General features: G+C 42.7%; 3 protein-coding genes and 2 pseudogenes across 8 annotated transcripts in view; all 5 read left to right on the plus strand.

The window, feature by feature from the left end:
* Positions 1-47,820: 47,820 nt before the first annotated feature.
* On the plus strand, positions 47,821-124,400 carry LOC106605973 (diacylglycerol O-acyltransferase 1). 2 transcript variants are annotated; one of them, XM_045697667.1, is made up of 17 exons: positions 47,823-48,317; positions 48,721-48,808; positions 55,253-55,293; positions 55,887-55,972; positions 60,997-61,049; positions 61,281-61,386; positions 115,655-115,783; positions 117,651-117,725; positions 118,645-118,748; positions 119,311-119,349; positions 119,473-119,514; positions 119,620-119,664; positions 119,837-119,949; positions 120,120-120,185; positions 120,376-120,463; positions 123,308-123,370; positions 123,501-124,400. In XM_045697667.1, exons 1-17 carry the CDS (start codon positions 48,097-48,099, stop codon positions 123,663-123,665), a joined length of 1,524 nt encoding a protein of 507 aa, XP_045553623.1. In that variant the 5' UTR covers positions 47,823-48,096; the 3' UTR covers positions 123,666-124,400. The 2 variants fall into 2 exon arrangements, with proteins under 2 accessions (XP_045553625.1, XP_045553623.1); XM_045697669.1 differs by lacking the exons at positions 60,997-61,049; positions 61,281-61,386 and having other exon boundaries at positions 47,821-48,317.
* A 2,891-nt stretch (positions 124,401-127,291) lies between these two features.
* Positions 127,292-142,810, plus strand: LOC106573713 (G-protein coupled receptor 20). Of its 2 annotated transcripts, XM_045697682.1 has the most exons (3): positions 127,292-130,552; positions 130,591-132,187; positions 141,088-142,810. In XM_045697682.1, the coding sequence occupies exon 3, from the start codon at positions 141,111-141,113 to the stop codon at positions 142,209-142,211; it is 1,101 nt and encodes a 366-aa protein (XP_045553638.1). In that variant the 5' UTR covers positions 127,292-130,552; positions 130,591-132,187; positions 141,088-141,110; the 3' UTR covers positions 142,212-142,810. The 2 variants fall into 2 exon arrangements, with proteins under 2 accessions (XP_045553638.1, XP_045553632.1); XM_045697676.1 differs by having other exon boundaries at positions 127,292-132,187.
* A 491-nt stretch (positions 142,811-143,301) lies between these two features.
* On the plus strand, positions 143,302-166,954 carry LOC106606099 (solute carrier family 45 member 4-like; annotated as a pseudogene).
* Positions 166,955-246,886: 79,932 nt separating this feature from the next.
* Positions 246,887-270,960, plus strand: LOC106606031 (DENN domain-containing protein 3-like; annotated as a pseudogene).
* A 3,098-nt stretch (positions 270,961-274,058) lies between these two features.
* Positions 274,059-288,358, plus strand: part of LOC106593695 (focal adhesion kinase 1) — a 143,041-nt gene continuing 128,741 nt past the window's right edge. Inside the window, exon 1 of one of the 4 annotated variants that reach the window (XM_045697707.1) lies at positions 274,059-274,264. Coding sequence is in view for 1 of the 4 variants with exons in the window: in XM_045697700.1 (XP_045553656.1) it covers positions 275,399-275,435 (37 nt within the window). In the remaining 3 variants the exon portion in view is untranslated. Of the gene's footprint in view, positions 274,265-274,868; positions 274,885-275,276; positions 275,436-288,358 lie in introns of those variants that run through there. The other 3 variants (XM_045697715.1, XM_045697711.1, XM_045697700.1) reach the window with 3 other exon arrangements.

Here is a 288,358-nt window from a genome sequence, read left to right on the forward strand (position 1 = left end):
ACCTACACCAACTCCTGCCCTCATATGGAGAATATCATGTCCACACCTACACCAACTCCTGTCCTCATCTGGAGAATATCATGTCCTAACCTACACCAACTCCTGCCCTCATCTGGAGAATATCATGTCCACACCTACACCAACTCCTGCCCTCATCTGGAGAATATCATATCCACACCTACACCAACTCCTGTCCTCATCTGGAGAAAATCATGTCCTAACCTACACCAACTCCTGCCCTCATATGAAGAATATCATGTCCACACCTACACCAACTCCTGCCCTCATCTGGAGAATATCATATCCACACCTACACCAACTCCTGTCCTCATCTGGAGAATATCATGTCCTAACCTACACCAACTCCTGTCCTCATCTGGAGAATATCATATCCACACCTACACCAACTCCTGTCCTCATCTGGAGAATATCATGTCCTAACCTACACCAACTCCTGTCCTCATCTGGAGAATATCATGTCCACACCTACACCAACTCCTGTCCTCATCTGGAGAATATCATGTCCACACCTACACCAACTCCTGCCCTCATCTGGAGAATATCATGTCCACACCTACACCAAGTCCTGTCCTCATCTGGAGAATATCATGTCCACACCTAAACCAACTCCTGCCCTCATCTGGAGAATATCATGTCCACACCTACACCAACTCCTGTCCTCATCTGGAGAATATCATGTCAACACCTACACCAACTCCTGCCCTCATCTGGAGAATATCATGTCCACACCTACACCAACTCCTGTCCTCATCTGGAGAATATCATGTCCACACCTACACCAACTCCTGTCCTCATCTGGAGAATATCATGTCCTAACCTACACCAATTCCTGCCATACACTGGAGAATATCATGTCCACACCTACACCAACTCCTGTCCTCATCTGGAGAATATCATGTCCTAACCTACACCAACTCCTGTCCTCATCTGGAGAATATCATGTCCACACCTACACCAACTCCTGTCCTCATCTGGAGAATATCATGTCCACACCTACACCAACTCCTGTCCTCATCTGGAGAATATCATGTCCACACCTACACCAACTCCTGTCCTCATCTGGAGAATATCATGTCCACACCTACACCAACTCCTGCCCTCATCTGGAGAATATCGTGTCCACGCCTACCCCAACTCCTGTCCTCATCTGGAGAATAACATGTCCACACCTACACCAACTCCTGCCCTTATCTGGAGAATATCATGTCCACACCTACACCAACTCCTGCCCTCATCTGGAGAATATCATGTCCACACCTACACCAACTCCTGTCCTCATCTGGAGAATATCATGTCCACACCTACACCAACTCCTGTCCTCATCTGGAGAATATCATGTCCACACCTACACCAACTCCTGTCCTCATCTGGAGAATAACATGTCAACACCTACACCAACTCCTGTCCTCATCTGGAGAATATCATGTCCTAACCTACACCAACTCCTGTCCTCATCTGGAGAATAACATGTCCACACCTACACCAACTCCTGCCCTCATCTGGAGAATATCATGTCCACACCTACACCAACTCCTGCCCTCATCTGGAGAATATCATGTCCACACCTACACCAACTCCTGTCCTCAGCTGGAGAATATCATGTCCACACCTACACCAACTCCTGTCCTCATCTGGAGAATATCATGTCCACACCTACACCAACTCCTGTCCTCATCTGGAGAATATCATGTCCACACCTACACCAACTCCTGTCCTCATCTGGAGAATAACATGTCAACACCTACACCAACTCCTGTCCTCATCTGGAGAATATCATGTCCTAACCTACACCAACTCCTGCCCTCATCTGGAGAATATCATGTCCACACCTACACCAACTCCTGTCCTCATCTGGAGAATATCATATCCACACCTACACCAACTCCTGACCTCATCTGGAGAATATCATGTCCACACCTACACCAACTCCTGTCCTCATCTGGGAATATCATTTCCAAACCTACACCAACTCCTGCCCTCATCTGGAGAATATCATGTCCACACCTACACCAACTCCTGCCCTCATCTGGAGAATATCATGTCCACACCTACACCAACTCCTGCCCTCATCTGGAGAATATCATGTCCACACCTACACCAACTCCTGCCCTCATCTGGAGAATATCATGTCCACACCTACACCAACTCCTGTCCTCATCTGGAGAATATCATGTCCACACCTACACCAACTCCTGTCCTCATCTGGAGAATATCATGTCCACAACTACACCAACTCCTGTCCTTATCTGGAGAATATCATGTCCACACCTACACCAACTCCTGTCCTCATCTGGAGAATAACATGTCCACACCTACACCAACTCCTGTCCTCATCTGGAGAATATCATGTCCTAACCTACACCAACTCCTGTCCTCATCTGGAGAATATCATGTCCACACCTACACCAACTCCTGTCCTCATCTGGAGAATATCATGTCCTAACCTACACCAACTCCTGCCCTCATCTGGAGAATATCATGTCCACACCTACACCAACTCCTGTCCTCATCTGGAGAATATCATGTCCACACCTACACCAACTCCTGCCCTCATCTGGAGAATAACATGTCCACACTTACACCAACTCCTGCCCTCATCTGGAGAATAACATGTCCACACCTACACCAACTCCTGCCCTCATCTGGAGAATATCATGTCCACACCTACACCAACTCCTGTCCTCATCTGGAGAATATCATGTCCACACCTACACCAACTCCTGTCCTCATCTGGAGAATAACATGTCAACACCTACTACAACTCCTGTCCTCATCTGGAGAATATCATGTCCTAACCTACACCAACTCCTGCCCTCATCTGGAGAATATCATGTCCACACCTACACCAACTCCTGTCCTCATCTGGAGAATATCATATCCACACCTACACCAACTCCTGACCTCATCTGGAGAATATCATGTCCACACCTACACCAACTCCTGTCCTCATCTGGGAATATCATTTCCAAACCTACACCAACTCCTGCCCTCATCTGGAGAATATCATGTCCACACCTACACCAACTCCTGCCCTCATCTGGAGAATATCATGTCCACACCTACACCAACTCCTGCCCTCATCTGGAGAATATCATGTCCACACCTACACCAACTCCTGTCCTCATCTGGAGAATATCATGTCCTAACCTACACCAACTCCTGTCCTCATCTGGAGAATATCATGTCCACACCTACACCAACTCCTGTCCTCATCTGGAGAATATCATGTCCACACCTACACCAACTCCTGTCCTCATCTGGAGAATATCATGTCCACACCTACACCAACTCCTGTCCTCATCTGGAGAATATCATGTCCACACCTACACCAACTCCTGCCCTCATCTGGAGAATATCGTGTCCACGCCTACCCCAACTCCTGTCCTCATCTGGAGAATATCATATCCACACCTACACCAACTCCTGACCTCATATGGAGAATATCATGTCCACACCTACACCAACTCCTGTCCTCATCTGGGAATATCATTTCCAAACCTACACCAACTCCTGCCCTCATCTGGAGAATATCATGTCCACACCTACACCAACTCCTGCCCTCATCTGGAGAATATCATGTCCACACCTACACCAACTCCTGCCCTCATCTGGAGAATATCATGTCCACACCTACACCAACTCCTGCCCTCATCTGGAGAATATCATGTCCACACCTACACCAACTCCTGTCCTCATCTGGAGAGTATCATGTCCACACCTACACCAACTCCTGTCCTCATCTGGAGAATATCATGTCCACAACTACACCAACTCCTGTCCTTATCTGGAGAATATCATGTCCACACCTACACCAACTCCTGTCCTCATCTGGAGAATAACATGTCCACACCTACACCAACTCCTGTCCTCATCTGGAGAATATCATGTCCTAACCTACACCAACTCCTGTCCTCATCTGGAGAATATCATGTCCACACCTACACCAACTCCTGTCCTCATCTGGAGAATATCATGTCCTAACCTACACCAACTCCTGCCCTCATCTGGAGAATAACATGTCCACACTTACACCAACTCCTGCCCTCATCTGGAGAATAACATGTCCACACCTACACCAACTCCTGCCCTCATCTGGAGAATATCATGTCCACACCTACACCAACTCCTGTCCTCATCTGGAGAATATCATGTCCACACCTACACCAACTCCTGTCCTCATCTGGAGAATAACATGTCAACACCTACACCAACTCCTGTCCTCATCTGGAGAATATCATGTCCTAACCTACACCAACTCCTGCCCTCATCTGGAGAATATCATGTCCACACCTACACCAACTCCTGTCCTCATCTGGAGAATATCATATTCACACCTACACCAACTCCTGACCTCATCTGGAGAATATCATGTCCACACCTACACCAACTCCTGTCCTCATCTGGGAATATCATTTCCAAACCTACACCAACTCCTGCCCTCATCTGGAGAATATCATGTCCACACCTACACCAACTCCTGCCCTCATCTGGAGAATATCATGTCCACACCTACACCAACTCCTGCCCTCATCTGGAGAATATCATGTCCACACCTACACCAACTCCTGTCCTCATCTGGAGAATATCATGTCCTAACGTACACCAACTCCTGTCCTCATCTGGAGAATATCATGTCCACACCTACACCAACTCCTGTCCTCATCTGGGAATATCATTTCCAAACCTACACCAACTCCTGCCCTCATCTGGAGAATATCATGTCCACACCTACACCAACTCCTGCCCTCATCTGGAGAATATCATGTCCACACCTACACCAACTCCTGCCCTCATCTGGAGAATATCATGTCCACACCTACACCAACTCCTGCCCTCATCTGGAGAATATCATGTCCACACCTACACCAACTCCTGTCCTCATCTGGAGAATATCATGTCCACACCTACACCAACTCCTGTCCTCATCTGGAGAATATCATGTCCACAACTACACCAACTCCTGTCCTTATCTGGAGAATATCATGTCCACACCTACACCAACTCCTGTCCTCATCTGGAGAATAACATGTCCACACCTACACCAACTCCTGTCCTCATCTGGAGAATATCATGTCCTAACCTACACCAACTCCTGTCCTCATCTGGAGAATATCATGTCCACACCTACACCAATTCCTGTCCTCATCTGGAGAATATCATGTCCTAACCTACACCAACTCCTGCCCTCATCTGGAGAATAACATGTCCACACTTACACCAACTCCTGCCCTCATCTGGAGAATAACATGTCCACACCTACACCAACTCCTGCCCTCATCTGGAGAATATCATGTCCACACCTACACCAACTCCTGTCCTCATCTGGAGAATATCATGTCCACACCTACACCAACTCCTGTCCTCATCTGGAGAATAACATGTCAACACCTACACCAACTCCTGTCCTCATCTGGAGAATATCATGTCCTAACCTACACCAACTCCTGCCCTCATCTGGAGAATATCATGTCCACACCTACACCAACTCCTGTCCTCATCTGGAGAATATCATATCCACACCTACACCAACTCCTGACCTCATCTGGAGAATATCATGTCCACACCTACACCAACTCCTGTCCTCATCTGGGAATATCATTTCCAAACCTACACCAACTCCTGCCCTCATCTGGAGAATATCATGTCCACACCTACACCAACTCCTGCCCTCATCTGGAGAATATCATGTCCACACCTACACCAACTCCTGCCCTCATCTGGAGAATATCATGTCCACACCTACACCAACTCCTGCCCTCATCTGGAGAATATCATGTCCACACCTACACCAACTCCTGTCCTCATCTGGAGAATATCATGTCCTAACCTACACCAACTCCTGTCCTCATCTGGAGAATATCATGTCCACACCTACACCACCTCCTGCCCTCATCTGGAGAATATCATGTCCACACCTACACCAACTCCTGTCCTCATCTGGAGAATATCATGTCCACACCTACACCAACTCCTGTCCTCATCTGGAGAATATCATGTCCACACCTACACCAACTCCTGTCCTCATCTGGAGAATATCATGTCCACACCTACACCAACTCCTGCCCTCATCTGGAGAATATCATGTCCACACCTACACCAACTCCTGTCCTCATCTGGAGAATATCATGTCCACACCTACACCAACTCCTGTCCTCATCTGGAGAATATCATGTCCACAACTACACCAACTCCTGTCCTTATCTGGAGAATATCATGTCCACACCTACACCAACTCCTGTCCTCATCTGGAGAATAACATGTCCACACCTACACCAACTCCTGTCCTCATCTGGAGAATATCATGTCCTAACCTACACCAACTCCTGTCCTCATCTGGAGAATATCATGTCCACACCTACACCAACTCCTGTCCTCATCTGGAGAATATCATGTCCTAACCTACACCAACTCCTGCCCTCATCTGGAGAATAACATGTCCACACTTACACCAACTCCTGCCCTCATCTGGAGAATAACATGTCCACACCTACACCAACTCCTGCCCTCATCTGGAGAATATCATGTCCACACCTACACCAACTCCTGTCCTCATCTGGAGAATATCATATCCACACCTACACCAACTCCTGACCTCATCTGGAGAATATCATGTCCACACCTACACCAACTCCTGTCCTCATCTGGGAATATCATTTCCAATCCTACACCAACTCCTGCCCTCATCTGGAGAATATCATGTCCACACCTACACCAACTCCTGCCCTCATCTGGAGAATATCATGTCCACACCTACACCAACTCCTGCCCTCATCTGGAGAATATCATGTCCACACCTACACCAACTCCTGTCCTCATCTGGAGAATATCATGTCCTAACCTACACCAACTCCTGTCCTCATCTGGAGAATATCATGTCCACACCTACACCAACTCCTGTCCTCATCTGGAGAATATCATGTCCACACCTACACCAACTCCTGTCCTCATCTGGAGAATATCATGTCCACACCTACACCAACTCCTGCCCTCATCTGGAGAATATCATGTCCACACCTACACCAACTCCTGTCCTCATCTGGAGAATATCATGTCCTAACCTACACCAACTCCTGCCCTCATCTGGAGAATATCATGTCCACACCTACACCAACTCCTGTCCTCATCTGGAGAATATCATATCCACACCTACACCAACTCCTGACCTCATCTGGAGAATATCATGTCCACACCTACACCAACTCCTGTCCTCATCTGGGAATATCATTTCCAAACCTACACCAACTCCTGCCCTCATCTGGAGAATATCATGTCCACACCTACACCAACTCCTGCCCTCATCTGGAGAATATCATGTCCACACCTACACCAACTCCTGCCCTCATCTGGAGAATATCATGTCCACACCTACACCAACTCCTGTCCTCATCTGGAGAATATCATGTCCTAACCTACACCAACTCCTGTCCTCATCTGGAGAATATCATGTCCACACCTACACCAACTCCTGTCCTCATCTGGAGAATATCATGTCCACACCTACACCAACTCCTGTCCTCATCTGGAGAATATCATGTCCACACCTACACCAACTCCTGTCCTCATCTGGAGAATATCATGTCCACACCTACACCAACTCCTGCCCTCATCTGGAGAATATCGTGTCCACGCCTACCCCAACTCCTGTCCTCATCTGGAGAATATCATATCCACACCTACACCAACTCCTGACCTCATCTGGAGAATATCATGTCCACACCTACACCAACTCCTGTCCTCATCTGGGAATATCATTTCCAAACCTACACCAACTCCTGCCCTCATCTGGAGAATATCATGTCCACACCTACACCAACTCCTGCCCTCATCTGGAGAATATCATGTCCACACCTACACCAACTCCTGCCCTCATCTGGAGAATATCATGTCCACACCTACACCAACTCCTGCCCTCATCTGGAGAATATCATGTCCACACCTACACCAACTCCTGTCCTCATCTGGAGAATATCATGTCCACACCTACACCAACTCCTGTCCTCATCTGGAGAATATCATGTCCACAACTACACCAACTCCTGTCCTTATCTGGAGAATATCATGTCCACACCTACACCAACTCCTGTCCTCATCTGGAGAATAACATGTCCACACCTACACCAACTCCTGTCCTCATCTGGAGAATATCATGTCCTAACCTACACCAACTCCTGCCCTCATCTGGAGAATAACATGTCCACACTTACACCAACTCCTGCCCTCATCTGGAGAATAACATGTCCACACCTACACCAACTCCTGCCCTCATCTGGAGAATATCATGTCCACACCTACACCAACTCCTGTCCTCATCTGGAGAATATCATGTCCACACCTACACCAACTCCTGTCCTCATCTGGAGAATAACATGTCAACACCTACACCAACTCCTGTCCTCATCTGGAGAATATCATGTCCTAACCTACACCAACTCCTGCCCTCATCTGGAGAATATCATGTCCACACCTACACCAACTCCTGTCCTCATCTGGAGAATATCATATCCACACCTACACCAACTCCTGACCTCATCTGGAGAATATCATGTCCACACCTACACCAACTCCTGTCCTCATCTGGGAATATCATTTCCAAACCTACACCAACTCCTGCCCTCATCTGGAGAATATCATGTCCACACCTACACCAACTCCTGCCCTCATCTGGAGAATATCATGTCCACACCTACACCAACTCCTGCCCTCATTTGGAGAATATCATGTCCACACCTACACCAACTCCTGTCCTCATCTGGAGAATATCATGTCCTAACCTACACCAACTCCTGTCCTCATCTGGAGAATATCATGTCCACACCTACACCAACTCCTGTCCTCATCTGGAGAATATCATGTCCACACCTACACCAACTCCTGTCCTCATCTGGAGAATATCATGTCCACACCTACACCAACTCCTGCCCTCATCTGGAGAATATCGTGTCCACGCCTACCCCAACTCCTGTCCTCATCTGGAGAATAACATGTCCACACCTACACCAACTCCTGCCCTCATCTGGAGAATATCATGTCCACACCTACACCAACTCCTGCCCTCATCTGGAGAATATCATGTCTACACCTACACCAACTCCTGTCCTCATCTGGAGAATATTATGTCCACACCTACACCAACTCCTGTCCTCATCTGGAGAATATCATGTCCACACCTACACCAACTCCTGTCCTCATCTGGAGAATATCATTTCCACACCTACACCAACTCCTGTCCTCATCTGGAGAATAACATGTCAACACCTACACCAACTCCTGTCCTCATCTGGAGAATATCATGTCCTAACCTACACCAACTCCTGTCCTCATCTGGAGAATAACATGTCCACACCTACACCAACTCCTGCCCTCATCTGGAGAATATCATGTCCACACCTACACCAACTCCTGCCCTCATCTGGAGAATATCATGTCCACACCTACACCAACTCCTGCCCTCATCTGGAGAATATCATGTCCACACCTACACCAACTCCTGTCCTCATCTGGAGAATATCATGTCCACACCTACACCAACTCCTGTCCTCATCTGGAGAATATCATGTCCACACCTACACCAACTCCTGTCCTCATCTGGAGAATATCATGTCCACACCTACACCAACTCCTGTCCTCATCTGGAGAATAACATGTCAACACCTACACCAACTCCTGTCCTCATCTGGAGAATATCATGTCCTAACCTACACCAACTCCTGCCCTCATCTGGAGAATATCATGTCCACACCTACACCAACTCCTGTCCTCATCTGGAGAATATCATATCCACACCTACACCAACTCCTGACCTCATCTGGAGAATATCATGTCCACACCTACACCAACTCCTGTCCTCATCTGGGAATATCATTTCCAAACCTACACCAACTCCTGCCCTCATCTGGAGAATATCATGTCCACAGCTACACCAACTCCTGCCCTCATCTGGAGAATATCATGTCCACACCTACACCAACTCCTGCCCTCATCTGGAGAATATCATGTCCACACCTACACCAACTCCTGCCCTCATCTGGAGAATATCATGTCCACACCTACACCAACTCCTGTCCTCATCTGGAGAATATCATGTCCACACCTACACCAACTCCTGTCCTCATCTGGAGAATATCATGTCCACACCTACACCAACTCCTGTCCTCATCTGGAGAATATCATGTCCTAACCTACACCAACTCCTGCCCTCATCTGGAGAATAACATGTCCACACTTACACCAACTCCTGCCCTCATCTGGAGAATAACATGTCCACACCTACACCAACTCCTGCCCTCATCTGGAGAATATCATGTCCACACCTACACCAAGTCCTGTCCTCATCTGGAGAATATCATGTCCACACCTACACCAACTCCTGTCCTCATCTGGAGAATAACATGTCAACACCTACACCAACTCCTGTCCTCATCTGGAGAATATCATGTCCTAACCTACACCAACTCCTGCCCTCATCTGGAGAATATCATGTCCACACCTACACCAACTCCTGTCCTCATCTGGAGAATATCATATCCACACCTACACCAACTCCTGACCTCATCTGGAGAATATCATGTCCACACCTACACCAACTCCTGTCCTCATCTGGGAATATCATTTCCAAACCTACACCAACTCCTGCCCTCATCTGGAGAATATCATGTCCACACCTACACCAACTCCTGCCCTCATCTGGAGAATATTATGTCCACACCTACACCAACTCCTGCCCTCATCTGGAGAATATCATGTCCACACCTACACCAACTCCTGCCCTCATCTGGAGAATATCATGTCCACACCTACACCAACTCCTGTCCTCATCTGGAGAATATCATGTCCACACCTACACCAACTCCTGTCCTCATCTGGAGAATATCATGTCCACAACTACACCAACTCCTGTCCTTATCTGGAGAATATCATGTCCACACCTACACCAACTCCTGTCCTCATCTGGAGAATAACATGTCCACACCTACACCAACTCCTGTCCTCATCTGGAGAATATCATGTCCTAACCTACACCAACTCCTGTCCTCATCTGGAGAATATCATGTCCACACCTACACCAACTCCTGTCCTCATCTGGAGAATATCATGTCCTAACCTACACCAACTCCTGCCCTCATCTGGAGAATATCATGTCCACACTTACACCAACTCCTGCCCTCATCTGGAGAATAACATGTCCACACCTACACCAACTCCTGCCCTCATCTGGAGAATATCATGTCCACACCTACACCAACTCCTGTCCTCATCTGGAGAATATCATGTCCACACCTACACCAACCCTAATCTGGAGAATATCATGTCCTAACCTACACCAACTCCTGCCCTCATCTGGAGAATATCATGTCCACACCTACACCAACTCCTGCCCTCATCTGGAGAATAACATGTCCACACCTACACCAACTCCTGCCCTCATCTGGAGAATATCATGTCCACACCTACACCAACTCCTGTCCTCATCTGGAGAATAACATGTCCACACCTACACCAACTCCTGCCCTCATCTGGAGAATAACATGTCCACACCTACACCAACTCCTGCCCTCATCTGGAGAATATCATGTCCACACCTACACCAACTCCTGTCCTCATCTGGAGAATAACATGTCCACACCTACACCAACTCCTGCCCTCATCTGGAGAATAACATGTCCACACCTACACCAACTCCTGCCCTCATCTGGAGAATATCATGTCCTAACCTACACCAACTCCTGTCCTCATCTGGAGAATATCATGTCCACACCTACACCATTCCTGTCCTCATCTGGAGAATATCATGTCCACACCTACACCAACTCCTGTCCTCATCTGGAGAATATAATGTCCACACCTACACCAACTCCTGCCCCCTGGTAAAGAATTTTCTAAGAAAATTGTTGAATGCAACGGGCCACAAACCACAACTTGACACGTTTAATTTTTTTGCCTCTGCTTTTTCTAGTCAAGTTGCAGTTGTTTTCAAGACATCAAAACAGTGAGCAGGCAGTCTGTTTTTCCGGGTGACACAACTAGACAAGGACCTCAGAAAGCCAGCAGCAGAGAGAGCAGAGTACTCCTCTCTTCCTCACTTCCTGTCTTTCCGAAACAGCAGAAAACAATGAAACCAGGAGATAAAAGAGCTTCGGGATATCTCTGAGCTCTCTGCTGCAGCTGTCTAGGAATACAACAGTGAATGTCCTTCTGAACACTTCTCTCCACTGTTGTTACATGTTGAAGCCATCATGGGGATTGGCTAGCTGCACTTAAAGCTTTCTGATAAAGGGAACCTTTGATAATCTCGCCACTTTCAAGGGCACAGTGGTGCTAATGGTATCGCACAGACAGACAGGCAGACACCCAACCTCGCCACGATCCTATGCTTTAAATATGCAGTAAGCATAATTTTCCTCATAACAAAAAGATAATGTGGCCCTGGTGATGCGAAGGGTCTTTCTTTGAGCCTGTCTGTCTGTCTGTGATGCCTGTCAGGGCTGGAAAAGTACACACACCTTTTGATGACACACTGGAATTTTGTGGGCATTTGACGAAAACTGAAAGGGACAGAGTAACTTGAGGTTGAAACAGATTACTACCCACGTGCAACAGCAAAGAAGCCATGATATTCAAGAGAAACAGGAGGCTGGTAACAAATCCTTACTTAAGGTTCTAGACCACAATGTACATGCATGTACATCCATAGAGGTACACAGACAAATCATTTCCAGCCTTTATTCAAAGGACTTTAATTTAATACGCTACCCATAAACTGCTCTCACTGCTAAACACCTATCAGTTACCATTCTGCACAGCAGATTTCCATATGTGCATATTTGTCATGTAGAGCACTGGGTGTAATGTGTTACGCGTGTTATAAATACATTTCCTGTTGATACATATGCTTACCTCTGTGGAGGCTGCTGAGGGGAGGACAGCTCATAATAATGGCCGGAACGGAGCAAAGGGAATGGCATCGAACACCTGGAAACCATGTGTTTGATGTATTTGATACCATCCCACCGCTCCAGTCATTACCACGAGCCCGTCCTCCCCACCAACCTCCTGTGGCGTAAACACTTTATACAGTCTCTTGCTTTGGGGAGGAAGAGTCGCTTTATAGATGCACATTGATTTTGTCATCAATGTTCACTCTTACATGGTTTAATTTAGTTATCCATTAACAATGATGTAACTAATTCAATGATCATGATTGAAATAGCTGTACATACCTGGAGTGTTGATCTGGATCACAGGGTCAATATGACCAAGGCTGACGAGGCAACACTCAATCACTGCATGCGGATACTGGTGCTTTTCAACCGGATGCAGCATCTCTCCCATTCAATTACAATGGAGCAGGACACCAGGGCAATGGATATTGAACACAGGCCAATGTTTGGTCACAGCCTCTCCAGTCCCCAAATTAATCTAAAATCCAAACTGAATCATCATTTTACAATGGAAGTTCAGATACTATTTAGTCCCTATGGACCCTGGTCAAATCTAGTGCACTATATAGGGAATAGGGTGCCATTTGGGATGCTAACCGACCATTTGGGATGCTGACCGAGACTACTGTCAGTGTAAGGTGAAGGATAATGTATTCTGAAGACCTTAGTCACAGGCAGCAGCAGTACCATCTCTCAGGGGCCAGGGCAGGAGCAGTACCATCTCTCAGGGTCCAGGGCAGCAGCAGCACCACCTATCAAGGGCCAGGGCAGTACAGTACCATCTCTCAGGGGCCAGGGCAGTACAGTACCATCTCTCAGGGTCCAGGGCAGTACAGTACCATCTCTCATGGGCCAGGGAAGTACAACACAATGCATCCTGGACTGGACGCCCACCCCCTCCCATCTAACTCTGGTCCCCAGCTGGCTGGCTGGCTCTTTCTCCCTCTCTCTACCTTTCCCTTCATCTCCCAATCTCTCTCTCTCTCTCCATCTCTCCATTGTCAACAGTGTGCCGTAGGGTTTGAGTAAGAGAGAATAATACCCATCTGCATACTGCTCAACTGGCACCCCAGGAGTCCTTGGTTCTCAGGCAAAGACAGGTAGACCACATAGCCTGAACCCACGGGCTACACACAGGTGTAGCCCGCGGCCATGCTACAACATCTTGGCACCGCCATGGATCGCGTCCTGCAGACTATGGATCGCTGGGAGAGAAGAGGAGTTCCTCCAGCGCCTCCACCAGCACCACCAAGGGCACCACTACTCACCCCTCCTTCACCCGGTCCCAGTGGGATTCGGCTCGCTCTTCCGAGGGAGTATGATGGGACGGCTGCGGGATGTCAGGAGTTCATACTCCAGCTGGAGCTCTACCTGGCAACCGTCCACCCGGCTCCTTCGGGCCATGAGAGCGTGTCCACCCTCGTCTCCTGTCTCTCAGGGAAAGCCCTGGAGTGGGCCAACGCCGTATGGGGGGAAGGAGAAGCAGTGTTGGACCAATTTGAGGATTTCACCCGCCGTGAATGTCTTGTCCACCTTAGGCAGGGGACGAGGAGCACACAGGAGTTCGCTTTGGACTTTCGGACCCTGACCGCCGGCGCGGGATGGAACGACAGGAGTTGGCCTGCAGAGACACCACTCTCACCTTTGACCAGCTGGTGGACCTGTCCATCCGGTTGGATAACCTGCTGGCTACCCGCGGACGTCCAGATCGGGGTCTGTCGATTCCATCCCCCAGCACCACCGCTCCTACGCCCATGGAGCTGGGAGGTGCTGCACATAGGACGACTGGAGGAGGGGCCGGTCCATGTACTATCTGTGGCCGCAGAGGGCACACTGCCGGTCGGTGCTGGGGAGGTTCCTCTGGGAGTCGAGGCAGCAGGCAGGGCACTCTCGTGTCACCCCAGGTGTGTTGGCACCAGGCTCACCCAGAGCCCTCTGTTGCACACATGTTTTTGAATATTAATTTTCCTGAGTTTTCCCCGTATTCCCAGCATAAGGCGCTCGCAGATTCAGGTGCAGCTGGGAACTTTATTGACAGATCATTTGCTGATAGTTTAGGGATCCCTATTGTTCCAGTGGATATGCCCTTCCCAGTTCACGCCCTAGATAGTCGACCATTAGGGTCAGGGCTAATTAGGGAGGCCACAAGGAGAGAATCAGTTTCTTCCTTATTGATTCTCCTGCTGGGCCTACCCTGGTTGGCCTGTCATGACCCCACTATTTCGTGGCAACAGAGGGCTCTCATGGGGTGGTCACGAAAGTGCTCAGGGAGGTGTTTAGGGGTTTCCGTTGGTGTGACTACGGTGGAAAGTCCAGACCAGGTCTCCAGCGTGCGCAACCCCTCTGAATATGTCGATTTGGCTCTCGCCTTCTGTAAGAAGAGGGTGACTCAATAACCACCCCATCGACGGGGGGATTGTGCGATAAATCTCCTGGTAGACGCAGGACTTCCCAGGAGTCACGTGTATCCCCTGTCACAGGAGGAGACGGCGGCTATGGAAACCCTGGGGTAGGGGTACATTCGGCCCTCTACTTCACCTGCCTCCTCGAGTTTCTTTTTTGTGAAGAAGAAGGATAGAGGTCAGCGCCCGTGTATTGACTATCGAGGTATCAACCAGATCACTGTTAGGTACAGTTACCCGCTACCTCTCATAGCCAGTGCGATTGAGTCAATGTACGGGGCGCGCTTCTTCACCAAATTGGATCTCAGGAGCGCTTACAACCTGGTGCGTATCCGGGAGGGAGGAGAGTGGAAGACGGCTTTCAGTACCACCTCAGGGCACTATATGAGTACCTCGTCATGCCGTACGGGTTGATGAATGCTCCATCAGTCTTCCAGGCCTTTGTAGACAAGATTTTCCGGGACCTGCACGGGCAGGGTGTAGTGGTGTATATTGATGACATCCTGATATACTCCGCTACACGCACTGAGCATGTGTCCCTGGTGTGCAGGGTGCTTGGTCGACTGTTGGAGCATGACCTGTACGTCAAGGCTGAGAAATGTCTGTTTTTCCAACAGTCCGTCTCCTTCCTAGGGTACCACATTTCCACTTCAGTGGTGGAGATAGAGAGTGACCGCATTTCAGCGGTGCGTAATTGGCCGACTCCCACCAAGGTAAAGGAAGTGCAGCGGTTTCTCCGGTAGTAGTTTCTAACTACTACCGGAGGTTTATCCGGGGCTTTGGTCAGGTAGCGGCTCCCATTACCTCACTGCTGAAGGGGGGATTGGTGCGACTGCAGTCGTCGGCTGAGGCGGACAGGGCTTTTGGTCAGCTGAGGGCTCTGTTTACCTCGGCTCCCGTGCTGGCTCGTTCGGATCCCTCTTTGGCGTTCATAGTGGAGGTGGACGCGTCCGAGGCTGGGATAGGAGCCGTGCTCTCTCAGCGCTCGGGTACGCCACCAAAGCTCCCGCCACTGTGCCTTCTTTTCGAAGACGCTCAGCCCGGCGGAGCGAAACTATGACGTGGGGGACCGGGAGCTGTTGACTGTCGTCGAGGCCTTGAAGGCATGGAGACATTAGCTTGAGGGGGCTAAACACCCTTTTTTCATCTGGACTGACCACCACAATCTGGAGTACATCCATGCAGCGAGCAGACTGAATCCTCGCCAGGCAAGGTGGGCAATGTTTTTTTCCCCATTTTGTTTTCACCCTATCCTACAGACCAGGTTCCCAGAACACGAAGGCAGACGCACTGTCCTGGATGTATGACACAGAGGAGCGGCCCATGGATCACACCCCCATACTGCCAGAAAACCAGCGCAGATCACCACCGCAGTAACCAGGTCTGGCTCTCAACGCGAAACCTGCCCCTCCGCCTGCCCTGCCGGAAGCTGGGCCCGCGGTTTGTGGGGCCATTCAAAGCCTCCTCTGGACATGGAAGGGGCCCCGGCATATGCAATTCGATCCATACTGGATTCGAGGCGTCGGGCGAGGGGCCTTCAGTACCTCGTGGAGTGGGAGGGGTACGGTCCGGAGGAGAGATGCTGGGTGCCGGTGGAGGACGTGTTAGACCCGTCGATGCTGCGGGAGTTCCACTGTCTCCATCCGGATCGCCCTGCGCCTCGCCCTCCGGGTCGTCCCCGAGGCCGGTGTTGGCGCGCTGCTGGAGCCACGCGTCAAGAGGTGGGGTACTGTCACGACTTCCACCGAAGTCGGTCCCTCTCCTTGTTCGGGCGGCGTTCGGCGGTCGACGTCACCGGTCTTCTAGCCATCGCCGATCCACCTTTCATTTTCCATTTGTTTTGTCTTTGTTTTCTACACACTTGGTTTCATTCCCCAATTACCTGTTCATGTATTTAACCCTCTGTTTCCCCCATGTTTTTGTGCGTGATTGTTTCTATGTTCATTCGGTACGTTATGGCTGGTTTTCGGCGGGTGCTGTTTCACCCGTGCGTAATTGATTATCGTTTATTGTTGGTCAAGTGTATTGTTACCTTGTGCCTTTATTTTGAGTAAAGTACGTTGCTCACTCATTCTGCTCTCCTGTGCCTGACTTCATGCACCAGCTACACCCACCTTCTGACACCATCTCAAACTCCTGATGTCGTCCTGGGCTTGTTCAGAATATTCAGTTCATTTGTTTCAGACCACTTTGTCATCTGGAAGTGTGTTAATTGGCTAAAAACAGTAAGGGGAGATGATCAAGCAGGATTTACTGGTGAGATGGACTGTAATCCATCCAGTTTTTAATATATATATATTTTACCTGTATTTAAGTAGGCAAGTCAGTTAAGAACAATTTCTTATTTTCAATGATGGCCTAGGAACAGTGGGTTAACTGCCTTGTTCAGGGGCAGAATGACAGGTTGTTACCTTGTCAGCTCGGGGATTTGATCTTGCAATCTTTTGGTTACTAGTCCAACGCTCTAACCACTAACCTGCCGCCCCAATCAACATAGCAATAATCAACTTCCCCCAGTTGTATATATACCCCAGTTCCACATCAAGACTTATATCCTCATTTCAACTCAGCATGTGGGATATGTGTGGGAAGCACTAATGTAGATAAAGCAGCCATGTATTATAATGTGTTCTGTGTGCTTTCCTTTCCACAGAGGTAAAAGAGACTGAAGATAGATTGAGGCTAAACAGTCTCTTGCCAAAGTCTCGTCACAGATGCTGCAGAAGTAATCTCTGTTCATCTTCCCTGAGGATCCCACATTGACTTCCCTCCAACTTCCTCTTGCAAAGTCACATATATTATGTAGGATTATAGGAGGAAGTGAGGATATGATCCGATCCATTATCAGCGTATTGTTGTGCACTATCTGTAATGATGCAGATGTCACTATATGTGTTGTCTTTGAGACCAGACATGGAACGACAAGAGTTGTTTCAGCTAATATCGCCATTCTCCCTGAGATGGTAAAGGGGGAATGTTGTTGCTCATGGGGAATCCTTGGCATGGTTTTAGTTTAACCACCATCTAGTCTCCTCTTTAGCCTAGAATATTTCAATTTTCAATATACTTCAGTTCCTGAGAAACCTTTATAAAACAAAAGTATATTTTTTCTAGAACGAGCCTGCTAAACTACCGCCAGCAGTCCTCAACCTCTGAGCGTGAGGTAGCTAGCTAAGCGATCCAGGTGCCATCCCTCAAGCTGCCATCTCGTCGTCCACATTAGCCATTAGTCTCTGGGTGTAATCCAGATGAATTCCCTTGTCTTTCTGTCTCTCCTCTCCATTAATCTCTCCTGTGCACGGAGTCAACGCTGCAGCCTCTGTCTTGCCTCGTCAGCTCAATGCCCTTTGACGAACAGTAGGACTTTAACCCAGCTGGTAGGCTGGCAGGGCCTGTTGTCAGAAGCATTGGGACATGGAGGGTTGGCCAGATGTAGCCGCCGCCACGTCCACTGTGCCCGCTGTGTCCACAGCAGACCTCTCTGCCACTGCTACTCTCCTGAGTCTAAAGCTCTCTGGCAGCAAAGAGCTGTTGGTCCTCCCCATAGAAGGACCTCTCTAGTCTACCCCCTACCCTCTCCACCCTTCTCTCTCTCTCGCTCTCTCTCTGACTCTCTATCTCGCTGCCTCTCTTTCTCTCTCTGACTCTCTGTCTCTCTATCTCGCTGCCTCTCTTTCTCTCTCTGTCTCTCTATCTCGCTGCCTCTCTTTCTCTCTCTGACTCTGTGTCTCTCTATCTCGCTGCCTCTCTTTCTCTCTCTGACTCTCTGTCTCTCTATCTCGCTGCCTCTCTCTCTCTCTCTCTCTGCCTCTCTCCCTCTCTCTCTCTCTCGCTGCCTCTCTCGCTGCCTCTCTCGCTGCCTCTCTCGCTGCCTCTCTCTCTCTCTCTCTCTCTCTCTCTCTAGAGCTGGCACACAGGAGCAAGTCCATAAGCTCAAGGACTGCTTGTTCTCTGCCCAAGATCAAATGCCCTGTGTAAGACATATCCACACTGCAAGCATTATACAGTATCTTATGTGTGTAGCTACACATCTTGCTACACATTTCTTTTTTTTACATTTCATACAGCAAGTATTCTCTAGATGAATTGAATGTACAATTCAATGTTTCCAGCGAAGTCATTTGTGAAAAGTAAATAAAAGAGAGGAAAGCTAAACATCCCAAAGTCCTGCTTGAGCAGTGTTCAAACAGAGATGTCCAGGACATCACAGAATGAAGCCTGGTTTGTTTCTGCAGACTGCAGTCAAAGTACCACGGGGAGAGTGCCAGACATTGTTGATTCCAATGGGGCTTCTGTCTGAAAACATGGCACATAATTGCAGTCCCCTTCTTGTGTGAACATCAGATGGCACCGTGGCTGAGACTGAAAACCGCCATGATTAAAAGATGAAGTCTCAAAGGGAAACTCTTCCCAATTCAAATCAATTCAATTGAGTTGCCAATAAGATAATCTTAGCCAAATGTCCTTTCTTTTAAGTTTTCCTCTCAAACAAGATCAACTGCCAAGGATACAGTTTAAAGCCAATGCACTTCTCCCTCATTTGTTTGCAGAGGTATTTTTACTCTCCATTTGATGAGACCAAAATAATCGCAATGAATATGGAACTAACTCCAGTACTTCCATGCTAATATCCATATCACTGAAACCGGGCTGGTGCAACTTGAATGAATTCAAAGTAATGGCACTACATAACTCCAATATATTCTGTTTGCATTAGTTCTCTCGTACTGCATAAACACTTTTACCTACAGGTTTTTGCACAGAAATCAATATTCAAGGTTGTTTAAGTACATTTAAATACCGCTGTGGGAGTAAAAGATAGAAATTGGAGGATGTTCTCTCTTTGTAAATCTTGACAGAAACTAGAGCTCAATAGGGAGTTGTAGGCTGCTTCAACACAATTAACTTGCCAATGTGAAACACAAGTCTATGAGGCAAGATCTTATTAAAGCAATGTATTTCCCAAATGAGAGGCCATTTTTATCACTACAGAAAATCAGACATGCATTTCTATGATTTTACACTAACACCACATTCCTATCTTTGCCGTCTTAATTCAGTGTTCAATCAATTTGTCAAATTGTCATATGGGCAAGAGAGAGACCCAAACTCAGAGCTGATTAATATGGTAGACTAGCCAGAGGAGCCTAGACGATTAGTGCCCACTAGTAAGGGCCTCCTTCTCCCTGTTCTCCAACTGTTAAAGCACAAATCAATGGTTTCATGTCTGGAGTACTGAGGGAAGAACTGATTCAGCAGTCACTGCAGAGATGTCAGCCTGGGGGAAAAACTGTTAACTCTTTACACTGTTACACAGGGAGTTGGGTTTCTGTCTGGCTAATGCTGCAGTCATACAGAGAGATAGGATACCGTCTGTCTGTGAGAGACAGTGGGCTTTAGCAGTGTGGTGCATTTCTTCTTCTTCACTAAGATGACTCGACATGCTGTAAGATCAGCCGTGCAGATTGGCTCTGAGTTCAATGGGAGACATAAGGCTCCCTGACACCGGGAGAAAGAGGAACACTGACAGACACAGACCGACAGACAGAAAGACAGACAGAGGACTCCAGAGGTTCTCAGAACAGAACACAGAACCGCTCTCTGGAACGTAACAGAGAGAATTCCATCCCATAACAATGCATTGAATTCCCTTCCTAGTACTGTAGATCAGCTGATCCCTCCTTTCAGATCCTCTCAGTGGAGTGCTGCTGTTGGCCTACTATCGAGCTCTGTAGCATGGGTTGTTTCTTCCCCAACAAAAAACTATCCAGATTGCTGCTTTGTAATCAATGTGAGCGACATACTGTGACCTGTAAACCAACCCATAGATTCAATAGTCTGTTGATTTATACGTAGTTGCAGTAAAGGATGTTGGATATAGCGGATTGTGGGGAAAACAATTCAATTATAAATAATCCACACAACAAAGTCCATTCCTGTTCCAACAAATCTGTTGATGACACAGCAAACGGTATACCATTTTCTAAGTGAGAAATAACTATATGGTGGATTTCAGTTATTTTTGTTTTAATTAATAATGCTGTAAAAAAAAGAAATGTAGTTTGGGTGTTTTTTCGTCTAACAATAGCTCTTCAACTGCCAGAAGTAGTCAACAGGGAGTGCAACAGGGACTATAAATGCCATCATTTTCAAGAGCAATAGAACACCAGCCATTACTGCAGTGCACTTCCAAGGATAATAAGAAAACGCAGTCCTTTGAGGGTCCCTGAAGACTGTGCAGAAGAATATGTATCTCTCTGCTGTCACTGAAACATGTAAGTCCCAGTGAAGGAATGTATGCTTGCCGTGTGTGAGTTCACACACACACACACACACACACACACACACACACACACACACACACACACACACACACACACACACACACACACACACACACACACACACACACACACACACACACACACACACACACACACACACACACCTCTTCCATTAACCATACAGTGCATCCATCAGACAGGCAGCAGCCTCAGACAGACAGTCTACCTTTTCAATGTGCTGCTTGATCTCCTCATCAAGACAAGAGGCACTCCAGCACTTGAAGGGATGTTGTCAGGAAGAGGAGACCAACAATACAATGGTGCTCAGGATTCAGGAGGAAGAAAACATAAATACAGGTTCCTAAGACAACCTGCTCTCCAAACCTCTTTATACAGTAGGTGATTATGGGCAATTCATTTAAGATATGGACCTTTTACAAGAGGACTGTGTGGTTACTATACTGTTCATTTAATAGGTGCATTTTATGGGGGTTTTCTTTTCATTCTTTGCAAATACTTAATGTATATTGGTTGTGCAATTCCATCTTCCTAATTTGGATGCCCTCCCAAACCCTCCTCTGTCCCCCCTCTCTAATGAGGTGTGGCCAAATCCCTCCTCTGTCCCCCCTCTCTAATGAGGTCTGGTCCAATCCCTCCTCTGTCCCCCCTCTCTAATGAGGTCTGGTCCAATCCCTCCTCTGTTCCCCCTCTCCAATGAGGTCTGGTCCAATCCCTCCTCTGTCCCCCCTCTCTAATGAGGTCTGTCCCAATCCCTCCTCTGTCCCCCCTCTCCAATGAGGTCTGTCCCAATCCCTCCTCTGTCACCCCTCTCTAATGAGGTCTGGCCAAATCCCTCCTCTGTTCCCCTCTCCAATGAGGTCTGTCCCAATCCCTCCTCTGTCCCCCCTCTCTAATGAGGTCTGGTCCAATCCCTCCTCTGTCCCCCCTCTCCAATGAGGTCTGTCCCAATCCCTCCTCTGTTCCCCCTCTCTAATGAGGTCTGGTCCAATCCCTCCTCTGTTCCCTCTGAGTTGGGCTCGTGAGTGAGACTAAAGTGTGACAGAGGGACTGACTGCAGAGGGACTGACTGCAGAGGGACTGACTGCAGAGGGACTGACTACAGAGGGACTGACTGCAGAGGGACTGACTACAGAGGGACTGACTACAGAGGGACTGACTGCAGAGGGACTGACTGCAGAGGGACTGACTGCAGAGGGACTGACTGCAGAGGGACTGACTACAGAGGGACTGACTACAGAGGGACTGACTGCAGAGGGACTGACTGCATAGGGACTGACTACAGAGGGACTTACAAGCATGCCTGTAATGTTGCCAAGCATATTTCTCTATGGGACAGTAAAGTATTCATCCATTCATTTCTAACCTAGCTAGAGCAGAGGGACTACCAAACACATGCTATCAGTCTGATTATAACTTATCACTCACTTGTTGTATCTCCTTATGAGCTGCAGCCAGTCATCCATCCCTGGCAGAATTGTGCAAAGCCCTCACTGAACTTACTGCAGTTCACTAAAACCCAGTAGAAATAAAGCATTTTAATAAGCAACATGTGCCCCAGTATGAACCAATACGGCATGTTCTTACTCTCAAATCTGAATTTACTACACAGATAAAGAAACAATACTGTCCAGAATAAAACATAGGAGTAGGTAACATATGACCTAGTATGTAACATTCTGTACAGCAGGATATTGTAGTGGGGTAATATTAGTTATATGTATATTATTCATACTTCACATGCAACCCATAATACGACTATGTCAGTTGTATGCAAGAAATTCTATTAAATGGATTATCTGACTCTATTGAACATTCTAGTAAAACCAGGTGCAATCAAGTATTATGAGTTTAGATGACTAAGATCAAGGAATGTTCATGAGAAGCCAATATCAAAGCAAGTATAATTTAATAACTTTGTAAAATGAATAGATTCACATACAAGGCATAAAGCTTAAGTTACAGGGCATTAACAGGTATTACAAGGCATTATTCTAGGCATGAAGGTCATAGAGTTTCAAGGTGAGACAAAGAGATGCCTACTAGGCTAGAGTATATAATACAGCCATTTTCCATTGGTAGGATACAGGACTAGAGGCAGAACAAAGAGATGCCTACTAGGCTAGAGTATATGATACAGCCATTTTCCATTGGTAGGATACAGCACTAGAGGCAGAACAAATAGATGCCTACTAGGCTAGAGTATATGATACAGCCATTTTCCATTGGTAGGATACAGGACTAGAGGCAGAACAAAGAGATGCCTACTAGGCTAGAGTATATAACACAGCCATTTTCCATTGGAAGGATACAGGCAGAACAAAGAGATGCCTACTAGGCTAGAGTATATAACACAGCCATTTTCCATTGGTAGGATACAGGACTAGAGGCAGAACAAAGGGATGCCTACTAGGCTAGAGTATATAATACAGCCATTTTCCATTGGAAGGATACAGGACTAGAGGCAGAACAAAGAGATGCCTACTAGGCTAGAGTATATAATACAGCCATTTTCCATTGGAAGGATGCAGGCAGAACAAAGAGATGCCTACTAGGCTAGAGTATATAACACAGCCATTTTCCATTGGTAGGATACAGGACTAGAGGCAGAACAAAGAGATGCCTACTAGGCTAGAGTATATAATACAGCCATTTTCCATTGGAAGGATACAGGCAGAACAAAGAGATGCCTACTAGGCTAGTGTATATAATACAGCCATTTTCCATTGGAAGGATGCAGGCAGAACAAAGAGATGCCTACTAGGCTAGAGTATATAACACAGCCATTTTCCATTGGTAGGATACAGGACTAGAGGCAGAACAAAGAGATGCCTACTAGGCTAGAGTATATAATACAGCCATTTTCCATTGGAAGGATACAGGCAGAACAAAGAGATGCCTACTAGGCTAGTGTATATAATACAGCCATTTTCCATTGGAAGGATGCAGGCAGAACAAAGAGATGCCTACTGGGCTAGAGTATATAATACAGCCATTTTCCATTGGTAGGATACAGGACTAGAGGCAGAACAAAGGGATGCCTACTAGGCTAGAGTATATAATACAGCCATTTTCCATTGGTAGGATACAGGACTAGAGGCAGAACAAAGAGATGCCTACTAGGCTAGAGTATATAATACAGCCATTTTCCATTGGAAGGATACAGGCAGAACAAAGAGATGCCTACTAGGCTAGTGTATATAATACAGCCATTTTCCATTGGAAGGATACAGGCAGAACAAAGAGATGCCTACTAGGCTAGTGTATATAATACAGCCATTTTCCATTGGAAGGATACAGGCAGAACAAAGAGATGCCTACTAGGCTAGAGTATATAATACAGCCATTTTCCATTGGTAGGATACAGGACTAGAGGCAGAACAAAGAGATGCCTACTAGGCTAGAGTATATAACACAGCCATTTTCCATTGGTAGGATACAGGACTAGAGGCAGAACAAAGAGATGCCTACTAGGCTAGAGTATATAATACAGCCATTTTCCATTGGTAGGATACAGGACTAGAGGCAGAACAAAGAGATGCCTACTAGGCTAGAGCATATAATACAGCCATTTTCCATTGGTAGGATACAGGCAGAACAAAGAGATGCCTACTAGGCTAGAGTATATAACACAGCCATTTTCCATTGGTAGGATACAGGACTAGAGGCAGAACAAAGAGATGCCTACTAGGCTGGAGTATATAATACAGCCATTTTCCATTGGTAGGATACAGGCAGAACAAAGAGATGCCTACTAGGCTAGAGTATATAACACAGCCATTTTCCATTGGTAGGATACAGGACGATAGGCAGAACAAAGAGATGCCTACTAGGCTAGAGTATATAATACAGCCATTTTCCATTGGTAGGATACAGGACTAGAGGCAGAACAAAGAGATGCCTACTAGGCTAGAGTATATAATACAGCCATTTTCCATTGGTAGGATACAGGACTAGAGGCAGAACAAAGAGATGCCTACTAGGCTAGAGTATATAATACAGCCATTTTCCATTGGTAGGATACAGGCAGAACAAAGAGATGCCTACTAGGCTAGAGTATATAATACAGCCATTTTCCATTGGTAGGATACAGGCAGAACAAAGAGATGCCTACTAGGCTAGAGTATATGATACAGCCATTTTCCATTGGTAGGATACAGGACTAGAGGCAGAACAAAGAGACACATAGTTCTATTCCTGGAGACATCCACAGCAGATGACTAACACATAGTTCTATTCCTGGAGACATCCACAGCAGATTGACTAACACATAGTTCTATTCCTGGAGACATCCACAGCAGATTGACTAACACATAGTTCTATTCCTGGAGACATCCACAGCAGATTGACTAACACATAGTTCTATTCCTGGAGACATCCACAGCAGATTGACCAACACAGTTCTATTCCTGGAGACATCCACAGCAGATTGACTAACACATAGTTCTATTCCTGGAGACATCCACAGCAGATTGACTAACACAGTTCTATTCCTGGAGACATCCACAGTAGATTGACTAACACAGTTCTATTCCTGGAGACATCCACAGCAGATTGACCAACACATAGTTCTATTCCTGGAGACATCCACAGCAGATTGACTAACACAGTTCTATTCCTGGAGACATCCACAGCAGATTGACTAACACATAGTTCTATTCCTGGAGACATCCACAGCAGATTGACTAACACATAGTTCTATTCCTGGAGACATCCACAGCAGATTGACTAACACATAGTTCTATTACTGGAGACATCCACAGCAGATGGACTAACACATAGTTCTATTCCTGGAGACATCCACAGCAGATTGACTAACACATAGTTCTATTCCTGGAGACATCCACAGCAGATTGACTAACATAGTTCTATTCCTGGAGACATCCACAGCAGATTGACTAACACATAGTTCTATTCCTGGAGACATCCACAGTAGATTGACCTACACATAGTTCTATTCCTGGAGACATCCACAGCAGATTGACTAACACATAGTTCTATTCCTGGAGACATCCACAGTAGATTGACTAACACATAGTTCTATTCCTGGAGACATCCACAGCAGATTGACCAACACAGTTCTATTCCTGGAGACATCCACAGCAGATTGACTAACATAGTTCTATTCCTGGAGACATCCACAGTAGATTGACCTACACATAGTTCTATTCCTGGAGACATCCACAGCAGATTGACTAACACATAGTTCTATTCCTGGAGACATCCACAGTAGATTGACTAACACATAGTTCTATTCCTGGAGACATCCACAGCAGATTGACCAACACAGTTCTATTCCTCGAGACATCCACAGCAGATTGACTAACATCGTTCTATTCCTGGAGACATCCACAGTAGATTGACTAACACATAGTTCTATTCCTGGAGACATCCACAGCAGATTGACCAACACATAGTTCTATTCCTGGAGACATCCACAGTAGATTGACTAACACATAGTTCTATTCCTGGAGACATCCACAGCAGATTGACCAACACAGTTCTATTCCTGGAGACATCCACAGCAGATTGACTAACACATAGTTCTATTCCTGGAGACATCCACAGCAGATTGACTATCACATAGTTCTATTCCTGGAGACATCCACAGCAGATTGACTAACACATAGTTCTATTCCTGGAGACATCCACAGCAGATTGACCAACACATAGTTCTATTCCTGGAGACATCCACAGCAGATTGACTAACACAGTTCTATTCCTGGAGACAAAATAAGCCTTGTAAGTAGGCTAAGTGGGTGATTCACACATGCTGTATTCTACACAAGCAGGTATAGATAGCAACGACAGTATAGCAATGTGAAACTAGGGTAATTTTACATGATGCCACATAGCATACTTGACAACACATACTGTACATTACAGGGGTAGAATGTCTGCACTGAAGAAGACAATGGCTTCTGGCTGAGTATGGGCATTTGGGAGCCATTGCATTCTCCTTTGACGTGCTCCCTCAGAACAGGCAGTATTTAGATATTTCTTTTTCAATTTAACCTTTATTTAACTAGGCAAGTCATTTAAGAACAAATTCTTATTTGCAATGACAGCCTACCAGGGAACAGTGGGTTAACTGCCTTTTTCAGGGGCAGAATGACAGAATTTTACCTTGTGAGCTCAGGGATTCAATCCAGCAACCTTTTAGTTACTGGCCCAACGCTCTGACCACTAAGCTACCTGTTGCCCCAGTATGGGGTTTGCAGAGGGACAGGGGAGTTGGGCCAGACCTCATTGGAGAGGGGGGACAGAGGAGGGATTGGGCAAGACCTCATTGGAGAGGGGGACAGAGGAGGGATTGGGCAAGACCTCATTGGAGAGGGGGACAGAGGAGGGATTGGGCAAGACCTCATTGGAGAGGGGGACAGAGGAGGGATTGGGCAAGACCTCATTGGAGAGGGGGACAGAGGAGGGATTGGGCCAGACCTCATTGGAGAGGGGGGACAGAGGAGGGATTGGGCCAGACCTCATTGGAGAGGGGGACAGAGGAGGGATTGGGCAAGACCTCATTGGAGAGGGGGACAGAGGAGGGATTGGGAGGGCATCCAAATTAGGAAACTGGAATTGCACAACCATTATACGTTAAGTACCTGCAAAGAATGAAAAGAAAATTACATTTTGGTTTCCTTACCCTGCAAGTTATGACAGCAATCCATGCTTTGGTTTAGTTTCCCTGGCACTGTTTCCACATGCTAACGTTTTAGCATTTGTGGTACAAATCCCACTCAAGTCATGTGACCGATATTATAATTTTTTGTGCTGTCATACCTTGACCATAGACTGCTTACAGGGTAAGGAAACCAATGTGTAATTTTGTAATTTGGGTGAACAAAGTAAACTTGTACCAGGTACATGGAGAGTAAAAATGTACTCAATGAAAATAGCTCCAGCACACTAACATATTGATGCTTCTTCAATCAAATGTAAATGATCTTTTTAACCAATGTTTCGGTCTCAATCGACCCTCATCAGGGTGTTAAAGGGTTGTGCCGGCCCCTCCCAGTCCCCTACTAACGAACCGTACAGGCGTCTGAACTCCCCTGGCACCCCCGTGAACACCCCTACAGCCTCGCGAGGCCCCAGATGCTAAGGGAAAATGGAAGTTATGCAAAATTAGGCATGCACATAATTACCAGGGGACATGTCTTATTTATTACCCGAGGTAGCTCAGTAGCTGCCCTCTGTAAAGTGGCTCTAAGGGGGCCTCCCTCGGCTCCCTGTGACAACGCAGAGGAAAACTCCTGGAAACAGTCAAACACATGAAATCCATGCTGTTTAAGGAGTGGGTGAAATGAACGAAACGCCTGAAATGCACTGAGGCACTGAAATGCATGTTTTTGTGTTTCTCCCTGTTGCTGCTGTAAAGGGTTTAACTCTGGGAGGCAGATCCTCGCACCACTTGAATGGAGGGGGAAATATTGATCCCTGCAAACAGCAGAAGTGTTTTTTCTCTCCCCTTTATTGCTGTTAACCTTGTAGAAAATACTCTCCTCTAGTTGGAAATGAGCCCTCCAAATTCAATCTTCAGACTGTCAGGTTATGTTTAGATTTAAAAGCCCTGGATGCAGACAGGCAGGTTATGCCATTGTTGTTACATTACTGGCTGAGGCCGGCGCCAGAGAGAAACTTGGCTGGGATTCAACACTCAACATCCCCACCTGCTGGACACACTGGACCTCTCAGTCAGGTTCCCACAACATGATGAATCTGTCTTCTCTCTCTCCGTCTCCTCTCTCTCTTCTCTCTCCCTCGCTCTCTGTTTCTCTCCTTCTCCCCCTCTCTCTCCTCTTCCCTCTCGCTCTCCTCCTCTATCTATCTTCTCCATCTGTGTCTGTCTCTGAATCAGGGGTCTTGGGAAGTGGATTCTTAAGGCTTTGAACGATTCTGCCTCAATCTATTGTGCTGTGGCAGCGCAGCCCCGTCCTGAGATGGGCCATGCATCTTCATCACAGTGAGGAGGAGGAGAGCGAGACAGAGAGAGAGAGAGAGAGAGAGAGCGAGAGAGTTCCTGCAGTGTCTCTGTGTGCTGCCTCCCTGCAGTTTCTGCAGCATCACTGTCAGCACTCCCTGCTTTTTTACGCTGAATTTGGCACTTTCTCTGTAAGATAATACACATTCTCAGGAAGGGCCATATGCATTATAGATCACTACCCAGCAAAGGGAAAGGACACACAGAAAAAAATGTATATTTCAACCAAATCTCACTTGCACACTGTCACAAGAGAATAGGTCTAACTTTATTCATAGACTCTTATATGAGAAAGAGCCACTCTATAGAACTCTATACACTGAGTGTACAAAACATTAGGAACACCTTCCTAATATTGAGTTGCACCCCCCACTCCACTATTCACTGAGTGTACAAAACATTAGGAACACCTTCCTTATATTGAGTTGCACCCCCCACTATACACTGAGTGTACAAAACATTAGGAACACCTTCCTAATATTGAGTTGCACCCCCCACTATACACTGAGTGTACAAAACATTAGGAACACCTTCCTAATAGCTAGTTGCACCCCCCCACTATACACTGAGTGTACAAAACATTAAGAACACCTTCCTAATAGCTAGTTGCACCCCCCCTTTAGCCCTCAGAACAGCCTCAATTCGTCGGGGCATGGACTCTACAAGGTGTCGAAAGTGTTCTACAGGGATACTGGCCCATGTTGACTCCAATGCTTCGCACAGTTGTGTCAAGTTGGCTGGATGTCCTTTGGGTGGTGGACGATTCTTGATACACACAGGAAATTGTTGAGCATGAAAAAAACAGTAGCGTTGCAGTTCTTGACACACTCAAACCGGTGCGCCTGGCACCTACTACCAATATTTTGTCTTGCCCATTCACCCTCTGAATGGAACACATACACAATCCATATCTCAATTGTCTCAAGGCTTAAAAATCCTTCTTTAACCTGTTTCCTCCCCTTCATCTATACTGATTGTAGTGGATTTAACAGGTGACATCAATAAGGGATCATAGCTTTCACCTGGATTCACCTGGTCAGTCTATGTCATGGAAAGAGCAGGTGTTCCTCATGTTTTATACACTCAGAGTAGAATGTTCTAACTTTAAATAAACATAGCCTCTGTGTTTATGACAAAATAAAACCCTCCCCTACTTTTGGAACCAATGGAACGCACCCAGTGTTTTTGGGGTATGACTATATTAACTCCACAGCAGCCCTCCCCTCCTTCCGTTTGGTCTCCAGACACGATCTAAGGGAGGAGAGACAGGAGAAAGGAGACACTTAAACTAATCTTGCACAAATAGCACAAGTCCTCCACTCAAAAAACAGAGGGGGAAAAAAGAGTGGAACAAATCCCTCCAGTGAATTCATTCTAGTTGCTTAATTAACAGGTATGCAATAAAGCCTTGAATTTCTTAATGAACAGCAACAAGAAATAAATAGCATTCTAATCCTGGCCAGTTTATCATTGATGTTGATTATGTAAATACATGTAATTAATGCATTGTACTGATCTTATTGGCCTAGAAGACACCTGTTTTAACCTACATTGATTATTAGTGTGTCCAATGTACCATCTCTGCAACAGTTAAGTTTAAGGTGATCATTCCAAGTAATAGTTTCCATTGTGATGTAGCTCCAGATTTAAACGCTTAACAAGGGGAGTTCATTTTTATCCATAAGTGAAAGGAGTATGAACAGAACAGCTAAATATGAACAATTATTATTAGGAGGAATTACATGGAATTGACTGGAAAAATACTTAAAAGTAGCTTTTGAACAAGAATGACTGATCATTACAATTGGTTACATACTGTTAATTGGATAAAGAGTGCAATATAATTGCAGAAACATATTTATTCTGCTAATTCATTTCTCACTGACTTATTCTGGTGCTGGAAAATGGAAGGAAAATGCCTTGATTATGAGAATGCTTGCCTTACTCTTCACCCATATAAACAGAAAGAAATGGTGGGAAGAGAACTTGCAGTGTTTATTTGTGAAAACTGAATGAATTCTCAATGGACATACAGTGGTTACAGCTGCATCTTACAACAATGTTATTTTCGTTAGGGACAAACTTGGATTTGTTGTCGAAGAGCTTAGAATGGATCCAGTTTGAAAACTTGGTTCGAGTGCACTGTACATTAAAGTGTGTGTTGGGTTGCAAATATCGAAGCGCCATGGGTGAGCAATTGTTAAGGGAGGTTTATTCAGACACTGCTGGTCTGCTGGAGATGAAAAATGTAAATACATTTGGTCAAAGACTGTGACCTGAGGGGTATACTGAGAATCAAGCTAGATCTACTCAGCTTCATTTAGCTTCACATTCCAGCTCAGGCTTCCTCTTTACTATGACAGTAGATATTTCTGGTCCACCTGCCACTAATTCTAGCAGGCTTATATCTGCGCGTGCATGTCACACATGGCTGGTCGAACTCTTCATTCAGACAATGCTGAAACAACAATCCATGGGCATGCCAGTGCCACAGTTTCATTTGTGCAGAAATCAAAATGAAAGAATAGTTATCTTGCAAGTTCAGTAGGCTATGGATTGAAATAGGCGTTTAGCAGTGCTGTCCTTATTGTATTATAATACAGCCCGAGAATGTGTATCCGGACCAGTAACCAGTCTGCCAGTGGGCGAGTTCGTTTTGCATTGCCCGGCGTGCTATTATTACTTATGTCGTTTGTGAACTACTGCTTTAGGCTGCCTACTATTTGTGACAATAACCTTCATAGTTATTATGCTGCCACATCGTAGCGAGAGTTGCTGGGGGAAAATCTGCCTGGATGTGTCTTGCTTGTGTTTGATATGCTTTCCTAAATATACTGTTACAATAGACCCGTTTTTTTACGAATATGTTATCGTGTCTTTTGTGTACAACATAGCCACATGTAGCCTAACACCCCTCCTGAAAAAAGAACATGAAATCGCGATTGAGACGTGGAATGCACAGTTTGAACATGTCTTTAGTGTACAACATGAAGTTTCCTCCTCCATGTCAACGAGGGGGAAGCGTCAGCAGAGCAGTGGGAGCGATGAGCAGAAGCCAACTGGGCAGCAGCTACAAAAAAATACAAAATACTGCTCGTGCGCAGAAATCTCCGAATCAATAAATATGGCAAGTCGGGTTCCAGACAATCCGGAACTGCAGCCACTCCAGTCAGGATAATGGAGTTAGCACTGAGTTAGCCTGCCCCAGATAAGGTTAGATCTGAAAGATTTGTTCTGTGAGCCACTTTCATTGTACTTGCTTTGCTGAGTTGAACTGAGTTACTTCATCAACTCCTCAAACCTAATTCCTAGTATAAGGCTCGAACCACACTATGTTATAAACCCAGCATATACTGTAGGCCTACAGTCAGCTTTACTGTCGTGTTGATGTTTCCCCAGTCCCCACGCCATTCCGTCTGGCCGAACAGTCAGCTTTACTATAGTGTGGATGGTTCCCCAGTCCTCATCTCTTTCTGTCTGGCCAAACAGTCAGCTTTACTATAGTGTGGATGGTTTCCCAGTCCCCATCTCATTCTGTCTGGCCAAACAGTCAGCTTTACTATAGTGTGGATGGTTCCCCAGTCCCCATCTCTTTCTGTCTGGCCAAACAGTCAGCTTTACTATAGTGTGGATGGTTCCCCAGTCCCTATCTCTTTCTGTCTGGCCAAACAGTCAGCTTTACTATAGTGTGGATAGTTCCCCAGTCCCCACTCCATTCTGTCTGGTCACACAGTCAGCTTTACTATAGTGTGGATGGTTCCCAGTCCCCACCCCATTCTGTCTGGCCAAACAGTCAGCTTTACTATAGTGTGGATGGTTCCCAGTCCCCATCTCTTTCTGTCTGGCCACACAGTCAGCTTTACTATAGCGTGGATAGTTCCCCAGTCCTCATCTCTTTCTGTCTGGCCAAACAGTCAGCTTTACTATAGTGTGGATAGTTCCCCAGTCCCCACCCCATTCTGTCTGGCCAAACAGTCAGCTTTACTATAGTGTGGATAGTTCCCCAGTCCCCACCCCATTCTGTCTGGCCACACAGTCAGCTTTACTATAGCGTGGATAGTTCCCCAGTCCTCATCTTTTTCTGTCTGGCCAAACAGTCAGCTTTACTATAGTGTGGATAGTTCCCCAGTCCCCACCCCATTCTGTCTGGCCAAACAGTCAGCTTTACTATAGTGTGGATGGTTCCCCAGTCCTCATCTCTTTCTGTCTGGCCAAACAGTCAGCTTTACTATAGTGTGGATAGTTCCCCAGTCCTCATCTCTTTCTGTCTGGCCAAACAGTCAGCTTTACTATAGTGTGGATGGTTCCCCAGTCCCCATCTCATTCTGTCTGGCCAAACAGTCAGCTTTACTATAGTGTGGATGGTTCCCCAGTCCTCATCTCTTTCTGTCTGGCCAAACAGTCAGCTTTACTATAGCGTGGATGGTTCCCCAGTCCTCATCTCTTTCTGTCTGGCCAAACAGTCAGCTTTACTATAGTGTGGATAGTTCCCCAGTCCCCACCCCATTCTGTCTGGCCAAACAGTCAGCTTTACTATAGTGTGGATGGTTCCCCAGTCCTCATCTCTTTCTGTCTGGCCAAACAGTCAGCTTTACTATAGCGTGGATGGTTCCCCAGTCCTCATCTCTTTCTGTCTGGCCAAACAGTCAGCTTTACTATAGTGTGGATGGTTCCCCAGTCCTCATCTCTTTCTGTCTGGCCAAACAGTCAGCTTTACTATAGTGTGGATGGTTCCCCAGTCCTCATCTCTTTCTGTCTGGCCAAACAGTCAGCTTTACTATAGTGTGGATAGTCCGGTCAACAACATCATTTGAGGAGACAGCACATAAAGGAATAGAAGACATTTCCTCAGGGCAGAACATCAAATACGGTCTGCTTGAGATACAAAGACCATTGCCAGTGAGTGTGCCCTTTGAAATGTTTTGGAACTTGCCCTATTTTAGGAGGCAGAAAATTGGCTGTTGCATTCTCATTTGTCTGACCACTTTGCTGAGTGGAACCTCCTCAGACGGAATAAACTGCCCCGAAGAGAAAAATAATTTGCCCAGGCAGTCACAGGTGTACTGTACCATAGCACATGACCATGATGAAACACAACTGTTATTCACCACACAGAATGAAAGACGCTGGCAACTAAGGCAGTCCACTAGCCAGCTATCTATAATACTAAAACAGTCAACTAGACAGCTATAGGTCACCTCAGACAGTCCACCAGACAGCTATAGGTCACCTCAGACAGTCAACCAGACAGCTATAGGTCACCTCAGACAGTCAACCAGACAGCTATAGGTCACCTCAGACAGTCAACCAGACAGCTATAGGTCACCTCAGACAGTCAACCAGACAGCTATAGGTCACCTCAGACAGTTAACCAGACAGCTATAGGTCACCTCAGACAGTCAACCAGACAGCTATAGGTCAACTCAGACAGTCAACCAGACAGCTATAGGTCACCTCAGACAGTCAACCAGACAGCTATAGGTCAACTCAGACAGTCAACCAGACAGCTATAGGTCACCTCAGACAGTCAACCAGACAGCCATCTATAATACTAAGACAGTCAACCAACCAGCTATAGGTCAACTCAGACAGTCAACCAGACAGCCATCTATAATACTAAGACAGTCAACCAGCCAGCTATAGGTCAACTCAGACAGTCAACCAGACAGCCATCTATAATACTAAGACAGTCAACCAACCAGCTATAGGTCAACTCAGACAGTCAACCAGACAGCCATCTATAATACTAAGACAGTCAACCAGCCAGCTATAGGTCACCTCAGACAGTCAACCAGACAGCTATAGGTCAACTCAGACAGTCAACCAGACAGCCATCTATAATACTAAGACAGTCAACCAACCAGCTATAGGTCAACTCAGACAGTCAACCAGACAGCCATCTATAATACTAAGACAGTCAACCAACCAGCTATAGGTCAACTCAGACAGTCAACCAGACAGCCATCTATAATACTAAGACAGTCAACCAGCCAGCTATAGGTCAACTCAAACAGTCAACCAGACAGCCATCTATAATAGTGGAACAGCTAAATCAGTGCATGTATTTTCAAACACAGTCAACAACTACTAATTAGATCAACAAAACACTAAGATGAAGAAATATTTTGATGAAGTAAGAAATCTATTGTAAACAGATGATGTAATCAGGTGGGAGGGCGAGAGAAAGCACCACTCGTCCTTTTTTCTGAAGGGTCTTTCTGGGCTGCATTGGATAAGAGACAGCTCTATTTAAACTTACTACACAAAGTAGGTTTCCCAGGTTGCACCTCTCTCTGTCTGCCCTGCCTGCCTGTCTGAGAAGAAAGAGTGTAGCAGAGCAGAGTCCTTGACTGATCTGTGGAAGTGCTGACACCATGCCACTTGTGATGCCTATATCAGTCTGCCGGGATCTCTACTGAGATAAACTAGCTTTTGGTCACTAATGATTCTGAATAAATGTGGCATCTTCTTGATTAAGGACCCTGTGTCTTTCTCCTGTGTTATAATGAGTAATTTCCCCCCAACAACTTCATTACAACCGCAAGGACAAACTCTCACCGCACCCCATACTTCAACACTGTCCTTGCCACCTTGTAAACACAACCCCAGGCACAGTGCCTAGTGCCTACACTGTTTGACAGACACACCGCATTCGATGCAAGAGAGGTGCAGCTTAAGCAGTCCAAGCAGCAAAGCATAAAAAAACAACCCCCTTTCAATTGTAAAATACTGAATTAATCTCTTTTGCCCGTTCTTGAAGAAAACGGCAGCAGGCCAAGACGACACGTGAAATTCTACTGACAGATGGGGAAAGAGAGCAACTGTTGTTCATGACACTAAGACCAAACAGAAGGGAGCAATACAAAATGTTGTGGTCACATCAACTGTTGTTCATGACACTAAGACCAGACAGAAGGGAGCAACATAAAATGTTGTGGTCACATCAACTGTTGTTCATGACACTAAGACCAAACAGAAGGGAGCAATACAAAATGTTGTGGTCACATCAACTGTTGTTCATGACACTAAGACCAGACAGAAGGGAGCAACACAAAATGTTGGGGTCACATCAACTGTTGTTCATAACACTAAGACCAGACAGAGGCGTGTAAATCCGTCTCTGCTGTTGAATACTGAAAGAAAATGAATAATTGATTGAAAAATCTCTTATTCTCTAAATGTAAACGCCCCGCTATATCAAAAAAAACTTCTTCATACAGGGAGGTTGAAAGAGCTGCATGCAATGGTGCTAACCTGTCTGACTCACCTCTTCTAAAAGGTTACAGTGTCAATATCAATCAAATCAATGGATTGAATACATGATCATGTCAAGTGAGGAAACTGCATTTTATTCTCTGTCCGTCTTTTCCACCAACACACTGATGTAGCACAGGAGGTTGGTGTCACCTTAATTGGGGAGGACGGCCTCATTGTAATGGCTGGAGTGGAATCAGTGGAATGGTATCAAATACATCAAACATATGGTTTCCATGTGTTTGATGCCACCCTATTCACTCCGTTCCAGCCATTATTGTGAGCCGTCCTGCCCTCAGCAGCCTCCACTGTGATGTAGGTTGGACATGCATGGGCATATCTAATAGCTATTACAACACATCGGCAGTTGATGAGGCATACACAATAAGAATAGCATTAGGTCTTGTAGAGGCTGCTCTGATGAGGAGACAGGTCTAGCTCTTGTCCAGGGCGTTTGTGCCTGTTTACGTTCCTACACTAATGCCGTGGACCAGAGCTATGGAAGCCCAAACTGTCACCATGAGCAGCAGGTGCAGTAGCCTACTAATCAGATGGTTTAGCCAGGCCTACTGTGAGAGGGTACAATGGTTCCATGTAGGCTACATATTAAAAGTAGGCCTAGTATATTCAAGGTAATTCATTCCTAACTCATTACTCTTGCCAGTTGAAAGGGTTGATAAAAGAAAATCGATTCAGTTGATTGACAATTACATCTGGAACTGTTGATTTAGCCCACTGCAATTAACTGTTACCTGACATAAACTCCTGAAGAGAAAACTCAGCAACTCTTGGAGAACAGTAGAAGTTAACAAAAGTGCTTCTTCTTTACTGCTAAAGGTAAAGCCAACTCGTTTCGGCCCTTTAGTTAATCTCTACAGAAAGAAAACCATGAAGGAGGATTGTGTATCTTTCAAAATGTCCTCTTAGGTTTCAGGGACCAATCACAGTTTGAAAACTAAACACAACTTAATGTGATCTGTAAATTGAGTTGAAAAAATGTAGTCTACTTATTAACGAATGATGTGTTTAGTTTTTTATTCCCTTTGTGATTGGTCTTTGAATCCGTAGATCATTTTGAAATATATAAGCCTCCTTCATTTTACAATCGGTAACCAAACCCTCCCTTCATTCTGGTCGCGCTCCCCTGCTCAGACAATACATGCATCAACCAATGGGTGCGTATCACGTCATCGAATGTGTCATCGACTGACAGATTGCTATAACATATGAGGTGGTTAGCTGATAGCCTACATAAAACACCTATTTGTAAGATCTGGCATGAGTCAGCAACTCTTGGGCAGAGGAATGCACATGAAGGCTTTAGCTGAAGGCTTTATGCCTACTTTTATCTTTGAAAATGAATTATATGAGGCTATATATTTTTGCAACCATTCCTGGACAGTTTTGATAGGTCATACAGATAAGCATTGGATATTAAATTCTCCAGGAATCAAATATAGTTTTTGACATGTTAGTATTGTGCACATGCTAGACAGAGATGGTAGGGGGACTCACAACTCATAAACACATCATATTCTGTCCATAAGTAAGATAATGTAAGATAATGTCAAGGATCTTCAACTGGGTTGGTAACCTTTTAGAAGAGATCTTCAACTGACTCACCTCTTCTAAATGGGTTTCGATTAATAAATAGGCTTACAATGATACACAATAATAATAATGATGATAAAACAAATAGTGATTAAAAACAAATGTTCCAAAATTGCATCCTACCTGAATAGGGCGTTGCACAGTAGCCTGCATTTGGCGTGCCAGCGTTCTTCTCATCTTTCGCTACAATATTAAAACTTACAGTACCAGTCAAAAGTTTGGACACACCTACTCATTCAAGGGTTTTTCTTTACTTTTACTATTTTCTACATTGTAGAATACATCGTATATTAAATTCACTTTGGAGGCTTTTCACTATAGGCATACTCTTTTCCTCTAACTTTAGTTTTACTTCAATGAAAAAGGCCTCCATCTTCACAGTCAACAGTGGCCTAGGACAAGGCTCCTCTCTCTCTCTCTCTCTCTCTCTCTCTCTTAACCAGCAGGCTCACGTGAGAGAATGGTGCTGAAGCGCAAATTTGGGGTGAAGGCTATGATAGACAGCCTCTCCTGGACAATTTGGCCCTCTACAATTTAATTGATTGGCTTTTCATTTTTTTATCAGACAAAAGCAGCAATTTCCGGCTAATGGAAACCCTTGCACATTTTCCCATCAGAGTTGGGTTTCCACTAAATTGACTTGTTGCAAATGTGCGTAAATACCTACTGCACATAAAAATAACTTTTGAGGTTAAATTCCCATGTACCTTATAAAAAATACAAGTTCAATGGATTTCCATGCATTTTCAACTCTAGACCTACTGATGGTTTTGTCACTAAGGAATGTGTAAAAATGTTGCGTAAGTATAGTGAATGTGCCCCCTCTGGTATTGTCACGTGCACTCTAGCCAACAGGTTGCAAATACAGTGCGGGTATAGTCTACTACATGGTGAGATTATTATGGACAAAAGCGCAAGATTATTTGTATTTGTCAAATGTCAAGCATCGATCATCATGTCACCAGAATAAGACCCTCCATCAACCTGTGCACTTTCACCACCCTGTGAAGTTCCTAATAACTTATTTCATCTGTAGCCTAATAAACTGCATGCTGCCAATGATGTCATTACATTTTTCATCCAACATGTAGGCTTCTTTACTCGCATTACAAATGTTGGATGGAAACCTGGTTAATAAATCCTGTTTGGGATAGGGGGCAGTATTTTCACGGCCGGATGAAAAATGTACCCAAATTTAACTGGTTACTACTCTTGCCCAGAAACTTGAATATGCATATTATTAGTAGATTTGGATAGAAAACACTCTAAAACCTTCTAAAACTGTTTGAATGGTGTCTGTGAGTATAACAGAACTCATATGGCAGGCAAACACCTGAGAAAAATCCAACCAGGAAGTGGAAAGTCTGAGAATTTTAGTTCTTCTTTTGAATCTCTATCATAACTACAGTGTCTGTGGGATCACGTTGCACTTCCTAAGGCTTCCATTGGCTGTCAACAGCCTTCAGAAAGTTCTTTCAGCATTCTCCTGTCACTGGGCAGAGTATAGTAGCTCAGTCACTGAGTGGACTGCCTGGGGACAAAGGGATTGGATATGCGCGGTCCCGCGAGCGCACCGTTCCTTCTTTTTCTTCTTGAATGAATATGCTATTGTCCGGTTGGAATATTATCGCATTTTTACGTTAAAAATACCATAAAGATTTATTTTAAACAGAGTTTGACATGCTTCTAAGTACGGTAATGGAACATTTTGACTTTTCGTCTCTGGTACCGCGCTTGCGTGTTATGCCTTTGGATAGTGCTCTGTACGCACGAACAAAACTGAGGTATTTGGACATAAATATGGATTATTTTGAACAAAAACAACATTTCTTCTGGAAGTAGCAGTCCTGGGAGTGCATTCTGACGAAGATCAGCAAAGGTAAGAGAATATTTATAATACTAATTCTGAGTTTAGGTGACCCCGAACTTGGCGGGTGTCTGTATAGCTTGCTGTGATGGCGAGCTATGTACTCAGAATATTGAAAGATGTGCTTTCTCCGTAAAGCTATTTTAAAATCTGACACAGCGGTTGCATAAAGGAGTACTGTATCTATAATTCTTAAAATAATTGTTATGTATTTTGTCAACGTTTATGATGAGTATTTTTGTAAATTCACCGGAAGTTTTTGGTGGCTGTGTGGTTATTTTTGTCTATGTACTCTCCTAACATAATCTAATGTTTTGTTTTCGCTGTAAAGCCTTTTTGAAATCGGACAATGTGGTTGGATTAAGGAGAAGTGTATCTTTAAAATGGTGTAAAATAGTCGTATGTTTGAGAAATTGAAATTATTAGATTCTTTAGGTGTTGTACTTCGCGCCGAGCTGTTCCATTGGATGTTGGCTAGGCTAGCGGAACGCCTGTCCTCAACATTAATGTCAAGCCATTTTGAGGATGCTGGAATTATATTTTGGATGAAGGTGCACGTACCTACAGGAGACTTTTGAAGTAGCCTTATCAGATTAAAACATTGTGACTGGTGTTTATGCCACATACTGTATAAAAGGTAATATATTTTAAAAGTTAAACTATGAATATTTAGGCAATATTCTAGGTGCCCAAGGAATATGACCCTTCTGGAGGAGGCAGAGCACGTGTTAAGTTGATAATAATGCACTTTTTCATTGCATTGTGGTGTTGTACGGTACTATAATCTAGGTAGGATAACTGTATTGTCCCTAAACAAGATCAATAGGGGAGGTTTTTGAGCTGCATGTTATGTCTTCACTGTTCTTTCATTTGCAATGATGCACATGGCCTGTCCGCTGCCTATCACCTATTCTTATTTGCTCTTGTGGAGTCATATTGAACATTGTTGCAGTTGAATGCTTCTATATGTGGTATTATTGCTAGTTAGCCTATTGCAGATCTGGACAAACATCCACCTACCACTATTGCCACTATGAATGGTGTACAGACAGCAGGAAACACATTAGACTGGTAAACTCTAAAAATAAAAGGTTCCTGGAGTATCCTTTAGGGGTTCTTCAAATTGAAACTGTCGGGGAACCCCTATAAGTTCTTCAAAGAACCCTTTAAAAGGGTTCTTAAATGTTTTTTTTAATGGATACTCAAAGAACTTTCGATGTAATGTCATGTGTGTAGGTGGCAGGGAAGTCAGGCGCAGGAGAATCGAACTTGGTATAAATGGAGTAGTTTAATAACGTTTAACAAAACTCCAAAACCAAAGTACATAATAAAATAAACGTGGGTACAAGAACCTGTCGCGCACCTATCCATAATACACAAGCATACAAATAAAACAATCTCTGACAAGGACATGAGGGGAAACAGAGGGTTGAATACACAACATGTAATGAATAGGATTGGAACCAGGTGTGTAGGAAGACAAGACAAAACCTATGGAAAACGAAAAATGGATCAATGATGGCTAGAAGACCGGTGATGTCGATCGCCGAGCACTGCCCGAACAAGGAGAGGCATCGACTTCGGCAGAAGTCGTGACAGTACCCCCCCCCTGACGGGCAGGCTCCAGCCACGCGTCGGCACCGGCCTCGGGGACGACCCGGAGGACGAGGCGCAGGGTGATCCGGATGGAGACGGTGGAACTCTCGCAGCAGGGAAGGATCTAACACGTCCTCCACCGGAACCCAGCATCTCATCTCCGGACCGTACCCCTCCCAGTCCACGAGGTACTGAAGGCCCCTCGCCAGACGTCTCGAATCCAGGATGGATCGAACAGAGTACGCTGGGGCCCCCTCGATGTCCAGAGGGGGCGGAGGAACCTCCCGCACCTCAGCCTCCTGGAGCGGGCCAGCCACCACCGGCCTGAGGAGAGACACATGGAACGAGGGGTTAATGCAGTAATCGGGGGGAAGCTGTAACCTATAACATACCTCGTTCACTCTCCTCAGGACTTTAAACGGCCCCACAAACCACGGACCAAGCTTCCGGCAGGGCAGACGGAGGGGCAGGTTTCGGGTTGAGAACCAGACCCTGTCCCATGGTGCGAACACCGGGGCCTCACTGCGGTGATGGTCTGCGCCAACTTTCTGGCGCAGTACGGCACGCTGAAGGTGGACGTGGGCGGCGTCCCATGTTTCCTCCGCGCACCAGAACCAGTCATCCACCGCAGGAGCTTCGGTCTGACTCTGATGCCAAGGAGCCAGAACCGGCTGATACCCCAATACACACTGAAAGGGAGAAAGGTTAGTGGAGGAGTGGCAGAGCGAGTTCTGGGCCATCTCTGCCCAGGGCACGAATGCTGCTCTCTCCCCAGGCCGGTCCTGGCAATAAGACCTCAGAAACCTACCCACATCCTGGTTAACTCTCTCCACCTGCCCGTTACTCTCGGGGTGAAAACCTGAGGTAAGGCTGACCGAGACCCCCAGACGTTCCATGAATGCCTTCCAGACCCTTGACGTGAACTGGGGGACCCCGATCAGACACTATATCCTCAGGCACCCCGTAGTGCCGGAAGACGTGTGTAAACAGGGCCCCCGCAGTTTATAGGGCCGTAGGGAGACCGGGCAAAGGGAGGAGACGACAGGAATTAGAAAAACGATCCACAACGACCAGGATCGTGGTGTTACCCTGAGAAGGTGGAAGATTGGTTAGGAAATCCACCGACAGGTGCGACCACGGCCGTTGTGGAACGGGTAAGGGTTGTAACTTACCTCTGGGCAAGTGTCTAGGAGCCTTGCACTGGGCGCACACTGAGCAGGAGGAAACATAAACCCTCACGTCCTTAGCTAAAGTGGGCCACCAGTACTTCCCACTAAGACAGCGCACCGTCTGACCGATCCCAGGATGACCAGAGGAGGGTGACGTGTGGACCCAGTAGATCAGCCGATCGCAGACGGCACGTACAGATGCCCAGCTGGACACTGAGGGGGAGCGGGCTCTGCACGTAACGCCCGCTCAATGTCCGCGTCCAGCTCCCACACTACCGGCGCCACCAAACAAGAGGCGGGGAGTATGGGAGTGGGATCCATGGGCCGCTCCTCTGTGTCATACAGCTGGGACACTGCGTCTGCCTTAACGTTCTGGGAGCCTGGTCTGTAAGAGAGGGTAAACACTAAATGGGTGAAAAACATGGCCCACCTTGCCTGGCGAGGATTCAGTCTCCTCGCCGCCCAAATGTACTCCAGATTGCGGTGGTCAGTCCAGATAAGAAAGGGGTGTTTAGAACCCTCAACCAATGTCTCCACGCCTTCAAAGCTTTGACGACAGCCAACAGCTCCCGGTCCCCCACCTCATAGGGGTGGAGCTTCGGTGGCGTACCTGAGCGCTGAGAGAGCACGGCTCCTATCCCAGCCTCGGACGTGTCCACCTCCACTATGAACGCCAAAGAGGGATCCGGATGGGCCAACACAGGAGCCGAGGTAAACAGAGCCTTCAGATGCCCAAAAGCCCTGTCCGCCTCAGCTGACCACTGCAAGCGCACCGGGCCCCCCTTCAGCAGTGAGGTAATGGGAGCAGCTACCTGACCAAAACCCTGGATAAACCTCCGGTAGTAGTTGGCAAACCCTAAGAATCGCTGCACCACCTTCACCGTGGTGGGAGTCGGCCAATTACGCACGGCTGCTATGCGGTCACTCTCCATGCTCCAACAGGCGACCAAGCACTTTGCGCACCAGGGACACATGCTCGGCGCGTGCAGCGGAGTATATCAGAATGTCATTGATATACACCACTACACCCTGCCCATGCAGGTCCCTGAAAATCTCGTCTACAAAGGATTGGAAGACTGATGGAGCATTCATCAACCCGTACGGCATGACGAGGTACTCATAATGCCTTGAGGTGGTACTAAATGCCGTCTTCCACTCATCTCCTTCCCGGATACGCACCAGGTTGTACGCACTCCTGAGATCCAGTTTAGTGAAGAAGCGCGCCCTGTGTATTGACTCAATCGCCGTGGTGATAAGAGGTAGCGGGTAACTGTACCTCACCGTGATTTGATTGAGACCTCGATAATCAATGCACGGGCACAGACCTCCATCCTTCTTCACAAAAAAGAAACTCGAGGAGACAGGTGAAGTGGAGGACCGAATGTACCCCTGACGCAGGGATTCGAAGACATATGTCTCCATAGCCACTGTCTCCTGCGACAGGGGATACACGTGACTCCTGGGAAGTGCAGCGTCTACCAAGAGATTTATTGCACAATCCCCCCGTCGATGGGGTGGTAAATGAGTTGCCTTCTTTTTACAGAAGGCGAGAGCCAAATCGGCATATTCTGAGGGAATGCGCACGGTGGAGACCTGGTCTGGACTCTCCACCGTAGTAGCACCAACGGAAACCCCTAAACACCTACCTGAGCACTCTCGCGACTACCCCATGAGAGCCCTCTGTGGCCAAGAAACAGTGGGGTTATGACAAGCTAACCAGGGTAGGCCCAGCACCACAGGAAACGCAGGAGAATCAATAAGGAAAATACACATTTTTTCCTTGTGACCCCCCTGCGTCACCATGCCCAAAGGAGCGGTGGCCTCCCCTGATAAACCCTGACCCTAAAGGTCGACTATCTAAGGCGTGAACGGGGAAGGGCACATCCACGGGAACAATGGGGGTCCCTAAATTGGGAGCTAATGCTCTATCAATGAAATTCCCAGCCGCGCCTGAATCTACGAGCGCCTTATGCTGGGAACGCGGGGGAAATTCAGGAAAAGTGACAGACACAAACATATGTGCAACAGAGGGCTCTGGGTGAGAATGGTGCCGGCTCACCTGGGGTGACGCCAGAGCGCCCTGCCTGCTGCCTCGATTCCCAGAGGAACCAACCCGGCACCAACCAGCAGTGTGACCTCTGCGGCCACAGATGGTGCACGAGCGGGAACCCCCTCCAGTCTCCCTGCGCACCGCCCCTATAATAATAATGAATAATTTTGCTCTTTATTTAACCATTTTACTTATAAAACTTTATTTGTTAATTGAAAATTGTGAATAACTCACCACAGGTTAATGAGAAGGGTGTGCTTGAAAGGATGCACATAACTCTGCAATGTTGGGTTGTATTGGAGAGAGTCTCAGTCTTAAATCATTTTCCACACACAGTCTGTGCCTGTATTTAGTTTGCATGAGGGCCGAGAATCCACTCTCACATAGGTACGTGGTTGCAACGTGGGCATCAGTGTCTTAACAGAGCTATTTGACAAGGCAGGATACTCTGAGCGCAGCCCAATCCAGAAATCTGGCAGTGGCTTCTGATTAAATTCAATTTTCACAGAACCGCTTGTTGCAATTTCAATGAGGCTCTCTTGTTCAAATATCGGTAAGTCGACTGGAGGCAGGGCTCACTCAGGTGCTTCGCTATAGCACATTTGACATTTTCCTTAAGCTTGAGTTCATTTGCACACAAAAAAATCATACAATGATGGAAAGACCTGTGTGTTGTACTTGTTAAAGCAGACAGAGAAGAGATCCAACTTCTTAATCATAGCCTCAATTTTGTCCCGCACATTGAATACAGTTGCGAGAATCCCTATAATCCTAGATTCAGATCATTCAGGCGAGAAAAACATCACCCAGATAGGCCAGTCGTGTGAGAAACTCATCATCATGCAAGCGGTCAGACAAGTAAAAATGATGTCAGTAAAGAAAACTTTAAGCTCATCTCTCAATTTAAAAAAACTTGTCAATACTTTGCCCCTTGATAACAAGCGCACTTCTGTATGTTTTAAAAGCGTTACATGGTCGCTGCCCATATCATTGCATAGTACAGAAAATACACGAGAGTTCAGGGGTCTTGCTTTAACAAAGTGAACCATTTTCACTGTAATGTCCAAAACGTCTTTCAAGCTGTCAGGCATTCCCTTGGCAACAAGAGCCTCTCGGTGGATGCTGCAGTGTACCCAAGTGACGTTGGGAACAACTGCTTACACGTGCGTTACCATTCCACTATGTTTCCCTGTCATAGCTTTTGAGCCATCAGTACAGATACCAACATGAGCAGCAGCTACGTTTGGCTACATTACGGACCATTAGTGGAATTCCCGCGAGAGAATAACATGTGTGATGTGATTGGATGTTAATTATTTGACTAGGCTACCTGTATTTGACATTGTGTTGTTATTTCGCTGAACACTAGAAGGTTTAATTTTATTTGTGGCAGTGAAACAAGGCTACTCAGGCGAGAAAAAAACCTCACCCAAATGTATAGCCCCGTTGGAAAATATAAATGTCCTGTTTTAAAATGAGAAGACATTTTTTATTATTATTATTATTATTATAAATTTTTTTAATGTGAATCACATTTTTATTTGGTGTACCCCCAACGGCATTGTGCATACCCAGTTTGGGAATACCTGATACAGATGATTAACAAAACATGCACATGACAGTATTCATACCTTTTTGTGGTAAATGTGAATGAAAAAAACTGTTTTGATAATGGTTTTCATACACATACCTTGTCCATAATGTAGAGACCTTTATATGGGATATTCATTGAACACGTAAGGGAGGAGGATGGTAAATGTGGTCTGCATAACATACCAATACCAATTGACATACTTTGTATGCCTCCTCGTCTGTATACCTGCAGACACAGACACAAACATGAGCAGTTCAGTCATCTGCACCCTAAACAGCTAGCCTTCAACATATTCTTATAGCATACATATTCTTACCTCTGTGTTGATTGATATCCATTGAATTGTGTCCATTTTCTGTTTTCGAAAGATTTGCACAAATATGAAAAGATAGATGGTATCATCATAAAACAATACCAATTTAGATCATACAAGGAACAAGCTTACCTTAAATCTTTACATTTTTCAGTTAAGTGTCTGCACCTGCTGTCCTTTCAAATTCAAATTCAAATGTTTAATTTGGGCCGTTAGGTTCCTGCAAGAACCCACACCAACTAAGGAGGTTCCTCGATGAACCCCACCTCATATGGGGTTCTTGGAAGAACCTTTGGGGGCACTTTTCAGTGTCAAGAACCCTAAGGTTCTTCAAAGAACTTTGAGGATCTTAGAAGAACCCTTGTTGAACCCCTAATGTTTAGAGTGTAGACTATACTGACCTGTATAGCAAAAGTAAGCACATGGAAAACTGAAAAGCCTATAGCACATAAGGGAAGTACCAAAGCACCTTGTTATAGGGCAGGCGCATGCAAGCAGATGAGGACATTTGGCTATATGGAAGACATTATATAGTAAAACCTACAAAAGTGTGAACATTAACCAGGAAAGAAAACATACTAGCCTCCCCTGTGCCCAATAAAAACGATCCCCAAAGCAACACAAAAAAGTTGAACAACCCTCTCCTATTTTGGACCACCCCTCCCTCCATTAAATTGCGATCTGTCCTAACTTAATATAGCCCTCACCTTCATAACTGGCAGCAGTCCAACCAGTGTCGTCAGACTTGCCACTCCTCCACGGTTCTGTTCCACCACGCCACATTCTTACGTATACAGTCAATACGGAACTGTTGCCTGCTGCCCACTACAACTACAGTATCCATACAGTTATTGACAGTATCGCGTTTTGCAATCCCAACTTCCTCTTGCTCTCTCTGACAGTGTGATGTTTGGCAATAGTGGGCAAGTGTTATAGCTGCCTGCAAAGTAGGCTAGACGTCAAATTAATCTAGAGCTCTGAAGATTGGCGATATCATGGAAGAAACAGGGGCCCTTATCCGCAAAAGAAGAGTCACTATATCCACTGGAAAAGGTGTTACTTTGAAACAAGTGAATGGGCGGTCAGCGGTTAATGAAAGTATTAACGGCCACGGTGACAGCGGCAACATTGTAACGAAGCGAAATGTGTCGGATTTGCCTTCTACCACGTCAAAAGAAAGGAAGAAACGTATAAATGTTCCTAGTGATAGACAGAGGTGAGGCATAAACTAACAAAACCCAGACGTGTCGTTACGGTGGGGTGAATTTATGCCAGGGAAAACAGATCGCGACTGTATGTATTACTGCACCCACTTGTGCAATCTTCCCTTATGAACACTTATAATGGGGTAGAATGAATGATGTACTTTTAATCATTTCGCATAGTCTATATGTCACCCATGCTGGTCCAATAGGCTATATGTAAAATTGCGGATAAAAAGGGGTACATTTAAAACATTAAATCACTTTTTTTTTTTTACAAAACTCGAAGGGAAGTCGGAGGTGTGTTGCGGACGTCATTTGGGAAGTGTATTTCAGATCAGTTAACTATAGCTGTAGTACAGTACAGTAAATGAGTGTGCACGTATTCAAACTATCCCGTGTCTCTTCATGCCTCAGTTGCCACAGGTTGCAGGAGTCCCTGTTGAGCTCTGCCAGCGGTTACAGAAACTACAGAGGAGTCCTTAACTGGTGTGTTGTCATGCTGGTAAGTTTCCTTCTGCAACGTCATACTGAGAGTCTCAGTTAATTCTCCAGTCTGCTCAACAACACTCAGGTTAAGTGTAAACACTACAATCACTGGCCAGGTTTCCCTCTTAGGCTTCATCTTAATACCTAATCATTTTTGGGGGGGACTATGTTGTTCCATGTAGTGAATATGTTATACAATTCGTTTGTATGGGCTAATAGCAGTAAGGCTAAATTAAAATTATTCATCAAATAATTTAGTAAAAAATAAACATTTTGATACTTCAATGGGTCTTAAAATTTAAAATCAAATAGAAAAATGATCCTTGGTATGACCTTCTTAAAACAATTCCATATAGCTTAGTAGACCCCCGGTTTAGACAGGGCTTAGACTGTTTAGTGCCAAAAATAAGGGGTTATACAGTATCTCACAAAAGTGAGTACACCCCTCACATTTTTGTAAATATTTGAGTATATCTTTTCATGTGACAACACTGAAGAAATGACACTTTGCTACAATGTAAAGTAGTGAGTGTACAGCTTGTATAACAGTGTAAGTTTGCTGTTCCCACAAAATAACTCAACACACAGCCATTAATGTCTAAACCGCTGGCAACAAAAGTGAGAACACCCTAAAGTGAAAATGTCCAAATTAGGCCCAATTAGCCATTTTCACTCCCCGGTATCATGTGACTCGTTAGTGTTACAAGGTCTCAGGTGTGAATGGGGAGCAGGTGTGTTAAATTTGGTGTCATCACTCCCTCATACTGACTGGTCACTGGAAGTTCAACATGGCACCTCATGGCAAAGAACTCTCTGAGGATCTGAAAAAAAGAATTGTTGCTCTACATAAAGATGGCCTGGGCTATAAGAAGATTGCCAAGACCCTGAAACTGAGCTGCAGCACGTTGGCTAAGACCATACAGCGGTTTAACAGGACAGGTTCCACTCAGAACAGGCCTCGCCATGGTCGACCAAAGAAGTTGAGTGCACGTGCTCAGTGTCATATCCAGAGGTTGTCTTTGGGAAATAGACGTATGAGTGCTGCCAGAATTGCTGCAGAGGTTGAAGGGTTGGGGGGGTCAGCCTGTCAGTGCTCAGACCATACGCCGCACACTGCATCAAATTGGTCTGCATGGCTGTCGTCCCAGAAGGAAGCCTCTTCTAAAGATGATGCACAAGAAAGCCCGCAAACTGTCTGCTGAAGACAAGCAGACTAAGGACATGGATTACTGGAACCATGTCCTGTGGTCTGATGAGACCAAGATAAACTTATTTGGTTCAGATGGTGTCAAGCGTGTGTGGCGGCAACCAGGTGAGGATTACAAAGACAAGTGTGTCTTGCCTGCAGTCAAGCATGGTGGTGGGAGTGTCATGGTCTGGGGCTGCATGAGTGCTGTCGGCACTGGGGAGCTACAGTTCATCGAGGGAACCATGAATGCCAACATGTACTGTGACATACTGAAGCAGAGCATGATCCCCTCCCTTCGGAGACTGGGCCGCAGGGCAGTATTCCAACATGATAACGACCCCAAACACACCTCCAAGACGACCACTGCCTTGCTAAAGAAGCTGAGGGTAAAGGTGATGGACTGGCCAAGCATGTCTCCAGACCTAAACCCTATTGAGCATCTGTGGGGCATCCTCAAACGGAAGGTGGAGGAGTGCAAGGTCTCTAACATCCACCAGCTCTGTGATGTCGTCATGGAGGAGTGGAAGAGGACTCCAGTGGCAACCTGTGAAGCTCTGGTGAACTCCATGCCCAAGAGGGTTAAGGCAGTGCTGGAAAATTATGGTGGACACACAAAATATTGACACTTTGGGCCCAATTTGGATATTTTCACTTAGGGGTGTACTCACTTTTGTTGCCAGCGGTTTAGACATTAATGGCTGTGTGTTGAGTTATTTTGAGGGAACAGCAAATTTACACTGTTATACAAGCTGTACACTCACTACTTTACATTGTAGCAAAGTGTCATTTCTTCAGTGTTGTCACATGAAAAGATATACTCAAATATTTACAAAAATGTGAGGGGTGTACTCACTTTTGTGAGATACTGTACATGTAAAAAAAAAAAAAATAATAATAATATAGTTTACAGTATATCTCTCAGATATAGTACAGACACTTCAGAACAAACTTCCGTTAGATTCTTTGGGGGGACTATCTGTTGTTCTATGTAGTGAATCTGTTATTAAATGCATTTGTATGGGCAAATTGAAGTAAGGCAAAATAACATTTTTCATCAACTATTTTAATTTTTTTATACTTCAATGGGTCTTAAAATTCTAAATCATATAGCAAAATGATCCTTGGTACGACCTTCTTAAAACAATTCCATATGGCTTAGTAGAACACTACCTCCCCCCCCCCCACCCATCTTAGACAGGGCTTAGACCAGGGTGTCTGTAGTGATGCCTTTAACACATAGGGGCCCCCGAGTGGCGCAGCGGTTTAAGGCTAGAGGCGTCACTACAGACACCCTGGTTCGAATCCAGGCTATATAACAACCGGCCTTGATTGGGAGTCCCATTGGGCAGGCGCACAATTGGCCCTGTGTTGTCCGTGTTTGGCCGGTGTAGGCCGTCATTGTAAATAAGAATTAGTTCTTAACTGACTTACCTCCTACAAGAGGAGTCAATCAGAGAGCATCACTGTGCGTTGGTGGGTGTGTGCCTCCAGGTCTCACCAGAAGGCATATTCATCCCACGCTGGGCCTGAAACCACAGTGTTTAAAGACACCAGGCACTTATTCAGAACACCTCAACAGGATTATATATCTAGCCCGAGGCTACTCTGTGTTCCTGTTCTTTTAGTTTAGCAAGATTACAGTGAAAGTGAGACAAAATCATATTTCTCATCATATTCTTTTGTCTTTTAATGATTTTGCTGCTAAAGGAGGTGATGTGGATTGAGGTGAGGCCAAGGTCATCCTGCTTTCATGTAATACTCTGATATTCTGTAAGATTCCTTTAGGCTTAACTTACAAGACACAGGATAGTAGAGGTACATTGCACTTGTGCCGCAGCACTTACTGTTGCTGGACTAGACTATTCTGTCCAATCCTAAAGTGGGACATGTAACGCTTAGCTATATAGTTAGCTAATCACTTTGTTAATAACCTTGTGTTTTGCTAATTCAGTTTGGCTTTGAAGTCAGTGTGTGAGAGGATGGGAAACAGCAGGACATTCCCATTCCTCTAGCTCTCAGTGAGTCTCAGTACAACCACATAAACCATTGTTTTACTCTTTAGAGAGAGATGTTGGAGTTCAAGGATGGTTTGATGATGCTAAGGGAAACATGGTGGTACTATTCCCTTAGAAAAACACACTGACATTTCCATGTGTAACTATTGTGGGGAAATATGGTATTGAGATTCTATCTAAAGTAATCATTCAGCAACAGCTAGTTCGTTGATCTGAATTCACGTCAAATCTAGAGCACCGCCAGCTTAGTCCCCTTCATCAAAGCCGTGGAGAATAAATTCACATTTCTAAAACTGTTGATAATCCACTCTCTGAAACAAGATCATTTTGTCATCACAGTACTTTGTTCATTCTTTGAACTTCTTCTCAAATTCCCATTGAACGTGGAGAAGCCTTTGTATTCCATAATAAGATATTACAATCCAAAATGAAACATTTTCAACGAGGGAGGGAGGGAGAGAATCACAAGACAGACCTAAAAATCAAGAGGATGATTATCTTGACTTGCAAACACTTCATCTTTTAGCTGTCAAGATGAGTTCCACAAATAGTACTGTATTTGGTATTTTATTAGGATCTCCATTAGCTAGAGTCAAAGCTGCAGCTACCCTTCCTGTGGTCCACATAAAACATGACATTAATAGACCATTACAGCTGAAGGGCAGAACTACATAAAATCACAATACATAACATTAATAGACAGTTTAAAAAACAGTTTTTAAAATAATAGACAGGTACAGAACTACATACATTTTAAATAAGTATACACACTTTAATATTAGTATGCCTTAGTAATCATTGCAACATGTACTCATAATAACGGCTACACTGCAGTCATCCATTTGGTTACAGTTGCTTACTGTTACAATTGCAGGTCCTGATCCTAATCTCTCAGAACCAGTTGTTCTCTAAACACTAGCGAGAATCTCACAACGTTAGCAACCACCCGTGTCCTTGGTTCTTCCGTTTGACGTCAGTACTGTTCATAATAATGTGATTCATAGGCAAGTGCAACGAAAACGACAATGAAAATGCAACAATTCCTCCAGCTTCAACCACAGTTTTCACCCTAGCAACTGTGCCATTCAGCTCATTGCAATGAGCTACAGATGGAGTTTCCTCCCCACTAAGGCTTCAATTTAATCCTTCACCTCAGCAACCGAGTTGGAGTTTTCTCCAGCTGAAGTTTCAATTGAATCCTTTGTTTTAGCTACCTATGTGGACTTTTTAGATGCCCATCACTGCACAATGTGCAATAAATTGAACAGAGTTATTATTATCATCAGACGGGCTTCTCTGACGTCCTTCGCCCTGTCTAGTGCATAGAAATGAACTAAACCAAACTGCCCGTAAAGGGCTTACTGAGGTATAGTGTAACGTGTTACAGTCTACTGCCCTTAAAGGGTTTACTGAGGTATAGTGTAATGTGTTACAGTCTACTGCCCGTAAAGGGTTTACTGAGGTATAGTGTAAAGTGTTACAGTCTACTGCCCGTAAAGGGTTTACTGAGGTATAGTGTAATGTGTTACAGTCTACTGCCCGTAAAGGGTTTACTGGGGTATAGTGTAACGTGTTACAGTCTACTGCCCTTAAAGGGTTTACTGAGGTATAGTGTAACGTGTTACAGTCTACTGCCCGTAAAGGGTTTACTGAGGTATAGTGTAACGTGTTACAGTCTACTGCCCGTAAAGGGTTTACTGAGGTATAGTGTAATGTGTTACAGTCTACTGCCCGTAAAGGGTTTACTGGGGTATAGTGTAACGTGTTACAGTCTACTGCCCTTAAAGGGTTTACTGAGGTATAGTGTAACGTGTTACAGTCTACTGCCCGTAAAGGGTTTACTGAGGTATAGTGTAACGTGTTACAGTCTACTGCCCGTAAAGGGTTTACTGAGGTATAGTGTAACGTGTTACAGTCTACTGCCCGTAAAGGGTTTACTGAGGTATAGTGTAATGTGTTACAGTCTACTGCCCGTAAAGGGTTTACTGGGGTATAGTGTAACGTGTTACAGTCTACTGCCCTTAAAGGGTTTACTGAGGTATAGTGTAACGTGTTACAGTCTACTGCCCGTAAAGGGTTTACTGAGGTATAGTGTAACGTGTTACAGTCTACTGCCCGTAAAGGGTTTACTGAGGTATAGTGTAACGTGTTACAGTCTACTGCCCGTAAAGGGTTTACTGAGGTATAGTGTAACGTGTTACAGTCTACTGCCCGTAAAGGGTTTACTGAGGTATAGTGTAATGTGTTACAGTCTACTGCCCGTAAAGGGTTTACTGAGGTATAGTGTAACGTGTTACAGTCTACTGCCCGTAAAGGGTTTACTGAGGTATAGTGTAACGTGTTACAGTCTACTGCCTGTAAAGGGTTTACTGAGGTCACTCACACCTACACAGATATACATGTACACTCATCCACACACACCCTCATACATTCATGCTACACACACATCACAACTGCTGCTACCAGACTCTTTGTTACATCTGCCCCTGCCTACTTCTCATCCTGTGTCTCCCTAACCTGCCGCCACTCCCCCAGTGCTCTCTCCCTCTCTCGCTCTGTGTGGGTTTATCTGATTGTTGGAGTGGAGACAGGTGTGCTGGAGTCAGAGCAGATCCCCACCAGTTCCAAAATCAGACCTCTACAAATACTCAGCCCTGCCACTTTCACGCTGCCAGATCCTAGCTTCTTTTCAGTCAGTCTGCATTTCAAGCCGTTTGTATCCTGTGTCGCCTGTTTTCCCCAGCCGGACGCTGCTTTTCTCTCCGCTCTACCCGCTTTTCAATAAATACCTTGGTTACCTTATTCCTGTCTCCTCGTCTGAGTCTGCACTTGGGTTCACCTGCTCCACCCCGCGTAACACTCTCATTATGATTGCTAAATACCTCACAATTTAAACGCTTGTCCCCCACACTCTCCCCAAACCCCCTTCCCCAAAACATGTGTAAATATTGAACTATAAATTGTGCCTTCCTGTATTATTATGCTAAAATGTTTATTCTACTGAGACATTTACTTTGTTTGTATTCTTAACTGTTATTATTTCTTATTGTTGCATTGTCGAAAAGGAACCTTCAAGTAAGCATTTCATTTGACGATATATACCATGTGTATCACGTCTATACGACTAATAAAACTTGAAACTACAGTGGAAAAGAGACACTGTAATTGAATCATATGATGAATGTATGCTTGTACCATGTGAAACAAACTGTATTTTCAAGGATGCAATGAATTTACAAGCCCTCTTTTGTTGTAGGTCTTAAGCAATGCCCGTCTGTTCTTGGAAAACCTTTTAAAGTAAGTACAGTACGTTATGAGAAGCTTTCCGTAAGACAAGAGGGGGGAAAGGAGAGTGTAGTCTTATGGCTGTCATTTGACGGTTGGAAGTAAAGGCCTCGTTTTCAGAGAATGAAATGTAACGTCAGCCCCTTCACTGCTAAGACCGTATGCTGTCCTGTACGCTAATGCAAGCGCAATGCCTCCTGACTGTCCACAGATGCCCAGCACAGTAACAGCCTATAGGGAGCAGCCAGGCATTGCTTACCAAAGGCATACTGTGGTAAAGACGTGCAAGGAGGGTACATTGTCATGTATTACTGTAAAGTAAGATAGGAGGTTCTGTGCCTGATTCACTCAAACATGCTGCATCACTTACACTCGCAGCATTGTGAAAACTGAAAGGCTGAAATGTTTCAAGTTAAGTTTTAATGTCACACGAACAAGTACAGTGAAATGTCTTTCTTGAAAGCTCTAATCCCAACAATGCAGTAATCAATAACAATGTAATACTAAAAATAACAAGGTAGAACAAAAACACACGAGATATAAAATAAGAATGTGGTTTGATTCAGCTGAGCTCTGAGTCTAACCACAGTGTTCTGTTGTTCTAGGTATGGTATTCTAGTGGACCCAATACAAGTGGTTTCTCTATTCATAAAGGACCCCTACAACATGCCTGCAGCGTGCCTTGTTATCGGTACGTGGACTTTACTCAGCTCTAGCATGTCATTTAGGGTCCTCCTGGATATTCCCCCTCACACCCCCTACGCACTACATCACTCTCCCAACACACTATCACTATCATTCCCCAGACCCTACACACTTGATCACTCCCCCTTACAGACTATCACTCACCCTACACACTAGATCTGTATGCAGGTCATTACAGGCTGTTCTGCTGCAGCTGTCTCCTGAGGACCATCCCCCTGGCCTATTTTATGGACCTACAGTACTGAGAGAAGGACTATGGGACAAGGGCCTCCCTATACAGTACAGTACTGAGAGAAGGACTATGAGACACCCTATACAGTACAGTACTGAGAGAAGGACTATGGGACAAGGGCCTCCCTATACAGTACAGTACTGAGAGAAGGACTATGAGACACCCTATACAGTACAGTACTGAGAGAAGGACTATGGGACAAGGGCCTCCCTATACAGTACAGTACTGAGAGAAGGACTATGAGACAAGGGCCTCCCTATACAGTACAGTACTGAGAGAAGGACTATGAGACACCCTATACAGTGCAGTACTGAGAGAAGGACTATGGGACAAGGGCCTCCCTATACAGTACAGTACTGAGAGAAGGACTATGAGACACCCTATACAGTGCAGTACTGAGAGAAGGACTATGGGACAAGGGCCTCCCTATACAGTACAGTACTGAGAGAAGGACTATGAGACACCCTATACAGTACAGTACTGAGAGAAGGACTATGGGACAAGGGCCTCCCTATACAGTACAGTACTGAGAGAAGGACTATGAGACACCCTATACAGTACAGTACTGAGAGAAGGACTATGGGACAAGGGCCTCCCTATACAGTACAGTACTGAGAGAAGGACTATGAGACACCCTATACAGTGCAGTACTGAGAGAAGGACTATGGGACAAGGGCCTCCCTATACAGTACAGTACTGAGAGAAGGACTATGAGACACCCTATACAGTACAGTACTGAGAGAAGGACTATGGGACAAGGGCCTCCCTATACAGTACAGTACTGAGAGAAGGACTATGAGACACCCTATACAGTACAGTACTGAGAGAAGGACTATGGGACAAGGGCCTCCCTATACAGTACAGTACTGAGAGAAGGACTATGAGACACCCTATACAGTACAGTACTGAGAGAAGGACTATGAGACACCCTATACAGTACAGTACTGAGAGAAGGACTATGAGACACCCTATACGGTACAGTACTGAGAGAAGGACTATGGGACAAGGGCCTCCCTATACAGTACAGTACTGAGAGAAGGACTATGAGACAAGGGCCTCCCTATACAGTACAGTACTGAGAGAAGGACTATGGGACAAGGGCCTCCCTATACAGTACAGTACTGAGAGAAGGACTATGAGACAAGGGCCTCCCTATACAGTACAGTACTGAGAGAAGGACTATGGGACAAGGGCCTCCCTATACAGTACAGTACTGAGAGAAGGACTATGAGACACCCTATACAGTACAGTACTGAGAGAAGGACTATGAGACACCCTATACAGTACAGTACTGAGAGAAGGACTATGGGACAAGGGCCTCCCTATACAGTACAGTACTGAGAGAAGGACTATGAGACACCCTATACAGTACAGTACTGAGAGAAGGACTATGGGACAAGGGCCTCCCTATACAGTACAGTACTGAGAGAAGGACTATGGGACAAGGGCCTCCCTATACAGTACAGTACTGAGAGAAGGACTATGAGACACCCTATACAGTACAGTACTGAGAGAAGGACTATGGGACAAGGGCCTCCCTATACAGTACAGTACTGAGAGAAGGACTATGGGACAAGGGCCTCCCTATACAGTACAGTACTGAGAGAAGGACTATGAGACACCCTATACAGTACAGTACTGAGAGAAGGACTATGGGACAAGGGCCTCCCTATACAGTACAGTACTGAGAGAAGGACTATGGGACAAGGGCCTCCCTATACAGTACAGTACTGAGAGAAGGACTATGAGACACCCTATACATTACAGTACTGAGAGAAGGACTATGGGACAAGGGCCTCCCTATACAGTACAGTACTGAGAGAAGGACTATGGGACAAGGGCCTCCCTATACAGTACAGTACTGAGAGAAGGACTATGGGACAAGGGCCTCCCTATACAGTACAGTACTGAGAGAAGGACTATGAGACACCCTATACAGTACAGTACTGAGAGAAGGACTATGGGACAAGGGCCTCCCTATACAGTACAGTACTGAGAGAAGGACTATGAGACACCCTATACAGTACAGTACTGAGAGAAGGACTATGGGACAAGGGCCTCCCTATACAGTACAGTACTGAGAGAAGGACTATGGGACAAGGGCCTCCCTATACAGTACAGTACTGAGAGAAGGACTATGGGACAAGGGCCTCCCTATACAGTACAGTACTGAGAGAAGGACTATGAGACACCCTATACAGTACAGTACTGAGAGAAGGACTATGGGACAAGGGCCTCCCTATACAGTACAGTACTGAGAGAAGGACTATGGGACAAGGGCCTCCCTATACAGTACAGTACTGAGAGAAGGACTATGGGACAAGGGCCTCCCTATACAGTACAGTACTGAGAGAAGGACTATGAGACACCCTATACAGTACAGTACTGAGAGAAGGACTATGGGACAATGGCCTCCCTATACAGTACAGTACTGAGAGAAGGACTATGGGACAAGGGCCTCCCTATACAGTACAGTACTGAGAGAAGGACTATGAGACAAGGGCCTCCCTATACAGTACAGTACTGAGAGAAGGACTATGAGACAAGGGCCTCCCTATACAGTACAGTACTGAGAGAAGGACTATGAGACAAGGGCCTCCCTATACAGTACAGTACTGAGAGAAGGACTATGGGACAAGGGCCTCCCTATACAGTACAGTACTGAGAGAAGGACTATGAGACACCCTATACAGTACAGTACTGAGAGAAGGACTATGGGACAAGGGCCTCCCTATACAGTACAGTACTGAGAGAAGGACTATGAGACAAGGGCCTCCCTATACAGTACAGTACTGAGAGAAGGACTATGGGACAAGGGCCTCCCTATACAGTACAGTACTGAGAGAAGGACTATGGGACAAGGGCCTCCCTATACAGTACAGTACTGAGAGAAGGACTATGGGACAAGGGCCTCCCTATACAGTACAGTACTGAGAGAAGGACTATGAGACAAGGGCCTCCCTATACAGTACAGTACTGAGAGAAGGACTATGGGACAAGGGCCTCCCTATACAGTACAGTACTGAGAGAAGGACTATGAGACAAGGGCCTCCCTATACAGTACAGTACTGAGAGAAGGACTATGAGACACCCTATACAGTACAGTACTGAGAGAAGGACTATGAGACAAGGGCCTCCCTATACATTACAGTACTGAGAGAAGGACTATGGGACAAGGGCCTCCCTATACAGTACAGTACTGAGAGAAGTACTATGGGACAAGGGCCTCCCTATACAGTACACTACTGAGAGAAGGACTATGAGACACCCTATACATTACAGTACTGAGAGAAGGACTATGGGACAAGGGCCTCCCTATACAGTACAGTACTGAGAGAAGGACTATGAGACACCCTATACATTACAGTACTGAGAGAAGGACTATGGGACAAGGGCCTCCCTATACAGTACTGAGAGAAGGACTATGAGACAAGGGCCTCCCTATACAGTACAGTACTGAGAGAAGGACTATGGGACAAGGGCCTCCCTATACAGTACAGTACTGAGAGAAGGACTATGGGACAAGGGCCTCCCTATACAGTACTGAGAGAAGGACTATGGGACAAGGGCCTCCCTATACAGTACAGTACTGAGAGAAGGACTATGGGACAAGGGCCTCCCTATACAGTACAGTACTGAGAGAAGGACTATGGGACAAGGGCCTCCCTATACAGTACAGTACTGAGAGAAGGACTATGGGACAAGGGCCTCCCTATACAGTACAGTACTGAGAGAAGGACTATGAGACACCCTATACAGTACAGTACTGAGAGAAGGACTATGGGACAAGGGCCTCCCTATACAGTACAGTACTGAGAGAAGGACTATGGGACACCCTATACATTACAGTACTGGGGCATAGCAGACAATGACGCCCTCAGAAGGCACTGGTTTTATATGCATTGCAGCATATTTATTTTATTAACACTTGTAGTCATTGACGCGTGATCCAGTGTCTGTTTTATTGGCTGTAGTATCAGTTAAGCTCAAGCACTTGTTCTGATTGTGAGCCAGGCACAGATAGTGCCAAGGCATTAGAGACAGACACCTACTGTATTTTATTCTCTGTTTTATTGAAGGTTGGTTTCCACAGAAGTTGCCAAGGCGTTAGAGGCAGAAGACTATTGTATTTTATTCTGTTTTATTGAGGTTTGGTTTCCATAAAAGTCCACCTCAACCTATTCCATCAGGCCTTTGACATTTTGAATACTGTAGGCCTTTAGAATTGATTCTACGATGTATTCTTCAAAACACAGCAGAAAAACATTATTCCAAAGACCAGGTCACATGATATGGTATGGAGCGAGAGGCAGCCCTGCAGCTAGTTAGATAATCCCACGATTCAAAATAGTTCAGCCTTTCATTTCTTTCTGTGTGTGCTTTCATGCATGTTCGTGTGTGCATGCTCATGCATACGCATGTGTGTTTGTGTCCGTTCTCATGCGTGTGTGTGTGTGTTTGTGTTTGCTTAAGTGTGTGTTTCCTCTCCACTGCAGAGCTCCCCTGGGAATAGTGCAGTAGTAGCAGGTGGTCTATGCAACACATATGCTGTGTTTGTGCTGCCTCATTTGTCCCAGAAGCTGATGCTGTGACAGCAGGTTTATCTTAACAGGCCAGTGGTGGACCCCCCCCTCAGTACTGTAGGAGGAAACAACATAAGGTCTTATTTTATCATCGTATCATCTCCCTTGTATATGTTAACTTGCCATGCTTGTCGTGTGTTTGTTTGGTAACATTTATTTGATCACCAACATCATTTGTCTCGTCTTTCCTTCCAGTGTCCAACGTGTTTATTGTGGCAGCTTTGTACACAGAGCGAAGGCTCTCAGTGGTGAGTTTCATTCTGATGTACTTACCATTGTTGCTATTATTGTTATAAAAAAAGTTTTTCCTGCGCTGCAGACGGCTATATCAGTCCGCTAATACAGCACTACTTTTGTGATTTTTATTTAATGATTTAAAGTATATAAATATATTGTGATTTTTCAGGGGGTGCTGCAGCCCCCTCACACCCCTGCTTCCCGCGGCTATGCCTTAACGTGCAGTTCTTCTGTCCCTCCAGGGCTGCTTCAGTGAACGTGTTGGGCTGCTGGTTCATTCCATTAACCTATCAGTCACACTGTGCTTCCCGGTGGCTATCGTACTAATGGTGAAGTCCATGACTCCAGGTACTGCTGTATGTGTTCTCATCAGCCTACAGATGTAGGATCTTAATTTGATCGCCCTGTTGCAGGAGAACTTTCCGTTTTGCATCATCATGATGATGTGGCCGGTGACACGTTGCTTCTTGAAAGTCCAATATCTTGCAAACTTGACTGCTGACATGCAAAACATTTTGGGACTGTATCTACTGTGGATGAAGGAAAAAAATAACAAAGGAGAGTTTCTGAGGGGAGTTTTTCTTTAATTGTATTCCACATAATCATTTACATTTCCTGTTGCTGCAGTATGTTTTTCCCTGCAGTAGCAAACTGGCTCAAATTAAGATCCTACAAATCCTGCTTTTCAGAAAAAAACGAAACTGTGTCTGAATCTAGTGTGTCTTCACTATTAGTTTAGTTAGTGTGTGTCTTCACTATTAGTTTAGTTAGTGTGTCTCTGTGTGTCTTCACTATTAGTTTAGTTAGTGTGTCTCTGTGTGTCTTCACTATTAGTTTAGTTAGTGTGTCTTCACTATTAGTTTAGTTAGTGTGTCTTCACTATTAGTTAGTGTGTCTCTACTATTAGTTTAGTTAGTGTGTGTCTTCACTATTAGTTTAGTTAATGTGTCTTCACTATTAGTTTAGTTAGTGTGTCTCTGTGTGTCTTCACTATTAGTTTAGTTAGTGTGTCTCTGTGTCTTCACTATTAGTTTAGTTAGTGTGTCTCTGTGTGTCTTCACTATTAGTTTAGTTAGTGTGTCTCTGTGTCTTCACTATTAGTTTAGTTAGTATGTCTTCACTATTAGTTTAGTTAGTGTGTGTCTCACTATAAGTTTAGTTAGTGTGTGTCGTCACTATTAGTTTAGTTAGTGTGTGTCTTCACTATTAGTTTAGTTAGTGTGTCTCTGTGAGTCTTCACTATTAGTTTAGTTAGTGTGTCTCTGTGAGTCTTCACTATTAGTTTAGTTAGTGTGTCTTCACTATTAGTTTAGTTAGTGTGTCTTCACTATTAGTTTAGTTAGTGTGTCTCTGTGGGTCTTCACTATTAGTTTAGTTAGTGTGTCTTCACTATTAGTTTAGTTAGTGTGTCTCTGTGGGTCTTCACTATTAGTTTAGTTAGTGTGTCTCTGTGCGTCTTCACTATTAGTTTAGTTAGTGTGTCTCTGTGTCTTCACTATTAGTTTAGTTAGTGTGTGTCTTCACTATTAGTTTAGTTAGTGTGTCTCTGTGTGTCTTCACTATTAGTTTAGTTAGTGTGTCTCTGTGTCTTCACTATTAGTTTAGTTAGTGTGTCTCTGTGTGTCTTCACTATTAGTTTAGTTAGTGTGTCTGTCTTCACTATTAGTTTAGTTAGTGTGTTCGTGTCTTCACTATTAGTTTAGTTAGTGTGTGTCTTCACTATTAGTTTAGTTAGTGTGTCTCTGTGTGTCTTCACTATTAGTTTAGTTAGTGTGTCTCTGTGCTTCACTATTAGTTTAGTTAGTGTGTCTCTGTGGTCTTCACTATTAGTTTAGTTAATGTGTTCTTCACTATTAGTTTAGTTAGTGTGTCTTTCACTATTAGTTTAGTTAGTGTGTGTCTTCACTATTAGTTTAGTTAGTGTGTGTCTTCACTATTAGTTTAGTTAGTGTGTCTTGTGTCTTCACTATTAGTTTAGTTAGTGTGTGTCTTCACTATTAGTTTAGTTAGTGTGTCTCTGTGTGTCTTCACTATTAGTTTAGTTAGTGTGTCTTGTTCTTCACTATTAGTTTAGTTAGTGTGTCTCTGTGTCTTCACTATTAGTTTAGTTAGTGTGTCTCTGTGTCTTCACTATTAGTTTAGTTAGTGTGTCTCTGTGTGTCTTCACTATTAGTTTAGTTAGTGTGTGTCTTCACTATTAGTTTAGTTAGTGTGTCTCTGTGTGTCTTCACTATTAGTTTAGTTAGTGTGTGTCTTCACTATTAGTTTAGTTAGTGTGTCTCTGTGTGTCTTCACTATTAGTTTAGTTAGTGTGTCTCTGTGTCTTCACTATTAGTTTAGTTAGTGTGTCTCTGTGTGTCTTCACTATTAGTTTAGTTAGTGTGTCTCTGTGTGTCTTCACTATTAGTTTAGTTAGTGTGTCTCTGTGTGCTTCACTATTAGTTTAGTTAGTGTGTCTCTGTGGTCTTCACTATTAGTTTAGTTATTGTTTCTTCACTATTAGTTTAGTTAGTGTGTCTCTGTGAGTCTTCACTATTAGTTTAGTTAGTGTGTCTCTGTGGGTCTTCACTATTAGTTTACTTAGTGTGTCTCTGTGTCTTCACTATTAGTTTAGTAAGTGTGTGTCTTCACTATTAGTTTAGTTAGTGTGTCTCTGTGTCTTCACTATTAGTTTAGTTAGTGTGTGTCTTCACTATTAGTTTAGTTAGTGTGTCTCTGTGAGTCTTCACTATTAGTTTAGTTAGTGTTTCTTCACTATTAGTTTAGTTAGTGTGTCTCTGTGTGTCTTCACTATTAGTTTAGTTAGTGTGTCTCTGTGTGTCTTCACTATTAGTTTAGTTAGTGTGTCTCTGTGTCTTCACTATTAGTTTAGTTAGTATGTCTTCACTATTAGTTTAGTTAGTGTGTGTCGTCACTATTAGTTTAGTTAGTGTGTGTCGTCACTATTAGTTTAGTTAGTGTGTGTCTTCACTATTAATTTAGTTAGTGTGTCTCTGTGTGTCTTCACTATTAGTTTAGTTAATGTGTCTCTGTGGGTCTTCACTATTAGTTTAGTTAGTGTGTCTGTGTCTTCACTATTAGTTTAGTTAGTGTGTGTCTTCACTATTAGTTTAGTTAGTGTGTCTCTGTGTGTCTTCACTATTAGTTTAGTTAGTGTGTGTCTTCACTATTAGTTTAGTTAGTGTGTCTCTGTGTCTTCACTATTAGTTTAGTTAGTGTGTGTCTTCACTATTAGTTTAGTTAGTGTGTCTCTGTGTGTCTTCACTATTAGTTTAATTAGTGTGTCTCTGTGTCTTCACTATTAGTTTAGTTAGTGTGTCTCTGTGTGTCTTCACTCTTAGTTTAGTTAGTGTGTCTCTGTGTGTCTCTACTATTAGTTTAGTTAGTGTGTGTCTTCACTATTAGTTTAGTTAGTGTGTCTCTGTGTCTTCACTATTAGTTTAGTTAGTGTGTGTCTTCACTATTAGTTTAGTTAGTGTGTCTCTGTGTGTCTTCACTATTAGTTTAGTTAGTGTGTCTCTGTGTGTCTTCACTATTAGTTTAGTTAGTGTGTCTTCACTATTAGTTTAGTTAGTGTGTGTCTTCACTATTAGTTTAGTTAGTGTGTCTCTGTGTCTTCACTATTAGTTTAGTTAGTGTGTCTCTGTGTCTTCACTATTAGTTTAGTTAGTGTGTCTTCACTATTAGTTTAGTTAGTGTGTCTCTGTGTCTTCACTATTAGTTTAGTTAGTGTGTCTTGTGTCTTCACTATTAGTTTAGTTAGTGTGTCTCTGTGTCTTCACTATTAGTTTAGTTAGTGTGTCTCTGTGTCTTCACTATTAGTTTAGTTAGTGTGTCTCTTTCTTCACTATTAGTTTAGTTAGTGTGTCTTTCTTCACTATTAGTTTAGTTAGTGTGTCTCTGTGTCTTCACTATTAGTTTAGTTAGTGTGTCTCTGTGTGTCTTCACTATTAGTTTAGTTAGTGTGTCTCTGTGTCTTCACTATTAGTTTAGTTAGTGTGTGTCTTCACTATTAGTTTAGTTAGTGTGTCTCTGTGTCTTCACTATTAGTTTAGTTAGTGTGTCTCTGTGTGTCTTCACTATTAGTTTAGTTAGTGTGTCTCTGTGTCTTCACTATTAGTTTAGTTAGTGTGTTGTCTTCACTATTAGTTTAGTTAGTGTGTGTCTTCACTATTAGTTTAGTTAGTGTGTCTCTGTGTCTTCACTATTAGTTTAGTTAGTGTGTCTCTTTGTCTTCACTATTAGTTTAGTTAGTGTGTCTCTGTGTCTTCACTATTAGTTTAGTTAGTGTGTCTCTGTGTCTTCACTATTAGTTTAGTTAGTGTGTCTTTGTCTTCACTATTAGTTTAGTTAGTGTGTCTCTGTGTGTCTTCACTATTAGTTTAGTTAGTGTGTGGTCTTCACTATTAGTTTAGTTAGTGTGTCTTGTGTGCTTCACTATTAGTTTAGTTAGTGTGTCTCTGTGTGTCTTCACTATTAGTTTAGTTAGTGTGTGTGTCTCTTTGTGTGTCTTCACTATTAGTTTAGTTAGTGTGTCTCTGTGTTCTTCACTATTAGTTTAGTTAGTGTGTCTCTGTGTGTCTTCACTATTAGTTTAGTTAGTGTGTCTCTCCGTGTCTTCACTATTAGTTTAGTTAGTGTGTGTCTTCACTATTAGTTTAGTTAGTGTGTCTCTGTGTGCTTCACTATTAGTTTAGTTAGTGTGTCTCTCTGGTCTTCACTATTAGTTTAGTTAGTGTGTCTCTGTGTGTCTTCACTATTAGTTTAGTTAGTGTGTCTCTGTGTGTCTTCACTATTAGTTTAATTAGTGTGTCTCTGTGTGTCTTCACTATTAGTTTAGTTAGTGTGTGTCTTCACTATTAGTTTAGTTAGTGTGTCTCTGTGTGTCTTCACTACTAGTTTAATTAGTGTGTCTCTGTGTCTTCACTATTAGTTTAGTCAGTGTGTCTCTGTGTCTTCACTATTAGTTTAGTTAGTGTGTGTCTTCACTATTAGTTTAGTTAGTGTGTCTCTATGTCTTCACTATTAGTTTAGTTAGTGTGTGTCTTCACTATTAGTTTAGTTAGTGTGTTGTCTTCACTATTAGTTTAGTTAGTGTGTCTTGTGTCTTCACTATTAGTTTAGTTAGTGTGTCGTCTTCACTATTAGTTTAGTTAGTGTGTCTCTGTGTGTCTTCACTATTAGTTTAGTTAGTGTGTCTCTGTGTCTTCACTATTAGTTTAATTAGTGTGTCTCTGTGTCTTCACTATTAGTTTAGTTAGTGTGTCTCTGTGTCTTCACTATTAGTTTAGTTAGTGTGTCTCTGTGTGTCTTCACTATTAGTTTAGTTAGTGTGTGTCTTCACTATTAGTTTAGTTAGTGTGTCTCTGTGTGTCTTCACTATTAGTTTAGTTAGTGTGTGTCTTCACTATTAGTTTAGTTAGTGTGTCTCTGTGTGTCTTCACTATTAGTTTAATTAGTGTGTCTCTGTGTCTTCACTATTAGTTTAGTTAGTGTGTCTCTGTGTGTCTTCACTATTAGTTTAGTTAGTGTGTCTCTTCACTATTAATTTAGTTAGTGTGTCTCTGTGTGTCTTCACTACTAGTTTAATTAGTGTGTCTCTGTGTCTTCACTATTAGTTTAGTTAGTGTGTGTCTTCACTATTAGTTTAGTTAGTGTGTCTCTGTGTGTCTTCACTATTAGTTTAGTTAGTGTGTCTCTGTGTGTCTTCACTATTAGTTTAGTTAGTGTGTCTTCACTATTAGTTTAGTTAGTGTGTCTTCACTATTAGTTTAGTTAGTGTTTCTCTGTGTGTCTTTACTATTAGTTTAGTTAGTGTGTCTTCACTATTAGTTTAGTTAGTGTGTCTTCACTATTAGTTTAGTTAGTGTGCCTTCACTATTAGTTTAGTTAGTGTGTCTCTGTGTCTTCACTATTAGTTTAGTTAGTGTGTCTTCACTATTAGTTTAGTTAGTGTGTCTTCACTATTAGTTTAGTTAGTGTGTCTCTGTGTCTTCACTATTAGTTTAGTTAGTGTGTGTCTTCACTATTAGTTTAGTTAGTGTGTCTCTGTGTGTCTTCACTATTAGTTTAGTTAGTGTGTGTCTTCACTATTAGTTTAGTTAGTGTGTCTCTGTGTGTCTTCACTATTAGTTTAGTTAGTGTGTCTCTGTGTATCTTCACTATTAGTTTAGTTAGTGTGTGTCTTCACTATTAGTTTAGTTAGTGTGTGTCTTCACTATTAGTTTAGTTAGTGTGTCTCTGTGTGTCTTCACTATTAGTTTAGTTAGTGTGTCTCTGTGTCTTCACTATTAGTTTAGTTAGTGTGTCTCTGTGTGTCTTCACTATTAGTTTAGTTAGTGTGTGTCTTCACTATTAGTTTCGTTAGTGTGTGTCTCTGTGTCTTCACTATTAGTTTAGTTAGTGTGTCTCTGTGTCTTCACTATTAGTTTAGTTAGTGTGTCTTCACTATTAGTTTAGTTAGTGTGTCTCTGTGTGTCTTCACTATTAGTTTAGTTAGTGTGTGTCTTCACTATTAGTTTAGTTAGTGTGTCTCTGTGTCTTCACTATTAGTTTAGTTAGTGTGTGTCTGTGTCTTCACTATTAGTTTAGTTAGTGTGTCTCTGTGTCTTCACTATTAGTTTAGTTAGTGTGTCTCTGTGTGTCTTCACTATTAATTTAGTTAGTGTGTCTCTGTGTGTCTTCACTATTAGTTTAGTTAGTGTGTCTCTGTGTGTCTTCACTATTAGTTTAATTAGTGTGTCTCTGTGTCTTCACTATTAGTTTAGTTAGTGTGTGTCTTCACTATTAGTTTAGTTAGTGTGTCTCTGTGTGTCTTCACTACTAGTTTAATTAGTGTGTCTCTGTGTCTTCACTATTAATTTAGTTAGTGTGTCTCTGTGTGTCTTCACTATTAGTTTAGTTAGTGTGTCTCTGTGTGTCTTCACTACTAGTTTAATTAGTGTGTCTCCGTGTCTTCACTATTAGTTTAGTTAGTGTGTGTCTTCACTATTAGTTTAGTTAGTGTGTCTCTGTGTGTCTTCACTACTAGTTTAATTAGTGTGTCTCTGTGTCTTCACTATTAGTTTTGTCAGTGTGTCTCTGTGTCTTCACTATTAGTTTAGTTAGTGTGTGTCTTCACTATTAGTTTAGTTAGTGTGTCTCTATGTCTTCACTATTAGTTTAGTTAGTGTGTGTCTTCACTATTAGTTTAGTTAGTGTGTGTCTTCACTATTAGTTTAGTTAGTGTGTGTCTTCACTATTAGTTTAGTTAGTGTGTGTCTTCACTATTAGTTTAGTTAGTGTGTCTCTGTGTGTCTTCACTATTAGTTTAGTTAGTGTGTCTGTGTGTCTTCACTACTAGTTTAATTAGTGTGTCTCTGTGTCTTCACTATTAGTTTAGTTAGTGTGTCTCTGTGTCTTCACTATTAGTTTAGTTAGTGTGTCTCTGTGTGTCTTCACTATTAGTTTAGTTAGTGTGTGTCTTCACTATTAGTTTAGTTAGTGTGTCTCTGTGTGTCTTCACTATTTGTTTAGTTAGTGTGTGTCTTCACTATTAGTTTAGTTAGTGTGTCTCTGTGTGTCTTCACTATTAGTTTAGTTAGTGTGTCTCTGTGTCTTCACTATTAGTTTAGTTAGTGTGTCTCTGTGTGTCTTCACTATTAATTTAGTTAGTGTGTCTCTGTGTGTCTTCACTATTAGTTTAGTTAGTGTGTCTCTGTGTGTCTTCACTACTAGTTTAATTAGTGTGTCTCCGTGTCTTCACTATTAGTTTAGTTAGTGTGTGTCTTCACTATTAGTTTAGTTAGTGTGTCTCTGTGTGTCTTCACTACTAGTTTAATTAGTGTGTCTCTGTGTCTTCACTATTAGTTTAGTTAGTGTGTCTCTGTGTCTTCACTATTAGTTTAGTTAGTGTGTCCTGTCTTCACTATTAGTTTAGTTAGTGTGTCTCTATGTCTTCACTATTAGTTTAGTTAGTGTGTGTCTTCACTATTAGTTTAGTTAGTGTGTCCGTCTTCACTATTAGTTTAGTTAGTGTGTGTCTTCACTATTAGTTTAGTTAGTGTGTTTGTCTTGACTATTAGTTTAGTTAGTGTGTCTCTGTGTGTCTTCACTATTAGGTTAGTTAGTGTGTGTTTTCACTATTAGTTTAATTAGTGTGTCTCTGTGTCTTCACTATTAGTTTAGTTAGTGTGTCTCTGTGTCTTCACTATTAGTTTAGTTAGTGTGTCTCTGTGTGTCTTCACTATTAGTTTAGTTAGTGTGTGTCTTCACTATTAGTTTAGTTAGTGTGTCTCTGTGTGTCTTCACTATTTGTTTAGTTAGTGTGTGTCTTCACTATTAGTTTAGTTAGTGTGTCTCTGTGTGTCTTCACTATTAGTTTAGTTAGTGTGTCTCTGTGTCTTCACTATTAGTTTAGTTAGTGTGTCTCTGTGTGTCTTCACTATTAATTTAGTTAGTGTGTCTCTGTGTGTCCTCACTATTAGTTTAGTTAGTGTGTCTCTGTGTGTCTTCACTATTAGTTTAATTAGTGTGTCTCTGTGTCTTCACTATTAGTTTAGTTAGTGTGTGTCTTCACTATTAGTTTAGTTAGTGTGTCTCTGTGTGTCTTCACTATTAGTTTAGTTAGTGTGTCTCTGTGTGTCTTCACTATTAGTTTAGTTAGTGTGTCTTCACTATTAGTTTAGTTAGTGTGTCTTCACTATTAGTTTAGTTAGTGTTTCTCTGTGTGTCTTTACTATTAGTTTAGTTAGTGTGTCTTCACTATTAGTTTAGTTAGTGTGTCTTCACTATTAGTTTAGTTAGTGTGCCTTCACTATTAGTTTAGTTAGTGTGTCTCTGTGTCTTCACTATTAGTTTAGTTAGTGTGTCTTCACTATTAGTTTAGTTAGTGTGTCTTCACTATTAGTTTAGTTAGTGTGTCTCTGTGTCTTCACTATTAGTTTAGTTAGTGTGTGTCTTCACTATTAGTTTAGTTAGTGTGTCTCTGTGTGTCTTCACTATTAGTTTAGTTAGTGTGTGTCTTCACTATTAGTTTAGTTAGTGTGTCTCTGTGTGTCTTCACTATTAGTTTAGTTAGTGTGTCTCTGTGTATCTTCACTATTAGTTTAGTTAGTGTGTGTCTTCACTATTAGTTTAGTTAGTGTGTGTCTTCACTATTAGTTTAGTTAGTGTGTCTCTGTGTGTCTTCACTATTAGTTTAGTTAGTGTGTCTCTGTGTCTTCACTATTAGTTTAGTTAGTGTGTCTCTGTGTGTCTTCACTATTAGTTTAGTTAGTGTGTGTCTTCACTATTAGTTTAGTTAGTGTGTGTCTCTGTGTCTTCACTATTAGTTTAGTTAGTGTGTCTCTGTGTCTTCACTATTAGTTTAGTTAGTGTGTCTTCACTATTAGTTTAGTTAGTGTGTCTCTGTGTGTCTTCACTATTAGTTTAGTTAGTGTGTGTCTTCACTATTAGTTTAGTTAGTGTGTCTCTGTGTGTCTTCACTATTAGTTTAATTAGTGTGTCTCCGTGTCTTCACTATTAGTTTAGTTAGTGTGTGTCTTCACTATTAGTTTAATTAGTGTGTCTCTGTGTCTTCACTATTAATTTAGTTAGTGTGTCTCTGTGTGTCTTCACTATTAGTTTAGTTAGTGTGTCTCTGTGTGTCTTCACTACTAGTTTAATTAGTGTGTCTCCGTGTCTTCACTATTAGTTTAGTTAGTGTGTGTCTTCACTATTAGTTTAGTTAGTGTGTCTCTGTGTGTCTTCACTACTAGTTTAATTAGTGTGTCTCTGTGTCTTCACTATTAGTTTAGTTAGTGTGTCTCTGTGTCTTCACTATTAGTTTAGTTAGTGTGTGTCTTCACTATTAGTTTAGTTAGTGTGTCTCTATGTCTTCACTATTAGTTTAGTTAGTGTGTGTCTTCACTATTAGTTTAGTTAGTGTGTGTCTTCACTATTAGTTTAGTTAGTGTGTGTCTTCACTATTAGTTTAGTTAGTGTGTGTCTTCACTATTAGTTTAGTTAGTGTGTCTCTGTGTGTCTTCACTATTAGTTTAGTTAGTGTGTCTGTGTGTCTTCACTACTAGTTTAATTAGTGTGTCTCTGTGTCTTCACTATTAGTTTAGTTAGTGTGTCTCTGTGTCTTCACTATTAGTTTAGTTAGTGTGTCTCTGTGTGTCTTCACTATTAGTTTAGTTAGTGTGTCTTCACTATTAGTTTAGTTAGTGTGTCTCTGTGTGTCTTCACTATTTGTTTAGTTAGTGTGTGTCTTCACTATTAGTTTAGTTAGTGTGTCTCTGTGTGTCTTCACTATTAGTTTAGTTAGTGTGTCTCTGTGTCTTCACTATTAGTTTAGTTAGTGTGTCTCTGTGTGTCTTCACTATTAATTTAGTTAGTGTGTCTCTGTGTGTCCTCACTATTAGTTTAGTTAGTGTGTCTCTGTGTGTCTTCACTACTAGTTTAATTAGTGTGTCTCTGTGTCTTCACTATTAGTTTAGTTAGTGTGTGTCTTCACTATTAGTTTAGTTAGTGTGTCTCTGTGTGTCTTCACTATTAGTTTAGTTAGTGTGTCTCTGTGTGTCTTCACTATTAGTTTAGTTAGTGTGTCTTCACTATTAGTTTAGTTAGTGTGTCTTCACTATTAGTTTAGTTAGTGTTTCTCTGTGTGTCTTTACTATTAGTTTAGTTAGTGTGTCTTCACTATTAGTTTAGTTAGTGTGTCTTCACTATTAGTTTAGTTAGTGTGCCTTCACTATTAGTTTAGTTAGTGTGTCTCTGTGTCTTCACTATTAGTTTAGTTAGTGTGTCTCTGTGTCTTCACTATTAGTTTAGTTAGTGTGTGTCTTCACTATTAGTTTAGTTAGTGTGTCTCTGTGTCTTCACTATTAGTTTAGTTAGTGTGTGTCTTCACTATTAGTTTAGTTAGTGTGTCTCTGTGTGTCTTCACTATTAGTTTAGTTAGTGTGTGTCTTCACTATTAGTTTAGTTAGTGTGTCTCTGTGTGTCTTCACTATTAGTTTAGTTAGTGTGTCTCTGTGTCTTCACTATTAGTTTAGTTAGTGTGTCTCTGTGTGTCTTCACTATTAGTTTAGTTAGTGTGTGTCTTCACTATTAGTTTAGTTAGTGTGTCTCTGTGTCTTCACTATTAGTTTAGTTAGTGTGTCTCTGTGTCTTCACTATTAGTTTAGTTAGTGTGTCTCTGTGTCTTCACTATTAGTTTAGTTAGTGTGTCTTCACTATTAGTTTAGTTAGTGTGTCTCTGTGTGTCTTCACTATTAGTTTAGTTAGTGTGTGTCTTCACTATTAGTTTAGTTAGTGTGTCTCTGTGTGTCTTCACTATTAGTTTAGTTAGTGTGTGTCTTTGTCTTCACTATTAGTTTAGTTAGTGTGTCTCTGTGTGTCTTCACTATTCGTTTATTTAGTGTGTGTCTTCACTATTAGTTTAGTTAGTGTGTCTCTGTGTGTCTTCACTATTAGTTTAGTTAGTGTGTCTCTGTGTCTTCACTATTAGTTTAGTTAGTGTGTCTCTGTGTGTCTTCACTATTAATTTAGTTAGTGTGTCTCTGTGTGTCTTCACTATTAGTTTAGTTAGTGTGTCTCTGTGTGTCTTCACTACTAGTTTAATTAGTGTGTCTCCGTGTCTTCACTATTAGTTTAGTTAGTGTGTGTCTTCACTATTAGTTTAGTTAGTGTGTCTCTGTGTGTCTTCACTACTAGTTTAATTAGTGTGTCTCTGTGTCTTCACTATTAATTTAGTTAGTGTGTCTCTGTGTGTCTTCACTATTAGTTTAGTTAGTGTGTCTCTGTGTGTCTTCACTACTAGTTTAATTAGTGTGTCTCCGTGTCTTCACTATTAGTTTAGTTAGTGTGTGTCTTCACTATTAGTTTAGTTAGTGTGTCTCTGTGTGTCTTCACTATTAGTTTAATTAGTGTGTCTCTGTGTCTTCACTATTAGTTTAGTTAGTGTGTCTCTGTGTCTTCACTATTAGTTTAGTTAGTGTGTGTCTTCACTATTAGTTTAGTTAGTGTGTCTCTGTGTCTTCACAATTAGTTTAGTTAGTGTGTGGTCTTCACTATTAGTTTAGTTAGTGTGTCTTCACTATTAGTTTAGTTAGTGTGTGTCTTCACTATTAGTTTAATTAGTGTGTCTCTGTCTTGACTATTAGTTTAGTTAGTGTGTCTCTGTGTGTCTTCACTATTAGTTTAGTTAGTGTGTCTCTGTGTCTTCACTATTAGTTTAGTTAGTGTGTCTCTGTGTCTTCACTATTAGTTTAATTAGTGTGTCTCTGTGTCTTCACTATTAGTTTAGTTAGTGTGTCTCTGTGTGTCTTCACTATTAGTTTAGTTAGTGTGTCTTCACTATTAGTTTAGTTAGTGTGTGTCTTCACTATTAGTTTAGTTAGTGTGTGCTTCTCACTATTAGTTTAGTTAGTGTGTGGTCTTCACTATTAGTTTAGTTAGTGTGTCTCTGTGTCTTCACTATTAGTTTAGTTAGTGTGTCTCTGTGTGTCTTCACTATTAGTTTAGTTAGTGTGTGTCTGTGTGCTTCACTATTAGTTTAATTAGTGTGTCTCTGTGTCTTCACTATTAGTTTAGTTAGTGTGTCTCTGTGTGTCTTCACTATTAGTTTAGTTAGTGTGTGTCTTCACTATTAGTTTAGTTAGTGTGTCTCTGTGTGTCTTCACTATTAGTTTAATTAGTGTGTCTGTGTCTTGACTATTAGTTTAGTTAGTGTGTCTCTGTGTGTCTTCACTATTAGTTTAGTTAGTGTGTCTCTGTGTCTTCACTATTAGTTTAGTTAGTGTGTCTCTGTGTGTCTTCACTATTAGTTTAATTAGTGTGTCTCTGTGTCTTCACTATTAGTTTAGTTAGTGTGTGTCTTCACTATTAGTTTAGTTAGTGTGTCTCTGTGTGTCTTCACTATTAGTTTAGTTAGTGTGTCTCTGTGTGTCTTCACTATTAGTTTAGTTAGTGTGTCTTCACTATTAGTTTAGTTAGTGTGTGTCTTCACTATTAGTTTAGTTAGTGTGTCTCTGTGTGTCTTCACTATTAGTTTAGTTAGTGTGTCTTCACTATTAGTTTAGTTAGTGTGTCTTCACTATTAGTTTAGTTAGTGTGTCTTCACTATTAGTTTAGTTAGTGTGTCTCTGTGTCTTCACTATTAGTTTAGTTAGTGTGTCTCTGTGTCTTCACTATTAGTTTAGTTAGTGTGTGTCTTCACTATTAGTTTAGTTAGTGTGTCTCTATGTCTTCACTATTAGTTTAGTTAGTGTGTCGTGTGTCTTCACTATTAGTTTAGTTAGTGTGTCTGTGTCTTCACTATTAGTTTAGTTAGTGTGTCTTGTCTTCACTATTAGTTTAGTTAGTGTGTCTCTGTGTCTTCACTATTAGTTTAGTTAGTGTGTCTCTGTGTGTCTTCACTATTAGTTTAGTTAGTGTGTCTGTGTGTCTTCACTATTAGTTTAGTTAGTGTGTCTCTGTGAGTCTTCACTATTAGTTTAGTTAGTGTTTCTTCACTATTAGTTTAGTTAGTGTGTCTCTGTGAGTCTTCACTATTAGTTTAGTTAGTGTGTCTCTGTGGGTCTTCACTATTAGTTTACTTAGTGTGTCTCTGTGTCTTCACTATTAGTTTAGTAAGTGTGTGTCTTCACTATTAGTTTAGTTAGTGTGTCTCTGTGAGTCTTCACTATTAGTTTAGTTAGTGTGTTGTCTTCACTATTAGTTTAGTTAGTGTGTCTCTGTGGTCTTCACTATTAGTTTAGTTAGTGTGTGTGTCTTCACTATTAGTTTAGTTAGTGTGTCTCTGTGTCTTCACTATTAGTTTAGTTAGTGTGTCTCTGTGTCTTCACTATTAGTTTAGTTAGTGTGTGTCTTCACTATTAGTTTAGTTAGTGTGTGTCTTCACTATTAGTTTAGTTAGTGTGTGTCTTCACTATTAGTTTAGTTAGTGTGTCTCTGTGTGTCTTCACTATTAGTTTAGTTAGTGTGTCTGTGTGTCTTCACTACTAGTTTAATTAGTGTGTCTCTGTGTCTTCACTATTAGTTTAGTTAGTGTGTCTCTGTGTCTTCACTATTAGTTTAGTTAGTGTGTGTCTTCACTATTAGTTTAGTTAGTGTGTCTCTATGTCTTCACTATTAGTTTAGTTAGTGTGTGTCTTCACTATTAGTTTAGTTAGTGTGTGTCTTCACTATTAGTTTAGTTAGTGTGTGTCTTCACTATTAGTTTAGTTAGTGTGTGTCTTCACTATTAGTTTAGTTAGTGTGTCTCTGTGTGTCTTCACTATTAGTTTAGTTAGTGTGTCTGTGTGTCTTCACTATTAGTTTAGTTAGTGTGTCTCTGTGTCTTCACTATTAGTTTAGTTAGTGTGTCTCTGTGTCTTCACTATTAGTTTAGTTAGTGTGTCTCTGTGTGTCTTCACTATTAGTTTAGTTAGTGTGTCTCTGTGTGTCTTCACTATTTGTTTAGTTAGTGTGTGTCTTCACTATTAGTTTAGTTAGTGTGTCTCTGTGTGTCTTCACTATTAGTTTAGTTAGTGTGTCTCTGTGTCTTCACTATTAGTTTAGTTAGTGTGTCTCTGTGTGTCTTCACTATTAATTTAGTTAGTGTGTCTCTGTGTGTCTTCACTATTAGTTTAGTTAGTGTGTCTCTGTGTGTCTTCACTACTAGTTTAATTAGTGTGTCTCTGTGTCTTCACTATTAGTTTAGTTAGTGTGTGTCTTCACTATTAGTTTAGTTAGTGTGTCTCTGTGTGTCTTCACTACTAGTTTAATTAGTGTGTCTCTGTGTTCTTCACTATTAATTTAGTTAGTGTGTCTCACTTTTGTGTGTCTTCACTATTAGTTTAGTTAGTGTGTCTCTGTGTGTCTTCACTACTAGTTTAATTAGTGTGTCGTGTCTTCACTATTAGTTTAGTTAGTGTGTGTCTTCACTATTAGTTTAGTTAGTGTGTCTCTGGTGTCTTCACTATTAGTTTAGTTAGTGTGTCTCTGTGTCTTCACTATTAGTTTAGTTAGTGTGTCTCTGTGTCTTCACTATTAGTTTAGTTAGTGTGTGTCTTCACTATTAGTTTAGTTAGTGTGTCTCTATGTCTTCACTATTAGTTTAGTTAGTGTGTGTCTTCACTATTAGTTTAGTTAGTGTGTGTCTTCACTATTAGTTTAGTTAGTGTGTGTCTTCACTATTAGTTTAGTTAGTGTGTGTCTTCACTATTAGTTTAGTTAGTGTGTCTCTGTGTGTCTTCACTATTAGTTTAGTTAGTGTGTCTGTGTGTCTTCACTACTAGTTTAATTAGTGTGTCTCTGTGTCTTCACTATTAGTTTAGTTAGTGTGTCTCTGTGTCTTCACTATTAGTTTAGTTAGTGTGTCTCTGTGTGTCTTCACTATTAGTTTAGTTAGTGTGTGTCTTCACTATTAGTTTAGTTAGTGTGTCTCTGTGTGTCTTCACTATTTGTTTAGTTAGTGTGTGTCTTCACTATTAGTTTAGTTAGTGTGTCTCTGTGTGTCTTCACTATTAGTTTAGTTAGTGTGTCTCTGTGTCTTCACTATTAGTTTAGTTAGTGTGTCTCTGTGTGTCTTCACTATTAATTTAGTTAGTGTGTCTCTGTGTGTCCTCACTATTAGTTTAGTTAGTGTGTCTCTGTGTGTCTTCACTACTAGTTTAATTAGTGTGTCTCTGTGTCTTCACTATTAGTTTAGTTAGTGTGTGTCTTCACTATTAGTTTAGTTAGTGTGTCTCTGTGTGTCTTCACTATTAGTTTAGTTAGTGTGTCTCTGTGTGTCTTCACTATTAGTTTAGTTAGTGTGTCTTCACTATTAGTTTAGTTAGTGTGTCTTCACTATTAGTTTAGTTAGTGTTTCTCTGTGTGTCTTTACTATTAGTTTAGTTAGTGTGTCTTCACTATTAGTTTAGTTAGTGTGTCTTCACTATTAGTTTAGTTAGTGTGCCTTCACTATTAGTTTAGTTAGTGTGTCTCTGTGTCTTCACTATTAGTTTAGTTAGTGTGTCTTCACTATTAGTTTAGTTAGTGTGTCTTCACTATTAGTTTAGTTAGTGTGTCTCTGTGTCTTCACTATTAGTTTAGTTAGTGTGTGTCTTCACTATTAGTTTAGTTAGTGTGTCTCTGTGTGTCTTCACTGTTAGTTTAGTTAGTGTGTGTCTTCACTATTAGTTTCGTTAGTGTGTGTCTCTGTGTCTTCACTATTAGTTTAGTTAGTGTGTCTCTGTGTCTTCACTATTAGTTTAGTTAGTGTGTGTCTGTGTCTTCACTATTAGTTTAGTTAGTGTGTCTCTGTGTGTCTTCACTATTAGTTTAGTTAGTGTGTCTCTGTGTCTTCACTATTAGTTTAGTTAGTGTGTCTTCACTATTAGTTTAGTTAGTGTGTCTCTGTGTGTCTTCACTATTAGTTTAGTTAGTGTGTCTCTGTGTGTCTTCACTATTAGTTTAGTTAGTGTGTCTGTGTATCTTCACTATTAGTTTAGTTAGTGTGTGTCTTCACTATTAGTTTAGTTAGTGTGTGTCTTCACTATTAGTTTAGTTAGTGTGTCTCTGTGTCTTCACTATTAGTTTAGTTAGTGTGCGTCTGTGTCTTCACTATTAGTTTAGTTAGTGTGTCTCTGTGTGTCTTCACTATTAGTTTAGTTAGTGTGTCTCTGTGTCTTCACTATTAGTTTAGTTAGTGTGTGTCTGTGTCTTCACTATTAGTTTAGTTAGTGTGTCTCTGTGTCTTCACTATTAGTTTAGTAAGTGTGTATTCACTATTAGTTTAGTTAGTGTGTCTCTGTGTGTCTTCACTATTAGTTTAGTTAGTGTGTGTCTTCACTATTAGTTTAGTTAGTGTGTCTCTGTGTGTCTTCACTACTAGTTTAATTAGTGTGTCTCTGTGTCTTCACTATTAGTTTAGTTAGTGTGTCTCTGTGTCTTCACTATTAGTTTAGTTAGTGTGTGTCTTCACTATTAGTTTAGTTAGTGTGTCTCTGTGTGCTTCACTATTAGTTTAGTTAGTGTGTCTCTGGTCTTCACTATTAGTTTAGTTAGTGTGTCTCGTGTCTTCACTATTAGTTTAGTTAGTGTGTGTCTTCACTATTAGTTTAGTTAGTGTGTCTCTGTGTGTCTTCACTACTAGTTTAATTAGTGTGTCTCTGTGTCTTCACTATTAGTTTAGTTAGTGTGTCTCTGTGTGTCTTCACTATTCATTTAGTTAGTGTGTGTCTTCACTATTAGTTTAGTTAGTGTGTCTCTGTGTGTCTTCACTATTAGTTTAGTTAGTGTGTCTCTGTGTGTCTTCACTATTCATTTAGTTAGTGTGTGTCTTCACTACTAGTTTAATTAGTGTGTCTCTGTGTCTTCACTATTAGTTTAGTTAGTGTGTCTCTGTGTCTTCACTATTAGTTTAGTTAGTGTGTGTCTTCACTATTAGTTTAGTTAGTGTGTCTCTATGTCTTCACTATTAGTTTAGTTAGTGTGTGTCTTCACTATTAGTTTAGTTAGTGTGTGTCTTCACTATTAGTTTAGTTAGTGTGTGTCTTCACTATTAGTTTAGTTAGTGTGTCTCTGTGTGTCTTCACTATTAGTTTAGTTAGTGTGTCTGTGTGTCTTCACTACTAGTTTAATTAGTGTGTCTCTGTGTCTTCACTATTAGTTTAGTTAGTGTGTCTCTGTGTCTTCACTATTAGTTTAGTTAGTGTGTCTCTGTGTGTCTTCACTATTAGTTTAGTTAGTGTGTCTCTGTGTGTCTTCACTATTTGTTTAGTTAGTGTGTGTCTTCACTATTAGTTTAGTTAGTGTGTCTCTGTGTGTCTTCACTATTAGTTTAGTTAGTGTGTCTCTGTGTCTTCACTATTAGTTTAGTTAGTGTGTCTCTGTGTGTCTTCACTATTAATTTAGTTAGTGTGTCTCTGTGTGTCTTCACTATTAGTTTAGTTAGTGTGTCTCTGTGTGTCTTCACTACTAGTTTAATTAGTGTGTCTCTGTGTCTTCACTATTAGTTTAGTTAGTGTGTGTCTTCACTATTAGTTTAGTTAGTGTGTCTCTGTGTGTCTTCACTATTAGTTTAGTTAGTGTGTCTCTGTGTGCTTCACTATTAGTTTAGTTAGTGTGTCTTCACTATTAGTTTTAGTGTGTCTTCACTATTAGTTTAGTTAGTGTTTCTCTGTGTGTCTTCACTATTAGTTTAGTTAGTGTGTCTCTCTTCACTATTAGTTTAGTTAGTGTGTGTCTTCACTATTAGTTTAGTTAGTGTGTCTCTGTTCTTCACTATTAGTTTAGTTAGTGTGTCTCTGTGTCTTCACTATTAGTTTAGTCAGTGTGTCTCTGTGTCTTCACTATTAGTTTAGTTAGTGTGTTGTGTCTTCACTATTAGTTTAGTTAGTGTGTCTCTATGTCTTCACTATTAGTTTAGTTAGTGTGTGTCTTCACTATTAGTTTAGTTAGTGTGTGTCTTCACTATTAGTTTAGTTAGTGTGTGTCTTCACTATTAGTTTAGTTAGTGTGTGTCTTCACTATTAGTTTAGTTAGTGTGTCTCTGTGTGTCTTCACTATTAGTTTAGTTAGTGTGTCTGTGTGTCTTCACTACTAGTTTAATTAGTGTGTCTCTGTGTCTTCACTATTAGTTTAGTTAGTGTGTCTCTGTGTCTTCACTATTAGTTTAGTTAGTGTGTCTCTGTGTGTCTTCACTATTAGTTTAGTTAGTGTGTGTTCTTCACTATTAGTTTAGTTAGTGTGTCTCTGTGTGTCTTCACTATTTGTTTAGTTAGTGTGTGTCTTCACTATTAGTTTAGTTAGTGTGTCTCTGTGTGTCTTCACTATTAGTTTAGTTAGTGTGTCTCTGTGTCTTCACTATTAGTTTAGTTAGTGTGTCTCTGTGTGTCTTCACTATTAATTTAGTTAGTGTGTCTCTGTGTGTCCTCACTATTAGTTTAGTTAGTGTGTCTCTGTGTGTCTTCACTACTAGTTTAATTAGTGTGTCTCTGTGTCTTCACTATTAGTTTAGTTAGTGTGTGTCTTCACTATTAGTTTAGTTAGTGTGTCTCTGTGTGTCTTCACTATTAGTTTAGTTAGTGTGTCTCTGTGTGTCTTCACTATTAGTTTAGTTAGTGTGTCTTCACTATTAGTTTAGTTAGTGTGTCTTCACTATTAGTTTAGTTAGTGTTTCTCTGTGTGTCTTTACTATTAGTTTAGTTAGTGTGTCTTCACTATTAGTTTAGTTAGTGTGTCTTCACTATTAGTTTAGTTAGTGTGCCTTCACTATTAGTTTAGTTAGTGTGTCTCTGTGTCTTCACTATTAGTTTAGTTAGTGTGTCTTCACTATTAGTTTAGTTAGTGTGTCTTCACTATTAGTTTAGTTAGTGTGTCTCTGTGTCTTCACTATTAGTTTAGTTAGTGTGTGTCTTCACTATTAGTTTAGTTAGTGTGTCTCTGTGTGTCTTCACTGTTAGTTTAGTTAGTGTGTGTCTTCACTATTAGTTTCGTTAGTGTGTGTCTCTGTGTCTTCACTATTAGTTTAGTTAGTGTGTCTCTGTGTCTTCACTATTAGTTTAGTTAGTGTGTGTCTGTGTCTTCACTATTAGTTTAGTTAGTGTGTCTCTGTGTGTCTTCACTATTAGTTTAGTTAGTGTGTCTCTGTGTCTTCACTATTAGTTTAGTTAGTGTGTCTTCACTATTAGTTTAGTTAGTGTGTCTCTGTGTGTCTTCACTATTAGTTTAGTTAGTGTGTCTCTGTGTGTCTTCACTATTAGTTTAGTTAGTGTGTCTCTGTGTCTTCACTATTAGTTTAGTTAGTGTGTGTCTTCACTATTAGTTTAGTTAGTGTGTGTCTTCACTATTAGTTTAGTTAGTGTGTCTCTGTGTCTTCACTATTAGTTTAGTTAGTGTGTCTCTGTGTCTTCACTATTAGTTTAGTTAGTGTGTCTCTGTGTGTCTTCACTATTAGTTTAGTTAGTGTGTCTCTGTGTCTTCACTATTAGTTTAGTTAGTGTGTCTCTGTGTCTTCACTATTAGTTTAGTTAGTGTGTCTCTGTGTCTTCACTATTAGTTTAGTTAGTGTGTGTCTTCACTATTAGTTTAGTTAGTGTGTCTCTGTGTGTCTTCACTATTAGTTTAGTTAGTGTGTGTCTTCACTATTAGTTTAGTTAGTGTGTCTCTGTGTGTCTTCACTATTAGTTTAATTAGTGTGTCTCTGTGTCTTCACTATTAGTTTAGTTAGTGTGTCTCTGTGTCTTCACTATTAGTTTAGTTAGTGTGTCTTTCTTCACTATTAGTTTAGTTAGTGTGTCTCTGTGTCTTCACTATTAGTTTAGTTAGTGTGTCGTCTTCACTATTAGTTTAGTTAGTGTGTGGTCTTCACTATTAGTTTAGTTAGTGTGTCGTCTTCACTATTAGTTTAGTTAGTGTGTCTCTGTGTGTCTTCACTATTAGTTTAGTTAGTGTGTCTCTGTGTCTTCACTATTAGTTTAGTTAGTGTGTCTCTGTGTGTCTTCACTATTAGTTTAGTTAGTGTGTGTCTTCACTATTAGTTTAGTTAGTGTGTCTCTGTGTGTCTTCACTATTAGTTTAGTTAGTGTGTCTCTGTGTCTTCACTATTAGTTTAGTTAGTGTGTCTCTGTGTGTCTTCACTATTAATTTAGTTAGTGTGTCTCTGTGTGTCTTCACTATTAGTTTAGTTAGTGTGTCTCTGTGTGTCTTCACTATTAGTTTAATTAGTGTGTCTCTGTGTCTTCACTATTAGTTTAGTTAGTGTGTCGTCTTCACTATTAGTTTAGTTAGTGTGTCTCTGTGTGTCTTCACTATTAGTTTAGTTAGTGTGTGTCTTCACTATTAGTTTAGTTAGTGTGTCTCTGTGTGTCTTCACTATTAGTTTAGTTAGTGTGTCTTCACTATTAGTTTAGTTAGTGTGTCTTCACTATTAGTTTAGTTAGTGTGTCTTCACTATTAGTTTAGTTAGTGTGTCTCTGTGTCTTCACTATTAGTTTAGTTAGTGTGTCTTCACTATTAGTTTAGTTAGTGTGTCTCTGTGTGTCTTCACTATTAGTTTAGTTAGTGTGTGTCTTCACTATTAGTTTAGTTAGTGTGTCTCTGTGTGTCTTCACTATTAGTTTAGTTAGTGTGTCTCTGTGTCTTCACTATTAGTTTAGTTAGTGTGTCTCTGTGTCTTCACTATTAGTTTAGTTAGTGTGTCTCTGTGTGTCTTCACTATTAGTTTAGTTAGTGTGTCTCTGTGAGTCTTCACTATTAGTTTAGTTAGTGTTTCTTCACTATTAGTTTAGTTAGTGTGTCTCTGTGTGTCTTCACTATTAGTTTAGTTAGTGTGTCTCTGTGTGTCTTCACTATTAGTTTAGTTAGTGTGTCTCTGTGTCTTCACTATTAGTTTAGTTAGTGTGTCTTCACTATTAGTTTAGTTAGTGTGTCTTCACTATTAGTTTAGTTAGTGTGTCTCTGTGTCTTCACTATTAGTTTAGTTAGTGTGTCTTCACTATTAGTTTAGTTAGTGTGTCTCTGTGTCTTCACTATTAGTTTAGTTAGTGTGTGTCTTCACTATTAGTTTAGTTAGTGTGTGTCTCTGTGTCTTCACTATTAGTTTAGTTAGTGTGTCTCTGTGTCTTCACTATTAGTTTAGTTAGTGTGTGTCTGTGTCTTCACTATTAGTTTAGTTAGTGTGTCTCTGTGTGTCTTCACTATTAGTTTAGTTAGTGTGTCTCTGTGTCTTCACTATTAGTTTAGTTAGTGTGTCGTCTTCACTATTAGTTTAGTTAGTGTGTCTCTGTGTGTCTTCACTATTAGTTTAGTTAGTGTGTCTCTGTGTGTCTTCACTATTAGTTTAGTTAGTGTGTCTCTGTGTCTTCACTATTAGTTTAGTTAGTGTGTCCTCTGGTCTTCACTATTAGTTTAGTTAGTGTGTTGTCTTCACTATTAGTTTAGTTAGTGTGTCTCTGTGTGTCTTCACTATTAGTTTAGTTAGTGTGTCTCTGTGTCTTCACTATTAGTTTAGTTAGTGTGTCTCTGTGTCTTCACTATTAGTTTAGTTAGTGTGTGTCTTCACTATTAGTTTAGTTAGTGTGTCTCTGTGTGTCTTCACTATTAGTTTAGTTAGTGTGTCTCTGTGTCTTCACTATTAGTTTAGTTAGTGTGTCTCTTGTCTTCACTATTAGTTTAGTTAGTGTGTCTCTGTGTCTTCACTATTAGTTTAGTTAGTGTGTCTCTGTGTCTTCACTATTAGTTTAGTTAGTGTGTGTCTTCACTATTAGTTTAGTTAGTGTGTCTCTGTGAGTCTTCACTATTAGTTTAGTTAGTGTGTTTTCACTATTAGTTTAGTTAGTGTGTCTCTGTGTGTCTTCACTATTAGTTTAGTTAGTGTGTCTCTGTGTCTTCACTATTAGTTTAGTTAGTGTGTCTCTGTGTGTCTTCACAATTAGTTTAGTTAGTGTGTCTTCACTATTAGTTTAGTTAGTGTGTCTCTGTGTGTCTTCACTATTAGTTTAGTTAGTGTGTCTCTGTGTCTTCACTATTAGTTTAGTTAGTGTGTCTCTTTGGGTCTTCACTATTAGTTTAGTTAGTGTGTCTCTGTGTGTCTTCACTATTAGTTTAGTTAGTGTGTCTCTGTGTGTCTTCACTATTAGTTTAGTTAGTGTGTCTCTGTGTCTTCACTATTAGTTTAGTTAGTGTGTGTCTTCACTATTAGTTTAGTTAGTGTGTCTCTGTGTGTCTTCACTATTAGTTTAGTTAGTGTGTCTCTGTGTCTTCACTATTAGTTTAGTTAGTGTGTCTCTGTGTCTTCACTATTAGTTTAGTTAGTGTGTGTCTTCACTATTAGTTTAGTTAGTGTGTCTCTGTGTGTCTTCACTATTAGTTTAGTTAGTGTGTTGTGTCTTCACTATTAGTTTAGTTAGTGTGTCTCTGTGTCTTCACTATTAGTTTAGTTAGTGTGTCTCTGTGTCTTCACTATTAGTTTAGTTAGTGTGTGTCTGTGTCTTCACTATTAGTTTAGTTAGTGTGTCTCTGTGTGTCTTCACTATTAGTTTAGTTAGTGTGTCTCTGTGTCTTCACTATTAGTTTAGTTAGTGTGTCTTCACTATTAGTTTAGTTAGTGTGTCTCTGTGTGTCTTCACTATTAGTTTAGTTAGTGTGTCTCTGTGTCTTCACTATTAGTTTAGTTAGTGTGTCTCTGTGTGTCTTCACTATTAGTTTAGTTAGTGTGTCTTCACTATTAGTTTAGTTAGTGTGTGTCTTCACTATTAGTTTAGTTAGTGTGTCTCTGTGTGTCTTCACTATTAGTTTAGTTAGTGTGTCTCTGTGTCTTCACTATTAGTTTAGTTAGTGTGTGTCTTCACTATTAGTTTAGTTAGTGTGTCTCTGTGTGTCTTCACTATTAGTTTAGTTAGTGTGTCTCTGTGTGTCTTCACTACTAGTTTACTTAGTGTGTCTCTGTGTCTTCACTATTAGTTTAGTTAGTGTGTGTCTTCACTATTAGTTTAGTTAGTGTGTCTCTGTGTGTCTTCACTATTAGTTTAGTTAGTGTGTCTCTGTGTCTTCACTATTAGTTTAGTTAGTGTGTCTCTGTGTGTCTTCACTATTAGTTTAGTTAGTGTGTCTCTGTGTCTTCACTATTAGTTTAGTTAGTGTGTCTTCACTATTAGTTTAGTTAGTGTGTGTCTTCACTATTAGTTTAGTTAGTGTGTCTCTGTGTGTCTTCACTATTAGTTTAGTTAATGTGTCTCTGTGGGTCTTCACTATTAGTTTAGTTAGTGTGTCTGTGTCTTCACTATTAGTTTAGTTAGTGTGTGTCTTCACTATTAGTTTAGTTAGTGTGTCTCTGTGTCTTCACTATTAGTTTAGTTAGTGTGTCTCTGTGTCTTCACTATTAGTTTAGTTAGTGTGTCTCTGTGTGTCTTCACTATTAGTTTAGTTAGTGTGTCTGTCTTCACTATTAGTTTAGTTAGTGTGTGCTCTGTGTCTTCACTATTAGTTTAGTTAGTGTGTCTCTGTGTCTTCACTATTAGTTTAGTTAGTGTGTCTCTGTGTCTTCACTATTAGTTTAGTTAGTGTGTCTCTGTGTCTTCACTATTAGTTTAGTTAGTGTGTCTCTGTGTCTTCACTATTAGTTTAGTAAGTGTGTGTCTTCACTATTAGTTTAGTTAGTGTGTCTCTGTGTGTCTTCACTATTAGTTTAGTTAGTGTGTGTCTTCACTATTAGTTTAGTTAGTGTGTCTCTGTGTGTCTTCACTATTAGTTTAGTTAGTGTGTGTCTGTGTCTTCACTATTAGTTTAGTTAGTGTGTCTCTGTGTGTCTTCACTATTCGTTTAGTTAGTGTGTGTCTTCACTATTAGTTTAGTTAGTGTGTCTCTGTGTGTCTTCACTATTAGTTTAGTTAGTGTGTCTCTGTGTCTTCACTATTAGTTTAGTTAGTGTGTCTCTGTGTGTCTTCACTATTCGTTTAGTTAGTGTGTGTCTTCACTATTAGTTTAGTTAGTGTGTCTCTGTGTGTCTTCACTATTAGTTTAGTTAGTGTGTCTCTGTGTCTTCACTATTAGTTTAGTTAGTGTGTCTCTGTGTGTCTTCACTATTAATTTAGTTAGTGTGTCTCTGTGTGTCCTCACTATTAGTTTAGTTAGTGTGTCTCTGTGTGTCTTCACTACTAGTTTAATTAGTGTGTCTCTGTGTCTTCACTATTAGTTTAGTTAGTGTGTGTCTTCACTATTAGTTTAGTTAGTGTGTCTCTGTGTGTCTTCACTACTAGTTTAATTAGTGTGTCTCTGTGTCTTCACTATTAGTTTAGTTAGTGTGTGTCTTCACTATTAGTTTAGTTAGTGTGTCTCTATGTCTTCACTATTAGTTTAGTTAGTGTGTGTCTTCACTATTAGTTTAGTTAGTGTGTGTCTTCACTATTAGTTTAGTTAGTGTGTGTCTTCACTATTAGTTTAGTTAGTGTGTGTCTTCACTATTAGTTTAGTTAGTGTGTGTCTTCACTATTAGTTTAGTTAATGTGTCTCTGTGTGTCTTCACTATTAGTTTAGTTAGTGTGTCTCTGTGTGTCTTCACTATTAGTTTAGTTAGTGTGTCTCTGTGTGTCTTCACTACTAGTTTAATTAGTGTGTCTCTGTGTCTTCACTATTAGTTTAGTTAGTGTGTGTCTTCACTATTAGTTTAGTTAGTGTGTCTCTGTGTGTCTTCACTACTAGTTTAATTAGTGTGTCTCTGTGTCTTCACTATTAGTTTAGTTAGTGTGTCTCTGTGTCTTCACTATTAGTTTAGTTAGTGTGTTGTCTTCACTATTAGTTTAGTTAGTGTGTCTCTGTGTCTTCACTATTAGTTTAGTTAGTGTGTCTGTCTTCACTATTAGTTTAGTTAGTGTGTTTGTCTTCACTATTAGTTTAGTTAGTGTGTCTCTGTGTGTCTTCACTATTAGTTTAGTTAGTGTGTCTCTGTGTGTCTTCACTACTAGTTTAGTTAGTGTGTCTCTGTGTCTTCACTATTAGTTTAGTTAGTGTGTGTCTTCACTATTAGTTTAGTTAGTGTGTCTCTGTGTGTCTTCACTACTAGTTTAGTTAGTGTGTCTCTGTGTCTTCACTATTAGTTTAGTTAGTGTGTCTCTGTGTCTTTACTATTAGTTTAGTTAGTGTGTGTCTTCACTATTAGTTTAGTTAGTGTGTGTCTTCACTATTAGTTTAGTTAGTGTGTGTCTTCACTATTAGTTTAGTTAGTGTGTGTCTTCACTATTAGTTTAGTTAGTGTGTCTTCACTATTAGTTTAGTTAATGTGTCTCTGTGTGTCTTCACTATTAGTTTAGTTAGTGTGTCTCTGTGTGTATTCACTATTAGTTTAGTTAGTGTGTCTCTGTGTGTCTTCACTACTAGTTTAATTAGTGTGTCTCTGTGTCTTCACTATTAGTTTAGTTAGTGTGTGTCTTCACTATTAGTTTAGTTAGTGTGTCTCTGTGTGTCTTCACTATTAGTTTAGTTAGTGTGTCTGTGTGTCTTCACTACTAGTTTAATTAGTGTGTCTCTGTGTCTTCACTATTAGTTTAGTTAGTGTGTGTCTTCACTATTAGTTTAGTTAGTGTGTCTCTGTGTGTCTTCACTACTAGTTTAATTAGTGTGTCTCTGTGTCTTCACTATTAGTTTAGTTAGTGTGTGTCTTCACTATTAGTTTAGTTAGTGTGTCTCTGTGTGTCTTCACTACTAGTTTAATTAGTGTGTCTCTGTGTCTTCACTATTAGTTTAGTTAGTGTGTCTCTGTGTCTTTACTATTAGTTTAGTTAGTGTGTGTCTTCACTATTAGTTTAGTTAGTGTGTGTCTTCACTATTAGTTTAGTTAGTGTGTGTCTTCACTATTAGTTTAGTTAGTGTGTGTCTTCACTATTAGTTTAGTTAGTGTGTGTCTTCACTATTAGTTTAGTTAGTGTGTCTTCACTATTAGTTTAGTTAATGTGTCTCTGTGTGTCTTCACTATTAGTTTAGTTAGTGTGTCTCTGTGTGTCTTCACTATTAGTTTAGTTAGTGTGTCTCTGTGTGTCTTCACTACTAGTTTAATTAGTGTGTCTCTGTGTCTTCACTATTAGTTTAGTTAGTGTGTGTCTTCACTATTAGTTCAGTTAGTGTGTCTCTGTGTGTCTTCACTATTAGTTTAGTTAGTGTGTCTCTGTGTGTCTTCACTACTAGTTTAATTAGTGTGTCTCTTTGTCTTCACTATTAGTTTAGTTAGTGTGTGTCTTCACTATTAGTTTAGTTAGTGTGTCTCTGTGTGTCTTCACTACTAGTTTAATTAGTGTGTCTCTGTGTCTTCACTATTAGTTTAGTTAGTGTGTCTCTGTGTCTTTACTATTAGTTTAGTTAGTGTGTGTCTTCACTATTAGTTTAGTTAGTGTGTCTTTGTCTTCACTATTAGTTTAGTTAGTGTGTGTCTTCACTATTAGTTTAGTTAGTGTGTGTCTTCACTATTAGTTTAGTTAGTGTGTGTCTTCACTATTAGTTTAGTTAGTGTGTCTTCACTATTAGTTTAGTTAGTGTGTCTCTGTGTGTCTTCACTATTAGTTTAGTTAGTGTGTCTCTGTGTGTCTTCGCTATTAGTTTAGTTAGTGTGTCTCTGTGTCTTCACTACTAGTTTAATTAGTGTGTCTCTGTGTCTTCACTATTAGTTTAGTTAGTGTGTGTCTTCACTATTAGTTTAGTTAGTGTGTGTCTTCACTATTAGTTTAGTTAGTGTGTCTCTGTGTGTCTTCACTATTAGTTTAGTTAGTGTGTTGTCTTCACTATTATTTTCGTTAGTGTGTGTCTCTGTGTCTTCACTATTAGTTTAGTTAGTGTGTCTCTGTGTCTTCACTATTAGTTTAGTTAGTGTGTCTCTGTGTGTCTTCACTATTAGTTTAGTTAGTGTGTGTCTTCACTATTAGTTTAGTTAGTGTGTCTCTGTGTGTCTTCACTATTAGTTTAGTTAGTGTGTCTCTGTGTCTTCACTATTAGTTTAGTTAGTGTGTCTTCACTATTAGTTTAGTTAGTGTGTCTCTGTGTGTCTTCACTATTAGTTTAGTTAGTGTGTCTCTGTGTGTCTTCACTATTAGTTTAGTTAGTGTGTCTCTGTGTGTCTTCACTATTAGTTTAGTTAGTGTGTGTCTTCACTATTAGTTTAGTTAGTGTGTGTCTTCACTATTAGTTTAGTTAGTGTGTCTCTGTGTGTCTTCACTATTAGTTTAGTTAGTGTGTCTCTGTGTCTTCACTATTAGTTTAGTTAGTGTGTGTCTTCACTATTAGTTTAGTTAGTGTGTCTCTGTGTGTATTCGCTATTAGTTTAGTTAGTGTGTCTCTGTGTGTCTTCACTACTAGTTTAATTAGTGTGTCTCTGTGTCTTCACTATTAGTTTAGTTAGTGTGTGTCTTCACTATTAGTTCAGTTAGTGTGTCTCTGTGTGTCTTCACTATTAGTTTAGTTAGTGTGTGTCTGTGTCTTCACTATTAGTTTAGTTAGTGTGTCTCTGTGTGTCTTCACTATTAGTTTAGTTAGTGTGTCTCTGTGTCTTCACTATTAGTTTAGTTAGTGTGTCTTCACTATTAGTTTAGTTAGTGTGTCTCTGTGTGTCTTCACTATTAGTTTAGTTAGTGTGTCTCTGTGTGTCTTCACTATTAGTTTAGTTAGTGTGTCTCTGTGTATCTTCACTATTAGTTTAGTTAGTGTGTGTCTTCACTATTAGTTTAGTTAGTGTGTGTCTTCACTATTAGTTTAGTTAGTGTGTCTCTGTGTCTCTTCACTATTAGTTTAGTTAGTGTGTCTCTGTGTCTTCACTATTAGTTTAGTTAGTGTGTCTCTGTGTGTCTTCACTATTAGTTTAGTTAGTGTGTGTCTTCACTATTAGTTTCGTTAGTGTGTGTCTCTGTGTCTTCACTATTAGTTTAGTTAGTGTGTCTCTGTGTCTTCACTATTAGTTTAGTTAGTGTGTCTCTGTGTCTTCACTATTAGTTTAGTTAGTGTGTGTCTGTGTCTTCACTATTAGTTTAGTTAGTGTGTCTCTGTGTCTTCACTATTAGTTTAGTAAGTGTGTCTTCACTATTAGTTTAGTTAGTGTGTCTCTGTGTGTCTTCACTATTAGTTTAGTTAGTGTGTGTCTTCACTATTAGTTTAGTTAGTGTGTCTCTGTGTGTCTTCACTATTAGTTTAGTTAGTGTGTGTCTGTGTCTTCACTATTAGTTTAGTTAGTGTGTCTCTGTGTGTCTTCACTATTCGTTTAGTTAGTGTGTGTCTTCACTATTAGTTTAGTTAGTGTGTCTCTGTGTGTCTTCACTATTAGTTTAGTTAGTGTGTCTCTGTGTCTTCACTATTAGTTTAGTTAGTGTGTCTCTGTGTGTCTTCACTATTAATTTAGTTAGTGTGTCTCTGTGTGTCTTCACTATTAGTTTAGTTAGTGTGTCTCTGTGTGTCTTCACTACTAGTTTAATTAGTGTGTCTCCGTGTCTTCACTATTAGTTTAGTTAGTGTGTGTCTTCACTATTAGTTTAGTTAGTGTGTCTCTGTGTGTCTTCACTACTAGTTTAATTAGTGTGTCTCTGTGTCTTCACTATTAGTTTAGTTAGTGTGTCTCTGTGTCTTCACTATTAGTTTAGTTAGTGTGTGTCTTCACTATTAGTTTAGTTAGTGTGTCTCTATGTCTTCACTATTAGTTTAGTTAGTGTGTGTCTTCACTATTAGTTTAGTTAGTGTGTGTCTTCACTATTAGTTTAGTTAGTGTGTGTCTTCACTATTAGTTTAGTTAGTGTGTGTCTTCACTATTAGTTTAGTTAGTGTGTCTCTGTGTGTCTTCACTACTAGTTTAATTAGTGTGTCTCTGTGTCTTCACTATTAGTTTAGTTAGTGTGTCTCTGTGTCTTCACTATTAGTTTAGTTAGTGTGTCTTCACTATTAGTTTAGTTAGTGTGTCTCTGTGTGTCTTCACTATTAGTTTAGTTAGTGTGTGTCTTCACTATTAGTTTAGTTAGTGTGTCTCTGTGTGTCTTCACTATTAGTTTAGTTAGTGTGTGTCTTCACTATTAGTTTAGTTAGTGTGTCTCTGTGTGTCTTCACTATTCGTTTAGTTAGTGTGTGTCTTCACTATTAGTTTAGTTAGTGTGTCTCTGTGTGTCTTCACTATTAGTTTAGTTAGTGTGTCTCTGTGTCTTCACTATTAGTTTAGTTAGTGTGTCTCTGTGTGTCTTCACTATTAATTTAGTTAGTGTGTCTCTGTGTGTCCTCACTATTAGTTTAGTTAGTGTGTCTCTGTGTGTCTTCACTACTAGTTTAATTAGTGTGTCTCTGTGTCTTCACTATTAGTTTAGTTAGTGTGTGTCTTCACTATTAGTTTAGTTAGTGTGTCTCTGTGTGTCTTCACTACTAGTTTAGTTAGTGTGTCTCTGTGTCTTCACTATTAGTTTAGTTAGTGTGTGTGTCTTCACTATTAGTTTAGTTAGTGTGTGTCTTCACTATTAGTTTAGTTAGTGTGTGTCTTCACTATTAGTTTAGTTAGTGTGTCTTCACTATTAGTTTAGTTAATGTGTCTCTGTGTGTCTTCACTATTAGTTTAGTTAGTGTGTCTCTGTGTGTCTTCACTATTAGTTTAGTTAGTGTGTCTCTGTGTGTCTTCACTACTAGTTTAATTAGTGTGTCTCTGTGTCTTCACTATTAGTTTAGTTAGTGTGTGTCTTCACTATTAGTTTAGTTAGTGTGTCTCTGTGTGTCTTCACTACTAGTTTAATTAGTGTGTCTCTGTGTCTTCACTATTAGTTTAGTTAGTGTGTCTCTGTGTCTTCACTATTAGTTTAGTTAGTGTGTGTCTTCACTATTAGTTTAGTTAGTGTGTCTCTGTCTTCACTATTAGTTTAGTTAGTGTGTGTCTTCACTATTAGTTTAGTTAGTGTGTGTCTTCACTATTAGTTTAGTTAGTGTGTCTCTGTGTGTCTTCACTATTAGTTTAGTTAGTGTGTCTCTGTGTGTCTTCACTACTAGTTTAATTAGTGTGTCTCTGTGTCTTCACTATTAGTTTAGTTAGTGTGTGTCTTCACTATTAGTTTAGTTAGTGTGTCTCTGTGTGTCTTCACTACTAGTTTAATTAGTGTGTCTCTGTGTCTTCACTATTAGTTTAGTTAGTGTGTCTCTGTGTCTTTACTATTAGTTTAGTTAGTGTGTGTCTTCACTATTAGTTTAGTTAGTGTGTGTCTTCACTATTAGTTTAGTTAGTGTGTGTCTTCACTATTAGTTTAGTTAGTGTGTCTTCACTATTAGTTTAGTTAATTTGTGTCTTCACTATTAGTTTAGTTAGTGTGTGTCTTCACTATTAGTTTAGTTAGTGTGTGTCTTCACTATTAGTTTAGTTAGTGTGTCTCTGTGTGTCTTCACTACTAGTTTAATTAGTGTGTCTCTGTGTCTTCACTATTAGTTTAGTTAGTGTGTCTCTGTGTCTTCACTATTAGTTTAGTTAGTGTGTCTTCACTATTAGTTTAGTTAGTGTGTCTCTGTGTGTCTTCACTATTAGTTTAGTTAGTGTGTGTCTTCACTATTAGTTTAGTTAGTGTGTCTCTGTGTGTCTTCACTATTAGTTTAGTTAGTGTGTGTCTTCACTATTAGTTTAGTTAGTGTGTCTCTGTGTGTCTTCACTATTCGTTTAGTTAGTGTGTGTCTTCACTATTAGTTTAGTTAGTGTGTCTCTGTGTGTCTTCACTATTAGTTTAGTTAGTGTGTCTCTGTGTCTTCACTATTAGTTTAGTTAGTGTGTCTCTGTGTGTCTTCACTATTAATTTAGTTAGTGTGTCTCTGTGTGTCCTCACTATTAGTTTAGTTAGTGTGTCTCTGTGTGTCTTCACTACTAGTTTAATTAGTGTGTCTCTGTGTCTTCACTATTAGTTTAGTTAGTGTGTGTCTTCACTATTAGTTTAGTTAGTGTGTCTCTGTGTGTCTTCACTACTAGTTTAATTAGTGTGTCTCTGTGTCTTCACTATTAGTTTAGTTAGTGTGTGTCTTCACTATTAGTTTAGTTAGTGTGTGTCTTCACTATTAGTTTAGTTAGTGTGTGTCTTCACTATTAGTTTAGTTAGTGTGTGTCTTCACTATTAGTTTAGTTAGTGTGTCTTCACTATTAGTTTAGTTAATGTGTCTCTGTGTGTCTTCACTATTAGTTTAGTTAGTGTGTCTCTGTGTGTCTTCACTATTAGTTTAGTTAGTGTGTCTCTGTGTGTCTTCACTACTAGTTTAATTAGTGTGTCTCTGTGTCTCCACTATTAGTTTAGTTAGTGTGTGTCTTCACTATTAGTTTAGTTAGTGTGTCTCTGTGTGTCTTCACTACTAGTTTAATTAGTGTGTCTCTGTGTCTTCACTATTAGTTTAGTTAGTGTGTCTCTGTGTCTTCACTATTAGTTTAGTTAGTGTGTGTCTTCACTATTAGTTTAGTTAGTGTGTCTCTGTCTTCACTATTAGTTTAGTTAGTGTGTGTCTTCACTATTAGTTTAGTTAGTGTGTGTCTTCACTATTAGTTCAGTTAGTGTGTCTCTGTGTGTCTTCACTATTAGTTTAGTTAGTGTGTCTCTGTGTGTCTTCACTACTAGTTTAATTAGTGTGTCTCTGTGTCTTCACTATTAGTTTAGTTAGTGTGTGTCTTCACTATTAGTTTAGTTAGTGTGTCTCTGTGTGTCTTCACTACTAGTTTAATTAGTGTGTCTCTGTGTCTTCACTATTAGTTTAGTTAGTGTGTCTCTGTGTCTTTACTATTAGTTTAGTTAGTGTGTGTCTTCACTATTAGTTTAGTTAGTGTGTGTCTTCACTATTAGTTTAGTTAGTGTGTGTCTTCACTATTAGTTTAGTTAGTGTGTGTCTTCACTATTAGTTTAGTTAGTGTGTCTTCACTATTAGTTTAGTTAATGTGTCTCTGTGTGTCTTCACTATTAGTTTAGTTAGTGTGTCTCTGTGTGTATTCGCTATTAGTTTAGTTAGTGTGTCTCTGTGTGTCTTCACTACTAGTTTAATTAGTGTGTCTCTGTGTCTTCACTATTAGTTTAGTTAGTGTGTGTCTTCACTATTAGTTCAGTTAGTGTGTCTCTGTGTGTCTTCACTATTAGTTTAGTTAGTGTGTCTCTGTGTGTCTTCACTACTAGTTTAATTAGTGTGTCTCTGTGTCTTCACTATTAGTTTAGTTAGTGTGTGTCTTCACTATTAGTTTAGTTAGTGTGTCTCTGTGTGTCTTCACTACTAGTTTAATTAGTGTGTCTCTGTGTCTTCACTATTAGTTTAGTTAGTGTGTTGTCTTCACTATTAGTTTAGTTAGTGTGTCTCTGTGTGTCTTCACTACTAGTTTAGTTAGTGTGTCTCTGTGTCTTCACTATTAGTTTAGTTAGTGTGTCTCTGTGTCTTTACTATTAGTTTAGTTAGTGTGTGTCTTCACTATTAGTTTAGTTAGTGTGTGTCTTCACTATTAGTTTAGTTAGTGTGTGTCTTCACTATTAGTTTAGTTAGTGTGTGTCTTCACTATTAGTTTAGTTAGTGTGTGTCTTCACTATTATTTTAGTTAGTGTGTCTTCACTATTAGTTTAGTTAATGTGTCTCTGTGTGTCTTCACTATTAGTTTAGTTAGTGTGTCTCTGTGTGTATTCGCTATTAGTTTAGTTAGTGTGTCTCTGTGTGTCTTCACTACTAGTTTAATTAGTGTGTCTCTGTGTCTTCACTATTAGTTTAGTTAGTGTGTTTGTCTTCACTATTAGTTCAGTTAGTGTGTCTCTGTGTGTCTTCACTATTAGTTTAGTTAGTGTGTCTCTGTGTGTCTTCACTACTAGTTTAATTAGTGTGTCTCTGTGTCTTCACTATTAGTTTAGTTAGTGTGTGTCTTCACTATTAGTTTAGTTAGTGTGTCTCTGTGTGTCTTCACTACTAGTTTAATTAGTGTGTCTCTGTGTCTTCACTATTAGTTTAGTTAGTGTGTCTCTGTGTCTTTACTATTAGTTTAGTTAGTGTGTGTCTTCACTATTAGTTTAGTTAGTGTGTGTCTTCACTATTAGTTTAGTTAGTGTGTGTCTTCACTATTAGTTTAGTTAGTGTGTGTCTTCACTATTAGTTTAGTTAGTGTGTGTCTTCACTATTAGTTTAGTTAGTGTGTCTTCACTATTAGTTTAGTTAATGTGTCTCTGTGTGTCTTCACTATTAGTTTAGTTAGTGTGTCTCTGTGTGTATTCGCTATTAGTTTAGTTAGTGTGTCTCTGTGTCTTCACTACTAGTTTAATTGGTGTGTCTCTGTGTCTTCACTATTAGTTTAGTTAGTGTGTGTCTTCACTATTAGTTTAGTTAGTGTGTGTCTTCACTATTAGTTTAGTTAGTGTGTCTCTGTGTGTCTTCACTATTAGTTTAGTTAGTGTGTGTCTTCACTATTATTTTCGTTAGTGTGTGTCTCTGTGTCTTCACTATTAGTTTAGTTAGTGTGTCTCTGTGTCTTCACTATTAGTTTAGTTAGTGTGTCTCTGTGTGTCTTCACTATTAGTTTAGTTAGTGTGTGTCTTCACTATTAGTTTAGTTAGTGTGTCTCTGTGTGTCTTCACTATTAGTTTAGTTAGTGTGTCTCTGTGTCTTCACTATTAGTTTAGTTAGTGTGTCTTCACTATTAGTTTAGTTAGTGAGTCTCTGTGTGTCTTCACTATTAGTTTAGTTAGTGTGTCTCTGTGTGTCTTCACTATTAGTTTAGTTAGTGTGTCTCTGTGTGTCTTCACTATTAGTTTAGTTAGTGTGTGTCTTCACTATTAGTTTAGTTAGTGTGTGTCTTCACTATTAGTTTAGTTAGTGTGTCTCTGTGTGTCTTCACTATTAGTTTAGTTAGTGTGTCTCTGTGTCTTCACTATTAGTTTAGTTAGTGTGTGTCTTCACTATTAGTTTAGTTAGTGTGTCTCTGTGTGTCTTCACTATTAGTTTAGTTAGTGTGTCTCTGTGTGTCTTCACTACTAGTTTAATTAGTGTGTCTCTGTGTCTTCACTATTAGTTTAGTTAGTGTGTGTCTTCACTATTAGTTTAGTTAGTGTGTCTCTGTGTGTCTTCACTATTAGTTTAGTTAGTGTGTGTCTGTGTCTTCACTATTAGTTTAGTTAGTGTGTCTCTGTGTGTCTTCACTATTAGTTTAGTTAGTGTGTCTCTGTGTCTTCACTATTAGTTTAGTTAGTGTGTCTTCACTATTAGTTTAGTTAGTGTGTCTCTGTGTGTCTTCACTATTAGTTTAGTTAGTGTGTCTCTGTGTATCTTCACTATTAGTTTAGTTAGTGTGTGTCTTCACTATTAGTTTAGTTAGTGTGTGTCTTCACTATTAGTTTAGTTAGTGTGTCTCTGTGTCTCTTCACTATTAGTTTAGTTAGTGTGTCTCTGTGTCTTCACTATTAGTTTAGTTAGTGTGTCTCTGTGTGTCTTCACTATTAGTTTAGTTAGTGTGTGTCTTCACTATTAGTTTCGTTAGTGTGTGTCTGTGTCTTCACTATTAGTTTAGTTAGTGTGTCTCTGTGTCTTCACTATTAGTTTAGTTAGTGTGTGTCTGTGTCTTCACTATTAGTTTAGTTAGTGTGTCTCTGTGTCTTCACTATTAGTTTAGTAAGTGTGTCTTCACTATTAGTTTAGTTAGTGTGTCTCTGTGTGTCTTCACTATTAGTTTAGTTAGTGTGTGTCTTCACTATTAGTTTAGTTAGTGTGTTTCTGTGTGTCTTCACTATTAGTTTAGTTAGTGTGTGTCTGTGTCTTCACTATTAGTTTAGTTAGTGTGTCTCTGTGTGTCTTCACTATTCGTTTAGTTAGTGTGTGTCTTCACTATTAGTTTAGTTAGTGTGTCTCTGTGTGTCTTCACTATTAGTTTAGTTAGTGTGTCTCTGTGTCTTCACTATTAGTTTAGTTAGTGTGTCTCTGTGTGTCTTCACTATTAATTTAGTTAGTGTGTCTCTGTGTGTCTTCACTATTAGTTTAGTTAGTGTGTCTCTGTGTGTCTTCACTACTAGTTTAATTAGTGTGTCTCCGTGTCTTCACTATTAGTTTAGTTAGTGTATGTCTTCACTATTAGTTTAGTTAGTGTGTCTCTGTGTGTCTTCACTACTAGTTTAATTAGTGTGTCTCTGTGTCTTCACTATTAGTTTAGTTAGTGTGTCTCTGTGTCTTCACTATTAGTTTAGTTAGTGTGTGTCTTCACTATTAGTTTAGTTAGTGTGTCTCTATGTCTTCACTATTAGTTTAGTTAGTGTGTGTCTTCACTATTAGTTTAGTTAGTGTGTGTCTTCACTATTAGTTTAGTTAGTGTGTGTCTTCACTATTAGTTTAGTTAGTGTGTGTCTTCACTATTAGTTTAGTTAGTGTGTCTCTGTGTGTCTTCACTACTAGTTTAATTAGTGTGTCTCTGTGTCTTCACTATTAGTTTAGTTAGTGTGTCTCTGTGTCTTCACTATTAGTTTAGTTAGTGTGTCTTCACTATTAGTTTAGTTAGTGTGTCTCTGTGTGTCTTCACTATTAGTTTAGTTAGTGTGTGTCTTCACTATTAGTTTAGTTAGTGTGTCTCTGTGTGTCTTCACTATTAGTTTAGTTAGTGTGTCTCTGTGTGTCTTCACTACTAGTTTAATTAGTGTGTCTCTGTGTCTTCACTATTAGTTTAGTTAGTGTGTCTGTCTTCACTATTAGTTCAGTTAGTGTGTCTCTGTGTGTCTTCACTATTAGTTTAGTTAGTGTGTCTCTGTGTCTTCACTATTAGTTTAGTTAGTGTGTCTCTGTGTGTCTTCACAATTAGTTTAGTTAGTGTGTCTTCACTATTAGTTTAGTTAGTGTGTCTTCACTATTAGTTTTATTAGTGTGTCTCTGTGTGTCTTCACTATTAGTTTAGTTAGTGTGTCTCTGTGTATCTTCACTATTAGTTTAGTTAGTGTGTGTCTTCACTATTAGTTTAGTTAGTGTGTGTCTTCACTATTAGTTTAGTTAGTGTGTCTCTGTGTCTCTTCACTATTAGTTTAGTTAGTGTGTCTCTGTGTCTTCACTATTAGTTTAGTTAGTGTGTCTCTGTGTGTCTTCACTATTAGTTTAGTTAGTGTGTGTCTTCACTATTAGTTTCGTTAGTGTGTGTCTCTGTGTCTTCACTATTAGTTTAGTTAGTGTGTCTCTGTGTCTTCACTATTAGTTTAGTTAGTGTGTCTCTGTGTCTTCACTATTAGTTTAGTTAGTGTGTGTCTGTGTCTTCACTATTAGTTTAGTTAGTGTGTCTCTGTGTCTTCACTATTAGTTTAGTAAGTGTGTCTTCACTATTAGTTTAGTTAGTGTGTCTCTGTGTGTCTTCACTATTAGTTTAGTTAGTGTGTGTCTTCACTATTAGTTTAGTTAGTGTGTTTCTGTGTGTCTTCACTATTAGTTTAGTTAGTGTGTGTCTGTGTCTTCACTATTAGTTTAGTTAGTGTGTCTCTGTGTGTCTTCACTATTCGTTTAGTTAGTGTGTGTCTTCACTATTAGTTTAGTTAGTGTGTCTCTGTGTGTCTTCACTATTAGTTTAGTTAGTGTGTCTCTGTGTCTTCACTATTAGTTTAGTTAGTGTGTCTCTGTGTGTCTTCACTATTAATTTAGTTAGTGTGTCTCTGTGTGTCTTCACTATTAGTTTAGTTAGTGTGTCTCTGTGTGTCTTCACTACTAGTTTAATTAGTGTGTCTCCGTGTCTTCACTATTAGTTTAGTTAGTGTATGTCTTCACTATTAGTTTAGTTAGTGTGTCTCTGTGTGTCTTCACTACTAGTTTAATTAGTGTGTCTCTGTGTCTTCACTATTAGTTTAGTTAGTGTGTCTCTGTGTCTTCACTATTAGTTTAGTTAGTGTGTGTCTTCACTATTAGTTTAGTTAGTGTGTCTCTATGTCTTCACTATTAGTTTAGTTAGTGTGTGTCTTCACTATTAGTTTAGTTAGTGTGTGTCTTCACTATTAGTTTAGTTAGTGTGTGTCTTCACTATTAGTTTAGTTAGTGTGTGTCTTCACTATTAGTTTAGTTAGTGTGTCTCTGTGTGTCTTCACTACTAGTTTAATTAGTGTGTCTCTGTGTCTTCACTATTAGTTTAGTTAGTGTGTCTCTGTGTCTTCACTATTAGTTTAGTTAGTGTGTCTTCACTATTAGTTTAGTTAGTGTGTCTCTGTGTGTCTTCACTATTAGTTTAGTTAGTGTGTGTCTTCACTATTAGTTTAGTTAGTGTGTCTCTGTGTGTCTTCACTATTAGTTTAGTTAGTGTGTGTCTTCACTATTAGTTTAGTTAGTGTGTCTCTGTGTGTCTTCACTATTAGTTTAGTTAGTGTGTCTCTGTGTCTTCACTATTAGTTTAGTTAGTGTGTCTTCACTATTAGTTTTGTTAGTGTGTCTCTGTGTGTCTTCACTATTAGTTTAGTTAGTGTGTCTCTGTGTATCTTCACTATTAGTTTAGTTAGTGTGTGTCTTCACTATTAGTTTAGTTAGTGTGTGTCTTCACTATTAGTTTAGTTAGTGTGTCTCTGTGTCTCTTCACTATTAGTTTAGTTAGTGTGTCTCTGTGTCTTCACTATTAGTTTAGTTAGTGTGTCTCTGTGTGTCTTCACTATTAGTTTAGTTAGTGTGTGTCTTCACTATTAGTTTCGTTAGTGTGTGTCTCTGTGTCTTCACTATTAGTTTAGTTAGTGTGTCTCTGTGTCTTCACTATTAGTTTAGTTAGTGTGTCTCTGTGTCTTCACTATTAGTTTAGTTAGTGTGTGTCTGTGTCTTCACTATTAGTTTAGTTAGTGTGTCTCTGTGTCTTCACTATTAGTTTAGTTAGTGTGTCTTCACTATTAGTTTAGTTAGTGTGTCTCTGTGTGTCTTCACTATTAGTTTAGTTAGTGTGTGTCTTCACTATTAGTTTAGTTAGTGTGTGTCTTCACTATTAGTTTAGTTAGTGTGTGTCTGTGTCTTCACTATTAGTTTAGTTAGTGTGTCTCTGTGTGTCTTCACTATTCGTTTAGTTAGTGTGTGTCTTCACTATTAGTTTAGTTAGTGTGTCTCTGTGTGTCTTCACTATTAGTTTAGTTAGTGTGTCTCTGTGTCTTCACTATTAGTTTAGTTAGTGTGTCTCTGTGTGTCTTCACTATTAGTTTAGTTAGTGTGTCTCTGTGTGTCTTCACTATTAGTTTAGTTAGTGTGTCTCTGTGTGTCTTCACTACTAGTTTAATTAGTGTGTCTCCGTGTCTTCACTATTAGTTTAGTTAGTGTATGTCTTCACTATTAGTTTAGTTAGTGTGTCTCTGTGTGTCTTCACTACTAGTTTAATTAGTGTGTCTCTGTGTCTTCACTATTAGTTTAGTTAGTGTGTCTCTGTGTCTTCACTATTAGTTTAGTTAGTGTGTGTCTTCACTATTAGTTTAGTTAGTGTGTCTCTGTGTCTTCACTATTAGTTTAGTTAGTGTGTGTCTTCACTATTAGTTTAGTTAGTGTGTGTCTTCACTATTAGTTTAGTTAGTGTGTGTCTTCACTATTAGTTTAGTTAGTGTGTGTCTTCACTATTAGTTTAGTTAGTGTGTCTCTGTGTGTCTTCACTACTAGTTTAATTAGTGTGTCTCTGTGTCTTCACTATTAGTTTAGTTAGTGTGTCTCTGTGTCTTCACTATTAGTTTAGTTAGTGTGTCTTCACTATTAGTTTAGTTAGTGTGTCTCTGTGTGTCTTCACTATTAGTTTAGTTAGTGTGTGTCTTCACTATTAGTTTAGTTAGTGTGTCTCTGTGTGTCTTCACTATTAGTTTAGTTAGTGTGTCTCTGTGTGTCTTCACTACTAGTTTAATTAGTGTGTCTCTGTGTCTTCACTATTAGTTTAGTTAGTGTGTGTCTTCACTATTAGTTCAGTTAGTGTGTCTCTGTGTGTCTTCACTATTAGTTTAGTTAGTGTGTGTCTGTGTCTTCACTATTAGTTTAGTTAGTGTGTCTCTGTGTGTCTTCACTATTAGTTTAGTTAGTGTGTCTCTGTGTCTTCACTATTAGTTTAGTTAGTGTGTCTTCACTATTAGTTTTGTTAGTGTGTCTCTGTGTGTCTTCACTATTAGTTTAGTTAGTGTGTCTCTGTGTATCTTCACTATTAGTTTAGTTAGTGTGTGTCTTCACTATTAGTTTAGTTAGTGTGTGTCTTCACTATTAGTTTAGTTAGTGTGTCTCTGTGTCTCTTCACTATTAGTTTAGTTAGTGTGTCTCTGTGTCTTCACTATTAGTTTAGTTAGTGTGTCTCTGTGTGTCTTCACTATTAGTTTAGTTAGTGTGTGTCTTCACTATTAGTTTCGTTAGTGTGTGTCTCTGTGTCTTCACTATTAGTTTAGTTAGTGTGTCTCTGTGTCTTCACTATTAGTTTAGTTAGTGTGTCTCTGTGTCTTCACTATTAGTTTAGTTAGTGTGTGTCTGTGTCTTCACTATTAGTTTAGTTAGTGTGTCTCTGTGTCTTCACTATTAGTTTAGTAAGTGTGTCTTCACTATTAGTTTAGTTAGTGTGTCTCTGTGTGTCTTCACTATTAGTTTAGTTAGTGTGTGTCTTCACTATTAGTTTAGTTAGTGTGTTTCTGTGTGTCTTCACTATTAGTTTAGTTAGTGTGTGTCTGTGTCTTCACTATTAGTTTAGTTAGTGTGTCTCTGTGTGTCTTCACTATTCGTTTAGTTAGTGTGTGTCTTCACTATTAGTTTAGTTAGTGTGTCTCTGTGTGTCTTCACTATTAGTTTAGTTAGTGTGTCTCTGTGTCTTCACTATTAGTTTAGTTAGTGTGTCTCTGTGTGTCTTCACTATTAATTTAGTTAGTGTGTCTCTGTGTGTCTTCACTATTAGTTTAGTTAGTGTGTCTCTGTGTGTCTTCACTACTAGTTTAATTAGTGTGTCTCCGTGTCTTCACTATTAGTTTAGTTAGTGTGTGTCTTCACTATTAGTTTAGTTAGTGTGTCTCTGTGTGTCTTCACTACTAGTTTAATTAGTGTGTCTCTGTGTCTTCACTATTAGTTTAGTTAGTGTGTCTCTGTGTCTTCACTATTAGTTTAGTTAGTGTGTGTCTTCACTATTAGTTTAGTTAGTGTGTCTCTGTGTCTTCACTATTAGTTTAGTTAGTGTGTGTCTTCACTATTAGTTTAGTTAGTGTGTGTCTTCACTATTAGTTTAGTTAGTGTGTGTCTTCACTATTAGTTTAGTTAGTGTGTGTCTTCACTATTAGTTTAGTTAGTGTGTCTCTGTGTGTCTTCACTACTAGTTTAATTAGTGTGTCTCTGTGTCTTCACTATTAGTTTAGTTAGTGTGTCTCTGTGTCTTCACTATTAGTTTAGTTAGTGTGTCTTCACTATTAGTTTAGTTAGTGTGTCTCTGTGTGTCTTCACTATTAGTTTAGTTAGTGTGTGTCTTCACTATTAGTTTAGTTAGTGTGTCTCTGTGTGTCTTCACTATTAGTTTAGTTAGTGTGTCTCTGTGTGTCTTCACTATTCGTTTAGTTAGTGTGTGTCTTCACTATTAGTTTAGTTAGTGTGTCTCTGTGTGTCTTCACTATTAGTTTAGTTAGTGTGTCTCTGTGTCTTCACTATTAGTTTAGTTAGTGTGTCTCTGTGTGTCTTCACTATTAATTTAGTTAGTGTGTCTCTGTGTGTCCTCACTATTAGTTTAGTTAGTGTGTCTCTGTGTGTCTTCACTACTAGTTTAATTAGTGTGTCTCTGTGTCTTCACTATTAGTTTAGTTAGTGTGTGTCTTCACTATTAGTTTAGTTAGTGTGTCTCTGTGTGTCTTCACTACTAGTTTAATTAGTGTGTCTCTGTGTCTTCACTATTAGTTTAGTTAGTGTGTGTCTTCACTATTAGTTTAGTTAGTGTGTCTCTATGTCTTCACTATTAGTTTAGTTAGTGTGTGTCTTCACTATTAGTTTAGTTAGTGTGTGTCTTCACTATTAGTTTAGTTAGTGTGTGTCTTCACTATTAGTTTAGTTAGTGTGTGTCTTCACTATTAGTTTAGTTAGTGTGTGTCTTCACTATTAGTTTAGTTAGTGTGTCTTCACTATTAGTTTAGTTAATGTGTCTCTGTGTGTCTTCACTATTAGTTTAGTTAGTGTGTCTCTGTGTGTCTTCACTATTAGTTTAGTTAGTGTGTCTCTGTGTGTCTTCACTACTAGTTTAATTAGTGTGTCTCTGTGTCTTCACTATTAGTTTAGTTAGTGTGTGTCTTCACTATTAGTTTAGTTAGTGTGTCTCTGTGTGTCTTCACTACTAGTTTAGTTAGTGTGTCTCTGTGTCTTCACTATTAGTTTAGTTAGTGTGTCTCTGTGTCTTCACTATTAGTTTAGTTAGTGTGTGTCTTCACTATTAGTTTAGTTAGTGTGTCTCTATGTCTTCACTATTAGTTTAGTTAGTGTGTGTCTTCACTATTAGTTTAGTTAGTGTGTGTCTTCACTATTAGTTTAGTTAGTGTGTGTCTTCACTATTAGTTTAGTTAGTGTGTGTCTTCACTATTAGTTTAGTTAGTGTGTCTCTGTGTGTCTTCACTATTAGTTTAGTTAGTGTGTCTCTGTGTCTTCACTATTAGTTTAGTTAGTGTGTCTCTGTGTCTTCACTATTAGTTTAGTTAGTGTGTCTTCACTATTAGTTTAGTTAGTGTGTCTCTGTGAGTCTTCACTATTAGTTTAGTTATTGTTTCTTCACTATTAGTTTAGTTAGTGTGTCTCTGTGAGTCTTCACTATTAGTTTAGTTAGTGTGTCTCTGTGGGTCTTCACTATTAGTTTACTTAGTGTGTCTCTGTGTCTTCACTATTAGTTTAGTTAGTGTGTGTCTTCACTATTAGTTTAGTTAGTGTGTCTCTGTGTCTTCACTATTAGTTTAGTTAGTGTGTGTCTGTGTCTTCACTATTAGTTTAGTTAGTGTGTCTCTGTGTGTCTTCACTATTAGTTTAGTTAGTGTGTCTCTGTGTCTTCACTATTAGTTTAGTTAGTGTGTCTTCTCACTATTAGTTTTGTTAGTGTGTCTCTGTGTGTCTTCACTATTAGTTTAGTTAGTGTGTCTCTGTGTATCTTCACTATTAGTTTAGTTAGTGTGTGTCTTCACTATTAGTTTAGTTAGTGTGTGTCTTCACTATTAGTTTAGTTAGTGTGTCTCTGTGTGTCTTCACTATTAGTTTAGTTAGTGTGTCTCTGTGTCTTCACTATTAGTTTAGTTAGTGTGTCTCTGTGTGTCTTCACTATTAGTTTAGTTAGTGTGTGTCTTCACTATTAGTTTCGTTAGTGTGTGTCTCTGTGTCTTCACTATTAGTTTAGTTAGTGTGTCTCTGTGTCTTCACTATTAGTTTAGTTAGTGTGTCTCTGTGTCTTCACTATTAGTTTAGTTAGTGTGTGTCTGTGTCTTCACTATTAGTTTAGTTAGTGTGTCTCTGTGTCTTCACTATTAGTTTAGTAAGTGTGTCTTCACTATTAGTTTAGTTAGTGTGTCTCTGTGTGTCTTCACTATTAGTTTAGTTAGTGTGTGTCTTCACTATTAGTTTAGTTAGTGTGTTTCTGTGTGTCTTCACTATTAGTTTAGTTAGTGTGTGTCTGTGTCTTCACTATTAGTTTAGTTAGTGTGTCTCTGTGTGTCTTCACTATTCGTTTAGTTAGTGTGTGTCTTCACTATTAGTTTAGTTAGTGTGTCTCTGTGTGTCTTCACTATTAGTTTAGTTAGTGTGTCTCTGTGTCTTCACTATTAGTTTAGTTAGTGTGTCTCTGTGTGTCTTCACTATTAATTTAGTTAGTGTGTCTCTGTGTGTCTTCACTATTAGTTTAGTTAGTGTGTCTCTGTGTGTCTTCACTACTAGTTTAATTAGTGTGTCTCCGTGTCTTCACTATTAGTTTAGTTAGTGTGTGTCTTCACTATTAGTTTAGTTAGTGTGTCTCTGTGTGTCTTCACTACTAGTTTAATTAGTGTGTCTCTGTGTCTTCACTATTAGTTTAGTTAGTGTGTCTCTGTGTCTTCACTATTAGTTTAGTTAGTGTGTGTCTTCACTATTAGTTTAGTTAGTGTGTCTCTATGTCTTCACTATTAGTTTAGTTAGTGTGTGTCTTCACTATTAGTTTAGTTAGTGTGTGTCTTCACTATTAGTTTAGTTAGTGTGTGTCTTCACTATTAGTTTAGTTAGTGTGTGTCTTCACTATTAGTTTAGTTAGTGTGTCTCTGTGTGTCTTCACTATTAGTTTAGTTAGTGTGTCTCTGTGTCTTCACTATTAGTTTAGTTAGTGTGTCTCTGTGTCTTCACTATTAGTTTAGTTAGTGTGTCTTCACTATTAGTTTAGTTAGTGTGTCTCTGTGTGTCTTCACTATTAGTTTAGTTAGTGTGTGTCTTCACTATTAGTTTAGTTAGTGTGTCTCTGTGTGTCTTCACTATTAGTTTAGTTAGTGTGTGTCTTCACTATTAGTTTAGTTAGTGTGTCTCTGTGTGTCTTCACTATTCGTTTAGTTAGTGTGTGTCTTCACTATTAGTTTAGTTAGTGTGTCTCTGTGTGTCTTCACTATTAGTTTAGTTAGTGTGTCTCTGTGTCTTCACTATTAGTTTAGTTAGTGTGTCTCTGTGTGTCTTCACTATTAATTTAGTTAGTGTGTCTCTGTGTGTCCTCACTATTAGTTTAGTTAGTGTGTCTCTGTGTGTCTTCACTACTAGTTTAATTAGTGTGTCTCTGTGTCTTCACTATTAGTTTAGTTAGTGTGTGTCTTCACTATTAGTTTAGTTAGTGTGTCTCTGTGTGTCTTCACTACTAGTTTAATTAGTGTGTCTCTGTGTCTTCACTATTAGTTTAGTTAGTGTGTGTCTTCACTATTAGTTTAGTTAGTGTGTCTCTATGTCTTCACTATTAGTTTAGTTAGTGTGTGTCTTCACTATTAGTTTAGTTAGTGTGTGTCTTCACTATTAGTTTAGTTAGTGTGTGTCTTCACTATTAGTTTAGTTAGTGTGTGTCTTCACTATTAGTTTAGTTAGTGTGTCTGGTCTTCACTATTAGTTTAGTTAGTGTGTCTTCACTATTAGTTTAGTTAATGTGTCTCTGTGTGTCTTCACTATTAGTTTAGTTAGTGTGTCTCTGTGTGTCTTCACTATTAGTTTAGTTAGTGTGTCTCTGTGTGTCTTCACTACTAGTTTAATTAGTGTGTCTCTGTGTCTTCACTATTAGTTTAGTTAGTGTGTGTCTTCACTATTAGTTTAGTTAGTGTGTCTCTGTGTGTCTTCACTACTAGTTTAATTAGTGTGTCTCTGTGTCTTCACTATTAGTTTAGTTAGTGTGTCTCTGTGTCTTCACTATTAGTTTAGTTAGTGTGTGTCTTCACTATTAGTTTAGTTAGTGTGTCTCTGTGTCTTCACTATTAGTTTAGTTAGTGTGTCTGTCTTCACTATTAGTTTAGTTAGTGTGTGTCTTCACTATTAGTTTAGTTAGTGTGTCTCTGTGTGTCTTCACTATTAGTTTAGTTAGTGTGTCTCTGTGTGTCTTCACTACTAGTTTAGTTAGTGTGTCTCTGTGTCTTCACTATTAGTTTAGTTAGTGTGTGTCTTCACTATTAGTTTAGTTAGTGTGTCTCTGTGTGTCTTCACTACTAGTTTAGTTAGTGTGTCTCTGTGTCTTCACTATTAGTTTAGTTAGTGTGTCTCTGTGTCTTTACTATTAGTTTAGTTAGTGTGTGTCTTCACTATTAGTTTAGTTAGTGTGTGTCTTCACTATTAGTTTAGTTAGTGTGTGTCTTCACTATTAGTTTAGTTAGTGTGTGTCTTCACTATTAGTTTAGTTAGTGTGTCTTCACTATTAGTTTAGTTAATGTGTCTCTGTGTGTCTTCACTATTAGTTTAGTTAGTGTGTCTCTGTGTGTATTCGCTATTAGTTTAGTTAGTGTGTCTCTGTGTGTCTTCACTACTAGTTTAATTAGTGTGTCTCTGTGTCTTCACTATTAGTTTAGTTAGTGTGTGTCTTCACTATTAGTTCAGTTAGTGTGTCTCTGTGTGTCTTCACTATTAGTTTAGTTAGTGTGTCTCTGTGTGTCTTCACTACTAGTTTAATTAGTGTGTCTCTGTGTCTTCACTATTAGTTTAGTTAGTGTGTGTCTTCACTATTAGTTTAGTTAGTGTGTCTCTGTGTGTCTTCACTACTAGTTTAATTAGTGTGTCTCTGTGTCTTCACTATTAGTTTAGTTAGTGTGTGTCTTCACTATTAGTTTAGTTAGTGTGTCTCTGTGTGTCTTCACTACTAGTTTAATTAGTGTGTCTCTGTGTCTTCACTATTAGTTTAGTTAGTGTGTCTCTGTGTCTTTACTATTAGTTTAGTTAGTGTGTGTCTTCACTATTAGTTTAGTTAGTGTGTGTCTTCACTATTAGTTTACTTAGTGTGTGTCTTCACTATTAGTTTAGTTAGTGTGTGTCTTCACTATTAGTTTAGTTAGTGTGTGTCTTCACTATTAGTTTAGTTAGTGTGTCTTCACTATTAGTTTAGTTAATGTGTCTCTGTGTGTCTTCACTATTAGTTTAGTTAGTGTGTCTCTGTGTGTATTCGCTATTAGTTTAGTTAGTGTGTCTCTGTGTGTCTTCACTACTAGTTTAATTAGTGTGTCTCTGTGTCTTCACTATTAGTTTAGTTAGTGTGTTGTCTTCACTATTAGTTCAGTTAGTGTGTCTCTGTGTGTCTTCACTATTAGTTTAGTTAGTGTGTCTCTGTGTGTCTTCACTACTAGTTTAATTAGTGTGTCTCTGTGTCTTCACTATTAGTTTAGTTAGTGTGTGTCTTCACTATTAGTTTAGTTAGTGTGTCTCTGTGTGTCTTCACTACTAGTTTAATTAGTGTGTCTCTGTGTCTTCACTATTAGTTTAGTTAGTGTGTCTCTGTGTCTTCACTATTAGTTTAGTTAGTGTGTGTCTTCACTATTAGTTTAGTTAGTGTGTGTCTTCACTATTAGTTTAGTTAGTGTGTGTCTTCACTATTAGTTTAGTTAGTGTGTGTCTTCACTATTAGTTTAGTTAGTGTGTGTCTTCACTATTAGTTTAGTTAGTGTGTCTTCACTATTAGTTTAGTTAATGTGTCTCTGTGTGTCTTCACTATTAGTTTAGTTAGTGTGTCTCTGTGTGTATTCGCTATTAGTTTAGTTAGTGTGTCTCTGTGTCTTCACTACTAGTTTAATTAGTGTGTCTCTGTGTCTTCACTATTAGTTTAGTTAGTGTGTGTCTTCACTATTAGTTTAGTTAGTGTGTGTCTTCACTATTAGTTTAGTTAGTGTGTCTCTGTGTGTCTTCACTATTAGTTTAGTTAGTGTGTGTCTTCACTATTATTTTCGTTAGTGTGTGTCTCTGTGTCTTCACTATTAGTTTAGTTAGTGTGTCTCTGTGTCTTCACTATTAGTTTAGTTAGTGTGTCTCTGTGTGTCTTCACTATTAGTTTAGTTAGTGTGTGTCTTCACTATTAGTTTAGTTAGTGTGTCTCTGTGTGTCTTCACTATTAGTTTAGTTAGTGTGTCTCTGTGTCTTCACTATTAGTTTAGTTAGTGTGTCTTCACTATTAGTTTAGTTAGTGTGTCTCTGTGTGTCTTCACTATTAGTTTAGTTAGTGTGTCTCTGTGTGTCTTCACTATTAGTTTAGTTAGTGTGTCTCTGTGTGTCTTCACTATTAGTTTAGTTAGTGTGTGTCTTCACTATTAGTTTAGTTAGTGTGTGTCTTCACTATTAGTTTAGTTAGTGTGTCTCTGTGTGTCTTCACTATTAGTTTAGTTAGTGTGTCTCTGTGTCTTCACTATTAGTTTAGTTAGTGTGTGTCTTCACTATTAGTTTAGTTAGTGTGTCTCTGTGTGTATTCGCTATTAGTTTAGTTAGTGTGTCTCTGTGTGTCTTCACTACTAGTTTAATTAGTGTGTCTCTGTGTCTTCACTATTAGTTTAGTTAGTGTGTGTCTTCACTATTAGTTCAGTTAGTGTGTCTCTGTGTGTCTTCACTATTAGTTTAGTTAGTGTGTCTCTGTGTGTCTTCACTACTAGTTTAATTAGTGTGTCTCTGTGTCTTCACTATTAGTTTAGTTAGTGTGTGTCTTCACTATTAGTTTAGTTAGTGTGTCTCTGTGTGTCTTCACTACTAGTTTAATTAGTGTGTCTCTGTGTCTTCACTATTAGTTTAGTTAGTGTGTCTCTGTGTCTTTACTATTAGTTTAGTTAGTGTGTGTCTTCACTATTAGTTTAGTTAGTGTGTCTCTTGTCTTCACTATTAGTTTAGTTAGTGTGTGTCTTCACTATTAGTTTAGTTAGTGTGTGTCTTCACTATTAGTTTAGTTAGTGTGTGTCTTCACTATTAGTTTAGTTAGTGTGTCTTCACTATTAGTTTAGTTAGTGTGTCTCTGTGTGTCTTCACTATTAGTTTAGTTAGTGTGTCTCTGTGTGTATTCGCTATTAGTTTAGTTAGTGTGTCTCTGTGTGTCTTCACTACTAGTTTAGTTAGTGTGTCTCTGTGTCTTCACTATTAGTTTAGTTAGTGTGTGTCTTCACTATTAGTTTAGTTAGTGTGTGTCTTCACTATTAGTTTAGTTAGTGTGTCTCTGTGTGTCTTCACTATTAGTTTAGTTAGTGTGTGTCTTCACTATTATTTTCGTTAGTGTGTGTCTCTGTGTCTTCACTATTAGTTTAGTTAGTGTGTCTCTGTGTCTTCACTATTAGTTTAGTTAGTGTGTCTCTGTGTGTCTTCACTATTAGTTTAGTTAGTGTGTGTCTTCACTATTAGTTTAGTTAGTGTGTCTCTGTGTGTCTTCACTATTAGTTTAGTTAGTGTGTCTCTGTGTCTTCACTATTAGTTTAGTTAGTGTGTCTTCACTATTAGTTTAGTTAGTGTGTCTCTGTGTGTCTTCACTATTAGTTTAGTTAGTGTGTCTCTGTGTGTCTTCACTATTAGTTTAGTTAGTGTGTCTCTGTGTGTCTTCACTATTAGTTTAGTTAGTGTGTGTCTTCACTATTAGTTTAGTTAGTGTGTGTCTTCACTATTAGTTTAGTTAGTGTGTCTCTGTGTGTCTTCACTATTAGTTTAGTTAGTGTGTCTCTGTGTCTTCACTATTAGTTTAGTTAGTGTGTGTCTTCACTATTAGTTTAGTTAGTGTGTCTCTGTGTGTATTCGCTATTAGTTTAGTTAGTGTGTCTCTGTGTGTCTTCACTACTAGTTTAATTAGTGTGTCTCTGTGTCTTCACTATTAGTTTAGTTAGTGTGTGTCTTCACTATTAGTTCAGTTAGTGTGTCTCTGTGTGTCTTCACTATTAGTTTAGTTAGTGTGTCTCTGTGTGTCTTCACTACTAGTTTAATTAGTGTGTCTCTGTGTCTTCACTATTAGTTTAGTTAGTGTGTGTCTTCACTATTAGTTTAGTTAGTGTGTCTCTGTGTGTCTTCACTACTAGTTTAATTAGTGTGTCTCTGTGTCTTCACTATTTGTTTAGTTAGTGTGTCTCTGTGTCTTTACTTTTAGTTTAGTTAGTGTGTGTCTTCACTATTAGTTTAGTTAGTGTGTGTCTTCACTATTAGTTTAGTTAGTGTGTGTCTTCACTATTAGTTTAGTTAGTGTGTGTCTTCACTATTAGTTTAGTTAGTGTGTGTCTTCACTATTAGTTTAGTTAGTGTGTCTTCACTATTAGTTTAGTTAATGTGTCTCTGTGTGTCTTCACTATTAGTTTAGTTAGTGTGTCTCTGTGTGTATTCGCTATTAGTTTAGTTAGTGTGTCTCTGTGTGTCTTCACTACTAGTTTAATTAGTGTGTCTCTGTGTCTTCACTATTAGTTTAGTTAGTGTGTGTCTTCACTATTAGTTTAGTTAGTGTGTGTCTTCACTATTAGTTTAGTTAGTGTGTCTCTGTGTGTCTTCACTATTAGTTTAGTTAGTGTGTGTCTTCACTATTATTTTCGTTAGTGTGTGTCTCTGTGTGTCTTCACTATTAGTTTAGTTAGTGTGTCTCTGTGTCTTCACTATTAGTTTAGTTAGTGTGTCTCTGTGTGTCTTCACTATTAGTTTAGTTAGTGTGTGTCTTCACTATTATTTTCGTTAGTGTGTGTCTCTGTGTCTTCACTATTAGTTTAGTTAGTGTGTCTCTGTGTCTTCACTATTAGTTTAGTTAGTGTGTCTCTGTGTGTCTTCACTATTAGTTTAGTTAGTGTGTGTCTTCACTATTAGTTTAGTTAGTGTGTCTCTGTGTGTCTTCACTATTAGTTTAGTTAGTGTGTCTCTGTGTCTTCACTATTAGTTTAGTTAGTGTGTCTTCACTATTAGTTTAGTTAGTGTGTCTCTGTGTGTCTTCACTATTAGTTTAGTTAGTGTGTCTCTGTGTGTCTTCACTATTAGTTTAGTTAGTGTGTCTCTGTGTGTCTTCACTATTAGTTTAGTTAGTGTGTGTCTTCACTATTAGTTTAGTTAGTGTGTGTCTTCACTATTAGTTTAGTTAGTGTGTCTCTGTGTGTCTTCACTATTAGTTTAGTTAGTGTGTCTCTGTGTCTTCACTATTAGTTTAGTTAGTGTGTGTCTTCACTATTAGTTTAGTTAGTGTGTCTCTGTGTGTATTCGCTATTAGTTTAGTTAGTGTGTCTCTGTGTGTCTTCACTACTAGTTTAATTAGTGTGTCTCTGTGTCTTCACTATTAGTTTAGTTAGTGTGTGTCTTCACTATTAGTTCAGTTAGTGTGTCTCTGTGTGTCTTCACTATTAGTTTAGTTAGTGTGTCTCTGTGTGTCTTCACTACTAGTTTAATTAGTGTGTCTCTGTGTCTTCACTATTAGTTTAGTTAGTGTGTGTCTTCACTATTAGTTTAGTTAGTGTGTCTCTGTGTGTCTTCACTACTAGTTTAATTAGTGTGTCTCTGTGTCTTCACTATTAGTTTAGTTAGTGTGTCTCTGTGTCTTTACTATTAGTTTAGTTAGTGTGTGTCTTCACTATTAGTTTAGTTAGTGTGTGTCTTCACTATTAGTTTAGTTAGTGTGTGTCTTCACTATTAGTTTAGTTAGTGTGTGTCTTCACTATTAGTTTAGTTAGTGTGTGTCTTCACTATTAGTTTAGTTAGTGTGTCTTCACTATTAGTTTAGTTAATGTGTCTCTGTGTGTCTTCACTATTAGTTTAGTTAGTGTGTCTCTGTGTGTATTCGCTATTAGTTTAGTTAGTGTGTCTCTGTGTGTCTTCACTACTAGTTTAATTAGTGTGTCTCTGTGTCTTCACTATTAGTTTAGTTAGTGTGTGTCTTCACTATTAGTTTAGTTAGTGTGTGTCTTCACTATTAGTTTAGTTAGTGTGTCTCTGTGTGTCTTCACTATTAGTTTAGTTAGTGTGTGTCTTCACTATTATTTTCGTTAGTGTGTGTCTCTGTGTGTCTTCACTATTAGTTTAGTTAGTGTGTCTCTGTGTCTTCACTATTAGTTTAGTTAGTGTGTCTCTGTGTGTCTTCACTATTAGTTTAGTTAGTGTGTGTCTTCACTATTAGTTTAGTTAGTGTGTCTCTGTGTGTCTTCACTATTAGTTTAGTTAGTGTGTCTCTGTGTCTTCACTATTAGTTTAGTTAGTGTGTCTTCACTATTAGTTTAGTTAGTGTGTCTCTGTGTGTCTTCACTATTAGTTTAGTTAGTGTGTCTCTGTGTGTCTTCACTATTAGTTTAGTTAGTGTGTCTCTGTGTGTCTTCACTATTAGTTTAGTTAGTGTGTGTCTTCACTATTAGTTTAGTTAGTGTGTGTCTTCACTATTAGTTTAGTTAGTGTGTCTCTGTGTGTCTTCACTATTAGTTTAGTTAGTGTGTCTCTGTGTCTTCACTATTAGTTTAGTTAGTGTGTCTCTGTGTGTCTTCACTATTAGTTTAGTTAGTGTGTGTCTTCACTATTAGTTTCGTTAGTGTGTGTCTCTGTGTCTTCACTATTAGTTTAGTTAGTGTGTCTCTGTGTCTTCACTATTAGTTTAGTTAGTGTGTCTCTGTGTCTTCACTATTAGTTTAGTTAGTGTGTGTCTGTGTCTTCACTATTAGTTTAGTTAGTGTGTCTCTGTGTCTTCACTATTAGTTTAGTTAGTGTGTCTTCACTATTAGTTTAGTTAGTGTGTCTCTGTGTGTCTTCACTATTAGTTTAGTTAGTGTGTCTCTGTGTGTCTTCACTATTAGTTTAGTTAGTGTGTCTCTGTGTGTCTTCACTATTAGTTTAGTTAGTGTGTGTCTTCACTATTAGTTTAGTTAGTGTGTCTCTGTGTGTCTTCACTACTAGTTTAATTAGTGTGTCTCTGTGTCTTCACTATTAGTTTAGTTAGTGTGTGTCTTCACTATTAGTTTAGTTAGTGTGTCTCTGTGTGTCTTCACTATTAGTTTAGTTAGTGTGTCTCTGTGTGTCTTCACTATTAGTTTAGTTAGTGTGTCTCTGTGTGTCTTCACTATTAGTTTAGTTAGTGTGTGTCTTCACTATTAGTTTAGTTAGTGTGTCTCTGTGTGTCTTCACTACTAGTTTAATTAGTGTTTCTCTGTGTCTTCACTATTAGTTTAGTTAGTGTGTCTCTGTGTCTTCACTATTTGTTTAGTTAGTGTGTGTCTTCACTATTAGTTTAGTTAGTGTGTCTCTATGTCTTCACTATTAGTTTAGTTAGTGTGTGTCTTCACTATTAGTTTAGTTAGTGTGTGTCTTCACTATTAGTTTAGTTAGTGTGTGTCTTCACTATTAGTTTAGTTAGTGTGTGTCTTCACTATTAGTTTAGTTAGTGTGTCTTCACTATTAGTTTAGTTAATGTGTCTCTGTGTGTCTTCACTATTAGTTTAGTTAGTGTGTCTCTGTGTGTCTTCACTATTAGTTTAGTTAGTGTGTCTCTGTGTGTCTTCACTACTAGTTTAATTAGTGTGTCTCTGTGTCTTCACTATTAGTTTAGTTAGTGTGTCTTCACTATTAGTTTAGTTAGTGTGTCTCTGTCTTCCCTATTAGTTTAGTTAGTGTGTGTCTTCACTATTAGTTTAGTTAGTGTGTCTTCACTATTAGTTTAGTTAGTGTGTGTCTTCACTATTAGTTTAGTTAGTGTGTGTCTTCACTATTAGTTTAGTTAGTGTGTCTTCACTACTAGTTTATTTAGTGTGTCTCTGTGTCTTCACTATTAGTTTAGTTAGTGTGTCTCTGTGTCTTCACTATTAGTTTGGTTAGTGTGTGTCTTCACTATTAGTTAGTGTGTAATTGTATCTGAATGAAATGCATTTAGTGTGGTATTCTATGATCTACCCCTGTAAGAGTTTATATTAATGGAATCAGTTACATTACAGAAGTTACAGTAGTGTAGTATTATATTATCCAGTTGGTCATTAATGTGTAGTTAATGCAGTATTATATTATCCAAGTATGTGATTTTATATTAATGGAATCAGTTGGTTATTCATGTGTAGTTAATGTAGTATTACATTATCCAAGTGTGTGATTTTATCTGAATGGAATCAGTTTGTTATTAATGTGTAGTTAATGTAGTATTATATTATCCAAGTGTGTGATTTTATCTGAATGGAATCAGTTGGGCAGTGTTTGATCAGTACCTGTTGGCTCACAGGGAGAGGAAGTAAGGAGTGAGGTGGATATGAGGCCAAAAGAGGAGTGGCTGAGAAACAGGTCAATGTCAGGTCAGCTCTGCCTGTCTTCATCAAGCTGGTTGCTAGCCAGCATGGCATCTGGTGACATACAACAGCTAACTGAGTCTCTCATGGCTACACATGTCTCAGAACTTAGGAAACTGACCACAACCACAAGATGATATTAACTGTCTGTGATGTTGTTCTTTACCCACAGTTTCATATTTACAAATGTAGGATCTTAGTTTGTTCACCCTTTTGCTTGAGAATTTTCCTGCAATAAAGGAAATGTTTAACTTGTGTATTTCTGAAGTTTGTCATTTCCACTTTGGCATTTCAGACTTGATTTTCCCTTATGAAAAATGGATCAACCCCTACACAAATGTCCACATAATTTCCTTTTGCTGCAGGATTATTTTCCTACTGTAGCAAACTGGCTCAAATTAAGATCCTACATCTGTACACGCATAAAGACAAAGGTGAAGCTACAGTCATGAGTTTTTAGTAATCATTCCTCTTCGAGGAGAATAGGAAGGTCTTGTCTCTTAGTGTCTTTAAGATCTTCATTTTACCTCTCACAAATCAGATAATCTTTCCCTGGACGTTGACTGCGTAGCTACAGTATCCTTCCTTACCTAAAAGTCGGGAGCGGACAAAGATGTACCATCTGTCTCTTGTACCTCATGCAGAGCTACTGTTTATACATCAAGGTCAGGGGAGAGGGCCACGGATGCTCCTCTTGGCGAGGGAGACAGTCTCTGTCTTTCTCTCTGTGCCCATGCCATCTACTAGGTAACCAGCACGGCCCATTTCCATGCAGCATATGGCCGCTGTTGATAAAGCAGTACTAGTCTGTTAGAATGACCTGGGGGCCTTGCCAGGTTTCCCTGGACCTCGGACGGTAGCGCTGGTAGTTGGTTGAACGTGAGTAGACTTTGTGTTCCCAGTCGTTCATCTTGTGTGATAGACAAGGAGAGGATGGTGAGTGTTGTAACTCTTGACATATGGATAGCCCTAGATAAGGACAGTAAGAGCCAGGTGGGCAGCATTCCTCAGCTTCTTGTTGTGGCCTGTTTGTTAGCTACACATCAAAGCCAACGTCTTCGCTAAGTGGGAATAAGAGTGTTTCATTATTTTCTGTTCTACAGTGTGATATGCATGTTGAATACCTCAAGTTGACTGTACCATATTATAAACTGTGTGGTTTGAGCCCTGAATTCTGATTGACTGACAGCCGTGGTATATCAGACCGTATACCACAGGTATGACACAACATTTATTTTTACTGCTCTAATTACGTTGGTAAACAGTTTATAATAGCAAGGCACCTCAGGGGTTTGTGATATATGGCCAATATACCACGGCTAAAGGCTGTATCCAGGCACTCTGCGTTGTGTTGTGCAAAAGAACAGCCCTTAGCCGTGGTATATTGGTTCATATACCACACCACCTCGGGCCTTATTGCTTAAATATACTACATAACGCACTGTGCTACTACACATCAAGATCATTTACAACCACCCACACCCACGTCATTAACTCCATTTAATGGATCATGTGTATTGTACTGTTGTGCATACAACACTTAATATGATTGACTGTGAATTCTAATGGCAAATATTGCATAAATATTGCTCATATTTAACATTGCACATTGTCCTTGTTCTCAGTGGGTGGAGCGTCTGCTCTGGGAGTGTACACCGTCCTCTTCCTGAAGCTCTACTCCTACAAAGATGTGAACAAGTGGTGTAGAGAGATGAGCCATGCTAAAGCCCGTAGCCTGGCCCGCTCCCTCTCATGTAAGTCCTCAGTCTCCACAGTCCTCTATGCCCCATGCTAAAGCCCGTAGCCTGGCCCGCTCCCTCTCATGTAAGTCCTCAGTCTCCACAGTCCTCTATGCCCCATGCTAAAGCCCGTAGCCTGGCCCGCTCCCTCTCATGTAAGTCCTCAGTCTCCACAGTCCTCTATGCCCCATGCTAAAGCCCGTAGCCTGGCCCGCTCCCTCTCATGTAAGTCCTCAGTCTCCACAGTCCTCTATGCCCCATGCTAAAGCCCGTAGCCTGGCCCGCTCCCTCTCATGTAAGTCCTCAGTCTCCACAGTCCTCTATGCCCCATGCTAAAGCCCGTAGCCTGGCCCGCTCCCTCTCATGTAAGTCCTCAGTCTCCACAGTCCTCTATGCCCCCTACCAGCAACTGGGCAACAACAACACTGCTACTACTTTAATTACTTCAGATGTACAGCTTTTGCTATCGATACTGCTCACGCTTTCTGGGCTTCACCGCTTCGGATTTTACTGATACGTCTGTTCTTGAAGTTTGTGCGGTGTGAGGGAGATTTTTCAAATACTTTATATTTGATTGAGTCTCCCTGGAGTGCCAGATGGGCGGAGTATGTACTTTTGGGACAATACCTTTTTATCCACTGTGCCAGGCAATCAAGTATTTGAAAAATAACTAATATTGTTATAACAGGTTTGATTTCAACCCTTGTCCTCTAAGCTCTTCTGTGACGACTCCCAGAGTTGCTTTGTCTAGAGAGTTTGTGTCACCTGGGTTCTACGTTGACCTTTGACTCCCAGGGTTGCTTTGCCTAGAGAGTTTGTGTCACCTGGGTTCTACGTTGACCTTTGACTCCCAGAGTTGCTTTGTCTAGAGAGTTTGTGTCACCTGGGTTCTACGTTGACCTTTGACTCCCAGAGTTGCTTTGTCTAGAGAGTTGGTGTCACCTGGGTTCTACGTTGACCTTTGACTCCCAGAGTTGCTTTGTCTAGAGAGTTTGTCACCTGGGTTCTACATTGACCTTTGACTCCCAGAGTTGCTTTGCCTAGAGAGTTTGTGTCACCTGGGTTCTACGTTGACCTTTGACTCCCAGAGTTGCTTTGTCTAGAGAGTTTGTGTCACCTGGGTTCTACGTTGACCTTTGACTCCCAGAGTTGCTTTGTTTAGAGAGTTTGTGTCACCTGGGTTCTACGTTGACCTTTGACTCCCAGAGTTGCTTTGTCTAGAGAGTTTGTGTCACCTGGGTTCTACGTTGACCTTTGACTCCCAGAGTTGCTTTGTCTAGAGAGTTGGTGTCACCTGGGTTCTACGTTGACCTTTGACTCCCAGAGTTGCTTTGTCTAGAGAGTTTGTCACCTGGGTTCTACATTGACCTTTGACTCCCAGAGTTGCTTTGCCTAGAGAGTTTGTGTCACCTGGGTTCTACGTTGACCTTTGACTCCCAGAGTTGCTTTGTCTAGAGAGTTTGTGTCACCTGGGTTCTACGTTGACCTTTGACTCCCAGAGTTGCTTTGTCTAGAGAGTTTGTGTCACCTGGGTTCTACACTGACCGTTGACTAGTAATAAAGGGCTTAATGAGATTTCTGACTCGCCTCCACGGAAATGGCAACTGTGACCTAATTTTTCATAGGCGGCGATGCTGCGTGTTTGTATATGTACCCTTAATGGAAACCGTTTTCCTGTTGGTGAAAATGTTACCCTCTACACATAAACATTAACATACACACGCACACATAATACTACAATCCTCATTGCTCCTTAACTGCTGCACTGCCACCTGCTGGTTGACTGTACACAAGGAGCTGTTCTCTAAGTAGAGGGATTGTGACTGTGAGAATCATACATGTTTAATTGCTGACTTAACATGGCTAGTACTCTCCTGTACAGGTTCCTCTATACCACGGTCTAAGGGAAGTGGAGTGGACTATCAGGTCTCCTATCCTGGAAATCTCACCCTCAGAGGTCAGTAGAGTTGGACATTCCATCCCAGGTAGACCAAGACCTGGGTACAAATACAATTTCAGGTATTTCAATAAAGTTTCAAAACAAGTATTCAGATAACTTTTATTTGAAAAAACAAGTAGTTGAATATTTGAATATATTTGGAGATACTCAAATACACTGACTCAAATACACTCCCATGCATTTAACCCATGTATTTGAAAATAGTATTTTAGAAATAAGTATTAGAAAATACTTTAAAATACAGTTTGGTCAGCTATTTGGTTTTTCAAATAACCATTCAAATATTTGTTTTAAGTACATGTTTTCGGCTGTGTTTGAAAATACTCAAATACACAGAAGCTATTTAAATAACAAATAGTCAAATGCATGTATTTGAACCCAGGTCCTGCTGTAGACCCCACTCTTATCACTGCTGCCTCAACCTATCCTGCTGTAGCAGACCCCACTCTTATCACTGCTCTCTCAACCTATCCTGCTGTAGCAGACCTCACTCTTATCACTGCTGCCTCAACCTATCCTGCTGTAGCAGACCTCACTCTTATCACTGCTGTCTCAACCTATCCTGCTGTAGACCCCACTCTTATCACTGCTGTCTCAACCTATCCTGCTGTAGCAGACCTCACTCTTATCACTGCTGCCTCAACCTATCCTGCTGTAGCAAACCCCACTCTTATCATTGCTGTCTCAACCTATCCTGCTGTAGCAGACCCCACTCTTATCACTGCTGTCTCAACCTATCCTGCTGTAGCCTGCTACTGGAGCTATATCAGACTATAATAATACTCTCTCTCTTTCTCTCCTCTCGCTCTTTCTCGCTCTCTCTCTCTTTCTTTCTTTCTCTCTCTCTCTCTCCCGTCTCTCTCTTTGTAATCTCTCTCACGTCCCTATTTCTTTCTAATCTCTCTTGTGTTTTTAGATTTGTATTATTTTGTTTTTGCACCAACCCTCTGCTATGAATTAAACTTCCCCCGGTCTCCACGGATTCGAATGAGCTTCCTGCTAAGGAGGCTTTTTGAGATGGTGAGTTCTGTCCCCAATCACCCTTTCTGCATTGGTTTGTTAATACGCTGCTTTATACTCTGTAAACTAGACTGAACAGTTGATGTTATCACGGCTTTGTCCTACTGGTTATTTACCAATGTTGTGCTATGGGTATAAAAGAGGATGTACAACTTCCTGTTTAGCCCCATGTGAAGGAGCACATTATAGAAATACAGATACATCAGATCTATTGTCTTCAATACAATCGTGACACGATCATCTACAGCAAACATGAATAGAACAGATAGAAGTATCTTATTTAACAATGTCAACTTCCATTGTGAATTTCTCTGAACCTCCATTAGAAGATTAGCTTGGTTTATTGGTCTACTGTGGAGATGTGCACTCTGGTCCCAAGACTTATCCAAAGCTAAAAGGCAGACAGCGTTTTTCCTGCACACACACACACACACACACACACACACACACACACACACACACACACACACACACACACACACACACACACACCACTCAAGTATTGCTCTTTTGTTTGATTTAGAGGAGAAATGCTAAGTAAACAAATCATCTCTCTTCCCAGCTGTTCTTCACCCAGTTATTGGTGGCATTAACACAGCAGGTATGATTTCTACTGACGTTGACTTATGTATAGTGACTACATGTATTTATTGAGAATAAGCACCTCATTTTATTTCTGATTTGTGCTGTTTATTCACCTCATCTATCTCTTATTCTCCTCCAGTGGATGATACCCATTATTCAGAGTTCTATGAAGCCATTGGAGGTAAAGTAGGATTACTGGTACATTTATCATTTACATTTAAAGCATTTTTTATTATTTTTCTCTATCAATACAATCTCTCTTTCTTCATTGATCCTGATCCTGTAGGATATGGACCTCCCTATGATGATGGAGCGTCTACTCAGACTAGCCGTAAGTACACAAGAGAACACAGGGGTAATGCGGTCATGGTAACATGGTTCATAGTACCCTTGGGCCTTGAGAGATATGACATATACGTTGTAATGGGCCGTTCCGTTGTTCTGTAGTTGTTTTATGTTGTCCTGGATACAGTATTATTCTCCTGTCTTCTCTCTCCCATCAGGTGCCCAATCATCTTCTCTGGTTGATATTCTTCTACTGGTTCTTCCACTCGTCCTTGAACTTTATTGCTGAGCTCCTGCAATTTGGAGACCGAGAGTTTTACAGAGACTGGTGGTAGGTGAAATGAATCCGGTCTATTTTGTTACGTTCCATTGTTTATTGCCTGTATGTTACTAAGAGGGACAAGTGATCATTTGAGATGTACACAAGTAAAATATCAATAGCATGTACCACCGTAAAATACATCACTTCACATGACTAGGAGACTTTTCCCTTTCTTTCAGGAACTCTGAGACCATCACATACTTCTGGCAAAACTGGAATATTCCAGTACACAAGTGGTGCCTTCGGTGAGTAGATGCAATGTATTCTATACATAGTGTACTGTATGTAACACTGAGATCCTATAAATGATTCAATGGTACGGAATCAGTGGAATGGAGGTTGATACTGAGCAGAAATGTATTGAGGATGTATTGGGGATTTGGGAGGTGTTTGATGATATGCATCCTCTTGTGTTGCTCCCTCTCTCTCCCAAAGCCACTTCTACAAGCCCCTGCGGAAGAGTGGAGTCAGTAAGTGGCTCGGCCAATCAGCAGTGTTCCTGGCTTCAGCCTTCTTTCATGAGGTAAGGTGCTCTGCTCCTAGCTGGGTGAAACCAGACTGACCGCTGCGCTCAGCTTTAGTATTCCTTGTGAAGTGAAACAGAATGTTAGCTTCATCAGGCTGGTGTTTAACGAGGATTCTCTGCTGCTACTACAGCTCATATCGTCACTGTCTGACCAAAACATCCAATCGCCAAAACATCAACTTTCCAAAGAGAAAAAATAAGGAGAAAAAAAACATGTTTTCCATCAACGAATATATAATTATGACAATTTAGAAGCTATTTTGAATACATGTTCTTGGTTCATTGAGGTTAGATACCACTTTCAGTAAATATAAAACAATTTAAAATGGCAAAAATGTAGTTACAAGGTTTTCATCAGACAATGACGATATACAGTATGTATACCATTTGTGAAGAAATCCTGCATTTTATCAGACTACAGTTTCATAATTGCTCAGATTGCTAGTCAGATTTTAAAGGCCACATATATAGTTATTGCATGACAGTACAGTGGTTACACTACACAGTGGCTATACTGCACAGTGGCTATACTACACAGTGGCTATACTACACAGTGGCTATACTACACAGTGGCTATACTACACAGTGGTTATACTACACAGTGGCTATACTGCACAGTGGCTATACTGCACAGTGGCTATACTACACAGTGGCTATACTACACAGTGGCTATACTACACAGTGGCAATACTACACAGTGGCTATACTGCACAGTGGCTATACTACACAGTGGCTATACTGCACAGTGGCTATACTGCACAGTGGCTATACTGCACAGTGGCTATACTGCACAGTGGCTATACTACACAGTGGCTATACTACACAGTGGCTATACTACACAGTGGCTATACTGCACCGTGGCTATAAAGTAGGGCCCTTTCTGGGGATATTTCTCCGTTGTCCAGACACACACACACACACACACACATGGGTGCGCTTGGCTTATATCCAGCACTCTTCATCATTGACGAAGGTCAGCGTTGGAGGGACGTTAGTGTAGCTGGGATGAGAGGAGGAGGAAAGGAGTGTAACACAAGGCCATATCAGGCTGCTGTGCTTCTGGAGGAGGAGATAAGAGCAGTGTACGGTGAGGAGCCTGTTCAGTCAGCAGGTTCACAGAGATACGGCTCCCTCCCTCTCCTCATCCCGGACAGACAGACAAACGGGGCTGCTGCTGCTGTTTTAAATGTTGACCTTCAGAGGACAGCGAGCGGAGCAGAGGGGAGCGGAGCACCACAGCGCCCTGCGGGACACCAGTCTCCCTCTCTCCCCTGAGTAATGACAGGAGGGATCCTAGTGTCACACACACACATACAGACATACACACACACAATCCCCTGAGTAATGCCAGTAGGGATCAGGAGACTGGGATCTGTAGATCAGAGGGTCACACAGCAGGGTTCTGTCAGCTCCCCATCACTCAGAGCAATGAGGTGAGGCTTGATAGTCATCAAGCAGTCATTCCATAGGTTAGCTATCTGTCTTACCTCAAATACCTTTATTTCATTTATTTCCTGTACAAACTAGGTGTCATTCCATAGGTTAGCTATCTGTCTGTTATCTCAGTTCCCTGTATGTCCTTTCCTAGCTGTATGAACTAGGTGTCATTCCATAGGTTAGCTGTCTGTCTGTTACCTCAGTTCCCTGTATGTCCTTTCCTAGCTGTACGAACTAGGTGTCATTCCATAGGTTAGCTATCTGTCTGTTACCTCAGTTCCCTGTATGTCCTTTCCTAGCTGTATGAACTAGGTGTCATTCCATAGGATAGCTGTCTGTCTGTTACCTCAGTTCCCTGTATGTCCTTTCCTAGCTGTATGAACTAGGTGTCATTCCATAGGTTAGCTATCTGTCTGTTACCTCAGTTCCCTGTATGTCCTTTCCTAGCTGTATGAACTAGGTGTCATTCCATAGGTTAGCTATCTGTCTGTTACCTCAGTTCCCTGTATGTCCTTTCCTAGCTGTATGAACTAGGTGTCATTCCATAGGTTAGCTGTCTGTCTGTTACCTCAGTTCCCTGTATGTCCTTTCCTAGCTGTATGAACTAGGTGTCATTCCATAGGTTAGCTATCTGTCTGTTACCTCAGTTCCCTGTATGTCCTTTCCTAGCTGTATGAACTAGGTGTCATTCCATAGGTTAGCTGTCTGTCTGTTACCTCAGTTCCCTGTATGTCCTTTCCTAGCTGTATGAACTAGGTGTCATTCCATAGGTTAGCTATCTGTCTGTTATCTCAGTTCCCTGTATGTCCTTTCCTAGCTGTATGAACTAGGTGTCATTCCATAGGATAGCTGTCTGTCTGTTACCTCAGTTCCCTGTATGTCCTTTCCTAGCTGTATGAACTAGGTGTCATTCCATAGGTTAGCTACCTGTCTGTTACCTCAGTTCCCTGTATGTCCTTTCCTAGCTGTATGAACTAGGTGTCATTCCATAGGTTAGCTACCTGTCTGTTACCTCAGTTCCCTGTATGTCCTTTCCTAGCTGTATGAACTAGGTGTCATTCCATAGGTTAGCTACCTGTCTGTTACCTCAGTTCCCTGTATGTCCTTTCCTAGCTGTACGAACTAGGTGTCATTCCATAGGTTAGCTACCTGTCTGTTTCCTCAGTTCCCTGTATGTCCTTTCCTAGCTGTATGAACTAGGTGTCATTCCATAGGTTAGCTACCTGTCTGTTACCTCAGTTCCCTGTATGTCCTTTCCTAGCTGTATGAACTAGGTGTCATTCCATAGGTTAGCTGTCTGGAGTGGAAACATTATTTTCCTGTTCGCTGTGGATAAAGGAGATGGCTGTGTGGAAAACTGTTCTTGAAAACTAAAACTTAATTTTGCTGATGTTGTCTTCACAGTACCTGGTCAGTGTTCCACTGAAGATGTTGAGGCCATGGGCTTTTATTGGCATGATGGCTCAGGTGAGATCTTAGAACTGAGAAATTATAATCCACAAGTTTATAGTGTGAAATGATTTACTGGGGGTGTTTTTGACTCATTACAATGAGTGTTGTGTTTGTTTACTCACTAAATGGAGTCCTTGGCTTACAGCTTCCGCTGGCCTGGTTTGTGGCGCGTTTTCTCCGAGGTAACTATGGCAACGCAGCCGTATGGATCTCTCTCATCATTGGCCAGCCAATCGCCGTGCTCATGTACGTCCACGACTACTATGTACTTCACTACCGAGAGGGGTCAGCGGGGGGTGGACCTGAATGACCTCCTCAGGGGAATATATACCAGACTTTTATAGGAAAGACAAATAGAGCTAGAAATGTACTGTATGGTACTTTATGAAAACACCTTAAAGGGGCAATCAGCATTTGCTACATCCATTTTTGGACTCATACATTGATATGTATCCATCGATTCTTGAAGAACATAACTTATAAATGCCTCACCAGCTTAGTTCAACTGTCGTTCCCCATCACAAACCAAAATGACTGTTTTACTCCAATATTTGTAAACAAAGAAAATGTAAACAAACACTATATAGCCTCAAAACATGGTTAAAACTATACTTTTTATCATGGATGGTCAGTCGTTGCATCCATAGCTCTGTCCATGAATTTGAGAGTGATGACATTTCTCCAGCCCCATCCCTCAGCTTTTTACTGGACCAGGGGTGGGGAGGCCACTTTGTTATCGTTTCAACTGCTGATTGCCACTTTAAAGATAACACACTTCTTATAGAAACAAACAATATAGTTAGTGAATATTGAAACATGTCTGACAAGTGCAATTTTCAAATAGTGCCAGTTTCTCCAAAAATGTGCACAACCAGTACGTGTGTGTTTTTATGCCACTCAAGCCTCAATATTTTGTCATCTTGTTTTACTTGTGTACGTATAGATACGAAAATGGCAGCTGTTGATTCTTGACTTTATTCCGTTAATTGGGTCAATATTGTTGCCAACAGAAATACATGGACAAGTAAATATATTTCTCTATTTATGTGAATGATGTCCTATTTGACTTTACGTTGTTACCACCAGTCATGTATTTCTAACTTCCCTCTGCTTTATCTGCCACTGAGACTCAGTTTTTGCTCCACAGTTGAAACACAGGATAGAGGGGCCACCTCTTGGCGGTTACTAGGAAGTTCATATGAAATAACTTGCACACCAAAAAGCTTCCATCTTGGTGTGCTAGTCTATTACTTAACGTGGCAACATTTGTCAAGTAGAATTCTATTCCGCAGCATGTGTTGAGGTATTATAATCTCTGGTCTATTGTTTCTGGATCAACACGCAGTTCCTTGCAATATGTCCTGAGATGAGGGGGCCAGAATCATGCAATCAGAGAGTGTATGATGAATGGCTTCTGTAGAAGGAAGACTTCCTGAAATGGCTACAGGTAATTCTACTTCCTGTCCCCGACATACAATGTGACGATGCTCAGATCACGAGTCCGCAAGATGTTCCGCGACTGAGTGTTTTAGATTAGAACAGGAGTGCCGATTTGTTCTATTGCAGACCGCATAAAGTTGCATGCAGTTACACATACAGTAAAATGTGTAGGATTTGAGTAATTGGCAAGCTGCCTTTGAAAGAGTATAGTGCATTTGCTCTCACAAAAACTACATCTGCATTCCGTTTTAAACATGAAGACCAAAACTGTACATCTCCTGTTATGCACACCTCTCGGAAGAGGGAACGCAACACCCTGCTACAACTCAACTCTCTGTGGTGTGAAAGAGGTATGGGACTGTAGGTGGAGTGAAAGAGGTATGGGACTGTAGGTGTGAGTAATGACGAACAAAGGCAGAGAATACCGTTTACAGGGAATTTATTCTGTCGCACAGTAAGTTTGGCAAAAAGGGGCTGGACGGAACCAAAGCAAAGAAAGTAAATATCAAGGCCCCCTCTCCTACCTTACCTGCCTACCCACTACCTATCTAGCACCACCTGGTGCACTAACCAAAATACAGGGGATGGTCCGCCCAGGTCTTTCCTAGTGTGCATAGACAGCAAACTACTACGGGTATATGTATGCCCGCGGGCATCTTGCCTAAACACTCCCTAGGTGCCTTCCCCTTCCCCCCGGGAACAAATGAAACAGAATAACAAAAATGTAAGTAACAATTCCAATAATCCAAACACTGTGTCCTATTGACACACAACAGACTTATCCAATCAGCTACCTCAGCAACAACTAACAGAGTACATACCAAATCTCTTAGTAACAACCAACACGCTACAACCCTCAGCGATTAGCCTCCTCTCTCAGCAATCATCTCCCCTCTGAGCAACAGAACACAGGCTTATAAAGCTTCAGAAGGAGTTGTTAATTGGAGACAGCTGCGTCCTGACGAGTGGGCGGGGTCAGCTCTCCAATCAGCAATGGGGCCGACCAATCAGCTGCTTGGGGAATTTCAGGAATCCATTTCCTGAAATACATACATGAAAATACACAAACCACAACACAGAAACTGGGGAACGTAACACTCCTTTCCAAATGAATTGAGAAGGATACAGTACCTTGCAGTGACTGCACTTGGCTCCTTTCCCCAGCAGACACTATCTATCAAAAGTTTTAGAACACCTACTCATTCAAGGGTTTTTCTTTATTTTTACTATTTTCTACATTGTAGAATAATAGTGAAGATATCAAAACTATGAAATAACACATATAGTATGTAGTAACCAAAAAAGTGTTAAACAAATTAAAATATATTTTATATTTGAGATTCTTCAAATAGCCACCCTTTCCCTTGATGACATCTTTGCATGCTCTTGGCATTCTTTTAACCAGCTTCACCTGGTATGCTTTTCCAACTGTCTTGAAGGCGTTCCCATATATGCTGAGCACTTGTTGGCTGCTTTTCCAGGTCCGACTCATCCCAAACCATCTCAATTTGGTTGAGGTCGGGGGATTGTGGAGGCCAGGTCATCTGATGCAGCCCTCCATCACTCTTCGTCTTGGTAAAATAGCCCTTACATAGCCTGGAGGTGTGTTTTGGGTCATTGTCCTGTTGAAAGTCAAATGATAGTTCCGCTAAGCCCAAACCAGATGTGATGGCGTATCACTGCTGAATGCTGTGGTAGCCATGTTGGTTAAGTGTGCCTTGAATTCTAAATAAATCACAGACAGTGTCACCAGCAAAGCACCCCCACACCATAACACCTCCTCCGTGCTTTACGGTGGGAAATACACATGCGGAGATCATCTGTTCACCCACACCGCGTCACAGCGGTTGGAACCAAAAATCTCCAATTTGGACTCCAGACCAAAGGACACATTTCCACCGGTCTAATGTCTGTTGGTTGTGTTTCTTGGCCCAAACAAGTCTCTTCTTCTTATTGGTGTCCTTTGGTAGTGGTTTCTTTGCAGCAATTCGACTATGAAGGCCTGATTCACACAGTCTCCTCTGAACAGTTGATGTTGAGAAAAGTTCTTGACATTTTCTGTATTGACTGACCTTCATGTCTTAAAGTAATGATGGACTGTAGTTTCTCTTTGCTTATTTGAGCTGTTCTTGCCATAATATGGACTTGGTCTTTTACCAAATAGGGCTATCTTCTGTATACCCCTCTACCTTGTCACAACACAACTGATTGGCTTAAGAAGGAAAGAAAGGAAAGAAATTCCACAAACAAACTTTTAAGAAGGCATGTTTGTTAATTGAAATGCATTCCAGGTGACTACCTCATGAAGCTGGTTGAGAGAATGCCAAGAGTGTGCAAAGCTATCATCAAGGCAAAGGGTGGCTACTTTGAAGAATCTAAAATATCAAATATATTTTGATTTGTTTAACACTTTTTGGTTACTACATGATTCCATATGTGTTATTTCATAGTTTTGATGTCTTTACTATTATTCTACAATGTAGAAAATAGTCAAAATATAGAAAAACTCTTGAATGAGTAGGTGTTATAAAACTTTTGACCGGTAGTGTATGTTTATTAATTTAGTGACTGAGGGCCCTAGAGACATGTCTCTGTGAATGTAGAGGAGAGGAGACATGGGGACGCGGAAAGGGGTGACGACAACAGCTGCCTCCCACATGGCATCCTATTCCCTATATAGCTCACTTTTTGACCAGCACTATATAGGGAATAGGGTTAAATTTTTGGGACGCACACAACGTCTCTAATTATTCACATTAGTGATTACCCTGCAGCTGTCTGACTCCAAGCCTCAGCGGCTGGCTGCTAAATCATATTTGGCACCGTCGTTATCAGTTGTTTAGGGAAGTGGAGCGAGACAGGAGATTGTAATCCCTGATTGCAGTGAACTGAAGTTTGGAGTCAGTTTGTGTGTCTTCTGTCTCAAGAAGGGTGGGGAGATGGAGATAGCGAAATAAAGAAAGAAAGAAAGATAGAAAGAAAGAGAGCGTGCGTGTACGTCTACAGTACCTGTGTCTGTGTGTGGTCTGTGTGGTGTGTGCGGTGTGTGTGGTGTGTGTGGTGTGTGCGGTGTGTGCGGTGTGTGTGGTGTGTGCGGTGTGTGCGGTGTGTGCGGTGTGTGAAATATACGCCAAATTAACATTATATACAGTAGGCCTATATTAAGACCTTGTTCTATAACTCAGTGCTATTCAGAGATGATGGCTGTGTGTTCAACCTTGTTCTGTTACTCAGTCTATTCAGAGATGATGGCTGTGTGTTCAACCTTGTTCTGTTACTCAGTCTATTCAGAGATGATGGCTGTGTTCAACCTTGTTCTGTTACTCAGTCTATTCAGAGATGATGGCTGTGTGTTCAACCTTGTTCTGTTACTCAGTCTATTCAGAGATGATGGCTGTGTGTTCAACCTTGTTCTGTTACTCAGTCTATTCAGAGATGATGGCTGTGTGTTCAACCTTGTTCTGTTACTCAGTCTATTCAGAGATGATGGCTGTGTGTTTAACCTTGTTCCGTTACTCAGTCTATTCAGAGATGATGGCTGTGTGTTCAACCTTGTTCTGTTACTCAGTCTATTCAGAGATGATGGCTGTGTGTTCAACCTTGTTCTGTTACTCAGTCTATTCAGAGATGATGGCTGTGTGTTTAACCTTGTTCTGTTACTCAGTCTATTCAGAGATGATGGCTGTGTGTTTAACCTTGTTCTGTTACTCAGTCTATTCAGAGATGATGGCTGTGTGTTCAACCTTGTTCTGTTACTCAGTCTATTCAGAGATGATGGCTGTGTGTTCAACCTTGTTCTGTTACTCAGTCTATTCAGAGATGATGGCTGTGTGTTTAACCTTGTTCTGTTACTCAGTCTATTCAGAGATGATGGCTGTGTGTTCAACCTTGAATATCTGCCAACTGTAGCCTACAACACCAACATCCCCCTTACTTAATCCCTGGCAAATGAAACAGGCCCCCTTTAGACAAGCTGTTAGAAAGGTCCTGATAACATCCTGACACTCCTCAGACTTGAATCCTCCTCTCCCATTCAGCAGCACCAGAAATCATCTGTCCTGTATATCATGTGGTTCCCATTTTTTCAGCTGGAGGGCTTTGTCCTAAATGGCACCCTATTCGCTATGTAGTGTTCTAAATTTGACCAGAGCCCTATGGGTAGTGGTCAAAAGTAGTGCACTATATACAGTATGGAGTAGGGTGTCAGAGTACTACAGTATATAGGGATTGGGTGCCATTTGGGATAATGCAGGGGAGGTGTGTTTACTTACATTACTGTCATCATCTTCTGTGTTTTAATTCACACACTCCTTCCGCACGGCGCACACAGCTGCCTGGAGGAGAATATCCACACGCATTTCAAAGTTGTAATTGCAGCCTGTAGCTTTTACAGCATCGCTCTTAGGGTAGCAAAATTCCGGTAACTTTGAATAAATTCCCAGATTGTCCAGAATACCTAGTTGGAGGATTCTGAATTTCTTGCTTATTCCCTCCTGATTTCGGAAATCCTCCAACCGGGTTTTCGAGTTTTGAGTTTTGCAACTCTAGCTCTGACAGAAAGCAGAAACCTCAGACTGGGTCTGAACTGACTTAGGCAGAAGAAGAAGATGGAGTATTTTTCCATTGTCATTTTTTTGTGCAATGGTTCAATGGGATGATACCCAGTTGTCCTTAATCTTTTCACATCGTTTTCTATAACAGGACGTTTCCATTGAGTGAAAGTCCCTCCTGGTTTCAAGTGGGTTAATGACTGAGATGATTAATGACATGTGGAAATCGTCTCTACCCCCTTAGTTCATATAAATGCCAAAATTACATATTTATTTTCTGACCTCGAAACCAGTCTCGCAACTGTTCAGTTAACCATGACACTTATTGCCTAATGTTAAGGTATTAAGGTATTGCTTCTAGGGCCCTTGGGGTTCATTTTGATCCAGCACCAGAACACAGAACTGCCTCCATACTCGCCCTACAGCCCAAAAGTGTGTCTCACTGGTGTGGTATGAGATGTTTAATGTACGAGTTTGTTTTACCGTTCTCCAATCACTTACTTTGTTTATTGAAAGATCACAGGAGCCTAAATGAATATGAAGTTATCCTGCAGCGAAGGGTCTGTCTAAACAACACTTAGAATGTCCTCAAACGTTAAATTCATGACGTCTAGTCAGAACCACTTGGACTGGAATGAAACAAACATTCAACCAGCGTCTCTTGGACATTGCAGGCAACAGAGTTCTAATTCCATGTCAGAAGTAGAGTTCCCTGCTTTAGATCCAGTCCAGTATGTATACCTTAACTCAGGTCTGCAGATACAGTCCAGTATGTATACCTTAAGTCAGGTCTGTAGATACAGTCCAGTATGTATACCTTAAGTCAGGTCTGTAGATACAGTCCAGTATGTACACCTTAACTCAGGTCTGTAGATACAGTCCAGTATGTACACCTTAACTCAGGTCTGTAGATACAGTCCAGTATGTACACCTTAACTCAGGTCTGTAGATACAGTCCAGTATGTACACCTTAACTCAGGCCTGTAGATACAGTCCAGTATGTACACCTTAACTCAGGTCTGTAGATACAGTCCAGTATGTACACCTTAACTCAGGTCTGTAGATACAGTCCAGTATGTATACCTTAACTCAGGTCTGTAGATACAGTCCAGTATGTATACCTTAACTCAGGTCTGTAGATACAGTCCAGTATGTATACCTTAACTCAGGTCTGTAGATACAGTCCAGTATGTATACCTTAACTCAGGTCTGTAGATACAGTCCAGTATGTATACCTTAACTCAGGTCCAGCAGAGTAGGGGTCCCGTTTTGGTAGTGGGGGCGATGTGCTGTGTTTGGCACATTCCTGCTCGTTTTCAGGAGGGACCGTTCAATGAAACACGGCTCCCTGGGCTTTGTCATGGTGACACAATGTTTAGGAGGCTGGGACGAGGAGAGTTGACTAGGACTGCATTAGGCTGGTGGCCTCCAATGCCCACAGACAGTTCATAGTAAAACACCCTGGGAAGTATGGTAACACATGTGTTGCTATTATACCTGTGTAATAACACTGTAATTAAACTAGTAACTATGTTGTATTAGCATGTTGTTACATAATACTTTAGTAAATACATTATATTGACAGTTTCAATAATGCAACTGATTTGATACCTCAAAATGAGTAAGCACAGCTCACAGCAATAGACTTTTCAGCTCATTCGGCTGAACATCAATACTTTTTGTGTGATAACAGAGTACTGACAGTGCAAGAGAAATGAGGTCCCTAACAGGAAATGTGGAAAAAGTTGAGACTCATTCTGGAAGATAAATGTGTCTAGAAGAGGTTCACTCATGGGCCATTACTTAGCTAGTACCAGAGACAAACTGGCCATAGGACAGTCCTGGCAAATGCCAGATGGGTCGTCCATCTTTAGCCCGGTGGGCCTGTCTGAATTGGGCTTTTTCCACCAAATTATTATTATTCTGGCTAATAATTGAGGCCTCGAGGGAAAAATGGACCGGTATGCCCCAGTCTGTCCCTGAGTGGTACTGTACTGAAATGATGTTTTCCAGTCTAGAAGTGTCAAGTGGAATCATCAAACTAACTTCTCACATCAAATTCTCTTTGTTATGATTCACTTTGGTTGTCCTTGCTAACTTAATGTTTGTATTGATGTTAATAATGGAATGTGTGTTTTAAAGAGATCCCAAATCGTGAGTTGAAATGCAGTCATATGTGCCTCATGGCTGTTATAGGAGGATGCCACTTGATTTTTCTCATTTGTATGAAACCTCTGAAATCAGCTGTTGTGAAAAAGACTTACCAATTTCCAGTTACTGTTGCACTTTTCAGTCTCACAGGAATAAATTCCGGGATATTCCACAAGACTGCATTCGCTTCCCAAATGGCACCCTATTCCCTTTATAGCACACTATAGTACCCCCTGGTCAAAAGTAGTGCACTATAAATGGAACAGGGTGCCATTTAGGAAACAGTCTGTGGTACAGAGAGTCCTTGTTTAGTGATGTCACAGTTCATGTAAACTTAGGAAGACTTCCTCTCTAAGTATCCTCAGCTAAAAGACCGGGGACCGGATTAGTTAGTGTGATGCTGAGCGGAAGAGCAGACAGGGAGGCTAAGGCACAGAGAGAGAACTGTGGGGTTTCCTTTTAAATGTTTAGATATGGGAAGAGTGCAGAGCCGTATGCTGGGGAGCAGAGGACCAGTGGTAAACAGTGAAACAAGGCGTTGACACAGTAGAGGTATAAACTAGGAAGCTGTAGGGGCAGTGAGGTTCTGGACTGAGGCCCTGGTCTCTCTACTAACCTCAAGGGGACCAAGACGTAACCTGAAACTGGCCAACAGATTTATTGATCTCCTCGCTCTTCTCTCGGCGTTGAGGTAAGTGTTTTTTTGTTTTTTTCTTGGAAAAGATGTAAGAGTTCTGACTGAGATGTATCAGTGCAATATTGTTGACAGATGCTGAGGGATGTTTTTTGCAACACTTAGGAAGATTCACTTTAATGCAACATGTTTATTCACTTTATGTAACAAATGCTGCTTGTTACTGACCCTTGAAAATGGTTAGAGGCTATTGCCTTATATGGTGTTTATGTAGATTAGGCTACATCGTGGGATCTCACCCATGTGATGCTACATCCTGCCTGAAACAAGACATGTTCAGAACTCACACAGGGATATTTATTTGTACAAGGTTTTTCTGATCTATTGGGATCCCTGACTGAACTTAGTTTGTTGGCTGTCTTTATATCAGGACATGACATCCTTTGAACTTTTAAAGCCACCATGCAGTCTTTTTAATTGTATTTTTTTTTATCATTACTGTATGTCTAAGTCCCTGTTTGTTTATTTAATAAAATAATTACAAAATATATTTTATATCATTTAGTTCCCTGAGCCTCTTTTGGCCATAGAAATGATCAGTCTGATCATGTGGGTGTAGGAAAAAAGTATATATATATATATATATATATATATATATATATATATATATATATATATATATATATATATATATACACTGATCAAAAAATAAAGGGAACACTTAAACAACACATCCTAGATCTGAATGAAATAAATAATCTTATTAAATACTTTTTTCTTTACATAGTTGAATGTGCTGACAACAAAATCACACAAAAATAATCAATGGAAATCCAATTTATCAACCCATGGAGGTCTGGATTTGGAGTCACACTCAAAATTAAAGTGGAAAACCACACTACAGGCTGATCCAACTTTGATGTAATGTCCTTAAAACAAGTCAAAAGGAGGCTCAGTAGTGTGTGTGGCCTCCACGTGCCTGTATGACCTCCCTACAACGCCTGGGCATGCTCCTGATGAGGTGGCGGATGGTCTCCTGAGGGATCTCCTCCCAGACCTGGACTAAAGCATCCGCCAACTCCTGGACAGTCTGTGGTGCAACGTGGCGTTGGTGGATGGAGCGAGACATGATGTCCCAGATGTGCTCAATTGGATTCAGGTCTGGGGAACGGGCGGGCCAGTCCATAGCATCAATGCCTTCCTCTTGCAGGAACTGCTGACACACTCCAGCCACATGAGGTCTAGCATTGTCTTGCATTAGGTGAAACCCAGGGCCAACCGCACCAGCATATGGTCTCACAAGGGGTCTGAGGATCTCATCTCGGTACCTAATGGCAGTCAGGCTACCTCTGGCGAGCACATGGAGGGCTGTGCGGCCCCCCAAAGAAATGCCACCCCACACCATGACTGACCCACCGCCAAACCGGTCATGCTGGAGGATGTTGCAGGCAGCAGAACGTTCTCCACGGCGTCTCCAGACTCTCACGTCTGTCACATGTGCTCAGTGTGAACCTGCTTTCATCTGTGAAGAGCACAGGGCGCCAGTGGCGAATTTGCCAATCTTGGTGTTCTCTGGCAAATGCCAAACGTCCTGCAAGGTGTTGGGCTGTAAGCACAACCCCCACCTGTGGACGTCGGGCCCTCATACCACCCTCATGGAGTCTGTTTCTGACCGTTTGAGCAGACACATGCACATTTGTGGCCTACTGGAGGTCATTTTGCAGGGCTCTGGCAGTGCTCCTCCTGCTCCTCCTTGCACAAAGGCGGAGGTAGCGGTCCTGCTGCTGGGTTGTTGCCCTCCTACGGCCTCCACCACGTCTGCTGATGTACTGGCCTGTCTCCTGGTAGCGCCTCCATGCTCTGGACACTACGCTGACAGACACAGCAAACCTTCTTGCCACAGCTCGCATTGATGTGCCATCCTGAATGAGCTGCACTACCTGAGCCACTTGTGTGGGTTGTAGACTCCGTCTCATGCTACCACTAGAGTGAAAGCACCGCCAGCATTCAAAAGTGACCAAAACATCAGCCAGGAAGCATAGGAACTGAGAAGTGGTCTGTGGTCTCCACCTGCAGAACCACTCCTTTATTGGGGGTGTCTTGCTTATTGCCTATAATTTCCACCTGTTGTCTATTCCATTTGCACAACAGCATGTGAAATTTATTGTCAATCAGTGTTGCTTCCTAAGTGGACAGTTAGATTTCACAGAAATGTGATTGACTTGGAGTTACATTGTGTTGTTTAAGTGTTCCCTTTATTTTTTTGAGCAGTATATATTGTGCATACTCGCATAAAAAGGAAAATCCGGTTTAACTGCACTGTCCCTTTAAGTTAAAAGGCAGTCCTCTGATGATCATCTTATAAAGTCACTATCATAACTTAATCATTACTTATATCCTTGCCACTGGGCACACACTGGTTGAATCAATGTTGTTTACAAGTCATTTGAATAAAAATTTTGTCAGTAGATACAGCAGATATGTCTACAAAAGGCCTTGGGGCGGCAGGTAGCCTAGTGGTTAGAGCGTGGGGCCAGTAACCGAAAGATTGCTGGATGGAATCCTTGAGCTGACAAGGTAAAAATCTGATGTTCTGCTCCTGAACAAGGCAGTTTAACCCACTGTTCCCTGGTAGGCCGTCACTGTAAATAAGAATTTGTTCTTAACTGACTTGCCTAGTTAAATAAAGGTTCAATTTAAAACATGTCTGTTTGTGTCACTTTGAGGTGAAATATCAGACCACAATATATGTTGTTTTCGATTTTACTATTGTTTGTTTTTAAAAAATTGCAACAATACTTCACTATTACGTTTGTGGTTTATCAACTTGGGAGTTGTTGCTGAGGCTGGAAGCACAGTGTGAGAGAATTGTCAGCAGAAGTTTGTGAATGAATGTGTTGTAACTGGCAGAGCAAGAAACCATTTATCTCTGTAATCTCCACAGAGAGCCGTTTAATATCAAATTTCCTATAAATTACACCCTCTGTAACACATGTTCCTACTAATGATGATTAACTTGGCCTTGTGAACTGAATAATATGCAGGGATATTGAAATTAAAATAGTAATTCAATCCCATGTATTTTTTGCATGTCTCTTTACAATGTCCTGTAGGCAACCTGTGGCCACATTGTTCTCGTTGCTTTTGATAAATTACATTATTCATTTAATTATGCCCTCAACTGAGCATGTTATACTCATTAGCTGGGATGTTCTAAATTGTTCTTCAATGAAAATGTAGTAGTCAAATATTAACTCGCTATGATGCATATGTATTATATATATATATATATATATATATATATATATATATATATATCACAGTGCATTCGGAAACTATTCGGACCCCTTGACTTTTTCCACATTTTGTTACGTTTTAGCCTTATTCTAAAATTGATTAAATAAATGTTTTGCCACATCAATCTACACACAATACCCCATAATGACAAAGCAAAAACAGATTTTTTTAAATGTACGAAAATGTATTAATAATGAAAAACAGAAATACCTTATTTACATAAGTATTCAGACCCTTTGCTATGAGACTCGAAACGGAGCTTAGATACATCCTGTTTCCATTGATCATCCTTAAAACCTGTTGAGGACAGACGTTTCCCTAGCCAATATCCAATGGTAGAGCGTGGCGCGAAATACAAAACCTCAAAAATCCAATAATTTCAATTTCTCAAACATATGACTATTTTACACCATTTTAAAGATACACTTCTCCTTAATCCAACCACATTGTCCGATTTCAAAAAGGCTTTACAGCGAAAGCAAAACATTAGATTATGTTAGGAGAGTACATAGACCAAAATAACCACACAGCCATTTTCCAAGCAAGCATATATGTCAATAAAATCCAAACACAGCTAAATGAAGCACTAACCATTGATGAACTTCATCAGATGACACTGCTAGGACATTATGTTATACAATACATGTATGTTTTGTTCAATCAAGTTCATATTTATATCCAAAAACAGCTTTTTACATTGGCGCGTGATGTTCAGAAAATGTATTCCCACCAAAAACTTCCGGTGAATTTACAAAGATACTCATTATAAACGTTGACAAAATACATAACAATTAGTTTAAGAATTATAGATACAGAACTCCTTTATGCAACCGCTGTGTCAGATTTTAAAATAGCTTTACGGAGAAAGCACATTTTTCAATATTCTGAGTACATAGCTCGCTGAATAGCTTGGCAAGCTATTCAGACACCCGCCAAGTTCGGGGCAACCTAAACTCAGAATTAGTATTAGAAATATTGTATTACCTTTGCTGATCTTCGTCAGAATGCACTCCCAGGACTGCTACTTCCACAATAAATGTAGTTATGTCCAAATACCTGCGTTTTGTTCGTGCGTTCAGGTCACTATCCAAAGGGTAACGCACGAGCGCAATTCGAGACACAAAAAGTCAAAATGTTCCATTACCGTACTTTAGAAGCATGTCAAACGCTGTTTAAAATCAATTTTTATGGTATTTTTAACTTAAAACTGCGATAATATTCCAACCGGACAATAGTGTATTCATTCAAGGAGAAAAAGAAAAAACAGCGTGCTCGCGGGAACGCGCATATCCAATCCCTTTGTTGCCAGGCAGACCACTCAGTAACTGAGCTCCTATACTCTGCCCAGAGACAGGAGAAGGCTCAAACCACTTTGTGAAGGCTTTAGACAGCCAATGGAAGCCTTACAAAGTGCAACGTAACAGCACAGATACTGTAGTTTCGAAAGGGACTAGAAAGAAGAACTACAATTCTCAGATCCTACACTTCCTGGTTGACTCTTTCTCAGGTTTTTGCCTGCCATATGAGTTCTGTTATACTCAGACACCATTCAAACAGTTTTAGAAACTTCAGAGTGTTTTCTATCCAAATCTACTAATAATATGCATATTCTCGTTTCTGGGCAAGAGTAGTAACCAGTTTAAATCGGGTACGTTTTTTCATCCAGCCGTGAAAATACTGCCCCCTATCCATATCAGGTTTTAAGATGTGTCTACAACTTGGTTGGAGTCCACCTGTGGTAAATTCAATTGATTGGACATGATTTGAAAAGGCATACATCTGTTTATATAAGGTCCCACAGTTGACAGTGCATGTCAGAGCAAAAACTAAGCCATGAGGTCGAAGGAATTGTCCGTAGAGCTGCAAGAGAGGATTGTGTCGAGGCACAGATCTGGGGAAGGGTACCAAAAATATTCTGCAGCATTAAAGGTCCCCAAGAACACAGTGGCCTCCATCATTCTTAAATGGAAGAAGTTTAGAACCTCCAAGACTCTTCCTAGAGCTGGCCGCCCCGCCAAACTAAGCAATCGGTGCAGAAGGGCCATGGTCAGGGAGGTGACCAAGAACCCGATGGTCACTCTGACAGAGCTCCAGAGTTCCTCTGTAGAGATGAGATGGGAGAACCTTCCAGAAGGACAACCATCTCTGCAGCACTCCACCAAACAAGCCTTTATGGTAGTGGCCAGATGGAAGCCACTCCTCAGTAAAAGGCACACGACAGCCCGCTTGGAGTTTGCCAAAAGGCACCTAAAGACTCTCAGACCATGAAAAACAAGATTCTCTGGTCTGATGAAATCAAGATGGAACTCTTTGGCCTGAATGCCAAACGTCACTTCTGGAGGAAACCTGGCACCATCCTTACGGTGAAGCATGGTGGTGGCAGCATCATGCTGTGGGGATGTTTTTCAGCGGCAGGGACTAGGAGACTAGTCAGGATCGAGGGAAAGATGAATAGAGCAAAGTATAGAAGGATCCTTGATGTAAACCTGCTGCAGAGCGCTCAGGAACTCAGACTGGGGCGAAGGTTCACTTCCAACAGGACAACGACCCTAAGCACACAGCAAAGACAACACAGGAGTGACTTCGGGACAAGCCTCTGAATGTCCTTAAGTGGCCCAGCCAGAGCCCGGACTTGAACCTGATCGAACATCTCTGGAGACCTGAAAATATATGTGCAGCGTCCCTCCCCATCCAACCTGACAGAGCTTGAGAGGATCTGCAGAGATCAAATACAAATGTGCCAAGCTTCTAGCGTCATACCCAAGAAGACTTGAGGCTGTAATCGCTGCCAAAGGTGCTTCAACAAAGTACTGAGTAAAGGGTCTGAATACTTATGTAAATGTGATATTTCAGTTTTGCTATTTTTAATACATTTTCAAAAACCTGTTTTTGCTTTGTCATTATGGGGTATTGTGTGTAGATTGATGAGGGAAAAAAACAGTTTAATCCATTTTAGAATTAGGCTGTAACATAACATTTGGAAAAAGTCAAGGGGTCTGAATACTTTCCGAATGCACCGTATACACTGAGTATACAAACCATTAAGGACACTTGCTCTTTCCATGATATAGACTGACCAGGTGAATCTAAATGAAAGCTATGATCCCTTATTGATGTCACCTGTTAAATCCACTTCAATCAGTGTAGATGAAGGGGAGGAGACAGGTTAAAGAAGGATTTTTAAGACTTAAGACAATTGAGACATGGATTATGTATGTGTGCCATTCCGAAGGTGAATGGGAAACTGTATACACAAGACAAAAGATTTAAGTGCCTTTGAACAGGGTATGGTAGTAGGTGCCAGGCACACCGGTTTGTTTCAAGAATTGTAACACTGCTGGGTTTTTCATGCTCAACAGTTTCCTGTGTGTATCAAGAATGGTCTACCACCCAAAGGACATCCAGCCAACTTGACACAACTGTGGGAAGCATTGGAGTCAACATGGGCCAGCATCCCTGTGGAATGAGTTTGACACCTTGTAGAGTCCATGCCCCAACGAATTGAGGCTGTTCTGAGGGCAAAGGGGGAGGGGGTGTGGTTGTATACTCAGTGTACATCACATAGCTGGTGAGAATTTCTTTAAAGAATTCCAGATGTCAGTGTGATCAGTCAGTTTCTGCTCTAAGTTAACACGCCTGAGCAGCCTGGCTGTTTCTGTTCCTTTCCACTCAGTTGACTTCCCCACGATCTCCCTGCTTTGCCAGTCCCTCGTCTATCCTCTCTGCCCTAATATGGTTAATCAAAGGCTGTGGGAAGGGGATTGAGGATACAGAGGCCATCTATCTGTGTGTGTGTTGTGTCCGACTATTCCAAACGCACTACGATCTACTTGGTGTTATACAAAGTGAGATTAAGCTGCTCTTCACAACAGGTACTTAATACAGGGGATTGTCTACAACGTATTGTCTTATATACAATGACACTAATTTAGACTTACTTTTGACCTTGTAGAGGTCAGATGTCGAAATAGGTGGGTTTGTTTAAAAGTAATATTTATTGCATGATATCAAATTTATTTATATAGCCCTTCTTACATCAGCTGATATCTCAAAGTGCTGTACAGAAACCCAGCCTAAAACCCCAAACAGCAAGCAATGCAGGTGTAGAAGCACGGTGGCTATCTGTAAGAACCGACGCTGGAGTAGAGAAGCAGGTACGGGGAGTGAACATATAATCTTGCAGACATGGAACAGGACAGGAACAGTGTCAGAACCAGGTAATACGAAGACAAATGACAATGAATGCAGAAGCAGGGAACGGAGCTGAGAAACAGACAGATATAAGGGAGGTAACAACACAGGTGATTGAGTCCAGGTGAGTCCAATGAATCGCTGATGAGCGTGACGAGGGAAGCAGCTGTGCGTAATGATGGTGGCAGGAGTGCGTAACGCTGGGCAGCCTGGCGCCCTCGCGCACCAGGGAGGGAGAGCGGGAGCAGGTGTGACAGATATCCCTTTAAAGGAAGTTATCACATAACTCTGTGTTGGTTGATTTCACAAGGTCCCAATCTCAAAAAAAGGAGGGCTGAAATGCATAATAATATACTATGATGACACTGCAAATACCAAAAGCCCCACAATAATTATGTCTGACGTCTTGAAATCATAGCATCTGTTCTACTCTCTATTGCTCTGTGCTGATTCTCTTTGAAGAAGTTCACTTTGCCTGAAAACTGAATAATATGAATCATTTGCAATTCTCTATACAGCTGTATTTCCTCTGTCAGTCCTATTGCTAGTGTATATTATGTAGCATACTTTTGCTTATTTTTCTGTCTAAAAGCCCATCTTCACTGTTAAATATACAAATAAATTACACCCGTCTCTGATTCCCACGTCTGAGAAAACGAATGGATTTGTAGTTGGTAAATAAACACCTGAAATGAATGGAATAGCTCAGATGCCCTTGTAATTGGCTTGTTAATGGGGTTGATGCCAACAGAAACAAACACTGTGACCGTACCACATTGTGAGTGGATGGTGGAGTAGTAGTGACATTGGTGGCTAGAGTCCAGGGCCCAGGTCAAAGGTGAATAAGTGTTTAGGTAACAGAGGATGCCTGTTCTCATGAGACTCCAGATCCTCAGGAAAGATCTCCCTTCCTGATATGTACATACAAACATACATGGTTACTTTATCTGCGTTGTGTCTCAAATTGCACCCTATTCCCTATATAGTGCACTACTTCTGGCCAGGATTGTGGTCAAAACTACTGCACTATATAGGGAATAGGGTGCAATTTGGGACACAACCCTGGACTGCATACACACTGACGTCCGCATGATCCAATGGAATTGGCTGTATAATGTCCGACAGACTTTTCCCATCCAGTATCAAGTTAGAGTATTTATTCGGATCACCTCATCAAGTAATACAACAACAATGATTGGAAGAGAATTGTGTTAGCAGGGGGCTGATATTTTGTTCATGAATGTTTTGTAGATTCAGTCTTTTAGAGAATATCACACCATCTAAACACTATTTCAACATGATTATAATATTGGTTTATGTTTAGATTTCCAAGAATGTTTTCCAGAATATTCAGTGTATCGTTCAGAATTCCTCAACTAAAAATGTCATGGTAAATAGGTGTGGGCTAGTTGTGTTGATCTGCAAAATGAACCCACTAAACTACATATTGTTTTTTGTTTGTTTTTCAGGCCGCGGGGCCAACCACAGAACTATGGAGCCTGCTTATACTGGGATGTCACTGGATAACTCTACCTCAACAGTGATGCCCATGGAGACCTCCGCCGGCAACACCAATGTGAGCAGAGAGCCGTACATGCACCGCCTGGCCCATCTAGACGAGGGTCTCTACAATGACTTCTACAGCCTGTGGATCTGTCTGGTGGTGGTCAACACACTCATCTTCATGGTGGGAATGGTTCTCAACACCCTGGCCCTGTACGTGTTCTGCTTTCGCACCAAGCCCAAGACCACCTCAGTCATCTACACCATCAATCTGGCTGTCACAGACCTACTGGTTAACCTCTCCCTGCCCACACGTATCATTCTCTACTACAGTGGGGGAAAGTGCCTCAACTGCTCCTACGTGCATATATTCAGCTACTTTGTCAACATGTACTGCAGCATCCTCTTCCTCACCAGTATATGCGTGGACAGATACCTGGCCATAGTACAGGTTGAGGCCTCTAGGAAGTGGAGGAACCCTAACGTGGCCAAGGGGGTGTGCATTTTCATCTGGCTCTTCGCTATCGTGGTCACCTACTCCTTCCTCACCACGGCGTTCCGACACGTGGGCTGCTGCGTCTCCAAGCTCTTCGTCCTGACCGTCTTCGAGTTCTTCCTCCCCTTGGTCGTCATCGTGGTGTTCACCGTGCGCATCATGTGTGCCCTGTCCAACTCCAGTCTGATGCAGCAGAGCAGAGAGAGGCGTGTGAGGGCCGTGCAGCTCCTCACCACTGTCCTGGTCATCTTCACCATCTGCTTCACCCCGTTCCACGTCAGGCAGGTGCTGGTGTACTTCTATCCCGACATGCCCCACCACGTCATTGTCTACCACGTCACCGTCACCCTCAGCAGCCTGAACAGCTGCATGGACCCCATCGTCTACTGCTTCGTCACCAACAACTTCCAGTCCAGCATGAGGGGCTTCTTCCGCAAGGCAGAGGCAGAGCTGGAGCAGACCAGTGGGAACATCATCAGCATGCAGAATAGCTCCAAGGGCTCGGGGACTGTCACGGCTATCGCTCACAGTGTGATGATGAACGTCCTGTCCTCCTCCTCTCCCCAGCATGGGAACCACATAACGTTAGACTGAGAAAGGGATGGGAAGATTGAGGAATGGGATGTTCAGTGTTCAGAGAGAGATGGACTTCTATTGCCTAACTGTGAGACTCTGGAGTGCAATTGACATACTACAGTAGGCTATCCTCCCATTTGAGAAAATGCTTTCCTGCTTATATTATTGTAGCCTATTGTTGGCTTGGAGATTTAAGTACTTGAAGACATTTTCGGACAAGAAACGTTATTTCTCCTGTGTTGGCCTACACCAGTCACAATGGAGGGCATTGACACTGAATACGACCTATAACGTGTTTATTGCAGCTGTCATACCAGCTGCTCCTGCATGATTTATTTCTACTGTACAATTATCATCTGAGGAGTATTTGTTTACTTTGATCCTAGATCGTATGGACCTCTGACAAAATCGACAAGTAATATTCTACTGCATTGCTATGGAAACAAATAGAAATATATGATAAACAGCTTCTGTAGATTCATGTGTGACGTTGTTGTCACAATACATATTTATCGTCAGCCTTCTCAGAAACTGGTTTTATGCAAAGCTTATATTACTGGCAAATATTACCAAACTAATTGTCCAAAAACATATAGAATAAAACATACAAAACCTTATTTATTTTATAGCAAGAACTCATTTCATTTAGTTTTTATTACTGTTGGAGGGCCAGTAGCGTGCACTCTTCACTCTGCCCCAGGGCAGTGAAGGGGATATTTATTGCCCTGTGTAGGGTGCCTTGTTTCGGCTGGGACATTAAACCGGTGTCCTGACTCTCTGTGGTCATAAAAAATCCCATGGCACTTATTGTAAGAGTAAGGGTGTTAAGCCTAGTGGTTAGAGCGTTGGACCAGTAACCGAAAGGTTGCAAGTTCAAATCCCCGAGCTGACAAGGTAAAACAAATCTGTTGTTCTGCCCCTGAACAAGGCAGTTAACCCACTGTTCCTAGGCCGTCATTAAAAATAAGAATTTGTTCTTAACTGACTTGCCTAGTTAAATAAAGGTAAAATATATATATCTTTTTTTAAATAACTAAATTCCCAACCTGGTCCCATTCCATCATGGCCACCTAATCACCCCCCTCATTCCTAATTGGCACAATATCACTCACCTCTCCACCTGATTGTGGTGAGCGTTCTGGCACAAAAATGGTCGCCATGTATCACCCAGGTGGGTGCTGCACATTGGTGGTGGATGAGATGAATTTGCCCTTTACTATGTAAAGCGCTTTGAGTAACCGTAGAAACGCGCTATATAAATCCACTCAATTATTATTGTTTGTTACAATTATCACAGGACAACAAATGCTTCTGAATGGTGTGTACATTTGTTGAATAACATCCAAGCTTGCCTCCCATTGGATAGAATTAGAGCAATTGGTCATCGATTTTAGTGATGTCAAGTACTGCTTTTTTTTACGGTGGCAATTAATGAGATTGGGTAATGCATTTTGTCATTGGACTGGGCATCAGCGTGTCGAAACAACTAGCAAGCTCAGGCTACTCGGGCACACCGACGACTAAGGAACGTGAATACTTCTTTACATTGGAGAAAGGGATCAGGTATATTCGATTTGTGTATTTTTATCCCAAGTTAGCTGGTTATCTACGGGTTATATTCAGCATAGCTAGCTAAAATACCGTAGCTACCTAGCTAGCTTCTAAGCTAACATTAACTAGCTAGTTAGCTACCGTCTGATCATGTGAACACACCTGTCCGTTGTATCATTAGCGCTCGTGACAGCTTGTACAATCTACTACACACCAACGTTAATAGCAGAGATGGTCTATATTGTAGCGGGCTTTGACGTTAGATATAGGGATAGTGATACCAATATACCGGTAACTCATGCCAGAACAGTTTGATAGCATAGTTAGCTAACGTTACAGACTGAGGAAGTTAGCTAGCTCTTTAGCTTGCAAACTTGGCTCGCTTCTGTAACGTTCGCTAATTTAGCAAGTTATTGATGATAAATACTTATTTCTTACTTCTGAGATAAAAGAACCAGCCAGTCAGCATCTTGACCAGTCCTGTCTAAAACGTATCCCAACCATAGAGGTGTAGAACAACGGTCCCAACCTATAGTGTGCAACTGCAGCCCGCATTAAGGGGGCGTTCCTGCATATGGGCATTAATGCATCTGTAGGAACGCCCCCTCAAGCATCCCATTGGTTCCTTCAAGAACCCCCCAAAAGGTAAATTAAAGTATTATATGTTTTTCGTCTCCTGTGTACCCGGCAGGTGTTCTGCGACACCAGTAGGCAGTGTCCTTCACTCCTGCCTGCCCTCATCATTGTTAACAGAACTGCCGGAAAACAATGCCTGACAGGCGGGGGCGAAGGACAGTCTACTGGTCACCCCCCACTAGTGTGGGAGGCTGGGGCACCACGGGTGCTAGTTAGCACATGGTGTCGCCCCGCCTCCTGTGTACTCCGAGAAAACCGTGCTCAACAGGCGGGGGATAAGGACACTGTCTACCGATTGCCCTCGCCTCCTGCATGCTCTGTACCGGAGAGAACCGTGTGCACGGGAGGCAAGGGGCGAAGGACACTGTCTACCATTGTCGCCACCACCTATCGCTAGCTAGTGTGCTAGCTAGCACAGAGTGTCCTTCGCTCCTGCCTGCCGAACACCTGCCGTCGTTAACAGAACTGTAGGAAAACAGTTACTGGTGTGTAAATCAAAGTTTAATTGTCACGTGCGCCGATTGTTGCCCCCGCCCCTTCTTCTGTGGGGTTTATTGGCAGTTGGCATCCAACATTATGGTGCATTATTGCCACCTACTGTACTGGAGCGCCCCTACCCCCCACCTATGTACCGGAGGCAGTGTCAGAGTATGGGAGTGGAGTGTGCCCAATTTGCGGAGCAAGATTCCCAAAGGCTGCTCCAGTAGTGCTCCATGAGCTCAGGACATGCCCGGCCCAGCATACATTTGTTGTCTGCTTGTCTGCTGCTATAGCCTCTTGCTTTAGCTACTGTCATGGAGTTTGCAAAATATTGTCAGAATTTTTTTTATAAAACACACAGGTGCAAAATCAAGGTGACTTACAAAGATGTAATGTCCACAACTAAATAATCATTGTGGAATCTGAATAGACACGTCCCGAAACCAAGATGGTGTACTTACTATGTGCACATGCTAAAAGGAAGGAAGAGGTGGGTAGTTAATTAAGTGTGTCATTGGAGCAAAGTATTTATAAACAAAAAAAGTTTCCTTAATTTTTGTTCTATTATCTATACAATGGGCCATCATTGATTTTTGTCCCAATAGGCCTGGCATATTCCAACTTTTTTTCAAGGAGCTTTTAGTTTTAATTGGGTTATTGTGCCTAAAAACCTTTAAGCATACCTGCATCTGTGCCTAGCCTGGCAAGAGTGGCCAAAAGGGTGTTTAGCATCCCCAGTGACTCTGCAGGCGCGCTGCAGGCCTGCTCTCAAGGCACCATCACGTAAGCCTGAAGCCACAGACTCACTTTTAAAAATGAATTCAAAGGCACTGAGCCTAATAAGGAACTGTTTACTTCATTTGTATTTAATTCTAAGCAAGTCACAGCCTACACTACTGTTCAAAAGTTTGGGGTCACTTAGAAATGTCCTTGTTTTTGAAAGAAAGGCATTTTTTTGGTCCATTTAAAATAACATCAAATTGATCAGAAATACAGTGTAGACATTGTTATTGTTGTAAATGACTATTGTAGCTGGAAACAGCAGATATTTTTTATATATATGGAATATCTACATAGGCGTACAGAGGCCTGTTATGTGCTAGTTAGAGGCCATCAGACTGTTAAACAGACATCACTAACATAGAGGCTGCTGCCAACATACAGACTCAAATCTTTAGCCACTTTAATAAATGGATTTAATAAAGGTATCAGTAGTCACTTTAAATAACGCCACTTTAATAATGTTTACATATCCTACATTACTCATCTCAGATGTATATGCTGTATTCTATACCATCTACTGCATCTATACCATCTACGGCCATTGCTCATACATATTTATACGTACATATTCTTATTCATCCCTATTACATTTGTGTGTGTATAAGGTAGTCGTTGTGAATTTGTTAGATTACTTGTTAGATATTACTGCACTGTCGGAATTAGAAGCATGAGCATTTCGCTACACTCACATTAACATCTGCTAACCATGTGTATGTGACCAATAACATTTTATTTTATCACCAACCATCACTCCTGTGTTCCAATGGCACGTTGTTAGCTAATCCAAGTTTATCATTTTAAAAGGCTAATTGATCATTAGAAAACCCTTTTGCAATTATGTTAGCACAGCTGAAACCTGTTGTTCTGATTTAAAGAAGCAATAAAACTGTCCTTCTTTAGACCAGTTGAGTATTTGGAGCATCAGCATGTGTGGGTTCGATTACAGGCTCAAAATGGCCAGACACAAATAACTTTCTTTTGAAACTCGTCAGTCTATTCTTGTTCTGAGAAATGAAGGATATTCCATGCGAGAAATTGCCAAGAAACTGAAGATCTCGTACAACGCTGTGTACTACTCCCTTCACAGAACAGCGCAAACAGCGCAGTGCTTAGGGTCGTTGTCCTGTTGGAAGGTGAACCTTCGCCCCCAGTCTGAGGTCCTGAGTGCTCTGGAGTAGGTTTTCATCAAGGATCTCTCTGTACTTTGCTCCGTTCATCTTTGCCTCGATCCTGACTAGTCTCCCAGTCCCTGCAGCTGAAAAACATCTCCACAGCATGCTGCTACCACCATGCCTCACCGTAGGGATGGTGCCAGGTTTCCTCCAGACGTGACGCTTGGCATTCAGGCCAAAGAGTTCCATCTTGCTTTCATCAGACCAGAGAATCTTGTTTCTCATGGTCTGAGAGTCCTTTAGGTGCCTTTTTTTACAGAGGCGTGGCTTCAGTCTGGCCACTCTACAATAAAGGCCTGATTGGTGGAGTGCTGCAGAGAAGGCGAAAACCTTCCAGAAGGACAACCATCTCCACAGAGGAACTCTGGAGTTCTGTCAGTGACCATCGGGTTTTTGGTCACCTCCCTGACCAAGGCCCTTTTCCCCCGATTGCTCGATTTGACCGGGCGGTCAGCTCTAGGAAGAGTCTTGGTGGTTCCATACTTCTTCCATTTAAGAATGATGGAGGCCACTGTGTTCTTGGGGACCTTCAATGCTGCAGAAATGTTTCGACATCCTTCCCCTGATCTGTACCTCGACACAGTCCTGTCTCGGAGCGCTATGGACAATTCCTTCAACCCCATAGCATGGTTTTTGCTCTGACATGCACTGTCAACTGTGGAACCTTATATAGACAGGTGTGTGCCTTTCCAAATCATGTCCAATCAATTGAATTTACCAGAGGTGGACTCCCAAGTTGTAGAAACATATCAAGGATGATCAATGGAAATAGGATGCACCTGAGCTCAATTTCAGTCTCCTAGCAAAGGGTCTGAATACTTATGAATGCTTAAGGTATTTCTGATTTTAATACATTTGCAAACATTTATTCTAAAAACCTCTTTGCTTTGTTTTTATGGAGTATTGTGTGTAGATTGAGTATTTTTTATAAAACTAACAAAATGTGGAAAACATTCCGGCTGCACTGTATATGCTGTTTAATATGACATGTAGCCTATTTGAAATGATGAGCGCTTGTTACATTCACCGTTTCATGTTTATTATAATAATTTTCGTATCATATAGTTTTTTTCTCCTGTGAGAAAGGAATGGATTTTAGCAGAGCGGTTAGAAAGGATGAGAGATGAGCAGGATTTCCCACCACTCAACTATTCTTCCCATGAGAATTCGCTAACTAGACTGGGTGGAGCGTTGAGGGGTGGGTTCTTCAAGGTCATTTTCCATATGAGGATGTTTAGAAGACCCAGTTGAAGAAGTTTGACACAAGGGGATAATTATTGTTGTGGTACATTTAGCCAGAACAGGTTTACTATAAAACCTTATTGGAAATCTACTATAAAACCTTACTGACAAAGAAATGATCAGTCTATAATTTTAATGGTAGGTTTATTTGAACAGTGAGAGACAAAATAACAACAAAAAAATCCAGAAAAACGCATGTCAAAAATGTTATAAATTGATGCATTTTAATGAGGGGAAATAAGTATTTGACCCCCTCTCAATCAGAAAGATTTCTTGCTCCCAGGTGTCTTTTATACAGGTAACAAGCTGAGATTAGGAGCGCACACTTAGAGGAAGTGCTCCTAATCTCAGCTTGTTACTTGTATAAAAGACACCTGTCCACAGAATCAATCAATCAATCAGATTCCAAACTCTCCACCATGACCAAGACCAAAGAGCTCTCCAAGGATGTCAGGGACAAGATTGTAGACCTACACAAGGCTGGAATGGGCTATAAGACCATCACCAAGCAGCTTGGTGAGAAGGTGACAACAGTTGGTGCGATTATTCGCAAATGGAAGAAACACAAAAGAACTGTCAATCTCCCTCGGCCTGGGGCTCCATGCAAGATCTCACCTCGTGGAGTTGCAATGATCATGAGAACGGTGAGGAATCAGCCCAGAACTACACGGGAGGATGTTGTCAATGATCTCAAGGCAGCTGGGACCATAGTCACCAAGAAAACAATTGGTAACGCATTACGCCGTGAAGGACTGAAATCCTGCAGCGCCCGCAAGGTCCCCCTGCTCAAGAAAGCACATATACATGCCCGTCTGAAGTTTGCCAATGAACATCTGAATGATTCAGAGGACAACTGGGTGAAAGTGTTGTGGTCAGATGAGACCAAAATGGAGCTCTTTGGCATCAACTCAATTCGCCGTGTTTGGAGGAGGAGGAATGCTGTCTATGACCCCAAGAACACCATCCCCACCGTCAAACATGGAGGTGGAAACATTATGCTTTGGGGGTGTTTTTCTGCTAAGGGGACAGGACAACTTCACCGCATCAAAGGGACGATGGACGGAGCCATGTACCGTCAAATCTTGGATGAGAACCTCCTTCCCTCAGCCAGGGCATTTAAAATGGGTTGTGGATGGGTATTCCAGCATGACAATGACCCAAAACACACGGCCAAGGCAACAAAGGAGTGGCTCAAGAAGAAGCACATTAAGGTCCTGGAGTGGCCTAGCCAGTCTCCAGACACCTTAATCCCATAGAAAATCTGTGGAGGGAGTTGAAGGTTGGAGTTGCCAATCGTCAGCCTCGAAACCTTAATGACTTGGAGAAGATCTGCAAAGAGGAGTGGGCCAAAATCCCTCCTGAGATGTGTGCAAACCTGGTGGCCAACTACAAGAAACGTCTGACCTCTGATTGCCAACAAGGGTTTTGCCACCAAGTACTAAGTCATGTTTTGCAGAGGGGTCAAATACTTATTTCCCCTCATTAAAATGCAAATCAATTTATAACATTTTTGACATGTGTTTTTCTGGATTTTTTGTTGTTGTTATTCTGTCTCTCACTGTTCAAATAAACCTACCATTAAAATTATAGACTGATAATTTATTTGTCAGTGGGCAAAATCAGCAGGGGATCAAATAATTTTTTCCCTCACTGTAATTCAATCTCTGTTAGAACAGTTTGCCACCTGTTTTGGTTGTTAATAGCTACCTCATCTACCCTCAAAGCAAGGTAAGTTACTAGGAGCACAGCAATGGCATGCATAACATCACTCATGCCTAACAACAAGGTTGTGTAATGTGTATTTCAGCCTGTTGTCCATAATGCACATCTATCTTTCTAGGCCTACACTAGTCTCTCATCTCACAGCTGCTGAAACTCCTACAGGACAGCTGGTTCACCCAAGTTCACACAGTGGCTGAGTTCTTGTGTTTTCAAGACTTGATTGTGTGGATGGAGTTTCCTTCCTCCAATCTGAGGAACTTTCTCCTGCAGCTCAATGGGTTGACTCAGTACTTTAGCCTAATTGCAGGTGTACATTTATAGTCATATGGCTGATTACAGCAGCAGCTTGGCTTATCTATTCGGCAGCATCCCAGCTGAACGTGCATCATGAAACTTTACCCAACTAGCTACTAAAGCCCTTATTGTATTTGTACTGCTGACATTTGAAATATAAAATAGGCCTAAACTGTCATAATACTAGCCTTTATCGGCCTATCCAGAGTCCGTAACATTAAGATGTTTATTGGTTATAAAGGCATTATTGACTATGGGTTAACATACTAACGCTCAGGCTGTCTGTCTGACTTTGTCTGTCTGTGTCCCCTCTACAGATGAATGAGTCACTCCATGGGGTTCTAGAGAGGAACGTTGTCCACCTCCGCCAGCCCCCGTCTCCCTCACCCTGTTCAGCCTCCCCTCTACAGACGTCATCAAATGAGCTCTATCTGAATGCCACTTTCTATGGGTTTGGATTCAGTACAGCAGCCAGCAGTGAAGAGAGCCAATCTCTTACAAAGCCGCGTTTTGTCACGGAACCTTATGAATTGCTGTCAAAAGTGCCTCGAAAGAACTAAAGAAAAGCAGGATTTTTCCTTCATGTATAGTGCTGTTGTTTTGATAGTAGTCCTCTGATTGACCATAAAGGGAAGGACAGTTGCATCAGGGCAGACAGGACCGTAAACTACATTAAGGCTTTAGGGGAGCAGTCATAACTTCTCTCTCTATACGAGCTGACGACCATGGTCCCCCAGAAGGCTGACTTGACTGTTTTGCCACGTCAGGATGTGGTGGAGATGCCAGTGAAGAAGCAGAGCGGTGAGAGGGACAAGGAGAGTCCTGATGGGTCTCTGGCTGAGGGTGCTGGGGAGGAACATATTCCCCTGCGCAAGTGGGTCATGCATGGTGCTGTCATGTTCGGACGAGAGTTCTGCTACGCCATGGAGACAGCCCTGGTCACACCTGTCTTACTGCAAATAGGTCGGTACCAATGGAGACAGCCCTGGTCACACCTGTCTTACTGCAAATAGGTCGGTACCAATGGAGACAGCCCTGGTCACACCAGTCTTACTGCAAATAGGTCGGTACCAATGGAGACAGCCCTGGTCACACCAGTCTTACTGCAAATAGGTCGGTACCAATGGAGACAGCTCTGGTCACACCAGTCTTACCGCAAATAGGTCGGTACCAATGGAGACAGCCCTGGTCACACCAGTCTTACCGCAAATAGGTTGGTACCAATGGAGACAGCCCTGCTCACACCAGTCTTACTGCAAATAGGTCGGTACCAATGGAGACAGCCCTGGTCACACCAGTCTTACTGCAAATAGGTCGGTACCAATGGAGACAGCCCTGGTCACACCAGTCTTACTGCAAATAGGTCGGTACCAATGGAGACAGCTCTGGTCACACCAGTCTTACCGCAAATAGGTCGGTACCAATGGAGACAGCCCTGGTCACACCAGTCTTACCGCAAATAGGTCGGTACCAATGGAGACAGCCCTGGTCACACCAATCTTACTGCAAATAGGTCGGTACCAATGGAGACAGCCCTGGTCACACCAGTCTTACCGCAAATAGGTCGGTACCAATGGAGACAGCCCTGGTCACACCAGTCTTACTGCAAATAGGTTGGTACCAATGGAGACAGCCCTGGTCACACCAGTCTTACTGCAAATAGGTCGGTACCAATGGAGGGTGTTGGTTGACAGAAAAAATTGTATTGGAGTTGCAACTAAGGCATTTCATATGTGTATTTTACCCTTTTGGATAATTGTTTGCCAAATGGTTACCAAAGATTGGTCCTGAGCCAGTCTCTGTTAGGTTTACTCCATCATAAGGGCTGGGAGTGATGTGGGGTTATGTTAACTGTCTGTACACTGTGCACAGGCAGCATAACAGACCAGGCCGTTACTAGGTTACTAGGTTTGCCACCAATGCAGAATGGAACAATGTCTTCTACAGAGTTTGGTAGGTATGGCAAGAATGTGTGAGTCTGCACGTTTCAGTCAACCTGTTTTCCCGCCGGGAACAATTTTGTCATAAATGGATTTGCCGAACTCTCCATCTCTGTGATGTAACTCCTATGTACAGTTTAGGGTACATGGACAGTAGGTCTCTAGGTCTCTTTATCTACACAGCATGGAACAGCTGCACATTTCTTTCAATGTATGATGAACATTGTAGGCAGACATTGTCACACAGCAAAGGGTTAGCTACAACTGAACTAGTATTGGATAACACAGGCTTATCTTAATCCGCTCCTTCAGGACTGTCATAACAGAAGCAAACGTGCGAGTGCACATAATAATATTTTGAAGTAGTGGTGAAGTAAAAGTTTGTTTTTGTAACCCTTTAAACTTCTGGTTGAAAATGGCAGATTTGGGCACTAATAAGCGCCTACAATTGGAAGGCAGTGGCTGTACAGTAACATGTTATACATGATGTCAGAGCTCTGGCTCTGTATTGGTTTTGACCCAACAGCCGTTCTGAACTTGAGCACCCATCCCTACTGCTAATTGGTCAACTTTTGCAAATTCTTTGTCATCTGTTTGAGGGATATGCTGTAAATTAAGATGACTCGATGTATTCTGAAAGATGAGACGTTGAGGATTATACTAAATACCGCTTTGATGATCCAAGCAAGCCAAACATCCGTGAGTCCAAATGTGCACTTCACGTCTCCAAATCATAAAACTCAAGTCATATACAGTATCAACGTTTATGATCACTGTTTGATGTACAGTTACAAGATGACATGTGGTCATACCCTGTGTTGTTCTGAACAGAAGGAGTCTGTTTGATGTACAGTTACAAGATGACATGTGGTCATACCCTGTGTTGTTCTGAACAGAAGGAGTCTGTTTGATGTACAGTTACAAGATGACATGTGGTCATACCCTGTGTTGTTCTGAACAGAAGGAGTCTGTTTGATGTACAGTTACAAGATGACATGTGGTCATACCCTGTGTTGTTCTGAACAGAAGGAGTCTGTTTGATGTACAGTTACAAGATGACATGTGGTCATACCCTGTGTTGTTCTGAACAGAAGGAGTCTGTTTGATGTACAGTTACAAGATGACATGTGGTCATACCCTGTGTTGTTCTGAACAGAAGGAGCCTGTTTGTTTATTGTGCGGAACAAGCACCTGAATGCACTTATGACTTCTTTCTACACACCTAAATGACTATATGTTCCTCTGTATTGCCTTGTGAAAGCCTAACGCTGTACGATCCTGTTTGATAACTTAGTTAGTCATGTTGGCAATAGAACAAGCTTTAAAATCATGCCCACCTGACCCAGATTGCCATTTCTAATGGACCCTTTTTTGGATTGTGGAAATAACAACAGTAATTGTGTGATGCCAGATTGTGTTCCAAACTAAACAAATACCAGTGTGCTTGCTCTAGTTCCTCAACGGCACAGCTAGGAGAGTTCAAGACCCTTCTTTGAGTCATAAAAGTGCATTGAAATGTCTTAGGAATTGTGCACACTTTGGAGAGGTGTATGTCCACTTGGAGACACCAGTTAGACCCTTGTCATTTTTGTGTCTTATGTTGCACCTACCCCACAATTTCCAGGAATATTATTATGTTACTGAATGTATCCAGAGTATATTCAGATTTCGTTATCAACAACTGATGAAAAAGTAGAGTAAATATAAAATCAACAGTGTAATGGTTGGGTTCAGTCTTGTGCCAGGTGAACTGTTGTGTACTCACCTTTTGGGCTACTCATTTTCCCATGATCTACAAACTCTTCCCTTTCAATTGCTACAATGGTTATGCATTTGCTTTTCATATTTTTTCTGTAAGAAACATTTCAATTTAGCCCTATCCATATAGGCCAATTCCCATGAGTGTAAAGGGTTAAGTCTTGGTGACATTTCCCACTATTGCCTTGAGTATAACTTAGTCCCAGTCATTCATTACGGCCCCTAATGTATAGCCTAACTACTTTTCCTTGGTATTTCTGAGAAGGACGATCTGACTTGATGCCAGCTTCTCATATCTTGTTGATTTTCTGAGAGGGTTATAAAAGTCTGTCCAGAAGCCAGTGACAGTTCAACAACCATTTTACTGCTCAGACTGAGCAACAGACTAGGTCACATTCAGTGCATTCCACTCCATAAACCAACAGGCTACGCATTTAACCCTTTCTGAACAAATTCTAACGTGCACTACCTAGCATTTGAAAGAGGATAGAAAGCTTCCATTTATTGTGTTTCCAGTTTCACTGTCTGTTCTGTTGTTGCCATAGCTGCGTGAGGCCTATATCATTGTAGCCTTCCTACAGAGGGAAGTATCACAGAGATGAAGATTGTCAGTTTGTTTCCATAGTTCTTGCAACAAGTTGTGTCTTGCGTGAGGGCTCTTATCTAGGTTAATGAACAACCGGCTTGTAGAAACACGTCCACTTGTTTTCCTTCTAGTGACAATCTGTAACACATATTCTAGTGGGAGATGTACAGTGATTGTTGTTTAATGTGTAGGCCTGCTGAAGTAGAGCATCAGCTGCATAGCTTTCATTAGAAAGCTCAGTGAAACAGCCTAGTTCCAAGCCAAGGTCTACAGTACATCAGACTGGAGTGTGATACATTGAGATGGTTCCAGCTACCCACAAACCTCCTTTCACCTCACCTCACACGGCCTCACCAAACCTGCTAGTGACTATGGAAGGACTAGAATGTGATTCAGCATTGTTGATTAAAAGCTTTGATGGCTGTGGTTCTGTAAAGAATGCCCTTTAGGCTGCGGGCAAAAGATTTTGTAATAGTTGAACTTTTGACAAACTAATATTTGATGAATGCTAATAGGATTTCATCCGTGATCAGTCTCTCTGTGGCCAAAGCCTTAAGCATATTGACTGAAGGTGTTTTTTGTCTCTGTGTGTTTTTTTGTTTTTTTCAGGACTTCCAGAGCAGTACTACAGCCTGACGTGGTTTCTGAGCCCCATCCTGGGCCTGATCCTCACCCCTCTCATTGGCTCAGCCAGCGACCGCTGCACCCTGAAATGGGGCCGCAGGAGACCCTTCATCCTGGCACTCTGTGTGGGGGTGTTACTGGGAGTTTCTCTCTTCCTCAATGGGTCCCTCCTAGGTGAGCCTAGTATACATTGGTACTTAGTTTTGAGGGAGGTACTGACTGAGTTCCAAATGGAACCCTATTCCTTATGTAGTTCACTACTTTAGACCAGAGCCATAGAGCCCTGTGGGCTGTGGTCAAAAGTAGTGCACTATAAAGGGAATGTGGGACGTAGGCACTATTTAATCATCATATATTGGAAATGTGAAACTCCCTTAGATGCTCATGTTTTTATTTTTTTATTTTCTGTATTGTAAAATGATGATTCTTTAATGACAGTGCTATGCTATATAAATACATTATTATTATTATTATTCCTTCTTCTTATTCTGTGTGCTGTAGGATTAGCCCTCGGGGACGTTCCCAGCAGTCAGCCCATTGGGATAGTGCTGACGGTGCTGGGTGTGGTTCTACTGGACTTCAGTGCAGACGCCTCAGATGGGCCTATCAGAGCCTACCTGTTGGATGTAGCCGACACAGAGGAACAGGACATGGCCCTCAACATACATGCCTTCTCTGCAGGTACACTATGCTGCCCTAGTTGTATTGGCTCCTTCTCAATAGTCTGTCCTTGATTCCTTGTGTCCTCTCCTCCCCACCTCCTCAAACAGTCAGAGGGAAGCAGGAAGAGGATTTAAGAACCCTACAAGCACATTTCATCTCCTCATATCATGTTCTCTTTCTGCACTTTCATCTGCCGTTTTGAGGAGGAGGAGGCAGGGAGAGGACGGGAGGAGAGGACACTAAGACACTAGAATCACTATGTAACTGGGGGGGTGAATGCCAAATCCACTCTATAACAGTTATTATTGCTCAATGTTAGGTTAAGAGAGCTATCAGTCATGTCTTGAGTCAGTTTTAAATTGATTTCATGTTGTTGAAGCCGGTGTATATGATTGGTGGAGCGACATGTTTGGAATGTGAGGTCACATGGCGCCCCCTCTAAACAAATACAATCTTTACTTTTATTGGTCACGGTTGCTCCCATGATGATTCCCTGAGGGGAATAAACAAAAACATGAGGAAAGTCATTTATCATCGGTATTTCGAGCACCGAACAACTCATAAAGTGGCTAGCTCTAACATTGTTTTGACATTGTGTTTTTGGCAGGGCTGGGAGGAGCGGTTGGCTACGTGCTGGGTGGCCTGGACTGGACCAGCACCATCCTGGGCATGGCCTTCAAGTCCCAGGAGCAGATCCTGTTTGTGTTTGCTGCCGTCATCTTCACCATATCTGTGACTCTATACATGTTCAGTATCAAGGAGGAGAGTTTTGAGGCTCGTGGTGACACTCCGAGAGAGGGAGACTCCGACAGCCTGTCCTCCTCAGGGAAACTGAAGGAGGGCTTGGCGGGGCCTCGTAGTATACCTCAGCTGGACGTTATAGGAGAGGAGGACGCCCAGTCAGAGAGAGAGCTCTTCATCAACGTGGACAGGGTGAGGAGTAAGAGCGACTCGGTGCTGGCCATGCCTGACGCCACCATCGAGCTGGACTCAGACCTGGACCAGGACGGTCATTTCCTGGCCGACATTGAGCCCTCCATCTTTCAGGACTACCCCCAAGATTTCTACCCTTGCACCCCTCAGAGACACTACAGTGGATGGGGCATCCAGGACCAGGAAGGCCCCCATCCCGGGGCTCAGGCAGACAGCCAGCTGCCCCTCTTCCACCAGGACCCCTCCCCCTACTACAGCAGGGAGCACATGTTGCTCAACAACCAGACCAACCAGGGAGCCAAGGGCCTCAACGGGGCCACGGCCGTCCCCTCCAACCACACAGCCCGCGGGGCCAACAGCCAGGGCCGTATGCCAGGCCTGAGGCCGTCCAGCACCACCGCCGGGGCACGCCGCTTCCCCCACACCTTCTACCGCCAGCCGTCATTTACATTCTCTTACTATGGCCGCGTGGGTTCAGCACGATACCGCCACCGCAGAAACACCATGGGCAATCCGGCCTGCGCCAACCTCCGCATCAAGACCTCGCAGAGCATGAACGACATCTACGAGCACATGCAGCGGCGGCAGCAGAGGAGGGAGCTCCAGCAGAGCAGCACCACGCTGTCCAGCGGTGACTCTGAGAGTGACGACGGGGACGAGGGGGGCACCACGGTCAAGCTGCTGTGGCTGTCCATGCTGAAGATGCCCCCCCAGCTGCTGAGGCTCTGCGTCTGTCATCTCCTCACCTGGTTCTCCATCATCGCTGAGGCCGTCTTCTACACAGACTTCATGGGACAGGTCATTTATGCTGGAGACCCCACAGTAAGAACCGGTCCAGTCCTCCATTGTAATTCATTGTTTATTGTAGTTCATTATAGTTTGTAGTTTATTTCAGTTAGAGAATGAGCAAACTCTTCTTTTATTTGTCCATCTTTCGTTAATAATCTACTGTTCCTGTTTTCCTTTCTTCTCTTACTACTCTTCTTTGATATTCTCTGTTTCTCCTCTGCAGGACAGGGAACCCTCTGAGAATCACTAGGTCTCTGTTTCTCCTCTGTAGGACAGGGAACCCTCTGAGAATCACTAGGTCTCTGTTTCTCCTCTGCAGGACAGGGAACTCTCTGAGAATCACTAGGTCTCTGTTTCTCCTCTGCAGGACAGGGACCCTCTGAGAATCACTAGGTCTCTGTTTCTCCTCTGTAGGACAGGGAGCCCTCTGAGAATCACTAGGTCTCTGTTTCTCCTCTGTAGGACAGGGAACCCTCTGAGAATCACTAGGTCTCTGTTTCTCCTCTGTAGGACAGGGAACCCTCTGAGAATCACTAGGTCTCTGTTTCTCCTCTGTAGGACAGGGAACCCTCTGAGAATCACTAGGTCTCTGTTTCTCCTCTGTAGGACAGGGAACCTTCTGAGAATCACTAGGTCTCTGTTTCTCCTCTGTAGGACAGGGAACCCTCTGAGAATCACTAGGTCTCTGTTTCTCCTCTGTAGGACATGGAACCCTCTGAGAATCACTAGGTCTCTGTTTCTCCTCTGTAGGACAGGGAACCTCTGAGAATCACTAGGTCTCTGTTTCTCCTCTGTAGGACAGGGAACTCTCTGAGAATCACTAGGTCTCTGTTTCTCCTCTGTAGGACAGGGAACCCTCTGAGAATCACTAGGTCTCTGTTTCTCCTCTGTAGGACAGGGAACCCTCTGAGAATCACTAGGTCTCTGTTTCTCCTCTGCAGGACAGGGAACCCTCTGAGAATCACTAGGTCTCTGTTTCTCCTCTGCAGGACAGGGAACCCTCTGAGAATCACTAGGTCTCTGTTTCTCCTCTGCAGGACAGGGAACCCTCTGAGAATCACTAGGTCTCTTTTTCTCCTCTGTAGGACGGGGAACCCTCTGAGAATCACTAGGTCTACTGACAAGGGCTCAAGTTATTTTAAATGCCAATGTAATGTTTTTAATGGGACAAAATGTTAATTCTGATAATATGCACAATTTTGTGGTGCAAATTGCTTTAGGAGTTTCTGGACTTCTATATGTTCCATTTTCTCCATCTAGGCTCCTGCTAACTCCACTGAACTGCAGAACTACCATAAAGGGGTTCAGATGGGCTGCTGGGGACTGGTTGTCTATGCTGCTACCGCTGCAGTCTGCTCAGGAAGGTCCTACTCCTTAGAGAAATACACAGTATGAACAGCAACATGTACAGTGTGGACAGCAACATGGACAGTATGGACAGTGTAGACAGCAACATGGATAGTGTGGACAGCAACATGGACAGTGTGGACAGCAACGTGAACAGCAACGTGGACAGTATGAACAGTAATGTGTGCAGTATGGACAGCAACATGGACAGCAACGTGCACAGTATGGACAGCAACGTCCACAGTATGGACAGCAACGTGAACAGCAACGTGTACAGTATGGACAGCAATGTGGACAGTAACGTGTACAGTATGGACAGTAACGTGTACAGTATGGACAGCAACGTGTACAGTATGGACAGCAACGTGGACAGCAACGTGCACAGTATGGACAGCAATGTGGACAGTAACGTGTACAGTAACGTGCACAGTATGGACAGCAACGTGCACAGTATGGACAGCAACGTGCACAGTATGGACAGCAACGTGCACAGTATGGACAGCAACGTGGACAGCAACGTGCACAGTATGGACAGCAACGTGAACAGTATGGACAGCAACGTGAACAGAATGGACAGCAACGTGGACAGTAACGTGTACAGTGTGGACAGCAACGTGTACAGTGTGGACAGTGTGGACAGCAACGTGGACAGTGTGGACAGCAACGTGGACAGTGTGGACAGCAACGTGGACAGTATGGACAGCAACGTGGACAGTATGGACAGCAACGTGTACAGCAATGTGTACAGTATGGACAGCAACGTGGACAGCAACGTGAACAGTATGGACAGCAACGTGAACAGTATGGACAGCAACGTGGACAGCAACGTGAACAGTGGACAGCAACGTGGACAGCAACGTGTACAGTATGGACAGCAACGTGGACAGCAACGTGGACAGTATGGACAGCAACGTGTACAGCAACGTGTACAGTATGGACAGCAACGTGTACAGTATGGACAGCAACGTGTACAGCAATGTGTACAGTATGGACAGCAACGTGGACAGCAACGTGAACAGTATGGACAGCAACGTGAACAGTATGGACAGCAACGTGAACAGTATGGACAGCAACGTGAACAGTATGGACAGCAACGTGAACAGTATGGACAGCAACGTGAACAGTATGGACAGCAACGTGGACAGCAACATGAACAGTGGACAGCAACGTGGACAGCAACGTGTACAGTATGGACAGCAACGTGTACAGTATGGACAGCAACGTGCACAGCAACGTGCACAGTATGGACAGCAACGTGCACAGCAATGTGCACAGTATGGACAGCAACGTGCACAGCAACGTGCACAGTATGGACAGCAACGTGCACAGCAATGTGCACAGTATGGACATCAACGTGAACAGCAACGTGCACAGTATGGACAGCAACGTGCACAGTATGGACAGCAACGTGGACAGCAACATGAACAGTGGACAGCAACGTGGACAGCAACGTGTACAGTATGGACAGCAACGTGCACAGTATGGACAGCAACGTGGACAGCAACATGAACAGTGGACAGCAACGTGGACAGCAACGTGTACAGTATGGACAGCAACGTGTACAGTATGGACAGCAACATGGACAGCAACGTGTACAGTATGGACAGCAACGTGGACAGCAACGTGAACAGTATGGACAGCAACGTGAACAGTATGGACAGCAACGTGAACAGTATGGACAGCAACGTGAACAGTATGGACAGCAACGTGAACAGTATGGACAGCAACGTGGACAGCAACATGAACAGTGGACAGCAACGTGGACAGCAACGTGTACAGTATGGACAGCAACGTGTACAGTATGGACAGCAACGTGCACAGCAACGTGCACAGTATGGACAGCAACGTGCACAGCAATGTGCACAGTATGGACATCAACGTGAACAGCAACGTGCACAGTATGGACAGCAACGTGCACAGTATGGACAGCAACGTGGACAGCAACATGAACAGTGGACAGCAACGTGTACAGTATGGACAGCAACGTGTACAGTATGGACAGCAACATGGACAGCAACGTGTACAGTATGGACAGCAACGTGCACAGCAACGTGCACAGTATGGACAGCAACGTGAACAGCAATGTGCACAGTATGGACATCAACGTGAACAGTATGGACAGCAACGTGCACAGTATGGACAGCAACGTGGACAGCAACGTGCACAGTATGGACAGCAACGTGCACAGTATGGACAGCAACGTGAATAGCAACGTGCACAGTATGGACAGCAACGTGGACAGCAACGTGCACAGTATGGACAGCAACGTGCACAGTATGGACAGCAACGTGCACAGTATGGACAGCAACGTGCACATTAACGTGCACAGTATGGACAGCATCGTGAACAGCAACGTGCACAGTATGGACAGTAACGCGTACAGTATGGACAGCAACGCGTACAGTATGGACAGCAACGTGAACAGCAACGCGTACAGTATGGACAGCAACGCGTACAGTATGGACAGCAACGTGTACAGTATGGACAGCAACGTGGACAGCAACGTGTACAGTATGGACAGCAACGTGCACAGCAACATGTACAGTATGGACAGCAACGCGGACAGTATGGACAGCAACGTGGACAGTATGGACAGCAAAATGAACAGCAACGTGTACAGTATGAACAGCAAAATGAATAGCAATGTGTACGGTATGAACAGCAATGTGTACGGTATGAACAGCAATGTGTATACCAAAGAGTGAGGACTTGACTCACACCCAGTATAGTGAGTACTAAGTACATGCTACTTAATGCAACTAATTTGTGCCAACTCAATAATGTTGCGTATGTTGTATTTGTTGACAGCTGTGCTCCAGAAGTACCTGGACAACTACGACCTGAGCATTAAGGTCATCTACATCCTGGGTACTCTGAGCTTCTCCCTAACGTCTATGTTGCCATGGTGATGATCAGCACCATGGGCATCATCTCCATGAGTATCTCCTACTGCCCCTATGCTCTGCTGGGCCAGTACCATGAGAACAAGCAGGTGAGGATCCCTATGGATCACTGTGGAACACCATAGATCCCTATACACTGAGTGTACAAAACATTAGGAACACCTTCCTCATATTGAGTTGCAGCCCCCCCCCCCTTTTGCCCTCAGAACAGCCTCAATATGTTGGGCCATGGACTTTGCAAGGTGACAAGTGTTCCACGGGGATGCTGGCACATGTTGACTCCCTATTTCCCACAGTTGTAAAATGAGCTGGATGTCCTTTGGGTGGTGGACCATTCTTGATACACACAGGAAACTGTTGAGCATGAAAAAGCCAGCAGCGTTGCAGTTCTTGACTCAAACCGGTGCGCCTGTCACCTACTACCATACCCCGTTCAAAGGCACTTAAATCTTTTGTCTTGCCCATTCACCCTCTGAATGGCACACATACACAATCCATGTCCCAATTGTCTCAAGGCTTAAAAATCCTTAGAAATAAAGGAGGACCAAGGCACTCTTAATATAATTATTTAAAATGCCATTTTGTATGGCATGTTCAATGAAAACAAAGTTTAAACTCAGTTTTGGCTGCATGGCCTTCGTCTTCAACATGTCTCCTCTTCATCTACACTGATTGAAGTGGATTTAACAGGTGACATCAATAAGGGATCATAGCTTTCACCTGGATTCACCTGGTCAGTCTGTCATGGAAAGAGCAGGTGTTCTTAATGTTTTGTACACTCAGTGTAGATTAATATAGTTCACTATAGATCTTAACAGACCTAGTTAGTAGACTCTGCCAGTACCATGAGAACAAGGATGTCGGTACACTTCCAAACTGGTCATATTGTTAATAAAAACGACTTTATATGGATATGTTGCTCATTCTAGGCCAATGTGATGATAATTGAGTTTGGAACTAGGTAATAACCTATCTTTGGACTGATGTGAGAGATTAGTAAAAAATGTTTTAAAAAATTCCCTCTGTCTTTACTGCAGTACATCCACAACAGTCCGGGGAAGTCGCGACGAGGCTTCGGCATCGACTGTGCCATACTGTCGTGCCAGGTGTACATTGCCCAGATCCTGGTGGCGTCTACGCTGAGCACGGTGGTGGACGCGGTGGGCAGCGTGCGGGTCATCCCAATGATGGCCTCTGGAGGCTCCTTCCTGGGCTTCCTCACCTCCACATTCCTGGTCATCTACCCAGACTCCTCCACTCCCACCACTACGCAGGACCAGGATGGGTATGGAGAGGAGGGGACTCCAGCCCTGGTGGCCCCAGAACCAGGCCCCAGTGGTAGTAGTATGCAGGAGCCAGTAGTCCTGCTCAAAACGTCGCTCAAGAGCAGCAGCAGCACGGCTAACTACGAGTCCACTATTTAACAAAGAAGAAGAGGGGCAAGGAGAAAATACTGGTGGCATCTCAATAGTCATGAAGTGGCTTCCTCTCTTTGTCTCCTTTCTTTAATCTGCACAGATATCTGGTGGAGAAAGACAGTGACCAAACCTTAACACTCACTAGTCACATGAGTTCCAGTGGGATGGACTGTTCCAATGAACACGTTGTGCATTTCTTGACATATGGCTGTTTTTCTTTTCCTTGTGGGGTTCAAATGTTTGTGGTTTCACCGGCTGCGTCCCAAATAGCACCCTACTCCCTTTTATAGTTCACTTCTTTTGACCTGGGTCCACAAGGCTCTGGTCAAATGTAGTGCACTAAATAGGGAATAGGGTGCCATTTGGGACTCATTCACAGTTTGAAAGGCCTGCAGGAGGCAATATCAGACTGAGTATCCACCTCATACACAGGATCCTAATGCTGGAGTCTCTTTTTTTACACATGGGATCTAATGCTGGACTCTTTTTCTTAAATGGGACTTGGACTTTTTCTTTAGATGGATGTTTAGACTGCACATGAATATTGTCACTGCATTTCTACATTCAAAACATGTTTTATTGATTTTATTTTGTGATTCTACAAAATGGTTGGAGTGACCGATCAACTTTTTTAGATCAAACTTAGTTTCCCCACAGACAGAATGCTATAGGAGTCACTATGTTACTGTGACCTCACTAAAGATGCTGCAGCCACAGAGGATCCAGTTCAGAACAATATAGGAGTCTGTCTTACTGTGACCTCACTAAAGATGCTGCAGCCATCGAAGATCCAGTTCAGAACAATATAGGAGTCTCTGTTACTGTGACCTCACTAAAGATGCTGCAGCCATTGAAGATCCAGTTCAGAACAATATAGGAGTCTCTGTTACTGTGACCTCACTAAAGATGCTGCAGCCACAGAGGATCCAGTTCAGAACAATATAGGAGTCTCTGTTACTGTGACCTCACTAAAGATGCTGCAGCCACAGAGGATCCAGTTCAGAACAATATAGGAGTCTCTGTTACTGTGACCTCACTAAAGATGCTGCAGCCACAGAGGATCCAGTTTAGAACAATATAGGAGTCTCTCTGTTACTGTGACCTCACTAAAGATGCTGCATCCACAGAGGATCCAGTTCAGAACAATATAGGAGTCTCTCTGTTACTGTGACCTCACTAAAGATGCTGCAGCCACAGAGGATCCAGTTTAGAACAATATAGGAGTCTCTCTGTTACTGTGACCTCACTAAAGATGCTGCAGCCATCGAAGATCCAGTTCAGAACAATATAGGAGTCTCTGTTACTGTGACCTCACTAAAGATGCTGCAGCCACAGAGGATCCAGTTCAGAACAATATAGGAGTCTCTGTTACTGTGACCTCACTAAAGATGCTGCAGCCACAGAGGATCCAGTTCAGAACAATATAGGAGTCTCTGTTACTGTGACCTCACTAAAGATGCTGCAGCCATCGAAGATCCAGTTCAGAACAATATAGGAGTCTCTGTTACTGTGACCTCACTAAAGATGCTGCAGCCACAGAGGATCCAGTTCAGAACAATATAGGAGTCTCTCTGTTACTGTGACCTCACTAAAGATGCTGCAGCCATCGAAGATCCAGTTCAGAACAATATAGGAGTCTCTGTTACTGTGACCTCACTAAAGATGCTGCAGCCACAGAGGATCCAGTTCAGAACAATATAGGAGTCTGTCTTACTGTTACCTCACTAAAGATGCTGCAGCCATCGAAGATCCAGTTCAGAACAATATAGGAGTCTCTGTTACTGTGACCTCACTAAAGATGCTGCAGCCATTGAAGATCCAGTTCAGAACAATATAGGAGTCTCTGTTACTGTGACCTCACTAAAGATGCTGCAGCCACAGAGGATCCAGTTCAGAACAATATAGGAGTCTCTGTTACTGTGACCTCACTAAAGATGCTGCAGCCACAGAGGATCCAGTTTAGAACAATATAGGAGTCTCTCTGTTACTGTGACCTCACTAAAGATGCTGCATCCACAGAGGATCCAGTTCAGAACAATATAGGAGTCTCTCTGTTACTGTGACCTCACTAAAGATGCTGCAGCCATCTAAGATCCAGTTCAGAACAATTATAGGAGTCTCTGTTACTGTGACCTCACTAAAGATGCTGCAGCCACAGAGGATCCAGTTTAGAACAATATAGGAGTCTCTCTGTTACTGTGACCTCACTAAAGATGCTGCAGCCATCGAAGATCCAGTTCAGAACAATATAGGAGTCTCTGTTACTGTGACCTCACTAAAGATGCTGCAGCCACAGAGGATCCAGTTCAGAACAATATAGGAGTCTGTTACTGTGACCTCACTAAAGATGCTGCAGCCATCGAAGATCCAGTTCAGAACAATATAGGAGTCTCTGTTACTGTGACCTCACTAAAGATGCTGCAGCCACAGAGGATCCAGTTCAGAACAATATAGGAGTCTCTGTTACTGTGACCTCACTAAAGATGCTGCAGCCACAGAGGATCCAGTTCAGAACAATATAGGAGTCTCTGTTACTGTGACCTCACTAAAGATGCTGCAGCCATCGAAGATCCAGTTCAGAACAATATAGGAGTCTCTGTTACTGTGACCTCACTAAAGATGCTGCAGCCACAGAGGATCCAGTTCAGAACAATATAGGAGTCTCTCTGTTACTGTGACCTCACTAAAGATGCTGCAGCCACAGAGGATCCAGTTCAGAACAATATAGGAGTCTCTGTTACTGTGACCTCACTAAAGATGCTGCAGCCATCGAAGATCCAGTTCAGAACAATATAGGAGTCTCTGTTACTGTGACCTCACTAAAGATGCTGCAGCCACAGAGGATCCAGTTCAGAACAATATAGGAGTCTCTGTTACTGTGACCTCACTAAAGATGCTGCAGCCATCGAAGATCCAGTTCAGAACAATATAGGAGTCTCTGTTACTGTGACCTCACTAAAGATGCTGCAGCCACAGAGGATCCAGTTCAGAACAATATAGGAGTCGCTATGTTACTGTGACCTCACTAAAGATGCTGCAGCCACAGAGGATCCAGTTCAGAACAATATAGGAGTCTCTGTTACTGTGACCTCACTAAAGATGCTGCAGCCACAGAGGATCCAGTTCAGAACAATATAGGAGTCTCTGTTACTGTGACCTCACTAAAGATACTGCAGCCACAGAGGATCCAGTTCAGAACAATATAGGAGTCTCTGTTACTGTGACCTCACTAAAGATGCTGCAGCCACAGAGGATCCAGTTTAGAACAATATAGGAGTCTCTGTTACTTTGACCTCACTAAAGATGCTGCAGCCACAGAGGATCCAGTTCAGGGTCAGTCAGTTACATTCCCTGTTATAAACACCCTCCACTAACTCAATTTCTTCTGTCTATTGACATGTATATCATGAAAACACTCAGGGCTATTATACAGCACAGACAATATGATGTCCAGGTTACACCAAAAGTCCAAAAAAGCATTCAGGACATTTCTTTTTGTAGCTCATATTTGCCATTTACTGGGTTGAGTGGCCTATAGCCTACTGTTTACATGACAGAGTTGGATAAACGTTATCAGCCTTAAGATAATCAAATGCTGAAGTGATGATGCTTACACTCTAACACATATCAATGTTTTTAAAAGGGAAAATGTTGTAAACATCGATTATAGTATGCTGCATGGAAGGATACTAGATTTCATACGACGACTAGTAATTAAAAATGGTCTATGACCATAAGATGCCTTTGGACCCATCCAGCATTGAAGAAACCCTACACTGTACTGTGCTACAGTAAGTAGCCCTCTGTTGTTCTGAACCATCTGTTCCACAGGGTAACGTACAAGAAAGGATATGGCTCTGTATGTTTTTACATTTAACAACTGCAAAAGCTGCACAATAAACTTTAAGAACTTTAAGACAGGACAGTGTGTGTGTCATTATCTGGCAGAACATTCATGCAAATCTGTTGAGAAATCTATATAGAGATTAATGGACAAAGTCCCAAACGGCACCCTATTCCCTATGTAGTGCGCTACTTTTGACTAGAGTCCTACAGGGCATGTACATCTAATGAGCTGTGTGGGCCTAGAAGGTATTCCCAGACCCAGAGTGTTGGGTTGAGGAGTTGTTCCACCTACGTGAGGTAGAAGGTAGCCAGGGTCGTATTCACTAGGAACCAAATGGAAGTAAAGGGGCAGAAACGGGGACGGACCTACCTGAATTTATCCAATAAACAAGTGTCCTGTTGCAAAGCGTTTTGCTACGGTGTTCTCAAATGAAGAAGATTCATCATCACAGCCAGCAGGAACATCTGGCTCTAGAAAGTGGGTACATTTTTCTTGTCAACGGCTGTAATTTGAGAGGTTTGGTTGTAATGGGGAAAATATAAATGGTTGTGAATAGTTTTAGTTTGGGAATGTGTGCAAATGAGAAATTAAATTGGTCACACTCAAGTATCAATCTTTATAATATAAATTATCTCAACATTTTGGTTTCAAAGTCGAGCAATGATTTTGTCAAAGTGGAAATGTTATATTCCCTTCTGCTGTTGAACTGTACAGATGTGTTATACCCTGTTAACAACTAACCTGCTAACCCTGTTAACAACTAACCTGCTGACCCTGTTAACAACTAACCTGCTGACCCTGTTAACAACTAACCTGCTGACCCTGTTAACAACTAACCTGCTGACCCTGATAACTAACCTGCTGACCCTGTTAACAACTAACCTGCTAACCCTGTTAACAACTAACCTGCTGACCCTGTTAACAACTAACCTGCTGACCCTGTTAACAACTAACCTGATAACCCTGTTAACAACTAACCTGATAACCCTGTTAACAACTAACCTGATAACCCTGTTAACAACTAACCTGCTGACCCTGTTAACAATTAACCTGCTGACCCTGTTAACAACTAACCTGATGACCCTGTTAACAATTAACCTGCTGACCCTGTTAACAACTAACCTGCTAACCCTGTTAACATTAACCTGCTGGACCCCGGTAACAACTAACCTGCTGACCCTGGCAGTAAATTAACCTAGCTGACCCTGTTAACAACTTAACCCAAGGACCCTGGTAACTAACCTGCTGACCTAAGTTAACAACTAACCTGATAACCCTGTTAACAACCAGCCCGGATGACCCTGTTAACAACTAACCAATAACCCTGTTAACAACTAACCTGATAACCCTGTTAACAACTAACCTGATGACCCTGTTAACAACTAACCTGCTAACCCTGTTAACAACTAACCTGATGACCCTGTTAACAACTAACCTGCTGACCCTGATAACTAACCTGCTGACCCTGTTAACAACTAACCTGCTGACCCTGTTAACAACTAACCTGCTGACCCTGTTAACTAACCTGCTGACCCTGTTAACAACTAACCTGCTAACCCTGTTAACAACCTGCTACCCTGTTAACAACTAACCTGATAACCCTGTTAACAACTAACCTGATAACCCTGTTAACAACTAACCTGCTGACCCTGTTAACAACTAACCTGCTGACCCTGTTAACAACTAACCTGCTAACCCTGTTAACCGCTCTAACAACTAACCTGATAACCCTGTTAACAACTAACCTGCTGACCCTGTTAACAACTAACCTGCTGACCCTGTTAACAACTAACCTGCTGACCCTGTTAACAACTAACCTGCTGACCCTGTTAACAACTAACCTGCTGACCCTGTTAACAACTAACCTGCTGACCCTGTTAACAACTAACCTGCTGACCCTGTTAACAACTAACCTGCTAACCCTGTTAACTAACCTGCTGACCCTGTTAACAACTAACCTGCTGACCCTGGTAACTAACCTGCTGACCCTGTTAACAACTAACCTGCTGACCCTGGTAACTAACCTGCTGACCCTGTTAACAACTAACCTGATAACCCTGTTAACTAACCTGCTGACCCTGTTAACAACTAACCTGATAACCCTGTTAACAACTAACCTGATGACCCTGTTAACAACTAACCTGATGACCCTGTTAACAACTAACCTGATGACCCTGTTAACAACTAACCTGATGACCCTGTTAACAACTAACCTGATGACCCTGGTAACTAACCTGCTGACCCTGTTAACAACTAACCTGCTGACCCTGTTAACAACTAACCTGCTGACCCTGGTAACTAACCTGCTGACCCTGTTAACAACGAACCTGATAACCCTGTTAACTAACCTGCTGACCCTGTTAACAACTAACCTGATAACCCTGTTAACAACTAACCTGATGACCCTGTTAACAACTAACCTGCTGACCCTGTTAACAACTAACCTGATGACCCTGTTAACAACTAACCTGATAACCCTGTTAAGTAACCTGCAGACCCTGTTAACAACTAACCTGATAACCCTGTTAACAACTAACCTGCTGACCCTGTTAACAACTAACCTGATGACCCTGTTAACAACTAACCTGCTGACCCTGTTAACAACTAACCTGCTGACCCTGTTAACAACTAACCTGCTGACCCTGTAACAACTAACCTGCTGACCCTGTTAACAACTAACCTGCTGACCCTGTTAACAACTAACCTGCTGACCCTGTTAACAACTAACCTGAAGACCCTGTTAACAACTAACCTGCTAACCCTGTTAACTAACCTGCTGACCCTGTTAACAACTAACCTGATAACCCTGTTAACAACTAACCTGCTGACCCTGGTAACTAACCTGCTGACCCTGTTAACATCTAACCTGCTAACCGTGTTAACTAACCTGCTGACCCTGTTAACAACTAACCTGATAACCCTGTTAACAACTAACCTGCTGACCCTGGTAACTAACCTGCTGACCCTGTTAACAACTAACCTGCTGACCCTGGTAACTAACCTGCTGACCCTGTTAACAACTAACCTGCTGACCCTGTTAACAACTAACCTGATGACCCTGTTAACAACTAACCTGATGACCCTGTTAACTAACCTGCTGACCCTGTTAACTAACCTGCTGACCCTGTTAACAACTAACCTGCTGACCCTGTTAACAACTAACCTGCTGACCCTGTTAACAACTAACCTGTTAGCCCTGATAACAACTAACCTGCTAGCCCTGATAACAACTAACCTGCTAGCCCTGATAACAACTAACCTGCTAAACCTGATAACAACTAACCTGCTAACCCTGATAACAACTAACCTGCTGATCCTGATAACAACTAACCTGCTAGCCCTGATAACTAACCTGCTGACCCTGTTAACAACTAACCTGCTGACCCTGTTAACAACTAACCTGCTGACCCTGTTAACAACTAACCTGCTGACCCTGATAACAACTAACCTGATAACCCTGTTAACAACTAACCTGATAACCCTGTTAACAACTAACCTGCTGACCCTGTTAACAACTAACCTGCTGACCCTGTTAACAACTAACCTGCTGACCCTGTTAACAATTAACCTGCTGACCCTGTTAACAACTAACCTGCTGACCCTGTTAACAATTAACCTGCTGACCCTGTTAACAACTAACCTGCTAACCGTGTTAACTAACCTGCTGACCCTGTTAACAACTAACCTGATGACCCTGGTAACTAACCTGCTGACCCTGTTAACAACTAACCTGCTGACCCTGTTAACAACGAACCTGATAACCCTGTTAACTAACCTGCTGACCCTGTTAACAACTAACCTGATAACCCTGTTAACAACTAACCTGATGACCCTGTTAACAACTAACCTGCTGACCCTGTTAACAACTAACCTGATGACCCTGTTAACAACTAACCTGATAACCCTGTTAACTAACCTGCAGACCCTGTTAACAACTAACCTGATAACCCTGTTAACAACTAACCTGCTGACCCTGTTAACAACTAACCTGATGACCCTGTTAACAACTAACCTGCTGACCCTGTTAACAACTAACCTGCTGACCCTGTTAACAACTAACCTGCTGACCCTGTAACAACTAACCTGCTGACCCTGTTAACAACTAACCTGCTGACCCTGTTAACAACTAACCTGAAGACCCTGTTAACAACTAACCTGCTAACCCTGTTAACTAACCTGCTGACCCTGTTAACAACTAACCTGATAACCCTGTTAACAACTAACCTGCTGACCCTGGTAACTAACCTGCTGACCCTGTTAACATCTAACCTGCTAACCGTGTTAACTAACCTGCTGACCCTGTTAACAACTAACCTGATAACCCTGTTAACAACTAACCTGCTGACCCTGGTAACTAACCTGCTGACCCTGTTAACAACTAACCTGCTGACCCTGGTAACTAACCTGCTGACCCTGGTAACTAACCTGCTGACCCTGTTAACAACTAACCTGCTGACCCTGTTAACAACTAACCTGATGACCCTGTTAACAACTAACCTGCTGACCCTGTTAACTAACCTGCTGACTCTGTTAACTAACCTGCTGACCCTGTTAACAACTAACCTGCTGACCCTGTTAACAACTAACCTGCTGACCCTGTTAACAACTAACCTGTTAGCCCTGATAACAACTAACCTGCTAGCCCTGATAACAACTAACCTGCTAGCCCTGATAACAACTAACCTGCTAAACCTGATAACAACTAACCTGCTAACCCTGATAACAACTAACCTGCTGATCCTGATAACAACTAACCTGCTAGCCCTGATAACTAACCTGCTAGCCCTGATAACTAACCTGCTGACCCTGTTAACAACTAACCTGCTGACCCTGTTAACAACTAACCTGCTGACGCTGTTAACAACTAACCTGCTGACCCTGTTAACAACTAACCTGATAACCCTGTTAACAACTAACCTGATAACCCTGTTAACAACTAACCTGCTGACCCTGTTAACAACTAACCTGCTGACCCTGTTAACAACTAACCTGCTGACCCTGTTAACAATTAACCTGCTGACCCTGTTAACAACTAACCTGCTGACCCTGTTAACAATTAACCTGCTGACCCTGTTAACAACTAACCTGCTAACCGTGTTAACTAACCTGCTGACCCTGTTAACAACTAACCTGCTGACCCTGGTAACTAACCTGCTGACCCTGTTAACAACTAACCTGCTGACCCTGGTAACTAACCTGCTGACCCTGTTAACAACTAACCTGATAACCCTGTTAACTAACCTGCTGACCCTGTTAACAACTAACCTGATAACCCTGTTAACAACTAACCTGATAACCCTGTTAACAACTAACCTGATGACCCTGTTAACAACTAACCTGATGACCCTGTTAACAACTAACCTGATGACCCTGTTAACAACTAACCTGATGACCCTGGTAACTAACCTGCTGACCCTGTTAACAACTAACCTGCTGACCCTGGTAACTAACCTGCTGACCCTGTTAACAACGAACCTGATAACCCTGTTAACTAACCTGCTGACCCTGTTAACAACTAACCTGATAACCCTGTTAACAACTAACCTGATGACCCTGTTAACAACTAACCTGCTGACCCTGTTAACAACTAACCTGATGACCCTGTTAACAACTAACCTGATAACCCTGTTAACTAACCTGCAGACCCTGTTAACAACTAACCTGATAACCCTGTTAACAACTAACCTGCTGACCCTGTTAACAACTAACCTGATGACCCTGTTAACAACTAACCTGCTGACCCTGTTAACAACTAACCTGCTGACCCTGTTAACAACTAACCTGCTGACCCTGTAACAACTAACCTGCTGACCCTGTTAACAACTAACCTGCTGACCCTGTTAACAACTAACCTGAAGACCCTGTTAACAACTAACCTGATGACCCTGTTAACAACTAACCTGCTAACCCTGTTAACTAACCTGCTGACCCTGTTAACAACTAACCTGATAACCCTGTTAACAACTAACCTGCTGACCCTGGTAACTAACCTGCTGACCCTGTTAACATCTAACCTGCTAACCGTGTTAACTAACCTGCTGACCCTGTTAACAACTAACCTGATAACCCTGTTAACAACTAACCTGCTGACCCTGGTAACTAACCTGCTGACCCTGTTAACAACTAACCTGCTGACCCTGTTAACAACTAACCTGCTGACCCTGTTAACAACTAACCTGCTGACCCTGTTAACAACTAACCAATGACCCTGTTAACAACTAACCTGCTGACCCTGTTAACAACTAACCTGCTGACCCTGTTAACAACTAACCTGCTGACCCTGTTAACAACTAACCTGCTGACCCTGTTAACAACTAACCTGCTGACCCTGATAACTAACCTGCTGACCCTGTTAACAACTAACCTGCTGACCCTGTTAACAACTAACCTGATGACCCTGTTAACAACTAACCTGCTGACCCTGTTAACAACTAACCTGCTGACCCTGTTAACAACTAACCTGCTAACCCTGTTAACAACTAACCTGCTAACCCTGTTAACAACTAACCTGCTGACCCTGTTAACAACTAACCTGCTGACCCTGTTAACAACTAACCTGCTGACCCTGTTAACAACTAACCTGCTGACCCTGATAACTAACCTGCTGACCCTGTTAACAACTAACCTGCTAACCCTGTTAACAACTAACCTGCTGACCCTGTTAACAACTAACCTGCTGACCCTGTTAACAACTAACCTGATAACCCTGTTAACAACTAACCTGATAACCCTGTTAACAACTAACCTGATGACCCTGTTAACAACTAACCTGATGACCCTGTTAACAACTAACCTGATGACCCTGTTAACAACTAACCTGATGACCCTGTTAACAACTAACCTGATGACCCTGGTAACTAACCTGCTGACCCTGTTAACAACTAACCTGCTGACCCTGTTAACAACTAACCTGCTGACCCTGGTAACTAACCTGCTGACCCTGTTAACAACGAACCTGATAACCCTGTTAACTAACCTGCTGACCCTGTTAACAACTAACCTGATAACCCTGTTAACAACTAACCTGATGACCCTGTTAACAACTAACCTGCTGACCCTGTTAACAACTAACCTGATGACCCTGTTAACAACTAACCTGATAACCCTGTTAACTAACCTGCAGACCCTGTTAACAACTAACCTGATAACCCTGTTAACAACTAACCTGCTGACCCTGTTAACAACTAACCTGCTGACCCTGTTAACAACTAACCTGCTGACCCTGTTAACAACTAACCTGCTGACCCTGTAACAACTAACCTGCTGACCCTGTTAACAACTAACCTGCTGACCCTGTTAACAACTAACCTGCTGACCCTGTTAACAACTAACCTGAAGACCCTGTTAACAACTAACCTGCTAACCCTGTTAACTAACCTGCTGACCCTGTTAACAACTAACCTGATGACCCTGTTAACAACTAACCTGCTGACCCTGGTAACTAACCTGCTGACCCTGTTAACATCTAACCTGCTAACCGTGTTAACTAACCTGCTGACCCTGTTAACAACTAACCTGATAACCCTGTTAACAACTAACCTGCTGACCCTGGTAACTAACCTGCTGACCCTGTTAACAACTAACCTGCTGACCCTGGTAACTAACCTGCTGACCCTGTTAACAACTAACCTGCTGACCCTGTTAACAACTAACCTGATGACCCTGTTAACAACTAACCTGCTGACCCTGTTAACTAACCTGCTGACCCTGTTAACTAACCTGCTGACCCTGTTAACAACTAACCTGCTGACCCTGTTAACAACTAACCTGCTGACCCTGTTAACAACTAACCTGTTAGCCCTGATAACAACTAACCTGCTAGCCCTGATAACAACTAACCTGCTAGCCCTGATAACAACTAACCTGCTAAACCTGATAACAACTAACCTGCTAACCCTGATAACAACTAACCTGCTGATCCTGATAACAACTAACCTGCTAGCCCTGATAACTAACCTGCTAGCCCTGATAACTAACCTGCTGACCCTGTTAACAACTAACCTGCTGACCCTGTTAACAACTAACCTGCTGACCCTGTTAACAACTAACCTGCTGACCCTGTTAACAACTAACCTGATAACCCTGTTAACAACTAACCTGATAACCCTGTTAACAACTAACCTGCTGACCCTGTTAACAACTAACCTGCTGACCCTGTTAACAACTAACCTGCTGACCCTGTTAACAATTAACCTGCTGACCCTGTTAACAACTAACCTGCTGACCCTGTTAACAATTAACCTGCTGACCCTGTTAACAACTAACCTGCTAACCGTGTTAACTAACCTGCTGACCCTGTTAACTAACCTGCTGACCCTGTTAACAACTAACCTGATGACCCTGGTAACTAACCTGCTGACCCTGTTAACAACTAACCTGCTGACCCTGGTAACTAACCTGCTGACCCTGTTAACAACGAACCTGATAACCCTGTTAACTAACCTGCTGACCCTGTTAACAACTAACCTGATAACCCTGTTAACAACTAACCTGATGACCCTGTTAACAACTAACCTGCTGACCCTGTTAACAACTAACCTGATGACCCTGTTAACAACTAACCTGATAACCCTGTTAACTAACCTGCAGACCCTGTTAACAACTAACCTGATAACCCTGTTAACAACTAACCTGCTGACCCTGTTAACAACTAACCTGATGACCCTGTTAACAACTAACCTGCTGACCCTGTTAACAACTAACCTGCTGACCCTGTTAACAACTAACCTGCTGACCCTGTAACAACTAACCTGCTGACCCTGTTAACAACTAACCTGCTGACCCTGTTAACAACTAACCTGAAGACCCTGTTAACAACTAACCTGCTAACCCTGTTAACTAACCTGCTGACCCTGTTAACAACTAACCTGATAACCCTGTTAACAACTAACCTGCTGACCCTGGTAACTAACCTGCTGACCCTGTTAACATCTAACCTGCTAACCGTGTTAACTAACCTGCTGACCCTGTTAACAACTAACCTGATAACCCTGTTAACAACTAACCTGCTGACCCTGGTAACTAACCTGCTGACCCTGTTAACAACTAACCTGCTGACCCTGGTAACTAACCTGCTGACCCTGGTAACTAACCTGCTGACCCTGTTAACAACTAACCTGCTGACCCTGTTAACAACTAACCTGATGACCCTGTTAACAACTAACCTGCTGACCCTGTTAACAACTAACCTGTTAGCCCTGATAACAACTAACCTGCTAGCCCTGATAACAACTAACCTGCTAGCCCTGATAACAACTAACCTGCTAAACCTGATAACAACTAACCTGCTAACCCTGATAACAACTAACCTGCTGATCCTGATAACAACTAACCTGCTAGCCCTGATAACTAACCTGCTAGCCCTGATAACTAACCTGCTGACCCTGTTAACAACTAACCTGCTGACCCTGTTAACAACTAACCTGCTGACCCTGTTAACAACTAACCTGCTGACCCTGTTAACAACTAACCTGATAACCCTGTTAACAACTAACCTGATAACCCTGTTAACAACTAACCTGCTGACCCTGTTAACAACTAACCTGCTGACCCTGTTAACAACTAACCTGCTGACCCTGTTAACAACTAACCTGATAACCCTGTTAACAACTAACCTGATAACCCTGTTAACAACTAACCTGCTGACCCTGTTAACAACTAACCTGCTGACCCTGTTAACAACTAACCTGCTGACCCTGTTAACAATTAACCTGCTGACCCTGTTAACAACTAACCTGCTGACCCTGTTAACAATTAACCTGCTGACCCTGTTAACAACTAACCTGCTAACCGTGTTAACTAACCTGCTGACCCTGTTAACAACTAACCTGCTGACCCTGGTAACTAACCTGCTGACCCTGTTAACAACTAACCTGCTGACCCTGGTAACTAACCTGCTGACCCTGTTAACAACTAACCTGATAACCCTGTTAACTAACCTGCTGACCCTGTTAACAACTAACCTGATAACCCTGTTAACAACTAACCTGATAACCCTGTTAACAACTAACCTGATGACCCTGTTAACAACTAACCTGATGACCCTGTTAACAACTAACCTGATGACCCTGTTAACAACTAACCTGATGACCCTGGTAACTAACCTGCTGACCCTGTTAACAACTAACCTGCTGACCCTGGTAACTAACCTGCTGACCCTGTTAACAACGAACCTGATAACCCTGTTAACTAACCTGCTGACCCTGTTAACAACTAACCTGATAACCCTGTTAACAACTAACCTGATGACCCTGTTAACAACTAACCTGCTGACCCTGTTAACAACTAACCTGATGACCCTGTTAACAACTAACCTGATAACCCTGTTAACTAACCTGCAGACCCTGTTAACAACTAACCTGATAACCCTGTTAACAACTAACCTGCTGACCCTGTTAACAACTAACCTGATGACCCTGTTAACAACTAACCTGCTGACCCTGTTAACAACTAACCTGCTGACCCTGTTAACAACTAACCTGCTGACCCTGTAACAACTAACCTGCTGACCCTGTTAACAACTAACCTGCTGACCCTGTTAACAACTAACCTGAAGACCCTGTTAACAACTAACCTGCTAACCCTGTTAACTAACCTGCTGACCCTGTTAACAACTAACCTGATAACCCTGTTAACAACTAACCTGCTGACCCTGGTAACTAACCTGCTGACCCTGTTAACATCTAACCTGCTAACCGTGTTAACTAACCTGCTGACCCTGTTAACAACTAACCTGATAACCCTGTTAACAACTAACCTGCTGACCCTGGTAACTAACCTGCTGACCCTGTTAACAACTAACCTGCTGACCCTGGTAACTAACCTGCTGACCCTGGTAACTAACCTGCTGACCCTGTTAACAACTAACCTGCTGACCCTGTTAACAACTAACCTGATGACCCTGTTAACAACTAACCTGCTGACCCTGTTAACTAACCTGCTGACTCTGTTAACTAACCTGCTGACCCTGTTAACAACTAACCTGCTGACCCTGTTAACAACTAACCTGTTAGCCCTGATAACAACTAACCTGCTAGCCCTGATAACAACTAACCTGCTAGCCCTGATAACAACTAACCTGCTAAACCTGATAACAACTAACCTGCTAACCCTGATAACAACTAACCTGCTGATCCTGATAACAACTAACCTGCTAGCCCTGATAACTAACCTGCTAGCCCTGATAACTAACCTGCTGACCCTGTTAACAACTAACCTGCTGACCCTGTTAACAACTAACCTGCTGACCCTGTTAACAACTAACCTGCTGACCCTGTTAACAACTAACCTGATAACCCTGTTAACAACTAACCTGATAACCCTGTTAACAACTAACCTGCTGACCCTGTTAACAACTAACCTGCTGACCCTGTTAACAACTAACCTGCTGACCCTGTTAACAATTAACCTGCTGACCCTGTTAACAACTAACCTGCTGACCCTGTTAACAATTAACCTGCTGACCCTGTTAACAACTAACCTGCTAACCGTGTTAACTAACCTGCTGACCCTGTTAACAACTAACCTGCTGACCCTGGTAACTAACCTGCTGACCCTGTTAACAACTAACCTGCTGACCCTGGTAACTAACCTGCTGACCCTGTTAACAACTAACCTGATAACCCTGTTAACTAACCTGCTGACCCTGTTAACAACTAACCTGATAACCCTGTTAACAACTAACCTGATAACCCTGTTAACAACTAACCTGATGACCCTGTTAACAACTAACCTGATGACCCTGTTAACAACTAACCTGATGACCCTGTTAACAACTAACCTGATGACCCTGGTAACTAACCTGCTGACCCTGTTAACAACTAACCTGCTGACCCTGGTAACTAACCTGCTGACCCTGTTAACAACGAACCTGATAACCCTGTTAACTAACCTGCTGACCCTGTTAACAACTAACCTGATAACCCTGTTAACAACTAACCTGATGACCCTGTTAACAACTAACCTGCTGACCCTGTTAACAACTAACCTGATGACCCTGTTAACAACTAACCTGATAACCCTGTTAACTAACCTGCAGACCCTGTTAACAACTAACCTGATAACCCTGTTAACAACTAACCTGCTGACCCTGTTAACAACTAACCTGATGACCCTGTTAACAACTAACCTGCTGACCCTGTTAACAACTAACCTGCTGACCCTGTTAACAACTAACCTGCTGACCCTGTAACAACTAACCTGCTGACCCTGTTAACAACTAACCTGCTGACCCTGTTAACAACTAACCTGAAGACCCTGTTAACAACTAACCTGATGACCCTGTTAACAACTAACCTGCTAACCCTGTTAACTAACCTGCTGACCCTGTTAACAACTAACCTGATAACCCTGTTAACAACTAACCTGCTGACCCTGGTAACTAACCTGCTGACCCTGTTAACATCTAACCTGCTAACCGTGTTAACTAACCTGCTGACCCTGTTAACAACTAACCTGATAACCCTGTTAACAACTAACCTGCTGACCCTGGTAACTAACCTGCTGACCCTGTTAACAACTAACCTGCTGACCCTGTTAACAACTAACCTGCTGACCCTGTTAACAACTAACCTGCTGACCCTGTTAACAACTAACCTGATGACCCTGTTAACAACTAACCTGCTGACCCTGTTAACAACTAACCTGCTGACCCTGTTAACAACTAACCTGCTGACCCTGTTAACAACTAACCTGCTGACCCTGTTAACAACTAACCTGCTGACCCTGATAACTAACCTGCTGACCCTGTTAACAACTAACCTGCTGACCCTGTTAACAACTAACCTGATGACCCTGTTAACAACTAACCTGCTGACCCTGTTAACAACTAACCTGCTGACCCTGTTAACAACTAACCTGCTAACCCTGTTAACAACTAACCTGCTAACCCTGTTAACAACTAACCTGCTGACCCTGTTAACAACTAACCTGCTGACCCTGTTAACAACTAACCTGCTGACCCTGTTAACAACTAACCTGCTGACCCTGATAACTAACCTGCTGACCCTGTTAACAACTAACCTGCTAACCCTGTTAACAACTAACCTGCTGACCCTGTTAACAACTAACCTGCTGACCCTGTTAACAACTAACCTGATAACCCTGTTAACAACTAACCTGATAACCCTGTTAACAACTAACCTGATGACCCTGTTAACAACTAACCTGATGACCCTGTTAACAACTAACCTGATGACCCTGTTAACAACTAACCTGATGACCCTGTTAACAACTAACCTGATGACCCTGGTAACTAACCTGCTGACCCTGTTAACAACTAACCTGCTGACCCTGTTAACAACTAACCTGCTGACCCTGGTAACTAACCTGCTGACCCTGTTAACAACGAACCTGATAACCCTGTTAACTAACCTGCTGACCCTGTTAACAACTAACCTGATAACCCTGTTAACAACTAACCTGATGACCCTGTTAACAACTAACCTGCTGACCCTGTTAACAACTAACCTGATGACCCTGTTAACAACTAACCTGATAACCCTGTTAACTAACCTGCAGACCCTGTTAACAACTAACCTGATAACCCTGTTAACAACTAACCTGCTGACCCTGTTAACAACTAACCTGCTGACCCTGTTAACAACTAACCTGCTGACCCTGTAACAACTAACCTGCTGACCCTGTTAACAACTAACCTGCTGACCCTGTTAACAACTAACCTGCTGACCCTGTTAACAACTAACCTGAAGACCCTGTTAACAACTAACCTGCTAACCCTGTTAACTAACCTGCTGACCCTCTTAACAACTAACCTGATGACCCTGTTAACAACTAACCTGCTGACCCTGGTAACTAACCTGCTGACCCTGTTAACATCTAACCTGCTAACCGTGTTAACTAACCTGCTGACCCTGTTAACAACTAACCTGATAACCCTGTTAACAACTAACCTGCTGACCCTGGTAACTAACCTGCTGACCCTGTTAACAACTAACCTGCTGACCCTGGTAACTAACCTGCTGACCCTGTTAACAACTAACCTGCTGACCCTGTTAACAACTAACCTGATGACCCTGTTAACAACTAACCTGCTGACCCTGTTAACTAACCTGCTGACCCTGTTAACTAACCTGCTGACCCTGTTAACAACTAACCTGCTGACCCTGTTAACAACTAACCTGCTGACCCTGTTAACAACTAACCTGTTAGCCCTGATAACAACTAACCTGCTAGCCCTGATAACAACTAACCTGCTAGCCCTGATAACAACTAACCTGCTAAACCTGATAACAACTAACCTGCTAACCCTGATAACAACTAACCTGCTGATCCTGATAACAACTAACCTGCTAGCCCTGATAACTAACCTGCTAGCCCTGATAACTAACCTGCTGACCCTGTTAACAACTAACCTGCTGACCCTGTTAACAACTAACCTGCTGACCCTGTTAACAACTAACCTGCTGACCCTGTTAACAACTAACCTGATAACCCTGTTAACAACTAACCTGATAACCCTGTTAACAACTAACCTGCTGACCCTGTTAACAACTAACCTGCTGACCCTGTTAACAACTAACCTGCTGACCCTGTTAACAATTAACCTGCTGACCCTGTTAACAACTAACCTGCTGACCCTGTTAACAATTAACCTGCTGACCCTGTTAACAACTAACCTGCTAACCGTGTTAACTAACCTGCTGACCCTGTTAACTAACCTGCTGACCCTGTTAACAACTAACCTGATGACCCTGGTAACTAACCTGCTGACCCTGTTAACAACTAACCTGCTGACCCTGGTAACTAACCTGCTGACCCTGTTAACAACGAACCTGATAACCCTGTTAACTAACCTGCTGACCCTGTTAACAACTAACCTGATAACCCTGTTAACAACTAACCTGATGACCCTGTTAACAACTAACCTGCTGACCCTGTTAACAACTAACCTGATGACCCTGTTAACAACTAACCTGATAACCCTGTTAACTAACCTGCAGACCCTGTTAACAACTAACCTGATAACCCTGTTAACAACTAACCTGCTGACCCTGTTAACAACTAACCTGATGACCCTGTTAACAACTAACCTGCTGACCCTGTTAACAACTAACCTGCTGACCCTGTTAACAACTAACCTGCTGACCCTGTAACAACTAACCTGCTGACCCTGTTAACAACTAACCTGCTGACCCTGTTAACAACTAACCTGAAGACCCTGTTAACAACTAACCTGCTAACCCTGTTAACTAACCTGCTGACCCTGTTAACAACTAACCTGATAACCCTGTTAACAACTAACCTGCTGACCCTGGTAACTAACCTGCTGACCCTGTTAACATCTAACCTGCTAACCGTGTTAACTAACCTGCTGACCCTGTTAACAACTAACCTGATAACCCTGTTAACAACTAACCTGCTGACCCTGGTAACTAACCTGCTGACCCTGTTAACAACTAACCTGCTGACCCTGGTAACTAACCTGCTGACCCTGGTAACTAACCTGCTGACCCTGTTAACAACTAACCTGCTGACCCTGTTAACAACTAACCTGATGACCCTGTTAACAACTAACCTGCTGACCCTGTTAACAACTAACCTGTTAGCCCTGATAACAACTAACCTGCTAGCCCTGATAACAACTAACCTGCTAGCCCTGATAACAACTAACCTGCTAAACCTGATAACAACTAACCTGCTAACCCTGATAACAACTAACCTGCTGATCCTGATAACAACTAACCTGCTAGCCCTGATAACTAACCTGCTAGCCCTGATAACTAACCTGCTGACCCTGTTAACAACTAACCTGCTGACCCTGTTAACAACTAACCTGCTGACCCTGTTAACAACTAACCTGCTGACCCTGTTAACAACTAACCTGATAACCCTGTTAACAACTAACCTGATAACCCTGTTAACAACTAACCTGCTGACCCTGTTAACAACTAACCTGCTGACCCTGTTAACAACTAACCTGCTGACCCTGTTAACAACTAACCTGATAACCCTGTTAACAACTAACCTGATAACCCTGTTAACAACTAACCTGCTGACCCTGTTAACAACTAACCTGCTGACCCTGTTAACAACTAACCTGCTGACCCTGTTAACAATTAACCTGCTGACCCTGTTAACAACTAACCTGCTGACCCTGTTAACAATTAACCTGCTGACCCTGTTAACAACTAACCTGCTAACCGTGTTAACTAACCTGCTGACCCTGTTAACAACTAACCTGCTGACCCTGGTAACTAACCTGCTGACCCTGTTAACAACTAACCTGCTGACCCTGGTAACTAACCTGCTGACCCTGTTAACAACTAACCTGATAACCCTGTTAACTAACCTGCTGACCCTGTTAACAACTAACCTGATAACCCTGTTAACAACTAACCTGATAACCCTGTTAACAACTAACCTGATGACCCTGTTAACAACTAACCTGATGACCCTGTTAACAACTAACCTGATGACCCTGTTAACAACTAACCTGATGACCCTGGTAACTAACCTGCTGACCCTGTTAACAACTAACCTGCTGACCCTGGTAACTAACCTGCTGACCCTGTTAACAACGAACCTGATAACCCTGTTAACTAACCTGCTGACCCTGTTAACAACTAACCTGATAACCCTGTTAACAACTAACCTGATGACCCTGTTAACAACTAACCTGCTGACCCTGTTAACAACTAACCTGATGACCCTGTTAACAACTAACCTGATAACCCTGTTAACTAACCTGCAGACCCTGTTAACAACTAACCTGATGACCCTGTTAACAACTAACCTGCTGACCCTGTTAACAACTAACCTGATGACCCTGTTAACAACTAACCTGCTGACCCTGTTAACAACTAACCTGCTGACCCTGTTAACAACTAACCTGCTGACCCTGTAACAACTAACCTGCTGACCCTGTTAACAACTAACCTGCTGACCCTGTTAACAACTAACCTGAAGACCCTGTTAACAACTAACCTGCTAACCCTGTTAACTAACCTGCTGACCCTGTTAACAACTAACCTGATAACCCTGTTAACAACTAACCTGCTGACCCTGGTAACTAACCTGCTGACCCTGTTAACATCTAACCTGCTAACCGTGTTAACTAACCTGCTGACCCTGTTAACAACTAACCTGATAACCCTGTTAACAACTAACCTGCTGACCCTGGTAACTAACCTGCTGACCCTGTTAACAACTAACCTGCTGACCCTGTTAACAACTAACCTGCTGACCCTGTTAACAACTAACCTGATGACCCTGTTAACAACTAACCTGCTGACCCTGTTAACAACTAACCTGCTGACCCTGTTAACAACTAACCTGCTGACCCTGTTAACAACTAACCTGCTGACCCTGTTAACAACTAACCTGCTGACCCTGATAACTAACCTGCTGACCCTGTTAACAACTAACCTGCTGACCCTGTTAACAACTAACCTGATGACCCTGTTAACAACTAACCTGCTGACCCTGTTAACAACTAACCTGCTGACCCTGTTAACAACTAACCTGCTAACCCTGTTAACAACTAACCTGCTAACCCTGTTAACAACTAACCTGCTGACCCTGTTAACAACTAACCTGCTGACAACTAACCTGCTGACCCTGTTAACAACTAACCTGCTGACCCTGATAACTAACCTGCTGACCCTGTTAACAACTAACCTGCTAACCCTGTTAACAACTAACCTGCTGACCCTGTTAACAACTAACCTGATAACCCTGTTAACAACTAACCTGATAACCCTGTTAACAACTAACCTGATAACCCTGTTAACAACTAACCTGCTGACCCTGTTAACAACTAACCTGCTGACCCTGTTAACAACTAACCTGCTGACCCTGTTAACAATTAACCTGCTGACCCTGTTAACAACTAACCTGCTAACCGTGTTAACAACTAACCTGCTGACCCTGTTAACAACTAACCTGCTGACCCTGTTAACAACTAACCTGCTGACCCTGTTAACAACTAGCCTGCTGATGACCCTGTTAACAACTAACCTGCTGATGACCCTGTTAACAACTAACCTGCTGATGACCCTGTTAACAACTAACCTGCTGACCCTGTTAACAACTAACCTGCTGACCCTGTTAACAACTAACCTGCTGACCCTGTTAACAACTAACCTGCTGACCCTGTTAACAACTAACCTGCTGACCCTGTTAACAACTAACCTGATGACCCTGTTAACAACTAACCTGATGACCCTGTTAACAACTAACCTGATGACCCTGTTAACAACTAACCTGCTGGCCCTGTTAACAACTAACCTGCTGGCCCTGTTAACAACTAACCTGCTGGCCCTGTTAACAACTAACCTGCTGGCCCTGTTAACAACTAACCTGCTGACCCTGTTAACAACTAACCTGCTGACCCTGTTAACAACTAACCTGCTGACCCTGTTAACAACTAACCTGCTGACCCTGTTAACAACTAACCTGCTGACCCTGATAACTAACCTGCTGACCCTGTTAACAACTAACCTGTTAACAACTAACCTGCTAACCGTGTTAACTAACCTGCTGACCCTGTTAACAACTAACCTGCTGACCCTGTTATCAACTAACCTGATAACCCTGTTAACAACTAACCTGCTGACCCTGTTAACAACTAACCTGCTGACCCTGTTAACAACTAACCTGCTAACCGTGTTAACCAACCTGCTGACCCTGATAACAACTAACCTGCTGACCCTGATAACAACTAACCTGCTGACCCTGTTAACAACTAACCTGCTGACCCTGATTACTAACCTGCTGACCCTGATAACTAACCTGCTGACCCTGATAACTAACCTGCTGACCCTGATAACTAACCTGCTGACCCTGTTAACAACTAACCTGATAACCCTGTTAACTAACCTGCAGACCCTGTTAACAACTAACCTGATAACCCTGTTAACAACTAACCTGCTGACCCTGTTAACAACTAACCTGCTGACCCTGTTAACAACTAACCTGCTGACCCTGTTAACAACTAACCTGCTGACCCTGTTAACAACTAACCTGAAGACCCTGTTAACAACTAACCTGCTGACCCTGTTAACAACTAACCTGCTGACCCTGTAACAACTAACCTGCTGACCCTGTTAACAACTAACCTGCTGACCCTGTTAACAACTAACCTGAAGACCCTGTTAACAACTAACCTGCTAACCCTGTTAACTAACCTGCTGACCCTGTTAACAACTAACCTGATAACCCTGTTAACAACTAACCTGCTGACCCTGGTAACTAACCTGCTGACCCTGTTAACATCTAACCTGCTAACCGTGTTAACTAACCTGCTGACCCTGTTAACAACTAACCTGATAACCCTGTTAACAACTAACCTGCTGACCCTGGTAACTAACCTGCTGACCCTGTTAACAACTAACCTGCTGACCCTGGTAACTAACCTGCTGACCCTGGTAACTAACCTGCTGACCCTGTTAACAACTAACCTGCTGACCCTGTTAACAACTAACCTGATGACCCTGTTAACAACTAACCTGCTGACCCTGTTAACTAACCTGCTGACTCTGTTAACTAACCTGCTGACCCTGTTAACAACTAACCTGCTGACCCTGTTAACAACTAACCTGCTGACCCTGTTAACAACTAACCTGTTAGCCCTGATAACAACTAACCTGCTAGCCCTGATAACAACTAACCTGCTAGCCCTGATAACAACTAACCTGCTAAACCTGATAACAACTAACCTGCTAACCCTGATAACAACTAACCTGCTGATCCTGATAACAACTAACCTGCTAGCCCTGATAACTAACCTGCTAGCCCTGATAACTAACCTGCTGACCCTGTTAACAACTAACCTGCTGACCCTGTTAACAACTAACCTGCTGACCCTGTTAACAACTAACCTGCTGACCCTGTTAACAACTAACCTGATAACCCTGTTAACAACTAACCTGATAACCCTGTTAACAACTAACCTGCTGACCCTGTTAACAACTAACCTGCTGACCCTGTTAACAACTAACCTGCTGACCCTGTTAACAATTAACCTGCTGACCCTGTTAACAACTAACCTGCTGACCCTGTTAACAATTAACCTGCTGACCCTGTTAACAACTAACCTGCTAACCGTGTTAACTAACCTGCTGACCCTGTTAACAACTAACCTGCTGACCCTGGTAACTAACCTGCTGACCCTGTTAACAACTAACCTGCTGACCCTGGTAACTAACCTGCTGACCCTGTTAACAACTAACCTGATAACCCTGTTAACTAACCTGCTGACCCTGTTAACAACTAACCTGATAACCCTGTTAACAACTAACCTGATAACCCTGTTAACAACTAACCTGATGACCCTGTTAACAACTAACCTGATGACCCTGTTAACAACTAACCTGATGACCCTGTTAACAACTAACCTGATGACCCTGGTAACTAACCTGCTGACCCTGTTAACAACTAACCTGCTGACCCTGGTAACTAACCTGCTGACCCTGTTAACAACGAACCTGATAACCCTGTTAACTAACCTGCTGACCCTGTTAACAACTAACCTGATAACCCTGTTAACAACTAACCTGATGACCCTGTTAACAACTAACCTGCTGACCCTGTTAACAACTAACCTGATGACCCTGTTAACAACTAACCTGATAACCCTGTTAACTAACCTGCAGACCCTGTTAACAACTAACCTGATAACCCTGTTAACAACTAACCTGCTGACCCTGTTAACAACTAACCTGATGACCCTGTTAACAACTAACCTGCTGACCCTTTTAACAACTAACCTGCTGACCCTGTTAACAACTAACCTGCTGACCCTGTAACAACTAACCTGCTGACCCTGTTAACAACTAACCTGCTGACCCTGTTAACAACTAACCTGAAGACCCTGTTAACAACTAACCTGATGACCCTGTTAACAACTAACCTGCTAACCCTGTTAACTAACCTGCTGACCCTGTTAACAACTAACCTGATAACCCTGTTAACAACTAACCTGCTGACCCTGGTAACTAACCTGCTGACCCTGTTAACATCTAACCTGCTAACCGTGTTAACTAACCTGCTGACCCTGTTAACAACTAACCTGATAACCCTGTTAACAACTAACCTGCTGACCCTGGTAACTAACCTGCTGACCCTGTTAACAACTAACCTGCTGACCCTGTTAACAACTAACCTGCTGACCCTGTTAACAACTAACCTGCTGACCCTGTTAACAACTAACCTGATGACCCTGTTAACAACTAACCTGCTGACCCTGTTAACAACTAACCTGCTGACCCTGTTAACAACTAACCTGCTGACCCTGTTAACAACTAACCTGCTGACCCTGTTAACAACTAACCTGCTGACCCTGATAACTAACCTGCTGACCCTGTTAACAACTAACCTGCTGACCCTGTTAACAACTAACCTGATGACCCTGTTAACAACTAACCTGCTGACCCTGTTAACAACTAACCTGCTGACCCTGTTAACAACTAACCTGCTAACCCTGTTAACAACTAACCTGCTAACCCTGTTAACAACTAACCTGCTGACCCTGTTAACAACTAACCTGCTGACCCTGTTAACAACTAACCTGCTGACCCTGTTAACAACTAACCTGCTGACCCTGATAACTAACCTGCTGACCCTGTTAACAACTAACCTGCTAACCCTGTTAACAACTAACCTGCTGACCCTGTTAACAACTAACCTGCTGACCCTGTTAACAACTAACCTGATAACCCTGTTAACAACTAACCTGATAACCCTGTTAACAACTAACCTGATGACCCTGTTAACAACTAACCTGATGACCCTGTTAACAACTAACCTGATGACCCTGTTAACAACTAACCTGATGACCCTGTTAACAACTAACCTGATGACCCTGGTAACTAACCTGCTGACCCTGTTAACAACTAACCTGCTGACCCTGTTAACAACTAACCTGCTGACCCTGGTAACTAACCTGCTGACCCTGTTAACAACGAACCTGATAACCCTGTTAACTAACCTGCTGACCCTGTTAACAACTAACCTGATAACCCTGTTAACAACTAACCTGATGACCCTGTTAACAACTAACCTGCTGACCCTGTTAACAACTAACCTGATGACCCTGTTAACAACTAACCTGATAACCCTGTTAACTAACCTGCAGACCCTGTTAACAACTAACCTGATAACCCTGTTAACAACTAACCTGCTGACCCTGTTAACAACTAACCTGCTGACCCTGTTAACAACTAACCTGCTGACCCTGTTAACAACTAACCTGCTGACCCTGTTAACAACTAACCTGCTGACCCTGTTAACAACTAACCTGCTGACCCTGTTAACAACTAACCTGAAGACCCTGTTAACAACTAACCTGCTAACCCTGTTAACTAACCTGCTGACCCTGTTAACAACTAACCTGATGACCCTGTTAACAACTAACCTGCTGACCCTGGTAACTAACCTGCTGACCCTGTTAACATCTAACCTGCTAACCGTGTTAACTAACCTGCTGACCCTGTTAACAACTAACCTGATAACCCTGTTAACAACTAACCTGCTGACCCTGGTAACTAACCTGCTGACCCTGTTAACAACTAACCTGCTGACCCTGGTAACTAACCTGCTGACCCTGTTAACAACTAACCTGCTGACCCTGTTAACAACTAACCTGATGACCCTGTTAACAACTAACCTGCTGACCCTGTTAACTAACCTGCTGACCCTGTTAACTAACCTGCTGACCCTGTTAACAACTAACCTGCTGACCCTGTTAACAACTAACCTGCTGACCCTGTTAACAACTAACCTGTTAGCCCTGATAACAACTAACCTGCTAGCCCTGATAACAACTAACCTGCTAGCCCTGATAACAACTAACCTGCTAAACCTGATAACAACTAACCTGCTAACCCTGATAACAACTAACCTGCTGATCCTGATAACAACTAACCTGCTAGCCCTGATAACTAACCTGCTAGCCCTGATAACTAACCTGCTGACCCTGTTAACAACTAACCTGCTGACCCTGTTAACAACTAACCTGCTGACCCTGTTAACAACTAACCTGCTGATCCTGTTAACAACTAACCTGCTGACCCTGTTAACAACTAACCTGATAACCCTGTTAACAACTAACCTGATAACCCTGTTAACAACTAACCTGCTGACCCTGTTAACAACTAACCTGCTGACCCTGTTAACAACTAACCTGCTGACCCTGTTAACAATTAACCTGCTGACCCTGTTAACAACTAACCTGCTGACCCTGTTAACAATTAACCTGCTGACCCTGTTAACAACTAACCTGCTAACCGTGTTAACAAACCTGCTGACCCTGTTAACTAACCTGCTGACCCTGTTAACAACTAACCTGATGACCCTGGTAACTAACCTGCTGACCCTGTTAACAACTAACCTGCTGACCCTGGTAACTAACCTGCTGACCCTGTTAACAACGAACCTGATAACCCTGTTAACTAACCTGCTGACCCTGTTAACAACTAACCTGATAACCCTGTTAACAACTAACCTGATGACCCTGTTAACAACTAACCTGCTGACCCTGTTAACAACTAACCTGATGACCCTGTTAACAACTAACCTGATAACCCTGTTAACTAACCTGCAGACCCTGTTAACAACTAACCTGATAACCCTGTTAACAACTAACCTGCTGACCCTGTTAACAACTAACCTGATGACCCTGTTAACAACTAACCTGCTGACCCTGTTAACAACTAACCTGCTGACCCTGTTAACAACTAACCTGCTGACCCTGTAACAACTAACCTGCTGACCCTGTTAACAACTAACCTGCTGACCCTGTTAACAACTAACCTGAAGACCCTGTTAACAACTAACCTGCTAACCCTGTTAACTAACCTGCTGACCCTGTTAACAACTAACCTGATAACCCTGTTAACAACTAACCTGCTGACCCTGGTAACTAACCTGCTGACCCTGTTAACATCTAACCTGCTAACCGTGTTAACTAACCTGCTGACCCTGTTAACAACTAACCTGATAACCCTGTTAACAACTAACCTGCTGACCCTGGTAACTAACCTGCTGACCCTGTTAACAACTAACCTGCTGACCCTGGTAACTAACCTGCTGACCCTGGTAACTAACCTGCTGACCCTGTTAACAACTAACCTGCTGACCCTGTTAACAACTAACCTGATGACCCTGTTAACAACTAACCTGCTGACCCTGTTAACAACTAACCTGTTAGCCCTGATAACAACTAACCTGCTAGCCCTGATAACAACTAACCTGCTAGCCCTGATAACAACTAACCTGCTAAACCTGATAACAACTAACCTGCTAACCCTGATAACAACTAACCTGCTGATCCTGATAACAACTAACCTGCTAGCCCTGATAACTAACCTGCTAGCCCTGATAACTAACCTGCTGACCCTGTTAACAACTAACCTGCTGACCCTGTTAACAACTAACCTGCTGACCCTGTTAACAACTAACCTGCAGACACTGGTAACTAACCTGCTGACCCTGTTAACAACTAACCTGCTGACCCTGTTAACAACTAACCTGATGACCCTGTTAACAACTAACCTGCTGACCCTGTTAACTAACCTGCTGACCCTGTTAACTAACCTGCTGACCCTGTTAACAACTAACCTGCTGACCCTGTTAACAACTAACCTGCTGACCCTGTTAACAACTAACCTGTTAGCCCTGATAACAACTAACCTGCTAGCCCTGATAACAACTAACCTGCTAGCCCTGATAACAACTAACCTGCTAAACCTGATAACAACTAACCTGCTAACCCTGATAACAACTAACCTGCTGATCCTGATAACAACTAACCTGCTAGCCCTGATAACTAACCTGCTAGCCCTGATAACTAACCTGCTGACCCTGTTAACAACTAACCTGCTGACCCTGTTAACAACTAACCTGCTGACCCTGTTAACAACTAACCTGCTGACCCTGTTAACAACTAACCTGCTGACCCTGTTAACAACTAACCTGATAACCCTGTTAACAACTAACCTGATAACCCTGTTAACAACTAACCTGCTGACCCTGTTAACAACTAACCTGCTGACCCTGTTAACAACTAACCTGCTGACCCTGTTAACAATTAACCTGCTGACCCTGTTAACAACTAACCTGCTGACCCTGTTAACAATTAACCTGCTGACCCTGTTAACAACTAACCTGCTAACCGTGTTAACTAACCTGCTGACCCTGTTAACTAACCTGCTGACCCTGTTAACAACTAACCTGATGACCCTGGTAACTAACCTGCTGACCCTGTTAACAACTAACCTGCTGACCCTGGTAACTAACCTGCTGACCCTGTTAACAACGAACCTGATAACCCTGTTAACTAACCTGCTGACCCTGTTAACAACTAACCTGATAACCCTGTTAACAACTAACCTGATGACCCTGTTAACAACTAACCTGCTGACCCTGTTAACAACTAACCTGATGACCCTGTTAACAACTAACCTGATAACCCTGTTAACTAACCTGCAGACCCTGTTAACAACTAACCTGATAACCCTGTTAACAACTAACCTGCTGACCCTGTTAACAACTAACCTGATGACCCTGTTAACAACTAACCTGCTGACCCTGTTAACAACTAACCTGCTGACCCTGTTAACAACTAACCTGCTGACCCTGTAACAACTAACCTGCTGACCCTGTTAACAACTAACCTGCTGACCCTGTTAACAACTAACCTGAAGACCCTGTTAACAACTAACCTGCTAACCCTGTTAACTAACCTGCTGACCCTGTTAACAACTAACCTGATAACCCTGTTAACAACTAACCTGCTGACCCTGGTAACTAACCTGCTGACCCTGTTAACATCTAACCTGCTAACCGTGTTAACTAACCTGCTGACCCTGTTAACAACTAACCTGATAACCCTGTTAACAACTAACCTGCTGACCCTGGTAACTAACCTGCTGACCCTGTTAACAACTAACCTGCTGACCCTGGTAACTAACCTGCTGACCCTGGTAACTAACCTGCTGACCCTGTTAACAACTAACCTGCTGACCCTGTTAACAACTAACCTGATGACCCTGTTAACAACTAACCTGCTGACCCTGTTAACAACTAACCTGTTAGCCCTGATAACAACTAACCTGCTAGCCCTGATAACAACTAACCTGCTAGCCCTGATAACAACTAACCTGCTAAACCTGATAACAACTAACCTGCTAACCCTGATAACAACTAACCTGCTGATCCTGATAACAACTAACCTGCTAGCCCTGATAACTAACCTGCTAGCCCTGATAACTAACCTGCTGACCCTGTTAACAACTAACCTGCTGACCCTGTTAACAACTAACCTGCTGACCCTGTTAACAACTAACCTGCTGACCCTGTTAACAACTAACCTGATAACCCTGTTAACAACTAACCTGCTGACCCTGTTAACAATTAACCTGCTGACCCTGTTAACAACTAACCTGCTAACCGTGTTAACTAACCTGCTGACCCTGTTAACAACTAACCTGCTGACCCTGGTAACTAACCTGCTGACCCTGTTAACAACTAACCTGCTGACCCTGGTAACTAACCTGCTGACCCTGTTAACAACTAACCTGATAACCCTGTTAACTAACCTGCTGACCCTGTTAACAACTAACCTGATAACCCTGTTAACAACTAACCTGATAACCCTGTTAACAACTAACCTGATGACCCTGTTAACAACTAACCTGATGACCCTGTTAACAACTAACCTGATGACCCTGTTAACAACTAACCTGATGACCCTGGTAACTAACCTGCTGACCCTGTTAACAACTAACCTGCTGACCCTGGTAACTAACCTGCTGACCCTGTTAACAACGAACCTGATAACCCTGTTAACTAACCTGCTGACCCTGTTAACAACTAACCTGATAACCCTGTTAACAACTAACCTGATGACCCTGTTAACAACTAACCTGCTGACCCTGTTAACAACTAACCTGATGACCCTGTTAACAACTAACCTGATAACCCTGTTAACTAACCTGCAGACCCTGTTAACAACTAACCTGATAACCCTGTTAACAACTAACCTGCTGACCCTGTTAACAACTAACCTGATGACCCTGTTAACAACTAACCTGCTGACCCTTTTAACAACTAACCTGCTGACCCTGTTAACAACTAACCTGCTGACCCTGTAACAACTAACCTGCTGACCCTGTTAACAACTAACCTGCTGACCCTGTTAACAACTAACCTGAAGACCCTGTTAACAACTAACCTGATGACCCTGTTAACAACTAACCTGCTAACCCTGTTAACTAACCTGCTGACCCTGTTAACAACTAACCTGATAACCCTGTTAACAACTAACCTGCTGACCCTGGTAACTAACCTGCTGACCCTGTTAACATCTAACCTGCTAACCGTGTTAACTAACCTGCTGACCCTGTTAACAACTAACCTGATAACCCTGTTAACAACTAACCTGCTGACCCTGGTAACTAACCTGCTGACCCTGTTAACAACTAACCTGCTGACCCTGTTAACAACTAACCTGCTGACCCTGTTAACAACTAACCTGCTGACCCTGTTAACAACTAACCTGATGACCCTGTTAACAACTAACCTGCTGACCCTGTTAACAACTAACCTGCTGACCCTGTTAACAACTAACCTGCTGACCCTGTTAACAACTAACCTGCTGACCCTGTTAACAACTAACCTGCTGACCCTGATAACTAACCTGCTGACCCTGTTAACAACTAACCTGCTGACCCTGTTAACAACTAACCTGATGACCCTGTTAACAACTAACCTGCTGACCCTGTTAACAACTAACCTGCTGACCCTGTTAACAACTAACCTGCTAACCCTGTTAACAACTAACCTGCTAACCCTGTTAACAACTAACCTGCTGACCCTGTTAACAACTAACCTGCTGACCCTGTTAACAACTAACCTGCTGACCCTGTTAACAACTAACCTGCTGACCCTGATAACTAACCTGCTGACCCTGTTAACAACTAACCTGCTAACCCTGTTAACAACTAACCTGCTGACCCTGTTAACAACTAACCTGCTGACCCTGTTAACAACTAACCTGATAACCCTGTTAACAACTAACCTGATAACCCTGTTAACAACTAACCTGATGACCCTGTTAACAACTAACCTGATGACCCTGTTAACAACTAACCTGATGACCCTGTTAACAACTAACCTGATGACCCTGTTAACAACTAACCTGATGACCCTGGTAACTAACCTGCTGACCCTGTTAACAACTAACCTGCTGACCCTGTTAACAACTAACCTGCTGACCCTGGTAACTAACCTGCTGACCCTGTTAACAACGAACCTGATAACCCTGTTAACTAACCTGCTGACCCTGTTAACAACTAACCTGATAACCCTGTTAACAACTAACCTGATGACCCTGTTAACAACTAACCTGCTGACCCTGTTAACAACTAACCTGATGACCCTGTTAACAACTAACCTGATAACCCTGTTAACTAACCTGCAGACCCTGTTAACAACTAACCTGATAACCCTGTTAACAACTAACCTGCTGACCCTGTTAACAACTAACCTGCTGACCCTGTTAACAACTAACCTGCTGACCCTGTTAACAACTAACCTGCTGACCCTGTTAACAACTAACCTGCTGACCCTGTTAACAACTAACCTGCTGACCCTGTTAACAACTAACCTGAAGACCCTGTTAACAACTAACCTGCTAACCCTGTTAACTAACCTGCTGACCCTGTTAACAACTAACCTGATGACCCTGTTAACAACTAACCTGCTGACCCTGGTAACTAACCTGCTGACCCTGTTAACATCTAACCTGCTAACCGTGTTAACTAACCTGCTGACCCTGTTAACAACTAACCTGATAACCCTGTTAACAACTAACCTGCTGACCCTGGTAACTAACCTGCTGACCCTGTTAACAACTAACCTGCTGACCCTGGTAACTAACCTGCTGACCCTGTTAACAACTAACCTGCTGACCCTGTTAACAACTAACCTGATGACCCTGTTAACAACTAACCTGCTGACCCTGTTAACTAACCTGCTGACCCTGTTAACTAACCTGCTGACCCTGTTAACAACTAACCTGCTGACCCTGTTAACAACTAACCTGCTGACCCTGTTAACAACTAACCTGTTAGCCCTGATAACAACTAACCTGCTAGCCCTGATAACAACTAACCTGCTAGCCCTGATAACAACTAACCTGCTAAACCTGATAACAACTAACCTGCTAACCCTGATAACAACTAACCTGCTGATCCTGATAACAACTAACCTGCTAGCCCTGATAACTAACCTGCTAGCCCTGATAACTAACCTGCTGACCCTGTTAACAACTAACCTGCTGACCCTGTTAACAACTAACCTGCTGACCCTGTTAACAACTAACCTGCTGATCCTGTTAACAACTAACCTGCTGACCCTGTTAACAACTAACCTGATAACCCTGTTAACAACTAACCTGATAACCCTGTTAACAACTAACCTGCTGACCCTGTTAACAACTAACCTGCTGACCCTGTTAACAACTAACCTGCTGACCCTGTTAACAATTAACCTGCTGACCCTGTTAACAACTAACCTGCTGACCCTGTTAACAATTAACCTGCTGACCCTGTTAACAACTAACCTGCTAACCGTGTTAACTAACCTGCTGACCCTGTTAACTAACCTGCTGACCCTGTTAACAACTAACCTGATGACCCTGGTAACTAACCTGCTGACCCTGTTAACAACTAACCTGCTGACCCTGGTAACTAACCTGCTGACCCTGTTAACAACGAACCTGATAACCCTGTTAACTAACCTGCTGACCCTGTTAACAACTAACCTGATAACCCTGTTAACAACTAACCTGATGACCCTGTTAACAACTAACCTGCTGACCCTGTTAACAACTAACCTGATGACCCTGTTAACAACTAACCTGATAACCCTGTTAACTAACCTGCAGACCCTGTTAACAACTAACCTGATAACCCTGTTAACAACTAACCTGCTGACCCTGTTAACAACTAACCTGATGACCCTGTTAACAACTAACCTGCTGACCCTGTTAACAACTAACCTGCTGACCCTGTTAACAACTAACCTGCTGACCCTGTAACAACTAACCTGCTGACCCTGTTAACAACTAACCTGCTGACCCTGTTAACAACTAACCTGAAGACCCTGTTAACAACTAACCTGCTAACCCTGTTAACTAACCTGCTGACCCTGTTAACAACTAACCTGATAACCCTGTTAACAACTAACCTGCTGACCCTGGTAACTAACCTGCTGACCCTGTTAACATCTAACCTGCTAACCGTGTTAACTAACCTGCTGACCCTGTTAACAACTAACCTGATAACCCTGTTAACAACTAACCTGCTGACCCTGGTAACTAACCTGCTGACCCTGTTAACAACTAACCTGCTGACCCTGGTAACTAACCTGCTGACCCTGGTAACTAACCTGCTGACCCTGTTAACAACTAACCTGCTGACCCTGTTAACAACTAACCTGATGACCCTGTTAACAACTAACCTGCTGACCCTGTTAACAACTAACCTGTTAGCCCTGATAACAACTAACCTGCTAGCCCTGATAACAACTAACCTGCTAGCCCTGATAACAACTAACCTGCTAAACCTGATAACAACTAACCTGCTAACCCTGATAACAACTAACCTGCTGATCCTGATAACAACTAACCTGCTAGCCCTGATAACTAACCTGCTAGCCCTGATAACTAACCTGCTGACCCTGTTAACAACTAACCTGCTGACCCTGTTAACAACTAACCTGCTGACCCTGTTAACAACTAACCTGCTGACCCTGTTAACAACTAACCTGATAACCCTGTTAACAACTAACCTGATAACCCTGTTAACAACTAACCTGCTGACCCTGTTAACAACTAACCTGCTGACCCTGTTAACAACTAACCTGATAACCCTGTTAACAACTAACCTGATAACCCTGTTAACAACTAACCTGCTGACCCTGTTAACAACTAACCTGCTGACCCTGTTAACAACTAACCTGCTGACCCTGTTAACAATTAACCTGCTGACCCTGTTAACAACTAACCTGCTAACCGTGTTAACTAACCTGCTGACCCTGTTAACAACTAACCTGCTGACCCTGGTAACTAACCTGCTGACCCTGTTAACAACTAACCTGCTGACCCTGGTAACTAACCTGCTGACCCTGTTAACAACTAACCTGATAACCCTGTTAACTAACCTGCTGACCCTGTTAACAACTAACCTGATAACCCTGTTAACAACTAACCTGATGACCCTGTTAACAACTAACCTGATGACCCTGTTAACAACTAACCTGATGACCCTGTTAACAACTAACCTGATGACCCTGGTAACTAACCTGCTGACCCTGTTAACAACTAACCTGCTGACCCTGGTAACTAACCTGCTGACCCTGTTAACAACGAACCTGATAACCCTGTTAACTAACCTGCTGACCCTGTTAACAACTAACCTGATAACCCTGTTAACAACTAACCTGATGACCCTGTTAACAACTAACCTGCTGACCCTGTTAACAACTAACCTGATGACCCTGTTAACAACTAACCTGATAACCCTGTTAACTAACCTGCAGACCCTGTTAACAACTAACCTGATAACCCTGTTAACAACTAACCTGCTGACCCTGTTAACAACTAACCTGATGACCCTGTTAACAACTAACCTGCTGACCCTGTTAACAACTAACCTGCTGACCCTGTTAACAACTAACCTGCTGACCCTGTAACAACTAACCTGCTGACCCTGTTAACAACTAACCTGCTGACCCTGTTAACAACTAACCTGAAGACCCTGTTAACAACTAACCTGCTAACCCTGTTAACTAACCTGCTGACCCTGTTAACAACTAACCTGATAACCCTGTTAACAACTAACCTGCTGACCCTGGTAACTAACCTGCTGACCCTGTTAACATCTAACCTGCTAACCGTGTTAACTAACCTGCTGACCCTGTTAACAACTAACCTGATAACCCTGTTAACAACTAACCTGCTGACCCTGGTAACTAACCTGCTGACCCTGTTAACAACTAACCTGCTGACCCTGTTAACAACTAACCTGCTGACCCTGTTAACAACTAACCTGATGACCCTGTTAACAACTAACCTGCTGACCCTGTTAACAACTAACCTGCTGACCCTGTTAAAAACTAACCTGCTGACCCTGTTAACAACTAACCTGCTGACCCTGTTAACAACTAACCTGCTGACCCTGTTAACAACTAACCTGCTGACCCTGATAACTAACCTGCTGACCCTGTTAACAACTAACCTGCTGACCCTGTTAACAACTAACCTGATGACCCTGTTAACAACTAACCTGCTGACCCTGTTAACAACTAACCTGCTGACCCTGTTAACAATTAACCTGCTAACCCTGTTAACAACTAACCTGCTAACCCTGTTAACAACTAACCTGCTGACCCTGTTAACAACTAACCTGCTGACAACTAACCTGCTGACCCTGTTAACAACTAACCTGCTGACCCTGATAACTAACCTGCTGACCCTGTTAACAACTAACCTGCTAACCCTGTTAACAACTAACCTGCTGACCCTGTTAACAACTAACCTGCTGACCCTGTTAACAACTAACCTGATAACCCTGTTAACAACTAACCTGATAACCCTGTTAACAACTAACCTGATAACCCTGTTAACAACTAACCTGCTGACCCTGTTAACAACTAACCTGCTGACCCTGTTAACAACTAACCTGCTGACCCTGTTAACAATTAACCTGCTGACCATGTTAACAACTAACCTGCTAACCGTGTTAACAACTAACCTGCTGACCCTGTTAACAACTAACCTGCTGACCCTGTTAACAACTAACCTGCTGACCCTGTTAACAACTAGCCTGCTGATGACCCTGTTAACAACTAACCTGCTGATGACCCTGTTAACAACTAACCTGCTGATGACCCTGTTAACAACTAACCTGCTGACCCTGTTAACAACTAACCTGCTGACCCTGTTAACAACTAACCTGCTGACCCTGTTAACAACTAACCTGCTGACCCTGTTAACAACTAACCTGCTGACCCTGTTAACAACTAACCTGATGACCCTGTTAACAACTAACCTGATGACCCTGTTAACAACTAACCTGATGACCCTGTTAACAACTAACCTGCTGGCCCTGTTAACAACTAACCTGCTGGCCCTGTTAACAACTAACCTGCTGGCCCTGTTAACAACTAACCTGCTGGCCCTGTTAACAACTAACCTGCTGACCCTGTTAACAACTAACCTGCTGACCCTGTTAACAACTAACCTGCTGACCCTGTTAACAACTAACCTGCTGACCCTGTTAACAACTAACCTGCTGACCCTGATAACTAACCTGCTGACCCTGTTAACAACTAACCTGTTAACAACTAACCTGCTAACCGTGTTAACTAACCTGCTGACCCTGTTAACAACTAACCTGCTGACCCTGTTATCAACTAACCTGATAACCCTGTTAACAACTAACCTGCTGACCCTGTTAACAACTAACCTGCTGACCCTGTTAACAACTAACCTGCTAACCGTGTTAACCAACCTGCTGACCCTGATAACAACTAACCTGCTGACCCTGATAACAACTAACCTGCTGACCCTGTTAACAACTAACCTGCTGACCCTGATTACTAACCTGCTGACCCTGATAACTAACCTGCTGACCCTGATAACTAACCTGCTGACCCTGATAACTAACCTGCTGACCCTGTTAACAACTAACCTGATAACCCTGTTAACTAACCTGCAGACCCTGTTAACAACTAACCTGATAACCCTGTTAACAACTAACCTGCTGACCCTGTTAACAACTAACCTGCTGACCCTGTTAACAACTAACCTGCTGACCCTGTTAACAACTAACCTGCTGACCCTGTTAACAACTAACCTGAAGACCCTGTTAACAACTAACCTGCTGACCCTGTTAACAACTAACCTGCTGACTTTGTTAAGAACTAACCTGCTGACCCTGTTAACAACTAACCTGATGACCCTGTTAACAACTAACCTGCTGATGACCCTGTTAACAACTAACCTGCTGATGACCCTGTTAACAACTAACCTGCTGATGACCCTGTTAACAACTAACCTGCTGACCCTGTTAACAACTAACCTGCTGATGACCCTGTTAACAACTAACCTGCTCGCGACCCTGTTAACAACTAACCTGCTCATGACCCTGTTAACAACTAACCTGCTGACCCTGTTAACAACTAACCTGCTGACCCTGTTAACAACTAACCTGCTGACCCTGTTAACAACTAACCTGCTGACCCTGTTAACAACTAACCTGCTGACCCTGTTAACAACTAACCTGATGACCCTGTTAACAACTAACCTGCTGGCCCTGTTAACAACTAACCTGCTGGCCCTGTTAACAACTAACCTGCTGGCCCTGTTAACAACTCACCTGCTGGCCCTGTTAACAACTAACCTGCTGACCCTGTTAACAACTAACCTGCTGACCCTGTTAACAACTAACCTGCTGACCCTGTTAACAACTAACCTGCTGACCCTGATAACTAACCTGCTGACCCTGATAACTAACCTGCTGACCCTGTTAACAACTAACCTGTTAACAACTAACCTGCTAACTGTGTTAACTAACCTGCTGACCCTGTTAACAACTAACCTGCTGACCCTGTTAACAACTAACCTGATAACCCTGTTAACAACTAACCTGCTGACCCTGTTAACAACTAACCTGCTGACCCTGTTAACAACTAACCTGCTAACCGTGTTAACTAACCTGCTGACCCTGATAACAACTAACCTGCTGACCCTGATAACAACTAACCTGCTGACCCTGTTAACAACTAACCTGCTGACCCTGATAACTAACCTGCTGACCCTGATAACTAACATGCTGACCCTGATAACTAACCTGCTGACCCTGTTAACAACTAACCTGTTAACAACTAACCTGCTAACCGTGTTAACTAACCTACTGACCCTGTTAACAACTAACCTGCTGACCCTGTTAACAACTAACCTGATGACCCTGTTAACAACTAACCTGATGACCCTGTTAACAACTAACCTGCTGACCCTGTTAACAACTAACCTGCTGACCCTGTTAACAACTAACCTGATAACCCTGTTAACAACTAACCTGCTGACCCTGGTAACTAACCTGCTGACCCTGTTAACAACTAACCTGCTGACCCTGGTAACTAACCTGCTGACCCTGTTAACAACTAACCTGCTGACCCTGTTAACAACTAACCTGATGACCCTGTTAACAACTAACCTGATGACCCTGTTAACTAACCTGCTGACCCTGTTAACTAACCTGCTGACCCTGTTAACAACTAACCTGCTGACCCTGTTAACAACTAACCTGCTGACCCTGTTAACAACTAACCTGTTAGCCCTGATAACAACTAACCTGCTAGCCCTGATAACAACTAACCTGCTAGCCCTGATAACAACTAACCTGCTAAACCTGATAACAACTAACCTGCTAACCCTGATAACAACTAACCTGCTGATCCTGATAACAACTAACCTGCTAGCCCTGATAACTAACCTGCTGACCCTGTTAACAACTAACCTGCTGACCCTGTTAACAACTAACCTGCTGACCCTGTTAACAACTAACCTGCTGACCCTGATAACAACTAACCTGATAACCCTGTTAACAACTAACCTGATAACCCTGTTAACAACTAACCTGCTGACCCTGTTAACAACTAACCTGCTGACCCTGTTAACAACTAACCTGCTGACCCTGTTAACAATTAACCTGCTGACCCTGTTAACAACTAACCTGCTGACCCTGTTAACAATTAACCTGCTGACCCTGTTAACAACTAACCTGCTAACCGTGTTAACTAACCTGCTGACCCTGTTAACAACTAACCTGATGACCCTGGTAACTAACCTGCTGACCCTGTTAACAACTAACCTGCTGACCCTGTTAACAACGAACCTGATAACCCTGTTAACTAACCTGCTGACCCTGTTAACAACTAACCTGATAACCCTGTTAACAACTAACCTGATGACCCTGTTAACAACTAACCTGCTGACCCTGTTAACAACTAACCTGATGACCCTGTTAACAACTAACCTGATAACCCTGTTAACTAACCTGCAGACCCTGTTAACAACTAACCTGATAACCCTGTTAACAACTAACCTGCTGACCCTGTTAACAACTAACCTGATGACCCTGTTAACAACTAACCTGCTGACCCTGTTAACAACTAACCTGCTGACCCTGTTAACAACTAACCTGCTGACCCTGTAACAACTAACCTGCTGACCCTGTTAACAACTAACCTGCTGACCCTGTTAACAACTAACCTGAAGACCCTGTTAACAACTAACCTGCTAACCCTGTTAACTAACCTGCTGACCCTGTTAACAACTAACCTGATAACCCTGTTAACAACTAACCTGCTGACCCTGGTAACTAACCTGCTGACCCTGTTAACATCTAACCTGCTAACCGTGTTAACTAACCTGCTGACCCTGTTAACAACTAACCTGATAACCCTGTTAACAACTAACCTGCTGACCCTGGTAACTAACCTGCTGACCCTGTTAACAACTAACCTGCTGACCCTGGTAACTAACCTGCTGACCCTGGTAACTAACCTGCTGACCCTGTTAACAACTAACCTGCTGACCCTGTTAACAACTAACCTGATGACCCTGTTAACAACTAACCTGCTGACCCTGTTAACTAACCTGCTGACTCTGTTAACTAACCTGCTGACCCTGTTAACAACTAACCTGCTGACCCTGTTAACAACTAACCTGCTGACCCTGTTAACAACTAACCTGTTAGCCCTGATAACAACTAACCTGCTAGCCCTGATAACAACTAACCTGCTAGCCCTGATAACAACTAACCTGCTAAACCTGATAACAACTAACCTGCTAACCCTGATAACAACTAACCTGCTGATCCTGATAACAACTAACCTGCTAGCCCTGATAACTAACCTGCTAGCCCTGATAACTAACCTGCTGACCCTGTTAACAACTAACCTGCTGACCCTGTTAACAACTAACCTGCTGACCCTGTTAACAACTAACCTGCTGACCCTGTTAACAACTAACCTGATAACCCTGTTAACAACTAACCTGATAACCCTGTTAACAACTAACCTGCTGACCCTGTTAACAACTAACCTGCTGACCCTGTTAACAACTAACCTGCTGACCCTGTTAACAATTAACCTGCTGACCCTGTTAACAACTAACCTGCTGACCCTGTTAACAATTAACCTGCTGACCCTGTTAACAACTAACCTGCTAACCGTGTTAACTAACCTGCTGACCCTGTTAACAACTAACCTGCTGACCCTGGTAACTAACCTGCTGACCCTGTTAACAACTAACCTGCTGACCCTGGTAACTAACCTGCTGACCCTGTTAACAACTAACCTGATAACCCTGTTAACTAACCTGCTGACCCTGTTAACAACTAACCTGATAACCCTGTTAACAACTAACCTGATAACCCTGTTAACAACTAACCTGATGACCCTGTTAACAACTAACCTGATGACCCTGTTAACAACTAACCTGATGACCCTGTTAACAACTAACCTGATGACCCTGGTAACTAACCTGCTGACCCTGTTAACAACTAACCTGCTGACCCTGGTAACTAACCTGCTGACCCTGTTAACAACGAACCTGATAACCCTGTTAACTAACCTGCTGACCCTGTTAACAACTAACCTGATAACCCTGTTAACAACTAACCTGATGACCCTGTTAACAACTAACCTGCTGACCCTGTTAACAACTAACCTGATGACCCTGTTAACAACTAACCTGATAACCCTGTTAACTAACCTGCAGACCCTGTTAACAACTAACCTGATAACCCTGTTAACAACTAACCTGCTGACCCTGTTAACAACTAACCTGATGACCCTGTTAACAACTAACCTGCTGACCCTGTTAACAACTAACCTGCTGACCCTGTTAACAACTAACCTGCTGACCCTGTAACAACTAACCTGCTGACCCTGTTAACAACTAACCTGCTGACCCTGTTAACAACTAACCTGAAGACCCTGTTAACAACTAACCTGATGACCCTGTTAACAACTAACCTGCTAACCCTGTTAACTAACCTGCTGACCCTGTTAACAACTAACCTGATAACCCTGTTAACAACTAACCTGCTGACCCTGGTAACTAACCTGCTGACCCTGTTAACATCTAACCTGCTAACCGTGTTAACTAACCTGCTGACCCTGTTAACAACTAACCTGATAACCCTGTTAACAACTAACCTGCTGACCCTGGTAACTAACCTGCTGACCCTGTTAACAACTAACCTGCTGACCCTGTTAACAACTAACCTGCTGACCCTGTTAACAACTAACCTGCTGACCCTGTTAACAACTAACCAATGACCCTGTTAACAACTAACCTGCTGACCCTGTTAACAACTAACCTGCTGACCCTGTTAACAACTAACCTGCTGACCCTGTTAACAACTAACCTGCTGACCCTGTTAACAACTAACCTGCTGACCCTGATAACTAACCTGCTGACCCTGTTAACAACTAACCTGCTGACCCTGTTAACAACTAACCTGATGACCCTGTTAACAACTAACCTGCTGACCCTGTTAACAACTAACCTGCTGACCCTGTTAACAACTAACCTGCTAACCCTGTTAACAACTAACCTGCTAACCCTGTTAACAACTAACCTGCTGACCCTGTTAACAACTAACCTGCTGACCCTGTTAACAACTAACCTGCTGACCCTGTTAACAACTAACCTGCTGACCCTGATAACTAACCTGCTGACCCTGTTAACAACTAACCTGCTAACCCTGTTAACAACTAACCTGCTGACCCTGTTAACAACTAACCTGCTGACCCTGTTAACAACTAACCTGATAACCCTGTTAACAACTAACCTGATAACCCTGTTAACAACTAACCTGATGACCCTGTTAACAACTAACCTGATGACCCTGTTAACAACTAACCTGATGACCCTGTTAACAACTAACCTGATGACCCTGTTAACAACTAACCTGATGACCCTGGTAACTAACCTGCTGACCCTGTTAACAACTAACCTGCTGACCCTGTTAACAACTAACCTGCTGACCCTGGTAACTAACCTGCTGACCCTGTTAACAACGAACCTGATAACCCTGTTAACTAACCTGCTGACCCTGTTAACAACTAACCTGATAACCCTGTTAACAACTAACCTGATGACCCTGTTAACAACTAACCTGATGACCCTGTTAACAACTAACCTGATAACCCTGTTAACTAACCTGCAGACCCTGTTAACAACTAACCTGATAACCCTGTTAACAACTAACCTGCTGACCCTGTTAACAACTAACCTGCTGACCCTGTTAACAACTAACCTGCTGACCCTGTTAACAACTAACCTGCTGACCCTGTAACAACTAACCTGCTGACCCTGTTAACAACTAACCTGCTGACCCTGTTAACAACTAACCTGCTGACCCTGTTAACAACTAACCTGAAGACCCTGTTAACAACTAACCTGCTAACCCTGTTAACTAACCTGCTGACCCTGTTAACAACTAACCTGATGACCCTGTTAACAACTAACCTGCTGACCCTGGTAACTAACCTGCTGACCCTGTTAACATCTAACCTGCTAACCGTGTTAACTAACCTGCTGACCCTGTTAACAACTAACCTGATAACCCTGTTAACAACTAACCTGCTGACCCTGGTAACTAACCTGCTGACCCTGTTAACAACTAACCTGCTGACCCTGGTAACTAACCTGCTGACCCTGTTAACAACTAACCTGCTGACCCTGTTAACAACTAACCTGATGACCCTGTTAACAACTAACCTGCTGACCCTGTTAACTAACCTGCTGACCCTGTTAACTAACCTGCTGACCCTGTTAACAACTAACCTGCTGACCCTGTTAACAACTAACCTGCTGACCCTGTTAACAACTAACCTGTTAGCCCTGATAACAACTAACCTGCTAGCCCTGATAACAACTAACCTGCTAGCCCTGATAACAACTAACCTGCTAAACCTGATAACAACCAACCTGCTAACCCTGATAACAACTAACCTGCTGATCCTGATAACAACCAACCTGCTAGCCCTGATAACTAACCTGCTAGCCCTGATAACTAACCTGCTGACCCTGTTAACAACTAACCTGCTGACCCTGTTAACAACTAACCTGCTGACCCTGTTAACAACTAACCTGCTGACCCTGTTAACAACTAACCTGATAACCCTGTTAACAACTAACCTGATAACCCTGTTAACAACTAACCTGCTGACCCTGTTAACAACTAACCTGCTGACCCTGTTAACAACTAACCTGCTGACCCTGTTAACAATTAACCTGCTGACCCTGTTAACAACTAACCTGCTGACCCTGTTAACAATTAACCTGCTGACCCTGTTAACAACTAACCTGCTAACCGTGTTAACTAACCTGCTGACCCTGTTAACTAACCTGCTGACCCTGTTAACAACTAACCTGATGACCCTGGTAACTAACCTGCTGACCCTGTTAACAACTAACCTGCTGACCCTGGTAACTAACCTGCTGACCCTGTTAACAACGAACCTGATAACCCTGTTAACTAACCTGCTGACCCTGTTAACAACTAACCTGATAACCCTGTTAACAACTAACCTGATGACCCTGTTAACAACTAACCTGCTGACCCTGTTAACAACTAACCTGATGACCCTGTTAACAACTAACCTGATAACCCTGTTAACTAACCTGCAGACCCTGTTAACAACTAACCTGATAACCCTGTTAACAACTAACCTGCTGACCCTGTTAACAACTAACCTGATGACCCTGTTAACAACTAACCTGCTGACCCTGTTAACAACTAACCTGCTGACCCTGTTAACAACTAACCTGCTGACCCTGTAACAACTAACCTGCTGACCCTGTTAACAACTAACCTGCTGACCCTGTTAACAACTAACCTGAAGACCCTGTTAACAACTAACCTGCTAACCCTGTTAACTAACCTGCTGACCCTGTTAACAACTAACCTGATAACCCTGTTAACAACTAACCTGCTGACCCTGGTAACTAACCTGCTGACCCTGTTAACATCTAACCTGCTAACCGTGTTAACTAACCTGCTGACCCTGTTAACAACTAACCTGATAACCCTGTTAACAACTAACCTGCTGACCCTGGTAACTAACCTGCTGACCCTGTTAACAACTAACCTGCTGACCCTGGTAACTAACCTGCTGACCCTGGTAACTAACCTGCTGACCCTGTTAACAACTAACCTGCTGACCCTGTTAACAACTAACCTGATGACCCTGTTAACAACTAACCTGCTGACCCTGTTAACAACTAACCTGTTAGCCCTGATAACAACTAACCTGCTAGCCCTGATAACAACTAACCTGCTAGCCCTGATAACAACTAACCTGCTAAACCTGATAACAACTAACCTGCTAACCCTGATAACAACTAACCTGCTGATCCTGATAACAACTAACCTGCTAGCCCTGATAACTAACCTGCTAGCCCTGATAACTAACCTGCTGACCCTGTTAACAACTAACCTGCTGACCCTGTTAACAACTAACCTGCTGACCCTGTTAACAACTAACCTGCTGACCCTGTTAACAACTAACCTGATAACCCTGTTAACAACTAACCTGATAACCCTGTTAACAACTAACCTGCTGACCCTGTTAACAACTAACCTGCTGACCCTGTTAACAACTAACCTGCTGACCCTGTTAACAACTAACCTGATAACCCTGTTAACAACTAACCTGATAACCCTGTTAACAACTAACCTGCTGACCCTGTTAACAACTAACCTGCTGACCCTGTTAACAACTAACCTGCTGACCCTGTTAACAATTAACCTGCTGACCCTGTTAACAACTAACCTGCTGACCCTGTTAACAATTAACCTGCTGACCCTGTTAACAACTAACCTGCTAACCGTGTTAACTAACCTGCTGACCCTGTTAACAACTAACCTGCTGACCCTGGTAACTAACCTGCTGACCCTGTTAACAACTAACCTGCTGACCCTGGTAACTAACCTGCTGACCCTGTTAACAACTAACCTGATAACCCTGTTAACTAACCTGCTGACCCTGTTAACAACTAACCTGATAACCCTGTTAACAACTAACCTGATAACCCTGTTAACAACTAACCTGATGACCCTGTTAACAACTAACCTGATGACCCTGTTAACAACTAACCTGATGACCCTGTTAACAACTAACCTGATGACCCTGGTAACTAACCTGCTGACCCTGTTAACAACTAACCTGCTGACCCTGGTAACTAACCTGCTGACCCTGTTAACAACGAACCTGATAACCCTGTTAACTAACCTGCTGACCCTGTTAACAACTAACCTGATAACCCTGTTAACAACTAACCTGATGACCCTGTTAACAACTAACCTGCTGACCCTGTTAACAACTAACCTGATGACCCTGTTAACAACTAACCTGATAACCCTGTTAACTAACCTGCAGACCCTGTTAACAACTAACCTGATAACCCTGTTAACAACTAACCTGCTGACCCTGTTAACAACTAACCTGATGACCCTGTTAACAACTAACCTGCTGACCCTGTTAACAACTAACCTGCTGACCCTGTTAACAACTAACCTGCTGACCCTGTAACAACTAACCTGCTGACCCTGTTAACAACTAACCTGCTGACCCTGTTAACAACTAACCTGAAGACCCTGTTAACAACTAACCTGCTAACCCTGTTAACTAACCTGCTGACCCTGTTAACAACTAACCTGATAACCCTGTTAACAACTAACCTGCTGACCCTGGTAACTAACCTGCTGACCCTGTTAACATCTAACCTGCTAACCGTGTTAACTAACCTGCTGACCCTGTTAACAACTAACCTGATAACCCTGTTAACAACTAACCTGCTGACCCTGGTAACTAACCTGCTGACCCTGTTAACAACTAACCTGCTGACCCTGGTAACTAACCTGCTGACCCTGGTAACTAACCTGCTGACCCTGTTAACAACTAACCTGCTGACCCTGTTAACAACTAACCTGATGACCCTGTTAACAACTAACCTGCTGACCCTGTTAACTAACCTGCTGACTCTGTTAACTAACCTGCTGACCCTGTTAACAACTAACCTGCTGACCCTGTTAACAACTAACCTGCTGACCCTGTTAACAACTAACCTGTTAGCCCTGATAACAACTAACCTGCTAGCCCTGATAACAACTAACCTGCTAGCCCTGATAACAACTAACCTGCTAAACCTGATAACAACTAACCTGCTAACCCTGATAACAACTAACCTGCTGATCCTGATAACAACTAACCTGCTAGCCCTGATAACTAACCTGCTAGCCCTGATAACTAACCTGCTGACCCTGTTAACAACTAACCTGCTGACCCTGTTAACAACTAACCTGCTGACCCTGTTAACAACTAACCTGCTGACCCTGTTAACAACTAACCTGATAACCCTGTTAACAACTAACCTGATAACCCTGTTAACAACTAACCTGCTGACCCTGTTAACAACTAACCTGCTGACCCTGTTAACAACTAACCTGCTGACCCTGTTAACAATTAACCTGCTGACCCTGTTAACAACTAACCTGCTGACCCTGTTAACAATTAACCTGCTGACCCTGTTAACAACTAACCTGCTAACCGTGTTAACTAACCTGCTGACCCTGTTAACAACTAACCTGCTGACCCTGGTAACTAACCTGCTGACCCTGTTAACAACTAACCTGCTGACCCTGGTAACTAACCTGCTGACCCTGTTAACAACTAACCTGATAACCCTGTTAACTAACCTGCTGACCCTGTTAACAACTAACCTGATAACCCTGTTAACAACTAACCTGATAACCCTGTTAACAACTAACCTGATGACCCTGTTAACAACTAACCTGATGACCCTGTTAACAACTAACCTGATGACCCTGTTAACAACTAACCTGATGACCCTGGTAACTAACCTGCTGACCCTGTTAACAACTAACCTGCTGACCCTGGTAACTAACCTGCTGACCCTGTTAACAACGAACCTGATAACCCTGTTAACTAACCTGCTGACCCTGTTAACAACTAACCTGATAACCCTGTTAACAACTAACCTGATGACCCTGTTAACAACTAACCTGCTGACCCTGTTAACAACTAACCTGATGACCCTGTTAACAACTAACCTGATAACCCTGTTAACTAACCTGCAGACCCTGTTAACAACTAACCTGATAACCCTGTTAACAACTAACCTGCTGACCCTGTTAACAACTAACCTGATGACCCTGTTAACAACTAACCTGCTGACCCTGTTAACAACTAACCTGCTGACCCTGTTAACAACTAACCTGCTGACCCTGTAACAACTAACCTGCTGACCCTGTTAACAACTAACCTGCTGACCCTGTTAACAACTAACCTGAAGACCCTGTTAACAACTAACCTGATGACCCTGTTAACAACTAACCTGCTAACCCTGTTAACTAACCTGCTGACCCTGTTAACAACTAACCTGATAACCCTGTTAACAACTAACCTGCTGACCCTGGTAACTAACCTGCTGACCCTGTTAACATCTAACCTGCTAACCGTGTTAACTAACCTGCTGACCCTGTTAACAACTAACCTGATAACCCTGTTAACAACTAACCTGCTGACCCTGGTAACTAACCTGCTGACCCTGTTAACAACTAACCTGCTGACCCTGTTAACAACTAACCTGCTGACCCTGTTAACAACTAACCTGATGACCCTGTTAACAACTAACCTGCTGACCCTGTTAACAACTAACCTGCTGACCCTGTTAACAACTAACCTGCTGACCCTGTTAACAACTAACCTGCTGACCCTGTTAACAACTAACCTGCTGACCCTGATAACTAACCTGCTGACCCTGTTAACAACTAACCTGCTGACCCTGTTAACAACTAACCTGATGACCCTGTTAACAACTAACCTGCTGACCCTGTTAACAACTAACCTGCTGACCCTGTTAACAACTAACCTGCTAACCCTGTTAACAACTAACCTGCTAACCCTGTTAACAACTAACCTGCTGACCCTGTTAACAACTAACCTGCTGACCCTGTTAACAACTAACCTGCTGACCCTGTTAACAACTAACCTGCTGACCCTGATAACTAACCTGCTGACCCTGTTAACAACTAACCTGCTAACCCTGTTAACAACTAACCTGCTGACCCTGTTAACAACTAACCTGCTGACCCTGTTAACAACTAACCTGATAACCCTGTTAACAACTAACCTGATAACCCTGTTAACAACTAACCTGATGACCCTGTTAACAACTAACCTGATGACCCTGTTAACAACTAACCTGATGACCCTGTTAACAACTAACCTGATGACCCTGTTAACAACTAACCTGATGACCCTGGTAACTAACCTGCTGACCCTGTTAACAACTAACCTGCTGACCCTGTTAACAACTAACCTGCTGACCCTGGTAACTAACCTGCTGACCCTGTTAACAACGAACCTGATAACCCTGTTAACTAACCTGCTGACCCTGTTAACAACTAACCTGATAACCCTGTTAACAACTAACCTGATGACCCTGTTAACAACTAACCTGCTGACCCTGTTAACAACTAACCTGATGACCCTGTTAACAACTAACCTGATAACCCTGTTAACTAACCTGCAGACCCTGTTAACAACTAACCTGATAACCCTGTTAACAACTAACCTGCTGACCCTGTTAACAACTAACCTGCTGACCCTGTTAACAACTAACCTGCTGACCCTGTAACAACTAACCTGCTGACCCTGTTAACAACTAACCTGCTGACCCTGTTAACAACTAACCTGCTGACCCTGTTAACAACTAACCTGAAGACCCTGTTAACAACTAACCTGCTAACCCTGTTAACTAACCTGCTGACCCTCTTAACAACTAACCTGATGACCCTGTTAACAACTAACCTGCTGACCCTGGTAACTAACCTGCTGACCCTGTTAACATCTAACCTGCTAACCGTGTTAACTAACCTGCTGACCCTGTTAACAACTAACCTGATAACCCTGTTAACAACTAACCTGCTGACCCTGGTAACTAACCTGCTGACCCTGTTAACAACTAACCTGCTGACCCTGGTAACTAACCTGCTGACCCTGTTAACAACTAACCTGCTGACCCTGTTAACAACTAACCTGATGACCCTGTTAACAACTAACCTGCTGACCCTGTTAACTAACCTGCTGACCCTGTTAACTAACCTGCTGACCCTGTTAACAACTAACCTGCTGACCCTGTTAACAACTAACCTGCTGACCCTGTTAACAACTAACCTGTTAGCCCTGATAACAACTAACCTGCTAGCCCTGATAACAACTAACCTGCTAGCCCTGATAACAACTAACCTGCTAAACCTGATAACAACTAACCTGCTAACCCTGATAACAACTAACCTGCTGATCCTGATAACAACTAACCTGCTAGCCCTGATAACTAACCTGCTAGCCCTGATAACTAACCTGCTGACCCTGTTAACAACTAACCTGCTGACCCTGTTAACAACTAACCTGCTGACCCTGTTAACAACTAACCTGCTGACCCTGTTAACAACTAACCTGATAACCCTGTTAACAACTAACCTGATAACCCTGTTAACAACTAACCTGCTGACCCTGTTAACAACTAACCTGCTGACCCTGTTAACAACTAACCTGCTGACCCTGTTAACAATTAACCTGCTGACCCTGTTAACAACTAACCTGCTGACCCTGTTAACAATTAACCTGCTGACCCTGTTAACAACTAACCTGCTAACCGTGTTAACTAACCTGCTGACCCTGTTAACTAACCTGCTGACCCTGTTAACAACTAACCTGATGACCCTGGTAACTAACCTGCTGACCCTGTTAACAACTAACCTGCTGACCCTGGTAACTAACCTGCTGACCCTGTTAACAACGAACCTGATAACCCTGTTAACTAACCTGCTGACCCTGTTAACAACTAACCTGATAACCCTGTTAACAACTAACCTGATGACCCTGTTAACAACTAACCTGCTGACCCTGTTAACAACTAACCTGATGACCCTGTTAACAACTAACCTGATAACCCTGTTAACTAACCTGCAGACCCTGTTAACAACTAACCTGATAACCCTGTTAACAACTAACCTGCTGACCCTGTTAACAACTAACCTGATGACCCTGTTAACAACTAACCTGCTGACCCTGTTAACAACTAACCTGCTGACCCTGTTAACAACTAACCTGCTGACCCTGTAACAACTAACCTGCTGACCCTGTTAACAACTAACCTGCTGACCCTGTTAACAACTAACCTGAAGACCCTGTTAACAACTAACCTGCTAACCCTGTTAACTAACCTGCTGACCCTGTTAACAACTAACCTGATAACCCTGTTAACAACTAACCTGCTGACCCTGGTAACTAACCTGCTGACCCTGTTAACATCTAACCTGCTAACCGTGTTAACTAACCTGCTGACCCTGTTAACAACTAACCTGATAACCCTGTTAACAACTAACCTGCTGACCCTGGTAACTAACCTGCTGACCCTGTTAACAACTAACCTGCTGACCCTGGTAACTAACCTGCTGACCCTGGTAACTAACCTGCTGACCCTGTTAACAACTAACCTGCTGACCCTGTTAACAACTAACCTGATGACCCTGTTAACAACTAACCTGCTGACCCTGTTAACAACTAACCTGCTGACCCTGTTAACAACTAACCTGCTGACCCTGTTAACAACTAACCTGATAACCCTGTTAACAACTAACCTGATAACCCTGTTAACAACTAACCTGCTGACCCTGTTAACAACTAACCTGCTGACCCTGTTAACAACTAACCTGCTGACCCTGTTAACAATTAACCTGCTGACCCTGTTAACAACTAACCTGCTGACCCTGTTAACAATTAACCTGCTGACCCTGTTAACAACTAACCTGCTAACCGTGTTAACTAACCTGCTGACCCTGTTAACAACTAACCTGCTGACCCTGGTAACTAACCTGCTGACCCTGTTAACAACTAACCTGCTGACCCTGGTAACTAACCTGCTGACCCTGTTAACAACTAACCTGATAACCCTGTTAACTAACCTGCTGACCCTGTTAACAACTAACCTGATAACCCTGTTAACAACTAACCTGATAACCCTGTTAACAACTAACCTGATGACCCTGTTAACAACTAACCTGATGACCCTGTTAACAACTAACCTGATGACCCTGTTAACAACTAACCTGATGACCCTGGTAACTAACCTGCTGACCCTGTTAACAACTAACCTGCTGACCCTGGTAACTAACCTGCTGACCCTGTTAACAACGAACCTGATAACCCTGTTAACTAACCTGCTGACCCTGTTAACAACTAACCTGATAACCCTGTTAACAACTAACCTGATGACCCTGTTAACAACTAACCTGCTGACCCTGTTAACAACTAACCTGATGACCCTGTTAACAACTAACCTGATAACCCTGTTAACTAACCTGCAGACCCTGTTAACAACTAACCTGATGACCCTGTTAACAACTAACCTGCTGACCCTGTTAACAACTAACCTGATGACCCTGTTAACAACTAACCTGCTGACCCTGTTAACAACTAACCTGCTGACCCTGTTAACAACTAACCTGCTGACCCTGTAACAACTAACCTGCTGACCCTGTTAACAACTAACCTGCTGACCCTGTTAACAACTAACCTGAAGACCCTGTTAACAACTAACCTGCTAACCCTGTTAACTAACCTGCTGACCCTGTTAACAACTAACCTGATAACCCTGTTAACAACTAACCTGCTGACCCTGGTAACTAACCTGCTGACCCTGTTAACATCTAACCTGCTAACCGTGTTAACTAACCTGCTGACCCTGTTAACAACTAACCTGATAACCCTGTTAACAACTAACCTGCTGACCCTGGTAACTAACCTGCTGACCCTGTTAACAACTAACCTGCTGACCCTGTTAACAACTAACCTGCTGACCCTGTTAACAACTAACCTGATGACCCTGTTAACAACTAACCTGCTGACCCTGTTAACAACTAACCTGCTGACCCTGTTAACAACTAACCTGCTGACCCTGTTAACAACTAACCTGCTGACCCTGTTAACAACTAACCTGCTGACCCTGTTAACAACTAACCTGCTGACCCTGATAACTAACCTGCTGACCCTGTTAACAACTAACCTGCTGACCCTGTTAACAACTAACCTGATGACCCTGTTAACAACTAACCTGCTGACCCTGTTAACAACTAACCTGCTGACCCTGTTAACAACTAACCTGCTAACCCTGTTAACAACTAACCTGCTAACCCTGTTAACAACTAACCTGCTGACCCTGTTAACAACTAACCTGCTGACAACTAACCTGCTGACCCTGTTAACAACTAACCTGCTGACCCTGATAACTAACCTGCTGACCCTGTTAACAACTAACCTGCTAACCCTGTTAACAACTAACCTGCTGACCCTGTTAACAACTAACCTGCTGACCCTGTTAACAACTAACCTGATAACCCTGTTAACAACTAACCTGATAACCCTGTTAACAACTAACCTGATAACCCTGTTAACAACTAACCTGCTGACCCTGTTAACAACTAACCTGCTGACCCTGTTAACAACTAACCTGCTGACCCTGTTAACAATTAACCTGCTGACCCTGTTAACAACTAACCTGCTAACCGTGTTAACAACTAACCTGCTGACTCTGTTAACAACTAACCTGCTGACCCTGTTAACAACTAACCTGCTGACCCTGTTAACAACTAGCCTGCTGATGACCCTGTTAACAACTAACCTGCTGATGACCCTGTTAACAACTAACCTGCTGATGACCCTGTTAACAACTAACCTGCTGACCCTGTTAACAACTAACCTGCTGACCCTGTTAACAACTAACCTGCTGACCCTGTTAACAACTAACCTGCTGACCCTGTTAACAACTAACCTGCTGACCCTGTTAACAACTAACCTGATGACCCTGTTAACAACTAACCTGATGACCCTGTTAACAACTAACCTGATGACCCTGTTAACAACTAACCTGCTGGCCCTGTTAACAACTAACCTGCTGGCCCTGTTAACAACTAACCTGCTGGCCCTGTTAACAACTAACCTGCTGGCCCTGTTAACAACTAACCTGCTGACCCTGTTAACAACTAACCTGCTGACCCTGTTAACAACTAACCTGCTGACCCTGTTAACAACTAACCTGCTGACCCTGTTAACAACTAACCTGCTGACCCTGATAACTAACCTGCTGACCCTGTTAACAACTAACCTGTTAACAACTAACCTGCTAACCGTGTTAACTAACCTGCTGACCCTGTTAACAACTAACCTGCTGACCCTGTTATCAACTAACCTGATAACCCTGTTAACAACTAACCTGCTGACCCTGTTAACAACTAACCTGCTGACCCTGTTAACAACTAACCTGCTAACCGTGTTAACCAACCTGCTGACCCTGATAACAACTAACCTGCTGACCCTGATAACAACTAACCTGCTGACCCTGTTAACAACTAACCTGCTGACCCTGATTACTAACCTGCTGACCCTGATAACTAACCTGCTGACCCTGATAACTAACCTGCTGACCCTGATAACTAACCTGCTGACCCTGTTAACAACTAACCTGATAACCCTGTTAACTAACCTGCAGACCCTGTTAACAACTAACCTGATAACCCTGTTAACAACTAACCTGCTGACCCTGTTAACAACTAACCTGCTGACCCTGTTAACAACTAACCTGCTGACCCTGTTAACAACTAACCTGCTGACCCTGTTAACAACTAACCTGAAGACCCTGTTAACAACTAACCTGCTGACCCTGTTAACAACTAACCTGCTGACCCTGTAACAACTAACCTGCTGACCCTGTTAACAACTAACCTGCTGACCCTGTTAACAACTAACCTGAAGACCCTGTTAACAACTAACCTGCTAACCCTGTTAACTAACCTGCTGACCCTGTTAACAACTAACCTGATAACCCTGTTAACAACTAACCTGCTGACCCTGGTAACTAACCTGCTGACCCTGTTAACATCTAACCTGCTAACCGTGTTAACTAACCTGCTGACCCTGTTAACAACTAACCTGATAACCCTGTTAACAACTAACCTGCTGACCCTGGTAACTAACCTGCTGACCCTGTTAACAACTAACCTGCTGACCCTGGTAACTAACCTGCTGACCCTGGTAACTACCCTGCTGACCCTGTTAACAACTAACCTGCTGACCCTGTTAACAACTAACCTGCTGACCCTGTTAACAACTAACCTGATGACCCTGTTAACAACTAACCTGCTGACCCTGTTAACAACTAACCTGCTGACCCTGTTAACAACTAACCTGCTGACCCTGTTAACAACTAACCTGCTGACCCTGTTAACAACTAACCTGCTGACCCTGTTAACAACTAACCTGCTGACCCTGATAACTAACCTGCTGACCCTGTTAACAACTAACCTGCTGACCCTGTTAACAACTAACCTGATGACCCTGTTAACAACTAACCTGCTGACCCTGTTAACAACTAACCTGCTGACCCTGTTAACAACTAACCTGCTAACCCTGTTAACAACTAACCTGCTAACCCTGTTAACAACTAACCTGCTGACCCTGTTAACAACTAACCTGCTGACAACTAACCTGCTGACCCTGTTAACAACTAACCTGCTGACCCTGATAACTAACCTGCTGACCCTGTTAACAACTAACCTGCTAACCCTGTTAACAACTAACCTGCTGACCCTGTTAACAACTAACCTGCTGACCCTGTTAACAACTAACCTGATAACCCTGTTAACAACTAACCTGATAACCCTGTTAACAACTAACCTGATAACCCTGTTAACAACTAACCTGCTGACCCTGTTAACAACTAACCTGCTGACCCTGTTAACAACTAACCTGCTGACCCTGTTAACAATTAACCTGCTGACCCTGTTAACAACTAACCTGCTAACCGTGTTAACAACTAACCTGCTGACTCTGTTAACAACTAACCTGCTGACCCTGTTAACAACTAACCTGCTGACCCTGTTAACAACTAGCCTGCTGATGACCCTGTTAACAACTAACCTGCTGATGACCCTGTTAACAACTAACCTGCTGATGACCCTGTTAACAACTAACCTGCTGACCCTGTTAACAACTAACCTGCTGACCCTGTTAACAACTAACCTGCTGACCCTGTTAACAACTAACCTGCTGACCCTGTTAACAACTAACCTGCTGACCCTGTTAACAACTAACCTGATGACCCTGTTAACAACTAACCTGATGACCCTGTTAACAACTAACCTGATGACCCTGTTAACAACTAACCTGCTGGCCCTGTTAACAACTAACCTGCTGGCCCTGTTAACAACTAACCTGCTGGCCCTGTTAACAACTAACCTGCTGGCCCTGTTAACAACTAACCTGCTGACCCTGTTAACAACTAACCTGCTGACCCTGTTAACAACTAACCTGCTGACCCTGTTAACAACTAACCTGCTGACCCTGTTAACAACTAACCTGCTGACCCTGATAACTAACCTGCTGACCCTGTTAACAACTAACCTGTTAACAACTAACCTGCTAACCGTGTTAACTAACCTGCTGACCCTGTTAACAACTAACCTGCTGACCCTGTTATCAACTAACCTGATAACCCTGTTAACAACTAACCTGCTGACCCTGTTAACAACTAACCTGCTGACCCTGTTAACAACTAACCTGCTAACCGTGTTAACCAACCTGCTGACCCTGATAACAACTAACCTGCTGACCCTGATAACAACTAACCTGCTGACCCTGTTAACAACTAACCTGCTGACCCTGATTACTAACCTGCTGACCCTGATAACTAACCTGCTGACCCTGATAACTAACCTGCTGACCCTGATAACTAACCTGCTGACCCTGTTAACAACTAACCTGATAACCCTGTTAACTAACCTGCAGACCCTGTTAACAACTAACCTGATAACCCTGTTAACAACTAACCTGCTGACCCTGTTAACAACTAACCTGCTGACCCTGTTAACAACTAACCTGCTGACCCTGTTAACAACTAACCTGCTGACCCTGTTAACAACTAACCTGAAGACCCTGTTAACAACTAACCTGCTGACCCTGTTAACAACTAACCTGCTGACCCTGTAACAACTAACCTGCTGACCCTGTTAACAACTAACCTGCTGACCCTGTTAACAACTAACCTGAAGACCCTGTTAACAACTAACCTGCTAACCCTGTTAACTAACCTGCTGACCCTGTTAACAACTAACCTGATAACCCTGTTAACAACTAACCTGCTGACCCTGGTAACTAACCTGCTGACCCTGTTAACATCTAACCTGCTAACCGTGTTAACTAACCTGCTGACCCTGTTAACAACTAACCTGATAACCCTGTTAACAACTAACCTGCTGACCCTGGTAACTAACCTGCTGACCCTGTTAACAACTAACCTGCTGACCCTGGTAACTAACCTGCTGACCCTGGTAACTAACCTGCTGACCCTGTTAACAACTAACCTGCTGACCCTGTTAACAACTAACCTGATGACCCTGTTAACAACTAACCTGCTGACCCTGTTAACTAACCTGCTGACTCTGTTAACTAACCTGCTGACCCTGTTAACAACTAACCTGCTGACCCTGTTAACAACTAACCTGCTGACCCTGTTAACAACTAACCTGTTAGCCCTGATAACAACTAACCTGCTAGCCCTGATAACAACTAACCTGCTAGCCCTGATAACAACTAACCTGCTAAACCTGATAACAACTAACCTGCTAACCCTGATAACAACTAACCTGCTGATCCTGATAACAACTAACCTGCTAGCCCTGATAACTAACCTGCTAGCCCTGATAACTAACCTGCTGACCCTGTTAACAACTAACCTGCTGACCCTGTTAACAACTAACCTGCTGACCCTGTTAACAACTAACCTGCTGACCCTGTTAACAACTAACCTGATAACCCTGTTAACAACTAACCTGATAACCCTGTTAACAACTAACCTGCTGACCCTGTTAACAACTAACCTGCTGACCCTGTTAACAACTAACCTGCTGACCCTGTTAACAATTAACCTGCTGACCCTGTTAACAACTAACCTGCTGACCCTGTTAACAATTAACCTGCTGACCCTGTTAACAACTAACCTGCTAACCGTGTTAACTAACCTGCTGACCCTGTTAACAACTAACCTGCTGACCCTGGTAACTAACCTGCTGACCCTGTTAACAACTAACCTGCTGACCCTGGTAACTAACCTGCTGACCCTGTTAACAACTAACCTGATAACCCTGTTAACTAACCTGCTGACCCTGTTAACAACTAACCTGATAACCCTGTTAACAACTAACCTGATAACCCTGTTAACAACTAACCTGATGACCCTGTTAACAACTAACCTGATGACCCTGTTAACAACTAACCTGATGACCCTGTTAACAACTAACCTGATGACCCTGGTAACTAACCTGCTGACCCTGTTAACAACTAACCTGCTGACCCTGGTAACTAACCTGCTGACCCTGTTAACAACGAACCTGATAACCCTGTTAACTAACCTGCTGACCCTGTTAACAACTAACCTGATAACCCTGTTAACAACTAACCTGATGACCCTGTTAACAACTAACCTGCTGACCCTGTTAACAACTAACCTGATGACCCTGTTAACAACTAACCTGATAACCCTGTTAACTAACCTGCAGACCCTGTTAACAACTAACCTGATAACCCTGTTAACAACTAACCTGCTGACCCTGTTAACAACTAACCTGATGACCCTGTTAACAACTAACCTGCTGACCCTTTTAACAACTAACCTGCTGACCCTGTTAACAACTAACCTGCTGACCCTGTAACAACTAACCTGCTGACCCTGTTAACAACTAACCTGCTGACCCTGTTAACAACTAACCTGAAGACCCTGTTAACAACTAACCTGATGACCCTGTTAACAACTAACCTGCTAACCCTGTTAACTAACCTGCTGACCCTGTTAACAACTAACCTGATAACCCTGTTAACAACTAACCTGCTGACCCTGGTAACTAACCTGCTGACCCTGTTAACATCTAACCTGCTAACCGTGTTAACTAACCTGCTGACCCTGTTAACAACTAACCTGATAACCCTGTTAACAACTAACCTGCTGACCCTGGTAACTAACCTGCTGACCCTGTTAACAACTAACCTGCTGACCCTGTTAACAACTAACCTGCTGACCCTGTTAACAACTAACCTGCTGACCCTGTTAACAACTAACCTGATGACCCTGTTAACAACTAACCTGCTGACCCTGTTAACAACTAACCTGCTGACCCTGTTAACAACTAACCTGCTGACCCTGTTAACAACTAACCTGCTGACCCTGTTAACAACTAACCTGCTGACCCTGATAACTAACCTGCTGACCCTGTTAACAACTAACCTGCTGACCCTGTTAACAACTAACCTGATGACCCTGTTAACAACTAACCTGCTGACCCTGTTAACAACTAACCTGCTGACCCTGTTAACAACTAACCTGCTAACCCTGTTAACAACTAACCTGCTAACCCTGTTAACAACTAACCTGCTGACCCTGTTAACAACTAACCTGCTGACCCTGTTAACAACTAACCTGCTGACCCTGTTAACAACTAACCTGCTGACCCTGATAACTAACCTGCTGACCCTGTTAACAACTAACCTGCTAACCCTGTTAACAACTAACCTGCTGACCCTGTTAACAACTAACCTGCTGACCCTGTTAACAACTAACCTGATAACCCTGTTAACAACTAACCTGATAACCCTGTTAACAACTAACCTGATGACCCTGTTAACAACTAACCTGATGACCCTGTTAACAACTAACCTGATGACCCTGTTAACAACTAACCTGATGACCCTGTTAACAACTAACCTGATGACCCTGGTAACTAACCTGCTGACCCTGTTAACAACTAACCTGCTGACCCTGTTAACAACTAACCTGCTGACCCTGGTAACTAACCTGCTGACCCTGTTAACAACGAACCTGATAACCCTGTTAACTAACCTGCTGACCCTGTTAACAACTAACCTGATAACCCTGTTAACAACTAACCTGATGACCCTGTTAACAACTAACCTGCTGACCCTGTTAACAACTAACCTGATGACCCTGTTAACAACTAACCTGATAACCCTGTTAACTAACCTGCAGACCCTGTTAACAACTAACCTGATAACCCTGTTAACAACTAACCTGCTGACCCTGTTAACAACTAACCTGCTGACCCTGTTAACAACTAACCTGCTGACCCTGTTAACAACTAACCTGCTGACCCTGTTAACAACTAACCTGCTGACCCTGTTAACAACTAACCTGCTGACCCTGTTAACAACTAACCTGAAGACCCTGTTAACAACTAACCTGCTAACCCTGTTAACTAACCTGCTGACCCTGTTAACAACTAACCTGATGACCCTGTTAACAACTAACCTGCTGACACTGGTAACTAACCTGCTGACCCTGTTAACATCTAACCTGCTAACCGTGTTAACTAACCTGCTGACCCTGTTAACAACTAACCTGATAACCCTGTTAACAACTAACCTGCTGACCCTGGTAACTAACCTGCTGACCCTGTTAACAACTAACCTGCTGACCCTGGTAACTAACCTGCTGACCCTGTTAACAACTAACCTGCTGACCCTGTTAACAACTAACCTGATGACCCTGTTAACAACTAACCTGCTGACCCTGTTAACTAACCTGCTGACCCTGTTAACTAACCTGCTGACCCTGTTAACAACTAACCTGCTGACCCTGTTAACAACTAACCTGCTGACCCTGTTAACAACTAACCTGTTAGCCCTGATAACAACTAACCTGCTAGCCCTGATAACAACTAACCTGCTAGCCCTGATAACAACTAACCTGCTAAACCTGATAACAACTAACCTGCTAACCCTGATAACAACTAACCTGCTGATCCTGATAACAACTAACCTGCTAGCCCTGATAACTAACCTGCTAGCCCTGATAACTAACCTGCTGACCCTGTTAACAACTAACCTGCTGACCCTGTTAACAACTAACCTGCTGACCCTGTTAACAACTAACCTGCTGATCCTGTTAACAACTAACCTGCTGACCCTGTTAACAACTAACCTGATAACCCTGTTAACAACTAACCTGATAACCCTGTTAACAACTAACCTGCTGACCCTGTTAACAACTAACCTGCTGACCCTGTTAACAACTAACCTGCTGACCCTGTTAACAATTAACCTGCTGACCCTGTTAACAACTAACCTGCTGACCCTGTTAACAATTAACCTGCTGACCCTGTTAACAACTAACCTGCTAACCGTGTTAACAAACCTGCTGACCCTGTTAACTAACCTGCTGACCCTGTTAACAACTAACCTGATGACCCTGGTAACTAACCTGCTGACCCTGTTAACAACTAACCTGCTGACCCTGGTAACTAACCTGCTGACCCTGTTAACAACGAACCTGATAACCCTGTTAACTAACCTGCTGACCCTGTTAACAACTAACCTGATAACCCTGTTAACAACTAACCTGATGACCCTGTTAACAACTAACCTGCTGACCCTGTTAACAACTAACCTGATGACCCTGTTAACAACTAACCTGATAACCCTGTTAACTAACCTGCAGACCCTGTTAACAACTAACCTGATAACCCTGTTAACAACTAACCTGCTGACCCTGTTAACAACTAACCTGATGACCCTGTTAACAACTAACCTGCTGACCCTGTTAACAACTAACCTGCTGACCCTGTTAACAACTAACCTGCTGACCCTGTAACAACTAACCTGCTGACCCTGTTAACAACTAACCTGCTGACCCTGTTAACAACTAACCTGAAGACCCTGTTAACAACTAACCTGCTAACCCTGTTAACTAACCTGCTGACCCTGTTAACAACTAACCTGATAACCCTGTTAACAACTAACCTGCTGACCCTGGTAACTAACCTGCTGACCCTGTTAACATCTAACCTGCTAACCGTGTTAACTAACCTGCTGACCCTGTTAACAACTAACCTGATAACCCTGTTAACAACTAACCTGCTGACCCTGGTAACTAACCTGCTGACCCTGTTAACAACTAACCTGCTGACCCTGGTAACTAACCTGCTGACCCTGGTAACTAACCTGCTGACCCTGTTAACAACTAACCTGCTGACCCTGTTAACAACTAACCTGATGACCCTGTTAACAACTAACCTGCTGACCCTGTTAACAACTAACCTGTTAGCCCTGATAACAACTAACCTGCTAGCCCTGATAACAACTAACCTGCTAGCCCTGATAACAACTAACCTGCTAAACCTGATAACAACTAACCTGCTAACCCTGATAACAACTAACCTGCTGATCCTGATAACAACTAACCTGCTAGCCCTGATAACTAACCTGCTAGCCCTGATAACTAACCTGCTGACCCTGTTAACAACTAACCTGCTGACCCTGTTAACAACTAACCTGCTGACCCTGTTAACAACTAACCTGCAGACACTGGTAACTAACCTGCTGACCCTGTTAACAACTAACCTGCTGACCCTGTTAACAACTAACCTGATGACCCTGTTAACAACTAACCTGCTGACCCTGTTAACTAACCTGCTGACCCTGTTAACTAACCTGCTGACCCTGTTAACAACTAACCTGCTGACCCTGTTAACAACTAACCTGCTGACCCTGTTAACAACTAACCTGTTAGCCCTGATAACAACTAACCTGCTAGCCCTGATAACAACTAACCTGCTAGCCCTGATAACAACTAACCTGCTAAACCTGATAACAACTAACCTGCTAACCCTGATAACAACTAACCTGCTGATCCTGATAACAACTAACCTGCTAGCCCTGATAACTAACCTGCTAGCCCTGATAACTAACCTGCTGACCCTGTTAACAACTAACCTGCTGACCCTGTTAACAACTAACCTGCTGACCCTGTTAACAACTAACCTGCTGATCCTGTTAACAACTAACCTGCTGACCCTGTTAACAACTAACCTGATAACCCTGTTAACAACTAACCTGATAACCCTGTTAACAACTAACCTGCTGACCCTGTTAACAACTAACCTGCTGACCCTGTTAACAACTAACCTGCTGACCCTGTTAACAATTAACCTGCTGACCCTGTTAACAACTAACCTGCTGACCCTGTTAACAATTAACCTGCTGACCCTGTTAACAACTAACCTGCTAACCGTGTTAACTAACCTGCTGACCCTGTTAACTAACCTGCTGACCCTGTTAACAACTAACCTGATGACCCTGGTAACTAACCTGCTGACCCTGTTAACAACTAACCTGCTGACCCTGGTAACTAACCTGCTGACCCTGTTAACAACGAACCTGATAACCCTGTTAACTAACCTGCTGACCCTGTTAACAACTAACCTGATAACCCTGTTAACAACTAACCTGATGACCCTGTTAACAACTAACCTGCTGACCCTGTTAACAACTAACCTGATGACCCTGTTAACAACTAACCTGATAACCCTGTTAACTAACCTGCAGACCCTGTTAACAACTAACCTGATAACCCTGTTAACAACTAACCTGCTGACCCTGTTAACAACTAACCTGATGACCCTGTTAACAACTAACCTGCTGACCCTGTTAACAACTAACCTGCTGACCCTGTTAACAACTAACCTGCTGACCCTGTAACAACTAACCTGCTGACCCTGTTAACAACTAACCTGCTGACCCTGTTAACAACTAACCTGAAGACCCTGTTAACAACTAACCTGCTAACCCTGTTAACTAACCTGCTGACCCTGTTAACAACTAACCTGATAACCCTGTTAACAACTAACCTGCTGACCCTGGTAACTAACCTGCTGACCCTGTTAACATCTAACCTGCTAACCGTGTTAACTAACCTGCTGACCCTGTTAACAACTAACCTGATAACCCTGTTAACAACTAACCTGCTGACCCTGGTAACTAACCTGCTGACCCTGTTAACAACTAACCTGCTGACCCTGGTAACTAACCTGCTGACCCTGGTAACTAACCTGCTGACCCTGTTAACAACTAACCTGCTGACCCTGTTAACAACTAACCTGATGACCCTGTTAACAACTAACCTGCTGACCCTGTTAACAACTAACCTGTTAGCCCTGATAACAACTAACCTGCTAGCCCTGATAACAACTAACCTGCTAGCCCTGATAACAACTAACCTGCTAAACCTGATAACAACTAACCTGCTAACCCTGATAACAACTAACCTGCTGATCCTGATAACAACTAACCTGCTAGCCCTGATAACTAACCTGCTAGCCCTGATAACTAACCTGCTGACCCTGTTAACAACTAACCTGCTGACCCTGTTAACAACTAACCTGCTGACCCTGTTAACAACTAACCTGCTGACCCTGTTAACAACTAACCTGATAACCCTGTTAACAACTAACCTGCTGACCCTGTTAACAATTAACCTGCTGACCCTGTTAACAACTAACCTGCTAACCGTGTTAACTAACCTGCTGACCCTGTTAACAACTAACCTGCTGACCCTGGTAACTAACCTGCTGACCCTGTTAACAACTAACCTGCTGACCCTGGTAACTAACCTGCTGACCCTGTTAACAACTAACCTGATAACCCTGTTAACTAACCTGCTGACCCTGTTAACAACTAACCTGATAACCCTGTTAACAACTAACCTGATAACCCTGTTAACAACTAACCTGATGACCCTGTTAACAACTAACCTGATGACCCTGTTAACAACTAACCTGATGACCCTGTTAACAACTAACCTGATGACCCTGGTAACTAACCTGCTGACCCTGTTAACAACTAACCTGCTGACCCTGGTAACTAACCTGCTGACCCTGTTAACAACGAACCTGATAACCCTGTTAACTAACCTGCTGACCCTGTTAACAACTAACCTGATAACCCTGTTAACAACTAACCTGATGACCCTGTTAACAACTAACCTGCTGACCCTGTTAACAACTAACCTGATGACCCTGTTAACAACTAACCTGATAACCCTGTTAACTAACCTGCAGACCCTGTTAACAACTAACCTGATAACCCTGTTAACAACTAACCTGCTGACCCTGTTAACAACTAACCTGATGACCCTGTTAACAACTAACCTGCTGACCCTTTTAACAACTAACCTGCTGACCCTGTTAACAACTAACCTGCTGACCCTGTAACAACTAACCTGCTGACCCTGTTAACAACTAACCTGCTGACCCTGTTAACAACTAACCTGAAGACCCTGTTAACAACTAACCTGATGACCCTGTTAACAACTAACCTGCTAACCCTGTTAACTAACCTGCTGACCCTGTTAACAACTAACCTGATAACCCTGTTAACAACTAACCTGCTGACCCTGGTAACTAACCTGCTGACCCTGTTAACATCTAACCTGCTAACCGTGTTAACTAACCTGCTGACCCTGTTAACAACTAACCTGATAACCCTGTTAACAACTAACCTGCTGACCCTGGTAACTAACCTGCTGACCCTGTTAACAACTAACCTGCTGACCCTGTTAACAACTAACCTGCTGACCCTGTTAACAACTAACCTGCTGACCCTGTTAACAACTAACCTGATGACCCTGTTAACAACTAACCTGCTGACCCTGTTAACAACTAACCTGCTGACCCTGTTAACAACTAACCTGCTGACCCTGTTAACAACTAACCTGCTGACCCTGTTAACAACTAACCTGCTGACCCTGATAACTAACCTGCTGACCCTGTTAACAACTAACCTGCTGACCCTGTTAACAACTAACCTGATGACCCTGTTAACAACTAACCTGCTGACCCTGTTAACAACTAACCTGCTGACCCTGTTAACAACTAACCTGCTAACCCTGTTAACAACTAACCTGCTAACCCTGTTAACAACTAACCTGCTGACCCTGTTAACAACTAACCTGCTGACCATGTTAACAACTAACCTGCTGACCCTGTTAACAACTAACCTGCTGACCCTGATAACTAACCTGCTGACCCTGTTAACAACTAACCTGCTAACCCTGTTAACAACTAACCTGCTGACCCTGTTAACAACTAACCTGCTGACCCTGTTAACAACTAACCTGATAACCCTGTTAACAACTAACCTGATAACCCTGTTAACAACTAACCTGATGACCCTGTTAACAACTAACCTGATGACCCTGTTAACAACTAACCTGATGACCCTGTTAACAACTAACCTGATGACCCTGTTAACAACTAACCTGATGACCCTGGTAACTAACCTGCTGACCCTGTTAACAACTAACCTGCTGACCCTGTTAACAACTAACCTGCTGACCCTGGTAACTAACCTGCTGACCCTGTTAACAACGAACCTGATAACCCTGTTAACTAACCTGCTGACCCTGTTAACAACTAACCTGATAACCCTGTTAACAACTAACCTGATGACCCTGTTAACAACTAACCTGCTGACCCTGTTAACAACTAACCTGATGACCCTGTTAACAACTAACCTGATAACCCTGTTAACTAACCTGCAGACCCTGTTAACAACTAACCTGATAACCCTGTTAACAACTAACCTGCTGACCCTGTTAACAACTAACCTGCTGACCCTGTTAACAACTAACCTGCTGACCCTGTTAACAACTAACCTGCTGACCCTGTTAACAACTAACCTGCTGACCCTGTTAACAACTAACCTGCTGACCCTGTTAACAACTAACCTGAAGACCCTGTTAACAACTAACCTGCTAACCCTGTTAACTAACCTGCTGACCCTGTTAACAACTAACCTGATGACCCTGTTAACAACTAACCTGCTGACCCTGGTAACTAACCTGCTGACCCTGTTAACATCTAACCTGCTAACCGTGTTAACTAACCTGCTGACCCTGTTAACAACTAACCTGATAACCCTGTTAACAACTAACCTGCTGACCCTGGTAACTAACCTGCTGACCCTGTTAACAACTAACCTGCTGACCCTGGTAACTAACCTGCTGACCCTGTTAACAACTAACCTGCTGACCCTGTTAACAACTAACCTGATGACCCTGTTAACAACTAACCTGCTGACCCTGTTAACCAACCTGCTGACCCTGTTAACTAACCTGCTGACCCTGTTAACAACTAACCTGCTGACCCTGTTAACAACTAACCTGCTGACCCTGTTAACAACTAACCTGTTAGCCCTGATAACAACTAACCTGCTAGCCCTGATAACAACTAACCTGCTAGCCCTGATAACAACTAACCTGCTAAACCTGATAACAACTAACCTGCTAACCCTGATAACAACTAACCTGCTGATCCCGGATAACAACTAACCTGCTAGCCCTGATAACTAACCTGCTAGCCCTGATAACTAACCTGCTGACCCTGTTAACAACTAACCTGCTGACCCTGTTAACAACTAACCTGCTGACCCTGTTAACAACTAACCTGCTGATCCTGTTAACAACTAACCTGCTGACCCTGTTAACAACTAACCTGATAACCCTGTTAACAACTAACCTGATAACCCTGTTAACAACTAACCTGCTGACCCTGTTAACAACTAACCTGCTGACCCTGTTAACAACTAACCTGCTGACCCTGTTAACAATTAACCTGCTGACCCTGTTAACAACTAACCTGCTGACCCTGTTAACAATTAACCTGCTGACCCTGTTAACAACTAACCTGCTAACCGTGTTAACTAACCTGCTGACCCTGTTAACTAACCTGCTGACCCTGTTAACAACTAACCTGATGACCCTGGTAACTAACCTGCTGACCCTGTTAACAACTAACCTGCTGACCCTGGTAACTAACCTGCTGACCCTGTTAACAACGAACCTGATAACCCTGTTAACTAACCTGCTGACCCTGTTAACAACTAACCTGATAACCCTGTTAACAACTAACCTGATGACCCTGTTAACAACTAACCTGCTGACCCTGTTAACAACTAACCTGATGACCCTGTTAACAACTAACCTGATAACCCTGTTAACTAACCTGCAGACCCTGTTAACAACTAACCTGATAACCCTGTTAACAACTAACCTGCTGACCCTGTTAACAACTAACCTGATGACCCTGTTAACAACTAACCTGCTGACCCTGTTAACAACTAACCTGCTGACCCTGTTAACAACTAACCTGCTGACCCTGTAACAACTAACCTGCTGACCCTGTTAACAACTAACCTGCTGACCCTGTTAACAACTAACCTGAAGACCCTGTTAACAACTAACCTGCTAACCCTGTTAACTAACCTGCTGACCCTGTTAACAACTAACCTGATAACCCTGTTAACAACTAACCTGCTGACCCTGGTAACTAACCTGCTGACCCTGTTAACATCTAACCTGCTAACCGTGTTAACTAACCTGCTGACCCTGTTAACAACTAACCTGATAACCCTGTTAACAACTAACCTGCTGACCCTGGTAACTAACCTGCTGACCCTGTTAACAACTAACCTGCTGACCCTGGTAACTAACCTGCTGACCCTGGTAACTAACCTGCTGACCCTGTTAACAACTAACCTGCTGACCCTGTTAACAACTAACCTGATGACCCTGTTAACAACTAACCTGCTGACCCTGTTAACAACTAACCTGTTAGCCCTGATAACAACTAACCTGCTAGCCCTGATAACAACTAACCTGCTAGCCCTGATAACAACTAACCTGCTAAACCTGATAACAACTAACCTGCTAACCCTGATAACAACTAACCTGCTGATCCTGATAACAACTAACCTGCTAGCCCTGATAACTAACCTGCTAGCCCTGATAACTAACCTGCTGACCCTGTTAACAACTAACCTGCTGACCCTGTTAACAACTAACCTGCTGACCCTGTTAACAACTAACCTGCTGACCCTGTTAACAACTAACCTGATAACCCTGTTAACAACTAACCTGATAACCCTGTTAACAACTAACCTGCTGACCCTGTTAACAACTAACCTGCTGACCCTGTTAACAACTAACCTGATAACCCTGTTAACAACTAACCTGATAACCCTGTTAACAACTAACCTGCTGACCCTGTTAACAACTAACCTGCTGACCCTGTTAACAACTAACCTACTGACCCTGTTAACAATTAACCTGCTGACCCTGTTAACAACTAACCTGCTAACCGTGTTAACTAACCTGCTGACCCTGTTAACAACTAACCTGCTGACCCTGGTAACTAACCTGCTGACCCTGTTAACAACTAACCTGCTGACCCTGGTAACTAACCTGCTGACCCTGTTAACAACTAACCTGATAACCCTGTTAACTAACCTGCTGACCCTGTTAACAACTAACCTGATAACCCTGTTAACAACTAACCTGATAACCCTGTTAACAACTAACCTGATGACCCTGTTAACAACTAACCTGATGACCCTGTTAACAACTAACCTGATGACCCTGTTAACAACTAACCTGATGACCCTGGTAACTAACCTGCTGACCCTGTTAACAACTAACCTGCTGACCCTGGTAACTAACCTGCTGACCCTGTTAACAACGAACCTGATAACCCTGTTAACTAACCTGCTGACCCTGTTAACAACTAACCTGATAACCCTGTTAACAACTAACCTGATGACCCTGTTAACAACTAACCTGCTGACCCTGTTAACAACTAACCTGATGACCCTGTTAACAACTAACCTGATAACCCTGTTAACTAACCTGCAGACCCTGTTAACAACTAACCTGATAACCCTGTTAACAACTAACCTGCTGACCCTGTTAACAACTAACCTGATGACCCTGTTAACAACTAACCTGCTGACCCTGTTAACAACTAACCTGCTGACCCTGTTAACAACTAACCTGCTGACCCTGTAACAACTAACCTGCTGACCCTGTTAACAACTAACCTGCTGACCCTGTTAACAACTAACCTGAAGACCCTGTTAACAACTAACCTGCTAACCCTGTTAACTAACCTGCTGACCCTGTTAACAACTAACCTGATAACCCTGTTAACAACTAACCTGCTGACCCTGGTAACTAACCTGCTGACCCTGTTAACATCTAACCTGCTAACCGTGTTAACTAACCTGCTGACCCTGTTAACAACTAACCTGATAACCCTGTTAACAACTAACCTGCTGACCCTGGTAACTAACCTGCTGACCCTGTTAACAACTAACCTGCTGACCCTGTTAACAACTAACCTGCTGACCCTGTTAACAACTAACCTGATGACCCTGTTAACAACTAACCTGCTGACCCTGTTAACAACTAACCTGCTGACCCTGTTAAAAACTAACCTGCTGACCCTGTTAACAACTAACCTGCTGACCCTGTTAACAACTAACCTGCTGACCCTGTTAACAACTAACCTGCTGACCCTGATAACTAACCTGCTGACCCTGTTAACAACTAACCTGCTGACCCTGTTAACAACTAACCTGATGACCCTGTTAACAACTAACCTGCTGACCCTGTTAACAACTAACCTGCTGACCCTGTTAACAATTAACCTGCTAACCCTGTTAACAACTAACCTGCTAACCCTGTTAACAACTAACCTGCTGACCCTGTTAACAACTAACCTGCTGACAACTAACCTGCTGACCCTGTTAACAACTAACCTGCTGACCCTGATAACTAACCTGCTGACCCTGTTAACAACTAACCTGCTAACCCTGTTAACAACTAACCTGCTGACCCTGTTAACAACTAACCTGCTGACCCTGTTAACAACTAACCTGATAACCCTGTTAACAACTAACCTGATAACCCTGTTAACAACTAACCTGATAACCCTGTTAACAACTAACCTGCTGACCCTGTTAACAACTAACCTGCTGACCCTGTTAACAACTAACCTGCTGACCCTGTTAACAATTAACCTGCTGACCATGTTAACAACTAACCTGCTAACCGTGTTAACAACTAACCTGCTGACCCTGTTAACAACTAACCTGCTGACCCTGTTAACAACTAACCTGCTGACCCTGTTAACAACTAGCCTGCTGATGACCCTGTTAACAACTAACCTGCTGATGACCCTGTTAACAACTAACCTGCTGATGACCCTGTTAACAACTAACCTGCTGACCCTGTTAACAACTAACCTGCTGACCCTGTTAACAACTAACCTGCTGACCCTGTTAACAACTAACCTGCTGACCCTGTTAACAACTAACCTGCTGACCCTGTTAACAACTAACCTGATGACCCTGTTAACAACTAACCTGATGACCCTGTTAACAACTAACCTGATGACCCTGTTAACAACTAACCTGCTGGCCCTGTTAACAACTAACCTGCTGGCCCTGTTAACAACTAACCTGCTGGCCCTGTTAACAACTAACCTGCTGGCCCTGTTAACAACTAACCTGCTGACCCTGTTAACAACTAACCTGCTGACCCTGTTAACAACTAACCTGCTGACCCTGTTAACAACTAACCTGCTGACCCTGTTAACAACTAACCTGCTGACCCTGATAACTAACCTGCTGACCCTGTTAACAACTAACCTGTTAACAACTAACCTGCTAACCGTGTTAACTAACCTGCTGACCCTGTTAACAACTAACCTGCTGACCCTGTTATCAACTAACCTGATAACCCTGTTAACAACTAACCTGCTGACCCTGTTAACAACTAACCTGCTGACCCTGTTAACAACTAACCTGCTAACCGTGTTAACCAACCTGCTGACCCTGATAACAACTAACCTGCTGACCCTGATAACAACTAACCTGCTGACCCTGTTAACAACTAACCTGCTGACCCTGATTACTAACCTGCTGACCCTGATAACTAACCTGCTGACCCTGATAACTAACCTGCTGACCCTGATAACTAACCTGCTGACCCTGTTAACAACTAACCTGATAACCCTGTTAACTAACCTGCAGACCCTGTTAACAACTAACCTGATAACCCTGTTAACAACTAACCTGCTGACCCTGTTAACAACTAACCTGCTGACCCTGTTAACAACTAACCTGCTGACCCTGTTAACAACTAACCTGCTGACCCTGTTAACAACTAACCTGAAGACCCTGTTAACAACTAACCTGCTGACCCTGTTAACAACTAACCTGCTGACTTTGTTAAGAACTAACCTGCTGACCCTGTTAACAACTAACCTGATGACCCTGTTAACAACTAACCTGCTGATGACCCTGTTAACAACTAACCTGCTGATGACCCTGTTAACAACTAACCTGCTGATGACCCTGTTAACAACTAACCTGCTGACCCTGTTAACAACTAACCTGCTGATGACCCTGTTAACAACTAACCTGCTCATGACCCTGTTAACAACTAACCTGCTCATGACCCTGTTAACAACTAACCTGCTGACCCTGTTAACAACTAACCTGCTGACCCTGTTAACAACTAACCTGCTGACCCTGTTAACAACTAACCTGCTGACCCTGTTAACAACTAACCTGCTGACCCTGTTAACAACTAACCTGATGACCCTGTTAACAACTAACCTGCTGGCCCTGTTAACAACTAACCTGCTGGCCCTGTTAACAACTAACCTGCTGGCCCTGTTAACAACTCACCTGCTGGCCCTGTTAACAACTAACCTGCTGACCCTGTTAACAACTAACCTGCTGACCCTGTTAACAACTAACCTGCTGACCCTGTTAACAACTAACCTGCTGACCCTGATAACTAACCTGCTGACCCTGATAACTAACCTGCTGACCCTGTTAACAACTAACCTGTTAACAACTAACCTGCTAACTGTGTTAACTAACCTGCTGACCCTGTTAACAACTAACCTGCTGACCCTGTTAACAACTAACCTGATAACCCTGTTAACAACTAACCTGCTGACCCTGTTAACAACTAACCTGCTGACCCTGTTAACAACTAACCTGCTAACCGTGTTAACTAACCTGCTGACCCTGATAACAACTAACCTGCTGACCCTGATAACAACTAACCTGCTGACCCTGTTAACAACTAACCTGCTGACCCTGATAACTAACCTGCTGACCCTGATAACTAACATGCTGACCCTGATAACTAACCTGCTGACCCTGTTAACAACTAACCTGTTAACAACTAACCTGCTAACCGTGTTAACTAACCTACTGACCCTGTTAACAACTAACCTGCTGACCCTGTTAACAACTAACCTGATGACCCTGTTAACAACTAACCTGATGACCCTGTTAACAACTAACCTGCTGACCCTGTTAACAACTAACCTGCTGACCCTGTTAACAACTAACCTGCTGACCCTGTTAACAACTAACCTGCTAACAGTGTTAACTAACCTGCTGACCCTGATAACAACTAACCTGCTGACCCTGATAACAACTAACCTGCTGACCGTGTTAACAACTAACCTGCTGACCCTGATAACTAACCTGCTGACCCTGATAACTAACCTGCTGACCCTGATAACAACTAACCTGCTGACCCTGTTAACAACTAACCTGCTGACCCTGTTAACAACTAACCTGCTGACCCTGTTAACAACTAACCTGATAACCCTGTTAACAACTAACCTGATGACCCTGTTAACAACTAACCTGATGACCCTGTTAACAACTAACCTGCTGACCCTGTTAACAACTAACCTGCTGACCCTGTTAACAACTAACCTGCTAACCGTGTTAACTAACCTGCTGACCCTGATAACAACTAACCTGCTGACCCTGATAACAACTAACCTGCTGACCCTGTTAACAACTAACCTGCTGACCCTGATTACTAACCTGCTGACCCTGATAACTAACCTGCTGACCCTGATAAATAACCTGCTGACCCTGATAACTAACCTGCTGACCCTGTTAACAACTAACCTGATAACCCTGTTAACTAACCTGCAGACCCTGTTAACAACTAACCTGATAACCCTGTTAACAACTAACCTGCTGACCCTGTTAACAACTAACCTGCTGACCCTGTTAACAACTAACCTGCTGACCCTGTTAACAACTAACCTGCTGACCCTGTTAACAACTAACCTGAAGACCCTGTTAACAACTAACCTGCTGACCCTGTTAACAACTAACCTGCTGACTTTGTTAACAACTAACCTGCTGACCCTGTTAACAACTAACCTGATTACCCTGTTAACAACTAACCTGATGACCCTGTTAACAACTAACCTGCTGATGACCCTGTTAACAACTAACCTGCTGATGACCCTGTTAACAACTAACCTGCTGATGACCCTGTTAACAACTAACCTGCTGACCCTGTTAACAACTAACCTGCTGATGACCCTGTTAACAACTAACCTGCTCATGACCCTGTTAACAACTAACCTGCTCATGACCCTGTTAACAACTAACCTGCTGACCCTGTTAACAACTAACCTGCTGACCCTGTTAACAACTAACCTGCTGACCCTGTTAACAACTAACCTGATGACCCTGTTAACAACTAACCTGATGACCCTGTTAACAACTAACCTGATGACCCTGTTAACAACTAACCTGCTGGCCCTGTTAACAACTAACCTGCTGGCCCTGTTAACAACTAACCTGCTGGCCCTGTTAACAACTCACCTGCTGGCCCTGTTAACAACTAACCTGCTGACCCTGTTAACAACTAACCTGCTGACCCTGTTAACAACTAACCTGCTGACCCTGTTAACAACTAACCTGCTGACCCTGATAACTAACCTGCTGACCCTGATAACTAACCTGCTGACCCTGTTAACAACTAACCTGCTAACCGTGTTAACTAACCTGCTGACCCTGATAACAACTAACCTGCTGACCCTGATAACAACTAACCTGCTGACCCTGTTAACAACTAACCTGCTGACCCTGATAACTAACCTGCTGACCCTGATAACTAACATGCTGACCCTGATAACTAACCTGCTGACCCTGTTAACAACTAACCTGTTAACAACTAACCTGCTAACCGTGTTAACTAACCTACTGACCCTGTTAACAACTAACCTGCTGACCCTGTTAACAACTAACCTGATGACCCTGTTAACAACTAACCTGATGACCCTGTTAACAACTAACCTGCTGACCCTGTTAACAACTAACCTGCTGACCCTGTTAACAACTAACCTGCTGACCCTGTTAACAACTAACCTGCTAACCGTGTTAACTAACCTGCTGACCCTGATAACAACTAACCTGCTGACCCTGATAACAACTAACCTGCTGACCGTGTTAACAACTAACCTGCTGACCCTGATAACTAACCTGCTGACCCTGATAACTAACCTGCTGACCCTGATAACAACTAACCTGCTGACCCTGTTAACAACTAACCTGCTGACCCTGTTAACAACTAACCTGCTGACCCTGTTAACAACTAACCTGCTAACCCTGTTAACAACTAACCTGATGACCCTGTTAACAACTAACCTGATGACCCTGTTAACAACTAACCTGATTACCCTGTTAACAACTAACCTGCTGGCCCTGTTAACAACTAACCTGCTGGCCCTGTTAACAACTAACCTGCTGGCCCTTTTAACAACTAACCTGCTGGCCCTGTTAACAACTAACCTGCTGACCCTGTTAACAACTAACCTGCTGACCCTGTTAACAACTAACCTGCTGACCCTGTTAACAACTAACCTGCTGGCCCTGTTAACAACTAACCTGCTGACCCTGTTAACAACTAACCTGCTGACCCTGTTAACAACTAACCTGCTGACCCTGTTAACAACTAACCTGCTGACCCTGTTAACAACTAACCTGCTGACCCTGATAACTAACCTGCTGACCCTGATAACTAACCTGCTGACCCTGATAACTAACCTGCTGACCCTGATAACTAACCTGCTGACCCTGTTAACAACTAACCTGCTGACCCTGTTAACAACTAACCTGATAACCCTGTTAACAACTAACCTGATGACCCTGTTAACAACTAACCTGCTGACCCTGTTAACAACTAACCTGCTGACCCTGTTAACAACTAACCTGCTAACTGTGTTAACTAACCTGCTGACCCTGATAACAACTAACCTGCTGACCCTGATAACAACTAACCTGCTGACCCTGTTAACAACTAACCTGCTGACCCTGATAACTAACCTGCTGACCCTGTTAACAACTAACCTGCTAACCGTGTTAACTAACCTGCTGACCCTGTTAACAACTAACCTGCTGACCCTGTTAACAACTAACCTGATAACCCTGTTAACAACTAACCTGATGACCCTGTTAACAACTAACCTGCTGACCCTGTTAACAACTAAACTGCTGACCCTGTTAACAACTAACCTGATAACCCTGTTAACAACTAACCTGATGACCCTGTTAACAACTAACCTGCTGACCCTGTTAACAACTAACCTGCTGACCCTGTTAACAACTAACCTGATGACCCTGTTAACAACTAACCTGCTGACCCTGTTAACAACTAACCTGCTGACCCTGTTAACAACTAACCTGCTGACCCTGTTAACAACTAACCTGCTGACCCTGTTAACAACTAACCTGCTGACCCTGTTAACAACTAACCTGCTGACCCTGTTAACAACTAACCTGCTGACTTTGTTAACAACTAACCTGCTGACCCTGTTAACAACTAACCTGATGACCCTGTTAACAACTAACCTGCTGATGACCCTGTTAACAACTAACCTGCTGATGACCCTGTTAACAACTAACCTGCTGACCCTGTTAACAACTAACCTGCTGATGACCCTGTTAACAACTAACCTGCTCATGACCCTGTTAACAACTAACCTGCTGACCCTGTTAACAACTAACCTGCTGACCCTGTTAACAACTAACCTGCTGACGCTGTTAACAACTAACCTGCTGACCCTGTTAACAACTAACCTGATGACCCTGTTAACAACTAACCTGATGACCCTGTTAACAACTAACCTGATGGCCCTGTTAACAACTAACCTGCTGGCCCTGTTAACAACTAACCTGCTGGCCCTGTTAACAACTAACCTGCTGGCCCTGTTAACAACTAACCTGCTGGCCCTGTTAACAACTAACCTGCTGACCCTGTTAACAACTAACCTGCTGACCCTGTTAACAACTAACCTGCTGACCCTGTTAACAACTAACCTGCTGACCCTGTTAACAACTAACCTGCTGACCCTGATAACTAACCTGCTGACCCTGATAACTAACCTGCTGACCCTGTTAACAACTAACCTGTTAACAACTAACCTGCTAACCGTGTTAACTAACCTGCTGACCCTGTTAACAACTAACCTGCTGACCCTGTTAACAACTAACCTGATAACCCTGTTAACAACTAACCTGCTGACCCTGTTAACAACTAACCTGCTGACCCTGTTAACAACTAACCTGCTAACCGTGTTAACTAACCTGCTGACCCTGATAACAACTAACCTGCTGACCCTGATAACAACTAACCTGCTGACCCTGTTAACAACTAACCTGCTGACCCTGATAACTAACATGCTGACCCTGATAACTAACCTGCTGACCCTGTTAACAACTAACCTGTTAACAACTAACCTGCTAACCGTGTTAACTAACCTACTGACCCTGTTAACAACTAACCTGCTGACCCTGTTAACAACTAACCTGATAACCCTGTTAACAACTAACCTGATGACCCTGTTAACAACTAACCTGCTGACCCTGTTAACAACTAACCTGCTGACCCTGTTAACAACTAACCTGCTGACCCTGTTAACAACTAACCTGCTGACCCTGTTAACAACTAACCTGCTAACCGTGTTAACTAACCTGCTGACCCTGATAACAACTAACCTGCTGACCCTGATAACAACTAACCTGCTGACCCTGTTAACAACTAACCTGCTGACCCTGATAACTAACCTGCTGACCCTGATAACTAACCTGCTGACCCTGATAACAACTAACCTGCTGACCCTGTTAACAACTAACCTGCTGACCCTGTTAACAACTAACCTGCTGACCCTGTTAACAACTAACCTGCTAACCCTGTTAACAACTAACCTGATGACCCTGTTAACAACTAACCTGATGACCCTGTTAACAACTAACCTGATGACCCTGTTAACAACTAACCTGCTGGCCCTGTTAACAACTAACCTGCTGGCCCTTTTAACAACTAACCTGCTGGCCCTGTTAACAACTAACCTGCTGACCCTGTTAACAACTAACCTGCTGACCCTGTTAACAACTAACCTGCTGACCCTGTTAACAACTAACCTGCTGACCCTGATAACTAACCTGCTGACTCTGATAACTAACCTGCTGACCCTGTTAACAACTAACCTGCTAACCGTGTTAACTAACCTGCTGACCCTGTTTACAACTAACCTGCTGACCCTGTTAACAACTAACCTGATAACCCTGTTAACAACTAACCTGATGACCCTGTTAACAACTAACCTGCTGACCCTGTTAACAACTAACCTGCTGACCCTGTTAACAACTAACCTGAAGACCCTGTTAACAACTAACCTGCTGACCCTGTTAACAACTAACCTGCTGACTTTGTTAACAACTAACCTGCTGACCCTGTTAACAACTAACCTGATGACCCTGTTAACAACTAACCTGATGACCCTGTTAACAACTAACCTGCTGATGACCCTGTTAACAACTAACCTGCTGATGACCCTGTTAACAACTAACCTGCTGATGACCCTGTTAACAACTAACCTGCTGACCCTGTTAACAACTAACCTGCTGATGACCCTGTTAACAACTAACCTGCTCATGACCCTGTTAACAACTAACCTGCTCATGACCCTGTTAACAACTAACCTGCTGACCCTGTTAACAACTAACCTGCTGACCCTGTTAACAACTAACCTGCTGACCCTGTTAACAACTAACCTGATGACCCTGTTAACAACTAACCTGATGACCCTGTTAACAACTAACCTGATGACCCTGTTAACAACTAACCTGCTGGCCCTGTTAACAACTAACCTGCTGGCCCTGTTAACAACTAACCTGCTGGCCCTGTTAACAACTCACCTGCTGGCCCTGTTAACAACTAACCTGCTGACCCTGTTAACAACTAACCTGCTGACCCTGTTAACAACTAACCTGCTGACCCTGTTAACAACTAACCTGCTGACCCTGATAGCTAACCTGCTGACCCTGATAACTAACCTGCTGACCCTGTTAACAACTAACCTGCTAACCGTGTTAACTAACCTGCTGACCCTGATAACAACTAACCTGCTGACCCTGATAACAACTAACCTGCTGACCCTGTTAACAACTAACCTGCTGACCCTGATAACTAACCTGCTGACCCTGATAACTAACATGCTGACCCTGATAACTAACCTGCTGACCCTGTTAACAACTAACCTGTTAACAACTAACCTGCTAACCGTGTTAACTAACCTACTGACCCTGTTAACAACTAACCTGCTGACCCTGTTAACAACTAACCTGATGACCCTGTTAACAACTAACCTGATGACCCTGTTAACAACTAACCTGCTGACCCTGTTAACAACTAACCTGCTGACCCTGTTAACAACTAACCTGCTGACCCTGTTAACAACTAACCTGCTAACCGTGTTAACTAACCTGCTGACCCTGATAACAACTAACCTGCTGACCCTGATAACAACTAACCTGCTGACCGTGTTAACAACTAACCTGCTGACCCTGATAACTAACCTGCTGACCCTGATAACTAACCTGCTGACCCTGATAACAACTAACCTGCTGACCCTGTTAACAACTAACCTGCTGACCCTGTTAACAACTAACCTGCTGACCCTGTTAACAACTAACCTGCTAACCCTGTTAACAACTAACCTGATGACCCTGTTAACAACTAACCTGATGACCCTGTTAACAACTAACCTGATTACCCTGTTAACAACTAACCTGCTGGCCCTGTTAACAACTAACCTGCTGGCCCTGTTAACAACTAACCTGCTGGCCCTTTTAACAACTAACCTGCTGGCCCTGTTAACAACTAACCTGCTGACCCTGTTAACAACTAACCTGCTGACCCTGTTAACAACTAACCTGCTGACCCTGTTAACAACTAACCTGCTGGCCCTGTTAACAACTAACCTGCTGACCCTGTTAACAACTAACCTGCTGACCCTGTTAACAACTAACCTGCTGACCCTGTTAACAACTAACCTGCTGACCCTGTTAACAACTAACCTGCTGACCCTGATAACTAACCTGCTGACCCTGATAACTAACCTGCTGACCCTGATAACTAACCTGCTGACCCTGTTAACAACTAACCTGCTGACCCTGTTAACAACTAACCTGATAACCCTGTTAACAACTAACCTGATGACCCTGTTAACAACTAACCTGCTGACCCTGTTAACAACTAACCTGCTGACCCTGTTAACAACTAACCTGCTAACTGTGTTAACTAACCTGCTGACCCTGATAACAACTAACCTGCTGACCCTGATAACAACTAACCTGCTGACCCTGTTAACAACTAACCTGCTGACCCTGATAACTAACCTGCTGACCCTGTTAACAACTAACCTGCTAACCGTGTTAACTAACCTGCTGACCCTGTTAACAACTAACCTGCTGACCCTGTTAACAACTAACCTGATAACCCTGTTAACAACTAACCTGATGACCCTGTTAACAACTAACCTGCTGACCCTGTTAACAACTAAACTGCTGACCCTGTTAACAACTAACCTGATAACCCTGTTAACAACTAACCTGATGACCCTGTTAACAACTAACCTGCTGACCCTGTTAACAACTAACCTGCTGACCCTGTTAACAACTAACCTGATGACCCTGTTAACAACTAACCTGCTGACCCTGTTAACAACTAACCTGCTGACCCTGTTAACAACTAACCTGCTGACCCTGTTAACAACTAACCTGCTGACCCTGTTAACAACTAACCTGCTGACCCTGTTAACAACTAACCTGCTGACCCTGTTAACAACTAACCTGCTGACTTTGTTAACAACTAACCTGATGACCCTGTTAACAACTAACCTGCTGATGACCCTGTTAACAACTAACCTGCTGATGACCCTGTTAACAACTAACCTGCTGATGACCCTGTTAACAACTAACCTGCTGACCCTGTTAACAACTAACCTGCTGATGACCCTGTTAACAACTAACCTGCTGATGACCCTGTTAACAACTAACCTGCTCATGACCCTGTTAACAACTAACCTGCTGACCCTGTTAACAACTAACCTGCTGACCCTGTTAACAACTAACCTGCTGACCCTGTTAACAACTAACCTGCTGACCCTGTTAACAACTAACCTGCTGACCCTGTTAACAACTAACCTGATGACCCTGTTAACAACTAACCTGATGACCCTGTTAACAACTAACCTGATGGCCCTGTTAACAACTAACCTGCTGGCCCTGTTAACAACTAACCTGCTGGCCCTGTTAACAACTAACCTGCTGGCCCTGTTAACAACTAACCTGCTGGCCCTGTTAACAACTAACCTGCTGACCCTGTTAACAACTAACCTGCTGACCCTGTTAACAACTAACCTGCTGACCCTGTTAACAACTAACCTGCTGACCCTGTTAACAACTAACCTGCTGACCCTGATAACTAACCTGCTGACCCTGATAACTAACCTGCTGACCCTGTTAACAACTAACCTGTTAACAACTAACCTGCTAACCGTGTTAACTAACCTGCTGACCCTGTTAACAACTAACCTGCTGACCCTGTTAACAACTAACCTGATAACCCTGTTAACAACTAACCTGCTGACCCTGTTAACAACTAACCTGCTGACCCGTTAACAACTAACCTGCTAACCGTGTTAACTAACCTGCTGACCCTGATAACAACTAACCTGCTGACCCTGATAACAACTAACCTGCTGACCCTGTTAACAACTAACCTGCTGACCCTGATAACTAACATGCTGACCCTGATAACTAACCTGCTGACCCTGTTAACAACTAACCTGTTAACAACTAACCTGCTAACCGTGTTAACTAACCTACTGACCCTGTTAACAACTAACCTGCTGACCCTGTTAACAACTAACCTGATGACCCTGTTAACAACTAACCTGCTGACCCTGTTAACAACTAACCTGCTGACCCTGTTAACAACTAACCTGCTGACCCTGTTAACAACTAACCTGCTGACCCTGTTAACAACTAACCTGCTAACCGTGTTAACTAACCTGCTGACCCTGATAACAACTAACCTGCTGACCCTGATAACAACTAACCTGCTGACCCTGTTAACAACTAACCTGCTGACCCTGATAACTAACCTGCTGACCCTGATAACTAACCTGCTGACCCTGATAACAACTAACCTGCTGACCCTGTTAACAACTAACCTGCTGACCCTGTTAACAACTAACCTGCTGACCCTGTTAACAACTAACCTGCTAACCCTGTTAACAACTAACCTGATGACCCTGTTAACAACTAACCTGATGACCCTGTTAACAACTAACCTGATGACCCTGTTAACAACTAACCTGCTGGCCCTGTTAACAACTAACCTGCTGGCCCTTTTAACAACTAACCTGCTGGCCCTGTTAACAACTAACCTGCTGACCCTGTTAACAACTAACCTGCTGACCCTGTTAACAACTAACCTGCTGACCCTGTTAACAACTAACCTGCTGACCCTGATAACTAACCTGCTGACCCTGATAACTAACCTGCTGACCCTGTTAACAACTAACCTGCTAACCGTGTTAACTAACCTGCTGACCCTGTTTACAACTAACCTGCTGACCCTGTTAACAACTAACCTGATAACCCTGTTAACAACTAACCTGATGACCCTGTTAACAACTAACCTGCTGACCCTGTTAACAACTAACCTGCTGACCCTGTTAACAACTAACCTGCTAACCGTGTTAACTAACCTGCTGACCCTGATAACAACTAACCTGCTGACCCTGTTAACAACTAACCTGCTGACCCTGATAACTAACCTGCTGACCCTGATAACTAACCTGCTGACCCTGTTAACAACTAACCTTTTAACAACTAACCTGCTAACCGTGTTAACTAACCTGCTGACCCTTTTAACAACTAACCTGCTGACCCTGTTAACAACTAACCTGATAACCCTGTTAACAACTAACCTGATGACCCTGTTAACAACTAACCTGCTGACCCTGTTAACAACTAAACTGCTGACCCTGTTAACAACTAACCTGATAACCCTGTTAACAACTAACCTGATGACCCTGTTAACAACTAACCTGCTGACCCTGTTAACAACTAACCTGCTGACCCTGTTAACAACTAACCTGCTGACCCTGTTAACAACTAACCTGCTAACCGTGTTAACTAACTTGCTGACCCTGATAACAACTAACCTGCTGACCCTGATAACAACTAACCTGCTGACCCTGTTAACAACTAACCTGCTGACCCTGATAACAACTAACCTGCTGACCCTGATAACAACTAACCTGCTGACCCTGATAACAACTAACCTGCTGACCCTGTTAACAACTAACCTGCTGACCCTGTTAACAACTAACCTGCTGACCATGTTAACAACTAACCTGCTGACCCTGTTAACAACTAACCTGCTAACCCTGTTAACAACTAACCTGATGACCCTGTTAACAACTAACCTGATGACCCTGTTAACAACTAACCTGCTGACCCTGTTAACAACTAACCTGCTGACCCTGTTAACAACTAACCTGCTGACCCTGTTAACAACTAACCTGCTGACCCTGTTAACAACTAACCTGCTGACCCTGATAACAACTAACCTGCTGACCCTGTTAACAACTAACCTGTTAACAACTAACCTGCTAACCCTGTTAACAACTAACCTGATGACCCTGTTAACAACTAACCTGATGACCCTGTTAACAACTAACCTGATGACCCTGTTAACAACTAACCTGATGACCCTGTTAACAACTAACCTGATGACCCTGTTAACAACTAACCTGCTGACCCTGTTAACTAACCTGCTGGCCCTGTTAACATCTATCCTGCTGACCCTGTTAACAACTAACCTGCTGACCCTGTTAACAACTAACCTGCTGACCCTGTTAACAACTAACCTGCTGACCCTGTTAACAACTAACCTGCTGACCCTGTTAACAACTAACCTGCTGACCCTGTTAACAACTAACCTGCTGACCCTGATAACAACTAACCTGTTAACAACTAACCTGCTAACCGTGTTAACTAACCTGCTGACCCTGTTAACAACTAACCTGCTGACCCTAACAAGGTATTTGTGTACAAATGGAGGATAGGTAATGAATGCACCTTTAAATATCAAAATGCTTTCCCTCCCCAAATGTGTGCAAATGTAATTATAATAACCAGCAGTGGTTGCCTTCTTCGAAGAAGTGGAATATTTATACCCTTATTGCGACTTTGTTAACACTCAATTTAAATTGAGTGTTGTTGTATTGTTACGACATTGCAAATTGCTCAGTAGATGGCACTATAACAAAGTCGATAGAGAAACCGAATGAGTCTTCTGACAATTTAGTATAGCGGTTTTGTTAAGTAGGCAATGCAGCTTCTTAACTTCTACGACAGCAAATTAGAATGCACAAGGTTTTGAATTCCTTACAAAAGTAGGAGAAACTGCATTTTTCCAGTACACTTGATTTTGTATCCTTTCTGAAAGCAGGAAGCAACACACTTAATCGCAGTCAGACAGATAACAGCATTTCCTGGGAAGGTCAATTGAACTGCATTGTTTACAGAGGTGTTTTGACTGTCTCTTTCGGTGGCTATAAATTCATTCAAACAAATTTCTTTGGCCCGTGATCTTGGATTAACGACGGACCAACAGGTTGGTGAAGACATTACTTTGCATTTGAAATAAATCAGTTAAAGACTAACTTTCTGTTTTGACAATTTACATTTTTGTATGTAGCTGAGCTACCTTCTATATTTTTATGAAAACATGAATATGCTTTGACAGTGATGTAGGCACCGTAGCTATTGATTGACACACAACATGGAATTTGATCATCACATGCTCTTGGCCTATAAAGGTATCTTGGCTCTTTCAGTATGGTGTGTATGGAAAGAGTGCGGAGGTAATCAATGTTGCCAAGTTTTCCAGAGACACCAATTCATCAATGGAAACTAAATGCATTGTATGTCAGTCAAAGAGTACTGAACAGGCTGGGAATATGCGGAGATAAGGATGAAGTAGACAAAATGAGTGTCAGATTTGAGCCTATTTCACTGTAACACATTAATTTTAGTGCTGCTTCTAATTGTCTAGTTCAGACTACAACTGCAATGGACTTGTGACATAAACCGCTGAAATCACATAAAGCATTTCATGGTTTCAGTTCTGCAGCTATAATGACGTGATGCATGTGTAACACTTGTTTCTCTCATATGCAAAGCTATGCAGGAACTGGTGACGGGTCGCTTTTCAGACAGCCCATTAGAAAATCACTCCTCTATTGTAGATGCCAAAGGGATATGAGTGCAGTTACCAAGTTTTTTTTTTATTTCATTTTTTTTGTTTAAATCTAAAAAGGCACTTATTTTCAATACAGTAGCACTAGGCCACCCACCCATCATAAAGTGAACTGTGCCACTCCTCAATAGAGTTATCTCCATCTTCAGCACACATGAATCCAATTTGTCCAGAAATTCCCCTCAAGCAAGGAAATTCAATTAAAGTTGGTTTATCGTGTATCTCCTGAGGTGGCTGCCTTTACATGGCTACAGCTGTATGTCCTCCAACTCTGCTTTGTTGTTTGGTGAGGTGATGCCGTAGTTGCTTTTTGATGACACCTTTTTTAATGGTTTCTCAGAGCAGAGGACGCTCTCTTTAATTTGGTTTGTTGTCCTAGTAGTGATCAGGTGAGCTGTGTTTCAAGCCTGAGCCTCTTGGCTTGTTGTTGTAAATATCTATTAAAAGGTGATATAATATAATAAGCAGGATGTCATGTGCTCTTTATCTTGTTAGCAAGCTGCTGTGATCAAGGGTATAACAACTTACCCAAATGAACAAGCTAAGGAGTGTGACTTATGTTTCTGAAGAACAATCTCTTTCTGTCTCTCGCCCTCTCTCTCTCTCTCCCTCTCTCGCTTGCTCCTCCAAAGTACACATTCCATGCTTGGATGTGATTTCACCATTGTGAGCCTGATGTACAGAGGAGGAAAGACATGTTCTGATGGCAGACCATCTTCCCTCAGGGTTACTGGAAGCATGTGTTGTCGTCGGAGCCTCTGGGGATAAACTCAAGGATGTCTACCAGGTAATACCAATCAGCAAATGTATTTTTTAATACAGAGCTTATTAGAGAGATGAGCTAGATCGTTGATTAGAAATGTAAAATGGAGGTTAACATGGATTGTTCTGTTTAGTCTCTACAGCAGGGCAACACGACAACAGACATCCTTTCTTTAGACCCAGAGGTCTTGCAAGTCCACGTGCCTCCATTTGTGACCAAAGAGAATGCAGATGAGTCTGGTGTCCCCAGAACCTTCAGTTGAGTCCAGTGCAGACGGTCCTTCATCAAGAAGAAGGAGAGGCCAGTGGTGGCTCCTAGTGGCCCTGGAGGGGCCGGGAGCAGTGAGGGGGCCACTGTCACGGAGGATGTCAGCATCCCCAAGGACATCGACCTCATGGCCCTGCCTCAACTCTGCTTTCCAGGTAGAGGTATATTGTGAGGCTGATAGCCAGTTAAATTTGTCATTGTTGGGATTATAAAGATGACCTGACTTGAGGTAAACACCATACCAAAATGAAGGCTGACAGACATCCCTATTTACAATGTCATTAAAACATTAGCTTGAAGACATCGCCCTATGCACTGTCTAACAATAGAGAGATACAAATAATCCTTACTTTTCTGAAATCAGGGGGGTTTCAAGTAACAAATGAACCAAAAGAAGAGCGTTTGTTTTCACTTTCTAGTCTTCACGGATGTGTTCGGTAACCAAACCCATGGAGTGGTTGTTCAGTGTTGTAGACCATTTCAGGTGGGTGTCTTTCCTTTTTATTCTCCTGCATAAACATGTCATCATTTTCATTCTAAAGCTGTGCAAAACAAAAGTGTTAAACGCTTTCGCTATGACGCTCCTTCCTGCGAAAGACTCAATGCTCACACAGTTGATTTGTCACTTCTGTCCTCGTAGGAAGGGTCGGTGTTCTATCAGAATGGACACTGGTCGTCCACCAGGACCACTAAGCTCTACACTGCTTATGCCATCTGTGTCATATCCAAGCATCCTTATTCCAATGCTCTGAAGGACTGTCTGTCTTGGTATGGGTCAATACGTATTCACTACAGCCATATCTGTGTGTTGTCATTTCTTAAATCATTCTCTTCTGTACACTTCCGTAGTTTGCTGGTGCAGCTTAGAACATGCCGGTTGTCTGAAGAGAGGGTGAAGGAATTTGCAGCCAAACTGTCTCTAGTGCCCATTCCACATCCTGGACAACTACATGTGGTGAGCTGCTTTATGTTATCCAGTCCATCTATCCAAACTGCTAGGCTACCTGAAGTGCCAGCGGTTGGTTGTATTTTAACACCACTCACTCTACATGGACAATGCATTGTTGGGGTTTGATTCCTCCTCGGTCCCTCACGTCTCCCCCTCTCTCCATCCTACGGTCTGAATACAAATGACAAAAGAAATACAAACTACTACTACTACCACCACCTCTTTCTTCTTCCTTCTTGTGTACTGATATTGATGATGTGCTCACCCCGACTGTGTCCAGGTGTTCAACCTGAGACCCCTGATGATCATACTGCCTTCCAGAGAGGATAAGGAACACCCCGCTGTAGACCTGGACCTCCATTTGCCCTTCCTGTGCTTTAGATCCAAACAGATTTTACAGGTGAGTAGAGAGTTATGTTCAGACTGGTAACAGCATTTTACCATGAAGTGGTGTTTTGACTTCTGCCCTGTCTGGCAACAACTCTGCTTTTTCTGCTCTGCTCTACTCTATTCTTTCTGCTGTACTCTTTCTGTTCTACTCTACTCTGCTCTTTCTGCTCTACTCTTTCTGCTCTACTCTTTCTGCTCTACTCTGTCTGTTCTACTCTACTCTGCTCTTTCTGTTCTACTCTACTCTGCTCTTTCTACTCTACTCTACTCTGCTCTTCTCTTTCTGCTCTACCCTGCTCTGATCTACTCTTTCGACTCTGCTCTTTCTACTCTGCTCTTTCTGCTCTGTTCTTTCTGCTCAACTCTGCTCTACTCTGCTCTTTCTGCTCTGCTCTTTCTGCTCTGCTCTTTCTGCTCTACTCTTTCTGCTCTACTCTTTCTATTCTGCTCTACTCTGTTCTACTCTTCTCTTTCTGCTTTACTCTGCTCTTTCTGCTCTGCTCTACTCTGCTCTTACTGCTCTGCTCTTTCTGCTCTGCTCTTTCTGCTCTATTCTTTTCTGCTCTTTTTGCTGTACTCATCTCTTTCTGCTCTACTCTACTCTGCTCTTTCTGCTCTACTCTTCTCTTTCTGCTCTAATATACTCTGCTCTGCTCTTTCTACCCTGCTGTCCTCTCCTCTGGTTCTATTGACCCCTGGCCCTGTGTTGGTTTGCCCAGATCATCACTGGTATTCTGATGGAGCAGAGGGTAGTGTTCTTCTCAGCTGACTGGGCCCGCCTCACCCTGGTGGCAGAGTGTTTCATGCTCTACATCCACCCCCTCCACTGGCAGCACCCCTACGTACCCATCCTCTCAGCCCAGATGCTGGACTTCGTCATGGCTCCCACCATCTTCCTCATGGGCTGCCACCTCAACCACTTTGAGGAGGTCGCTGCGGTAGGAGGCTTTGTATTAGTAGTAGTAGTTTCTTTATTGCAACCTTGGTACATCCTTTATATAACCATGGTTATGTCTGTGTTATTTGATGTCGGACAACAATATGATTTTCATGATGTCGTTGCGTCAAGTGTCCAACTGTCCATAAACAGTGTTTAGACCTACTGCTTGGTTGTACTGTCTTGTTCCGTTTCCAAACAGTTGAAATGTCATAGCAGTTGGAGAAAGGAAAGCTTTGACTTTTGAATGTTTTTGGAACTCTCTTCTATTCTCTGTGACAGGAAACAGACGACCTGATCTTGACTAATATTGATGATGGAACAGTGTCTTCCTCCTGCTCAGAGACTGTTGACCTACCAGACGTCCCCTTCGCTTCGGCAGAGTGTTTTACCAGCGGTAGGACACCCCCCCCAAATGGCACCCTGTTCCCTATATAGTGCACTACTTGGGAATAATGTACTACTTATGGGCCCTGTTAAAAGGTAGTGCACCATATAGGGAATAGGGTGCCATTTGAGAATCAAATCAAATTGTATTCGTCACATGGTTCATAAACAACAAGTGTTGACTAACAGTGAAATGCTTACTTGCGGGCCCTTCCCAACAATGCAGAGAGAAAAATGTAGAACAAAAGAATAACAGGAGGAATACATAGACAATGCAGACTATGTGCTCTGGTCTGTGCTGAAGCTCCCTACAACTGAAATGACACATCCATTGTCTCAATAACACAGAATGAGGTTATTGAGAGGTAGAATACCACATCAGTTATCACTCACAGTCATGCTTATATAACGTTGTTTTTGTGGCAGTGAGTGAACAACAGTTTTCTCCTCTTGCTGCTCTATAGGAGGAAGGGCCTCCAGCTACAATATGATCTAGAGGTGTGTGACCAAGGGGCCGGCACAGACGTTAATGAGATGCGCATGCTGAGAAGACAATGGCAGCAGAACCTGAACTGGGAAATACAGAAGGTTACCTTGGAGCTCATTGTCAACATGTTCAGGTCAGTCGTTCTGTTCACACTCTCTTTCTGAGGTGTAGGGCTTAAAGTATGACATCATCATACACATCGGGTGGACTTCCTGCTTACAGACATCAACAAGTGAATTCAAATCTATCAATACCGCTCTCCCTTGAGCAGTGCCCACACTGGAAAGAGCCAATAGTGGCATATGTGAGATTTTGTTGGTGTTGTATCTGTAAGGAGGAAGTCAACCCGGTAAGGTGTAGGAAGATGTTATATTTCCTTGTCTTTAAAGGCACTAATTAGCCCGTGTATTAATGGTCCGCCGCATTTCTGCCTTACATCAGAGATGTCAGTGGTCGCCTGAAATATGAACACAGAGTGTTTAACAGTGAAGAGTTCCTGAAGACCAGAGAGCTAGCTGACCAACCCTTTTATAAAAAGGTACATGTTGAAGTAGCCTCTCAGATCACGATCACTATAAAGAGTACGGTTGATTCCTACATTCAGTTTAGACATGTGTATCCATATAGGTCTTGGAGACACACATCTTTCATTCATTCCTGAAGGACCGCCTCAATAGGGAGATGGATGCTTTCACACGCATGGAAGTCAACACTCGCTCAGAGACACAGAAGTAAGCTCTCACTTACAATATCCCTTTCCTGCGTATCCCTTCCCCTACCCTCCAGCTCACTTTTCTCCCTGATGGGTACAGTGATGGTTAGAACGAAGCCTGAGTTATGGCACCACTGCTAACCTGCATGGACATGTTATGGAATTCAGTCCAATTATTAATTTATACAACATACCGCTGCAAACCTGCTTTGTTAACATCAAAGGAAGAGTTTCTCCACAAGTCTGATCCAGTTATCCAGTCTGTTGGATGTTGTATTGTTGTTGAATATTTGAATGTACAGCAGAGGGGTTTTTCTCAAACCTCTCTTCTAGAACCCCCATCCATTTACAGTGTTTGAGAGTTTCGATGATTAGTTGACCACTTAGCCTTGGTGATTAGTTGACCAATTAGCCTTGGTGATTAGTTGACCAGTTAGCCTTGGTGATTAGTTGACCAGTTAGCCTTGGTGATTAGTTGACCAGTTAGCCTTGGCGATTAGTTGACCAGTTAGCCTTGGCGATTAGTTGACCAGTTAGCCTTGGCGATTAGTTGACCGGTTAGCCTTGGTGATTAGTTGACCAGTTAGCCTTGGTGATTAGTTGACCGGTTAGGCTTGGCGATTAGTTGACCGGTTAGGCTTGGCGATTAGTTGACCGGTTAGCCTTGACGATTAGTTAACCAGTTAGTGCTGGAATAGATCAAATAAGTGAAAGAGACTGGCTAGGGATACTGGAGGAGCAATTTTGGAAATTATTGAATTCTGTTACATAGCACCCCACTGCAAACATGCTATATATATGGCTGGGGGAGACTCAGTGAGAGGTTTAAGGTCTTGTTTGGTGTTCGGGGTCTTGTTTGGTATTCGGGGTCTTGTATGGTATTTAGGGTCTTGTATGGTACTCAGTCCTGTATGTATATTAGGGTATTGTATGGTATTTAGGGTCTTGTATGGTATACAGTCCTGTATGGTATTTAGGGTCTTGTATGGTATACAGTCCTGTATGTATATTAGGGTCTTGTATACAGTCCTGTATGGTATTTAGGTCTTCTATGGTATACAGTCCTGTATGGTATTTAGGTCTTGTGTGGTATACAGTCCTGTATGGTATTTAGGGTCTTGTGTGGTATACAGTCCTGTGTGGTATTTAGGGTCTTGTATGGTATACAGTCCTGTATGTATATTAGGGTCTTGTATGGTATACAGTCCTGTATGGTATTTAGGATCTTGTATGGTATACAGTCCTGTATATATTAGAGGTCAACCGATTATGATTTTTCAACGCCGGTACCGATTATTGGGGGACCAAAAAAAGTCGATACCGATTAATCGGCCGATTTAAAATAAACTGTAACCATTTATTTATTTTTTTATTTAGTTATTTTTTTTTATTTTTTTTTTCATTTTTTTTATTTATTTGTAATAATGACAATTACAACAATACTGAATGAACACTTATTTTAACTTAATATAATACATCAATAAAATCAATTTAGCCTCAAATAAATAATGAAACATGTTCAATTTGGTTTAAATAATGCAAAAACAAAGTGTTGGAGAAGAAAGTAAAAGTGCAATATGTGCCATGTAAAAAAGCTAACATTTAAGTTCCTTGCTCAGAACATGAGAACATAATGCCTTCCTCACCATCTTAAATAAGCATGCCCCATTCAAGAAATGTAGAACCAGGAACAGATATAGCCCTTGGTTCTCTCCAGACCTGACTGCCCTTAACCAATACAAAAACATCCTGTGGCGTTCTGCATTAGCATCGAACAGCCCCCGTGATATGCAACTTTTCAGGGAAGTTAGAAACCAATATACACAGGCAGATAGAAAAGCCAAGGCTAGCTTTTTCAAGCAGAAATTTGCTTCCTGCAACACAAACTCAAAAAAGTTCTGGGACATTGTAAAGTCCATGAAGAATAAGAACACCTCCTCCCAGCTGCCCACTGCACTGAGGATAGGAAACACTGTCACCACCGATAAATCCACTATAATTGAGAATTTCAATAAGCATTTTTCTATGGCTGGCCATGCATTCCACCTGGCTACCCCTGCCGCAGTCAACAGCACTGCACCCCCCACAGCTACTCGCCCAAGCCTTCCCCATTTCTTCTTCTCCCAAATTCATTCAGCTGATGTTCTGAAAGAGCTGCAAAATCTGGACCCCTACAAATCAGCCGGGCTAGACAATCTGGACCTTTTCTTTCTAAAATGATCTGCCGAAATTGTTGCAACCCCTATTACTAGCCTGTTCAACCTCTCTTTCGTGTCGTCTGAGATTCCCAAAGATTGGAAAGCAGCTGCGGTCATCCCCCTCTTCAAAGGGGGGGACACTCTTCACCCAAACTGCTACAGACCTATATCTATCCTACCCTGCCTTTCTAAGGTCTTCGAAAGCCAAGTCAACAAACAGATTACCGACCATTTCGAATCCCACCGCACCTTCTCCGCTATGCAAACTGGTTTCAGAGCTGGTCATGGGTGCACCTCAGCCACGCTCAAGATCCTAAACGATATCGTAACCGCCATCGATAAGAAACAATACTGTGCTGCCGTATTCATTGACCTGGCCAAGGCTTTCGACTCTGTCAATCACCACATCCTCATCGGCAGACTCAATAGCCCTTATCTCAGCTCACTGGTCACCAAAGCAGCACCCACCTGTAGCACACGCTCCAGCAGGTATATCTCTCTGGTCACCCCCAAAGCCAATTCCTCCTTTGGCCGTCTCTCCTTACAGTTCTCTGCTGCCAATGACTGGAACGAACTACAAAAATCTCTGAAACTGGAAACACTTATTTCCCTCACTAGCTTTAAGCACTAGCTGTCAGAGCAGCTCACATTATTTCTATTTCTACTTTGCACTTTCTTCCACTACAAATCTACCATTCCAGTGTTTTACTTGCTATATTGTATTTACTTCGCCACCATGGCCTTTTTTGCCTTTACCTCCCTTCTCACCTCATTTGCTCACATTGTATATAGACTTATTTTTCTACTGTATTATTGACTGTATGTTTGTTTTACTCCATGTGTAACTCTGTGTTGTTGTATGTTGTCGAACTGCTTTGCTTTATCTTGGCCAGGTCGCAATTGTAAATGAGAACTTGTTCTCAACTTGCCTACCTGGTTAAATAAAGGTGAAATAAAATAAATATGAAAGCTGGTGGTTCCTTTTAACATGAGTCTTCAATATTCCCAGGTATGAAGTTTTAGGTTGTAGTTATTATAGGAATTATAGGACTATTTCTCTCTATACGATTTGTATTTCATATACCTTTGACTATTGGATGTTCTTATAGGCACTTTATTATTGCCAGTGTAACAGTATAGCTTCCGTCCCTTTCCTCGCTCCTACCTGGGCTCGAACCAGGAACACATCGACAACAGCCACCCTCGAAGCAGCGTTACCCATGCAGAGCAAGAGCGAGTGACGTTTGAAACGCTATTAGCGCGCACCCCGCTAACTAGCTAGCCATTTCACATCGGTTACACCAGCCTAATCTCGGGAGTTGATGGGCTTGAAGTCATAAACAGCACAATGCTTGAAGCATTGCAAAGAGCTGCTAGCAAAAGCACGAAAGTGCTGTTTGAATGAATGCTTACGAGCCTGCTGGTGCCTACCATCGCTCAGTCAGACTGCTCTATCAAATCATAGACTTAATTATAACATAATAACACACAGAAATACGAGCCTTTGGTCATTAAAATAGTCGAATCCGGAAACTATCATTTCGAAAACAAAACGTTTATTCTTTCAGTGAAATACGTAACCGTTCCGTATTTTATCTAACGGATGGCATCCCTAAGTCTAAATATTGCTGTTACATTGTACAACCTTCAATGTTATGTCATAATTATGTACAATTCTGGCAAATTAATTACAACCTTTGTTAGGAATAAATGGACTTCACACAGTTCGCAATGAGCCTGGCGGCCCAAACTGCTGCATATACCCTGACTGCTTGCACGGAACGCAAGAGAAGTGACACAATTTCCCTAGTTATAAGAAAGGCATTGATGTTTATGGTTAGGTACATTGGTGCAACGACAGTGCTTTTTTCACAAATGCGCTTGTTACATCATCACCCGTTTGTCAAAGTAGGCTGTGATTCAATGAGAAATTAACAGGCACCGCATCGATTATATGCAACGCAGGACATGCTAGATAAACTAGTAATATCATCAACCATGTGTAGTTAACTAGTGATTATGTTAAGATAAGTTTAATGCTAGCTAGCAACTTACCTTGGCTTCTTGCTGCCCTCGCGTAACAGGTAGTCAGCCTGCCACGCAGGCTCCTCGTGGAGTGCAATGTAAGGCAGGTGGTTAGAGCGTTGGACTAGTAACTGGAAGGTTGCAAAAACGAATCCCTGAGCTTACAAGGTAAACATCTGTCGTTCTGCCCCTGAACAAGGCAGTTAACCCACCGTTCCTAGGCCGTCATTGAAAATAAGAATGTGTTCTTAACTGACTTGCCTAGTTAAATAAAAAAATTACAATTATATTTTACAAATCGGTCTCCAAATATACCGATTACCGATTGTTATGAAAACTTGAAATCGGCCCTAATTAATCGGCCATTCCGATTAATCGGTCGACCTCTAGTATGTATATTAGGGTATTGTATGGTCCTGTATGGTATTTAGGGTATTGTATGGTACACAGTCCTGTATGTATATTAGGGTATTGTATGGGATACAGTCCTGTTTTATATGTGTCTGATGTCAGAATGAAGGCGATGACCGACAACCCCAGGAGGCCCACTATGCAGGAAATGGCCAGGAAGTATAGCAGCGACCCAGAGAACCGTCTGAACAAGAGGCTGGGGATGAGCCTCCCCAACCTGGGAGAGGAGCGCCACCTCAACCTCCTCAGACAAACCTCCCTCAAGATCATTATCCCTGAAAATGGTGAGTACACTCTTAAAAAAGATTGTTCCAAAGGGTTCTTCGGTTGTCCCCATAACCCTTTTTGGTTCTAGGTAGAACACTTTTGGGTTCCATATATAACTCTCTGTTGAAAGGGTTCTACATGGAACCCAAAAGGGTTCTACCTGGAACCAAAAAGGTTTTTTCAAGGGGTTCTCCTACCCTTTTAGGTACTAGATAGCAACTTTTTTTTAGGAAGGTTACAAAATTCCAGCAATTTTCCCCAAATTCCCAGGTTTTCCAGAAATCCCAGTTGGAAGATTACTGGAATTAGGACGAAGTAAGCATGAAATCATCCAACCAGGATTTCTGGAAAACCAGATTTTGCAACCCTAGCAGTGGGAGGACTAATAATAGCTATCAACTGATTAACACATATACTGTGATGTTAGTAACATTACACGGTTACATTAACATTACTCCGTAGCATTATGCACTATCTAAAGGACTACTCTACATAACACTGTCATAACAAGTCAGGTCTGTTGTCAGCTAATGAAAATTGACTTTACACTGCTTTAACACAAACTATTTAGTGTTACGTGGCTCTTATGACAGATGGTTACAGTAAAGTGTAGGTCATTAGGCCTTGACTTCTGTGAACAAGAAGATTCATCTTAAAGGGAATTTTCACAAATGTTCAACTTCATATTCATCCTCAACGTCAACATATGTTAAAATGGCGTCTTTCTATGTTCGGTAGTCAAAAAGATAGAGGGAGATAAGTGTTTCCAATGACATCATCGTTGAGCATCATGTGATTTTAACCAATTATGAGCAGCCATTACCTACTAATTGTCTCCTAATTGGTTGATAATGTCATTGGAAACATCTTCCTCACTTTTCTTCTACAGAACATAGAAACACGCCATTTTCACATATGTTGATGTTGGGGTGGTGCTGGAGACGATGAATATGAGGTAGACCATTTTTGTTTGCAGTGTCACTCTTTGTCTTTTTCCACACAGCCTTCAAGATCCCGCCCAAGCCTGTGAAGATCTTCAAGCTGCCAGAATTTCCTCCTCCCATGGTGCACCACCATGTCCAGAACTACTATGGAGAGTTGATCATACTACTGGGGAAGGCCATCTTCTGTGTTCCTCCTGAGAACTCCACCCTCCTGGCCAGGTACTTAGTTTACAACATAGGGATTATTAATTTTATTAAGTCACACTTTAAACACACTAGATCTAAAAAATGGCTTTATTGGGCATTTGTAAAGTCCTCATAAAGTGACCGGACCGCCAAGTTTATAAAGGCAATGCTCCTGCTGATAGCAACGAGAGGCACCTGGCGGGTGAGACAGAGAGAGGGCGCATTAGTGTGTGTCCAATCAGTCACAATACGCACTACATACATGCTTCACAAATAATTTATAAGTGAAGTCCTACTACTCTCCATACAACCCTTTCCCTATTTCCAAGGTACTTCTACCTGCGCGGCTTCATGAACACGCTGTGTTCCAAGCGTCTAGATGCCCTCAGCGACTTTCAGAACCTCTACAAGACGGACATCGAGATCTTCCCCACCGACCTGGTGAAGGCGCTAGTGGACTCGCTGCAGAAGGACGAGCGCTCCCAGGCGGACCGGCGGCCAGAGCTCAAGCGGCTCATCTTCAAGGTGAAGACAGACCACGAGATGGTGCTGGTCCAAGCTGACGACCACGTGAAGAAGTTTCAGCTCCCTAAGACCCACATGCTGCAGGAGGACTTTGTGAAGCGCATCCAGGAGTCTGGGATTGTGAAAGACGTCGCCACCATCCATAGGCTGTTTGTGGCTCTCACTGTGGGTAAGTTGAGACTTACCATCCATAGGCTGTTTGAGGCTCTCACTGTGGGTAAGTTGAGACTTACCATCCATAGGCTGTTTGTGGCTCTCATTGTGGGTAAGTTGAGACTTACCATCCATAGGCTGTTTGAGGCTCTCACTGTGGGTAAGTTGAGACTTAACATCCATAGGCTGTTTGAGGCTCTCACTGTGGGTAAGTTGAGACTTACCATCCATAGGCTGTTTGAGGCTCTCACTGTGGGTAAGTTGAGACTTACCATCCATAGGCTGTTTGAGGCTCTCACTGTGGGTAAGTGACTTAGCGGTCAGGCCTCTCGTTGACAGGACATGGAAATACATGAGCAGTACAGTATGGTTGTACTGTAACAATAAGATCACCCATGATAATAAACAAGTGATTGATCTGTTAATACAGTTTGAAATACAGTACCACTCTGCCTAGGAACCCAGTGTGTATCATCTTTATTAATAGGATCTTGTAAGAGTGACTTTGGATTCAGTGACTTTGGGTTTGAATTCAGCCATGAGTAGTCCCTCCAAATCAGTATTTTACATTGACTCCTCATTGGATGGTAAGCAAAAGACTGTCCAGTTTGTCTGCAGCATCCCATCGTATGACTGGCCAGCGGGACTCATGTGGCATCTCTTTTATTTTTCTCTCCATCTTCATCTCTGCTTGGGTTTAACGTTCATTCCATGACATCACACATGAGATGGATGGCTGTTGTTTCATGGGGCGTCTTCAGCTATGGAAAATGTATAAATGTGCTCTTTGCTTTGACAAAACAGTGTTCCTGTTTACAATGGATGCTGTTTGAAGAGGTTTGTTTCTATTGGCTTGTATGACATGGATAAACATGAAAGTAAAATGATGGAATGCATTTGCATGGTTTTAATGTGCGTTTGATGAGCATGTTCTCTACAGGCTGCTGAGACTTGTCATGCCTTGTTTACATTCACACCACCACTGTCACGTCCTGACCCTAGTAAGATGTCATTTTCTATAGTAGAGTAGGTCAGGGCGTGTTTTGGGTTTTTCTATGTTTTATATTTCTATGATTTAGTTCTAGTTTTTCTATTTCTATGTTTGGGTTAATCTCCAATTGGAGGCAGTTGATCCTCGTTGCCTCTGATTGGAGATCATATTTAAGTAGGGGTTTTTCTTCCTTGGTTTTTGTGGGTAGTTGTTTTCTGTTTAGTGTATGTCACCTGACGGAACTGTTGTCGGTCGTTTTGTTGTTTTGTTAAAGTATATTCATTAAAAAGTAAATATGAGCACTATACACGCTGCACCTTGGTCCCCTTTATACGACCCTCGTTACAACCACTCTTACAACGAATAGCTCCTTGAAGACTGAAGCTTTCTTCTAAGAGAAGGTTACCTCTGTTTCCAGGGTAACAGAAGCAGATTGACGTGGAGGTGTTCCGTGTGTTCTACACCTTCTGTTTCCAGGGCAACAGAAGCAGATTGACCCAGAGGTATTCCGTGTGTTCTACACCTTCTGGAAAGAGACGGAGTTGGAGGCCCAGGACGTTCACCTGCCAGCTGAGGTCATAGAGCACCTGGACAACAACGAGTGTGTCTACAAGCTGTCCTGCTCCGTGAAAACCAACCAGGGAGTGGGTAAGATCGCCATGACACAGAAGAGGCTCTTCCTGCTCACTGACGGGGGGCCTGGGTTTATCGAGATCACCAAGTTCAGAGACTTAAAGGTGTGGTTACTTTATGTTTAGGCACTAGTAGTAGTACTGTTCAGGGATGAGTTCTTTAAAAGCTTTGTAGTCCTAAAATAATCTTTCACAAATATAGGCAATGGATGAAATATGATCTTAGTGCTATGAAGCTTTTGGAAATTCACTCAGTAATCAATAATACTGAAGGGTACATTGGTATGACTACAGTGTATTGCCTTCAATGTTTGGCTTTATTCAAATGAAAATCTGCCATGATGACGATGACACATTTGCTATTCCTCTCCTCACATTTCAGATGAATGCATTCAGTTGTCCAACCGACTAGATATCCCCCTTTCCCTCTCGTCTCTGTCAGGAGGTGAAAATCTCCTTTGCTCCTTTCCTGCTGCTGAGGATCCCGTCTCTGAAGATCAAGTGCAGTCTGAGGAAGGAGGTGTTTGAGGCCAACCTGAAGTCTGCGTGTGACCTGTGGAATCTCATGGTCAGAGAGATGTGGGCTGGGAGGATGATGGCAGACGACCACAAGGTAGGATATACACCGGATCTCAAAGACTGGTGCTGCATTCAGTAGGGTATAATGTAACCAAGTTGAATTCATTAAACTAACCCCTTCAGCTTGAAATACCCCAACCCGCACCATGGAATTGCTAGCTTTTCGGTGGCGCAGCAAAGCTGTTAAGCAGTCCAAGTCCCAGTGACTTCTGTTAATCACTTTGTGGAACGTGTGGGTAGAAATATAAGGCATAGGTTTCACCCTCCTGAATGCGTTCTGTGGTTATTCATAGTCTTGAAAAACATGTCACGTGTCACATTATTTTATTACCGTATTATGAAAAAAGTATAAGATCGGTTGGCACCTAAAGGGATATTAATCTTACAGTACAGGCTTGTCCCACCCCCCTGGCCTGATGGTTTCCTCCAGGCTTCCTAAAGGGATACTAATCTTACAGTACAGGCTTGTCCCACCCCTCTGGCCTGATAGTTTCCTCCAGGCTTCCTAAAGGGATATTAATCTTACAGTACAGGCTTGTCCCACCCCTCTGCTCTGCTGGAAAACATTATGTTTTGCCCTTATTATATTCTCCTAATGTGATCTCCCAAACTTATTGTGATCTCCCAAGCTGTTTAATTGGCTGTACTCATTGTACATTGTAGTGTGTAGTAGGTTGTGTATATATACTTGTATGACTATGTCTCTCTTATAGGATCCTCAGTACAGGCAGTGTGTATAAGTTGTCATGTTCCCTTTGAGGATCCTCAGTACAGGCAGTGTGTGTATAAGTTGTCATGTTCCCTTTAAGGATCCTCAGTACAGGCAGTGTGTGTATAAGTTGTCATGTTCCCTTTAACCTGTTGGGGCTACAGGTTAGCAATGAACCCCGAGTCGGGATTGCTAACAAGGCTGGAAATTCAAAACATCAAAAATCTAATAATTTCAATTTCTCAAACCATCAACTATTTTACACAATTTAAAAGATAAACATCTCCTTAATCTAACCACATTGTTCGATTTTCAAAGAGGCTTTACGGCAAAAGCATAAAGTTAGATTATGTTAGGACAGTACATAGCCACAAAAGTACAAACATCCATTTTCAATTCAAGGTCAGGCGTCACCAAAAGCAGAAACCAGCTAGAATTATGCACTAACCTTTGTCAATCTCCATCAGATGACACTCCTAGGACATTATGTTATACAATACATGCATTTTTTGTTCCATCAAGTTCATATTTATATCCAAAAACAGCATTTTACAGTAGCGTGAAATTCAGATTTCTTTCTTCTCTGAAATGCTTCCGGTGAACATAACAAAATTACTATTCGACAACATTGGTAAATTATAATATTGTCATTCAAAGAATAATATATTATCATCTCGTAATTGCTACCGAATGGCCAGATCTCAAAATAACTTTACTGGGAAATCACATTTTGCAATAAACGGGGTGCTATGCTAAGAACAACAGGCTATGCTATACAGTTAGCATCATCTAAAATCGATAATAACATTGTAAATACCCCCTTACCTTTGATTATCTCCATCAGAAGGCAGGATCCCAGGTCCGGAAGGCATTCCAGGTCCGGAACAAATGTGGTTTCTTTTGACAAAGTTCATAATTTATGTCCAAATAACACCAAGTACTTAGCGTTCATTATGCTCCCACAAAACGTGGTTGGGGGGCTGGTAAAATCACGCCGAAAAGCTAAAAAAACCTAGTAAATAATCTATTTATGTTCGTTCAAACATGTCAAATGTTGTTTAGCATTAATCTAATGTTAAACATCAGTAATATTTTCACACAACCTATCCTATGTCTAGATAAAAAATGATGACAAACTCACGTTTCTCAGATTTATGCGCAGGCGCAAAAAAATGAAGTGATGACATGTCAACTTCCTTGGATTCTAATTTGCTCTCTGTTTATCATAGACGCTTCAAACAACTTTATAAAGATCGTTGACATCTAGTGGAAGCCGTAGGTGTTGCGAAATGAATCCTTTCTCACTATGGTATCTATAAAACAATGACACTAAATAGTACAGTCACAAAATTCACATTTTTTTAAATCTATTTTTCACAGGTTTTTGCCTGCAATATGAGTTTTGTTATACTTACAGACACCATTCAAACTGTTTTAGAAAATTCAGAGTGTTTTCTATCCGAATGTGTTAATAATATGCATATCCTAGCTCCTGAGTTGGTGTAGGAGGCAGTTAAAAATGGGCACATATTTTTTTCAAAATGTCTCAATACTGCCCCCGAGCCCCAACAGGTTTAAGGATCCTCAGTACAGGCAGTGTGTGTATAAGTTGTCATGTTCCCTTTAAGGATCCTCAGTACATGCAGCAGTCTTTAACTAACGTCTTGCTCATGGATGCTGTGGTTGGGTGCCTTCAGACCCAGAAGGCCGTATTTGCCGCCTCCAAACTGGCATACTTTGACAGAGTGAAACATGAAGGTATGCATTATGGGCCAGATACACTGTCGATTTGTTTTTTTGCATATAAATCATCTGTGAGCTTTACCATTTGTAGCTAAATAGTGGGGTTCCGGATTCAGATTTAGCCTGGTCCTGGACTAAAACACAAACTCAATGGAGAATCATTGAAAATGTATTTAGTCCAGGAGTTTCCAGGAAACCACCCCTTGGAGTTCAAGGATCAAGTATACAACTAAATCAATGACATCGGATGTCCCTCTGAAGAACAATAGTGCTTGATATTCATTGTGATTTTCTGTAATCAGGATAGTGATTCACATTCTGATATGTCATTTTTTTCTGCTTTCTGTTTCGTTGTCTGTAAGCAGTTCCTATGATGGTTCCAAAGACAACATCGGAGACGTTGAAACACAAGATCAATCCATCGCTAGACCTCCCAGCTCCACAGACTGTACACGTCTTACTCTACACACCAGGTGAGGGGAAACAGACAGCTGAGTTTCTATTACACTACACACCAGGTGAGGGGAAACAGACAGCTGAGTTTCTATTACACTACACACCAGGTGAGGGGAAACAGACAGCTGAGTTTCTATTACTCTACACACCAGGTGAGGGGAAACAGACAGCTGAGTTTCTATTACTCTACACACCAGGTGAGGGGAAACAGACAGCTGAGTTTCTATTACTCTACACACCAGGTGAGGGGAAACAGACAGCTGAGTTTCTATTACACTACACACCAGGTGAGGGGAAACAGACAGCTGAGTTTCTATTACTCTACACACCAGGTGAGGGGAAACAGACAGCTGAGTTTCTATTACTCTACACACCAGGTGAGGGGAAACAGACAGCTGAGTTTCTATTACTCTACACACCAGGTGAGGGGAAACAGACAGCTGAGTTTCTATTACTCTACACACCAGGTGAGGGGAAACAGACAGCTGAGTTTCTATTAGTCTACACACCAGGTGAGGGGAAACAGACAGCTGAGTTTCTATTACTCTACACACCAGGTGAGGGTTTACAGACAGCTGAGTTTCTATTACTCTACACACCAGGTGAGGGGAAACAGACAGCTGAGTTTCTATTACTCTACACACCAGGTGAGGGGAAACAGACACCTGAGTTTCTATTACTCTACACACCAGTGAGGGGAAACAGAGAGCTGAGTTTCTATTACTCTACACACCAGGTGAGGGGAAACAGACAGCTGAGTTTCTATTACTCTACACACCAGGTGAGGGGAAACAGACAGCTGAGTTTCTATTACTCTACACACCAGGTGAGGGGAAACAGACAGCTGAGTTTCTATCATAGTTTCAGTCTCTTATCTTCACTCTGATGTATCTGCCTGTAAGATAGAAGCTGTTTACATGCCAGTTAAGTTCATGTGCTAACGTGTCCTGTAAGGTGCATGTCCTAACGTGTCCTGTAAGGTGCATGTCCTAGCGTGTCCTGTAAGGTGCATGTCCTAACGTGTCCTGTAAGGTGCATGTCCTAACGTGTCCTGTAAGGTGCATGTCCTAACGTGTCCTGTAAGGTGCATGTCCTAACGTGTCCTGTAAGGTGCATGTCCTAACGTGTCCTGTAAGGTGCATGTCCTAACGTGTCCTGTAAGGTGCATGTCCTAACGTGTCCTGTAAGGTGCATGTCCTAACGTGTCCTGTAAGGTGCATGTCCTAACGTGTCCTGTAAGGTGCATGTCCTAACGTGTCCTGTAAGGTGCATGTCCTAGCGTGTCCTGTAAGGTGCGTGTCCTGTAAGGTGCATGTCTTAGCGTGTCCTGTAAGGTGCATGTCCTAACACATCTGAGTGGAAACCAGAGGAGCTTTGAAGCTGTAATAGTTGGCTGCAAATACACATTAGTGGAAAGCATTCAGACAGGCATAATTATTTGTCTATTCTCAGCTGTTTATGATGATGAGTACATGTGCCATGTATTGTCAAAGTCTGTCTCATTTCTTCACACTTGTCAGGTGTGGTAACTTATGAACTTGTTGTACTGTACAGTATGAGTCAACAACACGTAATATATCACTGATCAGCTCAACATTTGAAATTGTTTTTTTTACATTGGTTAAAAGTAGAGGCTCAGAGCTACAAAATGGTATATCATACACTGCATTTTTGAGGAACAATGGGAAAGTAATTCTGCAAGTTGATAAACTTGTAAACTCACTTTTTTTGAGAAAAGGGCCTTTTGAATGTTTTGGAGAACTCTCCTTTGTCTACACCCATTCAGCATCTTTCACACCCTCTGAAGCCAGCCCCACCCATCTATTTAAGGATTCACATGTGAGGTCATATGCTAAACAGTGAGTAGTGTAGTAAAGATTAAGACTAAAAGTGGTAGTAGCCTACAATAAGGAAAAATTCCAGGTAAACAGAAAGCGTCCAGATAAAAAATACTTTATCAATATTAGATGACGCTTACCCAGACACATTTGTCTAAATTGATGGGTCATGTGAAAGAAATGCTATAACCGCCAGCCACATCCAGTGGTGGAAAAAGTATTAGTGTCATACTTGAGTAAAAGTAATGATACCTTAATAGAAAATCACAGAAGTAAAAGTAAAAGTCACCCAGTAAAATACTACTTGAGTAAAAGTCTAAAAGTATTTGGTTTTAAAAATACTTGAGTATCAAAAGTAAATGGAATGAAATGTACTTCAGTATCAAAGGTAAAAGTATAAATCATTTCAAATTCCTTATATTAAACCAGACGGCCTAATTTTAATATTTGTATTTTTATTGACGGATAGCCAGGGGCACACTCCAACACTCCAAGACATAATGTACAAACAAAGAATTTGTGTTTACTGAGTCCGCCAGATCAGAGGCAGTAGGGATGACCAGGGATGTTCTCTTGATAAGTGTGTGAATGGGACCACTTTCCTGTCAAAATGTAACGAGTACTTTTGGGTGTCCAGGGAAAAATGTATGGAGTAAAAAGGACATTATTTTCTTCTTTCTGTAGTGAAGTAAAAGTTGCCAAAAATATAATATTATGATCTCCAAGGCACTGAAAAAACCCAACATATTCTATGTTGTAATGCAGAGCTACAGTATATACCGTATACATATAATCTATATGCCTGTGGGAGTATCCATTGACTGGCTGACCAATGGATTGTACGTTTTAAGGTTTAGTGTATTTGTATTTTGATGTAGACATTCGCAGCTAAAAGCTGAATTGCTGTGACTGACTACAGTCTCTCTCTCTCTCTGTTTATCCAGGCCAGTTGAGTTACTCGGAGGTAGACGGAGATGGGAACCCCAAGCTGTGGTGTGCCCTCAGTGGTGGGATTCCATCATTTACATAATTGACACTCACAGCATGTCCTGCATTAAGCAGCTGACGGAGCACCGGCATGAGGTTATGGACTTTGCCCTGGAGGAGAGTGACAAGATGAGGTAAAATGTTACACATATAGTACCATATGTCTGTGTCCCTGAGGGCACCCTATTCCCTATATACTGTAGGACACTCCTTCAATCTACAGTCACTTCACCCTCACAAACTGTTAACCCATGTGTGATGCTCAGGATTCTATGTTGAAGGAAGTATAATGTGTTAGAACTGCCTGTTCAAATGGCCAATGCACCTTTTGCAGAAAGTAGTTCTTCTAACTGACCTCACCCCAGTATCATTTTGAAAGGCTCTTAGAACGTGGAGTGTTCAGTGTTCTGATGCCTATTTCCAACCAGCAGATGGCAGCAGTGTACTTAAACTACACATTACGTTGCCCTCAGTGAATCATCAATAGTTAGACCACAATCAGGCTTCTACATGGTGCTTGTTTTAATCCAACTGTCCCTCTCCTCCCTCCCAGCCAGACATACTCCTGTAGTGCCGATGGAACAGTCATTCTGTGGGACCTCTCAACACTAAAAGTGAAAAAGCAGTTTCAACTGACCTGTGATAGGCTTATGTCCATTCAGCTCTTCAATGGAACACTGTGGTGCTGTAAGTAAACTCACTCAGTCATAGTTACTCTAACTGTATATTATTATTTTATATACTCCTACGTATTGTATACCCTGCCAGTGATCAATTAACAGTGTGTCAACTGACCACAAGATAACATGCTAACAACAGCAAAGCATCTTGACAGAAACTTTAGTTTGTTTTGTTTCTATCTGTTGTTATGTTGACTAGGTGCCAGAGACGGCATCGTTGAACTGAGGAAGAACGGAACGCCACATCGTAAGATGACACTTCCTGAGGATCTACAGAACATGCCCACTGAGTTCAGCAGCCTCATCCTCTTCTTAGAGGTAGTAGGCCCATGTTCCCTTCATCTTGGAGATTTCACTGAACCAAGATCTTTATCTCATGCTAGGCCTTCACCTTGGAGATTTCACTGAACCAAGATCTTTATCTCATGCTAGGCCTTCACCTTGGAGATTTCACTGAACCAAGATCTTTATCTCATGCTAGGCCTTCACCTTGGGGATTTCATTGAACCAAGATCTTTATCTCATGCTAGGCCTTCACCTTGGGGATTTCATTGAACCAAGATCTTTATCTCATGCTAGGCCTTCACCTTGGAGATTTCACCGAACCAAGATCTTTATCTCATGCTAGGCCTTCACCTTGGAGATTTCACTGAACCAAGATCTTTATCTCATGCTAGGCCTTCACCTTGGGGAGTTCATTGAACCAAGATCTTTATCTCATGCTAGGCCTTCACCTTGGGGATTTCATTGAACCAAGATCTTTATCTCATGCTAGGCCTTCACCATGGTCTCCAAGTGGTCTCAATAATCAAGCCAGACACTATGTATTTTTGCAGCCTTCCAACAGTCAGTTTGCTTGTCATGAGAGTGTCATGAGCTGATGGCTAAACCAGTCCACTGTGTGTTTCTTTCAGAGGGGCCAGTTGTGGACGAGCTGTTCTGATTCTGACGAGCTCTGTCTGTGGCACTGTAAAGACCTGACCAAGCCTTTCCTGAGGGTGCAGCTGCAGAACTATACAGGGGTCAACTGTATGATCAAGGTTAAGAATCAGGTGAGAAAATAATGTTCTCAGTTGGACACCTGCTGTTCTTTGCATGTTTTGCTGGTAACACTTTATTGGAATGGTACCAACATAAGAACCTCTTTAACACATTACTATTAACACATACAAAACACATTCATTAGATTCTGTCAACAACAGTCTTTGTCAGGTGTTGCAATTTCTACAAAAGCTTGTAAAGTAGCAGTTAAAATAGTACAGTACTTAGAAATGATACCGTACATTCCACCCTACCATCATTAATTTTTCTTCTTTCTCATAGTAATGATCAGAGTATCCAGAGCGAACGCTGATTTTTATTTCAGTAGTAAATGTCACAGTACAACTGCAAATCCTCAACAAGCTCCTCTTCATTGTTTGTCTCCTCCCCCTCCCTCGTCCAGATCTGGGTTGGCTGCAGCGGGCCGAGCCCTGACCAGTGCAGGAGGAGTGGGAAGATCTACATAGTGGACACAGAGAGCCACAGTGTAGAGAAGGAGCTGATGGCCCACACAGACAGTGTCCAGGCACTGTGCTCTGCAGAGGGCCGCTATGTACTCAGCGGCTCCGCCTGCCAGGATGGAAAAATCGCCATTTGGAAGGTTGAGTAGAGGACGAGTAGCCTGGTCCAGTATCTGTTTGTGTGGTTTTGCCAAATCTTTTAAGTGAATAAAATGTTTGGCACAACAATGACAGGAGTTTCCTAAACAGCAGAAATAGATGTGGGACCAGGTTAGAGGAAGAGCCCTGCAGACCCTGAGGAGTCCTACAGGTCTGAAGAAAGAAAGGCCCTCAAACTCAACTCTGAACCTGGAAGCCAGTTCCACTGCTTTGTTTCATTGTTCCCCTCTAATCAGGGACTGATTTAGACCTGGGACATCAGGTGGTTGCAATGAATTAGCAGGTAGAACAGAAAAGCAGCATGCTCTGGACCTCCAGGGGTCAGAGTTGAACGTCCCTGCTATAGACTATAAATTGTTCTTATTTTCCCTGAACACCTCAGAGAGACAGTGAGCTTCTAAATGTTTTTTCAAAGCTTTGTTCTAAAATGTGCTTTTCCTGTATTAAAGACTCAAGGTTGGCCATTTTGTTTTTCACATCCTTCCACGTCTGTGTCCCAAATGGCCCCACGCTGCTCCACCTTGTGGTCTCCCCCCCAACTCCACCACGCTGCTCCACCTTGTGGTCTGCCCCCCCAACCCCACCATGCTGCTCCACCTTGTGGTCTGCCCCCCAACTCCACCACGCTGCTCCACCTTGTGGTCTCCCCCCCAACCCCACCACGCTGCTCCACCTTGTGGTCTGCCCCCCAACTCCACCACGCTGCTCCAGCTTGTGGTCTCCCCCCAACCCCACCACGCTGCTCCACCTTGTGGTCTCCCCTCCCCAACTCCACCACGCTGCTCCACCTTGTGGTCTCCCCTCCCCAACTCCACCACGCTGCTCCACCTTGTGGTCTGCCCCCAACTCCACCACGCTGCTCCACCTTGTGGTCTGCCCCCAACCCCACCACGCTGCTCCACCTTGTGGTCCCCCCCCAACCCCACCACACTGCTCCACCTTGTGGTCTCCCCCCCCAACCCCACCACGCTGCTCCACCTTGTGGTCTCCCCCCAACTCCACCACGCTGCTCCACCTTGTGGTCTCCCCCCAACTCCACCACGCTGCTCCACCTTGTGGTCTGCCCCCCAACCCCACCACGCTGCTCCACCTTGCGGTCTCCCCCCAACTCCACCACGCTGCTCCACCTTGTGGTCTCCCCCCAACTCCACCACGCTGCTCCACCTTGCGGTCTCCCCCCAACCCCACCACGCTGCTCCACCTTGTGGTCTCCCCCCAACCCCACCACGCTGCTCCACCTTGTGGTCTCCCCCCAACCCCACCACGCTGCTCCACCTTGTGGTCTGCCCCCAACCCCACCACGCTGCTCCACCTTGTGGTCTCCCCCCAACCCCACCACGCTGCTCCACCTTGTGGTCTCCCCCCAACTCCACCACGCTGCTCCACCTTGTGGTCTGCCCCCAACCCCACCACGCTGCTCCACCTTGTGGTCTGCTCCCCAACCCCACCACGCTGCTCCACCTTGTGGTCTGCCCCCAACCCCACCACGCTGCTCCACCTTGTGGTCTGCCCCCAACTCCACCACGCTGCTCCACCTTGTGGTCTCCCCCCAACTTCACCACGCTGCTCCACCTTGTGGTCTGCCCCCAACCCCACCACGCTGCTCCACCTTGTGGTCTCCCCCCAACTCCACCACGCTGCTCCACCTTGTGGTCTCCCCCCCAACTCCACCACGCTTCTCCACCTTGTGGTCTCCCCCCCAACCCCACCACGCTGCTCCACCTTGTGGTCTCCCCCCCAACCCCACCACGCTGCTCCACCTTGTGGTCTCCCCCCAACCCCACCACGCTGCTCCACCTTGTGGTCTGCCCCCAACCCCACCACGCTGCTCCACCTTGTGGTCTCCCCCCAACCCCACCACGCTGCTCCACCTTGTGGTCTCCCCCCAACTCCACCACGCTGCTCCACCTTGTGGTCTGCCCCCAACCCCACCACGCTGCTCCACCTTGTGGTCTAAACTCTAACCCCCCCCCTCGCCGTACTCAGCAGCACCACCTTCTTCAAAAATCCTTGTGAGACCCTGCTATTCCCTACATACACTACTTTTGACCAGGGCCCTATAGAGAATAGGGCGCCATTAGGGACGTAGACAGTATACAGTGGACAGTGAGGCTCAGGGAATTACATGATCATGAAGAACCCTGTCATCCTCTGTTCTCTTTACGTTGGGGTCTGCCTTTATATACTGGATGATGATGTAATAGCATTTCTCTGACTGTTTCACAACGTTTGGATTTATTTCACTAACAATATTCTGGATTCACTAAATGTCTGCTTTCAGATTCATATTTCCGCCTCATCCATGTCTTAGCTGTCACATACAATTAAAAAAAATGATTGTACAGTTATTTTTTTTTATTCCTATACTCATTCATGCAAGTCAGCCTTTCTTTCATTTACAGAGAAGGCTGAAATAGGTATTGAATACAAACCATTGTCATCTAAAATCATCTGCTGAACAGTTAGCGTGTGCTTCACCCCATCCTATAGGCACTGAGGGTGTCACGCCTTGACCGTAGAGATCCTTATTATTCTCTATGTTTGGTTAGGTCAGGGTGTGACTCGGGTGGGAACATTCTAAATGTTCTATTTCTTTGTTGGCCGGGTATGATTCCCAATCAGAGGCAGCTGTCTATCGTTGTCTCTGATTGGGAATCATACTTAGGCAGCCCTTTTCCCACCTGTGATTGTGGGATGTTGTTTTTGTATAGCTGCTTAGAAGCCTGCAAGACTTTACATTCGTGTTTTTGTATTTTGTTATTTTGAGGGTGTTCATTTTAATAAAAGGAAAAATATTCGCCAACCACGCTGCACCCTGGTCTCCTTCATACGACGAACGTGACAGAGGGTTAGTTCTTCAGTGAATAAGTCTTAGTTAGCCCTTTAGAGCGAGGTTGCTTTGGGTGTGAACAGTGAACAGATCAGTGATTCTGTATCTTACTATGGCAGGCATTGCAATCCTCATCTTCCCGTCAACGTTGTGGGCAGGGATTCAGTGGTCTGGCCGAGGGTGGTGGGAGGCTGCTATAATGGGCTCTCGAGTGGCGCAGTGGTCTAAGGCACTCATTTCAGTGCTAGAGGTGTCACTATAGACACCCTGGTTCGATTCCAGGCTGTATCACAACCGGCCATGATTCAGAGTCCCATAAGGTGGCACACAATTGGCCCAGCATCGTCCGGGTTTGGCAGGTGTAGGCCGTCGATGTAAATAATATTTTTTTCTCAACTGTCTTGCCTAGTTTAAATAAAGGTTACATAAAAAAAATATATATATATATAACAATTATGCACCCTGGGGTTACGTCCCAAATGGCACCCTATTCCCTATAAAGTGCACAACTTTTGATCAGGGCTATGGGCAAAATTACTGCACTATTTAGGGAATAGGGTGCCATTTAGTACGCCGACTGGGTCTCTGCTATGGGCCTGGCTTGCTGTGTGTTGTAGTATTATGCATGGGAGTTAATGAAAGGAATGTTTAGGGATGTGTCTGTTAGACAATAGAAACACAGAGTTCTCTTGCTGTGTCTGTGGGTGGGTGTGAATGGCATGTAAATGTGAGTATTTAACCACAGAAAACTCTGTTGTCAAAGCATTTTTTTGCATTGGAAAATAATATTATTTCTAATGTATTTAGCTATTTGTAATATCAATGTTGACATTTTATGAAACATTTATGAAAATTGTATTAGTCACTTTATAAGAAAATAAGGTTTTGTGAAGTACTGGCACTCTCACTGATGTAATTGTCATGTGAAAAGCTATTTACAAGTAGAACGAGTTATGAATTTGCGTTTTGCCAGCTGAGATGGTCAGTGAGTCCACTGAACTCTCCGGCCGTTTCTACTGGGCATGGTCACTACCTGGTCACTACCTGGTCACTACCTGGTCACTACCTGGTCACTACCTGGTCACTACCTGGTCACTACCTGGTCACTACCTGGTCACTACCTGGTCACTACCTGGTCACTACACGTCAGCCATATTGGAACTATTAGGATGCAGTGCTGCTGTGTCAGTGGTTACCGAGAGTAGGGAGCTAGAGCACCGTGTTGTGGAGAAACCGAAACGGAGAGGGAACTACTCACAGCTATACGGTTAATACGGGATTGTAACACAGTTATTTGCAGGATAGGAGACCGGTTAACGGAAATAGTGGAGGTGGATCTTCGATAGTAAAGATATACGTGAGTATAACGTGGCCTTATCATTTTTGAATGATGTGGAGGATATTAAATAACTTTAACATTAGCCAGTTAGCATAGAAAGACCCCAGTCATTGACAATGGGTTGCGGTGAGAGTCGGAGCTTTCAGTTAGCCTACTTTCATTAGCGTTTTTGGTGGAGAAAATACGGTTTCATTTGATGGCGAAAAGGGGGATATATCCTTTATGCACATGAATATGCATGTTTCTGCAAACAGTGATGCAGTGTCCGAATCTCTCACGCCTAGGTGCAAGGTTCAGCGAACACAGAATGTCTTATTCACATAGTGTGCAGCGAATGGCTACATTTCGAGTGGCAACATTAGGGAAATTATACAATGTTGCTAGTTTAAAACAAAACAAGCGATTACAACATTGTTACAAATTGTAACAACTCTCATGGTTGTTTGGAGAGCTCGCTACATTGTATGTCATTGCATTATATAGTTCCGTAGCCGGCTCAGCCCCAGCCATTCTGCATGCAGTTGTTTAAATGACCTGACTAATGTATAACGTTACTTGCAGGGGAATAGGGGAAGATTAGAGGAGACCCTGGAGTATCCTCTGTATTTGACACGCTGATGTAATTACACAAGTCGAAGGTAGACTGTTCCTTGTTCCACTTGTCTAATAACAAAAAAAACTGCTAAACTCCATAGGCAATTACAAGGCAACAACTAAATTACGACGTAACAAAACATGTATATTAACCATAATTGTGTGAAGAGGTTCACAGATATTGAGCTTTCTTCAGTTACTGCTACAGTGCAAATAGGAGAGACTGCTCATAAACTGTAATGATTCTTGTTTCATTTTTTTTTACAATGAGTTACATTGATTTGTTGACTGCATATGATTGCAGGCAAGCAGCATTATTTTATCTGCATGCCTGAATCATCTATTCTTTTTGTTTGTTTCCACGATCAGTATCATTATTGCCGCCATGCCTGCTGGTGTAACAAGTTAAAGCTAGTGTGTAAAGGGAGGAGTTAGGAAGCCAGTAGGAGGAGGGGCCAGGTGTGTTGGTAAGAGGGTGTCAGGTTATCAGCTCAGTAGCACTGACAGAAGTGATTTGCACCAGTTGGAAATACTCTTACATGTAAATAGCCTACAAATATGCAGTTCTGGAATATCCTGGGCTGCGGAAATGGAGGTACGTGTGCTATATTTATATCCATAATACAACTGACAGTTTTTGAGAAGCAGTGGTAGGCTTGTTTGGCTGAGAACTGAAAGTGTGTCTGTCTCAAGAAGAGTGAGTCAGTGTGCCTGAGATAAGGGCAGGAAGTTTCTCATGTCATGGCCGTGCATGCAGTTGCATGTGAAACGTCACAGACAGGTAAAAGTTGTTTGTAGCATGAACATCATGTTACTAGTGACATGAAGCATTTTTTTTGTAGAGGAATCATACAGGGGTATAGAGAGCAGGAGAACCATACAGAACATTGTACTGAGTGTTCAACCCTCAGAAGAACCCATAGTCTACCTTGTTTGTCAATGTTACCTGATAAATTCCAGGACACCGAGGTATACCTCAGAGAATGTGCTGCTTCAGGGCTAGTCTTCTGATATGAGTCATCTCGTCACATCTAATGGCTTGTAATAACCAGAAATATCAGCAGAGTTATAATGTGGGTATGAGAATAGATGTCTATGTTTCTGCCCATGATGATACGGGTACACACGATGCAATATGTGCCATACACTAACTAACCCTATAGATGTGGTCCTGGTGGAGTAGGCAAAACCATGTGAATGAAACCACACAGTCAAAGACCTGGGTTTCTTTCACCTCCATGTCCTGACAACAATAGTCAAATCAACTGTAGTCAAATCAACTGTAGTCAAATCACTAGTCAAATCAATGAAGGCAGAGATTGTCGACAAATGTAAGCCGAGATTTTGTTGTGTAGAAATTGTACCTTCTGATGTCGACACAGCCCCTCCAGAGGGCGATCCAGCTGTTATGTATTGCGTCACAATGTTTTGAACAAATTCCAATCTCAGGCATAGACAAGCCTTCCGTTCAATTAGATTTGAGATGATCAGATGTTCACTGCCATTGTATGTAATTACATTACACAGATACAGATTGATAATATGTAGATGAAGGAACAGGCTAACCTTGCAATCTCACTTTGCCTCAGGGAACCTCAGGTCTTCAAATTCTCAACTTATTTATGTGGATTCATCGATTGGAATTTTCATTAACCAGACTTATGGTGTAAAAACCCAAATTTACCATCTGTTTGTAGTTATTTCTCTGTCTCTCACTGTATTGTGATGATAGGCTCTCAGTGGAGAAAAGAGGCCTACTGAGCTTGGACATGCATACCTATTTTATTTTATTATTGAACCTTTTACTAGGCCAGTCAGTTAAGAACAAATTCTTATTCACAATGACGGCCTACCCCGGCCAAACCCTAACTTGGGACAACACTGGGCCAATTGTGCACCGCCCTATGGGACTCCAAATCACGGCGGGTTGTGATACAGCCTGGAATTGAACCAGGGTCTGTAGTGACACCTCTCGCTCTGAGATGCAGTGCCTTAGACCGCTGCGCCACTCGGGATACCTACTGTACTCTACTTGACTTTTTAGAAGGCTCACTAAACAGCACGTATAAGGCAGAACCCAGATCAATGACAGGCACAATTCATTATGGATCCCTTTTTCAATATTAACCTTGGCAAGGTACACTCTGAGAAAAGGCTGGCGCTATCGAATACCTTGTCAAATGTTCTTGTTTTAACATTGGTTTGGAGATCTGCTGTGTAAATCAGCCAGCAGCGATTCAATGACGAGTGGATGGGGAGTTGAATTGTGTCTTCTGGGGGGAAAGAAAGGCCTGGAAAGCCCATCAACAGTGATTTATTCAAAACAGTTATGTAAACGTCAATGTGTGTATTAAGACAACAAGGCTGTCAAGTGTTCAACACATTGTAATACAAGCAAGGAAAGATCTGGAAGCAAAAACATTTTATACTCTGTCAGTTAGTCTTTACTAAGAATATAGAACCATCAGTCAATAGTGTTCTTGTCAAGAAGAACGGTGGTCCGTAGTTAAAGAACTACAGGGAATTGTCACGGTTGTTGTCGGTGAAGGAGGACCAATACGCAGCAGGTACGTGTATGCTCGTCTTGATTTTTATTAACTACAAAAATGAACATACAAAATAACAAAACGAACGAACAACTACAAACAGTCTGGTAAAGCATACGGCTTAGACACAGAACAATCACCCACAAATAACACATACAAACACACAATAATATATGGGACTCTCAATCAAAGGCAGATAGACAACACCTGCCTTCAACTGAGAGTCCCAACCCCAATCAACCAAACATAGAAACACACACACTAGACTAACCATAGAATTAACTAAACATAAACCAAAACCCGGAAATACTAAATCAAACACCCTTTACACAAACACACCACCCCGAACCACAAAACAAATACCCCCTGCCACGCCCTGAGCAAACTACAAAACATTTAACCTTATATACTGGCCAGGACGTGACAGTACCCCCCCCTTAAAGGTGCTACCCCAGAAGCACCTTAACAAAAAATAACCCCAAGCAACACCAACAAAAAGTCCCCTTTTCTAAAGGGAGGGTGGCTGCCGTCAACGACGGCACTGTGCGACACCCCCCCTCCCCAACCCACCTATTTCTGGAGGTGGCTCTGGTTCCGGCCGTTCCAGGCTGTTGGGCCACTCTGGCATCGCCGAGGGGCAGTCGGGCCAGTCTGGCATCGCCGGGGGGCAGTCGGGCCAGTCTGGCATCGCCGGGGGACAGTCTGGGCAGTCTGGCAGTTCGGGACAGTCTGGCAGTTCGGGACAGTCTGGGCAGTCTGGCAGTTCGGGACAATCTGGGCAGTCTGGCAGTTCGGGACAATCTGGGCAGTCTGGCAGTTCGGGACAATCTGGGCAGTCTGGCAGTTCGGGACAGTCTGGGCAGTCTGGCCACTCGGGACAGTCTGGGCAGTCTGGCCACTCGGGACAGTCTGGGCAGTCTGGCCACTCGGGACAGTCTGGGCAGTCTGGCCACTCGGGACAGTCTGGGCAGTCCGGCCACTCGGGACAGTCTGGGCAGTCCGGCCACTCGGGACAGTCTGGGCAGTCCGGCCACTCGGGACAGTCTGGGCAGTCCGGCCACTCGGGACAGTCTGGGCAGTCCGGCCACTCGGGACAGTCTGGGCAGTCCGGCCACTCGGGACAGTCTGGGCAGTCCGGCCACTCCGGCAGTTCAGGGCAGTATGGCCACTCCGGCAGTTCAGCGCAGTCTGGCCACTCCGGCAGTTCAGCGCAGTCTGGCCACTCCGGCAGTTCAGCGCAGTCTGGCCACTCCGGCAGTTCAGCGCAGTCTGGCCACTCCGGCAGTTCAGCGCAGTCTGGCCACTCCGGCAGTTCAGCGCAGTCTGACCTCTCTGGCGACTGTTGACTGGCGGGCAGCTCTGGCGACTGTTGACTGGCCGGCAGCTCTGATGATGACTGTTGACTGGCGGGCAGCTCTGATGATGACTGTTGACTGGCGGGCAGCTCTGATGATGACTGTTGACTGGCGGGCAGCTCTGATGATGACTGTTGACTGGCGGGCAGCTCTGATGATGACTGTTGACTGGCGGGCAGCTCTGATGATGACTGTTGACTGGCGGGCAGCTCTGATGATGACTGTTGACTGGCGGGCAGCTCTGATGATGACTGTTGACTGGCGGGCAGCTCTGATGAAGACTGTTGACTGGCGGGCAGCTCTGATGATGACTGTTGACTGGCGGGCAGCTCTGATGATGACTGTTGACTGGCGGGCAGCTCTGATGATGACTGTTGACTGGCGGGCAGCTCTGATGATGACTGTTGACTGGCGGGCTGATGCACTATAATCCTGGTGCGTGGTGCTGGTACCGGATATACCAGCTTATGAACACGCACCTCCAGGCTAGTGCGGGGAGCGGGAACAGGACGAGTCGGACTGGGTTGACGCACTTCCGGGTCCGCACGAGAGACAGGAGCTGGAAACCCAGGGCTATGGAGGCGCACAGTCGGTCTAGATCTTACCTCCTGCACAACCCGCCTTGGCTGGATGGAACTACTAACCCTGTACGAGCGGGGTGCTCGTACAGGGCAGACTGGGCTGTGCAGGGGCCTGATGGTAGCCGTGCGTAGAGCGGGAGTTGGGTAGCCTGGTCCTCGGAGGCGTACCGGCGACCAGATGCGCTGCGCAGGCATCCTCCTACCAGGCTGGATGCCCGCTCTAGCACGGCACCTGCGAGGGGCTGGAATAATGCGCACCGGACTGTGCGTGCGTATGGGTGAGATAGTGCGCTCCTCAGCGAAACATAGCGCTCTCCACCCCATACGCTCCTCCATATAACCACGGGTAGCTGGCTTCCGGCTCTTCTTACGCCTAGCCAAACTACCCGTGTGCCCCCCCCAAAATTTTTCTTGGGGGTGCCTCTCGTGCATCTCCTTCAGCGCGTCCACTCTGGCCTCGTACCACCGCCTCTCTGCCTTGGCTGCCTCAATTTCCCACTGCGGGCGGCGATAATCCCCAGCCTGATGCCAGGGTCCGGCCCCGTCCAGAACTTCCTCCCAAGTCCACTTCTCCCGCCAGTCCAACTCGAACTCCGTCTGCTCCTTCCTCTGCTGCTTGGTCCTTTGGTGGTGGGTGATTCTGTCACGGTTGTTGTCGGTGAAGGAGGACCAATACGCAGCAGGTACGTGTATGCTCATCTTGATTTTTATTAACTACAAAAATGAACATACAAAATAACAAAACGAAACGAACGAACAACTACAAACAGTCTGGTAAAGCATACGGCTTAGACACAGAACAATCACCCACAAATAACACATACAAACACACCCTAATATATGGGACTCTCAATCAAAGGCAGATAGACAACACCTGCCTTCAACTGAGAGTCCCAACCCCAATCAACCTAACATAGAAACACACACACTAGACTAACCATAGAATTAACTAAACATAAACCAAAACCCGGAAATACTAAATCAAACACCCTTTACACAAACACACCACCCCGAACCACATAAAACAAATACCCCCTGCCACGCCCTGACCAAACTACAAAACAATTAACCTTATATACTGGCCAGGACGTGACAGGAATGGCCTTAGACTTATTTGTCCAATGGGAAAGTGCTTGTGGGAATGACTTTCACTAAACTGCAGTCTTACACGGAACCATAACCGGCTGCGCGCGTGCACCATTGTGCATACATTTATTTTGTCCCCCCACACCAAACGCGATCACGACACGCAGGTTAAAATATCAAAACAAACTCTGAACCAATTACATTAATTTGGGGACAGGTCGAAAAGCATTAAACATTTATGGCAATTTAGCTAGTTAGCTTGCGAGCTAATTTGTCCTATTTAGCTAGCTTGCTGTTGCTAGTTAATTTGTCCTGGGATATAAACATTAGGTTGTTATTTTACCTGAAATGCACAAGGTCCTCTACTCCGACAATTAATCCACACATAAAAATGGTCAACCGAATCATTTCTAGTCATCTCTCCTCCTTCCAGGCCTTTTCATCGTTTAACTTATATGGTGATTGGCATCTAAACTTTCATAGTATTACCACGACAACCGGCAACAGTTCGTCTTTCAATCACCCACGTGGGTATAACCAATGAGGAGATGGCACGTGGGTACCTGCTTCTATAAACCAATGAGGAGATGGGAGAGGCAGGACTTGCAGTGCGATCTGCGTCAGAAATAGGAATGACTTGTATTTTAGCCCTTGGCAACGCAGACGCTCGCGAGCAGTGTGGGTGCAATAATTGAATAACATAGATTCCTACATTTATTTTGTAACACTCGCGCACGCGATGTGAGCGGTGTGGTCAGCCTATTAGAAAAAAGGGTTCCAAAAGGGTTCTTTGGCTGTTCCATTTAGATCCCTCTGTTGAAAGGGTTCTACATGCAACCAAAAAGGGTTCTACCTGGAACCAAAAAGGGTTCTTCAAATGGTTCTCCTACGGTGACAGCCGAAGAATCTTTTTAGGTTCTAGATAGCACCTTTCTTTTTAAGAGTGTGTATTGCAAATAGAAGTACTCAAATAGGCTCTAACCCTCAGTGATTTATGGTGCAGCTCTCACAAGTCTACAACACACCTTAGACTTGAATAATGAACGTCTCTCTCTCTCTCTCTCTCTCCTCTCTGTGTGAGTTGGTCTTTTGTTTGAGATGGTCTCTCGAAACATCTTTAAAAAATTAGATGATACCAATGGGTTAACCGAAGTCTGGAGCTTTTACACAATTTGACAAATGAGGAAGCTCTGGCCTCCCAGGAATTCAGTGCTGAGACCACAGCATACTGTCACACCCAGCTCTTATCAAGTCACTACAGGGATGTGAAGACCAAATGACCCAACTCAATTCCTCTGAACCCATACCTTTTGTTACAATGCTTTCTTACTCCTTTTAGTATGTGTTGCATACCGCACCCAAGTTATTTTTGTTGAACAGCAGCACACACCCACTGGGCACAGATTTGGTTGAGTTGTTAACTAACGTGTGAAATCAACAGAAAATGTTACCATGCCATTGGTTCTAAGTTGGGTGTAAAAAGAAGAAATTGCCTTTTATTGATGACTTCAAATTCAATCAGTTTTCCACATAATGATTCAACATCACAATGAATTATTGGGTTGGAATGAGGTGGAAATAACGTTTATTCAACCAGTTTTTGCCCAGTGCTCCATGATCTCTGTGGGAACTAGAACTAGCTACCATAATCCATGACAGAAATACATTAGAAAAACAGTGTTGAGATTGGGCCTGCATTGAAGATGGCTTGTTATAGCGAACACATCCTAAACCGATATGTTGCCAGAGACAAATTTGATTATGTGATTAGCAACAGAAATTATGTAAATTGCAAGAACACTGACTCAATTGCCTTTTTAATTTTCTCCCAGGAAAATAACCTGAGGTTGAACTGATCATCAAGGTGGCTGCTGTCATCTCTCTTCTTGAATTTCTTATTTTTAATTTCCTGTTAATTGATAGAATGCAAACAACTAGTGTGTGTTATTCAGTGAGACTCAAATATTTCTGAAACTGGTAGATAGAAATATATTGAATAAAGCTAACATGATTGCCAATTCTACCTGACTGATAATCATGTCTGTTCTAAGCTATACATTTCTATGTGACCATTCTGTTCAGAGAATGCTGAAGTGATGTTCTGCTTGACAGGATCTAGATCTCTTACTGTAGTCATGACCATTCTGTTCAGAGAATGCTGAAGTGATATTCTGCTTGACAGGATCTAGATCTCTTACTGTAGTCATGACCATTATGTTCAGAGAATGCTGAAGTGATATTCTGCTTGACAGGATCTAGATCTCTTACTGTAGTCATGACCATTCTGTTCAGAGAATGCTGAAGTGATATTCTGCTTGACAGGATCTAGATCTCTTACTGTAGTCATGACCATTCTGTTCAGAGAATGCTGAAGTGATGTTCTGCTTGACAGGATCTAGATCTCTTACTGTAGTCATGACCATTCTGTTCAGAGAATGCTGAAGTGATGTTCTGCTTGACAGGATCTAGATCTCTTACTGTAGTCATGACCATTATGTTCAGAGAATGCTGAAGTGATGTTCTGCTTGACAGGATCTAGATCTCTCACTGTAGTCATGACCATTCTGTTCAGAGAATGCTGAAGTGATGTTCTGCTTGACAGGATCTAGATCTCTTACTGTAGTCATGACCATTCTGTTCAGAGAATGCTGAAGTGATGTTCTGCTTGACAGGATCTAGATCTCTTACTGTAGTCATGTCTGACAGTCAGAGGCTGGAGGAGATTGAGTGTATTTTTCACATCACTGTAGTTTATACAGCTAATCTTCAGGGCCCAGTTCAAAAAATAAATATCTATCTGGATTTGGCCTGTCGGATAGGATTAAATGCATAGAAATATAATGAATAGAGCGGACGAATCATTGACTTGAATGGAGACTCCCGTTCTATTCATTCTATTTCTATTAATTGAGTCCTATCCGATAGCCAACATACAGATAGATCAGTTAAAAAAAAGAACTGGTCCCAGGCCAATAGGATTACTCTGCTAGAGCACCTGTTAAATAATTACCAATCTAGAACGATTGACCTTGTTTTCATTTACATTAGGTTGAGTTGTCAGCTAATGTGAAATCAACCAAAAAAGTCACACTGTCATTGGATTTAACAGTTAGGTAAAAAAAGACTAAATTCCCTTACGTTGATGACAGGTAAAAAAAGACTAAATTCCCTTACGTTGATGACAGGTAAAAAAATACTAAATTCCCTTACGTTGATGACAGGTAAAAAAAGACTAAATTCCCTTACGTTGATGTCTTTTTGCAAATCCATTCAGTTTCCCACGTTGATTCAACATCATCACATTTAAGTTTTTCGTTGAAATGACGTGGAAACAATTGTGATTGGTGACCATCTCCTCCCCTGTGCCTCTCCTTGGCAGGATCAGTGTTGTCTAGGTGAGGAAATGAATGGTGTGACAGAACCCTAGCATTGTGCTGAGTCAGACGTAGGCCATGAAAAGTCCTATAGGCCTATCCACACACACACACACACACACACACACACACACACACACACACACACACACACACACACACACACACACACACACACACACACACACACACACACACACACACACACACACACACATATACAGTAATCCGTTTGCAAGCTGCTGTCTCAGTAAGTCCAGTACACATCACCACTAAACAATCACCCAGATCAATCAAACAAGCTAGGTCTGCTGCAGTATGTCAATCCAGTCTGCTCTAGGGGAATCAGGAGGAGTGTTGTAGTCAGTCAGCCAGGTCTGCTGCAGTATGTCAATCCAGTCTGCTCTAGGGGAATCAGGAGGAGTGTTGTAGTCAGTCAGCCAGGTCTGCTGCAGTATGTCAATCCAGTCTGCTCTAGGGGAATCAGGAGGAGTGTTGTAGTCAGTCAGCCAGGTCTGCTGCAGTATGCCAATCCAGTCTGCTCTAGGGGAATCAGGAGGAGTGTTGTAGTCAGTCAGCCAGGTCTGCTGCAGTATGTCAATCCAGTCTGCTCTAGGGGAATCAGGAGGAGTGTTGTAGTCAGTCAGCCAGGTCTGCTGCAGTATGTCAATCCAGTCTGCTCTAGGGGAATCAGGAGGAGTGTTGTATCAGTCAGTAATGACAGTTGACTCCCTCTGTTTAAAAGGCTGTGTTTGTCTTACCCACACACACACTAGGGTGCTGTGTTTGTCTTCCAACACACACACACACACACACACACACACACACACACACACACACACACACACACACACACACTAGGGTGCTGTGTTTGGAGTCTGACCTGTTGGTTCCCTCCTCTCTACACCATTCACTTTAACACCATCCTGCAGGCAGCTTGAGGGGTGATGAGAGAGAAAAGGTCCAGTTCCCAGGACCACGAATACAAATTCCATCTAGACACCGTTGCCCTAGAGCAGTGGTTCCCAAACTTTTTACAGTCCCGTACCACTTCAAACATTCAACCTCCAGCTGCGTACCCCCTCTAGCACCAGGGTCAGCACACTCTCAAATGTTGTTTTTTACCATCATTGTAAGCCTGCCACACACACACACTATACAATACATTTATTAAACATAAGAATGAGTGTGAGTTTTTGTCACAACCCGGCTCGTGGGAAGTGACAAAGAGCTCTTATAGGACCAGGGCACAAATAATAATATAATAATCATCAATCATTTTGCTCTTTATTTAACCATCTTACAAATAAAACCTGATTTGTTCATTGAAAATTGTGAATAACTCACCACAGGTTAATGAGAAGGGTGTGCTTGAATGGATGCACATACCTCTGCAATGTTGGGTTGTATTGGAGAAAGTCTCAGTCTTAAATCATTTTCCACACAGTCTGTGCCTGTATTTAGTTTTCATGCTAGTGAGGGCTGAGAATCCACTCTCACATAGGTACGTGGTTGCAAAGGGCATCAGTGTCTTAACAGCGCGATTTGGATACTCAGGATACTCTGAGCGCAGCCCAATCCAGAAATCTGGCAGTGGCTTCTGATTAAATTAAATTTTCACAGAACCGCTTGTTGCAATTTCAATGAGGCTCTCTTGTTCAGATATCAGTAAGTGGACTGGAGGCAGGGCATGAAAAGGATAATGAATCCAGTTTTTTGTGTGGTCCGTTTTAGGAAAGTACCTGCGTAATTGCACACCCAACTCACTCAGGTGCTTCGCTATATCACATTTGACATTGTCCGTAAGCTTGAGTTCATTTGCACACAAACAATCATACGATGGAAAGACGTGTGTGTTGTCCTTGTTAATGCAGAGAAGAGCTCCAACTTCTTAATCATAGCCTCAATTTTGTCCCACACATTGAATATAGTTGCGGAGAGTCCCTGTAATCCTAGATTCAGATCATTCAGACAAGAAAAACATCACCCAGATAGGCCAGTCATGTGTGAAACTCATGCAAGCGGTCAGACAAGTGAAAATTATAGTCAGTAAAGAAAACTTTAAGCTCTTCTCTCAATTTAAAAAATGTGACCAATACTTTTCCCCTTGATAACCAGCTCACTTTTGTATGTTGTAAAAGCGTTACATGGTCACTGCCCGTATCATTGCTAAGTGCAGAAAATAAACGAGAGTTCAGGGGCCTTTCTTTAACAAAGTTAACCATTTTCACTGTAGTGCCCAAAAACGTCTTTCAAGCTGTCAGGCATTCCCTTGGCAGCAAGAGCCTCTCGGTGGATGCTGCAGTGTACCCAAGTGGCGTCGGAAGCAACTGCTTTCACGCGCGTTACAACTATGTCTCCCTGTCATGGCTTTTGCGCCATCAGTACAGATACCAACATGAGTAGCAGCTACATTTGGCTACATACGGACCGTTAGTGGAATCCCCGCGAGAGAATAACAGTTAATGTGATTGGATGTTAATTATTTGACTAGGCTACCTGTATTCGACATTGTGTTGTTATTTCGCTGAACACTAGATGGTTTAATTTTATTATTGTCAATGAAACGAGGCTACTTAGGCGAGAAAAAACCTCACCCAAATGTATAGACCCATTGGAAAATAAAAATGTACTGTTTGAAAATGTGAAGAAAGAAAAGAATGTGAATAAAAAATAAATAAATGTGAATCACATTTTTATTTGGCGTACCCCCGACGGCATTGCGAGTACCCCTGGGGTTTGGGAATACCTGCCCTAGAGCACACACACAACTATACATCCCTCGGCCTAAACATCAGCGCCACAGGTAACTTCCACAAAACTGTGAACGATCTGAGAGACAAGGCAAGAAGGGACTTCTATGCCATCAAAAGGAACATAAAATTCGACATACCAGTTAGGATCTGGCTAAAAATATTTGATTCAGTTATAGAACCCATTGCCCTTTATGGTTGTGAGGTTTGGGGTCCGCTCATCAACCAAGAATTCACAAAATGGGACAAACACCAAATTGAGACTCTGCATATAGAATTCTGCAAAAATATCCTCCGTGTACAACGCAAAATACCAAATAATGTATGCAAAGCAGAATTAGGCTGATACCCGCTAATTATCAAAATCCAGAAAAGAGCCATTAAATTCTACAACTACCTAAAAGAACCTCTCTTGGTTTTGGAGAGATTTTCATCATTGCAGCATCAAGAGTTTTGTCCTTGTAGCCTCGCATTTTGAATTTCTGTCATTTTATTTAGCATTGCTGTCAAAATCTGTCTGATGGCCACAGATTGGTTTAACTCTGCATAACTGGCTATATGGTAGACCATTCTTGAGCGGAAGAGGATGCATACTATCCACACATAGCAAGGTGTTGCGGTCTGTGGGCTTTGTGTGTAATGCATCATTCTCTTTGATGATCCATAAGTCCAGGTAGTTTTTATTTTTCTCTCATCAGTCTGCATGGTGAATTTTAGGTATTCAGAGATCTCGTTTTGTAAAGTTTGGAATTCATTTAGTTCCTGCTGACTTCCTTCCCAGAGCACAAAGACATCATCTTTGTATCTCTTCCATAGGAGGATTTTATAAAGTAGGGGGTGTGTCTCTGTTTTGTAAAGGTGTGCTTCCTCAAATTGTCCCACATACAGGATTGCATAGTTGGGGGAAAAGGGGGAGCCCATGGCTACACCCCGAATTTGAAGGAAAAGTCTGACTCAAAGACAAAGTAGTTATTGGATTATCCAGGTCAGTAAATTTGTAAAATGCAATGATTGGATGGAGCAAGGGTAGAGTCTGTCTGCTGAAGGAAATGTTGCAGCGCCTGTGAGCCTCCAGTGTGTGGGATGTTAGTGTATAAGCTAACCATATGTCTGCTACAGTGGGACAAGATAGAGCCATGACAAAACAAGGAAATAAAACTGCTGAAAGACAATTGGCTTCCTATTTAAAAATAAGATTGAGAACAAGCTATGAAAGGTTGCTGGATCGAATCCCCGAGCTAACAAGGTAAAAATCTGTCGTTCTCCCTCTGAATAAGGCAGTTAACCCACTGTTCCCTGGTAGGCCGTCATTGTAAGTAAGAATTTGTTCTTAACTGACTTGCCTAGTTAAATAAAGGTAAAAAATATATATATTAAATGAAGGAAAAATACTGGATTTTGGTGCAGGTACAGCCATCCAGCGCAAGAATAAATATTACGATATTGTGAAAATGATACGATATGATATAGTGTCAAAAATAATATTCCGATATGTAACTGTATCGATTTTTCTTCTCCCCAGCACTACTTTTAACCAGGGCACAGAAGTAGTGCACTATGTAGGGAATAGGGTGTCATTTGGGACGTAGCCTCTGTTGACTAGCCGCCGTCATATTCATATGAACACGTCTAAAGCAAACTTTTATTGACCATTCATTCTCTAGTGCAAACAAAACAGTGGCATTTCATAGTCACATCAATATTAAAAGAGGAATTGGTAGAACCATTTATTTTGATCAGTGAGGAGGAATATACAATCACTGTACCACAGAATTGCTAACTTCTCTCAGTTTATGGCTTAGTTTCCTAGGTCATGACTACGT

The sequence above is a fragment of the Salmo salar genome, chromosome ssa02 (genome assembly GCF_905237065.1).
Source record: "Salmo salar chromosome ssa02, Ssal_v3.1, whole genome shotgun sequence".
NCBI classification, from domain to species: domain Eukaryota; kingdom Metazoa; phylum Chordata; class Actinopteri; order Salmoniformes; family Salmonidae; genus Salmo; species Salmo salar.

Bases quoted from the DNA above. Each gene is read 5' to 3' on its own strand.
- LOC106605973 (XM_045697667.1), top strand. From the start codon at position 48,097: ATGGAAGAAACAGGGGCCCTTATCCGCAAAAGAAGAGTCACTATATCC. The intron at 115,784-117,650 runs GTAAGTCCTCAG...TCTCCTGTACAG, and splicing joins CCTGGCCCGCTCCCTCTCAT to GTTCCTCTATACCACGGTCT. The intron at 119,515-119,619 runs GTAAAGTAGGAT...CTGATCCTGTAG, and splicing joins GTTCTATGAAGCCATTGGAG to GATATGGACCTCCCTATGAT.
- LOC106573713 (XM_045697676.1), top strand. From the start codon at position 141,111: ATGGAGCCTGCTTATACTGGGATGTCACTGGATAACTCTACCTCAACA.